We start from the raw sequence: 252,695 nt of genomic DNA on the forward strand, positions 1-252,695 counted from the left end.
GAAGTTTCCACCGCTGCGCGTCTTTCTGATGGTGCGCTTCTTCTTGTTGATGCTGTTGAAGGTGTTCATATTCAAACTCATGCTGTTCTTCGACAATGCTGGACTGAAAAGCTTGAACCGTGTCTTGTGTTGAATAAGATGGATAGGTTGATAACTGAATTGAATCTCACTCCTATGGAAGCGTATACGCGTCTTTTGAGGATTGTTCATGAGGTTAATGGGATTTGGAGTGCTTATAATTCGGAGAAATATTTATCTGATGTGGATGCTCTTCTTGCTGGTGGGACTGCTGCTGGAGGTGAAGTTATGGAGGATTATGATGATGTTGAAGATAAGTTTCAGCCTCAGAAAGGGAATGTTGTGTTTGCTTGTGCCTTGGATGGTTGGGGTTTTGGGATTCATGAATTTGCTGAGATTTATGCTTCAAAGCTTGATGGTGCTAGTGTGGGTGCATTGCTGAGGGCTTTGTGGGGTCCATGGTATTATAATCCAAAGACAAAGATGATTGTTGGAAAGAAAGGGATTAGTGGTGCTAAGGCTAGGCCTATGTTTGTTCAGTTTGTGTTGGAGCCTTTGTGGCAGGTTTATCAAGGAGCACTTGGTGGAGGTAAAGGGATGGTTGAGAAGGTTATTAAGTCTTTTAATTTGCAGATTCCGGTGCGTGAGTTGCAGAATAAGGATTCTAAGGTTGTGCTTCAAGCTGTCATGAGTCGTTGGCTTCCTCTTTCAGATGCCATTTTGTCTATGGTACTGAAGTGTCTTCCGGATCCTGTGGAAGGGCAGAAGTCTCGGATATCGCGGTTGATTCCGGAGCGCAAGGTTGGTTCTGAGAATGGGGTTGATAGGAGGGTGGTGGAAGAGTCTGAGCTCGTGAGGAAGTCGGTGCTGGAGTGTGATTGTAGGGATGAGGCGCCTTGTGTTGCCTTTGTGGCGAAAATGTTTGCTCTTCCTGTTAAAATACTTCCTCCTCTTCAACCGGGGGAGGGGAGTTTTGGTGAGGAAGGTGAGGGTGAATCTGATGAGTGTTTTTTGGCATTTGCTAGAATATTTAGTGGTGTTTTGTCTGTTGGGCAGAGAGTTTTTGTGATTTCGGCTTTGTATGATCCTTTGAAAGGGGAATCAATGCAAAAGCACATTCAAGAGGCTGAATTGAAATCCATGTATCTGATGATGGGTCAAGGGTTGAAAGTAGTGAAATCTGCAAAAGCAGGGGACGTTGTTGCTATCCGAGGACTTGGGCAGTATATTTTGAAAAGTGCTACACTTTCTTCTACTAGGAATTGTTGGCCTTTTTCGAGTATGGCGTTTCAAGTTGCCCCAATTTTGAGGGTTGCTATTGAGCCATCTGACCCTGCAGATATGGGTGCACTGCTCAAAGGCTTGAGGCTTTTGAATCGAGCAGATCCGTTTGTTGAGGTCACGGTTTCTACTAGAGGAGAACATGTTCTTGCCGCAGCTGGTGAAGTTCATCTTGAGAGATGCATAAAGGATTTGAAGGATAGGTTTGCAAAAGTAAGCTTGGAAGTCTCTCCACCCCTTGTATCCTACAAAGAGACCATTGAGGGAGAGGTATCCAACATGCTGCAAAATTTGAAAGTTCTTAGCAAGAACTTAGATTATGTTGAGAAAACGACGCCCAATGGAAGATGCCTTGTACGCGTGCAGGTGATGAAACTTCTACCTTCTCTCACAAAGGTGCTTGATGAAAGTGCCAATTTACTTGGAGATATCATTGGAATTAAGTCGGAGCAGACAGTTAAAAATTTGGAAATGCAGAGAACAAATACACTCGAAAAGGAGAATCCAGCTGAAGTGATTAAAAAACGTATAATGGATGCAATTGAGAGTGACATTTTGTGTAGGATTGAGAATGATGAAGACCATGCTGAGAAATGTAGATTGAAGTGGCTAAAACTTTTGAGAAGGATATGGGCACTTGGACCGAGTTACATCGGCCCGAACGTTCTTTTCACTCCTGATATTAAAGCAGAAAGTACCGATAGCTCTGTTCTAATACGTGGTTCCTCTCAACTATCTGAAAGGTTGGGTTTTGTTGCTGATTCTGGTAACAGTAACTCGGTTTCAGAGGCATCTTCAAATGAGAGCCAAGTTTTGTATATGGATGCTGAGCGTCTTGAGAGTAATGTTATAACCGGGTTCCAACTAGCAACTTCAGCTGGGCCTTTATGCGATGAACCTATGTGGGGTTTGGCATTTGTCATCGAGGCACGTATATCTCCATCTACAGGGCATCATGATGAATCCGAAACACACCAACAATCCGATCAGTATGGCATCTTTGCAGGGCAGGTTATTGCAACCGTCAAAGATGCTTGTAGGGAAGCTGTGCTAAAGAATAAGCCAAGACTTGTGGAAGCAATGTACTTTTGTGAGTTGAATACCACTACTGAATATTTGGGTCCCATGTATGGTGTACTTTCCCGAAGACGGGCTCGAATTTTGAAAGAAGAGATGCAGGAAGGTTCCCCTTTATTCACTGTGCATGCATATGTTCCTGTTTCTGAGAGTTTTGGTTTTACTGATGAGCTTAGAAGTCGGACTTCTGGCGCCGCAAGTGCACTTCTTGCCCTTAGCCATTGGGAAGCACTACTTGAGGATCCTTTCTTTGTACCTAAAACAGAAGAGGAAATCGAAGAGTTTGGAGATGGTTCCAGCGTTCTTCCAAATACAGCAAGAAAATTGATTGACGCAGTCAGACGGCGGAAGGGCCTTCCTGTGGAGGAAAAAGTAGTACAACATGGAACAAAGCAGAGGACACTCGCTCGTAAAGTTTGATACTTTTCATTACTGATATGTCCTTAGCTGTGTAGCGAACATGTAGTTGTTGAATGTAATTTATATACCTCATACACGGTATCATTAGGAACAATTTTTTCAGTCTGAGTTTGTTTTTACATATTATCAATGAAATTTTGACATACAATCAAGTTTGTGATGATTATATATTTTGCAAATGAACTTTCCATAATAGTTTGTTCTTTTTTTTTTCTTCTTTTTCCGGAGCAGCCACACCTGTAGTCAATTTTTTGTTTTTTGTGTTGGTATTGGGACATAAGTTAATTGCTGTTGTAAGTGTTTTAAGATATCCTTAAGAAGCTCGGGGCAGATGAATTACTTCTTTTGCGGGGTTAGTTTATAGCATACTTTAAACAAAACATGACGAGCACTGATTGTTGTTCTGTGAACTTCATTTAATTATTCTTCTTTCATTACCCATGACCTCTGGCGAAACCTTTTATTTTAAGCAAAAAGAAAATCTGGAGCCATTGTGCTGAGTATATTCAAAATAAATACTTAAATGTCCAAATTCATTGAGCATTTCATGTTTTACCACTTAAAAAATGTAAATTAGAGGCTGATTCTAGTCGTGTTTTTTCAGGCATAAAATATTCGATAAATTTATGTAGCATACTTTGTTTTAATGTATATCTGCTAATACAGTTTCTCCTTGACAGTTGATAAACAATTTTTCAACCCCAAATCTTTTTACTGGATAGAGATTAGAATGAATGAATAAATGTAATTCTGGGAACAAGTTGTATTGGCAGTTATTAGTCACCCCTATATTATGACTAAATTTAGCTATTGGTGTTGTATTCGGCGGTCTTATTTGGGGCTGTTCCTTGCTCTTTATATGTCTGACTGTATTTCTTGGCTCTGTTCTTTGCGTGAGGGTTCTACATTTTGAAGAGCCTGCACATTTGGTAAGCAAATTTCTATTTTAAATCTTGCTTTACTTATTTTTTATAATTTATATAGACCTTAGTTTATTCTATTTCAAAATACATTTTACATAGTTTTATTACATGGTAATGTTTGAAAGTTGTTTATATAAAGACAAATTTGACTGGTGGTATTGTATTATGAATAGTGTGTTTCTGAATTTTTGTTGTTATTGGTGATAGACAATGTATTTCTGGGTGACTGCTAAAAGAAATGAAAATCATTCTTACTAATTACCACCTTTTATTTTAAGAAATTATAAAGCAATTTGATCAGCGCACCGTAAGACGCTGCAAAATAGGTGTGTGGTATTCTAAGTGTTGCTGATGCAGGGGGCATCATTCTGAAAGAGACAGCACCCATATGAATGCTGTTCTTTCTATGGAATTGGTAGGGCCCATATCATTCTGATTTTTTTGCTGTGATGTTACTGTAGTGCAGCATTTTATTTGGTATAGAAATATAGATATGTATACCTTGTTGTGAAGGATCATGTCTTGGCCTTTAGAGTTATATGTGTTGACCATTTGGCTGATGAGATGATATATGGGATTGCCGAGTTTGGGATCATGTTTGGGTCTGACAACAGTAAAACAGTTGATGTGGATGCTATGGAATTGGTTTAGCCAGGTACTTAATATTAGCAAGTATGGAACACTTTTGAAATGAAAGAATTTTTTCAACACATTCAAGATTGAGTAAAAGCATATAATACTCTTCTATTACAAGTTGTTTTGTTGAATCATAGAATGAACCCAAATACCTCTGTATCTGCAAATTCTACCATGGTTTTACCTGTAAGTAGGCTGTAACTTTTCTATTCGAGCTATATGTGTGTTTCACATGATCATTGGGTGCTCATCACATTCATTTTATTATGGTTAGCTTCAAACTTAGAAATATAATATTAATTTGGTCTTAATATACCTAATTAAATTTCACAATAATTCTGATCTTATCCTAGTCAAGGCTCTAGAGTGCAAACATCATGAGTTAATTTTCATAACTCTTAAGAGCCAATATTATGATTTTTCATTTGGAAGGGTGGAAATTTGTGAAATACTCATTTAGTGGATATTTTAAGGTAATATTACAACTCTAGTTGTATAAATATTAGTAGAACTGTAGAAGATGCAAAATATCATCAAATGCTTGTTTTCAACATGCCTTGAAGTAAAATGTATCTTACAACACGAGCAACCTATAATTTAACCAAGTAATTTGAGGGTAAACTTAGTGTTAAGGAACTACATGCATCCACACTCATACCCCCTACCCAGGTTTTTCATCTAAATTACTAGGCTACTTCTGATTTTAACAATATTTCAGGACCTTTTGTTGCTGAGTAGTGAAGTTGAGTTCAAAAAAAGCAAGAGATTGAAACCAAAGACTGGTTTTGAACTCGCCAGTGTTTAAACCAAATAGAGAAATGGATTTTTATTATGAAATAACCACAATTGTGGCACTGCAACAAACACATACATGAAGTGTTTCTGTCAGAAAAAAAAAAAAAAAAAAACTGCATATGAAGTGATATTCTTTCACTTTTAGATGCAATAACATCAAATTGCTTTACAATCTCAACCTAAACTTTTCCTCTCCTGCAAGATTGCATCTAGTGGTAGTCTACGTCCTAACTTAGTGCCATAGTGTACATGTTTAAGTTGCAGTTGCCATCACTTCCATCATCCCAGCTCGTTGTGTGCCAAACAAAGCTATCACATAACAGTTTGCATCTCCATCTACTGCTTTATGAAGACGGGTCATTCTAGCGAAAAGTGTAACTAACTCATGCAATCAACTGAAGTATGTGTTCTAATCAAGCTTTTATGAATGCCAATTGCTTCTCTTCCATGTAGTTGTAGGTTGGAGAAGATCCAAGAAAATGGTCTTCTTTATCAACCACCTGCACTTGTTGGAGTTGGTTGTGGCTATGAAGCCATCCTTACATGCAACAGAAAAATTAGTTATTAGTATATGTTATCTATTAGAAAAACATGTAAGATAATGCCAACTTTGCTATCCACAACACAATTATTTTTCAAAAAAGTATTAGTATGAGTATGTTGTAACTCAAAATTACCTTTTGATTCAATCCATATTTCACAATGAGTGCTTAATTTTTTTGTAAAGCTCCTTTATGCCCCTCATTGAAGTCTTAAAGTCATGATTTTGGTTTAATGGTTACAATCTCAAATTTAGTAGTCTATTTGGTCTGATTTCTGGATAGCAAAGAGAAAGAAGGCTTTAAGTTGCTCAATCATATGCCTTTGATTGATGAAAGTTCTTGGTTTTGAGGACTTTAGGGTCGAGAAGACAAGCTTATCACAGGTGCATGAGAGCTCAAGAACCTGAGGAATTCTCTTTTGTAATCAGAACACAAAGATTTGTATCAGGCTGTGAGTGCCGTTGGTTTTCCTATTGACAGTAAAAAAAGGAACAAGATAACTAGGAAGTGAGACCTAGAACTCTCCAACAATGGATCTAATACAATTTATATCAACATATTACCTGAAATTATTGCGCTAATGAGATATGTAGTTGTTCAGTGCAATTGACAAAGTTTATGACTATTTCAAGCGAATAATCAATTAAATTTTCTAACAAACCAATCTATATCTATCTACCTATCTATCTATATATCTATTTTCACTTTTGTTGTACCCTACTCGGGAAGTCTATAAAAAATGGCAATTCATGCAAGTATATGTTTTTAACCTCAACTATTATTTGCATAAAAATTGAAATTTATGAATTTATTTTGCAAATCTTTTATATAGTAAATTATATAAATCAAATTAACCTTTTTTAAAGATAGAGTTTAAATTAAGTATTTTAATTTTTTAGTTAGTATATATGAATGTAGTACTAATTGTTATCATCTATTATATATGTTCATTTTCACACTTATATTTTCGGCATTATTATTTGTTTATCCGTTTTATATAAATATTTGTTGGTCATCATTTTCTCCAAGCAACTATTGAATGATAACTCTTCAATCCCTCTTTTATACTATTCATCTCTTGATTATTCATTGATTTCTATAACATGATAGGGACTTAAGTTACTCTTAGATTGACCAAATATTTCAACTCTATTTTTTTTTTTATTGATATCACATAATTCTTAGCCTAATTTTCTAACTTTCTGTTTTCTTTTATTCCATAAAGAGGATCTAACAAATTTTACATGTGAATACCATTGTGTGTATATGTGATTTTGTACACAATTGCTAAATGTTTGATGTACAAATTTTCGGTTTTGTTCAACACTTTCTCAAAGCAACTATTGAATGACACCTCTTCAATTTTATATTGTAGTTTCCCCCCTCTTTTTTACTCTCCATATTTTGATTACTCATTGATTTCTATGACATAATAAGGACTCAATTTAATCTTAGGTTGACTGAATATTATAATTTTCTTTTATTGATATATAAAGTTTGTTGGTGAATTAATGGAAGAGGATAAACGAAGCTTCTATTTTCACAAGTCTATGAAAAGTGGCAGCTCTTGATATTTGTTGTACAAATTTCGGGTTTCGTTCATCATCACTTTCATCAAGCTATTATTAACCTATACTTCTTCAATTTTGTACTGTAGTTTTTCTCTCCTCTTTTTTACAATTCATCTCATGACTATTCATTGGTTTCTATGATATGACAGAGACTCGTTTGCTTAACAACTGAAAATTTAGCCCTATTTTTTATATAGTCTAAAATTAGAGTCTTTATATAAATATTAATAATATAGAACATGAAAAAGTTATATAAATATTAATAATATAGAACATGAAAAAGTAAACGTTCAATCCCTTTTTATTCAAATATATAAAATTAAATATTGAAGAATGTATCTTACATGAAAAACTATTTTACTCCGTGAAAACTAGTGTCGACTATTTTTTCATTGTAAAACGTAACTTTTATGTACTATGTATTCTTTCTTTTTTGTCAAGTATCTACTACGTATTATATTTACTTGATATGAAAAAAAAATATATTTTTTTTAAATCAAAGAATAATTCAATAGACCTATCAAATTATTAGTTCCAATAAAGAAATAAAAATTATAATTAAACCCGTGCGTCATTGTTTAGAAGAAACCAAACAGTTAAATTTTGATTTCATATGCCACTTAACAATGAACAAGGTTACACATAACAACATCAATTGTAATATTATTTTTCTGGAATCAATTGTGAGGCTGTAAGATCAACCGTAACATTAACAAACTGTAGATTGTTTTTCTATATCAGAGACTCTTCACATTAACTAACTGTAGATTGTTTTTCTATATCAGAGACTCTTCGACGGTGAGTTTATAACATCAACTAACATATGACATGTTGAACAATCTTAATTTCAAAAAGCAAATAATAGAAATGCATATAAGACAAAAAACTTGAAGATACATAACGAAAGTATCTCATCATGATCAACTTGTAAGAATTCACTTAAGTGAATCCAAAAAACTTAAAAGACACGTAACAAAAGTATTTCATCATGAGAAAATCGCTTATTTAACTATAAAAGAAAAACAATATGGAGGAGTGATTTTTGATCATAATTGACCTTAATTCACTTCTTTTCGGTAGATTCAAAGGAACAAAAATGATGACATCTAGAGTTTGAAAAAGAGTTTCAATAATACTTACTAGTTTAGTTTATTTATTCATTTACTATTTTTTCTATTTCAAACATAACCGATCTCTATAAAAAGGGTTAATAGGGTTTTATCCCCTGCCATTTGGGGGCTTTTTGGTTTAACCCCCTGTGGAAAAAAAAACTTGAAGATTCCCCCCTGCAAAATAAAGATTCCTTGGTTTACCCCCCCCAAAGCCAACAGTCAGCTGCTGACTGGACAAATTTGATGACGTGGCGTGCTGACATGGTATTTTATTTACTTTTTTATTTTTTTTAATTTCCACGTGGCAAAATTAAAAAAATAAAAAAAAGAAAAAAATTAAAAAAATTATGGAATTAAAATAAAATTGTGGAATTAAAAAATTAAAATAAAATGAAATTAAAAAAACAAATTCTTATAAAAATTATGGAATAAAATTGTCGAATTTTTTCTATTTTTAATTTCTCTGAAAAAAAATGAAATTAAGATTTTGACAAATTCTGGATTTTTTTTGAAAATTATAAAATAAAAAATTCTGGATTTTTTTTGGAAATTATAAAAGAATTAATATTATCTAACATTTTTGTTTTGAAAATTAAGTTCCAGAATTTTTTTTTATAAAAATATACGAATTTTTTTTTCTAATTTTTTATCTTTTTATTTTGATGATTAAAAGTCATTTAACCCATTAAAAAAATTCAATTTCTTCTCTCTTCTCTTCTTCTCCAGCGACTCTCTTCTTCTTCCCACCAACATTCTTCATCTTTTTATCAAACTCAATCCCCAATTCTTTTCCCTCATAATCTTCTTCTCTCTATCTCATCTTCTCTTTCAAGAACACAACACCACACAACAAAACAACAACAACCCACAACAAACCACAACAACAATAAACACAAACCCAAAAAGCTCATTTCCTCTCAAATCAAAGCAACAACAACTACCCACAGCAACAACACAACAACAGCAGAAAGCTCCTTTCCTCTCTATCGCGTTTGGGTTTGTTGCTGGATTTAGAAACAAGAAAATCAATGACAAAGGTTGCTATGTTTCTTGGTTTTGTAATTGTTGTTGGATTGCTGCTGGATTTAGAAATTTAGAAATAAGAAATCGAATCTGAGGGAGAGAAATCGAATTTTCCCTTTCTCAAATTTCTCAAAATCTAACTTGGTGATGAAAGGGAAGAGAAATACTGAGTTTTTTGAGTTTGAAATCTTCACTGGATCTGTGCCTAGCTGTGTTGTTGTGTTCTTGTTGTTATTGTTGTGGGTTGTTGTTGTTGCTGCTGCTGCTGTGTTGTGTTGATGATGAGAGATGATGGAAATTGATGAGAAGATGAAGGTGAAGGGAAGTTGTTGAAGAAGAAGAAGAAAAAGGATACGGTGGAAAGAAGAGAGAAGAAGAAGGGTTTTTTTTTGAAGTTTTTTTTTAATTGTAAATTACAAAAATTAAATATCATTAAGGGTATTTTAGGTATTTTACTTTTTTAAACATTTTTAAAAAAATTAAAAATTAAAAAAATGACGTGTCAATGCCATGTCACCCATCGTTACACAGTCAGCATGCCAAATCATCAAATTTGTCCAGTCAGATGCTGACTGTTGGCTGTGGGGGGTAAACCAAAGAATCTTCATTTTACAGGGGGAGTCTCCAAGTTTTTTTTTGGCAGGGGTATACCAAAAGTCCCTCAAATGGCAGGGGGTAAATGAAACACCCCGTTTTCCCAACATAAAAATTTCATTTAAAATCAGAGTATTTTGATCACAACGGAATGTCACATACTTCATTTAAATCATAAAACGGATAATAATAATTACCCTTCAAATTCAACATCATGGAAATCTTAAAATTGTTGCAGCGGAAAATAGTTCAACATCTAAAAGTCTTGGCACGCAGGCCTTATTGGAAAATCTCATAAATTAGTTCATAAAAGAGACACGTAAGGAATAGAAGTAAAAGCAAGCCCCCATCCCGTTACGTATCAGAGCACCTAGACACCAACAAAGAGTCCACTCATGAACGCCTCTAATCTTTATTACCTGCACATTACCCACGGTCGAGGCAACATATACGCAGAAGGGGTGAGATTTCATAATCAATACATTAAGCATATAATCCAATAAAATGCATTTAACAACTTAAACATTAATAACATATCAACAATTAACAATTAGCACATTTTTCATTACATAACAAATACAATCATCAAATACCATTACTAATTTTCATCACAAATCATCCTTGACCATGCAACTCTATCAACTCAACAACAACTTAGCAACACGACTCATCTTTGACCATGCAACTCTATCAACTCGACAACAACCTGACAACTTAAACATCATGAACTTCTTGATATGCAAATGCATGTGGTACCAATCAGCAACAAAATGAGCATAATAGGCTCTTCAACGTGTGAGCACAAAGGCTGCCGGGCCTAAAGCCCCCAACTTTAATGAGCACAAAGGCTGCCGGGCCTAAAGCCCCCAACTTTAATGAGCACGAAGGCTGCCGGGCCTAAAGCCCCCAACTTTAATGAGTATGCAATGAACTCGACTTCCAACAACTTAGACAACGACGTGTACAACTCATACGACTCATAATCATGGACAACTTCTTAAATTCCAACAACATAGACCGACTCATGCAACCTCAAGACACTACAGTCGACAACAGAAAACAGCAGCGACATACAACAATTAACAACACTGGAATGTGTTAACATTCACATAAAGAATTAATTACATCAATATGAATAGCACAAAACATCATTATAGCATTCATGTAGTAACACTTCTAATTTCAGTCACCATAACAGACTTCTGGAGCTTATGAAAGCATCCTAAACAGCTCTCTAACTTACTTCTAAGGTCATCTCAAGACTACACGTGCGAAAGGATCGCATCGGGACAATTTTGGGCGACTAACAGCCTAACTCGCAGTGGCGAGTAACTTCACTCGCAATGGCGAGCAAAGTGTGCATTCTGGGTTCCTACGTATTTACTTGCAGTGGCGAGTTATTCTGCTCGCAGTTGCGAGCTCACAGGTCACTCGCAGTTGCGAGTTGTGCTGCTCGCAGTTGCGAGTTCTGGGTTCTAGCTCGCAGATGCGAGTGTTCTTGCTCGCAGGTGCGAGCGATGAATGTCAGTACGGCCAGAAACCTAAAAATTCCAACTTTTCACTTAATCTCCTAATTTTATCCTCAATTCAACATCTAATTATCATCTTATGGTGTATCTAAGTTCTGTACACTAATTTAACATCAACCTAACATCTTTTCATGAATCAATCATCAAATTCGGTCTTAAACCTAATTCCCAATTCTCACCAAAACTTAATCTAATCATGCTAAATTTATCCTATAGAATCATACTCTTAATAATATTGAGAATTAGTCTCACCCTTACCTTGTAATTGCAGAATCGATAGCCTCTCCCTCTGGTTCTCCTCTTCTGACTCTTTCTCTCTTTTCTCCAAAAGCGTTTCACGTAAAAACGTTTCCCACTTATGTCTGTATTATTTATTTACTCTTATTACTCATCTCACCTATAAACTTACTCTTTCCACCTCACAGCCCAACTTCTAATATTTTTATTTTATTTCTAATATCTTATTTTATTTAATAATAAAATAAGTCACACCAACATAACAACTTCACAACATCAAATACTCCACATAATTCATTCATAAATCATATAACTTACTCAAATCATAAATCACATAAATTACACAAATTATAAATCATATAAGCATATATTTATAAATATATTCTAAACTTCATTGAATTAATTAAATAGTTAAGACGGGCGTTACAACTCTCCCCAACTTATAGAATTTTCGTCCTCGAAAATTTACCTCAAGAAAACAACTCTGGATAAGACTCCATCATCTTACTCTCTAGCTCCCATGTCAGGCTTTCACCAGTCGTTCCACTCCAAACAACTCTCACTAGAGGAATCTCCTTGCCTCTCAACGTCTTCATCTTGCGATCATCAATCCTCAAGGGTAAGGTCTCTACCGTAAGGTTGTCTCTAACTTGCACATCATCACTCTGAATCACATGGGACGGGTCTGGAACATACTTCCTCAATTGCGACACATGGAATACATCATGCAAATTTGATAAATGCGGTGGTAAGCCAACTCTGTAAGCCACCGTGCCAATTCTCTCTGATATCTGATAAGGACCAATAAACTTTGGAGTCAACTTCTTTGACTTCAATGCACGGCCAACCCCGGTCGTTGGAGTAACCCTCAAGAACACATGGTCTCCCTCTTGAAACTCAAGGTCTTTCTTACGCTTATCATGGTAACTCTTCTGTCGACTCTGCGACGCTTTCATCTTCTCTTGAATCATTTTCACCTTCTCGGTAGTCTGTTGAACAATTTCTGGTCCTAGAACCACACTTTCACCTGTCTCAAACCAACACAACGGAGTCCTACACCTCCGACCATACAAAGCCTCGAAAGGTGCCATCCCAATACTGGAATGATAGCTATTGTTATAAGTGAACTCTATCAACGGAAGATGACTATCCCAAGTTCCACCTTGCTCAAGCACACATACTCTCAACAAATCCTCAAGTGACTGAATCGTTCTTTCCGACTGACCATCTGTCTGAGGATGATAAGCCGAACTCAATCTCAACTTAGAACTTAAAGCCTCTTGCAAACTCTTCCAAAATCTAGAAGTAAATCGTGGATCTCTATCTGACACGATGCTTGAAGGAACACCATGCAATTTCACTATGTCTCGAATATAAATCTCTGCCAACTGAGCCACAGGAAAACTAATATTAATCGGAAGGAAATGTGCCGACTTCGTCAATCTGTCAACAATCACCCAAATAACGTCATTTCCCTTAGGAGTATTCGGCAAACTTGTCACAAAATCCATGGATATACTATCCCATTTCCATTCTGGTACATCTAACGGTGTCATCAACCCAGCAGGTTTCTGATGCTCTACCTTCGACTTCTGACAAATCAGACAAGAGTACACAAATTGTGCCACATCACGTTTCAATCCTGACCACCAAAACAGCTTCTTTAAATCATGATACATCTTTGTAGCTCCCGGATGAATGCTCAAGCTACTCCTATGACTCTCTTCCAGAAACATCCTTTTTATCTCATCATTGTCTGGAATACAAATCCTACCTCGGAACCTCAACACACCTTGATCATCGACTTTAAAGTCACCATCTTCAGTTTGATTACTAGCAACCAACAAGTCCACAAACTTAACATCAACCTTCTGTGCATCTCTAATACTTTTTAAGAAATCGTTATCAATTTTCAGCATTCCTAACTTAACGCTCCGAGACGACATTTCACAAACTAAGCTCATATCTCTAAATTGTTCAAGTAATTCAAATTCCTTCACCATCATAGCAGACATATGTAAACTCTTCCTACTTAAGGCATCCGCAACAACGTTAGCTTTACCCGGATGGTAATTCAAGTTAAAGTCATAATCTTTCAACAATTCGAGCCACCGCCGCTGTCGCATATTCAATTCTTTTTGATCAAACAAATACTTCAAGCTCTTGTGATCACTAAACACCTCAAATCTCGAACCATACAAGTAATGTCTCCAAATCTTAAGGACAAATACGACTGCAGCTAACTCAAGGTCACGAGTAGGATAGTTTCGTTCATGAGTTCTCAACTGTCTTGATGCATAAGCAACAACTTTACCATCTTGCATAAGTACACCGCCTAAGCCCAATTTGGACGCATCACAATACACTGCAAAAGGTTCATCAGGTTTTGGCAAAATCAAAACTGGAGCCGTCGTCAAACGCTTCTTCAATTCATTAAAACTGTTCTCACAATGAACATCCCACACAAAGGCTTTACCTTTACACGTCAACTGTGTTAACGGAAGTGCCAACTTAGAAAATCCTTCTATAAATCTCCGATAGTATCCTGCCAAACCCAAAAAGCTTCTAATCTCTGTAACTGACCTAGGAGTCTCCCATTGTGATACTGCTTCAACTTTAGATGGATCAACCGCAATACCACTACTAGAAATAACATGGCCCAGAAAACTTACCTCGTTCAACCAGAATTCACACTTAGACAATTTAGCATACAACTTCTTCTCCTTCAGCACTTGCAAAACGATTTTCAAATGTTCTGCATGTTCTTCTTCTGTCTTAGAGTAAATCAAAATATCATCGATGAACACAACCACAAAGCGATCCAAAAATGCATGGAAAATGCGATTCATATACTCCATAAACACGCCAGGCGCATTACTCACACCAAAAGGCATCACCTTATATTCATAATGACCATATCGCGTCCTAAAGGCCGTCTTCTGCATATCTTCATCTTTTACTTTAATCTGATGATAACCCGACCTTAAATCAATCTTGCTGAACACACGTGCACCCACCAGCTGGTCCATCAAATCATCAATTCTAGGAAGTGGATATCTATTCTTTATAGTTACTTTATTCAGTTGTCGATAATCAATGCACAACCTCATACTTCCATCTTTCTTCTTAACCAACAATACCGGAGCTCCCCAAGGTGAAACACTCGGTCTAATGAACTTCTTATCTAGCAAATCCTCCAACTGTTTCTTCAACTCAGCCAACTCAGAAGCTGACATACGGTAAGGTGTCATAGACACAGGCTTCGTTCCCGGAACAAGGTCAATAGAAAATTCAACTTCTCTTTCCGGTGGTACATCAGGGATTTCATCAGGGAAAACTTCAGGAAAATCACACACCACTTGCAACTTATCAATCACTGCTTGATTCTCCAATGATAAGGATGCCATCAAGGAAAACATCAAGATCCCATCACGTTCTAATTGCTTCAGCTGCTTAGTAGACAAAAATTCTGCTCCACTTTCCTCTTCGGCAGAAGAGAAACGCACCGTTTTACTAAAACAGTTAATGAGAACATGGTTGTACTCTAACCAGTTCATACCAAGAATTACATCCATTCCACTCAGAGGCAGACAAACTAAATCAATCTCAAAATCACGATCAAACATAGACAAAGGACATCGTAAGCAAACAAGAGAAGTAGTCACCGAACCCTTAGCTGGAGTTTCGACGACCATTTCTCCACTCATATCAGACACAGCAAGACCCAACTTAGAAGCACAATCAAAAGCAACAAAACAATGTGTAGCACCAGTATCAATAATAGCAACTAAAGGAGTATTGTTAATATAACAAGTACCTCTGATCAAACGATCCTCATTTTCAGTCTGAGTACCAGTCAAAGCAAACACTTTCCCTCTAGTCTGAGTCTTCTTCGGATTCGTACACTGAGACCCAATATGACCCTCTTCTTTGCAGTTAAAACACACAATGTCCGCATGCTTACACTCTGCAAGTGTATGTCCTTTACTGCCACAACGAAAGCACCGTTTAATATCCTTAGTACAAGCAGTACTCTTATGGCCTTTCTCGCCACAAGTGTAACAAACAACCTCAGCACCAGCATCCTTCTTATTAGACCTCCTCTCATCATTAGCTCTTCCTTTTCCTTTGTCAGCAGGAGCACTGTAAGGCTTTGGGCGACTTTGTTGGCCCTTGCCCCTCTTCTCACTCATAATCTTATAATGAGCTTTGCTGTCATCTTCATAGATTCTGCATCTGCTCACCAAAGCAGAAAAGTCACGGATCTGTTGGTAACCAATGGCTCGCTTAATATCAGCACGCAAACCATTCTCAAACTTGATACACTTGGAGAACTCAGCATTGTCCCCCGTGTAGTGTGGATAGAACTGAGCCAGCTCCACAAACTTTGCTGCATACTCTGTCACCGACATGTTTCCTTGCTTTAGCTCAAGGAACTCGATCTCTTTTCTCCCGCGAACATCCTCAGGAAATTATCTGTTTAGGAATTCTCTCTTGAACACAACCCAAGTAATAACTGCATCATCCTGCTCTAGGGTAGGTTGGAGGCTCACCCACCAGTCATCAGCTTCCTCAGCCAGCATATGCGTTCCAAAACGCACCTTCTGATCATCAGTACATTGCATAACTCTGAAAATTCTCTCAACCTCCTTGAGCCACGTCTGTGCTCCATCAGGGTCGTACCTTCCTTTGAAGGTAGGAGGATGATTTCTCAGAAAGGTCTCCAACATTCTCACATCAGCATTCGCACCAGCACCAGCATTTGGATGTTGTCCCACAGCTTGGGCTACAGCTTCCAAAGCAGCAGCAATCGCAGCATCATTTCTTCCAGCCATTCTAGTCCTCTTATAGCAAATAAGATTCGCAGCCTCCAGGTCTCTTCTCTGCACAACACACAACGTTTAGAATATCATAATAGTGGTATTCCAACTGCTAAGGACACAACTCGACTCACTACTTGGCCGGACGGACCGACCTGCTCTGATACCAATTGTAACACCCCGTTTTCCCAACATAAAAATTTCATTTAAAATCATAGTATTTTGATCACAACGGAATGTCACATACTTCATTTAAATCATAAAACGGATAATAATAATTATCCTTCAAATTCAACATCATGGAAATCTTAAAATTGTTGCAGCGGAAAATAGTTCAACATCTAAAAGTCTTGGCACGCAGGCCTTATTGGAAAATCTCATAAATTAGTTCATAAAAGAGACACGTAAGGAATAGAAGTAAAAGCAAGCCCCCATCCCGTTACGTATCAGAGCACCTAGACACCAACAAAGAGTCCACTCATGAACGCCTCTAATCTTTATTACCTGCACATTACCCACGGTCGAGGCAACATATACGCAGAAGGGGTGAGATTTCATAATCAATACATTAAGCATATAATCCAATAAAATGCATTTAACAACTTAAACATTAATAACATATCAACAATTAACAATTAGCACATTTTTCATTACATAACAAATACAATCATCAAATACCATTACTAATTTTAATCACAAATCATCCTTGACCATGCAACTCTATCAACTCAACAACAACTTAGCAACACGACTCATCTTTGACCATGCAACTCTATCAACTCGACAACAACCTGACAACTTAAACATCATGAACTTCTTGATATGCAAATGCATGTGGTACCAATCAGCAACAAAATGAGCATAATAGGCTCTTCAACGTGTGAGCACAAAGGCTGCCGGGCCTAAAGCCCCCAACTTTAATGAGCACAAAGGCTGCCGGGCCTAAAGCCCCCAACTTTAATGAGCACGAAGGCTGCCGGGCCTAAAGCCCCCAACTTTAATGAGTATGCAATGAACTCGACTTCCAACAACTTAGACAACGACGTGTACAACTCATACGACTCATAATCATGGACAACTTCTTAAATTCCAACAACATAGACCGACTCATGCAACCTCAAGACACTACAGTCGACAACAGAAAACAGCAGCGACATACAACAATTAACAACACTGGAATGTGTTAACATTCACATAAAGAATTAATTACATCAATATGAATAGCACAAAACATCATTATAGCATTCATGTAGTAACACTTCTAATTTCAGTCACCATAACAGACTTCTGGAGCTTATGAAAGCATCCTAAACAGCTCTCTAACTTACTTCTAAGGTCATCTCAAGACTACACGTGCGAAAGGATCGCATCGGGACAATTTTGGGCGACTAACAGCCTAACTCGCAGTGGCGAGTAACTTCACTCGCAATGGCGAGCAAAGTGTGCATTCTGGGTTCCTACGTATTTACTTGCAGTGGCGAGTTATTCTGCTCGCAGTTGCGAGCTCACAGGTCACTCGCAGTTGCGAGTTGTGCTGCTCGCAGTTGCGAGTTCTGGGTTCTAGCTCGCAGATGCGAGTGTTCTTGCTCGCAGGTGCGAGCGATGAATGTCAGTACGGCCAGAAACCTAAAAATTCCAACTTTTCACTTAATCTCCTAATTTTATCCTCAATTCAACATCTAATTATCATCTTATGGTGTATCTAAGTTCTGTACACTAATTTAACATCAACCTAACATCTTTTCATGAATCAATCATCAAATTCGGTCTTAAACCTAATTCCCAATTCTCACCAAAACTTAATCTAATCATGCTAAATTTATCCTATAGAATCATACTCTTAATAATATTGAGAATTAGTCTCACCCTTACCTTGTAATTGCAGAATCGATAGCCTCTCCCTCTGGTTCTCCTCTTCTGACTCTTTCTCTCTTTTCTCCAAAAGCGTTTCACGTAAAAACGTTTCCCACTTATGTCTGTATTATTTATTTACTCTTATTACTCATCTCACCTATAAACTTACTCTTTCCACCTCACAGCCCAACTTCTAATATTTTTATTTTATTTCTAATATCTTATTTTATTTAATAATAAAATAAGTCACACCAACATAACAACTTCACAACATCAAATACTCCACATAATTCATTCATAAATCATATAACTTACTCAAATCATAAATCACATAAATTACACAAATTATAAATCATATAAGCATATATTTATAAATATATTCTAAACTTCATTGAATTAATTAAATAGTTAAGACGGGCGTTACAGTAAAAGCCTGTTAACCCCTATAAAAAAAGCATAAACCACTATTTTTTTTGTTATAAAAAACATTATTTTGACAAATTGTTGTAAAAAACATAACCAGTCTTATTCAGTGGTATTAATTTTTGAGCAGTGCTAAATGGTACGGACGCTTGCATGCAGGATTTGACGAATACAAACAACTGTAGTGTTTTTTAAATAATAATAAAATTAATATAAGTTCTACTTTCCACAATACAGGCTGATTAGTTAACAATAATTTTTAATAATAATATAACTAATAATATAACACTTGCACTTATTGGAATACAGGAGTTGGTTGCAGTTAAAAAGGCAGTCTGTTGCAGTTAAAAAGGCAGTCTGTAAACAAATTCGTGGATTTTCCTATTGTATTTATCTGTACTATTAAGCATTTCCCTTAATTTTTAGTACTATGCTTTACATTAAATCAATTAATTTAATTTTATAATATATAATATTTTTTTCAAATTTTTTTTCAAATAATTTTTTTTTGGTGGTGTTCGGGATTCGAACCCCAGACCTTGCATATATATTATACATTGTCCTTACCAACTGAGATAAGCTCACGAGGACATATATATATATATATTTTAAATCGTAATTTGAATAAACTATGCAATCTAATTTAAACCACATTAAATCAAATCACTAATTTTTTTTGTTGAAATAATCTAAACCAAATAGAATCATAATTATTTTAATGTTTAAACGAAATGAATTTTTACCTGATAATCGAACCAAACCAAACCAAATGAGAGATTTAATCGGACTCACACCTCTGAGGCAAATGGAAGTATTATTTTAAAGTTTCGCGGTTATGCCCTCGATTCCATTAGTTTAGTTAACGCCAGCAAAAACAAGAAGAAGACAAGTACGATTGAGTGAGTAGTTGTTGTCGTTCAACTTCACCACCATCATCATCACACACACTAGATCCCTTCCTCCGTCAATTCAATTAATCTATAATCCACATAATCGATTCTCCTTCATCGATCGCTTCGGTGAGTTAAGCTTTTTTCTCTCATCAACTCAATTTTCTTCTTCTTACTTCACTTTTTTCATTTTCAATTTCACTTAAGAATTCTTAAGCGCTTTTCTTCTTTTTGATTCCCAATTTCAATTCTCAGTTCTTACTTTCTCTTTCTAAGATCAAACCTTCATTTCATCAAAATATTCCAATTCTTTCATTTTCCGAAATTTACTTGGATAAAGTAATATGCGTGGTTATGATTTAATCTTAGGAATAAACTAATTCTATCACCTATATTGAAGGATTATGATTTCAGTTCGGTTTTTTAATTTTTAATTTTGAATTTCTTCACATGCAACTGTTTGTTTCTTTCTCAAATTACGTTGTAGCTGTGATTTTAAATTTGCTTTCTAATTTAGAGCTGAATTGAACAAATTCAAGCTTGGATGTTCCGTTTTCTATTTGTTGGCGGGAAAATTGAAGGATCATTGATAATTGAGAAATTTTTAAGTCGTTCAATTCTCCATGGGTTTGCGTCTGTTAGGTTAGGTAATTTATAGCGTGTGGAATTAGATACTGTTAAATGTCAATCCTTTGCTTTGTTGGAATTTTTATCTCTACTCTGTGATCCGGTTGCTTTTATAGGTTTTGATTCTGTTGTTAATTGTTATGTATGCGTGATTGCATGTTTCTCGTGGATTACCATTGGCAGAAGAAGATAGTGAAACAGTTCATTAAGCAGTTTTTTATTTATTTATTTTAAATGGTAACTATTGAGTATTCAGATTAGAGAGTTCGATGTGCACATCTTTTAATTTTCTGGTCTAGGTGGGAATTTGGACTTGGAAGAGTAGTTGTAGTTTAGTTTGATCAATATGTTGCAGTTCAGTCGAGCTAAGGTCCGCTGTCTATTGTTGATAATCACTGATACATGCACTTCCTGCACAGCGATACATCAGTTGGCGTTAAGCATTCTTTGTCGGAAGTCTTGTTTTTGTCTAATTGAGTATTCAGACTCTAATTTCTGTTTTAAGTTGTTTAACTTGTAGTTTGAACCACCTAGTGAAAAAAGGCTTGGTAGCTTTTGTTATTTTTTTTAGTTGTATCCGTAAATTCTGCTACACTACCGTGCCTAATATACATAGACAAATGATTAGTGCTCAAAGTGATGCTCAAGTTGGCATTAATAGCTTGAACAGTGGTGTTCTTTTAATTATTATCATATATTATAGTTGTAGATGTAAAACGTGCATTATGCATGCAGTCAAATGCCGATGTATTCTATGTGAATGTTTTATGTCTACAAGTGTTAGATTGTCACATCTAGAGCCTAATTTTCAATGATTTCTCTATGTCTCTCTTTTTGGCGGTAGGATGCAATTGAAATTCCTTATCCTTTTTGGTGATTTTCAGACAATCAAGGAAATCAGTCATGGGCCCTACCAGAAAATCTAGAAGTGTAAATAAGAGGTTCTCTAATATTCGTGAGGCTGCAGCTAGTAAAGATAAAGATGCAGCAAATACCGGCAAGAATAGGCAGAAGGCTAGTCCTGGTATTCAGAAGGTGAATTTGTTTCTTAACTTATTTGAAACAAAATTCTTTTTGTATACATGTATTCAGAATATGGGAAATAAAGTTTCCATTTTCAAATTTTTTTTGGCCTATTTGAGCATGCTCCTTCAATCGAGCGGAAAAGAATTCATCATAGTACTTTTTTGTTAAGAAAAAAAAAGAATTTTGTCAATACTCTATCAAATTAGGGGTTAAAAAATTAAAAGAAATGTTTGATAAAATTCGTCAGGATTTTATTTCTTAGTTTGTAAAATTTCAATGCTATGCAGAAGAGAAAATTGGCCGATATGTTAGGACCACAATGGAGTAAGGCGGAGCTTGAGCGTTTCTATGAAGCTTACCGTGAATATGGGAAAGATTGGAAGAAGGTTAGTTATAGTTTTTTTTACTAATAATAAGGTGATTTTTATTGAATACAGGTTAAAAATCATGTCCCACCCTCAGTTTTCTGTCTAAATACTGCTAGAATTTCTATGGAAAGTTGCAAGTTCATTTGTTTTGTGAATCTACCTTCTTTAATGCGCTTCTATTTCGTAGTGCAATGTAATTACCAAAGACATCATCCTTCGGGTACATTTTTACTCTGTTTACAGGTTGCTCTTGCAGTACGTAATAGGACCATGGAAATGGTAGAAGCCTTGTACACTAAGAACAGGGTAAGTGCAGCACATGCGTCAACATCTTGATTAACTTACTTATATTTCCAACATGCATACCTCATGTGTTCACTATTTACTTTTAAAAGGATTATAAAACACATATCTTAAACATTCATGCACAGACATATACTTATTGTGAGTTTTGTAATCTTAACCTTTCTAGAGTTATTATTATTTTTTTTTTTTTAACCCTTTCTGGAGTTGTTTTGTATCTTTTCCCTCACAGCTGGAAAATAGGTTTTCTACTCTTTATACTATCTGTTTTAAACAAGTGAGTGCTTTGGTTATGTTTGCTACTCTACAAAGGATTTGTTTCAAGTTTAGGAATCACATTCCGGGAATACATGGGTAGGAAACGAATATCCATGTTTGTTACAAAGGTTAAGAACAAATTATTCCTGATAACTTCTTATACTTTCGATATTCCCATGTAGGAGGGTGTGAAGGTGGATTTCCAGGGGATTTTTTTATGCTTTTTTGGAAAACTCTTATAGCAACCAACTTACCTAGGAATATTAAAATGTGTGCCAAACACCTTTTTTATAATATACCCGGGATAGCATAATTCGCTGCTGTAACTGGGAACTGCGAATTGGTACACTCGTACCAATTCACAATACTTTCATGAATTTGCTCGCAAAAATCCGTGTAAAATTCATAAAAAGCTACCAATAAGAAAACAAGAAAGAATGGTCTCCCATTTAACTGGGAGTATAAGCCACTCAGACTGAAATGTGATCATAGAGCGCTATATTGACTATAAGGAGACGATTTTTCAACTTTTTAGAAGCAAAATATCTTCAATCCCAAATTTACTCCTTATCATGTCACACACAGCATATTTATAGTGAATCATCCTCTCTATTTTTTAGACACTTTCGATGTGGGACTTCTCTCATTTGTTTCTTTGAAAGCTTACAATAAAGGCTACCGCAAATACTCAATTTGGGACTACTCTTACTCTATTATTGTAAGATGTTAGCTTTTTTTATTTTTATTTTATAATTGTTAAATTCTTAATTAAATTAGTATTTCTTTTTACAAATTAATCAATTTAGTAATTAGTCTTTCCAATAAAAACAACCACACATGATTATTAACATTAAAATATTTTAAGACTCCTATTTTCATATTTTATTGATATTTTATATCTTATTAGCATGTACTTTATTTTTTTTAACTAGTCTAGATAAAAATTTATTGGTAGCGTACTAATAAAAACATTAAAATGTACCACGAACCCAAATAACATACCAGAGATGTATTCCCTCCACATAGCCAATACTTCAAGAGTTGCGTCCCACGTAACCAAACCCGTACCAGTTACCAGAGCGAATGGCAAACCACGTGACTATGCATAGGAATAGGATTCACATCAATTATATTCCTACGAAAGTTATACGGGTAGTTATTTTTCATGACTCGAAACAAATGCCTACCTGGAGATTTATATGATGAACAGGAAAAGGAGATAGAAATGAGATAATGCAAGTCTAAAAAATTTGCTAAATTATTTTGTAAATATCTGTTAAATATTTAAGCAGTAGTACGAGAATCATTTCTTCCTGAGATTTTCTTCTAGCTTTTGGACCAGAATGAATGACTTATGTGACCAATCATTGCTGTTGGCTATCCCCCAAAAAATCTACATTTATGTTACGTTTTACTGAATTATTAGTTGAGACGTCATATGATTAAGGGATACATCTCAATATATAGTGCGGTATATTTTTTGTAAACATACTATTCTTTGTGTTATTTGTAGGCATACTTGTCTCTTCCAGAGGGCACTGCTTCTGTGGTTGGGCTGATAGCAATGATGACAGACCATTATAGTATTATGGTAAGAACTAATTTAAACTTTTGGCTAGTTTTAGTGAACATTTAAATCAGCTTTCCTGTTTTTATAACATTCTTGTGTCAAGTTGCTTTCATTTTCAGATGCTAAATTAAAGATTACCCTCCTCCCTCCTCTTCAAATCCTTTTCATCAGTTGTTTAATGAAAATAAGTTGTATTATTCCAAAAGGTGTTTTCTCAAAATTGGTAATGTAAACGATATGCCACTTTTTTTTTTACCGAGATTTCCTATTCAGTTTAACTAGCACGCGTCATGATCTTAGGTACATTGTACTTCACTTTCATTTGGCTCCGTTATACTGGAAATCTAAAGAGTCTCTTTTCTATCTAAAGAAATACATGCACATACACGTCAATGAGTAGAAAGAACTGGAAGGATAATATACGATGTTCCAATACAAACGACAATAAATAGCTGAATTTTCTGACCTAAATGTTGAGGGTTTATTTATTTTTCAATGCTTTTGATGTCAGAAGAATTTATTTCATAAAATATTATATAAACAACCATATGTTATTTGTATATTATCGATTGCGACAGAGGTGGATGTTGGCAGTAATTATCTTCTGTCTGTTTAATTAAAGCTGTATTTGGGAAGTAATAATCAGTTTATTGATCTCGAACCTCTGCTTTCCTACCCTACACTGTCCCTAGAAAATAAATCATTGAAAGAGAAGGCTCACAAGGACAACAATAAAAATGAAGCCTTTTCCCACAAGGTGGGTCTGCCAGGCCATAGAGAAAAGGCTCCTTGATAAGATTAATTTCATTCAAGTGTTAAGGATGTTAAGATGTATCTGGTTTAAGTCAGCATTGCTTATTATTTTTTGTATAAACTTCAATCGCTAACACTAGTTTCTGACAAATATTCATAAGCAATTAAAGTCTGAGTAATTTTAATTGGCAGGGAGGAAGTGACAGTGGAAAAGAAAGCAATGAAGATTCAGAAATAATGAAAAAGTCTAAAAAACGTCCACGGGGAAAGCCAAATGACAACAAAGCAGTAGATGGACAATTTTCAGATCATTCTCAGCCACATTCCGTTGCATCAGATGATGGTTGCCTGTCATTGTTGAAGAAAAGGCATTCTGGTGAGTTAATATGTTTGATTACATGTGAACATTACTTTGCCTAAATTCTCTCATTTAAAACTCTGTTTATTTTGGTTTTTGAACCCTTAAGGCTATGTTTGGTAAAAACTGATGATGTCTAGTTGAAAAATTTACAGCTAACTTTTAGGGCTTAACTACTTTAATGTTCAAGCTAAAAAGAACTTTAAAAGTGAAGTTGAAGCTGTGTAGTAGTTTTAAGCTAAATGTTGTTTGGTAAAGTATTTTTATAAAGGTTTTGATAAAAAAGAAGGATCATGAACTAATTGTTATTTCTGGTGTGTTTCCCTCCGTTGCTAGACCTTCTTTTCTCCAATGAGTATATGGGGTTTCTGCTCTCGATGTAGACTCAAAATACCATCTCAAAAACAAAAGGCATACACACACACTGGAGTCAATCCAACTTCTGCTGCTGGTATGAGAAAACCCAAACATTTTCTCCCACTAAACCACTTTCTATTAATTCCACAAGCACCTAACATTCAATGATTCCAAGACACTCATCCCAAAATCCCCAGAAAACATGGGCTCGTCATGTGAGGTGGAGTCCATGTTTATACTCAGCAGCACGTCTTGGGTGAAGAAATGCTGCATCTACATTCCCCCCCTACAATAGGGCCGTGTCCATGAGGCCATGGCCACCACTGAAGAGTTTGAATCGGTAGTGTGTGTTTTCTTCATCCTTGCCATACAATGTTTCACTTGTTGCAAGGGTCATCAAGGACAATTATAACATAATAGTTTTGAGCCACAATTGTCTAGCTAATGGCAGCCCCACTGTCTAGGCTGAAAGGCTACTCTCATTTGTAAGGAGGGAGAAAAGGTTCTTGGAGGGGAGGGTTAGGAAGAAGCTCCTTATCTTTTCTGGTAGTAAATAAATCTCATTAATGTTCCACTATCCTAGACCTCATTAATTTTCCACTTCTCGAGTAGTTAAGATTCAACGTGCAACAAGAAAAATAGGTCCAATGCATCTCAGGGAATAGAGACAGCTTAATTACTTACCCTGTAAATTGTATTTAACATTCATCTTCCCTGTAATCTTTATGTGCCACAGGCAAAGGTTTTTTTTTCTGAAAAAATACCACACAATAGACCTTTGAGGCCTACACAGACGATGACTGGGCAGGATCTATCACGGATAAAGGTCTATGTCAAGTCATTGCAAGTTGTACGGAGTAACTTAGTTACTCGGAGAAGCCAAAAGTAGAACATGGTAGAAAGGTCCAGAGCTGAAGTAGAATTTAGAGATATGGATCATGGGATCTGTGGGATGTTATGGCTAAAAATGCTTCTTGAAGAATCAAGGATGCCTATAAACATACCAAAAAATTACATCTTGGCAACATGGTTGCAATAAGTATTGTCCGAATTTCAGTACTATGTGATAGAACTAGACATGTAGAAATTGACTGACATTTCATAAAAGCTGATAGACCTATTTGTATGCCATTTGTTTCAATTGTACAACAGGTGGCAGATATATTAAGTAAAGAACTATTCCTACTTAATTTGGAACGTATTATAAGCAAGCTAGGCGTGATAGATATATCAACTTGAGGGAGGTGTTGAAGTTTCCTAGAAATGAATTATTAGTTAGAATAAAATCTGAATTAAAAATTCTGATTGTGACAGGGAGGCTGTTTCTTGTCCCTTTTTTTGCCCCTTAGCTTTCTAATTTGTAACAGATTGGTTATCTCTCGTCTTAACCAATTCTAACTATGTTTCCTACTGTAGATTGCACAGTAATGAATATGAGAATATTTTTTTCTTATAAAATTTGCATACAAATTTGGCTCTTACTGTTATTGTGTATGGCTTCTAATCTTTGAAGAATTTATTTAATATTTAATAATATGGAGTTTTTTTTTTGAGAGATATGGAGTTTGTTGAAATATATATTATTTCCCTTTATTATTGTTGTTGTTGTTGTTGTTATTATTATTATTATTATTATTATTATTCTATTTTAACGGCTGTTTATTTTTCCAATATATCACTCGTTAAATTAAGGAGTTGATTAGTTGTTTTCTCTCCTATAAGGATCACCCTTCTCATTGAAATACGATACTCTCAGATTATAGAGTAATTTCTACAGAATTTCTCTTGCACAAGTAAAATCTGTCATCTATCTTACTGTTTTGTGATATCATACCAGGAATTAGGCCTCATGCTGTTCGAAAAAGGACTCCCCGTGTCCCTATTTCATATTCTATTGGCAAAGATAATGAGGGAAAGTTTTTTTCATCTGCTAGGCAGGACTCCAAACAAATGGTTGATACAACTGATGTCACTCATAAAATTGCATTAGCATTATCAGAGGCTTCACAGAGAGGTGGTTCTTCAAAAAAAGTTGGATCGCCAAACAAGAAAAACATGCCATCACCCAATCTGAAAAGTGGGAAGAAGGTAAAAGTTACATCTATAGCCTCAGTTATCCTTTTGTGTTAGATTATTTCTTTAAAATTATAACTTATTCTAGCGGTTATGATTTTCAGCATGTTAAATCAGGAATAGTTGGAGCGAAGTTTCGCAAATCTGACATGGATGAAGGTAGTTCTGAGTTGAGTTTAGGAAGTACAGAAGGTGATAATGCAGATTATTCTGGAAAATTAATTCATCGGAACAGTAGAGATAATATTGGAAGAGTAAGGAATCAGGAAAAGGGAATAAAACACTACAGAAAGAGTTTAGAACCCCAGAAAAATACAAACAAGCATTTGAATGACTTAAAGGAGGCCTCCAGTGGAACCGATGATGGAAAAAACCAGAGTTCCTTCAAATCCAATTTTGACACAGATTTTGCAAATGCAAAAAGTGTGAGGTCTTCTTACAAGGGTCCCAGAAAGAAAAGTAAAAAACTACATTTTGAGGAAGGTATTTTGTAATTGCATTTGATTCATAGAGTTGGTTTTCCTTTTATCAGCTTGGCTTGCTATTTCTAACTAAAATTTTGTGCTTGGCTTAACTGTCTTATTAAACAAGTATGATATGCTTTATGATGTAAAAGGAACAAAGATGGCGCAACTTGGTTGGTACCTGGCGTTTCTGTCATGAAGCAAAGCTTTCTATTTTTTTTTTCTCACTAAAAGAAGGATCTTAGACTCCGGATTATATTGCTTTTTTTCCTTAATAAGTCGTAGTCAGTGTTAGAGGGGGACTATCCTTTCTTCTGGGAAAAACTAGGGAAAAACTTTGTAACCATTTATTTTAATTAATAAGTGAAAGAGAAAGATGGCGCAACTTGGTTGGTACCTGGCGTTTCTGTCATGAAGCAAAGCTTTCTATTTTTTCTCACTAAAAGAAGGATCTTAGACTCCGGATTATATTGCTTTTTTTCCTTAATAAGTCGTAGTCAGTGTTAGAGGGGGACTATCCTCTCTTCTGGGAAAAACTAGGGAAAAACTTTGTAACCATTTATTTTAATTAATAAGTGAAAGAGAAGTTACAGAACTATAGAAGGGACATAGAAATCTACCTTCTTTCCAAGGGACTAAACTATCTGATACTAAACTAGATGCTGCAAAAGCTCCAACTCTGGCTGATATAAGTTCTATTTAAGCATGATGTTCTAGTTGTTTTATCTATTGGTTTGTAGTTACGTCCTTTTTCTTTTATTTTTCTGTTATATTCTTTCAATTTTCTGTTATATCGGCCTATTATTTCATTGGAAGATTTTGGGATAATTTAGCCTGGAGATTATAATTTTGGTGCATTACAGTTGTTGCACGATGCATTTGGTGTTGTCCAAACAGGAAAGGAAAACCAATTGGATTAGAATTCATTATTGAGTGGCGTGCAAGATAGATAAATTGAACTAGATTTTAGTTGATACTGTATCTAGCACATTGCTCTGTTTTAAACTTCGAACCTTGATATTTGATAGTGTAACCTTATTTTATTTGGACAGGAATAGGTTATATGTTTTGATTGAATTATACATTCGTAGGTGGTAGTGTGTCTTTTCCTTTTACCGTTTTCTTAGGCTTTAATTAGTTACTCCTAATCAAATTAAAAAATTTATGATTGCATTCACCCCCCAATCACTTCTTATTCTCGGTGTTTCTCTTTCTGTAGATGAAGGTTCTGCTTTTGATGCTCTGAAAACTTTGGCTGATCTATCTTTGATGATGCCAGAAACAAACCCTGACACTGGTAAGGCATTTATGTTTTTGACTTAATAATCTTTGATCACTTTCATTTAAAATATTTCTTCTGCCTTTCCTGTGGATCAATATTAATTAATAAGAAACTTGCAAAGACTACCATTTAATTTTAGTGGTTATGTAATTATATGCACTAACCACATTCCTTTTCCCTCCTCATTATTTGACATAAATGATCTCACATCTGACCTTTCATTATCATTAACTAAAAATTATCACAGCGGGAGTATTTCCCATCATGCAATTTTCTGGTTTTTGGGTAGAAGGATTTGTGTTTGGTAAGCCTAAAAGTTGTCTCCTAATTTACAATTTGAATCTTCCATTTAAGAGACATTGAGCTCTGACTTTTGAATTAAAAGTTCTAGACAATGACATGCATAACAATATGAATGCTTGGAGAGGAGTGTTTGCCCTTTTGAGGATCTCTTTTGCACTATATTTGTGATAGGATGCTTTCACCTCTCGCTGGGGTTCTTGTCATAGTTACTTCCTCTACTGGGATGCACTATTCTCTGCATCAGCATTGAATAATATCTTTTTAATCTTAAGCAGGCTGTGTACCACGAATATAATTTACTCTAAATTTTTTTTTTTTCCTTTCTTTTTTCATTCAACATTTTGGTGCCTGAGCTATAAAGGAGGAAATTGTGCTTCAATTTTCACAAGCTCTGACTCAAACACATTAATAATTAGCTTTCAACAGTTTGGAAAGAAATCTATTCTAAGAACATACAGGTATAGGCAGGCCCGGCCCTTAGCAAGCGCAAGGTGAGCTACGTCGCCGAGCCTCGCAATTTTAGGAGCCTCAAACTTTTTTTTTCTTTCTAATATAACATCCAAAAGAATCAAGTATATATAATAGAATATAAAAAATCAATAGACACCTTGTAATGGTTTGGTGGTAAAATAGAATGCACTTAGGTCTTTGGTCTTGATGTTCAATCCCGAGCATTTGTGTAAATTTGAACCAAATATAAAAGTCTCAATTACATACACAACTATTAGGCTATTACGATTTTTTTATCAAATCTACAATTTAATTTATAAGAATGACTATTTTTTATGTTATTTACAACTTAAATAAATGATTACTAATTGCTTAAAAAAAAATCTTGTTATTCCATTGGGGCCCTTTTAAATATTTGAACATGGCCTCCGATTTTATTGGAACGGCCCTGGGTATTTGGGGGGGGGGGGGGGGGGGGGGGGGATCCAGACATGTGGGGCTAAAATTTCATAGAAACAATAATGTAAACTATATTAAAAATAAGAAATAGCATTGTTTGATACAATACATTACAATGAAAATCGTCTCCTATCCATTTATTGAAAATGAACTAAAATGACATCATTACTAACTTTGCGCTTTAGATATTCATAAAATGGCACAGTATGTTACAACTTTGCTCTTTTTACCATAAAGAAAATATCTATTTATTTTATGACTATCCTTTTCCATTATACTTTATAATTGTGTAACTTTTTCATATTACTATTGTCTGTGTCTCAGAATCATTTGTGCAGTTCAGTGAAGGAAACCTTGATGAGTCTAAAATGGAAACAGATAACGGAAACAGTTCAAGAAAATCGGGCAAGGTTTTTTCTGATAAAGGAGATACTGCTCCCAAAGCAGAGGGAGCATACCAGCTTAGTGCTGTAAGCAGGAAAAGAAAACAAAAATCTTTTACTTTAAATGTAAGAACTGATTATTTTCCAACATTCAATTGCGAAATTGATGGTTTCTCAATTTCTCTACATTTTCTGTCTGGTATTTTGGCATATAGTTCACAAGTAAGAAATATGTTCTTTGTTGCAGAATGATGAAACACATACTGGTTCTCATTTAAGTGGTTCCCAGAAAATCAAGGTATGAAATTGTTTATTACTACCAGATGAATATATAATTTGACTCACATTTTCTGAAGAGGTCCCTGTTTGTTCTCTCTCCTTTTTTCCAACTAGTTTTGATTTTAAGCAGAACTGGTAACATTGGATAAATGCCACCCAATCTTACTGTTAATATTTGATGAGACTCTTATTAAAAAAAAAATAAATAATATTTGATGAGACTTTTGTCTTGAATTTGATGGTTGCGAACTTGCAATTGAAATGTGTTAGTTGCCATTTAAAATGCCCTATGCTCTTATGTGTTAGTGTTACCAATTATGTTTGTGGTAAAACACACTAGCCAGTCTCAGCTGATGACAGGTTGTTTCCTCACTTTATTTTCCATATTTAGTAAAAGTATGACAATGTTCACAATTATTTCATAAGACATCTATGACTCAGTGTTTTAGAGATGTAACAAAAGCACTAAGCCTTTACCTAACAGCTTAATTTTTTTGGATAGTTTTACAAGGGGGCATATTGTATATTTATGGTTTTATCACATCTCTACTATTGCTGCGCAAAATCCACAAGTGTAGTACGAAAGATTATCGTATCTGCTGGATTAACAATTATTAAGTTAACAAGACCCTATATTATTTAGACTACTGAAAACAATGTTTTATTCAAAGTAACGAATCACAACTATTAGGAATGATAATAACAACACGATTAAGGGAATTTAATAGAGCAGTTATAGGGTCATGGTTTCACTATGTAACTTTGATAACCCCCAATGCTAATTCTATATGAGTACATAATTATTCCTCAACTAATTCTATTAACAACGTTTGGTCACACATTGGAAATACTCTTTTCCTCCATTAATTCATTGTATTCAAAAAAATATGAATTAGGGAAAGCATTAAGGCCCAACTGGTTAAATGATTCAAAGAATAGAATCTAGGTTTGGTCATGCAAACATCCTAACTCCAGTTATCCTTTTTATATGACAACTCACCTCTTAAACTCTCCTTCCTTTGTTTTCTCATTGGCATTCTGGGATGTTGGAGAGTTTTGGCCTCTCACCTTTAGTTTTCAATATGCGACTAGTTATTTTTACCAGCCATATCTTATAATTTCTTAAAATGACCCAAAGTATCACTCAAAAGTGCACTAAGTTGCAGTTTTATCAACTATATATCATATTTTTACATTATCTATTCTACATTAAATGTGCTGTTATTGCTTACATTTGGCTTTTGGAATTTTCATTTCACCTTCTATATTAAACTGCCTTGCTTTGCCAAAAAGTATGTCTTATACACATTGCACTTGGTATCGTGTTGTATATGCTTTTATACTCACTTACCTTGTGCAATATTTACATCGTAGGTTACTGATGAGGTGAAGAAGTCCACGGTTAAAGGCAAGCGGTCATCTGTTAGTACTGCTCATTCCAGAAACCTAAATATGGTGAAATCCCTAGGAAATATGTCTTCAAATATCGTTGACAAAGCAGAAAGGGGTGATTCATCATTTTCTCCCATAAAAGTTTTGTCTACTAACCAAGTCGGTCAAAAAAACAGAGGCCGACCTAGAAGAAAGATGGAAAAACCAAAACCAATGATACAACAAGATCATACAATGTCTGAAAATAATTTTAGTGGTCAACATGATAAATCCATCGCATCATACTGGAGGAATAGTACGGAACGTCATAAGGTTAATTTTCTGCCATTTGTGCACGGTGACATTTATTGAATGTTTAATCTTATATAGGAAATATATGGTTTTTTTTCGTTATCGCAGGGAATGCTTATTAATTGTCTGTCTTCACATCAAACGCGGCGATGGTGCACCTCTGAATGGTTTTATAGTGCTATTGATTATCCATGGTTTTCAAAGAGAGAGTTTGTAGAATACTTAGAACATGTTGGACTGGGTCATGTTCCCAGATTGACTCGTATTGAGTGGGGAGTCATTAGAAGGTATTTGATGTTAAATGCTTATGTTTACTTCTTCCTATACTACTATCACATTGTAGATTAAATCTTTTAAAGATATAAAATCATTCATATACTTCCACTTGATGATGGTATAAGCTTTTTGGGTTGAATTTGTTATTGGCATATAGTACTAGAGCCTTTACTACCAAGTGGTCATGATTTCATCAATCTTTGCGTATCCTTAAAATTTATCTGAGGACTGAAGAATCATTCACGTGTCTTCCCTAACAAGTAACAACTTTGGGCCCCTCAGTTTTAAATTTTGGCAGAACTAATTTTGAAATAAATTTTTTTTTAATCTATTTTGTAAAAATTCATTGTAATTAATTTTGGCAGAATTTATTTGGATAATTTAATAGTAACTTTACAAGAACCAATTTTTTAAAGGCAAGTGTAGATGGGTTTTGTGGATTCCACACTCAAAACGATTTCTTCTCGGCAGTAAATTTTAAAAAAACTCACTTGTCTCAATGATTTTCTACTCACCGCAAACTTTTGATGAACATAAAATGTCACTCAAACAACCTCAACTACATCAAAACTTGATTTTGGTGACTGAAAAATGCCTCAAACGTAAATTTGGATATCATCTAGATATGCACTTAAGATTTTGAGATGAGTTGGTACTTCACAAACTACTTCACTTATATGCTACTCTTATGCAGTTCTCTTGGTAGACCACGAAGATTTTCAGAGCAATTTTTGACAGAAGAAAAACATAAACTTAATCAGTACCGGGAATCTGTCAGATCACATTATGCTGAAGTTCTTGCTGGTACCAAGGAAGGCATACCTGCTGATTTGGCCCAGCCATTAATTGTTGGGCAGCGTGTTATTGCTATTCATCCAAAGACAAGGGAGATTCATGATGGAAGTATACTGACTGTTGACCATTGTAGATACCGGGTTCAGTTTGACCAGCATGAACTTGGGGTTGAATTTGTCATGGTATGTTTCCCTCTCTTTTGACAAATGGCCCGAGCCTTATGCATTGGCCTGCCATTGTTATTATTGATATTATTAAAATTCCATCATATACATGGGTAGGTATTTTATTACATCAAATTAAATTTATTTTAGATTGTATTTGGTAATTTTGCAATATTTGAAATTGGTTATACGCAGTTGATAGGATAGTAAAAGATCAAGCTCATCAAAATCCCTATTTTATATATGATCTTGCGGTACTATGATGGTATAATAATCCAATACATGTACTAAGGGTTCATTTGGATAACCTCTGAAAAAAGCGTGTTTATGAGCATTAGAATTAGGGAGAAACTTTGATTTTGTATTTCATAATCTGTGAAATCTAATACAGGCTTCTTTTTCTAATTTTGAGAAAATCACTTAAAATTATCTAATTCATATAAAATTTCTTAAACATTTAAAATTGTGAGTACATTTTTTTTTAACAAAAAAGCACTAATATTGGATATTTTGAATACTGTTTATTTGGTAATTTGGTTTTGAATATTTGCATTGCTCTTCCATCCTGCTTTTGGTCCTGTTTGCCCATTACCGTACTTAGATAGTGTGATTGATTGGTTGTTTTCCCAAAATAATAGCATAATGTGACATAAATCTTTTAATATTGCAGGATATTGACTGCATGCCTTTGTATCCATCTGAAAATATGCCCATGTCTCTGATAAGACACCATATTACTCCTGCTAGAATGAATGAGAACCTTAGAGAGCTTATGCACAATGGGAAACTAACACAAAGAAAGATCTCCGAGCACACAATATTGTCCCCAAGTGAGAAGTCAGATGCCATTAAAGGTCGCTGTGTACCACCTGCTATGCATGTAAGCAGTACTTGAGTTTATATTTTTAAAAAAAATTGGGGAATCGAGATTTTTTTTAATTAAAGTGGCACCAATAACCATTTTTGATCACGAGATTTTACAGAGTTGCTTTTTATTTAATCGAGATTTTACTAAAAGCAGTACTGTTTTTTATTTAATCGAGATTTTTTTACTAAAAGCAGTACTTGTTTTTTGATCACGAGAAGCCAAAGCAATATACTTGTTAGATTCTGTAAAATTTGGTTACTTGAATTTGTTACTTGTCACATGTTTGATAATTTGGTTTTCAAACCCCCCGGTGTCTGTTTGGATGATATAATTAACATTTTTGAGGAATTAAAAATTCTTACTATCTTAGTTGCTTCAATCAAACACATATTATATTGTTTGTAAACTATTTTGTTTGATTAAAGTAATTAAATTCCTTCGATTATAGATGATTTTGATAACATATCTGTAATTGTCTGTGCCATGATGAATAAAAATATTTATCCTGTGTTTGTTAACAAGTATATTTAGTAAAAAACAAGTAACCTATTATGTTCAAAAAACAAACAATAAATAATGATCAAAAGAATTAAATAATGAGTAGTTTGCTATTGGTGAATAAATTCAAACTCTTTTACCCATAACGAGTACTTTTCCCCCCTTTTTTTCGTAGGGGTTTTCTTCAAGCTGCAAATCACAAGCAAAAGTTGCGGGCAGTGAGATTTGTAATGGCCAATCAGCATCAAGTTCTCATTCTTCCTTTCTTGAGCGACTCCAATCAAAAGAAGCTGATATATTGGCTATTTCAGAATTGACTCGTGCTCTAGAAAAGAAGGTACTGCCTGAAAGCCTCTCAGTTCTTTCTTCTGTTACTCTTTTGTTATAACTTAATAATAAAAAGAAAATATCAACTGTTGAAAACCCATTTTCGAAAGCGAGTTTGAGCTGTTAATTTTGAACTTCTAGGAACTTGTGTTGTCGGAACTGAAGCACATGAATGATGGGGTATCAGAAAGCCAGAAATACGGAGATAACTCGGTGAAAGATTCAGAACCTTTTAAAAGGAATTATGCTTCAGTACTAATGCAATTAACTGAAGCAAATGAACAGGCATGAATCTTGATGGACCACTAAGAAGAATTTAATCCTTTGTTTTCTACTTTTTCGCCTTACTGTTCCAATTCGAATAATTTACAATTGCATGTGTTGATTGCTGCTTCTGCAGGTTTCTTCTAGCTTATTTTGCTTGAGGCAACGCAATGCATATCAAGCAAGCTCCTCAGTTTTGTCATTGAAGCCCATTGCAAATTTAGAGGATCCCGGTGGTCAGGCTAGCTCTTCCAATTGCTCAGCTTGCCACAACCAAGAATCTATATCTCAAAGTCACATAGCTGAAATTGTTGAAAGTTCTAGAAGAAAAGCCCGAACCATGGTTGTTCAAGCTACTCAGGTATAGAATGGCTGCTTTCTTTCCGCCTAATTAGTAAATGGAACTGTTGGAAGAATGGAATTCCAAAGAAATATTATTGAAAGGAGAGAATCTCTCCTCCAAGGGTTTCCCCTTCACAATAGACTTGGTACTCTATTCATACCCTATACAATATTCAAAAGATGCTTTCTACGCTGTGTTCTCTTATTTATACACATACTCTCTAACAACCTCAGCTAACTAACTAACTAACACTTTAACAACTCTTAAACTACTTTAACTATTATTTCCCGTTACTCTATCCTTACAGGAACATGTATTCATTTCAAACAAAACACTTACTTTATATATATGATATATTGTAATATTTACTACTCAAACCAAATGTTTGAAACTTGCTCTCATTTTGATATATAACATGACCTGCATACACTGCACTAGACAGTTACAGTTAGGCCTCATCTGTTAAAGGTCAAATGCCTCGTCTTTTAGGGAGGATTAATTTGGATTACTGAAAGAGAAAAATGTTAAGGAGATGATAAATATATAATTAGAATACAGGGTAAATTTATTGTTTGGATAAGAGGATTTTTATAATTCCAAGCAAAAATATTTTGAAGCATTGCCTGCTGATGGACAGTCAGTCAAGATTCACTTCTATTATTGGATTTTCTTCATTTCTTCCTTGATGAATCAACTAAAATACATCAGTATAGTGACCTTTCTTTATGGTATCATTTTCAATTTTCTTGGTGACAGTGATCTGGTGATCTACGTTTGACTATAGTCTCTCATAAAAACCATTGCAGGCAATGTTAGTTTTCAGAAAGACAGAAAGCAAGGTTGAAAGAGTTGAGGATGCAATAAATTTTATCAATAACCGGCTTTCAGTCGATGACTCTACTGCTTCAGCCACAAATTTTCTGGCCATAGATTCTATTACTTTGGCTTCTCGTGATCAATTGACTGCTAGCAGCCCATTAAACATTTTGGCAAGGTGTCCTGTACAAGATGATGAACTTAACAGTTCGTCTGACCAAAATGAAATGAAAATCCCCTCAGAACTCATATCTCATTGTCTAGCTACACTGCTCATGATTCAGGTAAATCATATGACCACTGAGTTATCTGTTCACTGCAAGAATTTTCAGTCAATCTCCCCACTACTTTCTGTTCATTAGTTGTTTGCATTTTATGTAGTTTACGAGACCTGATTCTGTGGTAACCACAAACCATTTTTTACCATTGATACCGTAAATCTTATCCAGTGCTTTTTGCTTTTTAAAAAAAAATATATATGATGTCTACTATTATGTTTTCTTGGTGAGGTATTTTTGTATTTTGTGAAACTGATGTGGGATATGTCCAATTTATGGTAGTCAATATCCTGTATAAGATAGACTTCTCCCTCCGTTTGATAGAGGTCAATCCTATATGCATCTGATGTTCCCTTATTTTATTTTTGAAGTTTTTATTTCAAACTATGTCAAAAAAATGTTTTCACTCCAAATTTTGAACTTGAAAGTAGACAAGAGCCAAAAGGCAAAAATTCAGTTCAAAGTGCCACCAAATATGGCAGCGGTATAATTTTTTTTTTTCTTGGTATAACTTTTTTTTTTTCTTTCTGCCGGAATAAATTTGTAAACCTAAAGTGACCGACAGTATGACAGTGTCATATTTTACTTTTCTCTCTGCTAACTTATTGTATTCATATAAAGGGGCATTTTTTTAAAACTATGCTATATAACCAATAATAACTATATTATCCTGTAAAAAAGCCACTGAAGTTAGCTTAAAAAATTAGTGATCTAATCGATGAATGGGTCATTAATGATGTAACAAATGCAGCAATTTAGGAAATTAGGATAGGGATGCTGTTTGGTTATAGCAGATCTGAACCTCTACTATAGGTGATAAATTTGTTCATACTGCAGTGCAATATTATCTGCTAACTTAGACTTTATTATATTTGTTACCCGAATCTTTTTTTTCCTACACTACTGAAATTTGATTAATATCTTCTGGATATTTTAAATTTCAAACTTCTGTTTTGTCTAGTCTATTTAATATTTTTCTTGCCACCTCTGTTAATTCAAAAACTATTTTTTATTCTATGAATAAAATAGGTTAGACAAAGAGAGCTTATCTAAACGCTCACATACTACAAAAGAAATTCTGAGTATAAAGAGTTAAGAGATTAATTAAATATGAGCAGTTCACCAGTAGGAAATACATACATCAATGAGTTGTCCTGTTTAAGAATCTTTTACCTGCATCATAATACATCTTTGTTAAAACAAAATGCAGAAGTGTACGGAAAGACAATTTCCCCCAGCTGATGTTGCACAGGTATTAGATTCCGCTGTCACCAGTTTGCAGCCATTTTGTTCAAAGAATCTACCAATATATGGTGAGATACAGAAATGCATGGGTATCATAAGAAATCAGATATTGGCACTCGTACCTACCTAGCTCAGACTCCTTCATCCTTTGTAAATCTCCGATATTAAGTCAAGTTCGTCTCACAATGACGTGAGTTCCATGGGATTCATAAGACATTGGTGGGGGGATAATTATAAACTCTGTATACTACAATTGTAGCCGGATGAAAAGGGAAGATTGTATACCATATTTTTATCTCTTTTCAGATGTACATATTGTATTATTGTTGAAGATCATATCATAAGAAAGGGCTAGTATGTAGGCACAAGCTCTATGTATGATATGAGCACATTAACGATTTCAATGTTGATTTGATGTGATTTGGAACTTGTTAGGTGCAGTTGTAGCCCCACTTTGCCAATTTAAACATTTCAATAATGTTAATAATCTGGAATTGTCATTCTTTATTCCAAACTATTGCACCGGTCTCTCAACCCAAATTTTTGACAAGGTTCATTTATATTTGGAGTCAACCACCAAATTGGTCTTTGTCTTTGTAATCCGTCATCAAATTAGTCTCTAACTCTATTAATATTTCAGAGTAGTCTCTGTCTTTGTCAAAAGTTTCTCAATTAGGTACCTGACTTTATGTTTTTGTCATATGATGAGTGACCTAATTGAGAAACTTTTGACAAAGACTAGTTTTAAATATATAGTTGAGGACTAAATTGAGAGAGGTTTACAATGACAGACCAATTTAACGATTTACTCGTTATCTTTGCCTTGCAGACTTCAACTCGCTGCATGTTTTAAATTATGTAAAATTTATAGTTATCTTCTTAAGTTTTGCAATCACCTTTTATCTTTTCAAAAATAATTAGTTCATATTGTTAAAGTATAAACATAATTTTTAGCTTTCATAAAGCACATACAATTTTAGCAATTTTTCATAAATTATTTATGGTTTATAAGAAAAAAAAGTAAGAGATTAGATTAACTTTTCTAATACTTAAATGATTAATTTGAGACAAAAAAGTGCAATTATGTAAAGGATCAACATTAAATATAACAACCTTATAAAAAGAATTAAATAAAAAACGATCAAGTCTTATTTCACGAAATGAGGTCGGTTACATGGACTTGTAATTTTCTATTATATCTCTAACTTATTAATCTTTAGATTTTAATTCATAATAAACTTCAAATAAAAGGGACAAAGTACATTCATCTTTCTTAAAATCTCCTTAAATATCACGAACAGCCTCTTGTTTCTCACATGACACTCACACACTCGCATCCCCTCACCTGACACCGTTAAATTCCTGTTTGACAAATAAATAGACCCTAAAATTTTATTTTGTATATCTTTTAGATAACTATTAGTTGAAAAAAGTAGTCATTAATCCTTCTCCATATTCTCACTATCCCACTTCGATGTTATAACATTGGCTTCAGACTTGTTTCAAAAAAAAAAAAAATTGAAAAAAAAAATTGGCTTCAGAGAAAATTTCGAAGGTACCACTTAGAACTTAGTCTTACTTACCCTTTATTGTATTCTTTAAATTTAGAATGTTACATACAATCTGAGGATTGCACAAGAGGTCCCACAAGTTGCTCAACCAATTTTCCAATGCTTCCCTAAGCCCATTCGGATGTTTTTGGTTGAGCTGAACGAGATGAAATTATGAGAGATTCATACAGATGTGAGTGTGAGGCAGTTAATTACAAAAAAGCGAGCAAAGGCTAAGAGAACTAACATAGTTTAATAGAAGGGAGATGATTGACTCTTGGTTAAAATAACAAAGGTTGGTGATTAGTTAGAAACTAAAGGGATTGTTTGTGTTTCCTATTTAGAACTCGAACCGTCAAATAAATGGTACAGAAGTCCTTTGACAAGTAAGTCTACATCGTTTTCTTTCACTTTCACTTTCACTTTCGTCCATTTCCATGACTTTCTCATTTTTTTATTAATTCCTAAAATTGCACGTTTAGCACATGTCAAACTTATTGAGGAGAAAAATATTAATAGAAGAGAGAACATACAATAAAATATTTACCTATTACCGATTTGACAATGCCAACCAGACACTTCAAGTTTTTTCTTAGAGACAACATCAAAGGAACTAACGCTAATAATCAACAAAACAATACAAATAGTATTTCAAATATTTGTCCTCCCATAAATTTCCCCCCCTAAACCTTGTACCTTAAAATAACAATATGTATCTGTATCAGGAACACAACATATTTGAAGATAAATATGAATGGGGGGAGACAAATAATTTGGGACAACGAAAAAAACTCAAATTTACAGGTCTGCCTCTTTCTCTAGCCTAAAATCTTAAAACAAGGCAATGAAGCAAGAGGCTGATCCGATCCAATTGTATTTCAATGAAATAACGATCAAATCATCGCACAGAATCTCTGGAATCTCTCTCTCTCCCCCTTTAGTGGTTGGGCCGATGATGGTTGTGTTATATGCAGAAGGGTCGTGACCACTGCAGCACTAACAGTCAGACTTGTTCCGTCACCAATCCAAACTAACAGAGGAAAAACTTAAATATGTCAGTCAGTGATATGATGCCTTCTACCCGCTTGCTGCCAGCTTCAACAATAACAAGCCGTCGGACACCTGAGTACAAGTCAAGAGGGCATAAAATTTTAAGCACTGCAGTCTTTGAAATAAACTCAACTGGATAATCCAAGAAAGAAAGAAAAAAAACTGGTGCTAAACCAAATCAACAAAAAATGACACTTATGAGTTCAACAATTTCAGCCAATTTTGCTTAGGTTTTAAGATTTAGGAGAGAATAGCTGTTTCAAAAAAATAGCAAACAACACTCTAGCGTGGAGTAAAAGAATCTACAAAGTGTATGCCTATTTAATCCGTGATAACATTTTCTATTTTCATTTGAACTTGTGTTAACTTTACTAGCTAACAAGGAGATGATAGACTCTTGAAGTGAAAAATTGAGTGCATATTTTCGAAACAATGAAATGCCAAAAGAATTGTTTTAATTATTTCGAGAGATGCATAATCTCTAGCTAACATTTCATCTTCTCTCCATAACAATAGTTCACTTCAAGAGTCTCACATCTTCTTGTTAGCAAGTTAAAATGAACATGTTTTAAAAATTGTTTTCGCACATTAAACGGGGCCTAAAAACTCAAGATAAGATAAGATATTGCTTTCACTAAACATTTGAAGATAAATGAATAATCATGGTTACTGGTTGCTGAAAATGACGAAATGAAAAATAACAAAATCTAATCAAGAATAAATTGATAGCCTAACACAATTGATAATCAACCAAAGAAAACTTAAAGCCCCTTCCATGGAAAAAAAAAAAAAAAAAAGAGGGAAAATAAAACCTGGGTTTGCCAAGCGTTCCATCACTTTATGCAAAGAATCAGTTCGCAAACACATCTGACATCTTTGACTTCTCGACTCATTAGGATTAAAAGCATCCTGGCTCAACTGCAATGCCTGTACAGACAAAACAAGAGGGATTAAATTAAATCACCATATTAAAAACTCAATATACACTACCTTTATTTCTTCAAACAATATCACAATTAAATCCACCAAATTTTAAAAAAATGAATTACTGGAATAGATCCTGACCTTTGCTTTGAATTATTATTATCTTTTTTAAAATGAACAATTGTAGGTAATCTGTTTAAACAATTAACAGCAACCACCGAAAACGGCAACAAAGCTTTCACAACCCACCATCAGATATGTGACAATCTTAAAAGAAACTCAACAATAGGAAAGCTTTCAGGAGGCATGTAATGCTTTTTAGCAAAAAATGGGATTAGAGTAAATAGCAAAAGTCAATTTTCCCCATTTAAAAGAGCGATGTACTCATTTCATGGTGCAGACGGTAAGATGCTCGACTAGGTAATTCCATCGATTCCATTGATAATGTCAAATCCCAGTCGTTAAAGACAGTGTTACTCATCCTGTCCAACATCCAGTATAGCTTCAGCTAAAAATATACACCAAGGGCGTGGGCAACTAGAAGTTTGGACTCATCAAGCATACACTTTAAATGATCATATATTTGAAACAAATGAATTGATAAAACTCATTACATCTGTTCTTTCTCAACAATCAAACAATAAGTTGCTTCTCCTTTCTTCCTCAACATATCAGTTCAATCTAACTACCAAATTGCTACAAGAAGGCTAATATAATTGACCTGGATTAATGCCTATTTTTAGTTCCTCGGTCTAACTCTTTATGGCAACTGGGGCTCATTGAATGCACAAAGGAGCACTTTTAATAATATTCATAGGATAAGTACATCACTTAATATAAACAGATTTTAGTAAGGAGCACAATAGGGAAGTTAACTTTTCATTGATACAATGTACTCCCTCTGGGCTCAATTATAAGCACATATAACTAATCACAAACAGATTAAGAAAAAAGGTTAACCTCATTTAGTTTTCTTAATGTAATAAAAAAAATGGTATTTCTTGACATGAACTACCCTTTCTTTTAATTTAATTTTGTATGGAAACTTGTATCATTGAAGAATATTTTGAGAATAATAGCATTAAATAGGGTGAAGTTAGTTAGATTATGCTTATATTTCGGTCCACCAAATATGACTAATTTTTTTGCATATTCAAGTCTAGGGTAGTACACATTAAATCATGGGTGTATGTTAACCTCCAATATAAAAAGGAATAATATCCACCTCTGCATCAATAAAAAAAGGAATCTAATTCCATATAAATTTCAAGGTCTCTTAAACATTAGATAATGCAAAAGAAATGAATGATCAAATATCATGAGATATGGGATAGAAACGTTTCAAGAAGAAAGGACATTACATAACGTCAATAGGGAAGGAAAACACTAAATTTAAGCATAATAGTTCTAGATAATCCTACCCTTTATGAAGCTGAGTAATTTTTCCTTTAAAAGAAATGGCAAGTAATTTTTTTTTATCAAAGAAAAAGAAAATTTAGTAGGGGGCGGAAAAGCAGTGATTCAATATATTAATTTTATGGTCGTCCTTAAGTGATCAGTGTCGTAGGCTCAGCAAAACTACACAGGGGTAAAAGCTAAACAAACATGTTTCCATTTGTTTTTTTCTATCTTAAATTTTAAAAAAATAAAAAATTGTCAATGAGGAAAAATGAAAAATAGAAAATTCTAACTTACCTGATGAACTGTCATTTCATCAAGATTAATGTGTGTATAAGCTCTGTCCTTTGCTAAGGCTGTTATATCACTACAAAGCAAGGAAAGGAGAAAAAAATTAGAAACTTGATGGGCAATATAGAAAGGAATTGTGAAGAGTGAAGACAATTTAATGTTTGAACCATAGAACTTCCGAAGTATATTGATGACGATAAAAACTACTAACCTCCGACAGTATATATCCAGTAAAGAGTCACTCTCATCAACTATTGGTATTGAACTTACTTGAGCTGCAAAGAAAATGTTGAAATGTTATGTCGGTATATAATCATATAATGTAAGCAAAACATCTATCTACAATTTCAATGTTTAAATTTGAAAATGGATATTTCTCATTTAGTTAACACATTCATCTTTTCTATGCTGTTTAATTTTATCACACCCCAAAACAACACTTCTTCTCAAAGTGGGAGTCAACACTCCGCTTCCAGATCCATCAGCCTAATAACTCAAAATAAAATAGAATAATCATTTCTTTATTCTTTTTCTCTGCTAATTTTATTTTGTGTGCAAAAATAAAAAATAATCAAACCTTGAACTAATAAGTTTAGGGCTGAAGTAAGAGAAGCATTTGGTCTCAATGTTGCTAGAGGCCGGCGATTTGTCTCCCCAATTTTGGGCATCCATGTGCCCACAGGAATTGCACAAATTGGAAGTTGAAGTATGGGCAATGAACTAGAACAATTCCTAAAATACCTGCAAATGCCTGAAAATTCTATCCGGTAACGATCAGGCAGATCTTAACAGCAGAAAAAAGAAAGTTGTAAAAAAATAAATAAAACACTTGCATCTAAGGATCCCCGAAAGTGAAGCAAGATGTAGTAGTTGTGGAAATGAACCATCTTCAGAAGATGAATGGATAATAGGAACAGTTGAAATTCCATTTTGCAGAATCTTCAGAGCAACATCTTTCAAATTATCAGATGGCCCTGCCTGCACAATAAGTAAAATCAACAATCAATCATATGGCCCCTCCAGCATTCCATAATTATGACACTCATTTTACATAAAAGATGCACATCAACCATATCAAGATAAAAAGAACAGTGATTATTGGGCAAAGCTTCACACATGACCCAAGCAAAAACTTCGTCAAATCCGAATCCAATCAAATAAGTTAAACAATTGCAAAGTTGTGAAAAAGAATGGTACTTTTGATTGCAGAATGATAACAGTGAAACAATTAGATTACTTTATAAATTAATAAAAGATAGGTTTGAAGAGGATTGCAAAAGAAACTAATATTTTGAAAATTAGCATTCCAATACTTACATGGATGAAACGTCTTGAAAATAAAGTCCATTTTCCCTCCTTCCAAGCTGATATGGTATGTGTTTCAAGCTCTTCTTCTGTCAGATTGGACCCATGATTCCCAAGCTGAGAAAAGGATAATAGCAAATTTTGTAATACATTAACAAAAATTAAAGACGGGTCATGAATGAATTTTACAATTAGAATTTGCAGTTTATCATTATCTGGAAAATCTTGAAATCGATTCTCAACAACTAATTTCTGGAACCCAGCTCATATTATGCAATAAATGGTTTTTTAGGGAACTTGGTTTGATGCAAAGGTTTGAAATACCAAGGAAAACAGAGCCAAAGAAATCAAGTTCTGTAGTGACTGTTTTCAAACAGATTTATCATATAATCAACGGAAAATAACCATAAATGAAATGCTGCTTGTGATGATAAATTGAAAAAATATGGTGTATACATGGAGATGCAGAATCAATTGGTCATCAGTTTATTCACTGTCAATTGAACTGTTTCTGCCTATATTTTTGTAATTTGGTGTATACATTTACTGACATAGCTCACTCCAGGCAGCAATATGTCATTTTCTTACCTCTCATACATCTTGTATCAGTATTCAGTAGTGTATTGGCATTGTGAGTAACTTAGTGTTTGCACGAGCCATGATGACAAGAGCTTTGCTTTAAAAAACTTGCCAACAGAAGGAGTCAATAGAAGAATACTTACATACCTCTCTTAAAATTAAAATAAAATCCAAAACGCTGAGAACTCCAACAAACTGCCCCTTGCAGAAATCCCAAAGAGGAGCCATGGGAATTCCCTGTAAATTGTCCAATTAAAAAACAATTGCATAAGAAAGCAACAAACAAGCAACCGGTAAACACACAGAAACAATGCAAATGAGAAAGCTGAAACCTCAAATTCCATAAAAGGATTCAAAATGCATATAAATCATATCTCGCCTATTTATCAGGATTAAAAGGCAAGGAAGTTACATGCAGTAATCAAACATATTTTGAGCAGAGTTATTCAATATATCTAAAAAGTCCTCTATATGAGCAAATCAAAGATACCTGCTCATGTAGTATGTGAAATGCTTGCTTCACTGGCAGATCAACATCCAAGGTAACAACCTGTGGCCAGATGTCACCACATTAGTAAATCATGTGATTCTAGCTAGCGGGTTTGACAACAGCAAAAGGTACAGTCCTGAATAAAGGGCCAATGGTGGAAGTTCCAAACCTTGCCTGACTCGGGAAGTAATTCATAAGCTGTGCGCATAGACAAGTATGTAGAAATACGTTGGCGTGAGGTCTGTACTTCAACATCTGATATTCTTGGCATCACCTCACTCAATGTACCATCTGTCAATCGGACCTGGACGATGAAATTTCATATGCAAATAAACAACTACGCAAATTTAGACATGTGAAATATAAGGTAGTACAATGCAAAATAACACAAGTTTGCGACATTACATTGTAAGTAACCAGGGTTATGATAAATAAGAGAATACTAATGGAAATTAAATTTTGTGTGTAACTGATTTGGAATAGACGCCTCAATAGGCCTATATATCGTGTGGTATGAATTATGAAAACTATTCTTTGAAATTTCAGTCCAAACAACCAAAAAATCCGCAAGCCAGCACCCAAATAGCTGACATGCTTGTAATCATAATTACCAGTTCATAGTATGAGTAACACTTACCACGCGCTGAAAAGTCTCATTGTCAACATCCATGTTGGACCCTGAAACTATGTCAGGAGGTAAAACAGGTACGAAAGGATCAGTAGCCAATAATACAGTGTTAACTATCCCATAATCTCCGGTTATATGGGGGGTGTGCTCATCATGCCGCCATTCACCATCAACAAAAAACTTGTACTGCATTTTAGAAAACAATATAATAAGTATGTACGCTACTACGAATAAAGGTCAAGCATTTTCAATACTCCCTCCGTCTCACAATAGGTGTCCTCTTTCCTAAATTTTTGTCTCAAATTATTTGTCCCTTTTGCAATATCAATACAACATTTATTACTTTTTTCCACTAACATACCCTTATTTATTGCATTTCAATCATATATAATTATTCCACTAACTATAATTAATAAGCGAGTTTTAGTAAACAATATACGTTTGACCATTAAAATCAATATTATTACTCATTTCCTTAAGAACCGTGTAAAACTCAAATATGACACCTATTGTAGGACGGGGAGAGTAATAAATACTCCCTCTGTCCCTTATTATAGGAGTAGTTTACAATTCTACAAAAAAAAATAGGAGTAGTTTACAAAAATCATGGGTATTAAGAAAAGTTGTTGGAGTAATAAAGTTGTCTCAGATGTGTGTAACTATTACTAGATAATCCTTAATTAAATATATATTTAATGTTAACTTTTCATATACCAAGACAAATTGGTAGTATTAATAAGGGGTATATTTAGAAAAAGAGTAATCAATGCATCTAGAAATTTGTATATGATCTTATATTTAGGGACAAATTTTTTTTGTAAACTACTCCCATAAAAAGGGACAAAGGGAGTATTTCTCTGAATCTTTTAAATCCACTAGTGTGAGCCATAAATGAACACTTCAATATCAAACATAAACAGTATATTACTTCTCGATTAACATTCATTGTGAAAACAAAACATCTCAAAACATATTAATTCTCGATTAACATTTATTATGAAAACAAAACATCTCAAAACATATTAATACTCGATTAACATTTATTATGAAAACAACATCTCAGAAGAAAATTTTAAAAAGGTAAAATTCTGAATAGATTGTGAATCCCATCCCTCTGTAAATAACATTGGTTATCATTTCCCTGTTGCTTCCATGATAACAAGGAACCCAGATTGCCTGCCGTCACTGACTACACGAAATCGTAGGTCAAGAGATCAGTGATCGTCTGATCGGGATCGACCGTCCAGATCAAAAGCAGATTTCGATTTCCTTCAAAAGCTAAAACTACCGAGCTTGAGATCAGGACCATCCAATCTCAATCAGATCGGACATCAGGCAGTCACGGATCCCACTGATTGTGTGATTGCATGCAGTCAGGCAGTCCAGTTCGACAACCAGACGTTCAGAGATTAAACAGGTCTTGAGTTTATACACTAGCTATTATCATCAACACAGAGCTCATTGCCGTCACTAGTTGTCTGCCAGAAAAACACTTTGCCACCAGAACACCTTTCTAGGTAAAAAATTATAAAATTCACACACACACACACACACACACACAAACACATATAATATTTTAAAAAGAATATGAAGCTACTACACAATCATTATCAAGTACCAATGCAACACTATAAACTAACCTGATGATAGCCAGGGGCCAAGTTATGAATAACTTGAAACACAGTCGGACAACCTTCAACTGGTGACATTTGCAGAAGCTCAGACCACCTTTGAGACAAAATTCAAATTTTTCTTATTAAAAATGCAACAAAAAAACATGAATCTCCACGAAAACCACCACAATAATAATAAAACAAACAAAATTAGAGCTTTTGAACCAAAAATCAAAACTTTTAGAATTAAAGTGTAATACCTTGTGAAAGAACCACTGAGATAAACAGTTCTTCCCCCATACGGCCACACAAACCGCACTGGAATCAGCACCGTCCCTGCTGTAACAACACCACCCACATCCCTTGCAGAATCCATGCTTGGACTGAACATTCTATTCCAAAATTCAGTGTGATACACTCAAAATTCCCACCAAGAACTAAACTTTATAGCATCCTCTAATCAACTTCAATTCGCAGAGCAAATGCAGCACCAATTCAATGCACTACGAAGCAAAAAATAAAAAATAAAAATTTATCCCAAATCAAAATCCAACAAAAAAAACAAAGTTGAAATTTTGATGCTTTGTGATGATGAAAAATCAAAAATAATGAGTGCCCATTGCCCAGCAGAAGGGAATGGAAAGAAGATTTGAAGCGGATAGCACAAAATTGCATGCAGGAAAAACCCTAACCCTAAATCGAGAAGAAAGAAAAAATCTTACCAAATCGAGGGTCTTGCGTCGACGAATTTAAGAATTTTGTGGGGAAAAAATAAATAAAAATAGAAACCCTATTGAAACAGAACACAGAACAGAACAGAAGAGGTTGAGAAAATCGAGGATGTTTGCGTGCGTTGTGATAGACGAAACCTTGAAATATTGTATGAACTAATTAATTAATTTGATTTGATTTTTTATTTTGGGTAAAATTTGATTTGATTTGATTTGATTTGATATATGAAATGAAAATTACTATAAAAAAATAAAAAAGGGTCAATGAATTGTGAGAAGTTGCTGCTAAATAATCAAGCTCAGATTGGTAAAGAGATGACAATTTATTTTCATTTAACGAAAAAAGGGCGATTTATTTTGTTTTGCCAATGATTGATAATCTTCTATAACAATAAATAAGATACTTTTTATTTGGACGGAGTTTTTATTCCAAATTATTTTTTTTATCTTTCATTAAAGTAGGAGCAACTAACTAACTCCATTCAAATAAGAATTTAAATTAGACTTAATTGTAGATTTGGCCTCCTAAGTATCACAATCTTGCGATTTTGACCTACTATAAAAAACAATAATAAATCAGTTTCCTAAGTTTAATCCTTTTGCATTTTTGACCTCACAGACCAATTTTAACCAAATCAATGCTTACGTGGCACCACATCACTTAATGTGAGGTGTCACGTCTGACTTTCTATTTTCTTAGGAAGCAAAAATCGCAAGATTATGATATTTAGGAGGTCAAAACTGTAATTAAGCCTAATAAATAAAGTGATGTCGGTGTCGCATAAGCATTGACTTAGTCAAAATTGGTTTGGTGGCCTAAAGGGCAAAAGAGGGAAAACTTAGGGCTGATTTGTTGTTGTTTTTTATATGGAACTATACCATCGACCCGTGCTCCGCACGGGTCCTACCAGCTAAATCATACGCAAATAAGTTACACATTGTATACTATATTTATAGGGACAAAAACATATTTAACCCAAAATTAAAAATATATGTCTTGACCAAAATATATATATATGTAATTAAAAAATTTAGGGGAACTAAAACGAAAAGGAATTCATGAATAATTAAAAAATGAGAATCATCCTTTAATATCCAAAAATTTTAATTAAAGAAATTTTTTAGGGAAACTAAAATGAAAATTAGTATATTTATAGGGACAAAAACATATATTTAACCCTTTAATTTTATATATTTACTATTATTTACAATTTGTTTAGGTTAAATTTATTAAAATAATTTTCTTCAAAGTTGTACAATTCAATATTTTTATGTTTTTTAATCAAAAGAGTTATATTAATATTAATTTTGAATTAAAAGTAATTACAAATAAAAAAATATATAGAAATGTTAGGCCAAGTTTGAATTCTTTTTAAAAATCACTATCAAAGTAAAATGTAAAAACTATTTAGATCAACTATATATTGATTAAATTCTACATTCCTTCAAAAAAAAAATTGATTAAATTCTACATATGACATTTTGACTTTAAAAAAATTTTTAGTTTATCCAGTTTAGTTAAACTCAATAAATATTACTTTTAACTTATTTTTATTTTTAAACATTGAAAACGCTGTGGTATTTTGGTAAATATCATGAAATTGTTTTTGTTTTTTCTGTTTCACGTTACGGTAGTTCCAAGAGGTTTTCAAACCAAACCAAAGCTTCAACGAGTTCTTGCCTCTGTGATTCAATTCTCTATGTTTCAATTTTGATGTTCATTCTTCTTCTCATTCCATATTTCCTGTTTTTAATTTAGATATCTTGTGTTGAAAGCATGTGATTAAAATTTACTCAATCATTCATTCACGATCATAATGATTACTCAACTGGATTTGAGAATATTTCAACAGAAGAAGTTTAATAAGGGTTGAAAGTTCTTTAGTTAAGATGCAATAATGCTTAGTTTGGAGTTTGAGGTCTAGATTTTGCATACATTTTTCATATAGTAAAAGTGTCTTGATATAAAAGTCTTAGGTCAATCATACCTTTGTAGAACAAAATAAAAAATTAGAGAGAACTCAAAGAGTAGGTTTGCAGAAACCCTACTAAGGGAGTGAAATATGAGCTATTATATTATGATTAAACAAATCTATGAACAAAGTAGATAAAGATAAGGAGTCAATTTGAAGCAAACTTAACTATTTTGGTATTACTGAATTTGGACAGAGGTAGTAAGAGTTGAAAATGGTTCCGCAATGGTTTAGAAACAATGACCACAATTTAGAGACCAATACCTAAGAGAATTAGATGACTATTACTTTTAAAAAAAATGCTGTTAGCTTACTGAGTTCGGTAGAACTGTCTGCGATTTCGATCAAGGATTTCATCCTAAATTTCAGGTTTAAAGTTCCATAAGAGATCTACCTGAGCTTATATACAAAGACTCAACCTACCTGGGTTTCCGGTTTTTCTATAGAGGGATGTGTAACTGGTATATAGCTCTTTTGTTGTAGCTTTTCTCCTAATGTAAATAAATTATTATATGCTTCATAGTAAGGGACACAAACAATTTCCGTTATCTTCTGTATGATATTGTGATGTATGATCACACATTTGGTATAAAAATAACGCGTGGTCTTCCAGTTTCCATCCATTTGTTTTTGTTTTTCCTCTCTTGGGTACTAGTTTCAGGCTTCCTGTCATGTCCTCTTATCTCATGATACGTCTTGTTCTGTTCTGTTCCACTTCATTTCATGCAACACTTTCTTCTTTATTTTTCTTTAAATAGTTGGGAAAAGTATTTACGATCGAGAGAATTGTAGCCATGTTGTGCAGGATGATAGAAGGAATAGAAGCAACGTTCAGACCACGAGAGAAGCTTATTGAGAAGCAAAGATATTTCCAGAATGAAGTTAACAGCAGTGTATCTCCACTTGTTTATAGCCACATCCTTATAAATACTTTGTGCATTTGTTCAGGGACGAGGGATCTATAATATGTCGCATGGAAGAATAGGAAAGAAAGAATGACTAGACTGTTTTCTGATGGAGGAGGAGGTTGCTTTGCAACACAGACCTAACATAACCAGACATTATGGACTTGTGATTTTCTTTGCATCCATTCTTTTCCCTAAATAAAAAAAATGTTGTGTTGAAAAGAATAATTGAGACTTTTAAGGAATTGAATAACACAATTTCCATTAAGGACATTTGTTAGCATTTTTCTATAAAGTTTATAAAAGTCCTACATGTTTCTTACAATTGAAGATAACCTCTAAATCTAGAGGGGAAAAAGAACCTGGATCCTGATTCCTGCCTATCACTCCAACGGTCCCTAAATCTGAGCAAGAGTGCTCATGTGCTATCTCACAAAAATGTTTGGTACGTTGCTGATATTTCTAGCAACTTTCTTAAAAATTTCACTACCAAAAATTTCTTAAGTTGTATAAAAAATATTTTCACTACCTGATCTTGTCTCTACTAATTAAAATTTCTTGAATCTTGGGTGAGATTAAAGTATCGTGGATTGGATTAAATTGATTAAACTTTCTGAAACTGTGGGTCTTGTTGCGTCAAGACATACCTAGAGCAGCAGTGGTATAATATATCATATTGGTATCACTCATTGGCCAATCTTGGTGGCTTATTTCCTGGTCCTGCTATTGAGTTTAGCTTTTGCCTTCAAGCTTCTTCGCAGGATTGTTATACTCTTCGTAGGACTCTTGAATGGTATTTGTTGTTACCTGCTTGATTTTGTTTTTGACATTTATTAGGACTCTTGAATGGTATTTGTTGTTACCTGCTTGATTTTGTTTTTGACATTTATTTCAAGAATAAAAGAAATTAGGTATAACATTATCGCAAGAGTGCTGAAAGTGGAACCATTAACCACAGGTGATTGCTTTACAAGTCCCTTGCATTGCTCAGCATTTGCAATAAACCGATCAGAAGTTACAATCCGATCCAAAAAACAACGATCGAGTTGTAACTCAGTAAATCTAAGAGGCTTTTGAGCAATGCAAGATGACGCAGTACGGAAGCGTAGGGTTAGCAAGCGCTAAACCTAGATAGAAAAGAACAAGTTTGCAAGCGACAAACTTGTGAAAATAGGGTTGCAAGCGACAAACTTGTGAAAATAGGGGTTTCCGTAATCCACCAGAATTGAGAGAAAATCTCGAATAATTTTATTGAATCAAAAAGTGTGCCTCTTTGGCTGCATAAGTTCTGCTTATATAGGGAAAGAAATAACAAACCTGTGGGCCAAAATAAAACAAAACGAAAATAATAATAGAAAGTTCTAGAAAATTACTAAGATTTGGTTAAAATAAAATACTATAAAATTACTAAGAAAGCCCTCCTACATCAGTCTCCTCCACCTCTGAAGAACTCGACCCCGAGTTCTCATCTTGATAAAGGACTTCATCTGCATGGTATTCATGAATGTCTGCCACATTGAAAGTGTTGGAAATGTTCATAGAATCTGGAAGTGCTACCACATATGCATTATCATTGATCTTGCGAGTCACTTTGAACGGACCATACTTGCGGGGTTGTAGCTTGCTGTAGGTACCAACGGGAAATCTCTCTTTTCGCAGAAACACCATCACATCATCCCCCACATTGAAAACCTTGACTCTTCGCCGTTTATCTGCAGCAACTTTATTTTTCAACCCGATAGCTTCTAACTTGGCCTTGACAGAATCTTTCACAGTCATAATCCCTTCAGCCATCTTTTCAGCAGCTACGCTAACTCCAGGAGCTTTAGGCAACTTAATCAAATCAACCACATGTCTAGGGACAGAAGTGTAAACAAGTGCAAAATGTGTTTTTCCGGTAGCAGAATGCACGGTGCTGTTATAAGCAAATTCAACCTGAGGTAAAGCCAAGTCCCACTATTTCGGTTTGTCACCACAAACACAGCGAATCATATTTCCCAAAGTCCTGTTCGTGACCTCAGTTTGTCCATCAGTCTGGGGGTGAGCGGTAGAACTCCTGTTCAGTGATGTTCCAAATAATTTCCACATAGTAATCCAAAAATGACTGAGGAATTTGGTGTCTCTGTCGGAGGTAATAGATGTAGCAACCCCATGAAGGCGCACAACCTCTCTGAAAAACAATTTGGCTATGTTGGATGCATCCGCATTCTTCTTGCATGCAATGAAATGGGACATCTTAGAGAATCGGTCCACAACCACAAACACAGAATCCACGCCTCGCTGGGTACGAGGCAAACCCAACACGAAATCCATAGATAAATCCTGCCAAATGTCATCAGGAATGGGAAAAGGCATGTAAAGACCAGTGTTTTGCGACAGACCTTTAGAAACTTGGCAAGTGTAGCATTTCCTGACAATGGTTCCAACATCTTTTCTCAAATGCGGCCAATAAAACCTTTCTTCTAGACTAGCAATGGTCTTATCTCGCCCCATGTGTCCACTAAGACTGCCACTATGTAGGTCCCTAATTAATTTCTCCCTCAAGGATGAGCAAGGAATGCACAGTTGGTCTCCTTTAAAAAGGTATCCTTCTCGAATATGAAAAATCTGCACAAGGATGCTCCTTGCATTTGGCCCATAATTCTTTGAACTCAACATCACTCTCATATAATTCTTTCAGGCATTCAAAACCCACAACCTCTTGTGCTAAAGTGACAAGCAAAGAAGCTCTCCTACTTAAAGCATCAGCTACCTTGTTGAGAGCACCAGATTTATGCTGAATAATAAAAGGGAATTTTTGCAGAAAACTCACCCACCGAGCGTGCATCTTGTTGATTACTTTCTGACTATGGAGAAATTTCAGAGCTTGATGATCAGTAAATAGAATGAACTCTCTATGAATCAGATAATGCTCCCATTGGCGAAGGGCTCTGAAAACGGCGTAAAATTCTTGGTCATAAGTACTCCATTTTTGGCGAGCTTCACTCAACTTCTCACTAAAGAAAGCAATTGGCTTCTTCTCTTGAGACAAAACAGCTCCTATTCCAATTCCACTAGCATCACATTCAACTTGGAACACCTTTTCAAAATCAGGAAGAGCTAAGACTGGGGCGGTGCACAACTTCTTTTTTATTAAGGCAAAACTCTGATCTTGCTCTGATACCAACTGACGCAGTACGGAAGCGTAGGGTTAGCAAGCGCTAAACCTAGATAGAAAAGAACAAGTTTGCAAGCGGCAAACTTGTGAAAATAGGGTTGCAAGCGACAAACCTATCAAAATAAGGGTTTCTGGAATCCACCAGAATTGAGAGAAAATCTCGAATAATTTTATTGAATCAAAAAGTGTGCCTCTTAGGCTGCATAAGTTCTGCTTATATAGGGAAAGAAATAACAAACCCGTGAGCCAAAATAAAACAAAACGAAATAATAATAGAAAGTTCTAGAAAATTACTAAGATTTGGTTAAAATAAAATACTATAAAATTACTAAGAAAGTCCTCCTACATCACAAGAGGTCTATAAAGCAATCAACCACCTTAACCATAGGCTGACATCTGCATTGCTGTCTTTGGGCCATTCATCTGACGATTTTGTTGACAGTCATCTGACGATTTTATTGGTTTACGTTGCCTTACTAATGATGACGCTATGGAAATTAATTTTGTTAAAGGCTTATTTGCATGGACACATACTTTTTCAGGCTCAGGTATCATACACATACTTTCTCAAAGGCAGTATGAATTAAGCTCCTTGATGGAGCAAATTTTCTAGGCAGTAAACCAGCCAAGAATCCAAAGCTGTCAAATCTGAATTTGTTCAAAGATGATGGTGTATCAAACAGAGATCTATAAGTCAATTGGTCATCTATATATCTCTTATCACCACCAGACTTTCTTTTAACAAACTGTTTTTGATGGGAATTAAACAAAAGACTAGCAAGTGACCACTATAATAGAATCAATACTTTTATCATTTACAATCAGCAAGCTCATTCAATTTTTCCCCAATCCCATATTTTTTCACCGTGAAATTGCTAAACAAATTCATTCCTGTGTGAAAATTAGTGATACTCATTATCTTGCCTCATCATATATGTTAAAATTTTGTCACGTACTTTTTCTAATTTAGAAGTTCTTGGTCATAACTTTATAGTTCATTCCAATTATTTCAGAAAAATGTCAACAAACATAGATAATTCATTTATTTCAGTCTTAGATACTTGATACATGACATAGAGCACACTTTTAGCTGAAAACATGGCTTGTTATTTAGATAGACTATCGTGACCTCCATGAGTATCAAAAGTGCATTTACATGTTGAATTCACAACTTGAAGGGCTCCAAGGAAGAGTTCCCATCAAGGCCTTTTGCATAATAATGTGCCAAGAAATCTTTTATGGTAATGTCTTTGTATATTGGTGGATTTTCTTCTGAAAGCAGTTCCTTAATAGGACCATAAACCTTTGACTTACCATCGATTGGGTCAGGAGAATTCACAAAGAAGCTTGCTACAGAAATTCTCGGGCCTATATTTTGAGATAAGACTCGGTGATAAACACTTACAAAGTTGTCATTCGTGATAAGCTGCAAGAGTATAAACAAATGATAAAACTATTACCATAAACTTTCAACGAAGAACAATCAATGATTTTGATTTTAGTGATGATTTCTATTCAACAACTGTAGTTCACTATAATCGCATTCTAAGAGTGAAGTTTTCCGCCTGCTGTGCAGCTGTTCTGCAGCAGTTTCTGCTTCGGTTTTGGGGAATTTTTTTCTGTCACACCGGTTTTGGAAAAATTCATTATGACAAAAAGACAGAAGATAATAGCAAGGTCGTGCCTGTCTGCACGCTAATTGTTAATAATAAGAATAAGAAACCATAAGGAAGTGTCATTATTTTCTCTCGAAATTAATAAAAGCAAATTGATGACCAATATTCATTTGTAGCTATCCAAAAAGAAAAGGTCAAATACAAGTGGTTCTTAAACTGCAAAAGTAAGAAATGAGTGTTTGACCAAGATTATTTGAACCACTGAAAGTCATTGCATGGAAAATATAAAATTTGAGCATAGTTGTAAATCTTATGGCATATTTAACACATTTGATAATTTAGGCCAACCTTTCCACATCAGAGTATACTTTCTCCAGGCCTTGTTCAGTTTTTATATATTAGTAAGAGCTTAATTGAATAATAAAACCTTTTACTGAATATTGATTTGACTCTTAGGGCTGCCATAAAATATTTTTAAGCTTTAAGTAAACTTTTATGTGATGCTTTTTTTATATTTGGGGTCTTACAAAAATAAATGTGGTATAGGCTCAAGCAACGGAAAACCATACAAACCGGTTGCAAGACTAGGCTAGCTAATAAAAAAAATCATTAATATTAAATTTTTTGTTGGTATACGTATACCTAAAGCAAGAGATTGGTATGTCTTATGCTTAGGTTTAGAATGTTTACCTGTAGAAGATCTCCAACGTTTACAACAAGAGCTCCATGTACCGGAGGAACGTTGACCCATTTATCCTTCTGAAGAACTTGAAGACCACCAAGTTGGTCTTGTAGAAGTAATGTCATGAAGTTACTATCAGTATGCTTTGTAGTGCCCATAGTTAACTCAGGTTCAGGGCACGGTGGATAGCAGTGACCCAAAATAAAGAGTCCTTCAGCACAATTCAACTCTTTGAGGTAAGAAGAGTTAAGTCCTAGTGCCTCTGACAACAACTCAAAGATTGTGAAACCCAACTCCTTTATTTTCTGTGAATATTCAATCACAATATCTCTGGAAGTATGCAATCAACTCATCAATGGCTAAAATAATTCAAATGAACATGATTTGTGACTGCACTTTTGATCATGATTACATACCATGTGATGTAACAAATAATAAAATATAGGAAACCTGATTGTACCATATTTAATAGTAAACTTGCAAGGCCAACCAAAGTAGTTCTTCTATTTATAGCATAAGTGTTACATAATAAATCAACAGATAAATATACTTAGTCATACAAAATAGGAAAACATCAATGTTAAATCCCTCAAATTTTAAAAGCAGTTTTCCCCTCGTTTTCTTTGTTTTAGGTCTTAACCCTCCGGTTCTCAAGGGAAAGTAACCCTGGTAATCCGAGTTCAGTCAGGGGTAAGTAAAGTCTAACCAATGATTATTGCAGTCAGGATTTGAATTAGGGTTCTCTCGAACGATTCATCCTTAACTTAATCTTGTTAACCATTTGAGTCATACCACTAGATTTCCTTCGTTTTCTAAAAAGTAGGATTGTGGTCCTAAGCTCAATTCTGTTGTAGTCATGCACACATGCCCGGTGGATGTAAACCTCATGAACTACCACCAACGAAGTTGAGTTTAGGGACCATGGCCCATGCTTACAAGAAAACATGACTAAAAAATATACTTAATAAATTTTGGTCCTAATGGTAAACAGTTATCTATTTTTTAAGATAAAAGACATTTATAACCCATAAATAAACACCTAGATATACAACAAAATCTGATTATGATTTGGAGAGTGAGAATCCAAATTAATATTGAGTTCATTACCTGCATATTGGTGGCACTTCCTCTGGTTTGAATGGATGAGGAGCAACAGCAAAACCAAATGTATCTCTCCAATTAGCAGCTTGTCCACTAAACAAGTGTACATTAGAGTAATACATAACTTTTTTCTTTAAATCACGCGTGTAAAACTCTTTTCTTACATCAGCATCTTGTTTATGAAAGCTACGGATTCCATCAATCATTTCATCCAAGACGGTAATGGGAATTTCATGATTAATCACCTGAAAAAATCCCCACTCATGACATGCACTTCGAATTTGACCAATTACCTCTACACGCCGAGCTGGATTGTTGTGTATGTTTTTGAGGTCTACAATCGGAACACTCAACTTGGAGTCACTAGTTGAGTTTTCACCGATGTCCAACTTCCCAGCATGGAAAAAGCGTGGGATCTTAGAAACCCCAGACTCAACCAAACCATTGACGCCTGCTCTTGAATCATCAAAAGCTTTCACTTCAGCTTTTCTATCATAAGTGGAATCAGTGGCTTCCTCTAATTGATTTGTGTTTTTTACCACCATATTGAGAGGGAAACAAAACCAGAATAGCACTGTCTCTTCCTCTAACACAAAATATGAAATTAAAGTATATAGAATTAGACAAGAGAGAACATTGAAATAGGATTTGCAGAGAAGACCAATCCAAGTCAATGAAGTATAACAAATTAAACAACTAAAGAAACAAGTGAAAGTGAGATTGTTTTGTCTGTTCTGCACGCAAGTTGACCAAGTAAGCATTTTAATTTTATAAAAATAAGTTAGACAACTTTGTATGTGGAATATAAACATAAAATAAAGACATAATAAACACGTGACAGTTTCACTGATATAATAATGATGTAATTTAGAAAATAAGTAGGCTTTGTCTATGATATAATACTTTATTCGCCATTCACCATACTCCACATCCACAACCACTTCAATTGCATATCTACCCTCTAACTATGCTATATTCATGAAGTTTCTATTCATCATATAACTTTTTTTAGTTGAACAGGGTACAGAAAATGCTGTATTATGAAGTATAATCTTGAAGAATTTATTCAAAATTTTGCAAACAAATCATCGATAAAATATCACAACAGTAAAACATTGCCTACAATCTATATGACAGCACTATGACCTGTGTATTTGAATCAAACCGTAATTAAATTTGGAAGATTCATGCAATTTCATTTTGTTTCCCCAAATTCACTCTATCCGAATCAAATGCTTGGCTTAACAAAACAGTTACCTGACCAAGTAGCGAAAAAAGGTGCAGTTGAAGTTGAGGGAGGGTTGAAGAAATGCTTTTGATATTTTGAAAATGTTGGAAAGTCTGAGGATAAAACAGCAATTAAAATACATGCATTTAGTGTGTCATGAGGGTCCACTCAAAAGTCTACTTTTATTTTTTACAGTTAACTATTTTTTTACAGTAAAGTTTTAAATCAAATAATAAAAAAAAATGTAATGTTACATATATTTAGTTCTAAAATAAGGGAAAATTTATGGGAGGACCAATTCTTGGTTAGACTTTACTTACTTTTCGTTTGAACTTTGGATTGTTGAGGTCCTTTCCCTTGAAATGAAAGGTTAACGCAAAAAAAAAAACGGGGAAAGTTCAACTTAAAGATTTCTTTTTGTATATAAAAAGAATGTTGAAACATATGGATTAAAAAAGTTTATTTTTATTTTATATGTTACATTTTTATTTATATATCACATTAAAAAAAAAAAAATAACAATATGTATATTTGATTACTACTGATTAGACCACAGTTAGACCCTAGCCTTAATACTTTCAAGCATTGTAAGGATACCTACATCGATTTAATATCCGGTCTGATTTTAATTACCTTCCCAATTAGAGTACAATCTTATGACAAAAAGGCTTTATTTTGATTTTCTTCTATAGTCACCAACTTCTGATCCAACTTGATGTTCATTTCTTTATTGAGATAGGATTGATCTCTTGTTAATTTACTGTTGCATGAAATTTGCATCAGATGTAGACAGATGGTTACCAAAAATCTCCGCACGAGCATGATCCATTTTTGAAATGATGAAATCTGTTCACATCTCTCACAACAAATTCTCTCTCTACAATATCACTAATAAGCTTAAAGGCTTCATGGCAATCCCTGCACATTCTCAAGTTCTTCATTATTCTGATGGTGATTCCTTTAGGTGTGTTTAATAACCCAAACGCCAATGCAAGTTTCTCACTGTGTAAACTCACAATTTCCTCTTTGGCTTCCTCTTCAACATCAACAAACACCAACCCGGTAGTCACTCCCACATGCCCCCTCTCTTTCATTCTCCCTTCCAGTTCCCTTAGCAAGCTTAGTATCCCCCTCTTTTGACTGCAATTAGATAAGTCTCCAGCATGGAACAAATATGTTGAATCCTTTATCTCAATCCAACTGCTTCCGGGTTCCTTATAAACTCCGGTACGCTTCATTTCAGATCGTAGATTATGAGCATTTTCCCAATCCCCTGCCAATGCATAAGTGTTGGACAATGTAACATATGCAGCTGCCACTTGTTGGTTTGATTCTATTACCCGATTGCTCGCTTCAATGGCAATGTCTACTCTACCATGAATCCTACTAGCTGAAAGAAGTGTCCCCCACAATAAAGCATCATCTTCACTTCCAACTTGAACTGATTTTGCTAGCTGATATGCCTCATCTATACGCCCAATTCGACCAAGCATATCTACAATGCATGTATAATGTCTTGCATCTGGCATCACCCCATATTTCTCATTCATGGAGTTAAAAAGCTCAAGCCCTTTATCAATAAGCCCTGAATGGCTGCAAGCATGTAAGACCCCAACAAAAGTGATGCCATTTGGTTTTATTCTTCTATCAACCATTTCCTGAAATAGTCTTAAAGACAATTTTCCAAGTCCATACTTTGCAGCACCAACAATTATTGAAGTATAGGGAACCACTGAAGGATTGACTATTCTCCTAAAGACTTTGTCAGAATAGCTGACACAACCACATTTAGCATACATATCCACAAGTGCACTAGCAACCACATCACTTGCATCGTGTCCAAGACGGATAACCACACCATGAGTGATCTTCCCCGAACCTAGCCTCCCCAAGCTAGCACAAGCGGTGACTGCACTGCATAACATGAAATGATTCGGTTTATTCATCTTGATATGATTGAATTCCCTGAACAATTGTAGAGCAAGATGCCCTTGTCCATTCTGTGAATAAGTAGTGATCATGGAAGTCCAAGAAACCACATTCTTTACCCACATAAAGTCAAAAATCATCCTCGCCTCCTCAACACAGTTACATTTCCCATACATATCAATTAGGGAAGAACACACAACAAGATCAGAATGATAACCAAAAACCTCAACAAGTGCATGAATTCTTCTGCCAATCTCAATATTAGCAAGAATAGAACACGCATTAACGAGAGTGGAAAAAGTGAATTCGTTTGGCATAACCAACGTTCCTTGCATTTGATGGAAGAGGCATAGTGCCATATTGGGTTGACCCTGTCTGACATAACCAGCCATAAGCAAAGACCAAGACACAACATTTGGGTGAGACATTTCGTCGAACAGTTTATGTGCATGGTCGATTTGAAGGAGTTTGAGATAGGAATTAATGAGATTGTTGGTGGTAAATGTGTCATTGGATAAACCAGATTTGACAACGTTGGAGTGGGTAGGGGTTGCAGAGGCTAAATTGTTGAAAGTTTGGAACTTTCCAATGTTGTGGGCATTGGTATTGGTATGGAAAGAGAACAGTGTCAGTTTGTGATGGCGGGAGAGGGATTTGACAATATTAGGTTTCATGTATATTCCACCTTGTTGTTCACTTCACTTGGTCAAAGGTTGACTCACTATATATCCAACAAAGTACATCATCAAAATCGACCAATGGATTACACTTTTAAAAAACAATTTATTTTTGGTAAATTCTTAGATCACAGTACAGTACTTGTAATCATGCATTGCTGGGGGGCTTCATTTCCTATTTTTACTTTGTACAGAGATAAAGTCGATTATCAGTACGTGCACAAAGGGCCGTTCCAACGAATTTGGAGGCTCGGTGCCGGAAGTAAAATGAGGCTCATTCATACAATGTGTTTTGGAAAGGGGAAAACGCTAATTTTTTTTTGAAACTGCATATATTTCAAGTGCCAAGCACCAGGAGTGCACTAAATGGCAAACTGTTACAACAGATAAAATAAGGTGCTCAGCCTACTATACCAAAGCAAACAGCGGCAAAGGACACAGCAGAAAAAAAGGCCAGCAACAGGAAAGAAACCAAAAAGCCATACACCAAAAGAAAAATAAACAAAATCCCTCCCAAAATACCGAAACAGCAACAGCAAAGCATGCTACAACAGCATATGAACTGGTATGTTAGTGGGGGGTACTAGGCTGTAAATATTTTTTGGAGGCCCATACCTTGGGGAGGCCTGGTGCTATAGCGCTGCTTGCACCCCCAGGGTCCGGCCCTGCGTGCACATTGCGTAAGTACTATACCTAGAATTAGAGAATGCCATCAAACGTAACTATTGGCCAAATTCACGTTTGAAACAAGTTGGATTTGGTAAATGGGCAATTACCCCTGAAATTGTAAGTTTCGTCAATTACCCTCTGAGATTGTAAGTTTCGTCAATTACCCTCTGAAATTGTAAGTTTCGTCAATTACCCCTGACACTAACAAAACTTCAATTACCCTCCTGAAATTGCACAACGTTAATCAATTTACCCCCTGCGTCAAATTTTTTTGTTAGTCAACGTGACGTTTTACAAAATACCTCCTGAAGTTTTGCACTTATGTGCAAAATGCCCCAAAAACTTGAAAATTTATATTATTTTTTTTTCTTATCTTTTTCAATTGTCCTTTTTTCTCTCTTTGAAAATGAAGATTTCATGTTTAACATTGTGCATTATGGTTACTGTACTCCTTGCAAAGACAGAGTTATCAATTGGGAATAACATGCAACGCATTACAACTAAGTGCATGTGCAAGTGCTATCACTTCATCCAACCCTCCTTCTGCAATTTGTTGCAAAAACTGAAGGGACAAAAGCCTTACTTTGCCAATTTGAAAGATCCTAACCTTAAGAAACTTGTTAGCCCTCCCAATGCCGTGATTATGTCTCAATTGGGAAACTTGTTAACCCTCTTATCAATTGGGAAAGTTCCACTGATTATGTCTCAGTTTGGTGTGGTGTGTTACAACACTGTGTCTGTATGTCCCTTGTTCTGTTATTGTTGTAGCATTTGAACTTATAACACCGATGTTTAATGAATGTAGTTTGCTGTTGTTCTGACTGCTATGAAGTTTATTTGTGTTATTGTTCAAATTAGCTATGAAGTTTGGATTGAATATCTTTTGAGTTAAGGATAAGAAAAAAAATATATAAATTTTCAAGTCCGGGGGGCATTTTGCACATAAGTGCAAAACTTCAGGGGAGTATTTGCAAAACGTCATGTCGACTAACAGAAGAATTTAATGGAGGGGGTAAATTGATTAACGTTGTGGTTTTGTTAATGTCAAGGGATAATTGACGAAACTTACAATTTCAGGGGGGTAATTGCCTATTTACTCATTTGGTTAACTTATCTAGAACTTCAAATCAATATCCAGTTTAGTTTGAATATATATATTAAGTACGAATTCATGATAACTAACGATGTCAGATATATTTGTGTTAAAAAAAAGGTAAGAAAAGATATGTGATTCCCAAAAGAAGTTGACCGGCACTTTTAACTAGAAAGTTTTCAGTCCAGGAAACAATAGCAGATAAGCTAACTCATTGGACTTGCAAAGTTTAGTAAAATTAGCTTATAAGAGGTGTATTTGATTAATATATTTTTTCAATTAAGATTACACAAATAAAATTAAGATAAAAGGCAATAAGCTATAACCTTTAAATTATAAATTACTTGAATTATTTTATCAAAAAATGTTATAAACTTATAAAAATAAGCTATAAACTCATGAGAAAATGGTGATTGCCAAACAAATCTTTTTTAGTCTTACGATATTATAAGCTATAAGCTCAAACATGTATCTTACCAAACAGACCCATAGAAAAAGATTGACCCAAAATCTAAAAACAAATATTGATTGTTATAGGGGTCGATGCATGATGTGTAATTGTTGTAAGCCTCAGTACAAACTCAATTCCTACTGATAAATTGCAGGTGACAATTTTGATGTTTTCTTTTCATTGATGAGCATACGATACATGCAACAAAAAAGGTAAAAGAAAAGAAGACATGGAACAAGAACATCAATTTTTGGATTTTTTTTCTTTCTTATAACACCGAGGTGTGCATACTACGTACAAAAACGCAGTACCAAGACACTGGAATGATAATTTAATGAATCATGTGATATCCCAAAATATGGATGCAAATTAAAGATTCAGCCATACTCTCGCGTTATATAAAGCATTCACCAGTCAGACACAGACATAATTTTCCAAATCTTTGATAAAATCTTAATGTAAAATATTATCATAGACAATTATGTTAAGCACAATAGCAGTAGCTTTTGAACTTAGAAGACATATCCATTCACCTGGTGATTTCTAAGCTGATAATAAGAATACAGTTTCACCGAAGCTACAAATAACAGTACTTTTTTTTTGGGGGGGTGGGGGGAGGGGTTAACAGATGGGCAGCAAATAAGCTATGAGATGGAATTGCAGCAATCAAAAGCAAAAAAGTTGGTGAGGGTACCAATGAGCTGGAACAACTCAATGGAATTGATTAGTGTCCCAACTTGAGCACACATCCACAACAGTAATCTACATTTGCAGCTCCTCTTTCGAGAAAACTAAGGAAAAACTCTTTTTTTTGGGAGCTAAATTTCAAGCATGATCCTCTTGTTTTGCTAGTTGCAACAACCACTTCATTTGCTCAATCATATGATGCAATCAAGCTAAGTACTTGAACATATTTGGATTCTCTTTGTCTCTTTCCAAGTAATCCCGAGAAATCAAATCTTCAATCCGCTTTTTAATTGCTTTGACATCAGGCTGCATAATTACATACCATATAAATTTTAAGATTCGAGGGAGGTAAAAAAACACACAAGGTTACATTAGAGAAGTGTTACATAAGACTATAAGAGTATGAACCTTAAACATGCGACCCAACTGCTCAACGCACTCCATAACTAACTGTTGATAGCCCAAAACTTTCCGACTCTTCATAATGCGCACAATTGAGGCATCAATGGCATATCTTCTGTCTTTGTCAACATCCTCAATTACTTTTTTCTTCTCATCCACAGGAGGTAGAGGAATCTACATGAAAAAAATGTGCCACAGCACCACTCAAAAGTCCGGTAAAGAGAATAGAGATTGATATGACCAAGTAAATAAAGAGAAAATATTAGAATGCTATTTTCAAATAAATTATACCTTGATCCTCCTCATTTTGTCAGTGAACTTTGCATTAAATTCAAAATAATCAGTGGGTGATATCGTTTTTGTGTTTGGCTCCTTGATAAGAATCTTATACTTTGCACATGACAAAGAGTGGAGTAGCCTAATGACATCTTCATCCAATAAGTTTAACTGAGTCATTATCTCAGAATAACTCAGTCTATCAGAGGAATTAAAAAGCAACAATGCTGAAGCCTGTTGAAAAATAAGACAACATTGGGTGAGTAGAAAGAAATCCATATGAAAATCCGCGGACATCACAAAATGGTAAAATGAACGGGTGAGGGCATAACAAATACATTATCACAGATAAGCAGATGGTAAGTGATATAACCTGGTAGGTTGTGACAACAAGCTCCACTGTTTTTGGGTCAAACTTCCCACTTATGTTACAGGTACCCAAGGAGTAAATCCATGTAAGTTTTCTGTGCTTTGTTTTAGTTGAATAAAATTCTTTGAAAACTTCAACGCATTTAACCTGAGAGAGAGAGAATGTATTAATTATCGACCAAAATATAGGTTTAATATCCAACACTGAACACCAAATTCTAGATGGTTATATCAAAAAGATCCAGATTACCATTTCTGCAGGAAGATTGAGATCAAAAGATTTATAACTAGGCCAGAAACCAGTGGTCAGAACTGTAACTGTTAAGTCTATTCCAGGGTCTGCATTAGGAGTATTGCTTAAATACTCCTCAAAGCTAGTTTGATTCTCCTTTGCCAGCGTCAAATCTGTAACCTGGTGGGAGTGAAAAAAATCATTTAAATTTTCTTTTGCCAACCAACAAAAAAAAATACAGCATCTAGTATATTGGCCACCATATACAAATACTTTAAAAGACTGACCATTCCTTCCATCTTTGAGGTAAACTGTCCACCACACTGTTGCTTCAATTTTGTCAAAATACTTCTCTCGTGATCGTCATTAGCACTCTTGTCAAAAAGAAGCCTGCGAGCAAGCTTCTTCCTGAAAGCAACCAAACAAGAATCTTGTATTAATTTCTATTTCAAAACATCTTACATGAACAAAAGGGAAATTTTGATATTCAGATATGTCCAAATAAAATTGTTTAATTAGCCGCTTTCAGGTAAATATTACATAATAAATGGTATGAATCTTTACAAAAGATCACAAGACATTCCAATTGTAAATGTTGTTTCTTTAATATCACAATAAAATATTGTGATACTACTACATTGCTAAACTTCAGAAAATATTTACGGAACTATATTGTTACTTAGAGAATGGGGTAGAAATTTTGTATCATCAGTTCATCACTGTGTCCCAAGATTTCCATAACAATACTTGTCTCGTTGAAATGTCCATCAGATATACTGATAAAAGTCTAGATTCATATAAGGAAATATAATAAAACAAAAAAAAAAAGCTTTTTTCCCTTCCTTTCCATATTTTCCCTTAACACTATCTATTTCATTTATTTTAGCTAACCATTCATCTCAGCTTTTAGTTTATCCGAACTAATTATCCCACTTCCTAGTTGTATTAAATACGAATGTGTCACAGAACAGCTCTCGTAATAGTTTACATTGAGAGGTTAGGGCTTAAAGTTGGTTTTATATCTCTTAAAATGATGGCTTAAGCAAGTCTGCTTTGGCTTAAAATGTGGAAAGCCAAGGATTCAACTAAGGGAATAGAAATGGCTGGAATTGACTCCTAATCAATTGGTGATAAAGCCCCTAAAATAATGTCACGAAACAAGTCTCCAAGAAACAAGCGATTAGGTGAAAGGCCAAGGATGACATATTAATGTCTCTAAAATTAGGGAAGGAAAACAACCCTTGCATGAGACAAAATTTAACTCTTAGAAACAACCGAGAATGGTAGTAGCAGCAATTTCAGTGAATCAGTAGTCCACGGACGTACACAGCACTGGAAGTAAGTATGAAAAAAATGAGGATTGAAGACCAATGAAATTTTCTTTTGTTTGTTTGGAAATTGGACAAAACGTTACCCCACTTAGTGGGATAAGGCTTGGTTGTTGTTGTTTGGAGTTTGGACAACATATCACAGAAATTTTTGTCTTCTCTTTTATTTTACCTGTAGAACTCGGCAAACAAGTCCTTGTCACTAATATAAGCGAGCAGCTTTACCACCTGCAGATAGACCAAAACAAATACCAAAGTCAAGACCATGTATGTCCAGTTTATAAAAAAAGTAGAAGTATAAATGTTGTGGACTTGTTAAAACCGCATGTATCAAATTCAAAGAAGTAAAAGTATATATGTTGCGGACCTTTTCAAGAGTTTCTTCAATTGCTTCATCACTCAATTTTTCACTTCCTCCTTTCTTAAGAATGTTATCACAAAAAGTGGCAAGAAGTTCTGCACTAGAGTTTCCAGCAACACCTTTGTTGCAAAAGACCTCAAAAGCCTCTTTAAGAGCCTATATGATCAAATCTTTCAGATTTACACGCATATCAATCTAACATAACTAAAATAAAACCATCTTCAAATCAAAACCTTGTGGAAAAGAGTGTGATTCTGGAAACAGGAGTTCACATATGCCAGGTACTTGTCATGTAGCTCAATCACTTTCCGGACAAAAACCTAAAGAGACCAATTTCAGTTTCAATACATGTAAAAATTGCAATTAAATCAAAATTTTGAAATTTAAAGAATCACCTGCTCCTGCGTACCAACAATATCCCTTTTCTCTGCCTGTAGACATTATAATATAAAAGGGTGAAAATAAGGGTCAGAAGCAAACAACAATTCACACCTTCAGCAGTAAGAAATCACATGTAAGTGATGTAATAAATGCATAAAATTGTCAAGAAGGTAATTCTAAAACCATGTCCAGTCTAGAATGCACTGAAATCTGAATAAAAAAGTCACTATGCACCCCGAGTTGAAAATTACCAGTTCACCTCCTTTATTTGTTTTGTAAAAAATTGAAAATCAATTATGAACACTTCGATATTGCAAACCGATCCTAAGCGTAGTAGTCTTTCATCAATTATCAAACTTAGAACGTAAACCTTTCAGCCTGGAATAAGTAAAATTGTAGAATATCTGATTCAAGAATAGACCTTTTTGTTACTAGCTGCATCTTCAGCATGCTTCACCAACGCCATGCCTTCAGTGGTAACATGCTGATAAAAAGGAAAAAGATAAAGATGCTTAGCAAGAAAGAACAAAGCAGAAACAGACAAGAACTCGGAATTATAAATATATTTGCATTATCAAAGGGAGGAAAAGCATAAACATAAGTTCAATGCCACCAACCTGCTTAAATATACTAGAAACAGGATCCAAGCCACGGGGTATTTTAGAAAATAGCCTGAACATCCTTGACAAGTCTTCACACTGAACATTTGAAGATTAACATAAGAACGTTGCATTCATGGTTAAAAGTTATGTTGCACATTACAGCTAACAAGAAAAATTGCATCCATACCTTATCATCTCTAAGTAAAGCATGACATCCCGAGTGCTCTTTCTCAAGGAGCTGACTTGCATATACAGACAACAGCTCATTTTGAACTTTCTAAGTGATGCAAGTTTTTCCAGGAGAACAAAAACAAACAAGGGAAAAGCTCAGAAACGATAAATGAGACCAAAAAAAGAAAAGTCATTATAATATGTAACTGATTTTCTGTAAGTTACTCGCAATCCATTGAACATGGCAAAAGACCAAATAGATGTAATGTAATGGTAAATAATATCAAAAAGTCAAGAACAAACCTCTAATAACTTTGGCTCACTACTAGAGTGCAGGTAATGAGCAACCCTATCTTTCTCCCGTCTTAAGCACTCCTCAGCCTGTAGTAGAAAAAGCATGATCAAATAAAGGACAGAGATGCAAATGAAGAAAACAAGTTACAATAAGCACAAATGAGAAATCATACCTTGAGCATATAATCAGGACAAGAATCTTCTAGGATCCAATTTGAAGCCTTTCGAGAATAATAAGCAGAAGTGTCTTTGAGCATGTCAGCTTCAAAATCATTCTCATAGTGGTCCATTTTCCCCATTCCAATTTCAACAAATATATCTAATACGTTCTTTAATAGAGCTCGATCAATCTGCTCTCCCTCGCGTTCTTGATCAATCTTTTTGAATAAAAAAAAGGATTGGTTAGTTGATATGAATTGGTTCACATAGACAACCTACCATATTAAAAAAGACAAACATACTAGTGAAATAATTGCATCTCTCATTTTCCCATGTAGTTCCTTGTAAACCTGTAAATAATAAAACCCGTCAATATATTCTATAATGAAGTATTATTGAATGCAATGACAATAATAGGAAAACATCACAATTTGCAGCAATACTACAAAGCTTGCCTATATTAAATGCAATAAACAAGAGTAGCTAATAAAAAGAATTAACAAGACATCATTTAAAGTTCACTGTAACATTACCAAATCACGGAAGCAAGCCAACCCAACTTCATTAAGAGGTGGAAGTGACCTCCGGGCAATGAAGTAGCGGTCCAAATAGTGAAAGAAACGAGAAAGCCACCTCACCATGATTTTATGGTTCGCCCATCGCTTTACAAGTTCTCGTAACATAAACTCGTCATGTTTTTCTCTCAAAGAAGGTAAGACCTGAACTCATAAAGGGAAGAAAAAAGTAAACCAAAAGGAAAACAAAAGATGGCATTTATTAGCATAAGGGTTCTGAATTAAAACTTAAACATTCAAATCAGAAAGAAAGATAGAGAGAGCTCAAACTAATGAAATTATGATCAAAATTCAAAACACAGAATTACTAATTCATGTAACTTGTAATTGCATGAATTAGTAGCATATGCCACTTTTGTCCCTGAATATAGGATCCTATTGACTAAATCGCAAAAATTAAGAAACATGGTATTAATACTAAATTTGTTAACAATTGCTATTTTTTAAGTTTACCATTCACAGTATTTATTACTTAATTTATTGGTTAGAAAAAAATGTAATATAATTAGGGATATTTCGGTAAAGATATCATTAATGCAGTTGAAAATTTGAAGGTCCTATGAAAAGGATACAGTGGAATTTTTTAAAAGGGCCTTCTATTTAGAGACAAAGGTATATATTTAGAAATAAAATTCTAAATGTGAATTTATATCATCGAACCCACGTAACGTTGGAGTCTAATTGGATAAGGGTAAGATCATGTTAAAGGTTTATAATTGCATTACTTTCCTCTTTCTTGCCATATTGACCGGCCAAACATGAGAACAACGATTCTTTTCCATTGTATCCCTTCCCTCACTAATTTATCTGATTCCTTTCCATTCAATCCCATGTCTGTAAAACTTCTTACAATAGCCTGAGTGTAAAAGGAATTCCTCTTAAACAAGTAGTTTTTTAATATTGTCAAAGACTCAAAATTTGGAAGTAATACCACTTCTTTAATTCTGTTTCCATCTAGTTCTTCTTGATGATGTTTTCATTCATTTCTCTAGGTCTAATGCAAATCATCTGCAATTTTGTGTATACCCACTACGGCACTTCCCCCACTACCTGCATATGAAGCACTAACATAGACTATGACATGACACTGACACGTAGACACCAATAATAATTTGATAAAATGGAAGTAATTGAACGAATCATATGTGTCAGTGTTGTACGAGTGTCAGACACTCAGAGTCCCTTTCACCCTTAAATAGTGAGTGATTGCTACCTAGTGCATGTAATCAAGCACAATTCCTCAGCTGTCAGGGTTGTACAAGCGTCAGACGCTCAGAGTCACTCTCAACCTTAAAGAGTGGGTGGTTGCTACCTACCGCATGTTATCAAGCACATTACCTCAGCAAATGGCACTTGAATGGTAACCTTTTGCCCTCAGTTTATTTCCCTCTGATGTTCCCAAAAAAGTATTTGTCAACCAGCCATGCATTATTCACTATTTGCTTTCTTTCCGTTTACTCTAAACTATGCTTAGCTGGTTGCACTTGGGATGAAACATTTCAAAACATGATTGAATGGGTAAAGGTCTCATTAATCAGTTATACTGATCAAGCCATATTTCTGTACTTGTTTTGAATCTTTCAAAACTACTTGACCTTGTATGAAAGCTACATAATACATTTTCCCCACGAAAAAGAAACAAAGAAGTTCCAAACTCCAAATCCGATTGTCACACGAGTGATAACAAAAAATAGCAAACAAATCAAGTCTGGGTAAAACAAGCGAAGCCAATAATACCAATACAATACTATAGAGTCAAGATCATATTATTTGTTGTAAATAACCTCTGTGGCACTGACACTTCCTATGGAAGGAGTGTCTGGTGTCCGACACATGTTCGGACACCAACACATGTGATTACATTCAATTAATTCATTTTTTTTCAAATTTTTACCAACGGCGTCGATGTGTCCGTGTCATACCCGGTGTTTGTGTTTATGTTAGCAGTTTATAATAAATAGCACTTAACATTATAAATATGATAACCAAATGAAAGTGTAACTCACCGTTGACACGATGTACTCTTCAAACGCTTCCTTGTACTTGTCATACAGCGGCTGAGAATAGTCATTAGGAGGCTTTTGAGTACACATATTGTATATAGTCCTGTAAAGAAAACAAACATATAGTAAAGTAAACTCAATTGAAACGAAGAAAATCTCAAGAAAACGAAAAGAAGTAAAAAAGTAGGTCAAAATCAGAGATGAAAAACTCACGTGTACAGCATCATGTAATCTTCAGGACTGAATTGAGGCTCAGGCAAACCTTCAAGAATGTTCTTGAGCTTCATAATACCCCTATGCATAAAATCCCATCCTTGTTCTAGGTCTATAGTTTTCCTTTCACTCATTGACATGTTGCCAAACTAAGCAAAAATAACCTAAAAATCTGCAATTAAAGATTTCCAAATTAGATAGATAACAAAGAATTAATGAAAAGGAAAATTGATAGAATAGAATAGAATTAGAAAGAAATTGAATTGGGAATTGTGAATGTGAAAAACGATAGAAGAAGAAGATGAAGGAAGGAAGGAAGGGTTGGGTGATTGAGAAATAAACCTTGAATGAGTTGAATCGCGAGAATGAAGGGAACCCTAGGTTGAAGAAGGAGAAAGAAAATGTAACACGAGCATTGATCGGAAAAGAAAAAGAAATAAAATGAAAAAAATGAAATGGTAGTAGTAACTATAAATAACACGAGCATCATGTAATCAATGTATCTATGCCCAAATGACATAATAATCCTCAATCTCAACTATTCCGATCATTAATTTACTCGGTACCGCTTTCCATTACGAGTTTAGTGTCATTGACATTTATATATAAATTATTTCTATAAAAAAAATCGTATTAGTTATAAGATATTTTCATTAGATATTTTCAATCTATTTAAAAGTTGAAAAACAATAGAACATGGATTAAATTGTTTTCATACTACCTCCGTCTTTAATTATAAGACTCTTTTAAGAAAAATTTTGTCCCTACTTATAAGACTCCTTTGTTATTTCCAATTACATTAATTATTTTTATATCTTCGTACCCCTGTTTATTTTGCATCTTTTTCTTCAATCAACAATAAATATTAGATTGAAAACATAAACTAACTATCTCTCTTAAGGATAAAATTGTAAAAACAATAGTAATTATAAACACATTTAATACTATTACCAACTTTCTTAATTCCCATGTTTTCTTCAATCAACAATAAATATTAGATTGAAAACATAAACTAACTATCTCTCTTAAGAATAGAATTGTAAAAACAATAGTAATTATAAACATATTTAATACTATTACCAACTTTCTTAATTCCCATGATTTTGACAAAAAAGACTTATAATTAGGGATGATTTTGACAAAAAAGACTTATAATTAGAGACGGAGGTAGTAATTTTTTTCAAACAATTTCATATGTATATGTATACTTTTTTTATGGCAAGTACTCTTACATCATGATGTACTTGTTTTTTTATGACAAGTACTCTAACATCATGATAACTCAAATAAGTTAATTTAAACTACCTTTAATGTGAAATTTATACTAGTGCACCTCTATGATGTGTATTTATATTATTTATCTATTCCTTGTGAGCTTAACTCAGTTGGTAAGGACAATGCATAATATATGTAAGACCCGGGTATAAACCATGACCACCATAAAAAAAATTATTTATATATAATAGTAATATATAAAGAAAATAGGAGATTTTGAGTTGTCTTTTTATTCTTTCAATTATATTCTTAAATAAATTTACTTATAAGAATGTATAATGTGATATGCAGAGGTCAATGTTCAAACTTCAAATTTCTTACTTATTCACCTCAATAAGTGAATCTCAAGTCATTATGTTACTCAACTAAACAAAAACATATATATACAAATGTTATATTGTTGATGTTATTGAAAAATAATAAAAATTTGTTGTATTATAATCGTGTTTTTTTTAAGGGTTATATTATAATTGTTGTAAAGTTGATAACATTGGAAATATAAACATGTTTTGTCACAATTTAAAAGTCACAAACATCTATATATATAATATTGATCAAAATTAATTTTTGATAAAAATCATTGTTCATTTTGTAAAAAAATAAAAAACATCATTCATAATTCACACGTGATAACACAACAAAGACAATAAATAGATGTTATCATCATTCATAATTCACATTGTTCATTGTTCTTTATCTATTTGCAAGAACCTTGACTTAAACTATACTTATTTTGGAACAAACGGAGTATATTGATTTAACTTTATTATAGTTAGTAATTAATTGATTAGGGCAAATCCATCTTAGGATCTTTTAAATCTAACGCTTGTATTGGAGTAGTCCCTTACATTGTTTAGTTAAAATTGGTCATTTATGTCAGTACAAGTGAACAAATTAATCCTTCAAATTTTTTTGTAACACATTGGTTGCTTTTTTATCCAACTTTGTTAAAAAGTGTCATATGACCATTTAACATGGATAGCTCAATTGGTTGTGCTAAAAGATTAATACTTATAGGTTAATGTCCTCCGTTATTTATTCTTTTCTTGATAATTTTTTTGGTAAATAGAAATGACTTTCATTAACCAAAAAACAATTATTACACACTACATTGCAAAAAAGAGCACAAAAAAAAAAAATAAGAGCTAAGCTCAAACAAAACAATAATAGCCTATGACCTAACAATTTTAATATTAGGTTTTTCATCTGTCTAGTTTTCAAATGTCTAATGTAAACAATCTTTTTTATTTGAGTAAGGAGCTTTTGAGTTGACCAATGATGATTGTTCTGAAAGATTATAGCATTTAGTTGTTTTCCAAATCATATATTGATTTACACTCAAAATCATTCTACTCATGTGATGAGTATCATCGTTCCTATTGCATTGACTTTGAATATATTGCATCACAGACTCCTGGTTATTAGTATTAATGTTCATGTTATTCTATTGTAGTGCACCCTTCCAAAACACCTTAGAATACCCACAAGTGAAGAAAAGATGAAAATGTGTTTCATCATCCTTTTTACACAAAATGCACGATTAGGTCACATGATATTCCAAATTTACTAAATCTGTCACAAATTGGCAATCTACCCTGCCAAGTAACAAAACAAACATTTTCGAGGAGCATGATAATTATATGTCATTTTCCTCTAATTAACATGTAAAATTACCTCTTAAATCATTATATATCCGCTTAATAAATAAGTGGGATTGCTGAAAAATATTACCATTGAAATTTGAAAAGTGTTGTTGCATTCAAAACTTTTTTCATTACCCACGAAGCGTGTGAGGATACTTCCTTGAGCGCAACTTCCAAAACTACTTACTAAGCGCAACTTGATTCCAACACTTCAAATTTATAACATTCCACCCATTAGTTGATTTAGGCAAACAAATATCCAAAGCAATAAGAGCTCTTTTAGAAATACCATATTTACGAGTCTAGAGAAATACAATACAAGTAGTTTGAATTAAATTTAAAACTTTTTTTAGGAAGAGCAAATACTTGGCTCCAATAGACTCACACACCAAAAAACTTAATAACTTGTAATATTTTGCTTTCAACCATGCTAATAATTTTCTTCCCCAAAGGTTGATAATGCATAACAGTTAGTTTCTTAGATGATAAAGGAACCCCCAGATATCTAAAAAATAGCTCACCTTTGGTAAGGCTAAATTTTGCGAGGATTGCCTTTTAGTTTTTTATTTTTCTAAGAGGATGAGGATTGCCTCTTGAATACTTACAACTATAACACCAAAATATATTTAGCTCTTAGCTTGGTTAGCTTTGAGACCAGATGCAGCAGAAAATATATTAAAAACTTCAAACAACTGAGTGATCGATTCGACATCACCTCTTGAAAACAGAAGCAAGTCATCAACAAGACATGCATGACTTAATTTCAGCTTTTTACACATGGTTATAATTTTTAAATTAAAAAATTAAAAAAAGTATAAACAAAATAAAAGTTATATAATTGATGAACTTAAACATAGTAAATTTCAACAAATTTTACCATGTTTACTATATAACATTCAAAAAACGTCCTTTTTTTTATGAGAAAAATTTAAGGAGAGGGGTTGGTGCCTCGTATATTTTACAAGGACCAAAAGTTAAATGTGAGATATTTGCGGTGACCAATCATATATTTAAACCTTTTTCTTAGAGGTAAGGTTTGACCTTGTAACTAACCTCAATTGATGAAGTTTAGATTTTCTTGATGAATGACAGTTACTAGAATGATAGAAATGGGCACTCAACCGTGTGAAAACAAAGAAGTAGACACCAACAAATATAATCCATGTAAATGAAATGTCATGTCAAAGATGAACGAACATTCCCAAAAAAAAAATAAAGATGAACGAACATCAATAAATATTGTTTTTTAGAAGAATGAGATTAAAAAACTATTGATCTTGCTTTATTCTTGACAATTGGTTATATGTGTGGAGAAAATCAATTTAGATGTTAAAATTAAGAATTTGGTTTCCATTCCAACAAAAAAAATATTAAGATTTTGGTTTGTTAATTTTTCATTGACATCAAAAACATTTATTTGTATGGTTTACGTGCTTTTAACTCTCTTAATCTTTAATGTTAATCTCAAAATGAGGATGGAGAATGCCACAACTTATGCTCAATTTAGTTGTACTCAATATTTTAGTTTTTGGAGGAGGTTCTACTCTCATTATTTTAGTATTCAACATAGAGATAATAATTGTTTGGTCCTAAATGTGTAACGAGTAGATACAATAGTTCCTCAATGTATTGAAATCTAAAATCGTCCGTGATTGTGCATTCGTTAATCAAAATAGTCTTTGACGTTAAAATAGTCCCTAAATTCTGACATTAGCTCTTTTCGTATAGGGAATGATATGACGGTAAATAAGTATTTGTGAGGACTGGTATGACAATAAGTAAGTATATTGAAAGACTATTTTGACTAAGCACATTCATAGACTATTATGAAAATTGTAGTTATTCCTTGCACATTCAAGGACTAAAATGATTATTAATCCATATAAAAATGCTAGCAACACATATTTTAACACACTATTTGATTGATTAAAATTCACACGGACCCACCAAATTTATATGAGACCCACGTGATTTGGTGGGATCCATGTGAATTTTAACCAATCAAAATGAATGTGTTAAAAAGTGTATGTTAAAAGATAGGTTGCTAGCATTCCTCTTAATCCATATATTGGAAAGAAGATAATTTTTCTAGTAAAAAATGTCAAAAAAAGAAATACAAGTAGAGAAGGAAAAACACGCAATGAGTTAACAACCATAAGCGTACGTACAGGTACTTTTGACTTTGGCCTACCATGGAAACCCTGTCAAAGTTGATAGGATCAACAGTCAACACCCACGTAATAAGGGTGAAAGAAAGCAAAATGAGTAATTCAGAAGCATTATCCAAATAGGGCATTATTCAAGTACTTTTCGTTTGAAGAAGCATTCATAATCCAAATAAATAGGAACAGAGAGAATAAGGCATATATGATGTTTTCAACCATCTCTAAAAAAAGACCATCCTTTCTATCAACTTAAAGAGCTTAACCCTGAGCAACCATCTTAATACCTGTCTAGTCCTTTAATCTCATGGCCAAAAATCCTCATTTCTACATGTAGAACTTCACAAAGATGTGCATTGTGTACAGCGGCGAAGCTCGCAAAAAATTTATGCAGGGGCCAACTATAAAGAAGATTTTTTTTTGAAAACTGACGTATTAAATTTAAGGATAAAATATATTTTTAGTCTCATGAATTATAATTTTTTAGGTTTAGTCCTTAAAAAAATTATTCAATTTTTGTCTCAATTTTTTAAAATTTTACAAAAAAAAAAGTGTTTTTAGTCTTGAATTTAATCTCTAACAAAAAAATTAAGGACTAAAATTAACAAATCTTAGAAACTTAACATAAAAATCGCTATTTTAAAACGTTGTGCAAAATGCATTTGAAGAACCCAATTTCATCAATAACAGTCTGTTTAATAATAGATTAATAATGTCTTTTCAAATGTAAATAAATAAGTTATTCGCAAGAAATTCATTGTCCATTTAATTTGTCTATGACTATTGTCTTGATAATTTTTATTGTTGAAAAAGGTTTCTCTATTGTTGTTATTAAGATCGAAAGTATCAAACCAATACAAATAAATCTATCAATTTTGTAGTAGTTTTTTTCCTTTATTTTTTTTTGTTTTGATTTTTGCAACTGAACTTGTTTGGGGTAGCTCAATGTTTATTATTTAGGGTAGCCGGATATAAATACATACCGACTAATTCAAGAATAATATTTTTTTGGGGTAGCCAAGGCTACCCCTCCCATATGAAGGGCTACGCCCCTGATTGTGTACAATACTGATATGCATATCATTTCTTAAAGTTAGTTCCAGATATAAAAAAAACCATATGCAGCAAAAGATGCTAAGCAAAATTTTTTTTTCTTCTAAAAGTTGACCTCTACACTTTAGGACCACTAAGAATTTGAAACACCAATGATTCTTGAACTATGACAAATGCAAGCTAACACAAAGTATCAAATATATATCTCATTCCCTGACAAAATGGACTAATTTGGAGAATCTTAAATTGAGACAAATTCCAAATAATATGAGGGTTTTCTTTATTCTACAACCTCTTTATTTTATCTGGTCTTGCCAAAGTAGGCTAGTCTGTGTATAATATAATTGAGAATACAAAACGGTGGAATCATATTCAGAGAGTTGGCCAGTCAAACCAGTGCATGGTAATGATCTGAAATAGTAGACAACATGTTATATTCTCTCCAACAAACAAAGAGGCATTGAAGTTTAAATGATAAACGAAACATGAAATAAACTTGAGGTATAATTTTTAGCTGAAAATTTCAAGACTCTACTGGTTTTCCTCTTCCTGTGTACATACATCTTTAATGTCAAATAACTGCGCAATTTCACCTGCTGTCTTTCCTTTTATCATGTCTCCTATTTTACCACCTACCAGGTTATACAAACTGTTGATGTTCATGTAGTTTGAAGATAAAGAAAGATCAAACAAAGTTGTATAGTGAACATTGACGAATTCAACATCCCAATCCATGAGATCAACATCTGACATCTGTGCGTTGTTGTGCTTCTTGCAGTATTCAATGACCATGGCCAATATTTTGCTACTCACTAAAGAAAGAGAAATACTATTAACATCACCAGTAGGATCCGTCTCAATAGCATCCTCAATTGTTTTTGACATAAGTGCAACATCGTAGTCAACTTCAAACATATCCCCATCCGAGCTTATCAAGTTGATTTTCCTTGATGAACCCGTAGGACTATAGTGCATTTTCATTACCTGCAATGATGTTAAGATCTCAGCCTATTTTTTAAACTTGGATGCATTGCTTAATTGGGATTAAAAAAAAAACTAGAATCCCTAAACTAGTCATATATATCGTTTGCATACATGCACATTGTCTCAATAATAAGTAAAGTATTCTGAAATCACCTTTGGTGTGTTATCCATGAATGTAGAACTTGCTATCCAATTTGAAGCCTCGTCATAATAGAATGTAGATTTCTCTTTAATCATTGTTTCTGCAAAGTGTTTTGGATCGTTCTTTCTTGTGCTTTCTCCAATCTCGGAGTAGAAAGCCAATACGTCATTAACCAATGTTTGATCAATAGGCTCTCCTGCGTGTCTCCGATTGATCTGGATATCAGAAAATAAGGATAAAAGAGATATCACACAGAAAATCAAATGAAAATCACAGATTCAATCAAATGACTATTATGGATTCAATAAGGCAGCATTTGAAGATAATTAAATCACTAGATGTACTATCATTCAACTGTACAACTATCAGAGAAAGATCAAGCATCATTAAAGAATTCAAGGCTTAGTGAAACCATTTTTTTCTCTCCAATTAAAATGTAACACCTGTATCAGATTAGTTAACAAACATAGTCAAGCATATCTTGGCCTGTGATTCCAAACAAGTTTCAATCAATAATTATAATGTACTGGGAAATAAATTGTTGATAAATAACATAAATATGGAAAACAGAAAATACCATAGCCAATATTGCATCCATTATTTGTTTCTTCATTTCATCATAAACCTGTGATAAATAAAATGAAGTAACCCCAGAGTTAAGAAATGGAGAAAAGGGAAAGTAAAATAAAATTAGGAAATGTGTTCAAAGGAATCTCATCACCAACCAAGTGATAGAAGGATAAGAAGCCAGTTTCTTCAAGAGACGGAAGTCCCCATGTTGTTGGGATATGGAATCTATCAAGATAACCGAAAATTCTTGAGAGCCACCTAGTCATAATTTTGTGATTTGACCATCTTACGAGCAATTCCCTCAGCAAGAGTTCATCTTTATTTTTTCTCAAAGATGGAAGAACCTAGTGATAAGAAAATCATTAGTTTTAATCATGCCGATATTAATGTTGTATGTCAGAAACATAAGAGGGAATTTTCCCTGCTATCAATTCAAACATTATTACTCCCTAGTCCTTAACTACAGAAATTTCCCTTTATAGATGCTGAATGAAGTTGTTTAGACTTCAGAACTTCCATTGTAGATTACTTGGACAATTATGTTTTGTACATGCACTTCAAGTTCAAGAATACATTGGGGAAGCTATGATATGTGATCCAATTTAAAGATGTTTGATGATTCTATAGATGTTTTAGTTTAGGAAATTAATGCCTAAGAAGGACATGCCTTAGTTAGTAAGTACTGCTATAGAGAGCAAACATCTTATAATAGAGTCTGCAAGTTAATTTGCATCCATTGGTTCGCACGCACATATTTAGTTAGTCAATACTGAGTTATGTTTATTCTTTTCCGACTATATTGCTACTCACAGTTGATTTGATGTACTCTTCAAATGTTTCCTTGTACTTTTCATACAATTGTTCGGAATATTCATGAGGAGGCCTTTGAGTGCACATAGTGTAGATGGTCCTGTATTGCAATTTAAGAAAGAAAAAACAGTGGCCAAAAGTAATATAGAATCAACTTAATGAAGGTTCTTTATGCATAAACAACTTAATTAAGCGTTTATAGGATAAACACTTATCTTATAAGTTCTTATGTAAAAGATATATCTTGAACAAAAGATAAAATGAACTCCTATCATTTGATTAGAATCTATTTTTATATGTTATCCTACAGAGCTTATGGAAATAAGCTAAAAACAACTTATGAACATGCCATGTCACAAGTTGTTTTCATAAGTTCTTCCGTACAGTCTCGTAAATACTTATGGCAACAAATAACTTTAAATAAGTTAATCCAAGGAAGCTCTATACTGAAAACAGAAACAAGAAAAAAGCATATATGATCAGGAATGGAAACATTCATATATAGGATCATGTAGCCGTCAGAGGTGAATTGAGGCTCCGGCATGCCTTCTAGAATGTTGTTGATGCCATCCTGCATAGTATTCCATCCTTCTTCTAGACTGATTACCATGGACCTTCCAAGGTTTGTTTTGTTTTGAGACAGCAAAGACAATACCATAGGACAGTAGAACAAAACACAAGAGTAGGAAAGTTGTTGTGTATTCATACCTGCCTGCTGCCCATGTTGTTCATGCTATGTTTCTTGACGTGTCTTCTGATTTGTAAACTGTGATTAATTAGCTTCCACTACTATTTTATGAATGAAATATCATGTATTATATTGTGTTGGAGTTTGGAATTCATCAAAAGAAGTTCTCAAGAAAATAGAACTGAGAACAAAATAGAAATGGAAGAAGGAAGACCAAGACCCGAAGGCACGTAGACCAAGTCAAACATATACTGTACTACCAACATGCATGATTCGACTACCAAACATGCACAATTTCTCGTTTACTTTCAAATCCTTGTTTCCGGATGCCATTTGGCCGTGGAAATGATGAAACCATAAAGACTCAATAAACAAACAATAATATTGACTCAATAAACAAAATTTGAACAGTAAGAAACAATCCTTGCAAGTAAAGTAAACCAGCTATTGTAGATATTCTATTTCATCCGGAATACTACCAATGAAACCACAACTTCCAAAAATCTCGGAAGATAGACGATAATCCACTCTGCCTTTGGGTGCTTCCCCGAATTTCCAATTTCTTGTGGAAGTGGTTATGTTAGTCCCCTTTTGTTGACTAATCCATAGTAGCCTAGTCTGTGTGTAACATACTAACAATTAATTAATAATTCTTTTGCAACCTTTCATTATGTTAATTAAAAGGCATGCAGAGTATAAAATCAAGAGAGTTGACGGATCAAACAAAAATGTCTATACTTAGTGCAACAAACAAAAGAGGCATCAAATTTGAAAAGAGAAAGTAATCATGAAATAATTTCAACTCAAGGTATGCTTCTCGCAGTATTCACTAAAAAAAGAGATATGTTATTTGATATCACCAGCGGTATTGGTCTCCATGCATCCTCAATTGTTTTTGACATAAGTGCCACATCATTATCAACTTCAAACGCATCCTCAACCGAGCTTGTCAAGTTGATTTTCTTTGATAAAACAAGAGGACCTATGAAACACGGACACCTCTCGGATTAGGCGTGTCGCTGTGTCTGATACACGTCAGTGTCCGACACTATTATGACACTTGTACGACATGTGTCAGACAAGTTGTTTTCTTCTTTACTTCGACACTTATTGGACCGGTGTTAGACACCAATATGGCGTGTCAGACAACTCAAACAAATGTCTGAATTTTTTCTTTGCGCTTCCACACAGTAGATTCAAGAGTTAAAGATGTGTGAAAAATGTTGATCAATGAAGGGTTATAGACATTAACGTTAATTACAACATTTTTGAATTTTTCGATTGTAGATGGATAAATAAAGTCCAAATACTATTTTCTCTTCATATATAACTTTCTTTAATGAAATAAATTGTTCAAGTTAGATGTATATGTCTGTATTTTGATTCTCAATTTAGATCTTTTATAAATAAATTAATATATAGGTAGTGGTGTCCTGTTTTTTTTTTTTTTTTACAATAGCAGCATCGACGTGTCCGTGTCGAAGTATGTGCTTCATAGAGTAGGACTTTCGGGCATTTTCTCTTCCTGTAATTGATGTTAATCTTAGCTTATCACTCACAAATATTGGTTCCGTGTTGTTTTTATATTCATTATTAATGAATATCTATCACTCCCAAATATTGCTCTCGTGTTTTTTATTTATATTTATCATTCACAAATCTTTAATTTGATCAAAAAGTAAATTTTGGACACAATTTATCCCAAAAGTGATGATGTGGCAAAAAACAAATAAGAGGAAAATTGATTTTTGTAGGAGAAAATCTTTTATGGACACAATCACAAATCAACTTTGTTAGACACACTCTCACATGAAATAATTTTTTTTAAGGAAAAGTATTTAATTGACATTATTCAATTTTATTCTTTTTTTTTTATAGTTTTGCGTGTGTGCTCAAATATATTCATTTGAGCTTGTGCCCAAGCAAGTGTACCTCGTTTTCTAGAGTATTTTCCTTTCTTATATTATATAGAAGATATAAATATGATCAAGTAAAAAAAAGTCATATATATTATATAGAAGATATAAATATGATCAAGTAAAAAAAAGTCATATATGAGTGTATTTTTTTTTGTGGTGTCCGAGATTCGAACCTCAGACTTTGCATATAATATACATCATCTCTACCAACTGAGCTAATCTCACGGGATAATCATGTATGAGCATGATCAAGCAATTGCATTTCCCATGATAGCATTTTATGTGATAGCATTCTAAATAGCATTTTTTTTGACAAAAAATAGCATTTTATTTTATATTTACAAATGGGATTATTTTTGCTCAAAAAGAAATGGGATTATTTGGATATGATTTTTTTTCTTTTCGTAAGTAAGGAAATTATTATCGTTATTATAATTATAAATGTATACAACTTTCTTTGAGGGTTAATGCATCAGTTTTATTGATTACTTTAATCATTTTAATTAAGGTCATTGATTATAATGAATTTCCATTTTTCTTGGTGTAGATCCACATGTCACTATTATAAGTAATTTTTTATTTTCCTTTTAGATTCGAATAATTAACGATTCAAGTATAATCACATATATTAATTATTTAATAAATTTAAAAAATGAATTTTTGTTTATAATAGTGACCGAATACAGCATTTTTTTTTTGTTGAGGAATACAGTATTATTTTGATTACTTTTTTTAGGCCTTGAATCGAGGCCCTTGATTGCAGGTTTATAAAGTTTCTTTTTTTGTCTGATTATTGACACGAACTAAGTGTGAATAATCTGAAATTTGAATTTTAGTCCACAACGAAATTCTTAGGCTTTGAATTGTACTTGTTTCAATAAAACTGATTTGTGAGGCAGAAATTGTCTCTCACATAATACACGCTCAAATTATAACTTTATACGAGTAAACTACACGCTCTCGACAAATATTATGAAAAGTATCTATATATAAATGTGAAAAAAAATATGTTAAGCCACCAATTTTCTTTTTACGAAAATGTTATGTAAATGATATTTTTTTTTAATGGAAAATATATATTTTATTATATAAATAAAAGTTTGCTAACTATCATGACCAAGAAAAAAAAGTTTGCTAACTATCGGTACGTGTATACAAAGAGCATTTGAATTTGATGATAAAGACTTCCAACTTATGTGAGATAAAAAACCTTCACCAAATAAATACCGCACTTGATTTACAATGAAGAATATTTATTACACAAGTAATTTCGACACCATTTATCCAAAAAAAAAAAAAAGTAATTTCCGCACCATATATTTTTTTGAGAAATAATATTTTTAAAACCACTTTGTGACTTTTTGAGGACTCTTTCTCTTATAGTCAGATTATAGTTTTACTCTCTCTTTTCTTCTCTCTCTATTGTTTTTGTTCAATAAAAAGAAAGAAAAAAGAAGTTGTCACAAAGATCATCTCAAATATCACTACTCTCAAATATCACAAAGAAATAATTTTTTAAATAAAGCTTCCAATAAAAGAAAAATTTGTTTGAATAGCTTATCGTAAAATGTCATTCTAAATATTTCATCATTTTGTTATAATTTTTTCTAGATAATAAATTTTTAAAAAATCTCTAAAATAAGAAGCTATTTCGGATATCTTTTCATAAAAATTATTTTTGAAAGATGTCATTTTGAAAAAATATGTGATTTTTTGAAGGGAAATATTTTATTTTTACTTTGTAAAATCTCTAACAATGAATATTTTTTTAACAATTATATTTTTTTATCAAGGATTAATTAAACATGAATAGAAGGCAAATTAACAACAAGCTGCGTCGCTAGACCTTTTTGGATGCCAAAGTTAATCCTTGTAAGTTGTAAACACATCATTCATATAGCTAAGAGACATGTCACTGCTATAGTTTTTTTATGTTGATAAAATGGCATTGCAATGAATTTGAAATAGCTTCTACCATTTTTGAGTTAATTTCCATATAAAAACCATTTTTAGAAATACAAGAAAAATCCATTTTCTTTTAAATCTATAACAAACAGACCCTTACCCATCCGATGTCGGTAATGGATTTTATTCCCAATTACCCCCGAATGTTACCCTTTTCTTTTATATAATTTTTATCTTATTTTATTTTTAAATCTATAGCAACATATAAAGGGAATATATAATTTTTTTGGGCTGAATTTTTTATTATTTCAATTATACCCTTTAACAAATTTTCTTTTAAGAATGATTATAGTTGGTGTTATTGAATTGTTTTTTAATTATATTTGTTATATTGTTTGTAAAAGATAAACATAGTTTATTATTATTTAAAACTTACAAACATGTATACATATGGTTTTAATCAAAATCTAAATTAAAAAATATTACGTTTGTAAAAAAAGAAGCATTACTTTTTTTTTCTTTTCTTTGTTTTTTTTTTTTGTACAAAAGAGGGCCAAATGCCCAAAGAAGCATTACTTTTAATTTACACGTGTTAGCACAATTTACATGTGTTAGCATTCTTTGTTTTTTTTTTTTTTTGGTACAAAAGAGGGCCAAATGCCCAAAGAAGCATTACTTTTAATTTACACGTGTTAGCACAATTTACACGTGTTAGCACAATAGAAAAAAAAAATGGACAGACGAGTATGGAACAATTGCAAAAAATATTCATAAGAAAGAATAAGCAAAAAAGGAAAGAAACAATTTCATATAATTAAATTTTGCCTATCAATTTTTAATGATAATCCCTCTCAATTAATTTTTTTTAATGATAATCAATTTTCTTCCTTTTTCATTCCATATTGTCTTCCAAATCCATGCACCTTGAGTCTATAAATATCCTTTGGTTCGAGACTGAAAAAACAGCGAGGAATTGTAGAGGAAAAACACGTATAAGAAAATTGAGAGAAGTAGAAGTTGAACTCCAGATCCAACCACAGAGGTAAGTTTCTTGTTTCTACTGATTCCTTGGGTAGTGTATGCTCTTATCATTTCTTTTGTTTATGGCTTTCTATCTAACTCTTTTATTTTAAAAGAGAGTGATCGATCAATTTGAGTTTAAACGCTTAATGAGTTCTTTTAAAATGAATAATTTAGAAGAACACTTTATTTACTTATTAGACGAACTTCAGATTGCATTTCTTTTGTGAATGAGAATGTTCACATAAACACAAAAGTAACTGATTTCTTTTTCTTATTTTTTGGATATAAAATAAAATTTAATCGATTTTTTTATATTTTGTTTTTTATATTCAGTACTGTATTGTTTTTTAATTACTTTTATCACTATTATAAGTATTTCAATCATATATTAACCAAAACATTACTATTATAGTTGTTTCAATCAAATATCCCAAATGTAACCAAAATTCTAATTGTTTTAATCAAATATCCCTAATGTAACCAAAAAAATCAAATATCCCAGATTAGTTTTTCTTTAATTTTGTTTTGTTGTTAAAGCCAATTCACCTATTGATTTTATTAATTGGTTAACCATTTATTTTTTTATTAATTAATTAATCTAGGTTGGTGTCATAGTTTGTCTTGGATATATAGTTTGGGCACCTAATTTAGTTACTATATGGAAATGTGTCCCTATAAAGTAACGTTGTATTTAGCAAGACGATCAAAATCATTATCAGTTAATCTGTTTCATTAGTGTATAATACATGGTGATATCAAAATCATTATCAGTTAATCTGTTTCATTAGTGTATAATACATGGTGATATCAGATAATCAAAATCAAAATCATGTATCACTTAGTTGAATACATCTCTAGCATTGGTTCGTATCTTATTCAAGGCTCATTTAATACAAAGATTTAGTTGTTTTTAATCCTTCAAAAAAAAAAAAAACTTTTGTTAAAAAAAATGGCTTATATCTTCTCCACAGGAAATGATGGCCGATCATCAACTTAATGGCGCTCACTATGGCCCTTCCATCCCACCAACGAGACCACCAAGGCGACGCCACAATGCCGGCTGTGGCTTCTGCAGTTGCATCTTCGGCTGCTTTAGAAGCTGTTGCGGCTGCATGTTCAACTGCATTTTAAGCCTAATTTGCAGAATCATAGCCACTATCATCATCTTGGTGGCAATCGTTGGTTTCCTCTTCTGGCTTATCGTGCGTCCTAACGCTCTCAAGTTCACCGTTACGGAGGCATCACTTGCTCAATTCAATTTCACAAACAACAACACACTTCAGTATGATCTTTTCGTCAATCTCACGATCAGAAACCCTAATAGAAGAGTTGGTGTCTATTACAATGACATAGAAACACTTTCGTTCTACAAAGATGTTAGGTTTGGTTCTCAAACCCTAGGAAAATTCTTTCAACCTCATAAGAATACAAGCATTTTGAATCCTGTTTTTAAAGGACAACAAGTGATTCCTTTGAGTTCAAGTCAGATTTCGGAGTTCAATAAGGAGACGAACAATGGGGTTTATGGAATTAATTTGAAGGTTTTGCTTAATGTTAGGTTTGCCTTGGGTTTGATCAAGACAGGGAATTTGAAACAAAACCATCATTGTGATTTGAAGGTTCCTTTGAAATCAAACAATGGAACTTCTTCTTTGGGTAATGCATTTCAAGCCACTCGTTGTGAATGGGATTCCAAATGGAGGTTGTTGTTCCGTTAGATCTTATATATAACTAATATAAGCCACTCAACTTATGTTTGCTGTTTAATTTATGTTTTATTTGATTTTGCATGTTCATCCACGACTACTATGAATTTCGTTTTTCTGGTGTAATTATTTGTTTGTTTGCTGAAGTTTCGCGTAATGATTTTGGTTAAAGAGTTCAAACCGGTTTATTAATTAAGTTTGGATAATTAAACTGCTTAAAATTTAGTGTACAATTTATAAATCATTTTGCACAGATCTATACCGATAAGAACATATACTACACGTGATCTTAGCTGTAATATCTCCAAGATATTTTTTAAGCCAAAGGGCAATTTAGACATTTTGGTGGTCAAATATTTTTTTTATGGGAAAATTATGGAATTTTCCACACACTTCCCTCACAAATATCTCTCCTCACTTTCTCTCCCTCGGTCCTCACTTCCCTCACCCAATCTTCATCATAATTTTTCTAAAAACTCAATAAATGCTACTTGTAATCAAACCAACACCACCCTTGATGTGTTTGGCACCCTAGATAAACTTTGAACCTCACTTTCTCCCCTTTCTCTCCTCTGCCGAGCCATCATCTTCATTAGAAGTTTGGGAGGTTTCATTTTAGCCCAATAAGTGGCTTTATATGTGTATGTCATGAAACTGTTTTGGTTGGTTTGGCGTTTTGAAGCAAGAGGTGGAAGACATAAGCATGATTGAAGTTAGGGTTTGGTTATTGGTTTGAAGCTCAAATTGATGCATAAACTGCTAGAAGAATTCAGAACCAGCTGAGGTGAGTTTCTTCCTTTAGGTTTGAATTTGATTGTACGGAGTTGAAATTGTTGTTTAAGGCGATGAATTTAGTGTTATGCTTTAAATGGAAATTGTTAACTATGAATTTGGGAAATTAATGATCACTATGTTGAGGTGTTCTTAATATTGTTGTTATTGGGCTGAAGTGGAAATCAAAGTTAATGGTAGTGGGATTATGTTAAAAATTGAGAAAAGGGAAATTTAACCATTTAATTTCGTATAGACCTGCTGTCAGAAAAATTGTCGTAAATGCATGTACAAGCATCGTTTTTGAGTGGGAATTGAACCATTGGAAAATAGACAAATTTTAACACGAAATTGGCTTTGGAAGAACTTAATTTCGATACTCTATGTCTGAGAAAACTGAGTTAGAAGTTTGAGTTGCTGAATTAAAATCTGCACCATTGCTGTAGTAATGTTTCTGTCGTATCTCTGTATTCATACATCATTTTGGAATGAGACTCTTACCATTAGAAAGAAGACAGAAATTAACTTGAAATAGGCTTTTGAATGGCTTAATTCAATCATGTTATGGTGGAGAAAACTACGTTGCAAGTTTCAGTTGTTGAATCAAAAATCTGCACTAATGTGGTTAGAACATCCAAGCTGCAAATTTTCGGTACGATGCTCGGATTGAACTGTTAATGAATATAGACTCAAAAGAAACTAAAGTGTAAGTTCCTTTAGTTAGAAAACCCACCTTTGGGTATTAAATTATACCATTAGATTGCTTATGTGTGATTTTGAATTACTAGAATATGTTGGCAAAATTATAGCATGATCATTATGCCTTATGAATAATACATTTGAAATAGAATAAATTAGTGTATTTAAAAATCTCTTTTATCTTAATAAGTATGTGGAGGTTAGTATAAATGTTGGAGGGAAGTTAACAGCGCAATTGATATATATATTCATAGCAATGATTTGAAAGAAAATTTAAAATCTAGCTTGTGAGTAATATGCTCACAGTGAATTATTAAAAAATCGCAGAGAAATGGAAATGAAGAAAAAAAAATTGAAATGAGTAACATGCTCATAGATAAAGAAAGAAAAAGAAAAGAAAATATGAAAAATCCGTTTGCTACAACGAGAGATAATGTAGCCTATGACGTACGGGTCATAGTAATCCGTTTGCTACAACGAGAGATAATGTAGCCTATGACGTACGGGTCATAGTAAACCGTTTGCTACAACGAGAGATAATGTAGCCTATGACGTACGGGTCATAGTAATCCGTTTGCTACAACGAGAGATAATGTAGCCTATGACGTACGGGTCATAGTAAACCGTTTGCTACAACGAGAGATAATGTAGCCTATGACGTACGGGTCATAGTAATCCGTTTGCTACAACGAGAGATAATGTAGCCTATGAGGTACGGCTCATAGTAACGAATGAAATATATAATTAATGATATGAAATTTTAAGTCAAGAATTATTCGAATAATATTTGAAAGAGAACAAAAAAATAAAATTATGGAACTAAGGAAAAATTCTAAGGACCCTCCAACATGAATACTAACATAGCATACACATATTAACATGAAAATTATGTTTAGAATGAGTTAGCTACGAAGAAATATTCCAGGGGCACTTTACCAATAGTTGGAAATGAGGAATAGCGTACTAAATTTATGTTAATTCCTCGATAAGATAGAATTTATATGCATAAGACCATGTAAAATTCTTATTAAGGTTTAAGTCTAAAGATTTGATGTGATCAAATAGCGTGGATATGATTTGTGACTAAAGATGTTTAAATAGTGAGAAGGATTAGAGATTAAGGGATGATAATCAAAATTAGGACTTAGACTTTGAAATGTTATACTATGAGTCGATTGATTTATTTTATTGCCTTGAATGATTGTCTTAGTGTTGCTGATGATGTTCTAGATCAAGTAAGAACTTTTGGAATTATTATGGTGTTGATGCCTTTAGTTAATTTTTTCCTTTGAAGTTTTTTTTTATGATTTCAAATCGAATTTTGAATCAATATCATTGAGGTTGAAATAGGATCGGAGAATATAGTTAGTATTGATGTGAATTGTAATTGTAATTAAGTATCTTAACTTTTGGATTCTATAAGTTGAGTTGTAACTAAGGTTGATTGTAACCTTAAGGTGATTATTAAGTGAATGATGGCCGACTCTTTTATTTATGTATAACCTAGTGTCAATTGATGTATCTGCAACTATTTGGATGTATAGGATGTTTTAATTTGAGTTGTATAAGTAGTATGAAAAATAAAATGTTATTTGGAGGTTCTGGTTGATAGAACAGGTTTTTAAAACAGGATTTACATCTTGGAAATGTTGAAATTACAGGGGAAACTCTGTCGAAATTTCCGTGAATATTTTTTAAATGAAATTCAAATTGGAATTTTTATTTATTTATTATAGTTGTCAAGTTTGATTAATAGGCTTGCCGGGCTAGAATGATCTAGTTCGTGCGCCGGTCACGATGATTGTTTTTGGGTCGTGACATTAGCCAAAAGGTCGAGAGAGGTATGAGTTGAAATATGGCCTTGCAGTTGCATTTATATCTAACACCTACTCAGTTCCTTTCTTGACTTGTCCACGTGGGGCAGCAGCTTGGGACTCACTGATACAATCCCAGTTTCACAATCAGGAATTGATTTAGTGACTGGTGATTCTTTTAGGCCACAAATTTCTTTATTCCTAAACATCACAATCAGAATCATCTGAGGGAATTTCCTTGTTAACAATTCAAACAACAGAACTCCAAAGCTACAAACGTTGCCCTTTATTTATATATATGCTGAAGAAATAATCTCATCTGGGATAGAGTTGAGATGGTTAGTAGAGACATGAAGGTGCTACAAAGTTTATATTTTGCAAATAAGTCTCGGTAAGGTAACAAGTGATCACACCAATACTTTGACGTGTGAAGCAAAATTACCGGCAATCAAAACCAAAGTGATTAAACAAACACAAACGATGAAATAAGATAAGGGAGAAAGAATAACACGACCATATTTCTTCACTCAGTTCGACCCAAATTTGACCTAGGTCTCAAGGAGATTGATCGTTAATTCACTATCAAAAAGTTTCTTACAAAGAGATATACTAGTTACAAGAAATTAACCTTGAACAAGTTCTCTAAGAACAAACCTTAATTTCTACCATTTTTCCGAATATAGTTTCTTTCCCGAAAGGAACCAATCGTTAACCTTTTATTTCCTAAGAATTCTCTCTTTTGATAATCCCTAGTTTTCCCCACTTTAAAAATAAAAGAAGCACTCTCTCTCACCCCCTGTTTATACACACAAACTTGGCCTCCTTATTCTTTTTCAATTCTACGCGATTTATCTTCACCTTGATTTTGGTGGAGACTTTAGCATAGTTGAGATGCCAACAATTGAAGGAATATTATTATTACTTCCTCGGTCCCTATATGTAAGCACCCTTTTAGTAGAGGCAAAGGGTGCTTACATATAGGGACGGATGAAGTATTAAAGAAGGGACAAAAGTTCATTATTAAAGATAATAAAGTTAGTTGGTAATTAGGAGCGTTTGTTATTAGTTAGTGGATGCCGATAACAGGCTTTTGATGTATTTTTTTAAGGGAAATGTTAACGAGTGACTTCAGCACTCTTTAAGCACTTTAAATAATAAGTTTTTAATGAAAAGTTGTGTATTGAATGCATTGGAAATTGTAATAGTTGACTTTTTAAAAGAATAATTACTAAATACTCCCTCTGTTTCAAAATACATGTCCAAGTCAACCACTTCACATATGCCAATGCACAATTTTGACCGTTAATATCTTTAATTCTCTAAAGTAAAAAATTATAAAAATTTAATATTTTGAAAATATTTGTCGAGACAAATCCAACAACATCTTACATGCTAATATTTGTATTTATACATTAGTTGAAAAGTATGGTCAAAGTAAGTCAAATGAATAGTGTTCATTGCAAAAATTGGACATGTATTTTGAAACGGAGGGAGTATAAGATGCTTAAAAAGTGCCCTCAGAGCACTAGTTAACAAAACCTTTTTTTAATTTCACTTTTCTCATTTGTAATATTCACTTTCATCAACATATTATGCATTTGAGCTTTTCTCTCTCCTCCTCTTCTATAGATGTCATGTTTCACAACATCCATACAAAAGAAACCTACACTAGAGATAATGCTATGTTTAGAATTGTGTGTACTTTCAAAATTCTAGTCTTAGTAACATATAATTGAATAATTAAATAGATTTCTAGCAAAAGATTGTATAAGATTGTATTTGAAAGATTGTCAGCGTGAAAGTCATGATTCTTCATACACATTTTATCATTGTTACTTTGCATATTAAATCAATTTCATTGTACTTTAAACACTACATTTTTACCATCATACATACCATGCAATTTATAAACCCTGCAGTTTTATAATCAATGCATATTATAATCCATAATGCACTTATACCATCATACAAACCATGTATACTAAACCAATTTCACTTGCATATTAAATCTCAAATTACAACATACTCCCTCCGTCTCAATTTATAAGAAAAAAAAAATCACACTTATTAAGAAAACTAAAACATAAGAATTTGGAGTATAGTTTTTTGTGTTTTCTTTGGAAAAAGTTTTATAGGAAGATGTAAAAACAATTTTCATTGGCTATTGGTTATGGAAAAAATGAAAGAGAAAGAAAATTGAATGTAATTTGCATTTAATTTTATGAGAATAAACAAAAGTTTTTCTTGGAAAAGAGATTTTTTAAAAAAACAAGATTAAATAGGATAAAAGTTTGTCTTTTTTGCTTATATTTTGGGACAATAAAAATGAGTTTTTTTTGCTTATATTATGGAACGGAGGGAGTATTGCATATTACATGTCGAAATACAAACTTTACAACTTCATATCTCAAATTACATACCAATGGTTCACTTAAAATGATACCAAATAAATTTAGAAGATAAATTAAAATGATAGCTCACTTAAATAACTTGACTCAAATGATTTGATAAACAAAATAAGTTTCAACTTCAAACATCTTCATTGACTTGCATCACCAATTCACCATCCTAAAATGAAATAAATACACGGTTAGAATGTAGAACATTAAATTTATTTTTAATTTGAACAGATGAAATTAATTTTAACTTTATATTGCTTTCATCCTTCCTAGCAACAAAATATTCGACTTGGACTGGACTAGGAGGAGTATTTTTTTTTTGGTTAGGCTTCAAGATGTTGGGTTGAAGCTTAAGTGTGAGAGTTGTGTGAGGAGTGATATCAATAAAATGTGTGGTGGTATTAATATCGGCTTGGTTCTTTGTATCTTAAAATTAAAAACCGAATCAAACCGAGTCAATTTACATCAATTTAATTCGGTTTTGTCCAAAGTCCAAACCGCTTACACACCCTAACTATATTATTTATAATTTTTTTTTACCAAAATTTTTTTGAGGGATTTTTTTTTATTTTTATTTTAATGAAAACTGTATATTATTTATATCATACTTCAAACTAATAATGAACTTATTTGGCTGTGCGTCTCATTAGTAAAAAAAATGTACGGTTATTCTTTAACGGCAAAATAGAAACATACAAAATAAATCTTAATTACACTCTGGCATGTGCCTAATACTTCAAATGCAATTTTTAGCAATCACCTTTCAAAATAGTAGCTAAAGTAAAAAAAGAGTCTTATAAACAATTTATTATTGCAAACAAATAAAAATAAAAGAAACTTAATACCTTTAAATCTTGACTGTGATATCTGTAAATTCCTTTTAATTTTTGAATTATGTTGATTCGGCGTACGCTAGTTTGATGTGTGATATTTTGTGCCAATCACGTCCGACTCCAGGCTGGTATCTTCTACATAATTCAGGACAACCTTTAATATATAAAACTTCAAGGTTTGAAAGGCAATCGGGGAGCGAAAGCAATTTCGGGCAATTTTGAATTGCAAGTATATTGGGACAAATTAGAGCTGATAACCACTCAGGAAGCTCATCAAGATTTTCACAGTCATTTATTGACAAGGAGTGTAATGTGGCGGCACATCCTTGCAACCATTCAGGAAACCTCACAAGTTGTGGCAATGATTGAAGAGTTAGCAACTTCAGCTTTAACTTTGGGATTTGGCTGTCATTGCCGAATGACAGTTTCAACTTATGACAATCATCAATCCCCAAAGCCTCTAAGTTGGGAATAACATGAAATGGCATAGACTTTAGATTCCCACAAGAATCAATATCCAACCACTTGAGATTAGAAAGTTGTATCCCTTCAAACAATAAGGTCTCTAGATTGTCACAATAATTGACAGCTAAAAATTCTAAAGAAGTCAATTTTGCAATCTCATTGTCCGGGAAATTAAATTGCTTTGTAGTTATATGTAGCTTCCGAAGGCTCATCAAATTTCCTATTCCATTGGGTAATGCTTGAAGGTTTATGCAACCACTGAGGTTCAAAGTCTGCAGATTCTGGAGTTTGCACACTGAATCAGGGAGGCTCTTCAATTCTTTATTATTCACAAGATTGAGATATCTTAAATGTTTTAATTTGCCAATAGAGCGGGGCAAACTCTCATATGTAGAATCAGTTAACTGTAAAACCCGCAAGAATTTGCACCTTGACACCAAAGTTTTCAAGAAAGCTTCATTGTTTGCTCCCTTGGGAAATAGCATGGTTCTTAGACCAGTAGGAACTGGTGTTAGGCCAAGCAAATCATTTTTAATAAATGATAGATGAAGGATATTCTCGAGTATATTTTCATTATGAAATTTCAACAATTGAAACTCATCTTTTGCAACATACAATGCAAGATCATGCACTAAATCATGCAATTTAAATGAACAAACACCACCACCAAAGTCTTGAAAATCTTGAAGAAATGATCTTGACCGTAGCTCGTGCAGAAACTGATTACTAATATCTTTCAAGGTTTTACCTCTGTTTGGTTGTGGAAGAAAACCAAGTGCCTCCCATATCCCACTAACATCAAAATTAGAAAAATAATTAATGTCCTTTTCAAAGAGAGAGAAGCAAGCAAAACATCTTTTTAAATAAGAAGGTAGTTGATCATAACTTAATTTGATGGCTGGCAAAATGTCATCTTCTTTTTGTGGTAAATCCCAAATTTCACTGTCCTTGATAAACTTCCAATCTTCGCTATCAAATTTTAAGAATAGAGAACTTCCCAATGTTCTTATGGCCAAAGGAAGCCCCCCACATTTTTGTAAAATTTCTTTCCCAATCTCAATCAATTCTGGATAATTTTTCTCTTCTCCATCTTTAAAAGCCCGTTTGACAAATACAGACAAGGAATCCTCTGGAGAAAGACCTTCCAAAATGTATGATGTGTTGGTGCCCATCATTTCAGCAATTGAGTGGCTACGTGTAGTCACTCACTAAGACTTTACTTCCTTCAGCACCTTCTTGTATTAAATTCTTCAACTCAACCCATTTGACATGATCCTGGTTCCGTACATCGTCCAAGACGAGCAAGAACTTTTTACCAGCAATCTCATTTCTCAGATGATTTTGTAGCTGCTCCAAATCAAGGTTTGTAAAGTTCTCTTGGTGAATTGGGTTAGGATCAGCAGCAGAACCACTAACACTAGCTGAATTGAGGATTTTAACAAGCAGATTCTTAAGTTCAAAATCATCAGAGACACACACCCACATCTTCAATGGAAAAGTCTCATCTAAACTCTTATCATTAAACACTGCCTTTGCAAGTGTAGTTTTTCCTAATCCTCCAATTCCAACAATAGGAATAACAGAGAGACTATTACTATCTTGCAATAACAGATCAATGATTTTTTGTTTATCATGTTTTCTTCCTATCACATCAGAATCACTCACATATGAATGTGTCAATTCGCGCCTTTTGACAACACGATGATCAGTATCATTGATTTGAAGACCAAACTTATGCCTATCAGTATCAGCAGCAACCTTATCAAATCTCTCTTTGATGTGTTTGATTTGATGCGACATTTTAAGGCGATAAACAAGAGGATTAGAATTTGAGAAGAAACGTATTACCTTCCTTTTGATGCTACCTGATGTGTTGATGATGTGCTTTCGCAAGGCCTCACACTCGAAATCATCGATTACATCTTCGGCATGGTAGAAGACGCGCTTAATCTGTTTCAGCCATTCACGTAGTTCATTGTTCTGCCATTGCTTTTGTTCAGCGTCCAACAACACTTCTTTGACGAGTGAGACAGTGTTTTTTATTTCTTGAAGATCGTCGTAGACACCGAGCGCTAGGGAAGCTTGTTCCACAGCAACGGATGCAAGTTTTCCGATGAATGATTCTGCCACGCCAAAGAGGAGTGATTCTGCCATTTTGTTTGGTTTTGGAAGCAATCAGGTAAAGCTCAAAGCACTTTAGAGGATAAGGATTAAGAGCCATGAAGCAAAAGTGAAAGCAATCAGGTTAAAGCTCAATTGGTTTTCAAAGTAGGTGCCACTGGAAATCAGAAGTAGGTCATCAGAAGCAATTGTAAATTTGATTTTGAAGCAAAGAAGTTGTACTTAAGAATGAAATAGATAAAAGATGACAGAGTTTTGGTTAAGCATGGAATAATTTCTTGGAGAAATCATAGAAGCAATGCTGCAGAAACAGAAGATTTGTTGCAACTTTTTGTCTAAACGTTCCTAACTTACTCAAACAGCATAAAGATTCTCAACTTTTTGTCATGTAAAAGTTACTTAATGATTGAGGGAATAGCATTAAGTGAATGAAAACAAATGTATACTTAGTTATTATATGTGCATTTTAGTATCATTATTACTTTCTTCTATGTACAGCAATGAAAGGCATAGCTGCAGTATCAGAGATTCTTTGCTTGTGCATTATTTGACAGCAAAGCATTTCAATAGTACAAACAGATTATTATTAGGGCAATTAAAGGTAATAGTGAAAAGAAATGTATGTGTACCAATATATTAAACCTTCTCCAAATATTATATATTTAAAAGTGAACTAAATATTTTTGTAATATTTGATCATTTAAGATATGATCAAATATATCTTTTGAAAATAAGATTTTTTGTTGTTGTTTTTTGTTGAAAATAAGATTAAAATAAGCTCTTACATAGTTGTTCATGTAGTGTTGTTCATATTTTAACGGGATTTAACTATTTTTTAATTTATTTAAATTTCTATTTTAATGGTGTTCCTTCCACATGCATAATGAACTCTTGATATCATCATTCTCCCCCCTCTTCAAGAGGATTTGTCCTCAAATCCAAACCTGCATAAATGGGAAATAAGTTATGTAGAAATTCCTCTCATTGTGATTCTTGGACATAATCAACTTGTTGGGATGAAATTTCTTCATTGACTTTGTTGTCTTCAGGACATAAAGAAGAATTGTAAAGAGAATGAAAAATATTAGAAGAATCCCAACACTTAACTACACATACCAACTTTTGATGACGGTACTAGTGTAATATTAGTGCAAAACTTTCCAACTTTTTTCTCTTTATTTTCCTTCACATTAATCTTTTTCTTTCTTTTTCATCACATTCATTTGTGTCTTCTCTTTCCTTCTCACATTGTTAGTCATGAACTTCTTTTACAATTAGACTCTTTATTTTTCAAAATTTCTTTTAAGCTCTCTATAATAATTTTGGATTTGAAGGAACTTTTCCTCAAATGTTTTAAAAATATAAGCAATCGCTCTTTCAATCCTAAAACCACGACTGCCAAGAATCTTGAAAGATAGACTATAAAGTTTTGCTTTTCTTAGAATTGTTTTTATCAAAGCTTATTCTAGATTATCTATTAAAAAAAAGCGTATTCTAGATTAGGCTATAATATTGACAACTATCAATTCTACGTCCTCTAAAAAAATACAATCAATTCTATCTTAAATTTTTGGTAGCTTCATAAAATTTCCAATTTATGAAGCGGTTCTGTTATTTTCCCTTTGTTGACAGAACACAACTAGAAATGGAACAATTATGAGTAATGTTTTCCAATTAAATACACAAACCAAGGAAATTATATGATTCAATTGGAGTACTATTATTTATGGTCTCATGTCGTGGCATAATCTCATAGCTTTGACAAGTGGATGTGAAAACTGAAAAAATAGTTAGAGGTAATTAATTGACATAAACAAATTAAACTGAGACAAAGCTCTAATAATATGATAATTCTACTAATTAAAAGGCATGCAAAGTATCAAATTCAGAGAGTTATCCGATCAAACCAGACAGCATGTTTATACTCTCACCAACAAACAAATTAGAGGCATTAAACTATAAACTAACAATGAAATAATAAACTTAAAAAGTATGGTTTAAGTGGAAAATTTCAAGACTCTACTGGTTCCTCTTCCTGTGTAGAGACACCTTTAAGGTCAAAGATCCTGTGAATTTCATCTGTCTTGCCTTTTATGATATCTGCTACTGTTTGACATGCCAGGTCCAACAAGCTTTTGATGTTCAGGTAGTTTGCAGATAAAATGAGATCAAACAAAGTGTTATAGTCAACATTGATGAATTCAACATCCCAATCCTTGAGATCAACATCTGACATTTGTGTGTTCTTGTGCTTCTTGCAGTATTCAATGACCCTGGTCAATGATTTGCTATTCACTAAAGAAAGAGAAATGCTATTGAAATCACCAGCAGGATTGATCTCGATAGCATCCTGGATTGTTTTTGACATAAGTGCCACATCGTAATCAACTTCAAACACATCCCCATTCGAGCTTATCAAGTTGATTTTCTTTGATGAAGCAGTAAGACTGTCATGCATTTTCTCTTCCTGCAAATGATGTTAATATCTCAGCTTATTTTTTAAAAATTGGATGCATTACTTAACTTAATTGGGATATAAAAAGTACTAGGATTCCTAAAATAGTCACATATATCTTTTGCTTACATACACTTTGTCTCAATAGAACAAATTTTGAGCAGAAGAGAAAAATGTTTCTTTCATAGCTACACATTTGATGCAGGGAAGAAAAACAACATCTTTTTAAAAGTATCTTATGCATATATATACACTTTGTCTCAATGAATAGACAAATCTAGTGATAAACAAATGTTTAAGGAACCATATGTTTGTAACAGAACTAACAAAAAAAATGTTTAGTACATAAAGAGGTGTAAGTATTCATTATACAGGCGACCTAAATGGAGGATTTGAAAATTAATGGTCGTTAGCTTCCATCTTGAATCAAGGTTGTCGATACATTTTTCCAAACATATGAAGAATTAAACTTTGAAGAAGACCAATGACCATTCGAAGTTAGAACTTGACAAAAGTTAATATATCACAAAATGGGAATATTAAACTACACGCAGTGGTTTGTTTCCTTGTAAAAACCTTAAAAAATGAAGGTAACTAGTTTTGAAGAAGATCAATGACCTATTTGACTATTTTGTACAAGACTCTCCTTTTGGTTTTAGAACTATTCCCTACACTATATATAAAAATTGAAACCAAACAGACCCTTACATAATGACAAACCAAAATTTGGAAATTTAACTATCCCTACACATCCTTCTAATCTATTTTTTTTTAGGGATGGTGTATGAAGTAAAGGTGTGTTCTACATAACGGTTAAGAAATAGGGCAAAACTTTCTGAATTTGATCTAAATGTAATTCTCTTCAGAGAAATAATATTTGTATAACTATTTTGTGACAACTTTCTCTCTCATATACTCACATTATATTCTTACCCTCTCTCTTCCTTTTTCACTCTACAATGTTGTTGACCAATAAGAAGAGAGAAAAAAAAGGTTGTCATAAAAGTTGTCAACGCAAATGGTTGTTCAAACATCATTGCTTTTCTACCCAATAGGTAAGCGGTAATACAAGACCAACTAAAACATGTTTCAAAAGAAACTCATGCATGCTACATAATTTAATTTTAAATTTATCTCCAATAACAAGTAAGTTTTACTGAAATCACCTTTGTTGTGTTATCCATGAAAGAAGAACTTGCCACCCAATCTGAAGCCTTGTTATAATAAAATGTTGAATTCTTTTTAATCATTGTTTCAGCAAAATGTTTTGTATCATTTTTCTTTGTGCTTTCTCCAATCTCTGAGTAGAAAGTCAATGCATTATTAACCAATGTTTGATCAATAGGCTCTCCTGCACGTTTCCGATCAATCTGGATACGTGGAAATGAAGATAAAAACAACCATTACAAGGTGAAATCAAATGAAAATCACATATTCAACTACATGACTATTATGGATCGAATATGACAGCATATTGAAGATAGTTAAATTGCTAGTTTTACTACCATTTAACTGCATAACATAAAGCATTATTGAAGAAATTAACGGCTTAGTGAATTTTTTTTCCTTTCCAATGCAAGTGTAATAACCATGTAGATAGTTGACAAACAAGTCAAGCATCTCTTGGTTTGTCAATCCAAACAAGTTCCCATCAATAGTCATAATGAACTGAGAAATAAATTGCTTGTAAATAACATTAAAATGGAAAACAAAGAATACCATAGCTAATATTGCATCCATTACTTGTCTACTCATCTCATCGTACACCTGAGATAAATAAAATGAAGTAAACCCATAGTTAGAAAAGGGGAAAAACCGAAAAAGTGGAAAGCACAATAAAGTTAGGGGGAAGAAACTGTAGTGTAACATTTCGAAGGAATCTCATCACCAACCAAGTTATAGAAGGACAAGAAGCTAATTTCTTCAAGGGAAGGAAGTTGCAGTCTATAAATACAGTATCTATCAAGATAACGAAAAACACTTGAGAGGCATCTGGTCATAATTTTGTGATTTGACCGTCTTGCGAGCAGTTCTCTCAGCAAGAGTTCATCTTTCTTTTCTTGCAAAGATGGCAAAACCTAGTGACAAGAAAATCATATTAGTTTTAATCGTGTCAATGTTAATACCTATACTATTGGGTTTAGATTAGCTATTATGTGCATACTCTATTAAACAAATAGTATCTTCAAAATTTGATTTTAACGGAGATTTTATATCACCTAACCTAAGTAACTTTGGAGTCCTTCTCAGTTCTCACTATATTGATCAGCCAAACATGTGAAGAACAAGTCTTTTCCATGATATCCCTTCCCTCTCCAATTTATATATTATTCCACCCCTTTCCATTCAATCTCATCTCATGTTTCTAAAACTTTCCTAATATAGCTTGACTATACAAGAAATTACTACTAAATAAATAACTTTTTATTATTGTCAAAAACTCGAATTTAAGATGTAAACTAATTTCTTTAAATCTAGAGTGAAGACCGATTTCAGTTGCTGGTAAAAACTATGATACTCAAATTAGTTTTTGAAAAAAAATAAAAATAAACTGAAATAACTTATTGTTAAGTGAAAAACTTGGACTCCATCTCTTTAAATAATAACCTAATGATTAACAGTGTTACTCACAGTTGATTTGATGTATTCTTCGAACACTTCCTTATACTTGTCATACAGTTGTTGGGAATAGTCATGAGGACGCTTTTGAGTGCACATACTATAAACGGTTCTGCATTACGAAAACAAAAGCAATATAAAATCAAATCAATTAACCCTAAAACAAAAACAAGCAAAAAGCTTATATTCTCTCATGGTAATGGATTGAAACGTACGTATACAACATGAGGTAATCGTCAGCGGTGAACTGAGCCTCAGGAAAACCTTCTAGAGTGTTCTGGAGCTTCTTGATGCCCTTGTGCAGAATATCCCATCCTTCATCAAAGTCAATATTCTTATACATATTGGTGAATTCAGAAATCTGCAATCAAATATTGATAAAAAAAGTTACGAAGAACAGAAGAAAGTAGAACTGAGAAGAATCCCTAAAAAAAAGAAGTAGAAGGGCGAACCTTGGAATCGCAAAAGAAAGGATTCACAGTGAATGAGCGTTTTAATGATGAAAAAGTCGGCACATGCAAAATGAAGTTAACCTTATTTATAAGAACAAAAGAGCGATTGTCATTGGGCTTGTTTAAGCTTATTTTCGACCTAATTTAAAGTTAGCCCAAATTTATTTATGTATGATACATTCAATTATTTTTTAATGTACCGTAATTAAATAAAAATTTAATTAATATTCTTTCAAAAAAGTTTAATAATTGTTTTTTACAAAAATAAAACAATATTCATTCATTCAAATTGATATAGTACATCATTCAATATCGTTAAAAAGTAAAAACATTCTTGATGAATCTACGAATAACCTCACAATATCCAACTTAATATCTTTGTCAAAAAAAAAAAAATATCCAACTTAATGATAAAATGCTTACAAATAATAGGTTAAAATTAAAGTGATTGGAATATTCATATATCAGGATCTGCAACATTGACGTACAAATCATTGATTAAATATTTGATCTTTTAATGGAAACAAAATGAACACCACAACAATACAGGAAATCAAACAACGTTGCACAAGATGACGAAAACACAACGCTGCACTCATACGACGAAATCACGAAGAAAAAATCTTTGATCTATGTGAAAATCACTTATTTAAATTGGAATAGAGAGGAAAAGATGAATGGAGTCAAAAATTGAACCAAAACCACCCCCCATGAAGAAAATAGAAGAGAGAGCCTAGAGAGAGAAAATTAAGGCCGACTTGATGGAGATGGAGAAACTAGAGTATTTTTAATTACAATTGTTTCTATTGTAGTTGAATTATTCATATTATAATAAAGTTTAACTGATTTTTTTAATTATATATTTAAATAACATTATAAAAAAGATAAAGTTATTTTTGACAAAAACAAACGATATTCATTCATTTAAATTAATAGAGTACATCGATACAATACAAATTTAAAGTGACTAAAAACAAAAAGGATGAATATGCGAATAAACTGACAACATCCATCTTAAGGGCATAAAATGACATTACATATGCCTACAAATATAACTATATTTAAGTCTCTGCAATACTCATATCAATGTTTGGCATTTGGGCATTAGTTGGACACACTACAACACACAATTTTTGGACAGAATTTTGTTACATTAACAACATAATTCTTCATCATTCTCTTACTCTAAATCATCCATCAATTCTCTAATGCATGAGTGAATTGCTGGAACCATAAATCTGTAAAATACTGTTAGGAGATACGCTTAGTGTGGTTGTGCAATACACGTCAAGGAACTCATAGTATCCTGAAGGGGATTCACTGGTCATTCCTTATTGCATCCAATATACAGTTATTGGTGGGGGCGAATCGAACCTAAAGGTTAGTATGACAACCCCATACGCTTTGAGTTTACATGCATAACTATTAAACTTTTCAGGTTTCAAGTGCAGCAGTCTCTTCCCAACAATCAAGATATACAACAATCTTTGGAATTTATGTGCACACTTCATCATATTCATCTTCATCATCTTCACTTGATCAAAAAAATCTTCATCATCTTCTTGGTCAAGTTATTGCAGCAAACCCCCAACACAAGTTCCAACAATGACTCAAAACCACCATCTCCAATGGATGATGAAGATGAGAGGTCAAAGAGAAAGTAAAGCTTTTCTCACTGGAAAAAACTAGGGCCACTATTTGGTGTAAATATTTTTAATACTGTCATAAATGTTATATCATTAATTTTTTTTTTATCATAACCACTTTCAAAGTCGTAGACATGTCTATAAAAGTTAACCCAAGGATCAATTTGATGTGGTGAAAGTTACGCACCAGTAATACACAAAAATTTAACTTAACCAAGTGATTGAATTCAAATAGATAATGAACTCCTCTAAATAATGAATCATTTGGAAGAATTTAAATTTAATTTATGAGTGAAACAATTCTTGTTCAGACTATACTTAATTATTTCAGGACCTAACTCCGAAAGGGTCCTTCTCATGAAAACCAAAGGGTTAACAAAATATAAGTAAAAATAAAGTTTACCAGAACGATTTTAATTTTTTTTGGGTAATTAAAGAACAATTTTCAATTGTCCCATAAAAGTTCTCTAATAGAGTAATTTTTTTTTGACGCATCTCTAGTTGAGTAATTGATTTTTTTGACGCATCTCTAGTTGAGTAATTGATTTTTTTGACGCATCTCTAGTTGAGCAATTGAAAAAGTAAATAAAAATTCTCTAACGAAGAATCTCGCGATGCATGGTAAACGCCCTAGTATATAGTACAAGATAAGATCAGAACACAACACAATATTACTAGGTTTCACTTGGTTTTGAATGTGCCATCTTTCTTCTCCTTATTACTCCTTCATCAAACAAAGGTTCACACTTTACACTTATTATTTAGGTATTTAATTTCTCAATTATCGCAACATGTTAACCATTGAATGGAAGCCAGCCAGCTTTGAGGAAGGATGGGATATTATCAATAAGGGCATCAAGAGATTCATAAACATTCTAGAAGGTTTGCCTGAGACTCAGTTCACTTCTGAAGAATGCTCGATATATATGTAGGTTTCCATTCCTAAAAACATTATAGAAGACTTTTTATTTATGTTTGTTTTAGGTTTAGTTGATTTGATTCTATATATATTCCTTTTGGCCACTGTTTTTCTTCTCTCATTAAATCGCAATGCAGGACCGTGTACAATATGTGCCATCAAAATCCTCCTCATAACTATTCCCAACAACTGTATGACAAGTACAAGGAAACGTTTGAAGAGTACATCAAATCAACTGTGAGTAGCAATACATATATATTTATTTATTTGACTAATCTACCTTATTTATGTACATGGTGAATAAAGGGATTTGTTTAATAGGAATTTTTTCTACTGTTAGGTCATGATATAGGAATTTCTGCAAGAGAGTAAAAAATACATATTTGAATCCATGATATTTTTTTTTTTGAAAAGGGATAGGAGAGATATATCATTTATTTTGAATTTCAAAATAAGAACTCCATTGACTTTAATTAGCATTAGACCAAACAATAATCTCCCACGGATTTACGTGACAACTTGAAGATTTAACTTTAAGTCATAATTGTGCATCATACATTAAAATTATCCATTCATCATCTTTAATTGATCTAAAATGATTGGATCATGGTGGTCACATGTTATCTATCAACTTGATTCCTCCCATGTATCACAAATCAATTCAAATAAGGGACACTTCGATTCCAACAATGACTATCCATAATGCACATCCTTTTGACAAGGTCAATAAATGTCTTGGGTGGTAAACCTTGGATTATCGGATCCTCTATCATTTAAATATGAACATATATGTTCAAATTACACTTTGTTTTTGCACTTCTTCTTTGATCAAAAAGTACATTAAATACCAATTTTTAGCACCTTTTGAGCACTTATCAAGTATCCCTCAAAACAAAAAAAGCATGTCATCAAGTACATTAATTCCATTAATAAAATCAATGATCCATCTTTGGATGATGTATATGGTGTATGTCTTATAGTAATGAATCTCAACGAACTCAAAACATGTTATTTACATAACATCTCAATCACAAATCAATTGTGCAATTTGAAGTAATTACTTTAAAGAGACATGCATCATAACATTGACATGATTAAAACTAGGGTCTTGTTAACGAGTGCCCCCGGGGCACTCTTTAAGGATTCCAAAAGAAGAAATTATTTTATTAAAAATTCAAATATTTCGATTTTCGATGCATTGATTACACATATTTTTATAATAAGTTACCCTTTAAAGACCTTAACTAGTGCTCCGGGGCACTGGTTAACATTTCCCTTAAAACTAATATGATTTTCTTATCATTAGGTTTTGCCATCTTTGAGAGAAAAGAAAGATGAACTCTTGTTGAGAGAACTGCTCGGAAGATGGTCAAATCACAAAATTATGACCAGGTTCCTCTCAAGGTTTTTTGGTTATCTTGATAGATTCTTTACCAAAAGCCGGCAACTTCCTTCTCTTGAAGAAACTGGCTTCTTGTCCTTCTATAACTTGGTTGGTGATGAGATTCCTTTGAAATGTTTCACTGCAGTTTTTTTTCTTCATAATTATATTTTCCTTTCCTCTTTTCCCCCTTTCTAACTTTGGGTTTACTTCATTTTATTAATCTCAGGTATATGAGGTGATGAATAGACAAGTAATGGATGCAATATTAGCTATGGTATTCTCTAATTTCTATTTCTATATGTTATTTATAATCAATTTAGTTATCAGTTTATTATTATTATTGATGGGAACTTCATTGGATCGGCAAACTAAGAAATATTAACTTTGCTTGTCAACTCTCTAATACAGGTGTTTACACTTGCATTAGAGAAAAATGGTTTCATCAATCCATAATTCCTTTAATGATGCTTTATGTTTCTTTGATTGTGCAGTTGAATAGTAGTAAGGCTAGTAATTTAATTATCTTCAAAATGCTACCGTATTCATCAAACAATAATAGTCATTTGGTTGAATCTATGATTTTCATTTTATTTTTCTCTGTGGTGGATTTTTTTAATCTTCGTTTTTTGATATCCAGATGGACCGGAAACGAGCAGGAGAGTCTATTGATGAAACAATGGTTAATAATGCGTTGACTTTCTACTCGGAGATTGCAGAAAGCACGAGAAAAATCGATCCAAAACAATTTGCAGAAACAATGATTAAAGAAAATGCAACATTATATAGCATGTCGAGGCTTCAAATTAGGTAGCAAGTTTGCTATCTTTAAATTGAAAGTATCAACGAGCCTTTGTTTAGCATGCACAAGCAAAATGATCTTCCATCATGCATAAATGTCTTTCTTAACATTGGATCGATAAATCATATCATTTCCCATTTAATTTAATGGTGATAAATCATATCATTGTTATACATTTAGGGCAGTTTGATGTTGGTTATCGCAATGGTTATTTCCCTGTAGATTTTCTGTTTTGCCTCTTGTATAAACACCTTGATCATCATTCAATAAAGTATGAGTCTCAGTTTATTTCCTTTTGTTCTCAGACTAAATTGGTGGGAAGCAAAATGAGCGTAGCTAATAAAATATAGGGGTGGAAAAAATATATGGATTGGATAAGATAAATTTGATTTGTATCGTAACAATTTGTAATGGCCGAATCAAAGAAATCTATAAATTTCTTTAGGCTTAATTACTATTTTGGTCCCTTAAGTTATTTGTTGGTTACATTTTGGTCCCATAAGTTATTAACATTACAATTTGGTCCCATAAGTTATTAACGTTACAATTTGGTCCCTTAACTTAATTTTTGGTTTCGTTTTGGTCCCTTAACTTATTTTTTGGTTTCGTTTTTGTACCTTAACTCTAATAACATAAAGGACCAGAGTGGTTGACGGAGGAAGAGTTAAGTTACCAAAACGAAACCAAAAAATAAGTTAAGGGACCAAATTGTAACGTTAATAACTTATGGGACCAAGATGTAACCAACAAATAACTTAAGGGACCAAATTGTAACGTTAATAACTTATGGGACCAAAATGTAACCAACAAATAACTTAAGGGACCAAATCATTAATTAAGCCATTTCTTTACAATCCCACTAAAAAATGTGTTTTTGTCCTTACAAATTGGGAACCTTCTAATTTTAATCCTTGATTTTTATTGTATTATTAGTCCCTGCAAAATTTGAGAACCTAGGACATTGAATGTCGATTTTGACCTATCATTATCTTAATTCTTAACCACGTTTGATGTTTCACCCAGTTTGAATGTCACTCTCATAGCCAACTCTTTGATTGAAACACCCCCAATTAGAACACTGAAGCAATAGATTCATAGCCACAAGTCCACAACCCCTCAAAATATATGTTGTATTGGATGAGATATAACGCATCGACCTAACAAATCCATCTCTAGAGGTCATATTTTGGAAATAGTTTGAGGAATGCACTTGATATGCTTCACCCTTTGATTTCTACCAAATTGTGAGAGTCATTGCATACTCGTGTATGGTTTGGAAATTAACGAGATGGCTCTTCCCAAATTTAAAGTTGTGATGTATCAATACATTCCAACAATTTACCTATCCAATTTGAGGCATGACTGGTGTCAATGACTTTATATGAAATGGAATGCCTTTATTATCTAACATGTAGTTGTGCAGTGGAATCGTAGTTGTAACGGTTGATTACCTGTAGGTGACGGATATATGGAAGATGGCTGGCACATTTTCTGTCTGTCAACACACTTTCAGAGTGGTGAGAAACAGGACAGGAACTTCATCAAACCTGCACTATCAAATGCTAACAATTTTAGCTCTAATTCTTAAAATATTTTTCGGTTTGAAAGAGTAACATCGGCAACTCTTTGCGACCACTTTATGGATTATTTGTCACTGCGGTAATGCATGTCATTGGACGAATAAACGCATTTTCTACTACAATGATGAAGCTTATAGATGATATTGTCCGAGACTAAAAAATATGGTCTCCTAATTGTAATGCCTCTTTAATTACGAAATAAATGAAGTTGTCTTTGACTTAAAAAAACAGTTTTCATCATACTCCAGCAAATTGTACGTGTGCTTTTTAAATTGTATACGCATGTTCTAGAGATTATCTTCGAAAGAAAGATGTGGAATTAAGGTTTATTGAAATCAAATATCAGATAACTATATTCACTAAACCACTTGTTGAGGAAAGATTCAATTTTATCAAAGATACTAACTCATGTTGATTGTCAAATCAAGTTCAAAATGGTTCTTAAAATTTTAAGAATCTTCTAGTTAGGAGTCAATCTGATCCTGATACTTCAGAAGTGCTTTTGAAGTCTAAGCATGAGTCATTTCTTGGGCACCAAGTCATTAATTTATTTCTTATGAATCGCCTTTCCCTATTTTCATCTAAGAATAAATTGAAAATCCAGAGGCATACAAAGAGGAGAGAATGGTAACTTCTAGAAAGCCTAGGTTATTTCTCCCCAATGGCTATCATTACTAGTTATGAGCCTAACAAACTTCCTAGGCTCTTTCTCTCTCTCTCTCTCTCTCTCTCTCTCTCTCTCTCTCTCTCTCTCCCCTGAAGGTTTAAATTCAATCATTTCCCTCTCTTGAACAGTTGAACTCGTACACTCTCAATCTCAGACTCTCGTTCTCTCTTTTTTTCTTCTAAAATTCTAAAATCTTCATCAAAACCTAAAATGGCAGAACGAAGAAGTTGAGCGTACCTACAACTCTCTTTTGCACGAATCCTTCTTTTTTTAATATAAATTGTCTCGCATTTCTCACTCTTGATTGGAAGGGTCAAGTCAGGGCGAGTCTATTCTACAATTTTTTTTAATTCTTTCTTCCTTGACCTCTAAGCTATATCTTAATACTTAAGATAATATAATGACCTTATTTACCGCAACTAAAATTTTTGAAGGAAAAAAGATGGCACACTTTCATTTATGCCTTGACTCATACAACTGAGATGAGATAAACCGAGTTTCATACTTTAATAAATGATGATCAAGGTTTTTATAAAGAAAATACAAAACAGAAGAATTTATTTTGCAAAAATAATAATGATAATAAACAGAGGCAGAACAGAAAACACAAATAACAAAGTAGAGGAGAGCAGAATATATGAAAGGTAATCTACTGTCTAAAAACGAGTAAAATATATCTGATCAAACAAAGTAGCAATCATTTGCATCCTTTCAATTTCTCACTTAGTAGCTAGTATAAAAGGGAAAATAGATCAGCAATCATTTTTAATTTCAATTCCAAGATAGTAAACTTTGCTATTCAATTTGTAGCCTCGACATAGAATAAATTGCTGCATTTTCTTTAATCAATGTTTCTGCAAAGTGTTTTGGATCGGTTTTTCCTGTTCCATCTCCAATCTCTGAGTAGAAAGTCAATGCATTTTTTATCAATGTTTCATCAATAGGCTCTCCTGCCCGTTTCCGATCAATCTGGGTGCCAAAAAATGAAGGAAAAAATTCCATTACATGAAAAATCAAATGAAAATCACATACTCAACCAAATGACTATTACGCATTTTGAAGATAATTAAATGACTATTAGCATGCACTACATAACTATCAGAGAAACATAAAGCACCATTAAAGAAATTAAGGTTTTTTTTTTTTTTGAGGGAAAAGAAATTAAGGCTTAGTGAAACCATTTTTTTTTCAAGTAAATGTAACACCAGTATTAGATAATAGACAAACAAAGTTAACCATCTCTTGGTTTGTCATTCGAAATAAGTTCCCATCATAAATTATAATGAACTGAGAAATAAACTGATTATAATATATAACGTAGAAATGGAAAATAGAAAATACCATAGCTATTATTGCCTGCATTACTTGGTGATGCATCTCGGCATATACCTGAGATAATAAAATGAAGTAAACCCAGAGTTAGTAAGGTGGAAAAGAGGAAAGGAAAATATGATTATGAAACATTTCAAAGGAATATTTCATCACCAACATACCAAGTTATAGAAGGATAAGTAGGCAGTTTCTTCAAGAGAAGTAAGCCCTCTTCTTTTGATGAAGTATCTATCAAGATAATGAAAATACTTAGAGAGACACTTGGTCATAGTTTTGTGAATTGACCATCTTCTGAGCAGTTCTCTCAACAAAAGGTCATCTTTCTTTCCTCTCAACGATGGCAGAACCTAGTGATAAGAAAATCATATTAGTTTTAATCATGTTAATGTTAATACCTATACTATTGGGTTTATAAGAAAATCATATTAGTTTTAATCATGTTATTGTTAATACCTATACTATTCGGTTTTGTACATCATTCATTAGTTTGATCCACAACTTAAAGCTAAGAATTATGTGCATACTTTATTAAGCTGTAACATGTAAGCAAATAGTAACATTAACATATTATATTTCAAAATTTTGGTTTTAAAGGATATTCTATATCACCAAACCCAAGTAACTTTGGAGTCTTTCTCTTCAAACATGAGAGTAAAAACTCTTTAATTTTCATTATATCCCTCCCTTCCCTCTCCAATTTAATCCATCCCTTTCGATTCAATCCTACGTTTCTAGAATTTCCTAACATAGCATGGATGTATAACTTTATAATATAATTTATACCAATTTCAGAAGAAACTTTTAATCACTTTGATCAATGTTTAACAGTGTTACTCACAGTTGATTTGATGTACTCATCGAACACTTCCTTATACTTGTCATACAGTTGTTGGGAATAGTCATGAGGAAGCTTTTGACTGCACATACAGTAGATGGTTCTGCAAGACGAAAACAAAAGCAATATTAGAATTAAACCTAAAACCAAAACAAGCAAAAAATCATATATTGTTTCACGGAAACGTACGTATATAACATCGAGTGATCGTCAGCGGTGAATTGAGTATCGTGAAAGCCTTCTAGATTGTTCTTGAGCTTCTTGATACCTTCTTGGATAAAACCCCATCCTTCTTCAAAGTTGATAATCTTTGACATGTTGGTTAATTGAGAAATCTGCAATCAAATATTGATCAAAAGAAGTTCCAAAGAACAGAAGAAAATAGAATTGAAAAGAATCGCAAGAAAAAAAGAAGTAGAAGGGTGAACCTTGGAATCGCAGAGAGAAGAGAAGAATCGCTAGTAGGAAAGTTGTTCGATGCAAAGCGAAGTTAACCTATAGCTAATGCCTTTTGATCGTTTTATAACAACAAAAGGGCGGCTGTCCTTGGCTTCATCTTATATGCATTGGGCTCGATTTAATCTGTTATATTTCTCTCATAACAAATAATTATTGAATTTTGCTCTTCTCTCAACAAGATTTGCTCACTCCCAACTAAACTTTCGAAAATACCCTGATGTGAGTTAAGTCACGCATGTGTTAAACTCAGCGTGACTTAACGCACGCAGCGTGACTTAACTCAAGCTGAAAATTCACACCTAACCCCCAGCGTGACTTAAGTCACGCAGGGGTATTTTCGAAAGTTTAGTTGGGAGCGAACAATTTTCGATTGGAGAAGAGCAAAATTCATAATTGTTAGGTACTCTACCTCTCTCCAACAAATCCCAATTGTTTTTTTGTTATATTTTTTTTTATAATTTTAAAGCATAATAAAATATATTTTAACTTCACATTAATCAAAAGTTAACCATATTGTCTAATGAGTCTTCCACCATTTCTTTTTTTTTTTTTGAATATTCAATGAGTCTTTCATATTTTTCCATCATAATTTTTATTTTATTTTACACTTGAAATTTTTAACTATGTTGTTCGTTTTATTTATAGAATTTCAAATCTTCATTGAACCATTAATATAGGTAATTCAATTTTATTTAAATTTGCAAATAAAAAAACATTGTTTTTAAAAATAAAAAAACTTGAGTTTTCATAATAGAAAACATTAATTAGTTTTATTAAAAAAGAGTAAGTACGAATAGTTTAGAAAGGGTATAATTGGAAAACATTTACTATTAAACTATATTAAAACAACGGTTAAATTATAACGATAAATCCGTAGTTAAACAACACTTAAAAAAGAATGGAGGGAGTAACATTTTTACATACTAACGTTAAGACAGACGCTAACCTATCTATTTTTCTACTTTTATTGGTAAGGAACAACATAATATTTTCTTATAAAAGGTCAAAATGTGTTTTTTTTTTATAGTGTTCAATATTGTCCATACCCAAAATTATGTATCTCTTTATATATTGCTATAGATAATATTATATATCTTTCATTTAAGCCATTTATTTACAATTTTATTTATACTATTATTTAAATCTTTAATTAAAAAATTAGTTAAATCCTTTTTTTTGTGGTGGCTGGGGTTTGAATCCAAATATAATATAGAGGTGGAAAATATAGAAGGAATGGATAAATTTGCGAGGACAAAAATTAGTTAAATCTTATGATAATATGAACAATTCCACTACAATATAAACAATATAAGTTTTTTTTTTATGTTCAATCTTTATTTGATTGTGTCCTTGAAAAAAATCTTTATTTGATTGTGATATATTCTTCCAAAATAAATTCGAGTGTAGCGTCAAAATTGCCAAATATAATATAGAGGTGGAAAATATATAAGGAATGGATAAATTTGATTTGTATTGTAACAATTTGTAATGGCTGCATCAAAGAAACCTAAGAATTTATTTACAATCTACTAAAAAAATATGTTTTTGTCCTTATAAAATGGGAACCTTCTAAACTCAATCATTAATTTTTATTGTATTTGTAGTCCCTATAAAAAAGTTATGTACATAGTTTTTTTTTGGTTCAGTCCTGTATATACTATTAGTTTCTGCTAAAACCTAATTTGTTTATTTATCCTTAACCTTTAAATTTTTGAATGATTTTTCACAGTTATGTTTGGAATATTATAAAAAGTACTTTCATTAAAAAAAATTTGAATATTTTACGATGAAATACATTAAATATAAATTTTCTAAACATCAAAAGCTTAAGATAAAATTAACGAAAATTAATACATAGGAATGAAATTTTAAGCTTTTTGTGGATCAATTTTAAGCCACTCGAGTACGTTTTTTTGGAAAAAAATACCTCAATGAAAATAGCCACCCCCGTGTGGTGTTTGGCACTCAAGCATTCCACTCTAGCCAGTCTTGAGTCATTAGTGCCAAAATATTGGTTTGCATATGGACTCTTGTTCTCAATATGACGAAAAAAGATGTCTAATAACAACAATTACATGCTTTGAACTCAATACCATTGTTAGCTTAATTTCTCCAGAGCATGTTCATCATCGACCTAACAAATTCATCTCTAGAGCCTATTTTTGGAAGCAAGCTAATAAAGTATGGACAACCCTTGTACTTATGAGAATGTGCTGGGTTTCTTAATTTTCTGGTGTATGATTCTTATATCTTCTAATGCTAGTCAGCAAAAGTCAATGCTAGTCAGAAAATGATGATGATGATGTTGATTAAGGAGTTTATACAAGAAAATACCTTTATTAAATGTAGCTAAAGTCTTAACACAAGAAAATCCAAAACAAAACAGAAAATACAAAAACAAAAACAAAAATCAATACCCTAACATGCTAGTCAGCAAGCTGTTCAATGCTGAAAATTAGCATTCAGCAAACAAGTTGAGCATGAAATTTTCACTTAGTATCTATCTAGTATAAAAGGGAAAATAAAGTAGCAATCGTTTTTACACGAAATCCTTTTTACCCTTTCAATTCCAAGATAGTAAAATTTGCTATTCAATTTATAGCTTTGACATAGTATAAATTGCTGCATTTTCTTTAATCACTCTTTCTGCAAAGAGTTTTGGATCGGTTTTTCCTGTTCTATCTCCAATCTCTAAGTAGAAAGTCAATGCATTGTCAATCAATGTTTCATCAATAGACTCTCCTGTCCGTTTCCGACCAATCTGGGTACCAGGAAATGACGATAAAAAAATCCATTACAAGAAAATTCAAATGAACCGATTTAAGGATCTCTTGGTTTGTCAATCCAAATAAGTTCCCATCAATAATTATAATGAACCGAGAAATAAATTGATTATAAATAATGTAGAAATGGAAAATAGAAAATACCATAGCTATTATTGCCTGCATTACTTGTTTATGCATCTCATTATATACCTGAGATTAATAAAATAAAGTAAACCCAAAGTTAGAAAGAGGAAAAGAGGAAAAGCAAAATATAATTATGAAGAAAGGGAAAAAAAAAAAAAAAAAAAACTGCAGTGAAACATTTCAAAGAAATCTCATCACCAACCAAGTTATAGAAGGATAAGAAGGCAATTTTTTCAACAGAAGGAAGCCCTCTCCTTATGATATAGTATCTATCAAGATATCCAAACATATTTGAGAGCCAATAGGTCATAGTTTTGTGATTTGACCATCTTTTGAGCAGTTCTCTCAACAAGAGTTCATCTTTCTTTTCTCTCAAAGATGGCAGCACCTAGTGATAAGAAAATCATATTAGTTTTAATCATGTTAATGTCAATACCTATATATATATATATATATATATATATATATATATAATATCATAAGAAAATAGTTACATACTCTAGAGTATGATACTATGTGCCTACTCTATTAAGTTGGAACATGTAGGCAAAGAGTATCATACTACTATTAGTCCCTTTCATCAATGTTTAACGGTGTTACTCACAGTTGATTTGATGTATTCTTCGAACACTTCCTTATACTTGTCATACAGTTGTTGGGAATAGTCATGAGGAGGCCTTTGAGTGCACATATTGTAAACGGTTCTACATGACCAAAACAAAAGCAATATAGAATTAAAACCTAAAAGGGAAACAAGGAAAATGCAATATATATTCTTCTCAGTCATGGATTGAAGCGTGCGCATATAGCATCTGGTAATCGGCAGAGGTGATCTGAGTCTTGATCTGAGTCTCGCCTTCTATAACGTTGTTGAACATCTTGATACCATTCTGAATAAAACCCCATCCTTCTTCAAAGTTGATAATCCTTTTAAAGTTGATAATCCTTGACATGTTGGTGAATTGAGAAATTTACAATTAAATATTGATCAAAAGAAGTTCCTAAGAGCAGAAGAAAAGAGAATTGAGCAGATTCAAAAATGTGAAAGACAAAAAATAAAAGGGTGAACCATGGAAGTTGGAATCGCAGAGAGAGAAGCGAGGAACGATTGTTTTATGAAAAAAGACGGCACATGCAAAACCAAATTAACCTACTCTCACTTGTGATCTTATGTCTTGAAAAATTCTTGAAGCTATTTTTCTTGAGAAGTAGCATTTTCCAAGTTTAAATCCAAATAGTCAACAACTTCAAGTTGATCTGACCATCTGTAGATGAACATATAATCTTTGGCATCTTGTAAGTACCAAAAACATTCTTTCATTCCAGATCGTTTTTATTTTATTATGAATCTCTCTCTAATACTTGACTTCATTAATATAGCATTTCTGAGACCATCCCTGTGATCTATTACATAGTATTTCTATCCTATAACGTAGGATTCCCCACTCGTATATTTTATTTCAAACTTATTATAGAGGGAAACTTTTTTACATTATCTAAGAAGACAATTTAAGACAAAAATTATGAATTTTCTTCCACGGAAATTCATATAGATACACCGATGTAATATGTTTCTCTACAAAACCATACAATAAAATGGTATTGTTAAACTTAATGATTCCTACTTTGTTTGATTGTCTTTAGTTGCATATGTTTTTAGGCAACACTTTACATTTTATATTTTCTGCTCTCCTTTATTGCGATAGCAAATTAGTCCACCAACGTCATCGTGAGCTTAGCTCAGTTGGTAAGAACAATGCATAAAATATGCAAGATCCGGGGTTCAAACTCTGGACTCCACAAAAAAAATTAGCCCACCAACACACTAAACATATAGAAAACAAGCTCAACTTAAGAAATTGCAAAACAAGTTCAACTTAAGAAATTACAAACTTGTGGGGCATTGAATAGGTTGTTAATCTTTGTTTTTTTTAGGGGAGGTTAGTCATTGTTGTATACTTACGGTAGTTTGATGTTAGTTATTGCAATGCAACGGTTATTTCCCTGTAGATTTTCTGGTTTGCCTCTTGTATAAAGAACCTTGATCATCATTCAATAAAGTTATTGCAATTCATTTTTTAATTAAGCCCAATGCTTATTTTTTTCTAAGCCCAAAACATATTTTTTTTTTAGTCCAAAGCAGAAATAAAATAAATAAATAAATAAATAAATAAATAAATAAAAGGTGGTGGTGCACCGGCGTTGACCACCGGACACCACCGTTGACCGGCAGTTCTCCGGCGATTGTCACGGCGGCGGACGGCGGCGATATGGCCGGAAATTCATATTTTCCGGCGACCCACTGCGGAGCTCAGGACCCCATAATTAAAAACATAGCTTGTTTTTATTTATTAACAAAATTAATTTAAATCATGTTTAAAATAATTTTATATCCAATGGATTATTATTAATATTTTAGGTGATCCAATGGATTTTTAAAATATGGTGGATGGATTGGATGTATCCATAATTTTAAATGGATGGATTAAATCCAATCCATTAACTATTTTTTTTGTTTGTTGGATGGATTGGATGGATATTATGGTGGATGGATATGGATTTGATGGATCCTATTGCCACCCCTACACACTTAAGCATTATAAGCAAAATTATTTCCTAGCTCCTTTTTTATTTTTTAAGCAAATGAAAAAATATATTAAATAACAAACAAAAAGATACAAAGACCGAATGACATTTGATCTAACCCAGGTACTACTCAAACAGAAATACATCGTCTTAAATCATATTAAGTGTATCAGTCATAATCTATCATAACAAAAATTCACTTATCATGGACACAACCCAACAAATATCGTAAGCAAACATAAATCATTGTTTGTTTCGATGTAATAGAGTAAGGTTTAAATGTGTATTTAATCCTTGCACTTTCACTCAATTTTGGCTTTGGTCCTGCACTTTTTTTGTTTGGCATTGGTCCCTGCACTTTATAAAACTTTTGGCATTAGTCTCTCTATTAAGTATCTGTTAAAAAAAAAATAAAACAAAACTAAAGGTATTAGTTAGTCACTCAATTTTATTTTTTTATGATTATTCTCAATAAAGTGCAGGGACTAATGTAGACCTTTATAAGGGAAATGAATTTTATAGCAATGGATTGCAACTCACAGTACTTCGCACATCTTATAGATTCACGAACCTAATTTTGTAAGTACGACACTATTTTAACACTCAGTTCCACAAAACTACGTTAATCTCGATGTCATACGCATGCAAAAATTGATGCGTAAACAAAATTTGTATAAAACCATAAATGAAAACAAAATTTCACAGCAAATGATGCCCCCTTTTGGAAAATAACCCAAATTTAAACTAAAATTAGTCATCATGGGCACTCAATATTCTAAACAATAAAACAAATGGTGTACGTTAACTCTAGTCAAAAAAAATTATAGCTTTAAATCTTTTTACTTATTACCGGTATTCCAACATAATTGTTTTAATTAAACAAAACAATTGGTTGATTAAATTAAAATTTTCCTTTTAACTAAACAGTTAAAAGGATATATTTACGAGCTTTTGAAGTAATCTATTGTAATCATATTATCAGCAGCTGTAACATACGAAGACAACATCACAAAAAACCAAGTTGATTGTCGCCATTGTATATTCACAATGCTCTCTATAGGAAAATACTTCAGTGCCATAGCAATGGTGTCATTGGTGCCATAGAACCAATCCTGACCGTTGATGTGTGTGGATGTGTGTGGGGATGTGTGTGTGATGTGTGTGTGTGTGGTGGAGATGCAATGGTATGGTGCCATTGGTGCCATTAATGGCACCAAAGTGGAGTCCCTCTCTATATGCGTAACAACTTGAGAAGTTGTGAAACTTTCTGCGCTCCCCTTCCTGAACCATTTTTTGCTAGTTCTAAGAAATGATTGACCACTCCATGTGAAGTGATCGGTGTACAAGCACTGAAGTTGCATTCTCTCTATCCACAGAAGAAGATCCATTACTGATTAATTCTACCAAAGTGGATTTAGCATTCATAGACCCAATTGCTACTTTTCGTTATTGTGTCTTACTATTAGAGCCATGATTGTGGGAAAGTAGCAATTAGATCTATGAATGCTATATCCACTTTGGTGAAATTAATTTGTAAAGTATTATGTGTGAATAAAGAGAATAAAGCTTCAGAGCTTGTGCACATCTATCATGAAGATCTAGTACACCAGTCAATTATCACTTCACATGGAGTGATAAATTCTCTCTTGTAACTAGTAAAAAATGGTTCATAAAAGGTAAGCGAAAAGCTGCACAGCTTCTCATGTTGTTAAGCATTTATAGACTATTGTGAGTATACAATGACAACTATCAGCTAAGTTTTTGCGCTACTATTGTCTTTGTATGTGCGGCTGAATATGATTTACATTAGATTACTGGAAAAGGCTCGTAAATATTTTCTTTCAACTTTTTAGTTAAAAGAAAATTTTGATTTTAATCAACCGTTTGTTTAATTGATGAATCAATTGTGTTGAAAAACTAATACTCCCTCCGCCCCATAATACTTGACACAGTTGACTTTATTACGCATGTCAATGCATAACTTTGAGCTTAAATATGTTGAATAATATATTAGAAAAAATTATGAAAATTTGATATTTTGAAAATACTCATCGAGACGAATCTAACATCTTATATGATATTATTTATCTTTGTATATTAGTAGAAAAATATGGTCAAAGTAAGTTAGGTCAAAATTGCACATTTTCAAATGGGTCATCGATTACAGGACTGAGGGAGTAATAAGTGCAAGACTTGGAGCTATCAACAATTTGACTATAGTTAACATACACTAATATTTTTTATTTTTTAGAATATTGAGTGACCTTGATGACTAATTTTAGCGTCAATTTGCGTTATTTGCCAAGTGACTCGTAAATTGCAGCAAAATTTTGTTTACATGTATCTTTTTTTACCAAGAATAGTGGAGGTTACATGCATATAACATCAAGATTCATCCAAAGTAGATTTGCGGAACTGAAGTGTTAAAATGATGTCCTGCTTACAATATAAAACTTTAGGTTCATAAAGCAATAAGATGTCATCATAATAAGTAACAAATTTTCATTATGATGCCTAGCATAGACCAAAGAAAATTGTTGTTGACACATTAGAGAAGGCTGGGACACACATGTAAAATACGCTTTTGCCCCCTCGGCAGTTAACTGCCGAGGAATTAAAAATCCGGCTGCAGTTAACTGCCGAGGAAATCCTCGGTAGTTAACTGCCGAGGAATCAGAATTTTTTTCACTGTTCATCTTCTCTTCCTCTATCTCGGAAGGACAAGTTTGAAAGGGAGAAGAGTAATGGTGGCATTTAGTATGAGAATGGGATGTTGTTTCCCACCATGGGAAAGCTATTTTTCACCACTTGATTAAATAGGAACACTGATTTAATCATAGACTACCCACACCATATCTTGCTTACATTGTCTTCAACCTCATGGGATTGAAACTAACCCACGTCCTCCATTTTCTTTATTGCTCAGTCATAGAAACATCAAAAATTCATACTAGATTTTTTCTTCTCCCAATTGTTTCTAAAATAAGACTTATTCAAACTAATTGTCTATTTATTTATCAACATCTAATTTAAAAGAAAAAAAGCATCAAAATCAAAATTACTCAGAAGCAGATCTGGTAATAAAAAATAAGTAGAGTTTGAAGAAAAATTTATTTACGTATAGAAATGATAAAAAAGAAATTGGTTTCTTGCTCCTGTAGATGTGTTTTCTATATTTGGGGAGATTTATTGGAGTTTGATTCATCTATATTATTGGTACCGATGCTTATAAGTTTGCTGATGGTGACAACATAGTCCCTCCTTGTTTCCAAAACTCAGCTCAAGTTTATTCCTCGGCAGTTAACTACCGAGGAAATCCTCGGCAGTTAGCTGCAGCCGGATTTTTAATTCCTCGGCAGTTAACTGCCGAGGGGGCAAAAACGTATTTTACATGTGTGTCCCAGCCTTCTCTAATGTGTCAACAGCAATAACTTTGGCACACTACTAGAGTGCAAGTAATGAGCAACCTTATCCTTATCTTTCTCTCTTCTTAAGCACTTCTCATCCTATAGTTGAGAACACAAGATCAAATAGAGGACAATACGCAATTTTAACGACAAAACAAGGCTTCGTAATTTTGGTTTGATGCCCTAAAATTTGTAATTTTAATGAAGCCACTAATCATACCAACCTTCTAGTATGTTCGTCAGCTTGACATGTTGGATTGAAAAGAAGAAAAAAAACTGCAATCAAATAAAATGTTTAGTAATAATAAACAGAATAGATATTGATCAAAAGAAAAAGTGAAGAAAATAAAAAGAGAATCAGAAATGTGAAAAACTAGAAAAGAACCTTGAGTGAATGAATGGAATAGGAGAAGAGAAAGACGGCTCATACAAACCCTAATACTGTGTTTTGATCTTGAACCTTGCTATATATATAGTTCACGACTAGAAACAATAAAACGTGTGTAGACAATCAAGATCTAATCCAATGGCTATTGTGCACTTTTCCTCATCTCCTAACATTTATGTCTAATGATGTCGTCATTTGCCGAAAATCTTTGCTTCAATTATGCCGGATGCCCAGATAGTGATTTCATGTTGCTCTATGTATGTTCAAATATACTAAGCGTCAAGGCAAATGCTAAGGAAATAAATGTTGCTGCTTCACCTCTACTATGCTAGTAGGGATGGGAATAGGTCAGGCCGGCCTACGACCTAGCCTACGACAGGCCAGGTCAGGCCAGACTTTTTTCTTAAATAGAGAAAGTCTAGGCTTTTTGAAAAGCTTATTTAGCTTAATAGGTCAGGCCACAGGCCATTCAAAAAGTCTCTTAGGCCTATTAGGCCGGCCTACTTAAGTAAATATGAATAATATTATTTATTATTATAATATATTTTGTACTTTGAATTAAAATAAAAACCTGTTAACTTTTTCAGTAATTTAAGCTTATTAGTATAAATTAATTTTTTGCATATTTAAATGTATTATTATAAACTAGAACTGAAATATGATACAATATATAGTCAAATTCCCTAAAAACTCATGTTGATTATCAAAAGAGAGTTTAATCTAATTGATATATTAGTTTGCTAGTCTATTTACACTTAGATCACATTGTTGATTTAAATATGTTCATATGAAATAGGCTTTTAAACAGGCTAGCAGACCGTATCAGGCTTTCAGAAGGTCAGGCTCAGGCCTAAAAAGTAAGCCTATGACAGGCCACAGGCCAGGCTTAGGCCTTCAAAAAAATTGGCAGGTCAGGCTCAGGCCTTACAAAGCCTACCTCGGCCTAGCCTATTCCCATCCCTATATGCTAGATAGTACTTTAGCAATATGTTAGTGAAAGTGTATCAATAAACATTGTCTTTTTGACCATGTACGTAAGAGTCACTATAAAATAAAATGAAAACAATAATCATCTATCTCTAAACTGTCTTGTGTATTGTTTCCACAACAACAAAGAAAACCCGTGTTTCTTGTTATAATTACTTCCTCTAATCCATGATAGTCAAATGAGTTAACAAAAGTTAATGTATTTTATTCAGTATATAAATCAAATACGTAAACTTTTATGATTTATTTGTCTCTTATAACCGGAAGAAGTGTTAGTCATTTTAGAATAATAATTATTATATTGTAGGTCATATTACGATTTCATCAAAATACTAATTATTTTTTCGATTTTAATCTTAATCATCAATAGTATTTTATTAACGTGCAAAGATTAATGTATTAAAATGAATTACAATTACTTCGAGTATCCGTCTATGCATTTTTTAGGAAAGAATTATATAATTCGTCCTTTAACTTAATTTCAGGTAACACACTTGTCTTTTTATCTTCTTTTTTTTCGATTTAATCATTTATGTTGTAATATGTCAACATTCTTATTCTTTTTTATAAAAATAAAAATAAAAATAATCATCAAACTCATAAACAACCCCAAATTTTCATCTTACATATCAAGCAACTCATATTTTATTAAAAAAATCTCATAAAAATATGATAAGATATTGACATTTTATAACATAAAAGACTAATTCAAGAAGAAGAAAAAGGAAGAAAGTGTTAACTAAAAATAAATTAAGGAACAAATTGTATAATTTTGCGCTTTTTTATAATATTTGTGTAGATAATAAATATAATAAGAAATATATTTTAATATATAAATAATAGTTTCTTAATGTATCATATTATGTTTTAATAGTAGTTGTTTAATGTTTTCGTTTATAGTTGACCAACACCTTGATTTTTTATTTTTGAATTGATAAAAATATGTAATATAATTGCATAAATGTATTTGTAAAAATACTCCATCCATTGTTTTTTACGAGTTAGGATCCTCTCCATTTATTACTCTCTCAATTTCTTCCATTTAGAGAGACAATGACATAGAGAAATTTGAAAAAAAAAAAATGACATAATAATAATTAATAATGGTGGGACCCACTTAATGGTAGGACCCACTACATACTTTAGCACTTCATCGAACCTGGACTTTGACATTTTCAAATTTTTGCAACTACTTTATGGATTATTTGGTGCTTCCATAATGCATGCCATTGGGAGAACAAACCTGCAAATTTTACTACAATGATGAAATTTGCAGCTGATGTTGTCTGAGAGTTCAACTTGTGCAGCCAAACTTTGTCCAGGCTGCAACATGATCCTGTCTCGTCCAATGCAGTCCTGGGAGAAACCAGCAGTTGATCACTTGAAATGCAATATTGTTTCTGAAAATTGATTGTGTTTGCATATCTTGCAGAGATGACCAAGGACAGTTTTTTTTTTCTTTCTGAAACATGACCAAGGACGGTTTGTTTTGGCTCAAACTGCACGGTTTCCGTCCACCTGCACTGTAGTGTGAGACAACCGCGCTCCGCTCCTTTTGTCGCTTCAGCTAGCAGCTTCCAAGCAGTTTGTTGATGTTACCTTTGAGAGTGATTTTCAAATTGTTATGAATACTATCCACAATCCTTGTACTTAAGAGAATGTGCAGGGTTTATTACTTAACTGGTTTAAGACTTGTATCTTCTAATTTAGGCAGAGATAGAATCACTTAGAGCCTTGCTCATACATATAACAACAAGAGATAAATTGGAGTTTCATACTTTATTGGATGATGATTAAGATCTTTATACAAGAGGCAAAACAAAAAATACAAAACAAAATAAAAGTTGAGATAACTAATATCAAACTACCCCCAACTGTATAACAATAACTAACCCATCCAATACGCCACACATGCTGATCACCGAGCTGGTCAATTCTGAAAATTAGCATTAGGCGAACAAGTTGAGTTTGTAAATTCTCAAGGACAACATGACAATCTGTTTCTATATGTTTAGTGTGTTGGTGGAGATAGAGTTGGCCACAATGTGGCGGGATCATTTGCTATCGCAGTAGAGGAGAGCAGAACATAGAAAAGGTAATGTATTGTCCATAAGCAAGTACACGTGTATACATTCAAACAAAGCAATCATGTTTATCCTTTCAATTTTCCACTTAGTATCTAGTATAAAAGCAAAAATAAAGTAGCAATCGTTTTTATACTTCCAATTTAAAGATAGTAAAACTTGCTATCCAATTCGTAGCCTCGACATAGTATAGAATGCTGCATTTTCTTTAACAGTTGTTTCTGCAAAGTGTTTTGGATAGTTTTTTCCAGTGCTTTCTCCAATCTCAGTAGAAAGCCAATGCATTGTTGACCAGTATTTCATCAATAGGCTCTCCTGCCCGCATCCAATCAATCTGGATACCAGGAAATGAAAATGAATAAAATCCATTACCGGAAAAATCAAATGACAATCACAGGTTCAACCAAATGACTATTATGGATTGAAGAATACGGCAGCATTTTGAAGATAATTAAATGTTTAGTTTTACTACTATTTAAATACATAACTATCAGAGGAACATAAAACATCATTAAGAGAAATTAAGCCTTACTGAAACCATTTTTCTCCAATGCAAATTTAACACCAGTATTAGATAATTGACAAACAAAGTTCACCATCTCTTGGTTTGTAAATCCAAACAAGTTCCCATCAATAATTATAATGCATTATATGGCGCTGCCATAAGTCATGTCATAGGGAGAATAAACCTTTGCGACCACTTTATGCATTATATAGCGCTGTCATAATGCATGTCATTGGGAGTATAAACCTGCAACTTCATGCTACAATGATGAAGCTTGCAGCTGATATTGTCTGAGATTTCAACTGGTGCAGCCAGACTTTGTCCAGGCTGCAACACGATCCTGTCTCGTCCTCTGCATTCCTGAGAGGAACCAGCAGTTGATCATTTAAAATGCAATATCAATTGTCCCCTTTTCCCTGCTGAAAATTGCTTTGGTGTTGGAATATGTGCTTCAGAGTCAACAAGGGACAATTTGTTTTGGCACATACTGCATGGTTTCCATCCATCTGTACTGTGGCTGAGTGTGAGGCAACTGCGCTCCTTTTATCACTTCGGCTAGCAGCTTCCAAGGGTTTTGTTCATGTTACCTTGAGAGTGATTGCCAAACTGTTGTGAATGCTATGCACAATCCTTGTACTTATGAGAATGAGCCGGATTTCTTACTTTCCTGGTGTAGGACTCTTATATCTTCTAAAACAATGCTACAACCTGACTTTTATACGGAGGCAGGCTAATAGACTCACTCATAATCTTACTTGGGCATCTATATTTCAGTCTAGCCCCTGAATATTTATCTCTCCTCCTATTTGTATTGCCTCTTTAATTTTGGATGAAATAAGAGAAGTTGTCTCTGACTAAAAAAAAAAAAAGTTTTCATTATACTGCAGCAAATTGTATGCATGCTCTAGAGGCACTAATTTTGTAAAAATATATCAATCCTTTTATTTTAATATAAATTTTAAATGTATGTATCTAATCAGGGCCGTCCCTGAGAATTCGGAGGCTCGGCTCTGGGAATGAAAAGAGGCCAGTGATAAAATCAAAACGTATTTTTTTTAAAAGAGCAATGCTCTATTTATATTTTTTAAAAGATAAATACAACGTGTCGTATATATGCGGTACACCCATAGGTGAAAATAACTACCGTATACATGAGGAATCCCCACCTAACACCAAAAGCAAGAGGAAAATTAAACCTGCACAAAACAATCAAAAGTCATGCGCTGTTTGCACCCCCTTTATTGCAGGATAGTATACTACTGGATAGTATACTACTGGGTATAATTTTTTTTTTGAGGCCCATCCTTGGGGGAGGCCCAGCTCGGTTGAGCTGTTTGCACCCCCTCAAGGCCGGCCCTGTATCTAATAAAGCAAAAGTTTCTTGTGTCACGCTTGAATGGGAGCTTATGAGGTTGATTGGAAGGAGTATAGGTCAGCTCAAGGTTGAAGTTAGGACATGGTTCTTTGGTCGAATCTAGCTATTCTACAATTTTGTTTATTTCTTTTCGTTTTTTCTGCCTAGATCTCCAAGCTATATCTTAATACTGAAGATAATGTCGTGATCTTATTTACCACGACTAATATATGAGAGAGGGAGAAAAAACATAGCACACTTTCATTTATGCCTTGACTTAGTCTCTTCATATGACAGAGATAAACTGAGTTTCATACTTTATTAAATATGATTAAGGTCTTTATACAAGAGGCAAAACAAAACTAATAGTATCAAACTACCCCAACTATATAACAATAACTAACCCATCCAATGCCCCTCACATGCTTGTTAGCAAGCTGGTAAATCTTAAAATTGGCATTTGGCGAACAAGGAAGAGCAACTGTAAATGAGCGTGTAATTTCTCAAGGACAACGTGACAATTTGGTTCTGTATGTTTAGTATGTTTGTGGAGATAGAGCTGGCCACTATGTGAGAGGCTAATTCGCTATTGCAGTAGAGGAGAGCAGAACATATGAAAGGTAATGTATTGTCTAAAAACGAGTACAAGTATATACATTCAAACAAAGTAGAAATCACTTATATCCTTTCAATTTTCCACTTAGTATCTAGTATAAAAGCGAAAATAAAGTAGCAATCGATTTTATACTTTCAATTTATAGATAGTAAAACCTGCTATCCAATTTGTAGCCTCGACATAGTATAGAATGTTGCATTTTCTTTAATCATTGTTTCGGCAAAGTGTTTTGGATCATTTTTTCCTGTGCTTTCTCCAATCTCAGAGTAGAAAGTCAGTGCATTATTAACCAATGTTTCATCAATAGGCTCTCCTGCCCATTTTCGATCAATCTGAATACCAGGAAATAAAAGATAAAAAATAGATTACAGGGAAAATAACAGATTCAAGCAAATGACTATTATTGGCTGATGAATCAGACAGCATTTTGAAGATAATTAAATGGCTAGTTCATTTTAAAGATAATTTGTGGCTAGTTCATAGTTTTGCTACTATTCAAGTACATACATATCAGAAACATAAGCATCGTTAAAGAAATTAAGGCCTAGTAACACCCCTTTTTCTCCGATGCAAATGTAACACTAGTATTAGATAGTTGACAAACGAAGTTAACTATCTTTTGGTTTATGAATCCAAACAAGTTCGCATCAATAATTATAATGAACTGATAAATAAATTGATTATAAATAACATAGAAATGGAAAACAGGGAATACCATAGCTAATATTGCATCCATCACTTCTCTATGCATCTCAACATATACCTGAGTTAAATAAATCGAAGTAAACCCAAAGTTAATAAAGTGGAAAAAGATGAAAGCACAATAAAGTAAATTTACGGAGTAAAACTGTAGTGTAAGTTGTAACATTTGAAAGAAATCTCATCACCAACCAAGTTATAGAAGGACAAGAAGCCAATTTCTTCAAGAGAAGGAAGTCGATGTCTTCCTATAAAGTATCTATCAAGATAATGAAAAAACTTAGAGAGACACTTGGTCATAGTTTTGTGAATTGACCATCTTCTGAGCAGTTCTCTCAACAAAAGGTCATCTTTCTTTCCTCTCAACGATGGCAGAACCTAGTGATAAGAAAATCATATTAGTTTTAATCATGTTAATGAATGTTAATACCAGAATATGATAGCCATATGACAGTGCTGTACTCACTGTCGAAACGATGTAATCTTGAAATGTTTCCTTATACTTTTCATACAGTGGCTGAGAATAGTCATGAGGCGGCTTTTGAGTACACATATTGTAAACGGTCCTGCATTGCAATTTTAAAATCAATTAAACCCAAATAAAACGAAAATAAAGAAAAAGCTTCAAGAATGTTTAGGAGGAAATGAAAAACCTAAAACGTACGTATACAACAAAGTGTGTTCTTCAGAGGTGAAATGAGGCTCAGGAAAGCCTTCTAGAATGTTCTGGAGCTTTTTGATTCCCTTCTGCATAATATTCCATCCTTGTTCAAAGTTGATCATGTTTGACATTTTGACGAATTGGGAAAAATACCACCAAAATCTGCTGCAATCGAAAGAAATTCACTAGAAAATAGAATTGAGAATCACAAATGTGGAAAGCAGAAAAGTTCAAAGATTGAAATAGAAAAGGTGAACGAACCTTAGGTAACGGAATCGGAGACGGTGATGAAGGAGACGAAAAACGGCGCGCAAATGCAAAAGAAGTGAAACCCTACACTCTATTGTGATTTTGATTTTGATTTTGGTATTCTTTAGCATTAAACATTTAAGGCTTAATATGTTTACCCAAAATATTAGCGATTTCCGGTTTACCCCCTGTAAAAAAAATTGTTTAGATTTCAATTTTGTAATTTGAAAAAAAAAATATTTTGCACTTTCATGAATTTTGACTGTACAAAATCGATGATATGGTAAGGGGGTAAACCGAAATTCTCTCAAATTACAGGGGGCGAAAGGACGTTAAATTTTGAAATTTGATGTCATGAAAGTCAAAAACCAAAGAATCTTCAAATTACAAGGTTGGAATCTAAACAATTTTTTTTACAATGGAATAAACCGAAAATCGCTAATATTACAGAGTTAAACATATATCAACCCAACATTTGAATATTCTTACTTTATAAATGTACAACTTAACCTAACCGTTGTTTTTAGAATATTGTAATATATTCGCTCTGTATTAAAATGAATATTGTTTTAGGCAAAAAAAAATTGTTTCAAAATAAATGTCACTTTTAGTTTCCAATGCAATAATAATTTTTTCTTTTCAATTGTACCTTTCAATTAGTACTATATACACTACTTTCAAAGTATTATTTTTTCTTTAATAAAAAAACAAACATATAGTTGTTCAGGATAATTTGGTAAAATAACATATCTCTTTCTTTTAATTATTGTATTTCTTAATATATGTGGGAAAACCTTAAACGACATTCATTTTGAAACAGATGGAGTAGATTGAACTGGAATAAAAAAAGGTCTTGTTAATCGGAGCTCTAGTGATATTGGTTAAAGAATTTATAAATAATAATTTTGTAATAAAAATATAAGTTGTTATTTTTATCAAGTAATAATTTCAACAATTTTTTATAAAAACTTATTTGTTTTGGTTTATATATACCCTACGCGCTAATATGTTTACCTTCATACATTTCATCTAGAAAGCATCTTAGCAAAGTTTTCGAATTATTGGAGTAAATTTAAATTGTTAAGGAACTTATGCAAAAAATTCACATCCACCAAAAAACATTAAGATGTAAGTTAGCAACCTACACTCCTTGTTTATTTACATTTACATTCATTTATATAATTTTTATCAAATTATTTACACCACCTCACTAATTATGGAAATTAATAATTATTAAAAATTAAACTAGAATTGGTGGGGTGCACTTAACTCATGCAATAATGCAACGCATGAGCGACACATAAAAACAGATACTACACTTGATCTTAATCAAAAGGACAAGAAAGGTATGAGTAAAAGAGGAGCTGACTTCTGTACTAATTATCCAGAAATTAATTAAAAGATAGTATTAATTAATATTTAATTAAAATCAAAATATTAGAAAAATTGAACTAGCATTGGTGGGGTGCGCCTAGCTCATGCAACAATGCAACGCATGGTGACACATGAGAAGTCCAGTAGCAAGCTACTGCAGTGACCTCTTTCCCTCAAAAAAGTAATTTAATATCGTATGACCCATTAGACCACATATCAGATATTAAACTGATAAGAACAGATACTACACTTGATCTTAGCCAAAAGGCCGAGAAAGGTATGAGTTGTTAAAGGGGCTGGCTTCTGCTTTTATATGCACTGTCTACTCAGTTCTTTTCCTCATTATCCGATGTGGGACATTTATGCAGTAGCACCTTACACACCACACTCCCGTTTATCTGCTGCTAAGTTTCATTCACCTTAAATTTTTCACGTGATGCCTCCAGTATCAAAATGGTAAATAAATATCATATCTCAAATTTAAATCAATCATACAAACTATGAGGCCACGCTGCAATCAATCATATCTCAAAAGTTGATGTCTATATGTTCACAGTCAGGGAATTCACTTAATAACTTATGACTCTTATACACTACAAATTTCTTTATTCCCAAGCATTATCATCAGAAGGAATTTCCCCTGTTACCAATTCAGATAATATTACTTCAAAGCTACAAACACTGCCCTATATATGCTGAAGATCACCCCTTAATTCAGATAAGAGGAACTCTGAGTTTTGCTTCCACCAATATCAGCTATTCTGTCTAAGCAATATCTTATAACTGTTGAGAACAAATAGTTACTTTATTCTCATGTGGTTGTGCAACCACCATGTACCTTATTTTCAAGATCATCCAGCATGACAAGTCCTTAATGTAACATTTCGAAATTTTAACTTCTAATCCATCCATAAACTTCTTAAATACTAGTAGTAATTAATATGTTTTTACCATTCGCAGGATCGAAACTTTGAGTCATTGTCCCAACTTATCAGTTTTAATGCACGACTTCACAGTCTAGTTGGTACTTTTATCCTCAAATTTCAATTATGACTTAGCTCATTAGTCATTAGTCAATGATGAACTTTATGGAAAAATTTGCGGTTCAATCCTCACATAATACGCTCTTGCAGGATACTGAAAGCTATAAACTATGACTTATAATAAACACTTGAACAGCTATATTAATACAAATTCAAATGTCTTGAATTTTTTGAAATATTGTGTGGAGCCGTTAGGCCATCTATATCATATCTTGATCAAATCAAAGTTTTAGAACACAATGATGGGAATAAAACGTGGTATTCTTTCCATCCTCTACTTCTACTACACATATTGTTTGACTACATTACTGCTTAATTCATGTATTGGTTGACATAGTCCTAAATTTGTATACGCCATTGGCACGTTGACACGTGTTACATAAATTTGATGCGTGCATTCTAAGGCAACCACATGCCTGCTAGACACATGGCAAGATCTTGTTAGTATAGTGGCAGAAATTACAATTGCTCCATGTTACGTTATTATAATATATAAGCTCTTGTCAGTAACCAGGTCATCACAGTAAATAAATATATGCTTTCATAATCTAATTTTGTGAGTGAATGACTCAATCTATATGCTTCCCTTTCTTTAATAACACTTGAATATATATGTATGTCGGAAGCTAACTTTTTCATTCAGAAATTTGACCTAGTACAATGAATCTAAAGAGCTTGTAAGCTCCAACTTTTTGGCTTCATTCTTTTGGACTTATGTGTTGACATCTACTAAGTATAATTGTTGATGTGGTTGAATGTGGTCCCGTCCCTTAAAATATTGGACTTATGTGTTGACATCTACTAATTAATATATGCTGATTAATAATTCTGTGTTTGAAGAAACCATCTAGAAAGTGACTTTATACCAGTTGTTTTTTTAGGTGAATCGTGATGGCGATGATGAAGGCTTTGAATAATATAAAGTTAATTAGAAATATAAACAAGAAGCATATATGAACAAGAATCTATAATGGTTTTCACTTCAAAAAAATGAATCTATACGTTTTGTTGTGAACTTTGGTAGAAGAGGTCAATATGATGGATACACTCTGATGTGAACAAGTTCAACACTTTCAATTCTAAAAAAAAAAAAAAAAAAGTCAAGGGATCTCAAATTCAGCAAATCAACTAAAGCATGCTGATTACAGATGACAAAACTACATGTAATTAAGATTAAGATGTAGTAATTAACAACAAAAAACCTTGAATCATGACACATAATAAGAAAACCTTGGCCCTTAAGACAAGAAATTAATCTCCTCTATCTGGAATATTATTAGCAGTAGTTGGTGTTCTATCTACCTCTAATTCCCTATATCTATGCAAATACCTTCTCATTGGTTCTGCGTAATCATCAAAACCAAGTGTCCCCAAAGCCCAACAGATATCATCACCATTCACTGTCTTTCTCCTTTCCTTCCTGCATTTCTCTGATGCCTCACTTGTCACAAAGCTTATAAACTCTGAAACACACTCTTGCATTGTTTCCTTTGATTCCTTTGAGATTTTTGCATTCTGTGGTAATATCTGCTTCATTATCCTCCCAACATTTGCTATTGGTAGCAACCTATCTTGTTCCTTTATTATGCCTCCGTTTTCATCATTACTAAAGGAACTTCCTCCAACGTTGTTATCCATCATTTCCCTCTCTAGAATAAATTGGATTGAGAATGAAGAATCAATCAATTAAGGTTAGACAGAATCCTATTATATAGTACATGTGTAACAAGTGCGCCTAGTCACACATGAATATATGGTATATTAAATTATACTATTATTAATGTTCTAACATGCTATGATATGACACAAATGATATATGTTTGATTCCTTAATCGTCTGATTTAGAGTTTGGTCTCGGGTTGGTACGTATAGAAAAACATATACTGGAAGATGTCAACATCTTAAATATTTAAGTTATTGATAAATTAATCTCTTAAGTTACACGCAATAAACTTGATATAAAAATATATACTAATAGTAGTACTAATAGTATATTATAATGTTGTGACTGGTACATGTCTAATTCAATGTGACATGTGAATGATGCTAATTAAGCCGGTCGGATATGGAAATGTGGGGGCTGATTCTGCTGCAGCTAAATCAATTGGAATACACGCACAGTCACTAATTTTGTTGCAAATTTTAGACAAAGTCTAACCCAAGTAATTATTAATCTTGATTTGTATTAATTTCAATGATAATGGATGCTGAGATGGCTTCTGAGGCAGTTGAAATGAGTATGGATAGATAGATCAATAAGAAATAAGATATCCCTTGGAAAGGTCTAAAATGCAAAGTAATTAAAATTGATGGTACGTGTTGTTAAAGATAGAATTATTATATCAACATCCACCTAAGTGAAACCACCAGTAAGATAACACCAGCATGTTTAGAGAAATTAACGATGTGGAGTTTTGATGAGTGTGAGAGTTATATTATTGCACTCAATATCTGTCTATCTCTATTAAAGGTGGAGAAATTCTTAGGTCTATGTATTGTTTAAAAAAATGTGTATTTTATTTTCACGGGATACTTTAGACACAAAAATTTAATTATTAGATATTGAATATTGGATATCATACACAACAAAATATTAAGTATCAGAGTTTATAATTTATTTTTTAAGGAAAATAAAAAATAAAAATGGTAAACTCTGATATTTAATATTGTGTTCTTATGCCAGAATTTAAACGCGGTCCTCCCCTACAAATTCAACGGCTAATTGAGTCACACTCGTCGATTTCATCCATTGAATTCAAGTAATGATAAGAATTATATAACTTAGAAAATAAGTTTATGTGAAAATTTGATTCTATAAAGAGAAAGACAATTTAAAAAGGAAAGACCTAAAAATTTTACAAAGGGAACTTGGTATATAAAACAAGTAATTGTGGAAGGAGTGAAAAGAAAGGATGGAGTAGATGAGAATGAGTGTGGATAAGAAAGACGAGTGGCAAAAGTAAAATGTATTGTATTGTGATATGCTTGAAAATGTCAATGAAGATAAAATTTTCCATTAATCTTGTTATTTTGAATGTGCAACTTCATTACATATGCATGCAAAGTTATGTTACTTTACTACCCTTTTTCCTTGTAATGGTCTAGATTAAAAATGTATATGACTTACATTGTGACTATACTAGGTTACTAGTGGAGGATTTGATTATGCTTAATTAATTGGCTAGATCACACTAAATCACTAATAGAGCCATTACGAACTGCAACTCTATTTGTTAACGATATGAGACAACAAATTCTAAAAGATCGAAGCCGCTGGCTCCAACCAAACACCAAAAGCAAAATGAAATCTTAAACCAACTCAAGAGTTCCCAATAAATTCATCAATAAAATCACGACATTACACTTCCTTATCCTTCAATCCAAGTGGCATAAATTATAAAATAACACCTACACAAGACCGGTCCAAAAGGCTAGACAGGCAATTGATAGTTTTACATATATTTTTAAAAAATAGTATCTTAAACTAAATCTATTTCATGTGTGGATGTTTCCAAATTACCGCTTAATTAATATTTAAATTAAAAACGACACTAATAAGTAATAAACTAATTAGAGGTATTTTTATAAGAAATAAACAAAGTATTTTAGTAATTTAAAAATGAACTTCTTTAAGGAAGAATTCTTTTAAATAATTATTATATTGATAAACAGAGGTAATATTTATTGGGTCATGTTAATCAGTGCCCCCACCCCGGGACACTAGTTAAGAAAACCATAAAGATAAAGTTTTAATTTAAAAAAGACATTTTATTGACTTTTAAGGGATTGAAAACACAAATTTTAATGCAATACATTACTATATTTGCTTCTTAACTAGTGCCCGGGGCCCTGGTTAACATTACCCATATTTATTTCATTTTATGAAAGGTCGTTAAAAAATACATTTGCGTTGCATGTTCAATGTAAATATGTCAGGTCGCCCTATAGGGATCCCGTCAAACTTGTTTAAGGTTTGATCTAGCTAACATGTTTGGTAAAAAGATTAGGCTCAGTTTCTTTTATAAATTTTATTTACATATGCTAGATTTAAGCTTACAAGGAAGTCGATTAGGTCTATCAATGTCAGCACGCACGTGTATGGAATATACAAAGTTTAGTCTGAATTAATATCAACCTTAATTTGAACACATTAATTTAAATTTCAAATAATATTTAAATTATTTTAATGATTACTTAATTATTTTTAATAAATAGTATTATATAACATTACGTGAAAGCTCAAAGTTCTCATCCAATCTGATGAACACCCTACTCCTGCTTGATCAACACACTTACAAACACAAAGATTAGTCGTTTAGGTTAGTTAATAGTACTATACTACTATTTGATTATTGTTATTGTTATTATTAATATTATTATCATCATGGTAAAATTTCGGCTAGCATTAACCATGCCATAATTGTTTTCTTCTCACTTTACCGCCATGCTTATGATTAAGACAAAGGGATCTTGGTGGAATCAACTATCCTAAAATGATATTATAATTGGAAGTAAACTTAGAAGTTTGCAAACTTTTAATTGATTCAACAAGTAGATACATAGTAAGATGGTTTACACATGTGTGATCACTCCGAATAAGTGTGGTATCCACTCTCATTTTTATTTTTCTAATGCAACCAAAGAAAGAAAATGTAATAAACAAATAAAACAAAAATGTAGGGTAGAGTGTGTTCAGCGTACGAGAGTTTGTATACGTGTGACATGTGGTTCCCTTAAGACATAGCCACTTGCAAATTATTAATGGGTTAATAGTGCTTTACCCATGTAATATATGTCATTTTCAGGTTTACCCCTGTAAAATATTTTTTTTTTATTTATCCCTCTGTAAAAGTTTTTTTTTCCAGAATACCCCTAATAGGCCATACAAAAACCAAAATTTTTGTAGAAAAAAAATAAAAATTCGTTTTTGTATGGCCTATTATGGGGGTATTATGAAAAAAATATATTTTACAGGGGGTAAATCAAAAAAAATATTTTACAGGGGTAAACCCGGAAATGACCTATATTACAAGGGTAAAACACTATTAACCCATTATTAATTAGTTGAATGTATAGATTGGTTGGTAAAAATGTCAATATATGTGCACTCTCAATTCACTGGCTGTGAGTTAGCCCTTCTTATTCATCAAAAAAGCAATGTTAATATTGGAGCATTGCTCAATGTCAAAAGGCATTGCTTAGATTGGAGTCAACTGATATAGTGCCTCTGCATGCTTTCATATAATCCACCAAGAGACAGGGCAAAGTATAAAATACATAATCAAAATCTAGACACAGATCCCCCCCTCTTTTACGGTTATCCTAAATAAAAAATATTTGGATACATATACATATGAAAAAGAAAGAGAAATAATTTAGTCATACTATTTAATCTTTTTCTCTTTAATTTTTTATTTGTGTGTGTCAATACATTTTTCATTTTAATTTCTGACAAAGTAAGTATTTCTTGTTTTGAGAACACATTTTACTGCTATAATAAGATCATATCCCTAAATTCAGGACTGTCAGGAAAATTCAATATCTGGCCTTCCACATCATTGATATACAGAGAGAAAGAGTTGTGTGAAAAAAATTCATTTAAGAGAGACAATCTTTAAATGAGCTCTATATTCTTAAATTAATCTCTACGGTTAAGCAAGAAAGAGGATAACTCAAGATAAGAAGGAAAAAAAAAAGGATGATATCATAGCATTGCCTCTTTGGTATTGTTACTCACAAAGAACCAGCTGAATGGACCTATAAAGAATAATCCCAGAAAAATTCTAGAAGAAAATGAAGAAACGCTAACGTTTTTGAATTAAAACTAACAGAAAGGACCAAAATGTGTAACGGATAGAAAGTTAAGATACTAAAATAAATCAAATTTTAATTAAGAGACCAAAGCGATACTGGCAAAATAGTTAAGGGACCAAAAATGCAATTTAGCCAAAAGAAAATGAAACCACCGAGGCTGAAGACTTCAATCAAATGCTTTAAAGCTTATGTATGCGTTGATTCAATTATATGTACGCCCAACGAGGATGGGTAGCTTACTAAGTTGAACTAACGAGTTATAAATCAACTAATATCATCCTAACAAGTTAGAAAATACTAATATCCCCAAGAAAAAAAATTAACATACTAACATTTATCATTCAATATATATCGATATAAACTTTGTACACATAAATCAATCACATCCCACAATGTATATATTCTAAAGATATTTTTAGAAATCAACATAATAACAAAGTGACAATTTTGGGGTGGATTAATTGGATAATGTGTATTATAGTACATGTAAATTAATTTAAGTACAGAGTCGGCAAAAGACAAAATAAATTGATTGATAATTGTTGGTCAATGGTCAACTGCACCTGGTCAAAGGTGACATGAATGAATATTCTGGGCACCTAGTTAGTAATACTGATGGCATCTATCATAGTTTCAAGACAGATTTTGTTGTTAGCTTTGTCTGCTGGAATCTTGTTAGGGGCGACTTCAATTTATGCTCGGCAGATGATTTTATGTCTCTAAGCTTAACATTGTGCACAGTTGACCCATCCTGTAATAACAAAGTACCAATGAAACACCAAACAACACTATACGTCGACATTTCTCTCAAAAAAAAAAACACTATACGTCGACATTATTAAAAAATTACAATTGAATTTTAGTGTCAGATACCAGACACACGCTCAATTAAAAATGTTATTACCGAACAAAGTACTGATATATCCCAATGTCTGATGAGTTGTTGTTTGGTTTTTTTAATTAAATTTAAGATGGTATAAAGTTATTATTTCATGAGAAACTTCTAGCAGCTTTGCTTTGACATATGTTGATGCTTTCTGCAATAAAATACGACTATTTTGTAAAGGAGAATGTTAACCAGTGCCCCCGGGGCATTGGTTAAGCACCAAAAGAAGTAAGTTTTTGTTAAAAAGTAATGTAATTATTACTTGATTAAAAGTGATAGTTTATAGTTCCAAGACAGAAAATTATATTTTTGGATTCCTTAACCAGTGTCTCGGGGGCACCGGTTAACAAGACCCTTTTGTAAAATATTAGCCATAACCAGCCACCACCATCAGGAAAATCTCAAAGCTTTTGTCAAAAAAGAAACTCTTGGAACTTTGATACACCATTTTTGCTAACCACGCTCTCCTCCATTTTCTGCAAATCTCTCAACAACCTAGATTATCAACACCCCAAAAATTTTATAGAAATACAATTTCGATCACAGATTCCTCACTTATTTTCCATTTCTCGCACCAAAATACCAACGACCCTTTAACCAAATACATCAAAAAGTATTCAAAAAGTTTCTAATCATAAAAATTGAAAATTGACTGTTAGAACAATAAGTAACTATTTGCCTCATTACATCCTTCCTCCTCAAAGTAAAAGCAACAAAGCTTTTAGAAATTTGAAGCACTGTACTTTGAATCCCATAACTTCGGAGTATATATGACTGTCGTGATATAATGGCACTCAGAACCTCATTGTAGGCTTGTAGCATGAATCCCCCACCTTTGACAAAATTTGTGCAGACGGTGACTTTGTTGCCCCAGTGGAGTTTGGACATAGCCCTTCAGGCTAGCATGTAATGTTGCACTTAACATTGATTTCAAAGGATCAATGCCAAATTGTTTTACTTCATCCATAGCCTTTCCCGAGTCACAAGAGCAGAACACGGCAGGCTATGTGCAAATTGCAAAACATTCCAATGCCAAATTGTTTTACTTCATCCATAGCCTTTCAGTTTGTGTCAGACAAGAGTGCAAGTAAAATTGACAAGTTACTAAATGACCAATGGTACTGACTCTTATGATCAGATAAAATCAAAATCCTTTTACCAATTCATAAGTCATATTTCTACAACTCTGAATTTAAAAATAGGAAATCTGGACTTGTAGCTGGCTAGCTGCTGTATGTGGGCATGATATCAGAGGTAGAACTGTAGAAGCACCATCATAACAAGCGTCAGAGGATGAAGCTAACGGAACAAAAAAGTACAAAATTTGGTCACCCTTGCACAGGTCTTTGTAAGCCACTTACTTCCTGTATTCCTAAATCCTATATCCATAAACTTTCACAAAGTACACATCTAAGCAAATATCTACCGGCCACCACGACACTTAGTACATCACAGTAGTACCCTTATATGACAGTATTTAATCCTAGATTCCAGTTCCATTTGTCAACATGCAGATAGAGAATTAGAGATGACCTTTATGCAAACACGGCATCCATAATCCATTTGACAAGCTACAACAGAATGATATATGACTGTGTGGTTCAATTGGGATTAGCTTCTAACTTATGGAACTTCTCAATTGAAACAAGTCTTCACTCACAAAAAAGTTTTTTATAAGCTTTTAGAGTTATAGGTGCTAATCTGCTATAGAGAAGTTAGATGAGAGAGCTTATCAAAAAATTGAGATAAGTGGTTTCTACTAGCAACATACTAACACATCCTTTATTATTGTGCTACAATATCTTAAAATACTCAACGAGTCTATGAATGTCTAGTAGTTGTACAATGATGTATACAGAATCAGTCACGTAAAAACATGCTCTTTCAAGATATCTAAGAAAAAGCTGCTCAAACAATCAATTTTGGCCACAACTTTACTCAAAAAGTATACTGTTATTTAACATGGTAGAACTATAGGGCATCATCAGTGCCCTTTTCATTACTTAGGATAAACAACTATGTAGATTGTGGATAGAGTGTGACTCATCATTTCGGGTAAAAACAAAAGTGTTTCTTATCATTCATGTGCTCCTATTATTAAATCTATTGAGTGGATGCATAAAAAGAACTATTACGTTAGAATAACAAATGGCTTTCAAAAAGTAAAGAGTTGCAGAATGGTTGGCAGATTTTTCCTCAAACTTAGTTCTCCAAATGATTGATACTTGTGGCTCTTAGAGTTGTGGTTTAGTTTATAGCTCAACCTCTTCTTGTAATAAAAAGGGGAAAAGGAACGCTAAATCGTTATCATATCAAAGACAATAGGCCAAAAATATGAGAACTTACATGTAAACATGCCAATATAGGTCAAAATCAAGTGTCACAGATAGTTTCAATGGGATATATGATCTTGTCATCCTTCTATGGGAAAACATCATTTGGGTCACAAATTAAGCACAATAGGAATGTGAAAAAAAATCATGTTTACAAAACTATTATGTGAGCACACACAAGACTGTTTAGGCATCTTAATGTGGACTGGACTAATGTTATAATGTAACACTGATAAGAAAGCAGAGTCAACAGAATTAGATTAATAAGTCACAAAATTTGTCACAAAGACACACAAGTGGTGTTGCTTTTATTTGCAAACTGCAAGCTTGATTTGGAGTCAAAAACTACAAATTTTAACTTCACATTATAATCAATTCTATATGCAAAATCAAATTCCAAACTACATCATCCAACTGTGTGAAAATCAATTTTATGTGTATGGAATCACTTTTGACTCTACCTACGGTAAAATTAAACATACATTAGAGAAAAAATTTCCCTTTTCTCGAAGGCTATGAATGATAGGATCTTTATAACAAATGTTGGTTTCATCCAAACTGTGTGTACACGAATGCACAACCAGTTTTTGTTTTTAAAGCACTATCAAAGACAAGAAGCGTGAGATATATGTACCAACGAGAAATGAAGGAGGGAGGGGCAAGAACCCCTAGTTACCCCTCCCTAGATCCATCACCACCACCGGTGAGGGTCGTTGCTAATTGTTATGAATGCTGGTAAGTAGTATCAAGTAGAGGACACCCACCCATTAAGAATCTTTCAGATCTCTTAATATGCAGCATTAGAATTCTTCATTTTGGATAGCCTTGAGTGACTAGGTTCCTCCATTTTATTCCACTTTAAACATCAAATTACTCTCAATAACTTAACAGTACAAAAGAAACCGCCAGCTTTGTATGGTTTATTTTCTCTTGCGATGTTGGCAAAATTAGCAAAATACTACACATTCTTTATTATTGTGCTGCAATATCTTAAAATACTCAACCAGTCTATGCATGTTCAGTTTACAAAGCCATACAACGCTGTATTTGTTTACATAATCGGTCATGTAAAGCACATTCATACAAGATATATAAGGAAAAGCTGCTCAAACAATCAATTTTCGCAACAGCTTCAACATCCATTACTCAAAAAGAAGGATATCAATATCATGCTATCAATTAACATGGTAGAATTATGACTGGGGCATCATTAGTGCTCTAATCATTACTTATGATAAGAAACTATCTAGATTGTGCATAGAGTGTGACTCATCCCAACAAGAACTACGACATTAGAATTACAAATTATTTTCAAAAAGGTTATGAGTTGCTTGCAGAATGGTTGGCAATCTTTTCCTGCACAAAATTCATTCTCCAAATACTTGATACTTTTGTCTCCTAAAGTTGTGGTTTAGTTTATAGCCAGTCCCTTCTTGTAATAAAAAGGAAGGACTAAACCAATCATTGTCATATCCAAGGCAATAGGCCAAAATATGAGAACTTACATGTAAACAAGCCAATGTAGATCAAAATCAAGTGGCACGGAGATCTTCACTGGGATATGATCTTGTCATCCTTCCCTGGGAAAGCATAATTTGTAGTGACAAATTAAGCACGATAGGAATTTGGAAGAAAAAAATAATTTGTTTGCAAAACTATAATGTGACCATACACAAGACTGTTTGAAGTATATTGATGTAGACTGGACTAAATGATTCAATGTAACAATAATAAGGAAGTAGAGTCGAAAGTAACAAAAATTTTCGCGATCACACACAAGTGCAGTCCCTTTTATTTGCAAATTGCAAGATTCATTTTTCCTCAGACTTATCTGATAGATGAAAATAGTCCTCGAAAAAACATTTCACAAACTTCTAGTTGAGGTTAATTGACAGTGTGTGGATAGTCATCAAAATACATTGTCCTTAAAACGGAGACATATTTCTGCTGGCGAAACTCCTAAGAAACAACATTTGCTTCAAACAACCTAGAATAATTGTAACCAAACTTTTGGTAGACGCCACAGTACATACAAGTATTTCGGTGAAACTCCTAGAATTTAGGTTTGACTTGATTCAACCCTACAGTGGCGGAGCCACTCAAGGACAAGGGGAGGCCACGGCCACCCCATTCCTTTTTTTTTTTTATATACTGAAATTACCATACAACCCCTGACTCAAATGAAAATTAGAAGTGGCCAGCACAACACTCACTCTTTTCTGAAGCAAGCAACGCGTTATTTTGTTCTTCTCTCTGGCGACAGAACGCTTCTCCCTCAGGCTCCATGAACCTTCTCCGACTTCATCTCTCTCACAAAGGCACAAACCCTAATTGATAACTGTAAGTGAAAATCCTACTAATTTCATATTTTCACTTTGATTTCACATTCAATTTTGGTTTCACATTCAATTTTCCATAACCCTAGTCAAAACAAAAGGGGGAAATCAAAACTGAATTACAAAAATTGAAATTGAAACTGTTTTGTTGGAGAATAGGGAATCGAATTTGATTTTGGAAATATTGTAGAGTTTGAGTAGGGAATCGAAATTTTGTTTTTGTTGCTAGTTAGACTTTAGTAGTTGATATTACAGTACTGTTATTTGGTTTTGGATATATTTATAAGATGAAACTGTTTATTTTGGAAATAGTTACAACTCTGATATTACAGCACTGATATTATTATTATAGCACTTGATATTGTGTTTATTTTGAAACTGATAGCACTGTTATTTGGTTTTCGAAATAGTTAAAGCACTGATATTACAGCACTTGATATTGTGTTTATTTTGAAATTGATATTACAGCACTGTTATTTTATTTTGAAACTAATATTACAGCACTGTTATTCTGTTTTTACAGGAAAAGTTAAGATGAAAAATCAAACAATCGATTCAATTTTTAAGAGGAAAGCCGTTGAGATTGAAAGAGATGAAGAATGTGAAAAGTATTTGATACTATAAGTACTCTTGTTGAAAAGTATTATCCCATGGATTTCAGTGATCAAGAGAAGAGTAATTTGCAATTTCAACTTCGACAATTCCTTTTTCATGCTCACCGATTGCCAAGTTTGAAGAATTTATCAACTATTCAAGAATTATGCTCATGTTTGGTTGCAACTGGACAAGCCAAAAATTGCTTATTGATTGATAGATTGTTGCGCCTTGTTATGACTCTTCCGGTTTCTACAGCCACAACTGAAAGATCTTTTTCAGCAATGAAAATTATCAAGTCTAAGTTGAGAAACAAGATGGGACATGGGTTTCTAGCAGATAGCATGACAGTTTATATTGAAAGGGAGATTAGTGCATGTATTAGTTCTGAGTCAATTATTGATGATTTCAAGTCACTCGGGACGCGTAAAGCATCACTATGAGTATTTGTCATGTAGTTTGTTTTTTGGATGATCGGTTGTAAGTATTATTTAGTTTAATTTTTTGTTGAACGAAACCGAAATGGGTCGTATTTTATATTATATGATTTATATATTTTAGTTTATTTCGATTGCGGCCACCCCATAATTTTTTGTCTGGCTCCGCCACTGCAACCCTACAAAACTGGTTTGTAAAGTGAGGGTTACTTAAATCATACAAAAAAGAGATTAAGAAGTTACACACCAGGCAAAGACTTTTTCTCTCTGTTATCTGCAAGATTCATTTTTTCTTCATACAGCTTCAACAGATGAGATGAATCCTCCTTAAAACATTTCACAAACCTGTCCAAAAACAGCTCCTCCGAAATAGCAAATGGCCTACTAATGGCAGCCTTCTTTTTTCTAAGACCTTTTGATGTAAGAAACTGCAGAACTGAAGCCCTTGGAATAATCCTCTTGTCGAGACTCCGTTGAAAAATCATTGGAGCACTGACAAGGTCCAAAGAATCCAAACCCAAGTGATGAACTCAAAAACTCACGACTGCGTCGATTTGATGAGTGGACGACAACATACAAGTAGGGTGCTTCTTAAAAGCATGAACAATATGTTCATCAGACCAACCCCATTTCTTAAAGGTTTCAACTTTATGATCCCACCTTGTTTTGTTCAGACTTCTCTTAGCAAGCAATGCAACCCCGAAGGAGCAATTTGAAGAATTGAAACCCAATTGCTTCAATTCCTCAACAGTATGCAACAGGTTGGAAGAGGAATATATCTTGGGCCAAATACGAAACAACATAGCAATTTTGGAATTGTTCATTCCTTGATCAAGCAACAATTTGACATTACTTGAGGGGAGAAGCCACACTTTTTGATGAGGTAAGAGACGGTGAAAGAGTGAGTGTTGGATATTTGTATTTTGGCTTCACTTTTGCCTAAAACAAATATTCACTTCAGATGTGGAACACAATGTTCCAACATCAAGAGTTGTTCTGTACGTTCTGGGTCTGACCTATGTTTACGCACGTGCTTGCTTGATTGAAGGAATCCACACCAGCATGTGTTGGTATGAACCGTGTGCAATTATGAAGAGATCAGAACATATGTGATTTCTTAAGGAATTGATGAAATGACTTAGGAAAGTATTTTTAATGTGACTTTTAATAAGCCTATTTTATAGGAGTTTCTATATCCGTCCATATTGCTTAATGAAGAAGTCACTGATCCGATCTGAAGCATGATTGAAGGAATGACACGCCTTGCTTCAGTATATAAAAGGCTGCAAGACTTGAAGATGTTCATTTCAAGCCATCATTTTACAAAATATAGTTTATTTAGGGTTTTGAGTCTTTTGTGTATCTACTCTTGTATCTGTCGATGCAAGTTTAGGTCTGATTATGTTGTGAGCCTTTCTTGTATCATCCTGATACATGTTAAGGACTGTGTTACATTGAGTTGTAATTTGTGCACTACTCCAAAGCTTTTAAGCAAGGAGATAGGTAGTCTGTTAGAAGATAACTTCATCTGATTTGATTGAGTCTGTAAACTGATAATCACAGGGGCTGTGATCTATTGTAAGGGAGTGAGATGAGATCTCAGATCTAGGAGTTCCTAGGTTGAAGTCAATACGGGTAGGTCCTAGGTCTTTAGTGTAAACGAGGAGTTTGCTGAGAGCTAGAGAATAAGGACTACACTAGTGGATTTCCTCCTGGCTTGGTAGCCCCCAGATGTAGGTGACGTTGCACCGAACTGGGTTAACAACTCACTGTGCCATTTACTTTCTTGTCTTTTATTTTGTTGTTTATTTATGTCCACTACTAGCACGGTGTTCTAAACATCTCATTCAACATTCATAATCTGTGCCGAGTGTTGGAACATCTTGTAGAACATTTTGTTGCTAGCCAGCCAGAATATCAATTGGCATCAGAGCAGGCACCCTACCTGTTATTGGGTGAGATCCAGAGGAGATCTTTTTTGGCAATATGGAGAAAGAAGGAGGCTTTGTTAACAGACCACCATTGTTGGATGACACTAATTATGATTGTTGGAAATCACGTATGAGTGTCTTTCTTGAATCCATTGATAGCAAAACTTGGAAGTCTGTTCTGAAAGGCTGGGAGCATCCTGTGGCTTTTGATAAAGATAGCAACAAGACAGCTGTTCTGAAATCAGAAGAAGAATGGACTACAGCTGAAGATGAATCATCGCTTGCAAACTCTAGAGCCTTGAATGCCATTTTCAATGGAGTGGACAAGAACATGTTCAGAATGATCAAGCAATGCACTGTTGCTAAGAATGCTTGGGAGATTCTCAAAACAGCACATGAAGGCACGACAAAGGTAAAAAGTGCAAAACTTCAACTTCTTACTACTAAATTTGAGAATTTGAAAATGTTGGAGGATGAATGCATACAAGACTATCACCTGAATATTCTTGATATTGTCAATGCTTTTGACTCACTTGGAGAGAAAATCTCTGATGAAAAGCTTGTGAGAAAAATCCTCAGATCTGTACCTAAGAGGTTTGACATGAAGGTGACTGCAATTGAAGAAGCACAAGACATCTCCAGTATGAAGATTGATGAGCTAATAGGGTCACTTCAAGATTTTGAATTAGCTAATGGATTTAAGAGGAAAAGCATAGCTTTTGTTTCCAACAATGATGAGGAAGATGTTCCATGTGAAATGGAGACTGATGAAATTATTCTAGATGCAATTATGCGTCTTGGCAGTGAATTTAACAAAGTGTTGGAGATGATTGACAAAAAGTCGAGGCCAAATGTTCAGAACATCCCGTCCAACATCTGCAGAAATAGTGAGTCTCAAAGAAGGGATAGAAATGATGTTGAATATTCCAATTACGTAACAGCTTTGGCAGGAAGATGTAAGTCAGATGAAGAATCCGATGATAAAGAGGTCACCTATGAAGAATTGCTTGAATCCTTCAAAAATCTCTATGCCAAAACTGTAGAAAGGATTAAGGAAGGAGATGAGCAGAAGAGAATCATAGCTCAACTACAGACTGAAAAGAACAAATTGGTGCCAACTAACTCTGATCTTCAAAATGAGGTAACTCTTCTATCTTCCAAACTAGAGAAACAGAAGAAAACTATCAATGATTTTTGTCTTGAAAAAGATATACTTATGTCTATCATCACTGGTCTACAAGAGGAAAACACCTTGTTAAATTCCAAATTAGAAAACATGACCAAATCTGTTCGAATGTTGAACAAAAATTCTAATGTGTTAGATGAAATTTTAGAAGGTCAAGTCAAAGGAAAACCAAATGGAATAGGTTTTGATTATGAACATCTAAACCAGAAACAACGGAACAGGAATTTTGCCTATGCCTTAGAAGACCATGGGTTGATAAGAAAGCAAAAGCAGGACAAAGATATCAAATTTGTAGGTGCTATAGGAACTGATGTTACTTCTACTAGCAAGCCAATGTTGAAACATCCTGTCCGACATCTGAACCCTCAACCAAGAAACAAAAAGAAGCCAGCATGGGTATGTCACCATTGTGGTAGAAAGGGTCACATAAGGCCGTACTGTTATAAACTGTATGGATATCCCCAAACTCATGTTCAACCAAAGGTCGGTGGTAAGAGTGTTCAAGCTAGGAAAGAATGGAAACCCAAAACTCCTAGTGTAAGTTCTTCTATAACTTCCTCTGTGTCGATTAATGTTCCACCTATTTTTACTAAGTCTAGAAACCTTGTTGAGTCAGTGCCTGTCGTCTAAAAGCCCCGTTCCATGTCAAAGTTGCATGTTGAACCCCTCAAAAAACCTAATGTCAAATTATCTGGTATGGTTTATGTTGTTACTGATAATATTAATGAGGAAAGTGTTTTTGTGACCCCATCTAAAATTGCTGTTGTTGGCCTTCTTGAGGAAACCCTGACCCAACCTGATGTTGCATCGGATGTTACAACATCCTTAGCTCAACCTGATCACATAAAGTTTGAGTCTGAGTCAGCCTTTGATAATGGAAAATCCCAATGTAAGATGGTGTTTGTTGGTGATGAGAAGGATGGATCAGAAAGTGATGACCAAAGTGTGTGGAGTTTTCTCCTGTTTTAATCTTGGTTTTATGGATGTGTACTTATGTGTCGTGATCTTATGTATTGCTGCTGTTCTTTCTATTTCTGCGTCTTATGCATGGTAGTTTGTCAAAAATTATGGATAAAAAGGGGGAGTACGTGTATACTTATGTTCTTCTGATGTATATTTCTGCTGGTGTGTACTTCTGCTCTTTTCTATTTTCTGGAATGATGTCTGTGAAGTTGTTCCAGGAAGTAGGTATTTGTATGTGTTGGTGTGATAGCAGAATTTTTTGATGCTTGCCTGATGATGAGATGTGTCAGATAATGTTGAAACATCTAGATGACATTTTCCTGCATGAAGAAGTGTAACGATCTGTTTTGTGAGACGGGTTATCTGTTTTCTCTTATGCGCACGTCTTTGAACTGTGAGGTATACATGGCAATGATCTACTCTTGAAGTCTGCTACCTTCTGTTTGGCATATTTTGTGGCTAAAAAGGGGGAGAAAAATGGTATTATCGTCTCTCTATCTGTCTGCATTTATTATGCAGCTTTATGTATGTTATGCCTGTTATGCCTGTATTTTCTGTTGTTGCATTTATTTTGCAACTATTTCAAGTAGGTGTAGATGTTGACATGTATGTTGCAACATCCTGATGTTGTTTTGAGAATTTATTTTTCTCAGTATTTCTGCTGTACATGTTCTCTGCTGCTGCTATAAGGAAATTGGAATATGTCTATGTGTGACCTTGATAGGTCTGCTAGTTGGGGGAGTGATGGAAGTATTCCCTGTGTATGTTGTGAAGAACTCCTGAGTTGTGTGGTCAGATGATAGTAGGAAGATTAGTGCTCAAATAATGTGCCTGTTGATGTTGAGACATCTATGGATGTGTTGAAGTCTTCTCTGTTAAGATGGTTATGTTTATGTATGCATGTTCTCGTGTTGCACTAGGAGTTTGAACATATTTCAGTTTGAGGATTTCTGCCTAGCATGCATATATTCAGGGGGAGTGTTAAAAATGTTATGTGTGCTCCTTGAGGGGGAGTAAACTTCTGTGTCCCTGAATGTTCTTAGAGATGTTGGAACATCCGGTTTGAGCTACTGAGTATTGTTATTCCTATATTTCTCTAAGTAGCGTGTTGTGACAGTTGACTGTCTGTTTAGGATGTACATGAATTTATTTTTCCTAATACGTCCTCTGCTGCAAGACTCTGATTTTCTCTCAGATACCTTCTAGTTCTCTTATCTGCTTATTTCCATGTGTTAATTGTTGTGTGAAAATATTGGAAGCAGAATCTGAGACCTGTAATATAATTCTTCTAGTCCTGAAGATTATGTGTGATGACTGAAGAACTATATTTTTGGTATCCTTTGGAAGTCTGAGAATGTGAACCTTTCTTCAAGGAAGATTTTAATTGTGAAGATTGAAGGAAAGGTTGCGTGTGCTATCTCTCTGTTTTAACAGGTGTGGGCCGAATTTGTTTTAGCCAAAAATTTGCCAAAGGGGGAGATTGTTGGATATTTGTATGTTGGCTTCACTTTTGCCTAAAACAAATATTCACTTCAGATGTGGAACACAATGTTCCAACATCAAGAGTTGTTTTGTACGTTTTGGGCCTGACCTATGTTTACGCACGCGCTTGCTTGATTGAAGGAATCCACACCAGCATGTGTTGGTATGAACCGTGTGCAATTATGAAGAGATCAGAACATATGTGATTTCTTAAGGAATTGATGAAATGACTTAGGAAAATATTTTTAATGTGACTTTTAATAAGCCTATTTTATAGGAGTTTTTATATCCGTCCATATTGCTTAATGAAGAAGTCACTGATCCGATCTGAAGCATGATTGAAGGAATGACACACCTTGCTTCAGTATATAAAAGGCTGCAAGACCTAAAGATATTCATTTCAAGCCATCATTTTACAAAATATAGTTTATTTAGGGTTTTGAGTCTTTTGTGTATCTACTCTTGTATCTGTCGATGCAAGTTTAGGTCTGATTATGTTGTGAGCCTTTCTTGTATCATCCTGATACATGTTAAGGACTGTGTTACATTGAGTTGTAATTTGTGCACTACTCCAAAGCTTTTAAGCAAGGAGATAGGTAGTCTGTTAGAAGGTAACTTCATCTGATTTGATTGAGTCTGTAAACTGATAATCACAGGGGCTGTGATCTATTGTAAGGGAGTGAGATGGGATCTCAGATCTAGGAGTTCCTAGGTTGAAGTCAATACGGGTAGGTCCTAGGTCTTTAGTGTAAACGAGGAGTTTGCTGAGAGCTAGAGAATAAGGACTACACTAGTGGATTTCCTCCTGGCTTGGTAGCCCCCAGATGTAGGTGACGTTGCACCGAACTGGGTTAACAACTCACTGTGTCATTTACTTTCTTGTCTTTTATTTTGTTGTTTATTTATGTCCACTGCTAGCACGGTGTTCTAAACATCTCATTCAACATTCATAATCTGTGCCGAGTGTTGGAACATCTTGTAAAACATTCTGTTGCTAGCCAGCCAGAATATCAGTGAGTGGTGGAAGTGGAGAAGAATTTGAGAAATGAGATTGATGGGTGGTGGTAGTTGTAATGGTGTTGGAATTGGAGCTTGAAGAGAAGAGAAGGTTTTGGATATGGTCGTAACAATAATCTTGTAAACAACATAGCTTTGGTGTGAACAAAACAAACAAAGGCACTCTTTCTGTACAACTTTTGAGTCGACCAGCATTCAAATAAGCATCTCATTTTTAAGTTGGACCTACACTTTTTAAAAATTGAATTGTAATGATATAAAGTTAGTCAGTCACATATAAGAAATTAGTGTGAGATGCTGGGTTGTAAGGATTACGTGTTTATTATTAGGCATTACTATTAAAAATATCACTAACACTTCTTAAGTCATTGCTTAGAGACAAAAGCTGAATTTCGACCAAAAAAAAAAAAGAGAGACAAAAGCTGAATAATGGTAGAAGCAAAACTCAGAGCTCCTCTGAGTTTGAGGAAATTCGGCTACACAGCATCCTTGCTGTTTCTTTCTAGCAACATTAATTTTGCAAAAAATTTATTTCTGTGACTGTGTAATAATTTTTAAGTTAAATCTGTTCCTAAATAAACATTAGTATTGCCTTTTTTCTTTCCTGTAAAGAAGAAAGTGAATAAAAGTTTTAAAGTGACCAACAAAGTTCATATGAGTACCCTCTCTGGTATAGCAGCATCCGTGTACATACCAAGTGTTAAAGTAAGCAACAGATACAAGATGGATCAATTCCACCACACAAAAAGGAAAAAGAATAATGGGACTGAGTGAGTATTGAGTGATTAAATATGTGTATGAGTGTATCAGTGTGTGCACCAATGGAAGAAGAAGAAGAAGATAACTTGTCAAAATCTACAGTAGCATTTACAATGGCATTTCCTTCTTGTCAAACATCTTTAAAGAGGGATGACATCTCTTAGCTTCATCAATATATTATGGAACTTGACTTTCTTGTATACTTGCCAACCAATACTGTCCAAATAAGATAGCTACAAGGAAAGTTGTGAAGCCTAAACAACTTCAACAGATGATATAAAGGGCAATGTTTGTAGCTTAGAGTAATTAATATTGTTTGAATTAATAACTAGGGAAATTAACTCAGATGATTGTGATGATAATGTCAAGTAAAAGAGAATTTTGTAGCATAAAAGTGTCACAAGTTATGAAGTGAATTCCCAGATTGTGAAACGTTTCAAACTCAAAACTCATAGTTAGTATAATTGCAGACTATTTTAATTTGAGATATGATATTTATCTCCCATTTTGATTTTGATTGATACTGGAGGCATTGTTTCAATTGTTGTATTCAACAATCTCTTATCACATTTAATATCTATAATGAAAGTTTGCAGCAGAAAATAAGTGGTGAGTCACGCACGGGAGTGGTAAGAGTCAGGCACAAGGTGCTACTGCATAATAAAGTCCCACATCGGGCAATGAACAAAGGAGTTGAGTAGACAGTTGATATAAAAGCAGAAGCCAGCCTCTCTTTCAACTCATACCTTTCTCGGCCTTTTGGCTAAGATCAAGTGTAGTATCTGTTCTTATCAGTTTAATATCTGATATGTGGCCCAATGGGTCACACGATATTAAATTACTTTTTTGAGGGGGAGAGGTCATCTCAGTAGCTTGCTACTGGACTTCTCACGTGTCGCTCATGCGTTGCACTATTGCATGAGCTAGGCGCACCCCACCAATACTAGTTCAATTTTTTATTTTATTAATTAATGTAATATTATTAATTAATATCACTATGGTCGTAAAAATCTTAATGTTGTCTGCTCTCAAATGGGCACTGTCTTGAAGTTAATGTGTGCATGTTCTATATAAGATATGCCCAAAAAAGTCTGGTAGTTGCTAGTTACTACTTATCTGCTATGGCCATTCATTCTGTACAATTGCTACAAATTGTTCACTAGTAATCTATTATTGAGAATATCACTACATTTCACTTCATATCTTGGGATCATTCTGCTTAGATCCTACTCTAATGCATTAACATTTTTCACCATAAAATTGCACTATATAACACCCTCCTGTCAAACTAAACAAATTAACCACACTCCACATTGACCCAAAATTGTTCATAATTTTCATGCCAAGTGCACACCCCCAATCAGTAAAGTAAAATAATATACGTTTCTAAAAGATAACCTATACAAGACAAAGTTTATATTAAACATCTTCATTCTCAACAAAACAATAATCCTCCTTTTTGAAAAGCATTTGAGATTGATCAGTATTGAAAGATATGAATGTTCCTTCCTCCCTTGCAGCCTTAAGTACTAAGATATAAATGATAAAATTCAGTAAAATGTTAGAAAGGAAACTAGCAGCTTTAGTATTCAATCTACGACCATGAACCTAAATCTCATAACCAGGAGAAAGTAAGTAATCCTTCCATGAATAAATATATGGCGATAATTGAAAGAACGGCGCTAGGTGAAAGGAAAAGATGAGCCACCAGGAAGATTTTTCAAAAGAAGAGACATGGTCACAAAATCAATCTAACAACTTGAAAAAGCGTTTGGTGATTGGACACCAATGACAAATGAAGCACAAAATCCATAATTAATTCCTGAAATGGATGGACCGGAATGCAAAATAAGGAATAACAAGCGAAAGATAGGAGAGGCACGGTTTAAATAGTCCAAGCATTGTTGGCGGCAGCAGCAACAGAATTCTTCAATCATTGTTAGAGTATCTAGAGTTTCTGGTGGAAAAGACAGACACAGCAAAGTAATGACTTCTAAAGGTTTAAGAAACAGGGGAGTTAGACTTTCGGTTACAACAGCTATTCAATTCTGACATTCAAGATAGACTTGGTTATGACCAACCAAGTAAAGCTGTTGATTGGTTAATCAAAGCTGCTTCCAATTCTATCTTACAACTCCCTTCTCTGAACAATAACACATTCCCTAAAACTGATCCAAAAAGTGATGAGAAAAGACCAATTAGTTTTTTTTTTGGTCAAGTAGCCTAGTGGCTAGATTCACACACATTATGTGTGGAGAAGTGGGGAATCCGGGGTTCGAACCCCGGCCCCTGCCCAAATTATCCCTGGTAGCTACCAACTAAGCTACACTTACGGGACAAGAACAATTAGTTCTAATCAACAACAAAGGTTTTGAATCAATGGAAGACAGAACCAGAGACAGAACAAAAAGTCTTCATATTCTATAATGAAAGATTTCAAGGTTTATAAGATAGCCATTTACAAAGACACACTTGCGTTCAACAATAGTTTTCCTTCCTGTGACAGTATCTTTAAGACACTGTCCCTATCTTTAAATACTCAACCAGCCTATAAAAGTCAAATTGCTGAACAATGTTTTATACATACATTCTTACAAGATGTATGAGAAGCAGCTGCTGAAACGATCAACTTTTCCCTAAGTTTAACATCCTTTTCTCAAAAACCAGCATATCATGGATCTTAATATTTTATAAAACTGCATTAACAAAGCCTTGTACCCAAACCACGCGGCTTTAGGTGAGTGACGTTGTCAAGCAGGCTTGATTCGAGACACAACATGGGATTTGAAGGCAACCTACAATGTTTCTCTCGTCTCCACACTTACAACCCAATGTGACAGCATTTCCCTCAACAGGGTTGGAATAAAATATAATGCTAATGACTTAGTTCACAAGGATGGTCTCCTAATAGGGTGTGACATTGTCTTTCATGGGAAAGCATAGTTTTCTTCTCTCAATGGATTATCAAATTAAATGCAATAGGAATGTGAAAACAGTCCTCCTTAAAAACTGACAGGTGGCCACACACAAGACCATTTGAAGTGAATGAGAAAACATGATAAGAAAGTTGAGTCAACAAAGTTTGATACATAATTGGTCAAAATCACACACGAGTGTTGTCCCTGTTATTCGCAATTGTAAGATTCATTCTTTTCACATTGAAAAAATTCACAAACTTCTAGATTAGCAAACGTGAGAAGAGTAACCTAACCTATGTATACTGTTCTTAAAACATGCGTCAAAATTCTGCAGGAAAGGGAAATCTCATACGCAATAACATTTGATGAAAACTAGCTAGCATGATTGTTAATCAGACTATTGTGAGACATCATTGCAGGGAAAATATATCAAGAAATAATACAAGTTAGTTAAATCAACCCAAAATTTGATCAACATGGTTTACACCAGGCTGAAGGCCGTTCCTGCTATCTGCAAGATTCATTTTTTCTTCATAAAGCTTTAACAGATCGGAAGAATACTCCTCAAAACCGTTCACAAACTTTTTCAAGAACACCTTCTCCGATACAACAAATGGTGAATATATGCTTGCATCCTTTCGTCGCAGGCCTTTTGAGACAAGAAACTGCACAACTGAAGCCCTAGGAATAATTGTCTTCTCAAGACTGCCCTTAAGAATTCCAGGAGCTCTGGCAAGGTCCAAAGAATCCAAACCTAAATGGTGAACCCAAAAAGTCATGATTGCATTGATTTTATGAACGGACAACAGCATACAATTAGGCCGCTTCTTAAATGCTTGAAGAATGTGTTGATCAGACCAACCCCAACTATGCCATCCCACTTGGCTTTGTTAACAGTTCTCTTTGCAAGAAATGCCACACTAAAAGGCGAAGTTGAGGCATTGAAACCGAGTTTCTTCAATTCGTCAACAGTGTTCAACAAATGATATGAGCAAAGTATAGTAGGCCACCAATGAAACAATCTAGCAATGTTTGAGTGTGAAACTCCATTATCAAGCAACAATTTGACATTGATTGGTACACGATTTTCAGAAAGAAAACAAAAACGTTTTAAACAAGCAATGACTTTTTTGTCAAATAGGAGAAACCCTCTAGCAATTTGAAAGGTAGGGATTATATGATTGTGCAAGCTTCTTTCTTAAGAGGAATTTAGGGTTACCATTGACAATACGAACAATATCAGAAGAAGCACCACCTTTGGAGAGTAAAAATTGAAACTTTTGTAAAAGTAGCTTATTGGGGTCTTTGCATAAGAGTAGCCTGGGGTTCCTTGTGAGGATATGCCGTATTTGAGAGTGGGAGAAGCCCTGGGTTGTGAAGAATGCGAGAATTGAATCGGGTTTTTTAGAATTGGAGAGAGTAATGTTGTGGGAAGCTTTGGAAGCGGTTTGTGGGGAGAAGCCACAATTGTTGATGAGGTAGGAAACGGTGAAAGATTGTTTGTCGAAGGTGTTTGAGCAGAAGAAGAATTTGGAAAATGAAAATGATGGGTAGTAGTGTGAAGATGAAGATAGGCGCAACAATATTATATATTCATATTACGGCGCTTGGTGCAAACAAGAGCAGGGATGGTGTAGAAGGTTGGTAATAGGCACCCATAATTTCTTCCCCAATCGGAGTCCTTAATAGGGAATAGTTAGTAAAAAACTTTCATTGAAGATGCTATAAAAGGATACAATGATTAAATTAAGGTGAATACAATGATGCCTTGAAGTTTGATTTAGTATTTAAGCATCATTCAATTATGGGTAGTGTTAACTTGTGCCCTCAGGGCACATGTTAAGAATCTAAAAATGAAATTAAATAATAAATTTTGTCTTGAAAAGATAAGATTTCAAATTTCAAGAATATTGAATGCACAATTTCCAACAAAATGTTTTTATCTTTGACTTCTTAACATATTTAAAAATATTTTTTTAAGGAATTATTTAAAAATAAAATAAAATTTTGAATTAATTTTGTTTACATGAGCTGCTCAACCACTAAATGTTAAGTTATCTGCATATTTGGGGTTTAGATAGCTCGATTGATTTGAGTATAGTGATAAGAAGATAGAAGTCTTGAGTTTAAATCTAGTCGAACGAGTAAATATTTATATTACCACTAACTACTAACATTTGTCATTAAAAAAATTAAAAAATATCTACACATTTACCTTAAATTAATGTTTCCTAACAAAATGATTGATCTCACATAATTATTGATTAATGAATTTCACAAGGAGAACGTAAGTTTCATTTTGAGTGGAATAATTGGAAGAAAGAAATAAAATATTTTATAAAATAATTATTATTGAAATGAATAATTTATTATTGAATAAAATAAATGATTAATGACAAAGGTATTAAATTTGTTTGTATTTTTTCAATCTTAACTCGACAATTAATTCCCTGAATTTGATTCATGGATAAGATTAGTTTAACATGAACTAAAAAGTACGTTTGTCAATAAAAATGTGTCTGAACTTAAGCTATATATAATTCAACTCGTTTAAAACAAAAAAAAAACTTTTGAATTAAAATAAGAGTAGAACTTAACTAACTCAAGTGAGTTGTTCGTGAAATTGAAATGAATCGAATTCGAACTATTTTTTTTTTTAAATGTCAAATGATCTCCAATTTCTTAACTTTACTCAAACCAATTGTACCGTTAAACTCTAAAACTAAAAAATGTTTATCTCCAACTCTAAGTCAAATTTTAACTTAACCAATATTGATTGAATTGAGTTTTCGAGAATTTGACTAGACTCAACTTGTTATGAGATCTACAAACAAACTTGAGAAAATAAGTCATAAGTTGATTGTCCCTAAAAAAAAAGAAAGAAAATTCATAAGTTGATTGTTTTATGCAAGAAAAAAAACTTGAGTCATAAGCACTTGTGACTAAAAAATATCGAACTGCAGTTCCAGAATCGCTAGCTGCCTTCAATATTTTCTGCATTTGATTTGATGCTGAAATTCGTCTCCCACAGTTCCCTGGTTCGTAAGGGTTTTCTTCTCCTATTCACCACAACAGCAACATCTACACGTTCTTCTTCACTCAATTCCAATTTCAATTTCAATTTCCGCTTCATTTCAACTTCAACCACCTCTCATTCTTTCACCGTCTCTTACCTCATCAACAATTACGACTTCTCCCCTCAAACCGCACTCAATGTTTCTCGCAAGCTCACTCTCTCCGATTCCCAAAATCCCGATTCAGTTATCGCCCTCTTCAACACCCATGGCTTCTCCAACACTCAAATTCGTAATATCATCAAAAGGGAACCTCGGTTACTCTTATGCCTCGACCCCAACAAGGTACTTTTACCAAAGTTTCAATTTTTACTTTCCAAAGGTGCTTCTACTTCTGATATTGTTCGCATTGTAAATGCTAACCCTAGATTCCTCTTAAGAAGTTTGCCCAATCATATCATCCCTACTTATCATTTTATGAGAGGGTTTCTTAAATCTGATAAACAAACCATTAAATGTATTAATCGTTATGCTTCTTTTATCTCTGATTCTCGTGTCGAAAGTAATGTCAAATTATTGCTTGATAATGGAGCCACACACTCAAATATTGCTACATTGTTGCGTAATTCGCCTAGGATATATTGTTCATCCAACCTGTTGGAGACTGTTCAGGAATTGAAGCAACTAGGTTTCAATTCTTCAACTTCAACTTTTGCTGTTGCATTGGTTGCTAAGAAAACTGTGAATGAAACTAGGTGGGCTGAGAAAGTTGAAATTTTTAAGAAATGGGGTTGGTCGGATGAACACATTCTTCAAGCATTTAGGAGGCAACCTTACTGTATGTTGTCTTCGGCTCAAAAAATCGATGCAGTTTTGAGCGCTTGGGTTGATCAGTTAGGTTTGAATTCTTTGGATCTTGTTAATGCTCCGGGAATCTTTTTATTGAGACTCGAGAAACGGGTTATTCCAAGGGCTGCAGTTTTGCAGTTCCTTGTATCTAAAGGTTTGAGAAGAAAGAACGCCTCACTAAGTGCACCGTTTGCTATGACAGAGAAGTTGTTTCTGGACAAATTTGTGAAATGTTTTAAGGAGGATTCTCCTCATTTGTTGAAGCTGTATCAGGAAAAAATGAATCTTGCAAATAGCATGGAGAAGAGTCCTTCATGAAGTGTGTAACTTCTCAATCAAATCAAGGTAGCTAGTTTTCAGCAAACGCTGTTTCTTATGAGATTTCAATTTCCTACAAGAAAAGTTTCTTATGTTTTAATAACAATATACTTAGATGACTATCCTCTCATTCTCATTCTAACCTCAACTAAAATTTTATGAAATGTTTTACCGATGAAAGAGTGAAACTTGAAGTTGCAGATAAGAAGGTTGGCACTTATTAGTGTGATTTTACCCGATTGCGTAACTTATCAATAAAATTTTGTTGACTCAACATCCTTATTGTTTTGTCATTCCCTTGAAACACTTGTTCATTGTTGTCTACATCAGGACACTTTAGATGGTCTTATGTGCGGTGACATAATAGTTTTGTAAGCAGGATTTGTTCACATTCATATTGTGCTTAATATGATAACACATTTTGCAAATTATGCTTTTCGAGGAGAGGAAGGTGTGGTCATGCATCACTGGACTTGGTTGGTTGATATTGGTCTATATTTGCATGACTTCCGAGTAAATCACCTATTTGTCGTCTGAAATTGTAGGGGACTGTCTTTTTTTTTGCCCCCTCTGAAATCTGCAAATAGACAAAACGATTTCTGAATTTGAACGACATCAAGTAAATTTGTCCTTCTGTCACTTATGCCGTTAGGGTATGATGTGGACATTAACTGTGGATGTGGCAAGTTCGCATATAAGTCAACTCAATGCCAGACATATTAGGGACTAAATTGTTCAATATTTGAAAGAAATTGCATACCCATTTTGCTCTTCATCCTCTCTTCAATTATCTCATCTCTATATTCAATTTTGATGAATTTGTAATCAAACATTGGTAAAGGAATTTGATGGGTGTGGATTTTTACTAAAATGTCAGTTCAACCCATAAATATCAAGCTTATAGCCGAACAGGTTTTTGATCAACTTCATTTCTTATCTTCACAAAGCTTTGTGAAAAATTATCATGGAATAGAAAACAACCAGCCAATGATTAAAAAATGCAGCTCCAAAATTCTTGAAAAATGTTGGAATGAAACAAAATAAAGTGCCTTTGATTTGCATCAAAATACTCATTGCAATCAACAATACGTCACTAACACAAGTTATTCAAAGTCTTACGAAGGCATTAGAGACTACAAAAAAGGAGAGAGGGTAGAACCTGTTGTCTCAAGTATTTATTTATTTTTTTCGTACAAATTGTCTCGAGTATTTCTATCGATCTAATTCAAACAAATTAAAGCAAGAAGAGAATATTGGCTTATTGTTACTTCAATTTGTCTACTCTTTGTAAATAGAGATCCCTCGCCCATCATAGTCCATTGCCGATGTTTTATTTTATAGATTAAACATCATTGAAGAGATTGAAGACACCATTGAAGTGAGGAAAACGCCATAATATTGGAGAAAAAGTTACCTTTGAAGCAAAATGAGTATCCAATTTCTTCCCAAATTTGGACAATTTAGTCCTCATAAGGTGAAGATAAAATGACTTGTCAATTAGTCCCTAAAAGCAAGTATGTGCAAAAATGAATTTTAGAATAAAAAACTGCAATTTCAAACCACTTATTCACCTTATGGGGTGAATATCTAGCTACTAGTCTAATTGACAAAAAAAAAATTACAAATGCAAAATCAATTTTACTCAAAAATCAAATTTGCACCTTCATATTAGTTCAGATCTCTTTTGAAGTGGAATCAAAGATACACTTGATCAAATATTTGTAAAAGGAATCGAACCAAATAATTTCATTGAGAGAAAAGTTGATTTTCCAGTTTTTGACTTATGAGCTGTTTGACTTCTTTTTTATTTACATAAATGAAAATGTCTAGGTCCATAAAACAAAACTAAGGAAATAAGACAAGGAAAGGAAAGGCTACTGCCATACAATCAGCGAGCAAAAACTTGGCCTAGCCGAGCAAATAGGTGTTTATACATAAATCAGTGGGACCTATAATCGCAGCCAATAGAAGCAAGAACATGCATCAACGCAATGATTTGCTTCCCTACAAATTATATGGCTGACTCTAACCCCAAACTATCCAATGAAACTCTAATCTTCAGAAGCAAAACCAGACTCCAACACAGTCATAGAAGGAGGATTATCTCTTTTAATGCTGTTGGAAACCACCTCTTGGGTCCAGATAAAGCTCAACGAGCTTAAAGCCCATCGCATGCGCTACAGAAAGATCTTCATTCACCCCAAAGCTCTGCAACATAGGCATTGTACACACCAAGATATTTAGAGAAGTCGCACATCCATTTGCCATGCATGTCTATAAGTTAAACCGCCCCAACTAGAAACACAAGCTTCCGACTTGATTGTCTCGTCAATATTCAGGCACACCCAACTGATTTTACTGATTTTTAACACACACACACACACACACTCACATACTGCACATCAACAACTTGGTATAGATTCCAATGATAATTGGATCAGTTATAAACAAGAATGTGCGTTGGAGGTGTAGAAACATGGAACAAAACAATTTCTACCTTGTCGTGTCTTTGGGAAAACAACAGACACGGTTCTAAACACACTCTTAGTGCAGAATGGAAGCTGTCTTTTGCGTTCTTATCCCTCATGTTACAATTCCCGTCTTGAATCAATGGAAAACAAAACCATGTAAGCTACAATTTTACCAGGCACAGGTACTGTCCTACAAGTGTGCTGAAAGCGGTGAGAACACCATTACCATAAACATATACACTTCAGGTTGCAAGTTTCACAACCGTCCTCCATCTATTCTCCTTGTAGCAGCTAAATACAAGCATTTTAGTCATGTCCATATCTCATATTCTTTTCATCAAGCAAACAAATTCTTGAAGCAAAAGTTCCTTATCACAGTTAAGAGTGGAAAAATGACACATCTAGATAATAAGCAAATAAAATGATTCACATGAACTAGTAATATAATGTCTAAACTCTCAAATAATCCCCTAATTCCAACATAGTTAATATTTTTAAGTGCAATTTCATTCAGAGTAGGTTTTAGCAAATGCCTGAAGGTATTTTCACATATCTGCTCATTTCACTGCTATAAAACTTAATCCTACCTAAATATAAAAAGAAAAAAAAAAAAACTTTCCCAAGAGTTAGCTACATTAATCAAACATCGTCATAATGTCCTGTCATGTATTGAGTGTAAGGGTAGAGTTTTAACCTCTTAACTCTCTTCATGATTGTTTTTCTTGGTCTCTCTCTCTTCATCTAATTAATGGACAATCCTATATTTCGTTGATTGCTCTCACTGTTGTTTCCACAGGCTTTCTCCTCACATAACCAAATCACCTAACCCAACAATCTACCATCTTTTCTACAAAGAAAATTGAGAGCTACCTCAATTTTATCTCTAATAATTAAAAAATTATAATTGTATTCTAATCCTATCTTGTCAAATGTAACCACTCAAAAATCCTAAGATTTTCATTTCTGTGATACTTGAGTTTACTTTCTTGTTGGCTCTTCATATCCCAAATTCCCAATATTCAGTATCAAACAGAAACCTATATTGCCAAATATGTCTGTGCGCTGCGCGTGTATTCAGCCCATATAATTTATAGTAATAGATAGTTATTATTCAGTGAAAAACACGATATGCACTAACCTGTTCTTCCACACAAAGCTAACAAAAAATCAGTTGCCAAGTACGAAGAATAACTTTCTTCAAATTCATAACAGCAGCCACAGTAACTTGACAAGGTAAAAAGATATGATAAATGAGACACTGTAAGTGTACGAAAGCTTGTGTATACAACAAAAGTTGCATACAAATAATCAGAAGAATAATCATTGAATCACTTAGGTTTCCCTAACCCAGACAAACATTTCTGATATTATATGAACTCTACTTTGGTTTATTCAAATTGCCACCATGAAGGAAATTATTTCTGACATGTTTACCTTCTTTCTGACATTGCTCTAATCTCAAAATTCCTAAGGATATCATATGTGACATGAATCCATACACGTCTTTCAAATTGAAAAAGAATACATGTTGAATAAACCAGTCACATTTTCCAACTGCAAAACCAATGGTTCTCTTGGATCAGCTGTTTATAAAATATAAAGCTAGTCCATATAGGCCAGAAGTGTGATTTAAACCTGAAAAGGTTCCAAATTCCAAATGAAAAAAATACAGTCAAACTAGAATCTCCCTACCAAACCAGAGAGGCTGTTTCCAAAATATGAATTATGACCTAAATGTCAGAAAACTGCAACTACAATGACATGAAGAAACATTATATGGCTGGTTTTAAGAGGGAAACCAATCTGTGTAACATAACCAAGCACAAGATGCTAGCATTCTCCCTGATTTAGCTTTAATAGCTTAGATGTGTCCTCCTCAAAACGTTTCACATACCTTCGCTGGAAATCCTCATCAGTTGCATGAAATGGTGTGCATAAGCTAGAACCCTTCTTCCTCAAACCTTTGGATAGAAGATACTTGATAATTGATGCCCTTGGAATAAGCCTTTTCTCTATACTATACCCAAAAATTGCTGGTTTAGTTAAGAGCAGCAAAGGATCCCACCCAAGCTCATCGACCCAAAATCTCATCACTGCATTGAGTTTGTCTGGAGACCGTAACATAAAGTTGGGTTGCTTCCTAAATGCATTAAAAAAATTGCATCTTCAGAACAACCACAACTCTTCAAGACATCAAATTTAGCATCCCATTGGGATTTGGTGACAGCCCTTTTGGCCAATAATGCTACACAAAAATTGTATTTGGAAGGTTGAAACCCTAATTCCTTAATCTCCTCCAAAGCCTTTTTCAAATCACTAGTACATATTATAGAAGGTCTGCTAGTAAGCAAACGGTAAATACTTGAAGCAGTGAGACCAAAATCAAGCAAAAATTTAACATTTGGTTTCATGCGAGGATCGCTAATGGAAGTAGGACAATCGATTATAGAATGAATAGCTTTTTGATCAGAGGGGCAGAAACTTCTTACGAATTCAAAAGCAGGGATAATGTGTTTGTGGAGGTTTACACGAACAAAACGAGGGCTTCTGGTGATGGCGGCAACAATGTCTTGGGGAGAAGCACCTTTGGAGGATAAAAATTGAATCTTTGGCAAAATAGATTTGATGGGATTGGAAACGATCATCTGTGGATCCCTTCGAAACCGTGGGTTTTGAAAAAGGATATAACAGAATCGGGTTTGTGAGGGGTGTTCAAACGAAGTTGTTTGGATGCTTTGAAAGCGTCTTGTAGAGATAATCCGCAATTGTTGGTGAGGTATGAAACTGTGAAAGATCGCTTATCTGAATCTGAAGTGGTGGAGAAGAATAACAAGTTGTTGTTCAGAGAGCGGTGTGGTTGCAGAACAAGAGCTCTGAGGTGGTGACAGTGAATCATTTGGAGGGTGATCCGTCTAGGCCGACAAACATGGAGGTTCTGATTAGTGAAACTTTCGATACTTTGCAACTATGTAGACCGGTTAGGAACTTGGCGTTGGATGGGATGGGATGGAAAATGGTACCAGTTACGACACTCAATAGAGAGTCGTGTGCAGGAAGAGGACATTTCGATGACGTTGAATCATGTATGAATTTTTTGTCAATAATATTTTGGATAAATGTTGAATGATTTTGAAATTGAATTTGAATGTGTATGAATGAATATTGTGTTTGAATTTATTTGAATGTCACAAGTTTTATGTCATTTTGAACGTTGAATAAATTTTGAGTGTTGAATGTGTTTAAATGTGTTCGAGTCTGTACTAGCAAATGGTGTTGCTTCTATCATAATGGTGTTCTATGTTGTATTCATGGTTCGGTAGGATGGTTCGGTGGTTCAGTTCCTAACTCTGATCTTTGATCAAATTTTAACTCCCGAGCACATAGTGTAGCTTGGTACTATGAGGGGAGTTTATAGAATTTTGAGAGGTCTGTGAGAATTTCAAGGGCCGTATTCAGCAAGTTTCCGTGATTCGATTCAATCAAACACATTTGGTTTGGATTGAGTAACAAACTCGTATTTTTATGTCAAACTCAAACAGTCTCAACCTGATGATGAACAAATTGATTTGGATCAATGGTTCAAAACACATAACTTTTTAAAATATATATATATATATATATATATATATATATATAGAAAAGTTTGAAATAGAAGAATACACATAAGTTTACATGGAACAAAAACTTATTTAACAATAATTTATTCGTGGTCTGAAGTCATTAAGGGCAAAATGGTCAATGTGGGCGGCTTTTGAGATGTAGTCAAGTCTTTTACTCCGTCGGCTTGTGTCACGTCACTAATTACATGCCACATCAGTAATCAAATGGGATTAGCACCAAAATTAAAATGGTTAAAACTTGCACTGTCTGGAAGGATTAGCAGGTTCAAAGACGAAAACTGCGTATATTTGCAGCGACGAATAACATATTCAAGCATAATATTTAATAGACAAAATTATTTATATTATCATATTATTCTTTTAAGTTTTTTTTTCTTCTCTCTTAAACAGGTCTTTTAACATGATGTATTAGATGTGTATGCCGCCGTTGGCATTTTTTTTTATAACTTTGAGAGGTGGAAGCATATTAACCGCAAGTCCTTTAACATTTAATGTTTCAAAGAAATATTGAAACAGAATAAATGTTACGCATACAATTCTAATAAATCCTATTGCTACATGTTTGACTTTTACCTCAAAATCAATTTCTCAGTATTATGGATAATCAGAATATTAACTGCCAAAACAAAGGAAACCAAGCAATCTGCTGTCAATACAAAATGACTCATTAGTCCTATTATTAATTATCTTTACGTGTTTGGCATTTTCACCCTCAAGCCAACATACGCCTAATTCAATGATAACGAGTGTAACTACTGTAATAGGTGAAATTCCAATTGATAACTGGATATACAACAAGAAAGTAACAGTGGACATAATTTGAGAAAATCTAATAGTAAGGAATTGGAAACCAATTACATTTTAAACACCTTTGTTAACTTTGATGAAATAAAGAAGAGAAAAACACAATATCTCACTAAATTGTTTTGGTGTACCCAAATCCGTCATCAATAGATCAATCCTAGAGGGTTTGGCTTTACATCTAGCTAATTAGCACTGAACAAGGAGAATCTCAATGCTTTTATTAATAAATAGGGGGGGCGGGGGGGATGAGATGTGATAAGTCAAGGACGTCTCATTACCTCTTACAAAAAAAGGACGTCTCATTACAAACAATTACATGATAAGATAGATAGGAGCTGTGACTTGTGATAAGGGGCATTCAATTTTGTTCCAGCAATATTAGAAAATGTAATTTTGTAACATAACACCCACAGACCATCAAACTCTGGAATTTGACATGACCTCTATTCTCAATACACATGCGGCAATATCATACAAGTTCAGCAGAGTTCACCAACACTAATGCTTTCTTATGCTCAAACAGAATTACACAATGAACTCAACACCAATGGTTATATGAGATTTTAATTTTCACCAAAAACAACGGCAGATCTTATGTCTACTTTAGATCAGGTTGCATAGTGCACATCAATAGTTAAAAAGCTGGCGACATGCCCCATAATGATAAAGAATTTCATTTTGAAAGATACTAAATAATAGTCTAATGATAAAGCATGTGATTATGGCATATCTTTTATCAGCAAATCCATCCAAATCAAAGAAAATTACATCACAAGTAGAAAATATTCAACACTAGTAGCATACAAACAGACACTAATCTGACATAAATTAGTATGCAACTAATTGCTCACTACCCTGCTCTCATTAACCATCAAGAGTTCATTGATATCATAGAATTCAACCCACACCAGTGTCCCAAATGGTCATCCAAACTTCAATGAGCTCCTAAAGTGGGAAATTAACTAAAATAATAAACAAGATAATTACTCAAAAACCTGAATCAAGACCATACTTTCTTCTATTATCCGATATCATAAAAAAAATAAAGGAAAATGCTTACTCATAGATTTATGTGAAAATCAAAAACACCAGAAACAAACAGCGCACTACCTCAATCAGATTGAAACCATTCTGCGTGCAGGACTAATTACTCACATCAGTTTATTTCCTTCAATAGAATCAGAAATACATATTTATAATTATATCATAAAATGCCTACAGGCCCAGCCACAGTTTCCATGCCCATTATCTAATTTAGGACCATGTTTATTTTCATTCCTTCGGCAAAGTAGTGAAACACAAAAGAATTAGACACTCCTGTGGATCTAATTATAAATATTTAAAAAAAAAAAAAAAAAAAAGTTTATCTTTACCGGTACAAGATACATGTACTCTCCGTCCTCGTGAGCTTAGCTCAGTTGGTTAGGACAATGCATAATATATGCAAGGTCCGGGGTTCAAACCCCGGGCACCACCAAAAAAAAGATACATGTACTCTCCTACAAGTGTGCTGCTGACACTGGCGAGACTTTCATCACCATAGACACAAATATCTCAGGTAGTAAGCCTCAAAAGTAAAAACCAATCGAGTATTCGTTCCTCTTGAAATAAGTAAATATAAGAATTGTAATTGTGTCCAGGCCTCAGATATTATTTTCTTTTCAGACAGCAAACAAATTCTTGAAGTAAAAATGACTTGTAAGTTGTAACAGTTCAAAGCGGAAAAATAACACAATCCACAAGCTATTATAGTATCAGCGACTAGGACCTGGACAATTCCTCAAACACAAATTAACAATCAATAGTCTTAACTCTTAACTTCTTCATCAACAATACAACTCAATTTAATAGGTGTGGTTCCTGAAGGTACTTTGACATATCTGCTTTTCTCAATACTTTAAATTTGTAATAATCTGGTGCCTACCAATATAAAGAAAGCCTTACTTATACACAAAAAATAAAGCCTTTTGTTCCACGATGGAAGAAGCGTCTACACAAGTCAAACCAGATCATAATGTCCTATCATGAATAAAGTCTAAGGATAGTGATAGGAACCAAAATATGAAAAGGAAAAGTGAATTGCATTGATACTAAATCATTGAACTAGAAAGATGGAATTGGGACCCACCACCCCTTTTCCAGAGTTGCCCAGCCAAAAGATACATCTCATTCTTTCATACATCTCACGGTGCCCTTGCTTGCTATATAAAATATGTCACTAAATTACCTCTCCATGCACCATTCTAGCATCCCTCTCCACCATTCTCCTTCTCCCACATGTCCACTCTTGTTATTCCCTCTTTCTCTCTCTCTCCTTCATCCACCCCTCTTGTACACAGGCGTGACAGACTTATAAGATAGACTGTTTCCCTGTAAATCTCTCTTAATAGCTCAACTGAATGGTTTTTTGTGGTCTCTCTCTACCGCTAATAATTAGAAAATTTTCAATCTAGTCAATCACTCTCGGCAGTGCTTCGAAGGGACTTCTCTGCACATACCCAAGCCACCTTAGAAAAATTTGTATCACCTTTTCTACAATTAGAGCAACCTCAATTTTCTGGCTGATAATTATAAAACTTTGGAATCATATATTGTATTATGAAAGTGTAACCACTCTTCATCATACTGTCAAAAATAACCGCTTGTCATAACCTTCTCCTCTTTGTAAAAATAAATTTATTTTCCTATTGGATCTGTATAGCCTAACACTCAATGCTAAGCAGAACGCTATTGTGCCAAATATGTGTGGTTCAGCCCATATAATTTTCAGCAACAGATAGTTATTATTCAATGAAACAACATGAATTTCATTATCCATTTGTTCCACATAATCGAAGAACAATTGCCAGTTACGAATTATAAGGGACACTATATGCATTTCTAATATTTTTCGATTCTATTTTGGTTTATTAGAATTGCCAACATATGGGAAAAGACATTTGACATGTTTATTTTCTTGCTCCCCAATCCCACCTCAATTATGTTAGATATTCAAGCATTGTTCTAATCCTATAATTCATGAGTATATCTAACATTAAACAATCCACCTCTTGAAAAATAATTTGTAGTATGGAATGAAACAAACATATTCTCCAACCACAAAACCAATTACTCTCGTGTTACTTAGTTCTAAAATTAGGGGTATAAGTCAAAACTGTGATGTACCAACATCTAAAAATGTTCCAACTTACTCAATAAATAGAACAACACAATTATTGTAGAACAAGATGAATACTAATACGGCTAATTTATATAGTTACACCAAAATATGCACTCACAACTTATCAAAGCAGCAGTCAGCGAATGCGAGCACCCTCCCCCTGATATAACTTTAATAGCCAAGATGCTTCCTCCTCAAAACGATTCACATACCTTTGCAGGAACAACTCATCCTTCAAATAAAATGGTGCAGTTAAGCTAGCATCCTTCTTCATCAAACCTTTGGAAAGAAGATACTGGATAACTGAAGCCCTTGGACTAAGCCTTTTCTCTATACTAAGTCCGAAAAGCTCTGGTGCTGCCAGGAGCAATAAAGGATCCCAACCAAGTTGTTGGATCCAAAAACGCATCACTGCATTGAGTTTGTCCGAAGACCGTAGCATAAGGTTAGGCCCTCTTTTAAATGCAGTTAAAATTGCATCTTCAGAATAACCCCAGTTCTTCAAGGCATCAACTTTGGCATCCCATTGGGATTTAGTGATAGCCTTTTTGGCCAACAATGCTACACAAAAATTGTAACTAGAAGGATGAAACCCTAATTCCTTAATCTCCTCCACAGCCTCCCTCAAAACAGATGAAAAAATTACAGAAGGTCTGCTTGTAAGCAAACGGTAAATACTTGAACGAGTGACACCAGTATCAAGCAAGAATTTCAAATTGGGTTTCATGCGACCATCACTAATGGTAGCAGGAAATGCAATTACACAATCAATAGCTTTTTTATCAGAGGGACAGAAACTTCTTACCAATTCAAAAGTAGGGATAATATGTTTGTTGAGGCTTACACGAAGGAAACGAGGGTTTCTGGTTACGGTGACGATTATGTCTTCTGGAGAAACGCCTTTAGAAGCTAAAAATTGAAGCTTTGGCAAAATGGATTTGATGGGGTTTGAGACGAAAACGACGGGATCCCTGCGAATGATGGATTGTATCTGGTCAATGGAGAAACCATGGGTTTTGAAAAAGGCGATAACAGTATCGGGTTTCTCCGGAGTATTGAAACGAAGTCGTTTAGACGCTTTGAGAGCATCTTGTGAAGATAAGCCGAAATTGTTAGTGAGGTAGGAAACTGTGAAAGATGGTTGATCTGAATCTGAAATGGCGGTAGAGAAGAGCAAGTTGTTGAGAGAGCGGTGTGGTTGCAGATGAAGGAGGTAACTACATTTTGGGAAGTTGAGAAGAGCTCTGAGACGGTGGCAGTGAATCATTTGGAGGCGGTGGCAGTGTTCTGAATTTTGAATTGACGCTACTGATATTTCAAAGCTAAGCCAGGTTTGAGTGGTGTGTTGCTAGTTAGTCACCCATATATGGACCTTCGTCGGTCAGATTGGGTTGATTTTGGACATAGAGAAATTTTTTAAAGCAATTTTTTTAGAGAAATTGAAAGTTAAAATTTTATAAAGAGCAAAAACTTATTTAACCATACAGAATATGGATAAACTTATTTGTTAATCATGTGGATGAAATTACTTCCGAATATAATGAAAGATCTAAACAATGGATCAAGATAGCAAATGAAGAGGAAAATAAACAAGAAAATAGAATAGGTTGAAGGCGCCACAAAGGTCGGTCTAGACCGACAAGCCGGTGTAAGGATTCACCACAACGTAAGAATTTCATTGATAAAAATCAATTAGGATATGTTTGGATAACTTAAAACTAACAGAGCGGGACATAACGGGATGAAACAGAATAAAGATATCATTGCATTGTTTGAATATTTTACGACGAAATGGAACTAATTTTCCATTTCATTATTTGGAAAGTGGACGGAACATAATGCGTTATAATTTTTTTTATTCTAATTTTATCTTTTACTTAAAACAACAACAATAAAGTAACAACAATTGAATTCTCAATTCAATTAACATGTAGTTATTTTGACATGCTCTTTTAAACCGGTATGCATTAGGATATCAACTTATCATGGACTCATATAGCTTGGCGGTGGGACGGTTTTTCTGATCCATGTTATGAGCGTTGTTGTTCACACATTTTGGGATGTTACCCTTTATCAGGAACTCATAACCTTTGTGATTTTGCAGACAGTGCATAGTCTGTGCTCTTTTTTGTGGTTTTCAATATAATTAAGATCAAGAAAAGAATAATAACTATTAATTTGGGAAAAGACATAGAAGAAATATGGGTTAAAGAGAAAAAACATGAATAAAGATAAGAAATATGAGTTACATGATTGGAGTGAAGAGTTGTCGTAACAGAAAATCAAAGGGACGGTAAAGAGTAGTAGAGGATGAGAGCAAGAAGGAATACAAATCGATGACTAGAAGAAAAAAAAAATGAGAGAATGGGGTGTAGGTAATGAATCAGAAAAACTAAGGACAAAATTGTAATTTTCTTATAAATGTGTTTGTTTCATTGGATACATCCCAAATTGAGGGAATGGAGAATTGAAAAAATGAATGGTATTGGATGGAATAGGTTCCATCACATTCCATTCATTTTTTACAAAACCAAACAATGGAACATGACATTATCCCATTACATTTCATTCCATTTCACCATTCTCCATCAATCCAAACATAGTCTTGGGATTTCAATCCATCAACAGTAAAACATATCAAAGCTCACTCACATTTTTTTCAAAAGAGAAAGTTTTACTTCTTTAAAAAAAAAAATCAAATAAGGTTACAAAATACAAACTTATATCAATATTTTCGCTAAAATCTAAATTGGTCATAAGACAGGAAGACACTAACACAGTGACACCAACTCTTTGATACATCCATAACTATTGGGTTCGACATAATTTCATAAAATCAACTTGGGATTGAAATGTAACAATAACAAATTTTGAATATGATCTAACATCATTTTAAAAATTGTGGTTGAATTTAACTCAATCTTATAAAATCAACTTATGAGATGACTATAAAAGTGTTGCTATAATATTGTTGAATATCAACCATGTTTCATTGTCACCGCCTCAGAGCTCTTCTCTATTCCTCCTCATCACCAAAATGTTACGTTACTCTAAAACCCTTCTCTTTCAGCACCACCATTTCTTCAGATTCAGATAAACAATCTTTCACAGTTTCATACCTCATCAACAATTGTGGTTTATCTCCACAAGATGCTCTCAAAGCTTCTAAACGTTTTCATTTCAATACCCCTCACAAACCCGATTCTTTTATCTCCTTTTTCAAAACCCATGGTTTCTCCAACGATCAGATACAATCCATCATTCGCAGGATTCCACCCATCATCGTTTCAAACCCCATCAAAACCATTTTGCCAAAGTTTCAATTTTTAGCTTCCAAAGGTGCTTCTCCCCAAGACATTATTGTCACTGTCACTAAAAGCCCTCGTTTCCTTTGTTCAAGCCTTGACAAACAAATAATCCCTGCTTTTGATTTGGTAAGAAGTTTCTGTCCTTCTGATCAAAGAGCTATTACTATAATAAATTCTTATCCAACTTCAATTGCTAGATCTCGCATGAAACCAAATGTTCATTTTTTGCTTGATTTTGGAGTCAGTCGCGCAAGTATTTACAATTTGCTTAGGACTAGTCCTTTTATCATTATTGGATCTGGTTTGAGAAGGTCTGTGGAGGAGATAAAGGGTTTAGGGTTTGAACCTTCCAACTACAATTTTTGTGTAGCATTGGCGACAAAAATGGCTGTCACTAAATCTCAATGGGATGCCAAAGTTGGTGTCTTGAAGAAATGGGGCTTGTCCCAAGATTCAATTTTACATGCATATAAAAAGAACCCAAAGTTTATGCTACGATCTGCGGACAAACTCAATGCAGTGATGAGTTTTTGGATCAAACAGCTTGGTTGGGATCCTTTATTGCTCATGGCAGCACCAATTCTTTTCGGATTTAGTCTAGAGAAAAGACTTCTTCCAAGGGCTTCAGTTATCCGGTATCTTTTATCGAAAGGTTTGATAAAGAAGGGTGCTAGCTTAACTGCACCATTTATTTTGACTGATGAGTTGTTTCTGCAACGGTTTGTGAATCGTTTTGAAGAAGAAGTATCCACGCTATTAAAGTTATATCTCGGGGAGGATGCTAGCATCTGCTGCTTAGATAAGTTGTGAATGCATATTTTGGTGTAATTGTATAACCCATTCATATTATGTTTATTCATTTAGTTCTAGTTGAATGTGTTGTTTCATTTGGGACATCACAGTTTTGACTTGTATCCCTAATTTTATTCTAACTTTATAACTAAATGACACGAGAATAACTGGTTTTCTGGTTCGAGAATATGACTGTTTATTTCATACTACAAATTACTTTGTAAGAGGTGGATTGTTTAATGTTTATATATCCTCATAGTTTTTTGAGAAATGATTATCGTATTTGCCTTGATTCCCTGTTAATGCGTGAAATTGACTCTTAGAGGAATTGGTTCTCAGGGAAATTGGTTCTTGTTTTGTGATTTATTCTTTTTCTATGGTTCTTGTTTTTTATGTTGTGTTGTTCACAACTGTTTTTTGTTTTCATCTGTTATGTATATTTTCCTGTGTTTATAACTAGTTCTCGTTCACGAACTGTTGATGTTTTTTTATGTTGTGTTGAAGTAACTCTTTCTGGAGTTTGTGTACCGTTTATCTTTTACTGCGAGCAGTTTTCATTTGTTCTGCAATTTGATTTACATTTTTGAACTCGTGTGTGAATGTGATTATTGAAATTGAAATGAATTCGTCTTAATAGTTGGTATATAGTTATATGCTTCAAGTGGTACAATATTATAAAAAGTATGATAGATAGATAGATAGATAGATAGATATGCTTCAAGTGGGATAGATAGCAGCAGTAGAGTTATTGCACTGAGTGTATAGTAATATGATTTGCTTCTACTTTGGCAAGTTGGAAATTGAGAAACCAGATAAATTTCCACCAAATCGAGTATAGATTGACCTAGTTGATTGAGAATGTGAAGATTATGGTTTGGTGTTTTAATTACGTGTTGAAAGAACCGATGGTGTTTTAATATACTGGTATGTTTGGTAGCTGAAAGTGCAGGAAAAAAAAAATATTGGCATGACTGTTTACATGGAGGAATTGAATGTCAATTTTGCTATGATATGATCCGAGACGTTTCTTTTTGTATAATGCCGTGGAAATAGTTTTTGCTCTAGTGTGCACTGTGCATCTGTGATAAATGATAATCGTTCAATCTTATGTTAGTATACAATGGGATATTGGAATTGGTCTCATGCAGGTGGCTGAAAAATCTAAAAGAGATGCTCGTCTTCTCTTGGTTCATGTCATGTGGAGGTCTAATTAAGTTGCTATTCGTTGTTATTGCTTGAAATTGGGGTGTGGAATAATGCTTGTTTGTTTTTATGCTTAAGGGTATAAGTAATGTTTGTATTGCATTTTTATAAACTGGCATTGTCTGTGCAGTTCTGTTTTAAGTTTTATGCATGATCTTTGAGTTGTGCTTATTAATGTAATTTTGCCTTTTAAAAAAGTATAAGACTACTGAAATTATATTGACTGGTTCCACTACTGCAATTATTAAGACTGTGCATCAAGGAAATGAGGTGCTGGGATTATTTATATGCCGATTTGATGGAGTATCGTGGCTGCTGCAGTACATGTTGTTCTGTTAGTGTAGCTAAGAATGCGATTGCCTCAGTTTGGCATTAATGTCGATGTCTATATTCTTTTCATTTGGTTTTGTCATTTCGTGTAGGATTGTATGGCTAGTTTGTGTCCTAGATACTTGGTGAAATGATGGATTTAGTTTTGGTGAGCTTCTGCATAATGCATACATATTTATTCCTATTTGTAGTGTTGTATACCATCTTATTTTCTTGAATAGGATTGTGATTTTCAAAGTAACAAGGCTCTGTTTGGCAAGGCCAATAAGCTAGCTTATAGCTTATAAGCTTGTCTGACAAAAAGAAAGCCCTTTTTTTAACAAAATATGAATTTTAAGTGTTAAAAGACTTAAAAATTCATATTTAATTCATCCATTGTTAAACAAAATTAAACTTTTGCAAGAAAGGTTTCTACAATGTACTAAACATGAAAAAAAAAATTCAAAAGTTTGAAGAATACACATAAATTTACAGAGAACAAAAACTTATTTAACCATATTCTATACATGGTTGGCCAAGGAGGATTTGGATCACGTCTTCAAGGATTTTTTTTAAGAAGACGTCTTCAAGGATTGTATGTGAGCAAAATCCATTTAGTTTCACTCTTCTATGAATGTTTGTTTTGAGAACTTTTCTCCTTTCATTCATTGACTTAATGACATCTCATTACCCTCCAGAGGTTACATTTGATATGCTCGCAACAAATTTTGTTTTGATAGGAAAAATATTCTTATTGTTAAAACTGTTCGTAGAGCATGGTGCATTATCGATGACCATAAAACAATGTTGAACACTCAGGGTGATAACAACTCATCCTCATGTTACCATCTCTCCATTTTTCTTGGACTCCACATACACAAGTTATTAAAATAAGTTATTAGCAATGCAGATGATTTCTTGTTGGCCGCGGTCACTTGCTTATTTGAGGCTGCATGCATACGATGTGTATAAACTTATAGTTTTGAGGTTAGCAACCATCCAGCTTGCTCGAAACATGGTTTCGTGAAGTTGCTCGAAACATGCTCCTATCTTTGCTTGTTGAACTCAACCAGAGATGGAAAATTCAATACTAGAAAGCTTAATGGAAAATAAAGCTTAATTCAATACACATGGGAACGTCCTCTTGAAAAATAAAGTTAACGGAAAATAAAGCTTAATTCAATACACATGGTTCAGAAGTGATCTCCGAATTAACTCAGCTTGATAGGCGAGGAAGCGTATAAGAGCCAATGAGCCATGCTTGATCATTGTTAGGTGAAAGGTAAACTTAGTAAAGTTAAAATTTGAAGAGAGAGAAACAACGGCATGAATGGTGGAGATTGAAAGAGGTGTTGGTTCTGTCATAGAAACAGTTAAATTGGGACTTCCTCTGTTAGGATTGTGCAAACTGCTCATAGATTCTCTTGAAACCTTGGCTAGATTTATATATTCAATGATTGTGAATTGATTATAATCAAACAGTCAGCCATATATAGCCTTATCACTAGACCTGCTACAGCAAGTGAGTAGTCTAAGCTGACTGACACTAGTCAGTCAGTTAGTTACAGGGGTGTGCTAGAGTAAGGAAGGGTCTATAGCAAGCTCTCATGAGCTTGCATTAGATTTAGCTGTACTATCCTTCAATATCCTCTAACAAATTGTTAAAACCAATGCATAAAATTACCTCCTCAGACAGGGCAGCTGCATACCACTTCTACTCTAGAGTCTTTTAGTCTTCTAGGACTAAAGGAAAAGGGTTGCGAAGGTTCCTATATAGATATTCTATGTAATAGATTTCAAATACTAGCATGATTTTCTATTAGAGAAAACTGCTACTTATCATCAATACCCATTCAAAACAAATGCAATTACATCACAGGTAAAAGAAGAATGTCCAACTCAAATAGCAGATAAACAGATACTAATCTAGCGTAAATTAGTAGTTCAGTATGCAAATAATTGCCCACTATTCCCCTGCTCTCATTATAATCAACAGCCATTTGATCTTATGATGAATTCAACCTACACCAGTCTGCCAAATGGTCATCATAACTTGACTGAGCTGCTAAAGAAAGACCTGAATCAAAGACTTGACTTCTTCTAGTATCTGGTATCATAAAAATAAAAATGGAGGGCAATATATGCTTACTCATATATTCTAAATATATGTCTAATTGCTCTGCTATTCCCACTTATTTTTGTTAGAAATTCAAGCATTGTTCTAATCCATAATTCATGAGGATATATAACATTAAACAACCCACCTCTTAAAACACAATTTATTGTATGGAATAGAACAATTATATTATCCAACCAGGCAACCAAAAAAGCAATTATTCTCTTGTGTCAATTACTTAGAGTTAAAAGAAAAATTAGTGATATAAGTCAAAACTGTGACCAGTAACAAAAAAGGTTCCAACTTACTGAGCAAGCGGAACACCACAGTAAACTAGAACAAGATGAATAAACATAGTATTGCTGGTTTATAAAGTTACACCAAAATATGCTTCGACAACTCATCCAAGCACCAGATGCTAGCATCCTCCTCCCTGATATAGCTTTAATAGCATGGAAGCTTCGTCTCCAAAACGTTTCACATACTTTTGCAGGAACAACTCGTCCTTCAAATAAAATGGTGCAGTTAAGCTAGCATCCTCCTTCACCAAACCTTTGGAAAGAAGATACTGGACAACAGAAGCCCTCGGAATAAGCCTTTTCTCTATACTAAATCCGAAAAGAACGGGTGTGCCCAGGAGCAATAAAGGATCCCAACCAAATTGTTTGACCCAAAAACGCATCACCGCATTGAGTTTGTCCGGAGACCGTAGCATTAAGTTAGGTTGTCTTTTAAATGCACCCAAAATATCATCTTCAGAACACCCCCAACTCTTCAAGGCATCAACTTTGGCATCCCATTGGGACTTGGTGACAGCCCTTTTGGCCAATAATGCCACACAAAAATTGTATTTGGAAGGTTGAAACCCTAATTCCTTAATCTCCTCCAAAGCCTTTTTCAAATCAGTAGAGCATATTGTAGAGGGTCTAGTAGTAAGCAAATGGTAAATACTTGAACGAGTGACACCAAAATCAAGCAAAAATTGAAGATTTGGTTTCAAGCGAGAATCACGAATTGTAGGGGGGCAAACGATAATTGAAGTAATAGCTTTATGATCAGAAGGACAAAAACTTCTTACCAATTCAAAAGAAGGGATTATGTACTTCTCGAGGCTTGAAGCAAGGAAACGGGGGCTTCTAGTAACGGTGGCAACAATGTCTTGGGGAGAAGCACCTTTGGAGGCTAAAAATTGAAACTTTGGCAAAATTGATTTGATGGGGTTTGAAACGATGAGCGATGGAATCCTGCGAATGATGGTTTGTATCTGGTGATCGGAGAAACCGTGGGTTTTGAAAAAGGCGATAACGGAGTCGGGTTTGTTGGGAGTGTTGAAACGGAGTCGTTTGGATGCTTTGAGAGCGTCTTGTGGAGATAAACCGCAGTTGTTGGTGAGGTAGGAAACTGGGAAACATTGTTGATCTGAATGTGAAAGGGTGGAGAAGTAGGTGAAAGAGTGGGTTCGGTGAAGAAAAAGGTAACATTTCGGGGTTTGGGGGTTGAGAAGAGCTCCGAGGCGGTGATAATGAAACATGATACTGTAGGTGATGCTACCAAACGGGAAGCAATAGCAGAAGACAAGTGAAAATTTTGAAGACTGGTTTTCAAGTGATGTTTGCTCGTTGGTACGTTAAACATCGACAACTTGTAAACCACTTTGGTTGCTCGGTGGTATTGACTTGACCTTGGGTTCCTCTTTAGGTCTCAGATTCGATTTTCTTATGTATCAATTTAGATAGACTAACTTAACTTCTTAAAAAAACATCGACAACCAACCAAAAAAATATATACATGTGGATAGAGCTATCTTGTTTTTTTTTTTTGTTTTTTTTAAGTTATCGTGCTTAATTGATATGATCAAAATCATTTAGTCACCGTGCATTATTTTTAATTGGGCTTTAGGTGGAAGAAAACTATGAAATTGAAATGAATAATGGGAAAGATCGACTAAACCATCAAAATGGTCGATGATTTTGTAGAGCGTTCTCTATTTAGTCATTGAGAATATTTCAATTTGGTTGTCGAATCTCTAAAACATCTCTCAAGTTCATCCTTCTTTCAATGTTTGCTGATAAGCATCATTAATGACAATGATGTTTTTGTTAAGTGTAATGTGTAAACTTTTCTATCAATTTAAACATGTAAACAACACTAACAACATTAACTTTTCGTATCAATACCCCATCAAGACCAACCTTGTCCTCAAGGTTGTAAAAGGTTGATACGAGCAAGGATATGGGCTGCAATTAATTAGATCGAAGATTAAGTCCATTGAATTAGGGAGGTCCAAAAGGATCATCATTAAAAGTATAATGACTATGTGGTGACTCATTAATTTTAGAAGATTGGTGACTCACTGGTTTATTAGGAAGGATCTAGAATAGCTTTGCCTATATAATATCTTGTACTTTCTCTATTACAATTATCAATGAAGTTAATTCTCTTTTCCTTATCTTTCATTCTTTAGGAGGTTCATTCTATGTCCTATAACAGAGGAATCATCTTTCACTCTATCATTTGGCGGCGGAAGCAATTGAGGAGTAAGACATGAACCCACGTATGATGGTTCCAGCGAGGGCGTCGGCATCGGAAATGAAAGTGAGGACTGAATGATGAACATAACCGGGGATGTCAGTGGCGGTTCCGGCGGTTAGGACGGTGCTGGAAGTACAACTGAGAACGTGGTCGGAGGCTATCGCGACAGTGCCGACGACATTGGAGTTGTAGTTGAGATTTTTTTTCTAACTTTCTCCAAAATTTTCGTGCAACCACTGTTGAGGAAGTTGTTCCTAGAATTATGCTCGTGATCTTTGCAGATTACAGTGACTAGATCTCTCTGTTCACCAACGATCGCTGGAACGGTGTCGAGTCCTTTAACTACAAGCACATATGGGTTGATCTCGTTGCCTTCTTGCTTTTCTGGATCGAAGTACAGAAGCATGTGTTCATTGTTCAATAGGGTTTCAGTCGAAATTGGGGATTGAACAACATAATCTTTGTCCAGAACTTCCAAATTCAAATCTGAATCAGTGATCACATCATCTTCGTTGTCTTCAATATGCTCCTTTTTCAACCTCTTAACTGACTCGATAATTTCTTCAAATAATTCGTTAAGAGATTGTAGTGAAGCTTTGATACTGGAAGAATGAGATGAAGCTTACGATGCGGATGGAATAGGGTGTTGCTCAAAGGAGCTATAGTAGTCGGAGTATTCGAAACTATGGGATCCATAGTAATATGGTTCAAATTTAGTAACATGGGTTGTGTAGGGGTTGGGTGATGGAGAGGGAGCTGAAAATGATGGACTTAATTTCATTGATAATTGTAATAGAGAAAGTACGAGATATTATATAGGCAAAGCTATTCTAGATCCTTCCCAATAAACTAGTGAGTCACCAATCTTCTAAAATTAATGAGTCACCACATATTCACTATACTTTTAATGATGATCCTTTTGGACCTCCCTAATTCAATGGACTTAATCTTCGATCCTAATTCATTGCAACCCATATCCTTGCTCGTATCAGCCATCATTCAAAACGATTGATAGCAAGCATTCATCTAATGAATACATAGTCATAAACCATTTTGATTGTAAACATTACACTTAATAGACATGACATCGATTATCAATATCGTTTAGAAACAAACATCGACAAAAAAATAAAAAAATTGAGAACTATTTAAAATCTTTACACAATTTATGTTTTGAAAAGATCTTTACACTAGTTTATTTTCTAAAATCTTGTGGAAATAATGTTTTTTTTTTTTTTTTTTACAAAAGTAGAATAAAAAAATTGTGAAAATAAGTTGTTTTTTTAATAAAAAATGGTCTAATTATATCTACTAAACTAGATAGGAAAATGCTTGTCCGTACGTTTGACAATTTTGCCCTTGGAGGGGTATTTTGGTAAATTGGTAAATGGCCATCTCCCTCATATATATATGTTGTGGTACAATTTCTTTCTTCCTTCTTCTTCAGTCCGGTTCTCTTCTCCTCACACGGTAAACAAAAAAACGGTTCTCTTCTTCCTCACACCGCCACCTTGCCGTCTCCTCCGTCGACCTCGCCGTTGAACACACCAATCTCCACCGTTTTCTTCTTTCTCAGTGTGCGGCGTCTTCTTCGTTTTGCTCCTTCTTCCATTTGTCTCTATCATCAATCAAAGGTTGGATTTTTAACTTTGATCTGCTTGCATGTCCCATTTTTTGGTGCGATTTTGTTCATCTAATTGATTGAGGCATTTTTTCTTTTTAATCGATTTAGATTTTTTGGTATGTCTTTGGTTGATTGCAGTTCTGAGATGATGACCTTGAATTTGAAAATACCATTTGGCATGGATCAGATATGGGTAAGTTTCAATTTGGGATGTTACTGGTTTTTTTTGTTCCTATCTTTCCAAGTTTTTATTTTTCAGTTCATTTTAGGAAATTATGATTGTATTTGCATAGATTTTTATGAGTTTGTAGTTATATTTGATCAGTCTGTGTGATTGCTTCTCTTCCTTTTGATTTTCTCTATTGCTGATTTGTTTGTGCTTTGTTTGATTTCTCAGCATCAGATGACACACAAAAGTCCTACAGATCATTAGGATCATCTCAGGGGTGGACGGTATAAATACTTGACTATTTTTTTCTTTGATTTTGGAACTAATTAGTATATTATATGATTTACTATTTTAGGCATTGTTTTAGTTTTGTATTTGATTTTTGTAGGTGGATTTAACACAGCTCATGTTGCTGCTAGGTATATCTTTGAACATATTTTTCAATTTTTTTGTGTAATTAATTTTTTTATGGTTGAGTTGATTCCAAATTTTGAATATCAGAGCCTATGATCGAGCTGCGATTAAATTCAGGGGAGTTGGTGCTTACATAAATTTCAATTTGAATGATTATGATGATGATCTTAAACAGGTTAGAGAATTTTCAAGTATACTTGATGAATGTGAAACTAGATGGATTATATCATGTAATTTTTCGATATTTTGTTACTTAGACGAAGAATTTATCGAAAGATGAGTCTTTGCAAACACTTCGTCTACAAATCAATGTTTTCTCAAGAGGGAGTTCGAAGTACAGAGGAGTAACACTGCACAAATGTGGCAGTTGGGAAGCTCGAATGGGTCAATTCCTTGGTAAAAAGTGAGAACCTATTTTTAATTTAACTGAAGTTATTTAGGAGTAACTTACCAACAAAATTGTGCACGGTTTAGTTTATATTGGCTTTGTATAATTTTGCTTGATATTGAAACATCATGTATCTGGCTAATGTAGTGTAACATTTTAAATTGTGGCCGCGCCATGGTCCGTGATATAACAGAGAATTGCTGCATTACATGACGCAATCTACAAGATGATGGTTTGTTTTTGCCTCCTTTCTATTCATTTTCTTTCCTGGAGGATGATGGTTACCCTGTTCCAGCTCTGATACATTAACTTTTTCCTGATACAATAACTTTGTTCAATTTATTTAAATGGTTTGGTGGCTCTCTCTTTGTAGGCCAAAACATCAGGAAGTTGTTTAAGGATGGCTTCATTATCAGGAAGCCAACTAAGATTCACTCCCTATCCTGTGCTAGGCGCATGAAGGAGGCCAAGAGGAAGGGACGTCATTCTAGATATGGTACCTTGATAGTTTTAATGAATTGAAGGATATAGATTATGGCAAATCTCTGTTAGTTTGTAAGGTGGTGCTTGTCTGCTTGTGAAGTTATCGTCATTTAGACATTATAGAATAGAATTCATTCTATTTTGTTTGCAAGATTAGTTAATTAGTTGTGCTGAGTATTCTAGGATATGAAAGTTATATACATTCTGAAACCTATTCACCAACAGTAGAATTTTATGGCATTTATTTGAACCAAAATTTTAGAGCAACTTATTATCAACCCTATTTGAAGTGTATGGAGTGCAAGTTCAAAAACAAATAAACCTATCTGATACTTTATTTGGATGAGAGCAAGTTAGAATCATATGATTTCTTAATTTTGTTTTTGAACTGCATGGAGTGTGCAACTTTTGAATATGAAATGTTGTTATTTCTTATTTACAGATGTGTCGTGGTCGAGGACAGCGCTATAGGTCTAGCAGCCGCTAAAGTAGCTGGGATGAAGTGTATAGTAACAAAGAGCTGGTATATTTCTATTTACTGAATGGAAAGCAACTTTATGTTTTTTTATAGGCAGACAATAGTAAGTTATGTTAGTTTCCCGGATCAAATCCGAGATCTCTGACTTTAAACTCCTTCAATGTCCCTTAGCTCACCAACCGAGCTGCCTTCGTAGTGTGGGACTTCTAAACATGTAGTGACTTTTCATTTGACTTCTTCTTAATCTCAAATGCATTATGCAGGTATACGGCAGATGGAGATTTCTTAAATGCAGACGTTGTATTTGACTTCATTGGTGATCCTCCTGAGGAGAGGTTTGATCTGGCATTTTGTGGTAGCCTTCTTTAGAAGCAATATGTCAGCTAGCAAACTATGAAGTGATGAGGATTTTGTATGATTATTCAAGTCTCCTTCACTATTTCTATCAGTGCTAAATTCCTCATTTCTTTTCACTCTTACCCTATTAAGCCAATGATGAAAAGATCAATGTTTATATTGGTTGTGTATAGAAGCTTACTTCTTGATTGTTATAGAAATTTTGTTTGTGCGCTTTTAAAAAATGTTATCAGTCCTGTAATTTGCTCCACGAATGAGTTAGCTTCTCTGATATGAAATGTTGATGCTAATTAATGTTGTTGGATTATTTTGGGTTTGATTATTTTGTGATTTTCTGATTCTGATTCTGGGTTTGATTATTTTGTTTTTTTAGATGGACAATGAATTTGAGGATGGACAAGCAACTTCTGATATGATGGCAAGCAGTCAACAAAGGTTAATTTAACAGTTGCTTATTCTGGGTTTGATTATTCTTTGAATGTGATTTCAGTCCTTTATCTGGAAGGTGTTTACTATGAGAGAGAGAAATGGAAGGACAATAGAAAGTGGTTCAATTGATTCACATGGTGAGTTCTATTTCAAATTCATTGTAGTTTATCTAAATTAGAGGCATATAATTTTCTCACAATCTATACAGTTAGAATAATCTTTTTTATTGTAATAGGTGACAAGCATAGACAATGTTAATCTCCATTTATATGTTAAATAGTTGAATTTTATATAATTTCTAATCTGTCTCAAATTAATTTTCCATTTTATTATAATTCTTCCTGGATCTTCATTTATGGCAACAATCAGATCTTTAAAAGTCGTTTCTAAATGTTGACTTTTGTATTTTATCAGGTGTGACATCAAACACAGATGCCGCACAGCTTGCAGAAACATTTGTTGTTGCAAAATGCCCTACAAAGGTATATAATCGTTCGTTTTCGAACTTGTCATTTGTCCAATGATCGAAAATGGAATATCTTATTATCATAATCTTTGTAATTCTTTATTGCACTTGCAGTTCATATTGGCATGGCAGCAAAGTGCAAAATCAGGCTCTATTATTGGCATTGATTCTTCCCTTAAGAGGTAAGTTCTGAAACAACTCAGTCTTCTTAAATATCTCAATGACTTGATTAATTTTGCAGAAGCCTACTTACTGATGGATCATTGTTTCATAATTTGGACCAGTAACTTTCATAAGCTATCATATATTAATTTCCAAATTGGTTAATTTGGTTATAAATCACTTTGCTAACTCATAGTTCATCTATTTTCCTCTTTTCGTTCCTGCTTTCAGCTATGAGAGGGAGCGAAGATTACGAGTTACTATTGTTTATGGAATGGCTAGGTTGTGCAGCTAACTACGAGGATTATTCAGGGGATAAGAATTATCAGAGGACCCCATTTTTGTCTGTAGAAGCAATCTCAATAGCGACTATTAATAAAGAGAAAAAAAAGTAAGTTAATTAGTTCACTCATATTCGAGTATAAACCAGTTGGTTGGATGTATCAAGAGAGAGCATTGTGCAATATGGGAAGAGAAAAAGGTTTTGATTTGGATTTTGCAACTCAACTTGATCTTTCCCTTTCATTTTCGTATAAATATAGAGCATTGGAAAAATTTGAGGAGAAGCAAATAAAGGAATGAATTATGTAGTTAGATAAGTTTCTAGGATTTAAGCTTTCACCTGATTGTTTAGAGTTGAAGGCTTGGTTGTATATTGCATTAGATGATTATGATAGTGCTATAAGAGATATTAGAGCTTTGTTAACCATGGAGGCTAACTACATAACTTTACATGGGAGGATTAAAGGTAAGTGCTTGGTTCAAATTCTTAATAGTAGAATTCAGAAGAAGAATCAGGTTGACTGTTGGATGCAGTTATAACAACAATGGTATTCAGTTGATGATGTTGGTTCTTTGGCTATTATACATCAGATGCTAGAGAATGAGCCTGGAAAGAGCCTGCTAGAGTTTCGTCTGTCGCTACTACTCTTGAGGTAAGCATCTTCGGAACTAACTCAAAAGTATCACTTTTTCCTAATTTTTCAAATTTGACCTATATATGTAGCATTGATACTTCAGATTGAATGCGTGTTTAGTGTCTGACGTCGATATGATTCTCACACGTGGTTTATTCATATACTTATTTTCTTAAACTATTACAACTGTCTATGTGTGAGTATAATGTCTAGCGTCTGTCTCAATTATTCTTATATTTTGACTAGATGCAAACTCACGCGCTGCACGTGTTAGTAAATACAATTGGTTCAAATTTGATTTATTTACTAAACATGCTCTTATGTTGAACATATTAAACTGTCAGAAGGCTGCAAAGAGATACTTGCCTGATTCTACCGGCAAATACTGCAAGTCTATCACAAAATCAAAGAAGGGTTAGACACATCTACATTACTAAATCTATATTTCATCAAATACTTCTTTCATATTTAATATTATTGATCATGGTCTTTTTTATATTTTCAGGTAAATTAAATTCAGTTCTGACTAAGATGAACATGTTTGGAAAAAAAAGCTGATGGTTTTGCACATGGCGTTCGAGAGCATGGTATGTAATCTTGGAAGACTTATTTTCAATTTTTCACCTTTGCTTAGTTTCAAGGCATGAAACAAGCACTTTGTGATAGTGCACAAATTTCTGTAGTACTGTTCTAGACCTTATTCATGTAAATAATATCAAATATGAGTTTTTATATATTGCCTTCATATGGTATCAAGAACATCCCATTCTTAGTTTAACAAAATCTAACTGGAGTTTCTTATGAACTTTGATATATTTCAAGACATGGAAATGCATAACAGAAACTGTGGCGCGAATCCTTATAATGGATGCATAAATCTAATTGCAAAGTAATACAGCTCTTTGCCTAAGGCCTTATAAGTAGAATTATGCAGCAGCACTGCATACAGCAGACAAAATATTTCACACACATGATACTCTTATAATCAGAATTGAAAATCCTTATATAGCATGAGCATATAGATCAGTAGTGGTGATATGTAGCATCTGAAATGCATATTATTATTTTGGTCCATAGTTCGATCATGTATCATTTTATCCGCGTTAATTTTTTCATCTTGTTTTGTAGATGATGGTAGGCCTAATATCTGCAACAGTTGGTTGTGTTTGAAAAAACCACGCATGTGTATTGGTGGATGATCTTTGAGCAACGTCAAAACAATCAGAATATGCACCTGTGTTTTTAATGTTGGTATCAGAGTTTCTGATATAGTTTTTGCATAAATGTTTGTTTACTGTTTCAGCAATAATGCCAACAGGATTGGCACAATCATTGTATTGTAAGTTGTAACTGAAATATATTGAACTAATGTTATGTTCAAAGGTATTTAGAAAAGGCTTTTGCCATTGATGTCCTCTATTGTTTAACTAACCTTATTTCACAATACTCACCAATGACTCCTTTCCATTGACTATACTTTGTTTTGAATGTCATATTTTTGTGGGATCAATGTGAGTACAGATTATTGCAATTCTCTTTTTATTTTTCTGTGATGTGAATTCCACATGTCTGATTCTTGTCTGGATAATTTATATTTTATTTGTCTTTAAGATTAATTGATAAATGGGTTTTTCTGTTAAAAAATTAATAATTGATAAATGGTTTTAAAAAATATTCAATGATCCTCTTCCTACATCCAATTTGTGACAGGGTGGAGTTTTAGTATTTGCCAACCAGGAAGTTTAAACTGTTGCTAAACTAAGAATGAGCACCAGCTCTTGACTGCATAAGTTTTCTTGGTGCAAGATAGATTGTGCACTACATTTTATATTGTTACTTCTCACCCTTGTGTTCCTTTGAGCCCATTTTCCTTCTACTTTTTTGCCTACATTCTAAAAATTTGGAAGCAATACAAACAATATCAATGATTTTAACCGTTAAAATCTTATCGTTTTGTTGATTCTAATATTTTTGAATTCATAGCAAACATTTATTTTAAAGTTTGAATTGAATTTAGAGATTTTGTTACAATAATTATTATCCATTCTTTTACAATTCAAAAGGTTATCAGCTATAGTTCATAGACAAGACTTTTACTGATGTAATTTTTGGTTAGCAGTTTGTTCTTCTACAATTCTCACCAATGACTTTTGTTTTAAATGGCATGTCACTATAGGTTCAATGTGAGTACACATTATAGCAATTCTGTTTTTGTTATTAGCATTGATGTGAATTTCACATGTATAACCTTTGTATGAATAATTTTATTTTACTTTTCTTAAGAATAATTGATGCATGGATTTCAAATACATTCAATTATCTCCTCACTGCCCCGATCGAATTTTATAGACAAAATTACACATTTAGTCCCTTAACTTTATTTTAGGTAACACTTTCGTCCTTTATTTTTTTTATCACGATTTAGTCCTTTATGTTATAAAATTACAATATCTTATCATTTTTTATGAGATTTTTTTCAAAGAAATTTTATTTTCTAGGCTTGGATGATGAGGATTTGCAATTGTCTATGAGTTTGATGAATTTTTTTTTGGAGTTTTTGATTTTTTTTCCATAAAAAAGGATTATGAAATTTTGAACGGATTATGTATGGATGTTTAAAAGTTGAGGTTTTTGGTAATTAAAAAAGTTTTTATTTGTACCAAAAAATAAATAAATTCAAAACTCCATGGGTACCCATGGATACCTGAATACCCACGAGTACCCGTATAATGGGTACCCATGAGGTTAGATTGACTCTGCATAGTGCAGGGGTGGTGGATCAAATCAAGTACACAGTTCACAATTATTCTACTAAATTAACTTTACGGTTATTGAGTTGTTGAAAACCACTACTTTTCCAATGCATGTTTAGCCTTCTCAATTGTTTTCTTCGCTGCAACTTGCTTTCTATCTCTCTCTACAATAAAGTCCTTGACGTTTTCATTTGTTACTCGTGATAAGCCGTTTTTAACATTTCATTTTCTAACCCGTGATGCAGGAGTACTCTAAATATTGTGTTATGGTTTATAATTATCTGTCATTTCGCAATCTATCCGTCCGATATAATATTTTGTCAAAAAAGTAGCTAACCCCCGTGCGAAGCACGGGTTTGTAACTAGTTGTTTTAAAAAAAATCCCCTCCTTTTACTCTCTAATGAATGAAAGTGCAAGCGATAAAAACTGAAGCGAGTGTTTAAGAAGCGAATTGAACTGAAGTTGTAAACGAGAGGGAAAACAAAAATGGCGACAGAAGAACCAATGGATTGTGATTCCTCAAACTACAAACCCTACACACTTTCCCAAACCCTAACCGGCCACAAACGCGCCATCTCCGCCGTCAAATTTTCCTCCAACGGCCGTCTCCTCGCCTCCTCCTCCGCCGACAAAACCCTCCGCACTTACGGCTTCACTAACTCCGATTCCGATTCCAACAGCCTCACTCTTTCTCCTATGCAACAATACGAAGGCCACCAACACGGCGTCTCCGACCTCGCTTTCTCCTCCGATTCCCGCTACCTTGTCTCCGCCTCCGACGACAAAACCATCCGGTTATGGGATGTTCCGACGGGTTCGCTTGTGAAGACTCTTCACGGTCATACCAATTACGTTTTCTGTGTTAATTTCAATCCTCAGAGTAATGTTATTGTTTCTGGTTCGTTTGATGAGACTGTTAGGGTTTGGGATGTTAAGTCTGGGAAGTGTCTTAAGGTTTTACCTGCGCATTCTGATCCGGTCACTGCCGTTGATTTTAGTCGCGATGGGACTCTTATTGTTTCCAGTAGTTATGATGGTCTTTGCAGGATTTGGGATGCTTCTACTGGTCATTGTATCAAGACTCTTATTGATGACGAGAATCCTCCTGTTTCGTATGTCAAGTTTTCGCCTAATGCGAAGTTTATCCTTGTTGGTACATTGGACAATAATCTGGTAATATCTCTCATTTACTCGACTTTCATTTTTAATTTACGGTTGTCGCGTGTGATTCATTCCTTTAAATGTAGAAAATTATAGCTGATATAACCCCATTTGAATAGAGATTTGCTGTTAAATATTGTTGATATAATTCTCTATTGGTATGGAGAATTGCAGTCGAATATTGTTGTCAAGACTCCAATTGAATACAGTTGCACTCAAATACAGTTGATGTGACTCCAATTGAATAGAGAATCATAGTCAAATATAGCTGATATGGCTCTAATTGAATATATAGTTGCAGTTAGTATTTGATATAAGTGACCTCCAATTGGAATATAGAATTGCAGTCAAATATTTTCGATATTCACCCAATAAAAGATATCGGTGGAGCGGAGCGGTGATAACTCAGTCAAAACGGCCGCTTCACCCATGAAAACTTACTGCGTTGCTGTTTAATGCAACATAGAAGAAGAAGAAGCTAACTAAGTACTAGAAAGAATAAGGGAGGACAAAGTGCAGAGTAGTAGAAGATGAAGTTCGGATAACCCTTTCTCATAGTTTTAGGAGTGAAGAAACATAGCAGGAGAGGGCATGTTTCTGTAACACTGTTGTTATGATTCAAATCTAGGGTTGTAACTGTATGACTATGAACCAATGTAGTCAGGATCGAGATCCTACGTAGGATCGGTCTGCCGTTGAAAGAACGTAAACACGAGGAACATAACACGGTTTGTAAGTAGGATCGGTAGGTTGTTGATAGAGTTGAGAGAAATAGATAGAAAAAATAGAGGGAAAACAGAGAAACCAAGCATAAAAACAGAGATAATGGAGGAAAAAGAGAGGAATCAAGCAACAAAATAGAGGAAACAGAGGAAAAACGGCAAAAAACAGAGGAAAAATGGCAAAAAAACTGAGGAAAACCAAACCAGAGTAAAGTCGAAGCATGGTCGAGGTGCTGTGGCACGTAAGATCGTGTGATCCTACATCCTGGGACTTGATCTTTGCTATTGCTATGAACTATTGGGCTTGCTCTTTTTTTTTAACCGTGGGCCTGTTTACACTAGTGTTTTTTTTTTTTTTTTAACCGTGACCTTTTTAAGACTTAACATAAAAATCAATTATATTATGTGTGTGGGATCCTTGGCTGTATGGCTATATGAAAAGGCTAAATGAATTATATTACTCTATAGTCTATGCTGTTGGGTTTCTCCGGTGGGGTCTATTTTCTGTGCAATATTTTGGAATTGAGATCTGTAGTCAAATATTGTTGATTCAACTCCGGTTGGAGCTCAAATATAGCTGAAATGACTCGAATTGAATAGAGAATTGTAGTCAAATATTGTTGATTCAACTCCATTTGAATATAGAGTTGCACTCAAATGTCGCTGATGTGACTCTAGTCAAATACAGCTGACATGACTCCAATTGAATAGAGAATCAGTCAGATGCAGTTTATAACCTGATATGACTCCAATTTAATAGAGTTCACATCAGATATATTTGATTTGACCCTGTTCTGGTCTAGAAATTAAACTTAGGATGCAGGCCCCGATGAAGGAGCGGCGCCCTAGGGTTTATGGGATAAGTGTGTATACAAGAAATCTGATTATTGTCAAGCCCAAATCCAAATGTGGTGCTGGAAATGACTGAATGACATACGGTGAGGTACCACGTGATAAGTGGGATTAATGGCTCTCCTGGTCAGTCGTGTGGGTATCCTCAGGTAGGCTGACTTCTTGGTCGGCCACCATAGGCTCGCTCGGTGGGAACTTGGGCTCCTTTGGTCGGCCATTATAGGAACTCATTCTTGTGCTTTTGGAGTACTGACCTTACGGTACCGTACAGACCCCCTAGTTAGAATAGAGACTTGCAGTAAAATATTGTTGATATAATCCCATTTGGAATTGCAATTTGGTCTATGAGACAAAAAATTATGATTTCTGATGCCACAATCTTCATTGCAGGCCTTTTTAATTTATACTTGACTAAAAACAAGTACATTTTTATTAGAAAATAAAATTTATATATTTGTGGCTATATAGCTATGAAAAAACTATATGAATTACATTACTCTATGCTGTTGTGTTTCTTCAGTAGGGTCTATTTTTTATTTTATTTTGGCAATATTATGTTTTATATTTGTGTAATGGCTTATTTGACTAATGTGATAGATTTTCATTTTTTTGCATCTCATAATGTAGTTTATTTGGTTGGTCAATTGTCTGTGCTGTTGGGCTTTCTTTTCTTATTCTTCACGTTTCAATGTGTTATAGTGTGTCTGGACTTTGGAAATATAGTTGAGGTCTCTGGAAGGGATTGACATACAAGTACCTAGATTAGTTGTTCAAGTTTTTATTGACTTATATGGGGAATTTTTTTGTCCCTGCAGAGGCTTTGGAACTATTCTACTGGGAAGTTTCTGAAGACTTACACCGGTCATGTTAATTCAAAATACTGCATTTCATCCTCTTTTTCCATAACAAATGGGAAGTATGTTGTTGGTGGTTCGGAAGATAATTGTATATACTTGTGGGGTCTGCAGTCGAGGAAAATTGTACAGAAATTGGAAGGTCATACTGATTCTGTTGTATCTGTTTCATGTCACCCTACGGAGAACATGATTGCTTCAGGTGCACTCGGCAATGATAAGACTGTGAAGATATGGACTCAACAGAAAGACTGATTCAATTTGGATCTGGGCTAATGTTCCAATGAATTAGTGAAAGTTGAGATAGCAGTAACTCGCTTGTGATGCTACATTTTAGCTCATTTTGCAGTTTAGGATTTTTTGTTGAGAAACATTATAGCATTTACGGTTGAGATCACTATTAATAGCCTACTTAGATAATTGCTTCAAGCCTTCAAGATGGACTTGGTGGATGAAAATGTGAATTCATGAAAAGAATGATATTTTGGTTGTTTAAGAGTAAAATATGTTTTTTTGCTCTGAAAAGTGAAGGTTCCATCCATATCCTTTATAATGTTGGGATTAATGAAATGTGAATTTATAAAAAGAATGATCTGTTGGTTGTTTAAAAGTAAAAAAAATGTTGAGCAGTGCTAGCCACAAACGCTTTCGCACTCGCTCGCGGAAACTCGCTCAAATGGTAAACCACCTCATCGCTCGGTTCTCAGTTACTGGCTATACAAGTTTGGTTATTTTAAACATTTTTTATTTATCTACTTTCAGCAAGGCTTTTCTTTTTTTCCTGGATCGCATTTATTTATTTTGAGCAAATCTTTTTTTCTTCTGGATCTTAGGATGTATCCCAAAAAAATCATCATTGACACCGACCCAACAATCCGTCTTCTCTATTATATTTTGTTATGTGTTCAAGTTAGAAACTTAAATTATTTTCATTCTAAAAAGTAAATTTATAAATTGATCTGCATCAGAGACACTAAGGATCTACAGGTGTGACCATGGGTGGAGGACATGGTTATAAGGATGAGTTAGAAGTGTTGGCTTCAGTGATTATCGTGGGGGTGTTCGACCCTTATGAAATTGGCTGCGATTTGGTCATGAAGGTAGAGGAAAAGTTTTCTTTTCATGTGATGCCTGATTTGAAGTGCTGGTGTTGTTAGATGAAGGTTTGAACAGTTGCATGTCATAGCTTCATGTCAGTTTAATGGAGAATGAAGTTCAAGGCTGTCTTACAATGGTAGGATGAAGAAGGCGCTGAAAAGTTGTTGTAGACGAAGAGTTTTTGACGATATCAAAGGTTAAAAGAAATAAAAATAAAATGCTAAAAATACTCTACGAGCATCTCCAATGGGGGGTCCTTACTTAACAAGGACCACTCCCCCGTTAAGGACCCTCCATTGGAGGAAGAAAAAATGAGTCTCCGTTAAGGAACGAGCAACTATATAAGAACCCTCTCTCCCCTGGGTAACTAACGGGTCTCACGTTTAAAAAAAGTAATAAAATGTGTACTACTTGGTCCCACTTGCATAAAGGAGTAATAAAATGTGTACTACTTGATCCCACTTGTAAAAAAGAGTAATAGATAAATTATTTTTGTTTAATGATATAAAGATAGTGAGACATATTTAAGTACTTTTCATTGGAGTTCTTATTAATGTATTACCATTGGAGTCATTGAGTCCTTAATAGGTACTTTTATTAAAAAATTATAAATAAGTGATGTATCACGTGGGGTCCATTTAAGGAGTTCTTGTTAGAAAACTACCATTGTGGATGCTCGGTTAACCGGTAACCAATTAGGAAAAGATAGTGACGTGTCCCAATACTCAAGCGTGTGTTTGTTAGCGACTGCCATTTCGCCTGTAGATAGCATTCCTCAAAAATGTTTTTGCTCTGAAAGTGAAGGTTCCGTAGCTCGAGCATCCACAATGGTAGTTTCCTAACAAAGACTCCTTAAATAGACCTCACGTGACACATCACTTATTTATAATTTTTTAATAAAAGTACCTATTAAGGACTCAATGACTCCAATGACAATACACTAATAATGACTCCAATGAAAAATATTCAAATATGTCTCAATATCTTTACATATTAAACAAAAATAGTTTATCTATTACTCATTTGTACAAGTGGGGCCAAGTAGTACATATTTTATTACTCCTTTATGCAAGTGGGACCAAGTAGTACACTTTTTATTACTTTTTTAAACGTGGGACCCGTTAGTTACCTAGGAGAGAGAGGGTCCTTATATACTTGCCCATTCCTTAATGGGGACTCATTTTTTCTTCCTCCAATGGAGGGTCCTTAACAGAGAATGGTCCTTGTTAAGTAAGAACCCTTTGGAGATGCTTAATGTTGGATTAATCCTACGGCATTTGACACGTTTCTGCTTCCTGCCCTGAAAAGAAAATTTGAAATCATGTCCTACTCGCATAGCACACAAGATAACTTTGATACTAACTTTGACATCATTAAATTTCTTCAACTGTTTTATCACTGACCAATCACAAATCTGGAGCATCAATCTAGATTCCAATTGAATTTCTTCTACTACTAAGGACTACCTGCGATTCAAGTTGCTTCAGTGACTTATACTCATACCCTCCGGTCACTATTATAAGCAAATTTTGACTTTTTAGGTTCATTCAATAAATGATGTATGTGGTCTATAATATAGACCACATACATCATTTATTGAATGAATCTAAAAATTAGAAATTTGCTTATAATAGTAACTAGAGGGAGTACAAATATACTCATTCCGTTCCAAAATAATTAATTTGGTTTAAGGTTTGTGCGGTTTTTAAAGAAATGATTAATTTGGTTGATTTTTAATGGTAAAATTAATATTATACCTTATTAATTGTACTTAGTGAAGTTGTTAAATTGGATAAAATTTAATAAATAAGGGTATACTACTAGTGACAATTATTTTGAGATGCAAAGAAAAAATGTTAAAGAGAGGACGGAGGAAGGAGTACTATATTTCCTCTTAACGAACAAAATTTTATCCTACTGCTTTCATACCCGTGTCCACCGACCGCATAAACCGCGTTCCAACGAACCCGTCAACCGCCGTAACCGAGCGTTCACATGGATGGAAACGGACTATATTCTACCAACCGCGGTTACCTTTCGTTTGGGGTTCTCGGACCGAATTCCGACCGAACCCGACCGTTGTCCACCGCTACTCACAAATGTAGAATAAAGTAAACAAAATGAAATACGAACTTAAATAGGGCTTTCAAAACATTTAACTTTTTTAATTCATTGCATAAATGATGTATTCGGTCTATATTCTAAATAAGATACATCAATTACTTAATGAATCTAAAAAATCAAATTTTTCTTATAACTAGGACCGGAGGGGTATACTATGATGATATATCCAATCAATGTTTAAAATAAATTTATTAAAAATAAAGTGATACAAAAATGTATGTTCTTATTCATGAATTTTATCCAACACTTTAATATATTTTTAATTTTTTTTTTGTAATATCTATGGATGAATCTTCGTTTATAAAACATCTTAAAAAATATTTAATATGAAAATTTATGATTTGTTTTTCAAATTAGGACTATGATTATAATATTTTTGCAAATTAGTTTTTGATTTTGAAATGTTTTAATAATTTATTATAATTTATGATAAAATAAGAACTTTTTTATTAGAATATACTTATCAAACACCTTTTATAACACACACATACACATATATAAGGAAATTGTTAACCGGTGCCCCAGGGGGCACTGGTAGAAAAAGTTTTAAAAGTTATATTTTTAAATTAAAACTTTCTTTTTTTGTCTTCCTTAACCAGTGTCCTAAATGCATCGGTTAACATGACCCATATTTTAAATAGAAAAGACCATTTTTTATCAAACAACTTTAACGTTATTTTTAAACCTCTTACTTTTACCTTTAAACTTAAAGTAGCTTCTTTTACCTTAGAAGCCAACATTATCTTTGTTTGTCAAAATCCATATTTACAACAATAAGAATTGATTGAATTGAGAGTAAAAAAGTAATGAAATGCTTAATTTTTTTTTAATGACAAATGTTTGTATGTTAATTGTTATTATGTTAGTAATTTTTTTAATGACAAATGTATGTATGTTAATTGTTATTATGTTAGTAATTTTCTTTGCCAGAATTCGAACTCTGAATCTTTAACCCCATAACTCCTTTAATCCCCTACCTCAACCAAGTGCGCTACCCATCTGCATTCTGCATAACTTGATTGAATTGGGAGTTACTCTATTCGTCCCATAATAAATGTGATTCTAGAAAAAAGTTATTTAACCGTATATATCATTTTGGGGGTTGAGTAGTTCAACTAGTTTGAGCTAAGGGTTAAAGAGTTAGAGGTGTGTGGTTCAAGTGGAAGGAGAAAAACTCACATAACAACAAATAACATACTTACATTTTGCCATTAAAAAAACGTATATGTCATTTTTCAATACTAATGACATATTAATTAACGTTGATTTTTCTATTATGTCTCTTCCTAGTTATTATTCTTTTTTTCTTTTCTATTTTTTTCATGTATGTATCTCATAATCTTAATTAAAGATAATTTTGTAAAGAGCAATGTTATATAGTGAAACTCTTTATCACGAAGAAGCGTGTTTGTAAAGAGCAATGTTATATAGTGAAACTTTTTATCACGAAGAAGCGTGTTTTTTAGTTTAAAAGGAAATGAGAACACTGCTTTTTATCACTTTAATTTCGGATTTGATGGAATAAAAGCAGGAAATGGTTTTAGTCGTGATTGCTTCATGCAAAGATTTATCGCGATATTTAGCATTATTGTTTTGTAAAATAGTGTAATTCATAGTTTTTCTTTCATATACAAAATTAATTACATTTCTTAATTTTGTACAATTTTAAAAATGTAGACAAAAAAACGTAGAAAAATATAGAAAAAAAGTTAAAAAAAACATAAACTTGACACGTGTGTGTGAACGAAACTAGATATGGTAACGTAAAATTGCTTATCAAAGGTATTTTCTGGAGACTGAAAATTTCTGAAACTCAATTATCGCACTTAATTTCTAAAAATTTGATTGCTTGGTCTCGTGGTTTTTTGTTTTGGTTATTGTGGTGTTGTGATAGGGTGCTCCGTATATATGCGGCATCTTTTAGTTTTTTACTTCTGCGAGTGTTTTTGCATCTTGCATTAACTCCACGAGAAAAAAATGGTTGCCATTTAAAAAAAATAAAAAATTATTGGACTTAATTCACGCAGGAGGATCTCATCATCCTCCCTCTCTATCACACTCTTTACTCTTCACTTGAGTAGGATTGGGATCTTCATCGCCACGTGTGACTACATCATTTCACGCGCTAAAGCACATGTTGATATACTCTTTTTTTTAATTTTTTTTATTTATTAGTTTCCTTGTATATCCCTTTCCTTTTCTCAATATATCGACAAGAGGCCAAGCAAAGGAGAACTATTTGGGTTTTTATTTTCTTGTAAAAAATATTGTGCTTTCTCTTTCTTCGCCTCCTCCGTCGTTCCTTCACCCACAGAGTTCAACCCTCGTTCATTCGTAATCATTAAACTTCTTCTTTCATAACGCAACAAGGTAACAACTTTCTCTTTATAATACACACAACAACTCTATGTGCATGTGTGCGCGCATGTAAGTATCCATATATTTATACATAAATATATGATATCTAATTTTTTGTATATAATTGTTTTCTTGACGTTTTCTTTATTTTCAGTCTACAACTTACAGATCGGTGTATAACCATCACGATCCGTTTTTGCAGCTTCATGCGGGTCTCCCCTGGGTTTTCTTATCCTTCTTCTGCTTCCATGGAGGTAACTAACTAACACTATTTTTTTGAAATTTATTTTATTTTCTCTCGTGCTTTGCTTGTCGTACACTAATATATCTTTTCATACAAAATAACTCGAATTTTTGTAAATCATTTTGTTGGAGTTCTTAGTGAAAAAATCTGTTGTTTGTGTTTTTTGGTGTTTTTCAGTCTCCTGTCTGTTATTTGTTTATCATATTATGTTTGTCTCGTGTTGTTTTTCTTTTCCTCATTATGTTTTCAGCTTTGACTTAATTGCTCTTAATTGCGTCGCTTTTTTGTGATTGTAATGTGTTTAGTGGGTTTTCACGTATTTGTATAAAGTTTTGAAGATTGTTAGACATCTAGCAATTGCTCACAAACAGCTATTATCGTTCGTTGAACAACAATTAACTATTGTACTATTGTTTGTTTCAAAACAGTAATTAAAAAATAGTTAATTGTTGTTCAACAATTTTTTACACCTATTTAAAAAGTTTCTGTAACAGTAATTAATTTTCGTTGAGGTTTAACCTACTTGGGTTGACCTTGTGGTATTGACTTGAGATCTTGGAGTGTGCCTCAAGATCTCAGATTCAATTCTCCCCAGTCTCAATTTGGATGAGCTAATTTAGTTTCTTCACGGAAAAAAAAATCCGTTGAGGATTTTTTGAGTAATTTGATGTGTGTCAGCAATTGATAGGTGTCTATAGAACAATTTTTTAAAGTTTTCATCTTTGGATTATGGGTCTCTCTTGTTTCATGAAAATGGATTTGATTAGTATATTCATTTCTTCTTCTTATGATTTTTGTTGTTGTTGATGTTGTTAATTATGAAGTATGAGTTTTTCTTATGTATAATTGTTTTTTTTAAATGTTATTGTTTTTTTTGTTAAGCAGTTTAGTGACTAGACTTACACACTATAAGTGTGGAGAATTCGGCGTTCGAACCCCGATCCCTTTAAATGTCTATGGAGCTACCAATTGAATTGCATTTACAGGACTAATTGTTATTGTTTAATTTGCGGTATTTGTAGAGTATGTTTTATTTGTTTAATGTTTTAAGTGATATTAAATAATATTAATATTCACCGTTGCTCCAAGTGGTTGCACTCAACTAGTTAATGAACTTTCATTAAAGGTTGAATCCATTCAGGAGAATCTAAAGTTAAGCCATAGTTGAAAAAATTCTTAGTCAAACTTTACTTATCATCAAGTCGCACAAGTTACCGAGCATATCCTTTGAGAACTAGAGCCTAATTTATTTATTTTTTTTTAAAAATATAGAAATTTTAATTTTTTTTATTTCAACAACAACCAAGTCTTATTTCACTAAGTGGAGTCAGTTACATGAGTCAAACATCGTCATAAAATTCTATCATATATCGTATCCAAGGTTTTAAATAACGGTCTCAGTCAAGTCTGTGGTTGCGTTAAGATGTCGCAATTTCGATTGTTACGGATATTGCATTGCACATTGTGGTTGTCGCGGTGTGAATTAATCACAACATTGCACAAGTCTTATAAAAATTAATAATACTATCTTATATAGTATAATAGCTTAATTTCTCATTATTTCTTCTTAATTTCATAGTGTAATTATTTTCATAATTTTGTAATGAATTTGTTTCTTCTACAAATCAAATTAGCCACTAATAAATTCATGTTTCAATGTTTTAAGAAGAGACAAGAGCAAACTCAATTTGCCTTAACACCAACTATAGTATATGCTCTCTTTAAATATATTTAAATTTTTGGACAGGTGAATGCAGCTGAACCAGATAAACAATCACTTCCGTGGTCCATTAAATATGGTGTTTTCGATGATCCGGAAACATCTGTTGAGGTGGGTGAGATTTACCAGGCCAAACTTCCAATTTTAATTTCAAAGTCTGAGTATTTTTTGTTGCAAAATAACACCGAGGCAGAAAGTATACACCACAACTTTCAAATAGGATTACCTATCCCAATAACTTGGATAAAGAGTTATGATATTCGGGAAGAAACAAAGATTGGGATGCATGAGGAGCATGGACGTAAAGGACAGATTCTTGTTCCTGGTTCTCGAAGTGACAACTGGACTGAAATCGAAGAGGCCGGTTTAGTCCTTGGTTTATATATATTTGGGAAGAACTTCGTTGAAGTGAAAAAAATTATTGGCAATAAGAAGACGGAGGATATATTGTCATTTTATTATGGAAAATTTCATAAGTCTGACAAATATCAGAGATGGTATGGATGTAGGGTAAAGAAAAGTAAGAAATGCAACTTGCATAAAATTTTCGATGAATCAAGGCAAGAGGAGCTTTTGTTTCGTCTGATACCGAATGTACTGGAGGAAGTTCAAAATGAATTACTTGAGGTAATGACATAAACAATTTCAAAGCTTTTCATTTTAATATCATTGCTACTCCACTGTTATGGATTGGATCTATACTTATTGATTTGTCTTCCATACTTATTATTTGCTATGTTCAATTGATTGGTAGGTGTCAAAGATATTTGCAGCCAGGAAAATTAGTCCAGAAGATTATTTTTTGACTCTGAAAAATTTAATTGGGCTCAATGCCCTTGCTGAGGGATTAGGAATCGGTAAAGGGAAAAAAGATCTTATTACATGCCTCCATGTTGATTCTGTAAAATCCACTGAAGCTGTTCTGGCCGGTCCTTCAAAAATACCGGAGGGAAAAGCGCGTGCAATGCTTGAACCTTCAGAAATAATAAGCTTTCTGACAGGAAACTTCAGATTAACTAAAGCTCGAACTGATGATCTCTTTTGGGAAGCCGTTTGGCCTCGTCTACGTGCAAGAGGTTGGCACTCGGAGGAACCTCGATGTTATAATTATGTTCCTTCTAAGAATTCTCTGGTCTTCCTTGTCCCTCGAGTTAAACAGTTTTCAAGGAATTTACTGAAGAGGGTACAATATTTCGATTCTATATCTGATATCCTCGCTAAAGTTGCGTGCAATCCTGAGCTCATTGATCTAGAGGAAAATGCAACAGTGATTCCACCTCAGGAGAAAGTGCCGGAAGCTTTTGCATTTGGATATCTAGATAAAAAGAAGCGCAACAGAAGTCAGGGGAAATGTTCAATATCAAAACCTTCGCGACGCGTGTGTCGTAAAGTGGAAGGTTCTTGTAGTGGTGGTGTTGCAGGTTCTGAAAATGAGGAAGGAGCAAAGGTTGTCTCCAACGGTAATGGCAGTGCAGTGCTAGCAGTAACGGAGGCTTCAAACAATGATGTCTTACAATGAGAGATTGAATATGACTGGCAGTATCTACTTAGCAGCATATGTTCTTGTAAGGACACATATTAAAAGACCTTTATGCTTTTTTTTTTTTTTTTTTGTTACAAGACCTTTATGCTTTTGTTGAATGTGTGTTTGTTCATGCAAGGACCTTTGCTATTTTATGAGCTAGAAACTAGAAAGAATATTTATGTTTTTGTTGAATGTGATGATTTTTTTTTTTTTGTTAGAAAGGAAATGAATGGATGTTATTATGTATAAATATTCTTATGTTTCGGTGAAAAAAAGAAAACAAATGTGATGGACATTTTGTTGTTAAATTTTAATTAATTATTTAACCAAATTTTTTATTAAAAAAAGGGTTAAATATGTTTTTGGCCCTATAAATATACCAATTTTTTGTTTTAGTCCTTCTAAAATTTTCCTTCAACTTTTAGTCACTATAAAATTTTCAATCACTACTTTTCGTCCCTTTTTTCAAGTTAATTTTTGTATGCTTTGAATGAAATTTTGCAGAAATATGTAGAATATTGTAAAACTCTCTCCCAAAAAAAAAATTAGAATTTTTTATTAAAACATAAATTAAATATGAATTTTTAACCTCCAAAAATATAAAAATTCATATTTAATTCATGTTTTGTTAAAAAATTCTAATTTTTTTTGGAGAGATTCTTATAATAATATAAATTTTTCTACAAATTTTATTCAAAAATATAAATTCTACATGAGTTTACTTTAAAAGATGAACCAAAAGTGAAGATGAAAAACTTATAGGATCTAAAAGTTGAAGAAATTTTTTAGAGAGACTAAAAAAAAAAAGTTAACATATTTATATTTATAGGAACCAAAACCATATTTAACCCTAAAAAAAGACGTACATGCCCATGAATACTTAAAAATACCGTGTCGATATTTTAGGAGTACATTAAATATGATATTTATAGCTGCTTCATATCTGCTTTAATACAGCAACTAACTCTTAACTAACAAGTAATTAAATTTTACAACTCTAATACAGCAACTAACTCTTAACTAACTCTAAAAACGAAATGACAAAATAACATTGACAAAGAGAAGTATAAAATGTTTAAAAACATTGGTATGTTTGTTTCAAGTTTACCAAATTTATTTTTTAGGAATAATATTCCTTGAAATATAAAGATGAAAATTTTATTCCAAGTTATTTGGATAAAAGATGTTTGGTTAACGTTTTAATATTCATAGGAACCATATAAATAGATATTATAATAGGTAGTTATACATGAATTTATTTCTGTCTCCATGAAAACTTTATTCCCACAATTTTCTTTGGGAAATTTTTTCTATTCCAGGAACAATTAATACTTGGGAACAAAATTTAGTAAATTTATAACAAACATATGCATGTAGTATATTTCTATCATTTAATTCCCAGAAATCTACAAATATATCATCTCAATGATTAAAATTAGGAATATTTATAAATAAATTTTATCACAGTGTAACTTGTTATGTAGGGCTTCTGAAACTTCTGTTTAATAGGAGTAACAAAGTTGGCTAATATGTTTAACGGTAGGTTTATTTATGCAATGGATGATAATGTGGTTTGGTTCGGCGAACTCCTAAATGATGATCAAAATAAAAGCAAGGGTGTTCAATTCAAATTCAATACAATTAAAGCACTGCAGTTATAGTTTAAATAATTGATAAGCATTTACTTGGAAAAGAATCAAACTATCAACTTACATACAACCAGAAGAAAAGATCATTGGTGTTTCAGTAAAAAAATAATAATAAGTATTTTGATTTCATAATCCGAACATCCCTTACACATCCTACTTTGAAGCATGTAGGGCGTTCATATTATAAAATTCAAAAGTTTTTGTATTTCGGATTTTAAAATCCTAAGTGGTGGAAGGAAAAAAAATCACAAAATGAGGGGGGAAAATCTCATTTTAGATTATAAAATCCAAAAATCGAAGGGCATCTTTGAAATTTTTAAGAACGTGCGAGAAGTCAGGAGGATGGGAAAGAAAATTCTTGTCAGATTGTTGGAATCGAGTCGAGTTTTCTAACGGAAAAGACACATGCATATATATATATATATAATCAATTGAAAAATTTTGTTTCATTTTATTCATTATCTCTTAAATTATTCAAGGGTCATGGCATCATGCTAACACGTGTCCAGGGCACATGTTAAAATTCCACAAATAACAAATATTTATTAAGATAATTTAATAAATATCATTCCAAACATTATACCATCAGTAGTGCCTATCATTACTTGACATCGACAACCAATAACAATACATCTGATTATTCTCATATTTTATGGCTTAAAGCGGTATCTTTTAAGGTTAGTCCTTTCGATTGGCGTCTGCTTCTCAACTGTATCCCAACTAAAGCTAATCTATTTAGACGTGGGGGGAAGGTGTGTGGGAGATTGTGACATGAATGAAGATGCGGATCATATATTTGTCAGATGCGATTTTTTTGGTATAATTTGGTCCTTGGTTTCAATTCGGTCACGGTGACAATACAAAACATCTTAAGCATTTTTGCTATTCATGTGGCTTTTCTAGGCAGACAAGTTCAAGATTGAAGATTACTTAGCTCTCTTGTGTGTGGGTTATCTGAAAAGAAAGAAATAGATGCACTTTTTAGTACGCGGAGGAGAATATTCGTGGTTGAAAGGATATACACTACTTTAATTTTTTATTATCATTACTGGTTTAACCCTCTTCGGTATGAAATCTATCTCTCTCCTATTTGTGCTAATTTATTCCTAAAAAACTTAATAAATTGCACCGAGTCTTTTATGAAATTGCTTGTGTTGGAAAAATTTGATCAGTTTGATTAATATAATACCATTTTAACCTTTGAGAAAAATAATTTTTAAGTTTTTTAGGAATAAATTAGCACAATTTTCAAAACATATCAATATTTGAAACAAATAAAATTTGAATAAATAACTTAAAACAAAAAATATTAATAGAATCATTTTATTCTTTACAAATTCAAAAAAATATATTTCACTTATATGATCCACAGGTATATCGTTCTTACCAGTATAAAACGGCTATAGTCTTTTTTTAAAAATAATATTTAATTTTTTGTTCTGCAAGACGGCAACGCGTTTCCATCAGCATCAAACGATAAAATTAAAAGAAAAATTTGAACTATATTGCAGGGCTCTCTTTTCGAGAACCCTTCCAAAAATAAGCGTATACCGCTTAAAGTGACACGCACACGGTATTCTTTAGTAAAAGGCGAAAGAATAGTTCGCTTTGTGCTTATCACACGGTTCCGTGATTTCAAATCAGAGAAGCTCTTTCTTTTTATAACACAAGAAGCTTACGTTCCCTGCTACACTAGCCGATGTGGGACTTGCTCGCTTGACACGCTAAACCTTTCTCTTTTTCACCTTTGTTTTGTAACTCCAAAATCAAAAGCTGTTCTCTCTCATTCACTAATCCATCCATTGTGATAACCTGTATCTATTCTTGCTAGTTTGTTTCTGTTATCACTTCATTACAAACACTTTATCAGGTTGAAAATCTTAAATCTGAACAATATAGTTTAGGTGATGTTCATAAAAAAGAGAAGAGCAAACTGAGTTTGCAAATATATTTAAATATTCGGACAGGTGAATGCAGTTCAAGTTAATTATAACCTAGTGAATGGTATTGATGAGCAACCAGATGAACAATCACTTCTTCCAGAGTGGTCCATTGCTTAAGGTGTTATTGGTGATCCAGAAATATCTGTACCAGGTTGAACTTCCTACTTTAATTTCAAAATCTGAGTATTGTTGGTTTCAAAGGAACACTAATGAAGCAGAAACTATACTCCATAACTTTCAAATAATTTGGATAAAGCATGGAGCAGAGAACAACAATGACGGTCCACCAAAACACGAATCAAGTCAACTGGAGTCATCAATAAAATTGAATCTCAAAAACGAGAACGCATAAGAGCATCTCCAATGCTAGAACCATATTTGTGTTCTTGAAGCATTTTGGTGGGGTCCAAAGGTGCCACATGTGTATTAAGAACATCCTTTCATTTTTACTCCAATGCAAAGAACAATATTTGTGTTCTTAACTTACATTATAGGGTCCCACAATTGGCCCCACATATTTTTATTTATTTCAATACTTATTATTTTTCAAAAACTTAAACCCATTTCCCTTTCTCTTTCCCCAGCGTGTCCCCACTCCCCACCCTTCTTTTCCTTTTCTTTTCCTCTTTTCTCTCTCTTTGCTTTCTTTTCTCTGACGCAGAACCTGCAAGAACTAGTTCCCCCACAAGAACCGTTCTCCAAGCTGTCATCCACGTCACCCTCCTCCAATGCATAGAACAAAATTGTTGTGTTCTTGTGCTTAGAGAACAGTGTGTAGAACAAGCACTAAAGTTGCTCTAAGAGACTCAAAATGACTTGGACCATGAGAAGTTGAATGAATCCTAAACTTGAGGCTATTGGCAGTAGACATAAAGGGAAGATTCTTGTTCATGGTTCTCGAACTGATACCTGGACTGGAATCGAAGAGGCCAATTTAGTCCTTGGCTTTTACACATTTGGGAAGAACTTCGTTCAAGTGAAAAGGTTTATAGGCAATAAGAAAATGAAGGATATATTGTCATTCTATTATGGGAAACTTTATAGGCAATAAGAAATTTTATTATGTAAAATCTACCAAGCCGATCCGGTTCGCCCAGAAATACCGGAGGGAAAAGCGTATGCAATGCTTGCGCCTTCATCTGATAACATAACTGATCTAGGTCCTATTATAAAATATGAAAACGGGAGCGTAGTTGCATGTAGCCTGAAATAAAAACGGCAACACCGCTAATTTCTTCGTGGCTCCGAGAGTAAAACAAGAGGAGGTCAGTTTCTGTCGCGATCCAGACAACTCTGTGAGATTGTAACTGCTCATTATGTGGCTCCCAGAGTAAATCATAACCGTCCTTACAACCCAAAATCTAGTAACAGTGTTGATGTTGATGAACTATGATTACCTTAAATTACCTTTCTCACCAGAAGTTGATGTTGATGAACCTTTTGTGGATGAAGTGTCTGAGATACAGAAAACTGATACAATCAAGGAATCAGGTGAGGTCAGTGTAAATGTCGAACCGGTTGATCACTCGCACCAGCAGCCTGACATACAAGCCCGGAGGAGAGCACAAGAAACCGACCACCGACAAAAGTGCTGGAAGCTTTTGCCTTTGGATATCTAGACAAAAAATGAGAAGCGCGGCAGAAGTCGGGACAATTCAATATCAAAACGTTCGCGACGCGTGTGTGGCAAAGTGGAAGGTTCTAGTAGTGGTGGTGTTGCAGGTTCTGAAAATGAGGAAAGAGCAAATGTTGTCTGCAACAGCAATGGTAGCGCTAGCGGCAGTAACCGTGATGTACAGGCTTCAAACAATGATTTCTTATAATGAGAGATTGAATTTGACTCTGTCTCAATACTTGGAGATAGCAGTATATGATCTTTCTGTTGAAAAGTGACTCAAAAATGTGCATTCTATCTGTCAAAATCGGTGGCCGATTTGTACCATACGGAGGCCGATTTTGACTTGTTTTTTGGAGACTTTTGTTTCTGGAAAAATCGGTGGCCGATTTTGCAAGCTCGGTGGCCGATTTCGCGCAGGAGGAGAAAAATAAAACAGCTTGTGGGCCTGTTTTGTTCCATTTTTTGAGGGATGCTTTCCACTATAAATATAAGCCTTGTATCAGATGATTATGTGTGTAGAAAAACAGGGTTTAGAAGCTAACATACAAACTAGGGTTTATAGAGAATTTCTCTTGGCAACAAACGCTAGGGTTGGGATTGTTTTGATTCACCTTGAACAAAGCACTATTAGGATTGAGTCTCTTGGTCACGGAAAGAGGCTGGGACTGAGGGTAGAGTTAGGTTTGAAGACTAATTCTTGTAACCTTCAATATCTCTTTGTAAAGAAACTCATATCATTATAGTGGAACGGAGAGCTGCTCTCTCTCCCCCAGAGTATGTCATCATTAGACCGAACTGGGTAAACAGATTCTTGTGTTCTCCTTCTTCCTTTATCTCTTGATGTTTATTTTTGTTTGAATTATTTTGTCACCCGCTTGATTGATTGCTTGGTATTAATTTGCTTCACGCATCAAGTTTTTATTGGTGTGGTTTTCACAACGAATTCACAACAATTGGCGCCTACCGTGGGGCAAAGGTCAAATCAATAACCAGGTATCATGGGTTCGAAGTGGGATATTGAAAAGTTTACCGGTAGTAATGACTTCGGGTTGTGGAAGGTAAAGATGAGGGCAATTCTAATTCAACAAAAATGTGTTGAAGCATTGAATGGAGAAGCACAAATGCCTGCGTATCTAACACCTGTTGAGAAGACGGAGATGAATGATAAAGCGGTCCGCGCTATCATTCTGTGTCTTGGGGATAAGGTGTTGAGAGAGGTAGCAAGGGAGACTACTGATGTGTCTATTTGGAATAAACTTGATTCATTGTACATGACCAAGTCCTTGGCACATAGACAATGTCTGAAACAACAACTCTACTTTTACCGAATGGTGGAGTCAAAACCTATAATGGAGCAACTGACGGAGTTCAATAAGATTATTGATGTTTTGGCGAACATAGATGTAAATCTGGATTACGAGGATAAAGCCTTACACCTACTGTGTGCTTTACCTAAGTCCTTTGAGAATTTCAAGGATACAATGCTTTATGGCAAAGAAGGCACTATCACTTTGGAGGAAGTTCAAGCAGCTTTGAGAACCAAAGAGTTAACCAAGTTCAAAGAGTTGAAGGTTGATGATAGTGGAGAAAGCTTGAATGTCTCAAGGGGGAGAAGTCAAAACAGAGGAAATGGGAAAGGCAAGAATTCCAGGTCAAAGTCTAGGTCAAAGGGTGGTGATAATAAAACAAAGTACAAATGTTTTATTTGTCACAACTATGGTCACTTCAAGAAAGATTGTCCGGAGAGAAAGGGCAATGGAAGTGGTAATCCATCCGTTCAGATTGCAAGTGAAGAGGAAGGTTATGAGAGTGCTGGAGCACTAACTGTGACAAGTTGGGAATCTGAAAAGGGCTGGGTCTTGGACTCTAGGTGCTCTCATCACATCTGTCCGAGAAAGGAGTACTTTGAAACATTGGAGCTGAAAGAAGGTGGAGTTGTTCGCCTTGGTAATAATAAGGCTTGCAAAATTCAAGGTATGGGTACTATCCGTCTCAAAATGTTTGATGATCGTGATTTCCTTTTGAAAGATGTGAGGTATATTCCTGAACTTAAGAGAAATTTAATATCTATAAGCATGTTTGATGGTCTAGGATATTGTACTAGAATTGAACGTGGTATGATGAGAATTTCTCATGGTGCATTAGTTATTGCTAAAGGGTCTAAAATACATGGTTTATATATTTTAGAAGGTTCCACTGTTATAGGTCATGCATCGGTTGCTAGTGTAGACACTCTGGACATAACTAAACTGTGGCATTTGAGGTTAGGTCATGTCAGTGAGAGGGGTTTAGTTGAGCTAGCTAAACAAGGTTTGCTAGGGAATGAAAAATTGAACAAACTAGATTTCTGTGATAATTGCACATTAGGCAAACAACACAAGGTGAAGTTTGGGGTGGGTGTGCATAAATCTAGCAGGCCTTTTGAGTATGTTCATTCGGATCTTTGGGGTCCAGCATCAGTTAAAACTCATGGGGGAGGTTCATATTTCATGTCTATTATTGATGATTATTCTAGAAGGGTATGGGTTTACATTCTGAAAAATAAAAGTGACGCTTTTGAAAAATTTAAAGAATGGCATACACTTGTAGAAAATCAGATTGGAACTAAACTGAAAGTGTTGAGAAATGACAATGGCCTGGAGTTTGTTTCAGAGCAGTTTAATGAGTTTTGCAGGAAACGAGGTATAAAGAGGCATAGAACCGTGGCATACACACCTCAACAGAATGGTCTTGCTGAAAGAATGAACAGGACCTTGTTGGAGCGTGTGAGGTGTATGCTGTTGGGAGCTGGATTGTCCAAGAGTTTCTGGGGAGAAGCTGTTAGTACTGCAGCATATTTAATTAACAGATGTCCATCAACAGGGATAGATCTCAAGACACCTATGGAGGTTTGGAGTGGGAGACCGGCAGACTACTCTAATTTGAAAGTTTTTGGAGCTTTAGCATTTGCTCATGTCAGACAGGACAAACTTGATGCTAGAGCTGTGAAGTGTATTTTCATGGGTTATCCAGAAGGTGTGAAAGGTTACAAACTGTGGAAGATGGAACCTGGAGGATCAAAATTTATTATAAGCAGGGATGTTACTTTTGATGAGACCCGCATGGGGATGAAGTGCAAAGACCTGGATACAAGCTCAGAAACGGGGATAGAGAAAATTCAATTTGAGGTGGAGCCTACCACTGATGAAAGGGAAGGGGAGGATCAGACTCCAGTACCTGATGAGAGTGAAGGCCAAGAAACAATTAATCCTGACTATCAGCTAGCAAGAGATAGGACAAGGAGACAAATTAATCCACCTGAAAGATACGGTTATGCTGATCTTATTTGTTATGCTTTGAGTGCAGCTGAAGAATTGCAAGACTCGGAACTAAAGAACTTCAGGGAAGCATTAGAAAGCAACGAAAGCAAGGATTGGTTGAAGGCAATGAATGAGGAAATGCTTTCATTGGAAAAGAACCAGACTTGGAAACTTGTTTCATTACCTAAGAATCAAATGGTAGTGGGAAGCAAGTGGGTGTTTAAGAAGAAAGAAGGTATACCAGGGGTCGAAGCACCAAGGTATAAGGCAAGACTTGTAGCAAAGGGTTTTACTCAGGTGGAAGGGATTGATTACAATGAAATCTTTTCACCGGTGGTAAAACATTGTTCTATAAGGGTACTTATGGCGAATGTTAACATGTATGATTTTGAGTTAGAACAAATGGATGTGAAGACCGCATTTCTACATGGAGAGTTGGAAGAAACTATCTATATGCAACAACCAGAAGGTTTCGTGGAAGATAATACAAAAGTGTGTTTGTTGAAGAAATCTCTGTATGGGTTGAAGCAAAGTCCAAGGCAGTGGTATCGTCGGTTTGATGAGTTCCTAGTAAAGGCTGGTTTTGTGAGAAGCAACTATGATAGTTGTGTGTACATGATGAGGAGGAATGAGAAAGTCATTCTCTACCTTCTCCTTTATGTAGATGATATTCTTATGGCAAGTTCTGACATGCAAGAGATTCAGAAGCTCAAGGAACGATTGAATGATGAATTTGAGATGAAGGATCTTGGTAATGCAAAGAGGATACTTGGTATGGATATCATAAGGGACCGAAACAAAGGTGAGCTGTTCTTATCTCAGCAAGGTTACTTGAGGAAAGTGGTGGAGCGGTTCAGAATGAAAGATTCTAAGGTCGTTGGCACTCCTTTTGGTCATCACGCAAAGTTGTCAATAAAGCAGTGTCCTCAATCCGATGAAGAGAAAAGCAAGATGGAGGGTACTCTCTATGCAAGTGGGGTTGGAAGCATCATGTATGGTATGGTTTGTAGTAGACCAGACTTATCCTATGCAATAAGTGTGATAAGTCGGTTTATGGAAAATCCGGGTCAAGTGCACTGGCAAGCTTTGAAGTGGGTTCTGAGATATTTGAATGGGACTTTGACAGGTGGTCTGAAGTATACAAGGTCACAACCAGGAAGGGATGCTTTGGAGGGATATGTGGATGCGGACTATGCAGGTATTGTAGACACTAGAAAATCTTTGTCAGGATTTGTGTTTACATTGTTCGGTATAGCAGTAACTTGGAAGGCAAATCAACAATCAGTTGTAGCTCTTTCAACAACTCAAGCAGAGTACATTGCCCTTGTTGAAGGGGTCAAGGAAGCCATATGGTTGAAAGGTATGATTGGAGAAATGGGGATTAGTCAAGGGTGTGTGAAGATACATTGTGATAGCCAAAGTGCCATTCATTTGGAAAATCATCAGGTCTATCATGAAAGAACAAAGCACATTGACATTCGTTTGCACTTTGTTAGAGACATGATTGAGACAAAGGAGATCATGGTGGAGAAAGTGGCATCGGAAGAAAATCCAGCAGACATGTTCACCAAATCATTACCGAGATCAAGGTTCAAGCATTGCTTGGACTTGATTAACTTCATTGAAGAATAGATGAAGGTTGGAGAGAGCAGCAAGGTGATTGATGGTTAAATTGGCATCATCACTATTTTAGAGTCAAGGTGGAGAATTGTTGAAAAGTGACTCAAAAATGTGCATCCTGTCTGTCAAAATCGGTGGCCGATTTGTACCACACGGTGGCCGATTTTGACCTGTTTTTTGGAGACTTTTGTTTCTGGAAAAATCGGTGGCCGATTTCGCGCAGAAGGAGAAAAATAAAACAGCTTGTGGGCCTGTTTTGTTCCATTTTTTGAGGGATGCTTTCACTATAAATATAAGCCTTGTATCAGATGATTATGTGTGTAGAAAAACAGGGTTTAGAAGCCAACATACAAACTAGGGTTTATAGAGAATTTCTCTTGGCAGCAAACACTAGGGTTGGGATTGTTTTGATTCACCTTGAACAAAGCACTATTAGGATTGAGTCTCTTGGTCACGGGAAGAGACTGGGACTGAGGGTAGAGTTAGGTTTGAAGACTAATTCTTGTAACCTTCAATATCTCTTTGTAAAGAAACTCATATCATTATAGTGGAACGGAGAGCTGCTCTCTCCCCCAGAGTAGGTCATCATTAGACCGAACTGGGTAAACAGATTCTTGTGTTCTCCTTCTTCCTTTATCTCTTGCTGTTTATTTTTGTTTGAATTATTTTGTCATCCGCTTGATTGATTGCTTGGTATTAATTTGCTTCACGCATCAAGTTTTTATTGGTGTGGTTTTCACAACGAATTCACAACACTTTCATTGTACAGCACATAATTTGTTGTTAGATACATACTTTGAATTCAAAGGTAGGTTTAAAGCTTTATGCCTCGAAGTCTTTCTCTCAGTTGTGCACTTAACAGCATATGAAGTTGAAGTTTTATGCTTTTCTCATTTCCTAGTTGAAATACCAAACACCAATCTCACACAAGGTTTCAAAGGCTTCTTGGTGCCTCCATGTTGTTCATTTATCATCATAATTAGATGATGGAAGTAAAGGAAAATGGAGTTACAGTGCAATTAGGCTTTTCCCTTGTTTGAGTGTGTCCTCACTCTGAATATTCATTAAATACATGCACATATGAAGTAATTTTCATTCATAACTTATCGGTGGGTGCTTGTAAGGGTGTTCGCAGTGTGGTTTGGATCGTTTATGACGTGAAAAAATGATCAAATTCAAAAATTAAATTACTCGTTCATTGATGAACATTAATAATAATCTAAGAAATAAAAAAGATAAGTGTTAAATATACTGAACATTGCCTACTTTCTTATTGCAATAATTGTCTCAATCATATCCATTTTTAACTACTAATAAATGCAATTCTGTTTGTAGTTCTTACAGCAAAAATGATGAGCATCTTTCTTGTATTTTGTAAGACAGAAAGATTGTAGATTTCAAAATAAGCAAATTTCTTATATTATTGGAGGAAAAAATATTGTCCCAAAAAGCCTTATTCTTAATACAAAAAGGTTGATGTACCAAAGTGGGATGTCCATATCAATTGATAAAATACTATATATACATCAAAATGGTAGGTTAATTGCGATAAACTTTATAATTACACAATACACTCAACTCACGAGTACATCATCACAAGAAAGCATTCTTATTATTAGCATTAGTTAAAAAACAAAGAGAACATACACCTCATGATTGCCACTTGCAACCTAAAACAGTAGTTTACATTTCAACATGTATAAAGCAAAGACATTAGTTTACTTTACTCATGAAGACTGGAAATCAAACGTTTGATCGATTTCTGACCATTCTCAGATTCAACGCTTATCCACAATAACTATTATGATTTAGAACTACATTTATGTATTAAAATATAATTCACAAGAAGTTCTTATCTCATTGTTCGACATAAGTTACTAATGGAATCAATGAGTCAATAGGTCACAAGTTGAATTATAGTATAAAGCAGCATCTCGAGAACGCTTCTCTACGGTAACCTTTAGTCCATGTGCCATTGATAAAATAGTCATCATTCTATATCTCACTTGATGATCAGGCACTAAACTGAACTTGTAAAATCTGCACAAAATAGCCAACACCATCCTCATTTGAAGATATGCAGAGTCCTTACCTAGACATATCCTTGGTCCTGCCTGTATAATCAAAATGAAAATAAAATTTAGGTGTTTGATAATTTCACATTTGGTTCAAAACTTACAGTACCTTCTTCACAATTACATTGTTATTATGAATTCAAAAAATAGCCAACACCATCCTTATTGTTTGTTATTTTTGAAGCAGTTCAGTTCGGTTCGTGAATTACCTTCAAGCGCCTACTAAGGGTCAAAAACCTATATTACACTGAGTTAACAAAAACAATATAGGTTAAATTATTTACCTGGAATGCTGTGAATTTGAATGGAGATTCATTCTTAAGAACACCGTCTTTGAACCATCTCTCAGGTTTAAATGAAGTTGCATCAGGCCCCCAATTATACTCCATTCTTCCCATCGAATATGGAACATAAGTTACCATCCCTCCTGCTTTTATATTGGTACCATCTGGCAACACATCATCCTCTATCACACCCTTGGGATCCTACAATCGACAATTGATATTTGCACAAAAACATTATTAGTTATTGATATATTTAAATGTGTGTGACTGAGTACAATGTGCAATGTGGCCACACACAACCTAGACCCAAAAAACGCATACCTGAGGAACTGCTGGATACAATCTTAGTGTCTCAGTTATAACTGCATGCAAATAATGCAGTTTCTCTAGTGAATCTTTATTCAATAACTTTGAAAATTGTACTACTCTTTGATTGAACAATCCATGGTCATCTTTATCATCACATTGAGGCAATGTAACATTCTCTTCCTTTGCTTGATTCTCCTCAAAAGTTTTGAGCTCTAAGTAAAGTTTTTCAGCAACATGGGAATGTGTCATCACCATATATATGGCCCATGATAGAGTTGTTGCAGTTGTGTCTCTACCAGCAATCACAAAGTTCAAAACAACGTCTCTCAAACTTTTGTCACTTGCTTGGTTTTCTCCCAATTCAATGAATCTTGATAATATATCATTTTTTATCTGTTTTTAATAAGATAATAGTTACATGTTAATATAAATGTTTTAAAAAACAAGACCAGATATCAAACTTTGTGAGACCTTTGGTCATGGTTAAGTTGATTCAATCTATTAGACCACAATTGAACCAAATAACTGAGAACTAATCGTGGTTGATGGATCGACATATTGACCGGTTACAAACGCAACTAATTGACTGCTGCCTCATTTTCTAGCATTTTGGCGCAATATTAAGGTTCGCATTGCAACTGCAACTACGACCACAACTACAGTTTAGAACCATAATACATTAATACTGGTATATAGTACCTGATTTTGTTGGCCATTCTTTTTAGCATCCTCTATCTCTGCCTTCCTTCGTCTTATTACAGAGTAAGTGAAATCATCAATGATTTTGATGCTCTTATCAAGTTGTGCTTCTGAGCCAAGATTTAGAGTTTTCTTAATTTTCCATAGAGGATCAATGAAGCGAAGTGTTACAATTATATTAGCAGTATCAAAAGCTTGAGCAAAAGAATTGTTTGGTGAATTAGGATCCAGTGTTCCAATTTCCACTCCAAAACCAACTTTGCATATGGAGTCTAATGTCATTCTCATCAATAACTCCTACAAATTCACATTTGAAACATCGACAGGCTTACATGCATTTTTTTATCTTCCTAAACGTAGGAAATCAAAAGAATAGGTTTGTATTTGATCAATGAAACTGGGAAAAAAAATTGTAATAGGGTTTTCAAGAGACTAAAATTCTATTTCAGTTAATATAGAGAAATCAAAAGTGCATTTAAACTAAATTATAAGAATCAAGAATGTTTGTATTTAGTAGTACCTGCATGTCTATTTGTTGGTTGAGAAAAGATGATTGACTTAAAATGGTAGAGAGTTTTAAAGCATATTCTCTGAAAACTTTGGTGCTAAAATCTCTCAAATTTCTTGATGCAAATTCTAAGCTTGCAGTTTTCCTTTGTCTCTTCCAAAGCTCTCCATCAACATTAAATATTCCATGTCCTAGCAGAACTTCCATATATGAATGGTACACTTCACCCTGCAATCATAATCACTAGTATTTTCATCTAAAGAATTAATATTATGCAAGTAAAAAAAGAAAATTAACACTAAACATGACTCCACACCCTAATTTGTCCCATAAGTTTGGTTCCATTTTAGATGAGGTTCTAAATTGATGATAACATATTTGGGATGTTCTTGAGTAAGGTTGAAACTAAAATTCAGAATGTTTGTCTCGATAATTGAGTTTTTCGTCTGGACTATTGTTCAACTTGTTTTTATATAAATGTATCTAGACATAAACTATTTTACATTTAGCTCACTTTTAACTAAAATTTATAAAATCTATCCATTCAAAATTAACGTTTGTCACAACAAAGTCAAACAACATTTTACGGTAAAGGAAATTCATTTTAAAAGTTTTTTTTTTTTTTTTTGGAAATTGTTCTTGGTTAAAGTGAATGAAATGTAAAATGATTCATGTTTTATACTTACCTAAAAGTAAATTGAGAGAAAATTACCTTTGGAGACAATAAATTGGAGTTAGATAAACATTTCAAAATCATTTGTAAGTGTCTAAAATACGTTTGTCTCTTAGAAAAGTGAATTCAAACATGTTATTGAAATCAATAAGGGCTATTGAAGTGGGAAAAAATGATTACCTTTGGATAATTATTGAAGTTGGTCTTAAGAACATGTTCAACATTAACAGGATCAGCAATGTATGTATAAGTTGTGAACGGCATGGGGACCACAACAGTTTTGGACATGGAAAAATATTGGACAAGCCAATCATGCATTCTATCATAGTTGATTAATTGTTCAATTGCAGCTCCAAGAAATGGCCATGTTTTGGGTCCTTTTTTGTTCCTTTGACTCCATCTATGTAAGAATATCCATGAAACAATCATGCATATCAATATCACTAACCCTCCCATGTTGCATAGGGACATTATTGTGAGATTCATGTCTTGTCTCACTTTAAGACATGTAAAATTAGCTCCATATGGATTATTTAATGTGTCACACGAGATGAATGTGTGAGTGGTTATTTGATGAGTATTTTTATATTATTAAGTAACTGAGGTGGTTAAATAGTAGGTTGCTAACTGGCTTTTATCCTATATAAAATGGTTTGAGTTTTAGGTATGTAGTAACAACTTGATCACAATCTTGTAGTGCATGATTCATAGATTTGTAAAATATAGAAAAAACCTCATTTGTTTTGTGCCTTTCACCTAAATTTCAACTATTGATGTCTGTCTAATAAAACATCTCAGTTTGTTGTAAGATTAGAATAATTATTTGTGTAGATTAGCTGATTCACCAAAAAAAATACTAAAATAAATGTTACATATTATATCACACTATGATAATGAAGAGTGCATAACTAACGGGAGGGATTCTCTCCTGTGACTGGAGAGTCCAGTGAGATCCTCTCCATTCAATTTTTTTAATTGCAAGCATTTATAATTATTAAAAGGGTAATTAAAGGTTCAGATTTTCACTGCAGAGCATCCAGTGAAATTCTCACTGGAGAGGATCCAAGTCCATAACTAACTGGTACATATTCTTCGTTTTTTGTGATGATTTCAGGTTCAGAGTAGTTGTTGTTACTTGTTTGTAGGGTGTGAGATTTTTTATTTTTTTTTTAATTTGAAGCTGAGCTTGTTTGACATAGATTTGAGTGGTGTAGTGATCCATCTGTAGTGGTCGATCATGTTCATGAAATTCCTTCTAGGAAACATGAGTATCAGAAGAAGAAAGGGATTTCTAGTATCTTTGTAGACATTTTGGCTCTTAGGCATTTTCCTTGGCATATTTTTTAGCTTATTTTCATAAGCTTATAAACCTATAAAAACATTTTTATTATATCTTTTCTTACTGCATGCGTATTACATAAGCATTTAGGTAACATGAGATCTTGTTAATTGCACATTTCGTGAAATTAAAAATTTCCAGCAATTTTTACATTCCCAATCTAACATTTTCACTAGGAGACGGCCATTAACATCTATATCCAGATTATTGCTCTCCACCCAGCACGTTTTGCTCGCACCCTGCAAGCCTACCAAAAATACCCTTGCGCAAGTTAACTTGCGCAAGTGTTAATTGTTACGCAAGTTAACTAACGCTGCGTGAGTTAACATGCGTAGCGTTAGTTAACTCACGCTGCGTGCTTTCTTAAACAAGGCAGAGCACCTCATTTCCTCATTTCTCATCTAAAATATCAAAAAATCCCAAAAATCTCTCTCAAATCACCCAACTCCAAAATTCCTTCAAGTTCAAATCAAACAACACTCCAATAACAAGTAAGTTCTCATGATCAAACACCATTGACCTTTTATGTTTGCATGTTAGATTTTTTCTCTTAAATTAGAAATTTTTTAGATTTATAGTTTGTTTAAATTTTGGTGTTTTTGGAAGGAAATCATACAATGTTAGGATGTAAATGACTTGTGTTGCTTAAAATGTTTAGATGTTTGCATGTTTATGTTGATTTTGTATAGAAATTTTTTTAGAATTAGGGTTTGTTTAAATTTTGATTTTTTTTGCAAAATATGATACAATGTTACATGCAAATGAGTAATATACATGCAAATGAGTAATATTGCTTAATTATTTAGATGTTTGCATGTTTATGTTGTAGTTATCATTTTTAGGGTTTATGTATAATATGCACACCAAGTGTTTGATTAAATGTTTGAATGAGTTTTTCATTGATTATTTTTAATTTCTATGTTTGTAGATTTGAAGCAATGGCCGGGTGGATCGACGTTCATGCAAAATTCAACGGCGGAGAAACTCAGAGGTTGAAGGTTCGGTGCCTTGATGTAGCGTTAAGAGGTCTCAAGGATCAACTGAATGAATTCCACCAAGGAGTCAACCCCAGAGACACAAGGAGGGTGCAAAATATTATGTATAAACGTCCAAGGAAAGCATCTAAATCAAGCCTGACAAAAATTTATTCTTTTCAAAGGAAAGCATGAATGCGGAGCGAAATGCTTGAGTCCTGTTGTTTGGCAAGTTTGAATTTACCCCATTTCAGAGGTAAGACAATTGTTGTAGTTGGAATGCACATTCCAACTACAACAATTGTCTTCCTTTGGATGGGGTCATTCAAACTAGTTAAATGGCAGGACACCGGCATTCGTCCGGGAGTGTTTTTGTTCCATTCTAAATCTTAATTTCTTGTTGGCTTCGTTTAAATGATGGTATCGAAGTGTCAAGGTCTGGACCTCATTCCGTTGGCACTTAGATACTATCATTTTAAACCAAGACCAACAAGAATTTAACATTTGGAATGGAATAAAAGCACTTCTGGACGAATGCTAGAGTCCTGCTGTTTAGCTAGTTTGAATTGACCCCATTCAAAGGTAAGATAATTGTTGTAGTTGGAAGGTACATTTCCGAATGTAATGTAATGATAGTTGACGTACATGTCTTTTACGTAATGTAATGTAATGATACCACAATGTAATGTAACGTAGATGAAATTATATCTAAATAAAATTGTCTAAGAATTAATGTTGTGTACTTATCGAATTTATTTATTCAAAACGCCAATGCAAATATTTATTTGAATTCACGCTGTCGCAATATTTATTTGAATTCACGTTGTCGCAATATTTATTTGAATTCACGCTGTCGCAATATTTGTTCGAATTTTATTGAAATTTATTTTATTGACTTTATTCTTCTAATTTATTTTATTGAATTCAAGCTATCGCAATTTTATTGACTTTATTATAAAAAATATATTGCGTTAATTAAGTCACATCGCGTGACTTAACTCACGCATCATATAAGTTGTGCGTGACTTAAGTCACGCACGTTATAAGCACTGCGCAAGTTAACTTGCGTAAATTGGCCGGTTCTAAAAACTGAGGCACAAACGTTTCTTGGATGGTAGTCAATGGTCTTCAATGGTTTTTGCACGTTTTCCTTCACATTTGACCACGTTTTTTGACTCATTAATTGCTATATACCTCATACCCCCTATAAAAACCCTCACATGCTTCCTCTTTTCCTCACATTTTATCATCCCACTCTTTCTCTTCTTCTTGCTCTGCTTCTTTGTTTCTTATTAGTTTCTAGGGTGGTTATACCGCTTTAGGTATATACCAGTGGCTTCTGGGGGAAGTAGTGGTCGGTCCGGTCGGGAAAAGGGCATCTTGATGTCGTTTTCCCCAGGGCTGATCACTATTTTCCCCAGGAGCTATTTGGCATATACCAAAGAGGGTATCAAATAAGTTTTGACCTCAAGAGGGCATTAAAAAAAAAGTAAAAAATCAACCTTATTTGCGCGCGCGACTTAACTCGCGTAGTGCGTGACTTAAGTCACGCATAAATACAACGTACGTTAGTTAAGTCACGCTACGTGACTTAACTTGCGCAAGGGTATTTTTGGTACGCTTGCAGGGTGCGAGCAGAACGTGCTGGGTGGAGAGCAAAAATCCTATATCCAAGAGACGACATCTATTGTCATTGAAATTTTTAAACATTTTAAAGTACTGGTCAATCAATGGATCATGGTCTATGTTAGAATTTGCCCATTATCAATACCGGTAACCACATGAAAAAACCGTATGAAACTAAATAATTCAAGTTACATGTTGATTACAGCAGACAAAAATAAGCCTTTCTCAAGTTAATATATAATACAGCGCCAAAAATATATTTTTGTAAAAATAATACAAAAATTTCACTGCCAAAATTTGTGTAGAAAGAAGCACTTAAGAATGCATGGCCGCCAACAACCACAAACAGAACTTGTGAAGACTATAAATAATACAAGCTACTTGGGGATACTTCATTGACCAGACTTCTTTTTTCTTTTCTTGGATTTGTTTTTCTTCTTAGGTTTTTTCTCAGCATCATCATCTTCCAGTGTATGCTCTTTCTCAGCATCATCATCTTCCAGTATATGTTCATATTCTTCATAACTTGCAAATGGAGATGCACCACTTTTGCCACCAATTTTACGTTTTCTTTTTCTTTTGTCAACATTATCCTCAATTTCATCAATATCACCTATGTCAAGATCATTGTCATCATCAACAGCAGCAAATGGAGTATTATCAGCATCATCCTCTTCCATATCTGAGGGTATATCTATCTCTGCATCACTAACATCACCAATATCTATCTCTACATCACTAACATCACCAACCAAGTCATCATCGTCCTCATTGGCTACATTATCCAAATCATCATAATCATAGTCCCCGTCTGGTCCCAAAGTGGGATCAGCAGAATCCAAGAGATCCTCAATCTCTTCATTATCACTTTCATCACCACCATCAACCTCGTCATCGCCGTCAGCATCAAAATAATCTGCAGCATCCTCATCATCAGTTGATTTCTTCTTCTTTTTCTTTGGCTTTGAAGAACTCTTTTTGATTGTATAGAATTTATGGAAAACAAGATCCTCTGGCGGTACATCTACTTCAGCTAGTGAAAGAATCTCAGGCCCAACCAAGAGGTTGTTAAGATCCATCTGCAAAATGGAAAGGAAAAGATGTTAAACAAGTTGAATCGGAAGGCTGGAGGAAGGTGCATTAACCTCAAAAAGCAACAATGATAATGGTAGATTGGTTAATGTTGTTCAAATATGTGGCTAATTACATTCAGTGACGGCTAATGAATATAACAAGGAATCTCAACTCATCAAACATCTACTTCATACAATTAATCAGAATTTTGCACGTCGTTAACCAAAATTTCCAGATGATCAAATATACATGATATTCGATTAACCATAAACAGTGTTCAAATATAAACACTAGAAAATTGTGGTAAATTGTGTTCAGTGAGGGTTAATAAGTAGTAATACTCGGTTCTTTTCATTAACTATCCACTGAATGTAATTAACCACATATTTAAATTGCATTAACCATTTATTTAGTGTCAATTTTGTATGGCAACATAACAACACTTTGTTTACCTGCTTGACAGGTTCAATCTGAGAACCACCATGCCAAGTGGTTTGTTTTGGTTTTTTCTCCATGAATTTATCTAGGAAAGCTGTTAAAGAGAGGTCATTTAAAGGGTTTCCGTTGTAGACAATGTTGGCACCAGAAAGGAGAGTTCTTGCCATGGTGGCAACTGAAGGGTGTGAATGTGAAGCAAGCACCAATAACTCCCACCAACTTACACGATCAGCATTGCTGTTGAGATGGATAAACAATTTAGTTAGAGGTGCTACAAGAAAATGAATACAAGAAGGTTCTGTAAACATTTAACTGAATGCCTATTTAACAAGAGAGGTGCTAAATATTATTTAATTGAATAGAAAATAAAATTAAAATTTGCATGAGTTATCAACATAATTTGTTTCTATAGACTATTTTGGGAGTTTGAGAATAAGCTAAAAATTTATAGATATGCATGAGTGTTGAAAGTCGAAAGTCCCACATCCAGATAGCGCCTATATTACTCAGGTAACCTTACATTCTAGTTTTGTAGGGTTGAGTCAGGATGGTATTGGAGCCAATATGAGCCACTCATATTATCCACGAAAAATGTGCAATCGTGATGGATGTGAGATGGTGTGTTCAAAAATACTCAGTCCTGTATAGGTTACAGACAAAGACCTGAAGAGTTTATTAAACTTGAGCAATTTTTACCTTACAAGCCGATTTTGTGTTGAAGTAGGTCTAAACCCGAATAACCTATTATTATAGACTGTCTAAATACTTTTTCACAAGTGCTTACAGCATTAGATATACTCAAGCCTTTCCAAAAACACTATTTAGTATAAAATTGCAAGAGTCGCTAAATAATCTTTCTTATTATAACGCCCACCAAAGGCACACGCTATTGCAAACTCTCATCAACTAGAATTGTTAACCACTTTTCTCTTCCCATTAGAGGCAAACACAATATATTATGGACCTAACAACATTTTACCTATTCCGCTCTTGCAGTGTATTTTTTATTAGAACTTAGAAGCAATGTGGCATGTGCCTTGTGCAGTTTATGTAAGCCCCCAATGCTAATGATTGCAGAAAAAGTTTATTCTTTGATATCTAAATGAGAACTAATATGAAAATAAATCAAGCAAATTACCAATAAGAGGGTTCTCTGTGTCGTGGATCATAGCCTCCCGGCAACACATGCTTCTTGGCAGATTCCTGTGTTTTTTTATCTTCATCATCTGATTCAGACTTCGATTTTTTATGTTTTGTTTTGCTCTTTTCAAGTGAAAAACTTCCATCCTCCAAAGCGTCGTCTAAATCGTCGTCATCGTCTTCAGAAGATGCTAGCTGATCATCTTCATTTTCAGAAGAATCTGCGTCAGAATTGGCAGTGTCACCATTCTGAACAGGTACAATGTCATCACTTGGTTTCTTTGATACAGTTACAGGTTTCTTGTCAGTTTCTTCTATAACATCTTCAAAGTGTTCAAACTCATCGTCAATAGACTCGTTCTGCAATGCCGTGTTCCTATATGACAAGTGAAGATGATGAATAGATGATTATCCTTTCTGGTCAAATGAATAACATACAAATCTTTCACACTGACATAAAAAAAAAAAAAAAAAAAATGTAGTAATAATGGCAATGACATGGAGCAAACACCATCCATCATTACTTACCATAAAGGTGGTCTGGCTTTAAATAGTTCGGAAAGAAGGAAAAGGCATGCACAGGCATATTGTGGTGGCTGCTGAAGTGCAACCTGAATGAATAAAAAATAGTGTTATCTAATCTTACAAGAAGGCGAAAGATAGAGAAAGTGAAGTTTAATAATACCTGCAGTAGACGTTTAGAAAATGCAGCTACTCGCTTTAAGTTAACATCCCTTTTCATTGCTCTTAGAATAAGTGCAATAAACATTTCTGCCTGAGAACAAGCTAGTTAGAAGAAATCTACAGGGTGAATAAGAGTAAAAGATCAAGCATTTTTGTCCCAAAGGTGAAAATTTTTAAGAGTTTTCTTACTTTGGATGTATTCATGGCAGCAGGAAGCAGGAGTTTCGAGTACAAAGCACGGTAAAATCGATCGCTGGCTATCTGATTCTTGGATGAAATTTTATCAAGAAGCATCAGAGCTTGAACTCCTACATTAAAATTTTTTGAATGAACCTGCAAGGTTATAGTTTTTGTCAAAACCTCTAAGTAAGAACCAATTGGAAAAGTAGGTTTCAATTATATCAGTTTAGTGATTACCAATTGGAAAAGTACTGGTGTTTGAACATCAATGATGTCATCTGCCTCATCGCTTGAGACAAAAGGAAATGCTCTATTCACTCCCTATGAAGCAAAAGATTGTGAAAATCAAGACAAAGGTTGTGGAAAATCTCAGAGAACGACTGAATTTGACATGTTAAAAATTTCACAATCATTAATTAATATTAGTTTGTGAAAATTCATAATATTACTATTGTTTACTTACCGTCAAGAGAGCAGATAGAAGCCTGGAGTCCATTTCCGCATGTGATTCTGAGAACTCTTCGGGTTTTTTGTCTTTTGCATTTTCCTTACTGCTTTTATCAACCGTTTGACTGTTGCTTGGGCCAGTGATCAAAACCTGAAGATTTCTAATTGTTAATTTTTTCCTATTTTTCTAATATGTGGATGATCCATGTGTTATCATTGGTTAGAGATAAGCTAAGGGGTGGGAGGATATTAGGGAAAACCGATACCTTAAATAGTGCAAAATATACATCAATTAGACGTTTCGCCACTTTTGGTCCATCTCCTTTATTGGTGAGACGAAGTTGGCTCAAGAAGTTAACCTTATAACACAGAAAAGGGAATGAAATAATTCAGTCAAGGCATGTCAAAAATCATCAAAAATTAAATCGCCAGTTTTGTGACTACAGAAAAGTGATTTCAAAAGATAAACTCTTGCTATTAGAATTTTTCAGTGTGAAGAACTATTACATTGTGGTCTGAAATTTATTTCATTGAATGAATTGAGTTACAAGACAACATATTTATATAGTTGGAACAAATAATTCAAAGCTTAACATCTAGGAAACGAACTCAAACATAACAACTATTAACTGAATTTCAACAGCCTTAACAGAGGTCATTTTTAAGCATCCAGTGTTATTATAATTAAAATGCAATTACAGAATAATATATATATTCAAATACTTGCCATACAGAATGTTCTCATTTAACATAAGCATCATATGAAGATGGAAATGACAATAAAGAAAAGGTACAATATGTTGCAAGATCTAATATATAAAATAAGATGCTTATGTTTGTAAAAAATCTGTTACATCTGAAGAAAAGAAGCACGGAGCAACCAAGTTTGTGTTCAAAAGAACTGTAAGAAAAGAAAAGTAAGACTTACAGCATGATACTGTCCACGTGGTCCTAAATGAGGCCGAAAGAGAAAAGAATCCACCTCATTAACAACCACAGCCTGCAACAGAAAAATAAATAACGAGTTAAATTAAGAAGGACAGCGTCATTAACGAAAACAAATTAGGAGGTAAATATGAGACCGAATATACAAGCATGTCTATCATCTTCAAATACCATAAACCAAACAAAGCATGAGTAACATTTCTTCAAGTATATATCTATTTCCTAGCAACATTGATAAACTCCAAAAGTTGGCTAAAAGATAAATTATTGATACCCCCACAACTAAATTGAAAAATTTGAAACTACAATAGATGTTGAAAGTATACATACCTTCATATTTGGGTGCTGAGACAAAAGGTTGGACAAGTGATAGTCGGCATTAGATGCTGCTTTATTATCTGGATCCCCAAGCTGAAGGAAGAAAAAAAACAGAAGTGTTTAGTTACAGTTTGTTGGATTTCTGGGAAGCTTACTTACCACCTTGTAAAACCTATGTAGCACCGACTCTACAAATAGAAGTGTCTCTGGAGCCCGACACAAGTTGGTATCCAACATTGACACATATTGCACTGAATCAATTTCACTTTCTTAAATTATTGTCAATGTTGTGTCCAGCGTCTGTGCAAGTGCTTTGTAGCCTATAACACCATCGAATGAAATATCAAATATGTTTCAAATAAGTCATAGCTTAGTGTTAACTCACTTTATTAACAAGTGCAGAAAGTAATCTGCGCTCTTGCTCTGACTTCCTACTCAGTAGCACATATATGGTCTGCAGGCAAAAAAAGACAGCCGCCCAATATTTATTAATTTAGTCGTAAATTTGTTTAGTATATATGAGAACATGTAGCACTAAATCCTAAAACATGTCTTCACACATTACATAAGTTACACAAATAAAAATTAAAACGACAAAATGCAAAGGAGGAAAACAAGACAATTTATTTCCTGTTAGTCACTGGTTGATCTTCTACAAGAACTTTCAGTTAAGCCAAAATGTTGAGTTACTGACCTTTAATGACTTGTTTTTCAGAGCTGGTAGCATGTCTCGGGATGCTTCTTCAAGTGCAACAACAAACCGTTCATATCTGAGGCAGCAGAAGATAGCAAATGAAACAACAAAAAAAGCTTGAACTGACAGATAAATGACATGGTTTTTGAAAACTGGCAATATTATGATTACTCAACACTAATATTGAAAACGTGAGGTAAAGTATCACATAGGAAAGTTTTGGACTGTCATCAGAGTATATGATTTATAATTATGATCATGAACAAAGTTGTCACACAAACCTCTGCTTTAAACATTCCTCCCAATACCAGAAAAGAAGAAGGGAGTTGCCATCTTTAGTTTCAGGAATGTGATTTAGTGGCCGCTGTATCAGGGTCTTCAATTTACGATCTGGTAATAAGCTGTAAAGCAAGATAGGGAGAAACTGGAGTAAATCATAAGCAAGACAGGGAAAAAAATGAAGTAAATCAGTGCATTGGTGATGTATGTGATTCAATGCTATGCAAATTATAGATGTTTCCTCTACAGTCCAAGTAATCGGATAATTTACAAGTAAGCAACCCATTGAATTACAACACGATATCATATAAATATATAGGCTAAATTACACCAGAGATCCTTTAAGTTATTTAATTGTAATAAATTGATCCTTCGTGTTTTTTTTTTTTTTTTGTAACATTTAGGTTCTTTAAGTTAATTAATTGTAACAAGTTGGTCTTTTGAGATTTTTCCGTACCAATTATGTCCTTTTAAGTTATTAAACCATAACAATTTGGGTGAATCTTGATCCTAAAAATGTAAGTTATTCTTAAAGGACCAACTTGTTGCAATTATATAACTTAAAGGACCTCTGATGTAATTTAGCCATATATATATCACACACACTCTATATATTCAATTAAATTGACATGTACTAACACTGAAAAATTTATACACTACAAATCATCATTACCATTAAATTAATATAAAAAAATGACTTTGATTATATCTACCTTAAAATTCATACAAATAGTGGTTTCTGATTGGTTGACAGTGTAAAAAGATTTACACTGACGATGCATCAAAACTAATCTCTCTCTAAACATGTATAGTTAGCACTGGGTAGAGTAACATGGGGTGTGCAAAGGAGAGTTTAGATGACTGCATATTTTACATTTGATGATTTTTATCACTTCCAAAATCATCACAAAGAATTTTTCTCATTCTTCTTGGAGAATCTTTTTGAAAAACCTACATGGTTATTATAGTTTAATAATAGAAGATTTTTTCATAATAGGGAGGGCATGCGAGAGGGAGAGGCAATGGGGAAATGCAGACCTTGCAATAAATAATTCTTGAAGTGCTTCAAAGCCTGACAAGGCATGGCGCTTTCCAACCTTGGATGTCACCATTCCTAGAGTAAAAAATAAAATCCATCAAAGGCTCAAAGTCTTGGGCACATAAGGAAAGGACGAGTGATAATATATCTGTTTATGTAAAGCCAAATATAGACACGGAGGCAATCTCAACAAACAAAACAAAAATTAAAGGGAAGAAAAACCATGACATTCAAATCATAAATTGCATTGACAAAACAGCACATGGTCAAAAAATTGGTGCAAATGAAACTCCTAGCAAGAGAAAAGCTGGAATACATATCTCATAATCCTAAAACGTAAGTAATATATGTGCTGCTAAGAAAAGAAAACAATTTTTCTTTCAGAACATAGAAATCTGGTAATGATATGTCACATTCACATCAAAGAGCTACTGCATATTCAAAATAAGGGGGAAACAGATTTTACAAGGCATAATATGAGAATATGTACAAAGATAAGACAACAAAATGGCTAAAAACAGAGAAAGGAGAAAGCTCAAATTAGAGTAAAAAAGTAAAACCAATAGAAGGCGTCAAAAGAATCAATATTTCCACAAATATCAATTTCAAGGCATATAGTGTTATAGTGTATGTAATACGTAAGTCTCTCTTAACAAAACAATACAACGTCTTGAACAGTAGCTTATGCAGATAAATAAGTTTTTATCTTAATGCATAAGTTCTAACTAACGAAAACTGTATCTTCATAAGCTGTTTTTTCATAAACTACCTTGACAAGCTTATGAATAATACATAAATGCTTCTTTATTTGTATAAGTTGTTTTGCATAACCTAAAAAATAAGCCAATCCAAACGGACCCTAAGTACACTAACAAGTAATAAAAAAAAAAAACTTTGATATATCCACAAGTTCTCTTAGCAGTAGCACCCATCTTGCAATGCTTATCCTTCAATACATACTAAACTTCACATTTCTATAAACAACTTAAAAAAGGATATATACATGCATTACATATATGCATGCATGACAACTCAAACTAGGCAGGCATACATAACAAGATAAATAACAACAAAATCAACAAAAAACAAAGAATTGAATTTACCTAAAAGTGCATCAAGAGACCTCAAATTTGCAACAGGATTATCACCAACCAAGACAGAAAAAGCAGAAACTTTATCAGCAGCAGTACCAGACCTCTGAGTAGAAATCAACATCTTAATATCACTACTACGTCCTCTAGTTGATTCATAATCCTGAGCAAATTGTGCCATCAACCTCTCACCCAATTCCCTCTTCTTCTCAACAAACCCTTCCCACTCACCGAAATTCTTCATCTCCACTTTCTTCCCTTCCCCAATCACCTTACCTTCAAGCTCACCTGCGTCCTCAAACCAAACACCCAATTCACTTGCTTTCATCAATGGAAGCTTTGGAAGATTCTTGAACTTGTTGTAATACCCTTTTTCCTTATTAGCATCGTTGTTCAATGACAGAACAGGTTGTTTCGGTTTAGGTTCTGGTTTTTTCGACTTGGATTTTTCATGGGGTTCATTGTTTTTGCTAAAAGTTTTGTTTTTTGGCTTTTGGGTATTTTGGGGAGTGGCTTTTTCAGGTGTTTTCTGTTGTTGTTGTTGTTGTTGTTTCTTTGGTTTGGTTTTGCGAAAATCGACATCGTTGAAACCTGAAGAATCAGTTTGGGAAGTGGATAAGCCGAGTGAAGAAGCAAAAGAAGCTACTTCGGATTTGAGGAGGCTGATGTCTTCTGTGTTTGGTAAGGGTTTGTCGGATTTTGATTTTGCCGCCATTGTTGCAGGTTGAAGGAAGGAAAGAAGAAAGAAAGTTTCACGGTAGAAGAAACAGAACAAACAGGGTTTAAGAATCTTGGGCCGTTGTAATTGGGCACAGCTATGGACTAGCCCAAAATCTTTTGGGTCTAGCCCACGTATCCATAAGTGAAGATTGTACTTTTCCCACCCTATGTTAAGGAAATTTTACCCTATACCCCGACACATGTACCTTCACCCCTACAATTTTTTTAAAATTTCAATTTTACCCCTTTTACTATATTATCTTTTACACATAAATTTTTCACCCTCATTTTCAACATCTCCTAATTCATGATGAGTTCACCCCCACTATATTTTTCCAGCTACGTATTTCCGTTTTTTTTCTTTCACTAAAACGTTTCCGAAAAATATTTCGGAATACTCATATGTATGTTTCCGAAAATAATTCGGAATACTCATATATACATTTCCGAAAAAAAAATCCGGAATAGTCATATGCTAAGATTTCCGGTGCATGCTAGTTTCTTACAAACAACCGGAAACGTTTATAATTGTTTTCCAGTGCATTTAATTTAATAGTTTCTTATTAACGTTTATGCTAGTTACAATTTAACAGTTTTTTATTCTTGATTCTATATAAACGTTTACGCTAGTTACTGCAATATCAAATAATTTTCTTGATTCTTGATATTACCTGCTTATATATATTTTTTTTTAAATGTTCATTTTAGCAATAGTTTCTTATTAAAAAAATTATATTATAGTTTTTCACTTTTTCTAAAGTTCTATTTTTTTTATATCACTTTTAAATAGTATGTGAAACAACTTTTCTTTTGATGCAAGCAAAACATTGAATTTTGATCACAAGTTGTTTCATTCAATGAATACTTCACGCTCTATCTTACTTTTGAAGAAAACTTCACGCTTTATCTTATCATTCAACAAGAGTCAACTCATAACAAATTTTGATCTTTCCTTGCATGTATAAATATTTAATATAGGTTCCTGCTTATGAAAGAATCATCAAATTTTATTGATACCGAACTCTAGCAAGACGCTTAGAGACGGTGATAAAAGAACAAGGATGCCGCATATAGACGTAACATCCGCAAATAACAAACACATAACAACCAAAATACCCCTAATCTGCGTAAGTTATGATGCTGAATTCTAATGTAATACTACCAGATTTCAGTCCCATAACTATGCCTGATCAACCCAAGCACCTTACAAAAATTGAGCACACCTAAAATACTCCTTTCTGCAGCCAATAACAATAAAGCAGGACAACAGCCGCTGCAACCTGCATAAAACTGCAGCAGTATGAACAGAAGCAGCAGCAGATGCCATGAAACAGCCTATTTGAAACCGCATAGCTTGGCCACCAACCCAATTGCAATCCTAGGAGAAAAACAGCAAAAACAATACAGCCTAACAAGACAGAGTTCAGATACCTCCAATCAAGATTTATCTCCCAATATTGTGAAGTCAACATGTATGTTCATAAACCAAAAATTGATAATACAAAATGTATAGGTTCCTGCATATATAAGTATTGATCACAGGCTTTGAAGCAACAACACGAGCATTGTATATTATATCCCAATATTGGAAAGTCAATAGTACAACGTATAATAATGAAGCAAAATTTGATAATTAGCACAAAACAGAAATGTCATACTACCAATTACACAAGAAATGTCATGACACTAAAGCTTAGCAGAAAACAAAAGAAAAGACGTGGACAGGACCACAGAACAGGCGCGGACAGAACCTCAAAAAATATAATTAGCACAACAGACATCCAATTAAGTATAAAATTAGTGGACTAAGTAAGTAATGGACGAAGTATGAAGAACTAGAAGAATTCAATTTGCTACAAAACAATGTAATTAAATTTCAACTTCCATTAATTTGCATATAGAAGTAACCTTGATCAGTAGTATATCATGATTTCTGTCAACAAAAAAAAAATGTAGTAGATCATAGCAAAAGCTACTTGAGAGAGCTTTGCACGACAACAGAATTAAGAGCTGTACTGATTTTGTATATCTATGCCGTCAATTCAATTTACACTCTCCAGAAAAAAGTCTGAACCGGAAATCTTCCATCAACGATTCCGGAAACAGTTTGCACGAGTTTTCTGGATACCTACCGGAACCTTTGCACGTGGTTTCCGGATATCAACCGGAACACTTTGATTAACACGATTCCGGGAACGATTTGCGGACGACGGCATCTCACGAAATCGTTATTTCCAGAACACTATTCAGTGAAGGATTCCTAACCTAACCCAGAAAACCTTGAAAAACCTACCAAACCCCAATCAATGATTCAGTTAAAGAATTAAGAACAAATGTTGAAAACGTTTAAGATAAAGAAGAGAAACGATGAAGGAAACATAGGAAATGAAGCTTAGTACTTGTTGGAAGCAGAATCAGAAGAATAATTTTTCCAGAAAATGGGTTGAACCTGTTTAACCAGCGAAGTGTATATGGGGGTGAAAAGTGAGAGGGTAATTTTTTTATATAAAGGGTAAATTTGGTAGTTTGGGTCAAATGTTGGGGTGAAGGTATAAATGTAGGGGTGTGGGGTATAACTTCCTATCAATCTCACGCGCCCTGCAAAAAAGACCAAAAATATTCCTGATTCGGATTATATAATTCAAACTAGATTGTTAGCTTTTTTCGGATTATAAAATCCAAATTATTTCGAACTGTGATTTTTTGTGTTTTCTTTGATGTTAAAGGTTGACCGTCGTATAATCCCCGCATAAGCTGCAAAGCAATTACAGGGATTATATGAATGGTTAACAATGACCATGACACCATAAACACTACTAAAAAAACTAATGCATGATTTCCCCCTATAAATAAGCTTCAAATCTTCACCATTTCCCACACCGTCATCTCACACTCCCCCCGCTCCTCTTCCTTCTACAACAATGTGTTTTCTTCGTTGACCTTTCATAAAAATAGGCTACTTTGGAAACTCAGAGATTATATGAACGGTCAATGAGGAGAAGTGCAGTTTGTCTGGGTGTCATGCTAGTTTGTTTGCGTGCAAGGTTGACCATCAAGGTCTCTGTTTCGCCTTGGACAAGAAACATCTGGTTTAGCCCCTTCCTTCCCATCACCTTGCACCACTGGTTTAACATGTTCCCCCTTCCTTAGACAAGAAACATACCTTATTGTAAATGTATCGATATAATAATAAAATGAGATTTTATGTGTATCATTTTGTACTTTTATTTGTGTTTATATTTGCATTTATTTTATGATTTTGGCATCTAAATAATATAAAATAGATCAAAGTGTATTTAAATTCTGGTAAAAGGTATTTTCGGATTATATAATCCAAAAAAAATTTCAAATCAAATTCGGATTAATATAATCGGAATGGTAGTTTAGGAAAAACAGGGCACGCGAGTCACACATAGGGTGGTAAAAGTAATAATCATAAGTGAATGGAGGAAATTTTACCTCACACCTATACATTTATACTCTCACCCCTATCGTGTTACTTATTTGGTTTAATTGAATACAAAACTGAAACGCTTGTTATTAAAAATAAAACGGTTTTCGATTAATTGCTATAAAAATAGGAGAATGTTAACCGACGCCTAGGCATTAGTTAGGGAACTAAAACAAACAAGTTTTTATAAAAAAAATAAAAAAAAAGTAGTGTATATTAAAAGTAAAAACTTATATTTTTAAGGCAAAATTTTTATTTCAAGATTTCTTAACCAGTATCTTGGAAGCAGTGAGACATTGGTTAATAAGACCCTAAAAAATAACAAAATTAAGACATTTACACCGTTACACCACAAATTATTCAATAATAATTACATAGTACATTGATTTGAAGAAAAACGGCATAAAAACATTGCACCAACTTAAAACATGTGTTGATGCGTGAGTTTAGCTCAGTTGATAGGGACAATGCATATTATATATAAGGTTCGGTGTTTAAACTCTGACTATCGCTAAATAAAAACATTTATGTAAGTCCGGAGTTCAAATCCTAACAACAACAAAAAAACTTACTGATGCTCTTTAAAACTTTAAAAAAATGAAAAACAAATTGTATTGGTGCAGTATTTTTTTGTGGTGGCCATGATTCGAACCCCGGAGGTGGTGGCCAGGATTCGAACCCTGGACCTTGCATATTTTATACATTGTCCATACCAACTGAGGTAAGCTCACGTGGACGTATTGGTGCAGTATAATGTGCCATCAATCATTTTGTTTTGCCGAAAAGATGTAAAAAAATCCATAAATGTTTTATACATTTTTGTTTAGGGAATAAACGTTTTATACATGGCTTCCCGAAATGTAAGTATTAGGGTGCGTTTGTTTTTCCTAAAAAAAAAAATAAATAAATAAAAAAGTGTGTTTGTTTTAACTTATAAAATATTGATTTTATGTTAGAAAAGGCTAGAGATTTTTTTTTGATATTTAAAAGAAAAAACTCTGAAGCTTGTGTTTGTTTACTATTAAAAAAATGACTCTTTTTTTTTTAAAAAAAAAGTTAAAAAAACTAATTAGTTCATGTATTACCTTGTTGTTTTTGAAAAAAATAGATTTTGAAAAAAGTTAACCCTACAAACTTTTCAAATTAGAGTCAAAATAGATTTTGTTGATGAAATGATTTTTTTAAAAATCCTAATCAAACACTTGAAAATGATAAACTTGATTTTTTTTTATTATAAACAATAGATTTTTTTATTTATTTATAAAAATCTAAAACAAATGCACCCTTATTATTCCAAATATTTATTCCAATTTCCAAGTAAAAGTGTGGGTGAAAAATCAATGTACAGAGTAATTATTTTAAGAAGAATGTATAAAATATTAAATGACAAAAAGGATAAAATTGGAATTTTTTATAATTTACGAGGGCAAAAGTTCATACGTTAGGGTATAGGGTAAAATTTGCGTGAATAAAACAAAGCGAACTTAAATCCCTAAAAAAATCGGCGTTGCATCAATGTGTGAAAGAAAATGAAAAGAGGAACGACAGCGAAAGATTAGAAGATTTTGAGGTATGTTTAATTGATACTTTGTTGATTGAATTTAGTTGTTTTATCTAATTATATGCATGCAAAGTCGTTGATTAAATTTCGCTAGCATCTCAATTTTGTGCCTCTTCAATCCCCCTAATAAACCACTTCGATTTGACACATAAACATGTAGTTACATTCAACCACTTCAATTTTCTTAAATTATTATATGTGTATACAATATCTTGATCGTGTTTGTTTGGGTGCTTTATAGTATTTTATTCTCCTTTGTCGCACATTTATGAGTAGTTTAACATAGTTTCTCAGATGTTTTTGTTGTTTTCACCACAGAAATGGAGCAGGAGGAGGACCGATTATCGAATCTACCGATAATCATTCTTCATCACATTTTGTCAAGTTTGCCAGAGAAAGATGTCGCCAGGACAAGTGTTTTGTCCAAAGCTTGGGCGCATACATGGTTTACTTTTCCTATATTATCTTTTTCTGATGTTAAATTCATAGGTTGGATTCCCCAATCAAAGGATGATTTTGAAAGGAAGAGAAAAAAGTTTATTGATTATGTGACGAGAACATTGTCGAGGTTTTGTGATCGAGGATTGGCTATCAAAGAATGTAAGATTACATTGAACCATTTTGAGCTTCATTACATGTCAAAGGATGTTGATTTTTGGTTGAAGTCGGCAAGTGAAAGTGGTGTTGAAGTACTAGAACTTTGTTTGCCCAGTGGTCCCAACCACGATGAGGAAGGTCATGACGAATGCTATGTTTTACCGATAGGTGTAATTGAAGCAAAATCGCTTACCAAGTTGGTATTGATGGGGGGAATCAGAGTTGATCAAGCATTCATGCATCATTCAATTAAGTTTTTTTCGTTGAGAGTATTGTCATTATGGAAAGTCATTTCGGGAGATGAGCATGCAATTGAACATCTCATTTCTTGTTGTCCTTTGATTGAACATATAACTTTGTATTGTTGTTTGGTGTTGAGCCTTGGAGGCGGCACAAAACTCATGAAGTGTTTGAGCACGCATGGTCTACCAAAGCTCAAGACAGTTGATGTTCAAGGAATACAAGAGGTTTATATCGATTCCCCATGTCTTGAGAATCTATACTATTGTCATGATGTTTTGGACGCACCATTTAAGATTCATTTTGATAGCTGCAGAAATTTGAAAGTGGTAGACTTGTCAAATTTGAAGGGTAATACTATCACAGACAAATGGTTTCTTGATTTGTTTTTGAAATTCCCTTTCCTTGAGATATTGAAATTTGCCAATTGCACAATGTGTGAGACGATTAATATTTCAAGTGTTCAACTTAAGGTGTTGGAGTTATCTCATTGCCTTAACTTGAAGGAGGTTAATATCGATGCTCCAAATCTACTGTCATGTGCATACACTGTTTCCGTTGTTGATGGTTTTGAACCTATTATATCTTTTGTAAGAAGTTCGATTAAACTGGAAGTTGATGTTCAGATCTACATTCATTATATGGAACTTGTTAACTTGAAGGAATTTCTCCAAAACATCAAACCTGAAAATGTTTTGGCATCACTATCACTATCTCTATTCATCTATGGAAGAGTAGGGGTGAGTATGAATTCGCTACTTATTTCATTCATTCAGTTTGCATATTTACACATTTGATTTGTGTGTACTTACCTTGTACATTGTGTAGGATGGACACAACCCAGTCTTTCAAGTTTCATCCCCTCCACCAAGCATTAAACACTTGCATCTACGCTATTTTCCAAAACATTATACTTTGTCTTCGTCTCTTCTAAGTATCATACTTTCAAGCTGTTGCTCAACAACTATATCTATGAGCTTGCATCCTTGTTGCAGCAAAGAATTCCTTACGGTATGCCATTATATTGTCTCCGATGTTTACTTAACGTCAAGTTGTGCTTCGAGTACTGAAATTCTTTCATAAAATAGGGAAAAAAGGCCCGTCTTGCCATTATTTTCTTTTGTCAAAATCATTGCATCTATATTTATTTATTTTTGACAAAATTAAATGTTGTAGAGATCAATATAAATTTTATGTGAAGCTTTGGGTTATAACTATATTTTGTTAATTGTCCAAAACCACAGTTTTTCTACGAGACACTAATGAGAAGAAAAGACAACGATTGTGTTTGCGGTTCTAGTGATATCAAGTGTTGGTGGCATGGCTTGAAGGATTTGAAAGTCGCAATCTCAAAGAAAATTGATGAGAATGTTGATTTTAAGACCTTGTTAGAATCGTGGTCAGAAATTCCCAATGAGGATATTATCTTTAGACTAGAATTTTAATGCTATTGTGCTCATCTGATTAACATTTTTTTTTTTTTAGGAAATCTGATAAACATGTTTACTAAGAAGTTTGTTATTACAACTTAAAGAGAGGGTACATCCTTTTTTGTTGATTTGTGAGGACAGGAAAATATCTTGGATGTGAACCTATAAATTGTATGAATTTCTCGTCATTAAATGGCCTTATTGACGATCTTCCTTCCGATAATAACGTATTAGTTTATTTCTTGGTATTTTAGTTCTAGAGAAAGTTAAATTAGCGCGTGTCTTACTCTATATTCATATGGCATTGGCAACCGAGGCTTTGCCTAATGTGAAATAAGTAAAAACATGGTGCATAAATATGTTTTCTATCATTGAACCTATATGTTTTCTGCCTATTGTGAAATAAGTAAAAATATGGTGTAAAAATATGTTTTCATAAGGATATTTTATCATAGATATCATTATAAGTTTCATTGCTGAAAATGTAGTTGTTATTGTGAGTAACTATGTTTCAACATTTTTTTTCAATTATCAGCATTGGCCTATAATATTATTTTGAAGCACCATCATCAACTGAAATGTATATTGAAGATTTTTTATTTCAACACAGAAGCAAGGAATTTCCAAATTTTTTATAATGGCGCTTTAAATCAAGAATTCTGCTCTTTACCCAAATGGTTTTCTCACTCCCAAAGTAAAAGTCCAAAATTCCCCTACGCAACTTAACATGCGCTAGTGTATTTTGAACTTATGTTAAGTCACGCTACGCAACTTAACATACGCTAGTGTATTTTGAACTAGCGCGTGTTAAGTTGCGCTAGTGTATTTTGAACGATATAACTAGCGCATGTTAAGTTGTGTAGGGCCATTTTGGACTTTTACTTTGGGAATGAGCAAAACTATTTGGGTAAAGAGCAGAATTCTTAAATCAATGAGTGATCCTCAAGTTCGACTTTTCTAGCCACAATGTTCTAGCCCAAAAAGATATATTTTAAATTTGTAGATTTTGAAAAATGTTTACATAATGAGTAGTTATTTTGACACAAATTTAACAACAATTTGAATGATAAACTTAATTTGAATACATAACTAATTATATTTAGTGGATGGTTAATGCATATAAACAATGTATCTCAGCTCATTAATCTTCTATAAAATACAATTGGTCACAATTTTGAATAAACACAACTTTCAAGTAAATATCGAAGAAAATTTGGAGTCATGCTTTATTTGATGTGATAGAAGTCCTCAGAAAACAGATAACTCAAAATTTCACTGTTCAGTAAAGATTTTCGTCGGTGGTACAACTTTTAGGGTTTTTACCTTGCAATAAAGACTGATTTTTGTGAAAAACATGGAATGCGCCAAATATTTGCAAACACGCTCTATGTGATGTGATAAAAGATCATGAAAAAAAACAAAAAGATAGTTCAAAATTTTATTCCTTGGCAAAGATTTTTCGTCGATACAACTTCCAGGGATATTTTTCCTTACCATAAGATTTTTTCGTCGATGCAATACACACTCCATGTAAACTACACAAATTTTGGTAAAAAAAAAATGGAATGGACATTTGCATACACACTCCATGTGATGTGATAGAAGTCTCTGGAAAAAAATATATAGTTCAAAATTTCATTCCTTGGTTAAAATTTTCGTCGATACCGTTTCTACACACACACGCATCCCCTATATATTAGATTAAATTTTTGAAACTAAGAATCGACAATACATTTGAATCAACACAGATTGTTGCATGAAGTAGAAAGATGTGGGATTTACATCATTTTGAAAAATATACAGTTGGAAATCAATATTACACTAAATATAAAATAAACACCCAAAAACGAGCAAATGCACCATTCAAAATCCATGAAGCAAAAGGTAAAATGTGTTAATGTTAAATCTCAACATTCTTGACCGTCTTCCATCTTAAGGAAGTACAATCTTATCAACTACCACTAATCAAAATAAATTTAGCATATTCCTCATGCTTTCTTCCTATCCTATGAAGGAATCAATTTCTATTTCAAAAAAGAATATTTAAAAAATCGTCGAAATGAGGAAAAATAATATCAATTCAAGGACTCTAGCCAATCCGATACTGTTTCATATGCTACGAATGTCACAGCACCAGCAGGTGCAGCTTTAACAGTTGATGGAATTATTCCCTTGTATAGTCCAGCCCAACCCTCTGACCGAAATATCCGTTGCACGGCATCGTACATGTTACTGTATGCTCGATGCTCAACTCGAGCTCCGTATCTGGGATGCCTTTGAAGCCCTTCGATCTATATAGTAAACAGACAATGAAGACCCATTTTTACATTGATATGGTTAGAATAACTTTCTTTAATATCCTTGTTTTAGAAGACAAAAAAAGACACTATAAATTCAAGTCTAACATCATTGTTTTACCTGAAACCTTTTCTTGACAACATCAAGAGGATGACAGACAAGTTTGGCACATGTTCCAGCCGCCAATCCACAAAGGAAAAGCTGAAAACTAGAAATATTATCTTCTCCGGTGGTATTGGAATATCTATTATGGTTCCAAGCCTACAATTTCAAACAATACGGATTAGATAAACTGGTCAAAGAGTATTGTGCATTGTAAAGTCAAACTGAAACAAAATATCCATCGTGTGTATGTTGTAATCCAATTTCATATTTCACATAAGTTAGAAACAAAATTATGGTTTCAATACAAATTTTAATTTTAGTTGAGTCAGAATGAAAACAAAAAATTATTAAATTATTAAATTCAAAAAATTAACAAAAAACTCTTGTTTATCTACATGGTTAATGCAAAATGAGAAGCAAGTGCAGGCTTAGTTATTGGCTTATTGTCATTTAAAGCCAATGGTAATCTATGTACAGAGTTCAACGGCTTCAGCCTAATAACCTAAAAAGCAGGCAAGAATAAATGGGATATTCAGCATAAATTGCATGATGCATTCTGAGAAAATCAAATTCTTCTAGCATATGCCAACATTTAAAATGATGACACATACAAAGCAAAAGAAGCAAGAATATCCTACCATGTAAAATCTTAAGCAGTCTACCATAAAAATTTACTAGAGCTGCACAATGAACAAAGCACAACATCCATTGCATGCAGGACATAATTATGTCCACTAATAATAATGAGATATTAAATAGAGAGGCTGAAATTTTACCGAGGCCCAACGCTTAAATGTATCATAGGTTCCAAATTGTAGTCCTGCATAAGGTATAATCTCAACTAGGGTTGGAGACAATCCAGCATACATGCCTTGAAATCCTCGAGTCTGGATGATATCGACGAATGCTGACCTCATGTTAGGATATACCTAAATGATGGCAAAATATGTGCAAAACTTTGTTACAAACAAATTAGTTTGAAAACGACCAAAACAAGATTAGTATTTCCACACAACGCAAAACAGAAGAGCTTAAAGGGCACATGCACAAGCAGAGTTCACTGTTTAATTGATAACAGACACATAATTTCCTATATAACTCAAGGACCACCATGATGTTTCTGTTCAGCAATAGCAATCCTTAAAGAGGCAGGCAACATAGGCTTGCCAGTAGCAAAGGATCAATATTTAACAATACAACAATCATGGTATGCTAATGCTCAATCCATTCGCCATCTAAGCTCCAGGGGACCTTATTAGTAAAGAATTAAAGATATTTAAGAAAACTCGTCTATGAGTTGTGGTCTACTGCCATCATGAATCTGTCAACATGTGGCTTATATGTTGTAGTTTGTGAGGGCAACTGCTACTACTCATCTATGAGATTTTCATTAGATTAAAATATAAACTGCTATAGTGCCCTCATCAATCATCATCTAGCTTGAGTTCCCAACGCTTACTCTTTGATTAAGAATTTGTGCAAAGAAAACTACCAAGGCAAATAATATATTTGTATTTTTATGAGAGTCGACTAATATGTTAAATGTAGCATTTTTTAGTATACTAATTGATTTTGTTGTTTAACAAGATATATTGTATTTACTGGTTTCATCAGTCAATGAAGTTTGACTTTATCACAAATGGTTATGTTCAACAATTGCATTCAATTAACAGCAGACAATGGCATTTCAATATATTTGGTTGTGGAAACATGATTTTCACAAAACTTGAAATTCCGACCCGCGGTGATAGCCTAAACACAAATGGTGTCAAGATAGGGAGCTCAATTGCTGAAATGGGGTAACTATCACAAGTGTGAACATTGCAACTGGTGATGACTGCATTGCTATGATCTCTGGTACTAGGAATGTATGGATTTCCAATGTGTTGTGTGGTCCTTGTCGTGGATTTAGTATCGGAAGCCTTGTTAATAGTGATGGGGAAGATGTTGAAAACATAGATACGAGGAATTGCACCCTGAGTAGTAGAAGCAATGGTCTTAAGACTAAAACATGGGCTTCTCCATTGACCAAAACTTTTAAGGTTTCTAATTTTGTCTATGAAGATATTATGATGAATATCGCTAAGTACTAATCTTAAAGTTGCAGGCACAAGTCAGACAATACTCTTGATCGATAACAACAGAATTAACGACATTATTCATCACAATATCTTCGTAGACAAAATTAGAAGCCTTCAAAGTTTTGCTCAATGGGAAGCATGTGTTTTAATCCTAAGACCATTATTTGTGCAACTGAATGTGCATTTCAACATCTTCCCCATCATTCTTACCAAGGCTTTCAACACCGATTCCATGACCAGGACCACAAAGAACATATGAAATCCAAACATTCCTAGTACCAAAGATTATAGCAATGCAGTCATCACCCGCTGCAACGTTCACACTTGTGATAGTTACGTCATTTGAACCCCTATTTTGATACCATCTGTTTTTGGGTACCACCAACGCTTGGAATTTCCAGTTTTGTAAAAATCAGATTTTCACACTCAAATATATTGAAATGTCCTTGTTTGTTGTCAACTGAACGTCATTGTTGAACACAACAATTTGTGACAGTCAAATTTCATTGACCGATGAACCAATAATACAAAAGATATTACAATCGTATACCAATATATCTTGCTAAACAAAAAAAATAGTATACCAAAAAATGCAACATTTAACATATTGCTATACTCCTGTGAGAAAAAACATACTGGTAGAAGGACATTCAAATATATTATTTGCCTTTCTTTGCACAAAATGTTAATTAATGAGTAACCGTGGGAACCTAAATTTGTAGATGATTAACGGGGGAACTGGAACTATTTATAATAATTCGTGTCCATTAGAAATATTTCTAATGGAACATCCCATAGATAAGTAGTGGCAGTTACCCTCACTAACTATAACATGTACCCACCGCTGGACAACAAGTTCAGTGATAACAGTTACCCACATCCACATGTATAGACGAGTATTCTAAAATATTGATTCTTAACTTTTAAATATGTTGATTCTTTGTCACAAATGGTTATTAAATACATTTTACCGACCTACACGTTAACTAGGAGGACAATCAAATATATATTTTATATCCATCACTGGATAACAGGTTCAGTGATAGCACTTCCCACATCTCATAGACGAGTATTCTAAAATATATTGATTCTTTGTCACGAATGGTTATTAAATACATTTTATTAACCTACACGTTAACTAGGAGGACAATCAAATATATATTTTATTGCTTTAGAGTTGAATGTCTGGCTTGAGTAATATCATATTTGTCTTCTTTAAAGTGTATGGTGCATTCCAAAAAAATGTGACGCTCTAGAAAACACAACTCACATGATATGACCGGGTCTAAAAAACTATATTGGCTAATAAGCCAAGGAACCAAAGGGAAACACTCACCCGAGAAAATAATGATGTTGACATAAAACATTGAAGCACAAAGATTGAGATGTAGACGGCCATGGTAATGGTGGGAAAAAACCTAAAGTTGTATGACCTGGGAGGTCTACGAAGCATCACATAATAACAGCCATTAATTGGTTTCAATGACCTTCAGAACACTTAATCACACAAATTTACTTTGAAACTATATTACAGCCTTAAATTTATCAATGCTTATACCTTTGGCTCGCCTTGAGAAGCTAATATGGTTCTGAGAAGATCAAAAGGATATGAACCAACAGTAGCTGCACACCCGGCTAGCGCACCACTGACATAGGATAGATAAGGGCTCAAATTAGTGTGATTCTCTGCAGAAACAAATAGCAACCCATGAACAAGCATAAATCTAGAATAATAGAATATGTATATTAATTTCCTGGTATGTAACTACACCCTCCGGTCACAAATATAAGCAAAAATTTACTTTTTAGATTCATTCAATAAATGATGTATGTGGTCTATTTAATAGTCCACATACATCATTTATCGAATGAACCTAAAAAGTGAATTTTTGCTTATATTTGTGACCGGAGGGTGTATATTTCTAGAGCATGATGTGTACCTAAGCGTATATTTTGGCAGCAAGTGTATATGAACCAATCCATTAACTTCAGATCACACTCTCAGGTCTCAACCAGTGCAAAAAAGCCTTGTGCAAACAAAGGGTCTCTTTGGATTGACTTATTGAGTTTAACTACTGGATTAAGCACTCGTGAGACTATTTGGGAGAACTTATGGAAACATTTTGCATCTATTTGATCTTTTGTTATAGAAATAGCCTATGCATAAGCACTTATGTGATAAGCATGTAACTATTATACTGAATTTGAAGACCATATGGACCTAACTTCTATGATTTAAAACTAGTGTCTGGCTAATGAAGCAAACACGTTAGAATGAAACACTGAATAACAAAATAGAATTACCTGACTTGGAAGAACCAGATGCAAAAGTCTTTAACTTGTGTAAAACTGTAAATTGAATGGCTGTATATGGCATAACCATGAGCAACGCCGGTACATTGCCTCGCCAAAATCCCTGTAAATATGCACAGAAAAAAATAGTCTTTTGTAAATAAATAAACAAGTTCAGGTTAGAAAACGAAGGGTTGCTTAATTTGTACTACTACTACTACTACCTTTAAACCTTCTTCTCTAAGAATATCTTTGGTAGCTTGAAGCATACCAGTATATTTCGATGGCACGGAGGAGACCAAATCTTTTCGGAGTAAAGCCCATGAAGATGTTGGTTCAAGTTGAACCTGTAACTGTGAATGTTAATAATATGAACATAACAAGAATGAAACAATGAGCAAGGTAAAAAATAAAAATTTACCTGGAATCTAATCTTAATAACATCAAGGGGTGATGTTACAGTACGAGAAATTCCACCAGAAATTGCCCCAGCAGAAGAATCAATGATGGCACGATTCAGTTGGCTAGGTTCCTCCATTGCCACAATCAAAAAAACCTAACTTTTCCCTTTTCAGACTATTGTAACACGAAACCAAACCTGCATTTACTTTACCCCCCTGTTAATTAGAATAAAATAGAGTGTGATTAATTGATAATTAGGGCTGGGATTGAATTAATTAATGTAAAGGGTAAAAACTAGGAGACGAAAAGATGGAATTTTTACCAGTAAGGGAAGATGAAGGAGACAATAGAGAATTGAAGAAAGAAGAAAACAAAAGAACCAAGGTCCTTTTGATTTATTTGGTTTTATTATTCAGATTTAGTTTCCTTCTTTGACAAACTTTGCTGGGATTTTGACTCAGATATTTAACAAAAAATTTAATTGGATGGAGAGATTCTGGCACACGGGAATAATTGTTGCTTTTTCTTTTGTAGCTCTCCGTTGTGGAATCCCAATTTTTAGTACACGCTCACTAATATATTAGCAAAAATTCACTTTTTAGATACATTCAATTAATGATGTATATGATATATAATAAAGACCACATACATCATTAATTGAATGTATCTAAAAAGTGGATTTTTGCTTATAATAGTGACCGGAGGGTGTACATAATTATAGACTTATACTCCCTCTCTTCCTTTTTAATTGTCATATTTTAACCTTTTACATAAACCAAGACGACAATTACTTTTACTACTTTTGATATTACAATTTATCTTTTTCCTATAATAACCTTAATCATTTAATATTTCATTTTATATATTTCTCTCTGCAATAAATATCTAAGGACAATATATGTAAAACAACATTTAATGACATATTGGACTTTGAAAATGACAGTTAATTAGAAACAAAAAATTTATGCAAAAGTGACAATTATAAAGGAACAGAGGGAGTAGTATTTTTTTTTGGTGGCTACGGTTTGAACCACAGACGTTGTATATTTTATGCACCGTCCTTATCAAATGAGATAAGCTCACGATGACGCATAATTATAGTATTTTGTTTACGGTGATTGTTCCTTAAAAAAAATGTTAATTATATTTTTAGTCCTTATAAATATATTAATTTTTTGTTTTAATCCCTCTAAAAATTTCCTTCAACTTTTAGTCCTTATAAAATTTTAATCACCACTTTCGGTCATTATTTTTAAGTTAATTTTTATATTTTTTTAATGAAATTGTGCAAAAATATGTAGAATATTGTAAAAAAAATTAGAATTTTTTAACAAAATAAAAATAAAAATTTATATTAAATTCATGTTTTGTTAAAAAAATTCTATTTTTTTTAGAGATCCTTATAATATTATGAATTTTTCTGCAAATTTTTATTCAAAAATATGAATTACACATATGAGTTTATTTTAAAAGAGGGACCAAAAGTGAAGTTCAAAATTTGTTTAGGGACTAAAAATTGAAGAAATTTTTTAGAAAGACTAAAACGAAAAATTGACATATTTATAGGATCAAAAACATATTTAACTAAAAAAAGAGTAAAATTTAAATTGTTGATGAAATCATATAATGTAGTATTGTTTTTTTTTTTTTTAAATTCAAATTGTTTTGCATTCGGATTTTGTTAAGATTGATTTAAGTTGACAGTTACATTACACATCAGCAAAAGATAGATAGAGTTGACACCAATTAAAATTATTTATTTGCCTTTGTGAATTATAAGTGTCTTTTTAGGGTGAATTTTCCGTTCTTATTTAACTGTCTTTTGGTATTTTAAGAGTATGATTTGTTGGAACAAAATGTGTTTAACAATGAACCTTAAAGAGTTTTGATGATAACAAGGTATTAAAAATTGTAAATTGGACTAGCTAATATTTGTTCAAGTGTACAGGACCACAGTTAAAAAGTTACATCATCAATTGGTTCTGAATGAGCAAATAAAGAGCAAAAGAAAATGAAGCTTAGACGCTTCTGAAGGCAATACGCTCATAAAGACGGAAAGCGCTCATGAAGTCAAGCTGCTCCTGAAGAGAGTAAAGCGCTCCTGAAGTCAAGCTGCTCCTGAAGAGAGTAAAGCGCTCCTGAAGAAATGGTGCTCCTGAAGATTACTGCTTCTGAAGACAAGAGGTCCAGAAGTCACATCATCAGAAGCTGCGTTATCAGAAGCTGCCTCATCAGAAGTCATTTCACCAGAAGCTGAAGATCAACTGGATTTGCAAAGATTCAAAGATTGAAGAATCAACACTGCAAAAGCTGTCTATTGGATTCGAAAACATAGCAGAAAATTAGTGGAACATTGCAACGGTCATTTCAAAGGTGTTTGAAGGCATGTGCTTGCAATTTGGACGAAAGCGTTGACATTGTACTATTGTACGAACTGTAAAACCACCTTCTCCACTACTCTGTTTTGTGTCCACGCTACAAGACAATAAAACAGCTCCAGAATACGGCTTCGCCTGCATAGATGTTCCTTTGGATAAGGAATGGATTTCAAATTGGTTCTTCATAGGACAACAACCAAATCAGGCAAAAGATTATTGGTGAAAGATCAAGCTTCAACAACGACTCTTTGATGTGCTGGCAATTTCACAACGTCTCTTTCACACCTCTATATAAAGGAGTGAAGACTTAGAGAATTTGGAATGCAAGAACGTTAATGCTAGAACGTTGAACGAAAGACTCACAACATTTTTACAAGTGCCAAACCTCTGCTGAAATTGTTCTGCATTCACTTAGAATTTCTGTGTCTCAAAGTCATATCTTAGAAATTCTTAAGTCATTGAGTCTGTATCTGATTTGTATTGTGAGCACCTCTGATTGTATATCAAGTGTTCAACCTTAAACAATTTTCTGTGTAATTTTGTTTAGTTAGAAGTCTCTTGCAGTTGTGCTTGAGCAGGGAAGTCTCTTGATTGTGTTCTTGAGCAAAAGAAGTCTCTTGCTTGTGTGCTTGAGCAAAGGAAGTCTCTTGCTTGTGTGCTTGAGCAATTGGAATCAGATATTACTCTTAGTGAAATCTCCTTGGAAGTGCAAGGGGGACTGGACTACTTCCGGATTGTGGAAGGAACCAGTATAATTGCTTTGTGTCGTTCTTCTTCACTCTCTCTGTTTTATTCTGCTGCATTTAGATTCTGATTACCACTTCAGAAGCTGTCTCACTTAGCTTCTGATCAAGTGTGTTCAGTTTTAGGAGAAACAAAGAATTTTTCAAAACACAATTCAACCCCCTTTCTTGTGTTTTTCTCACCTTCGATTGGTATCTAGAGCCTTGGTCTGTTGTGTATCACTTAACCGTGTAACAGTCAAAGATCTGAGAAAAACATGTCTGGTCCTATTCCAACTCCTACTCCTGATGGAACTAGCTATAATAATGTCTCACATGATTATAGTGATAGTAAGAGATCCAGTGTTGGAAAAGTTTCAAAGTTCAATGGAGATGCTGAAGAATTTTCTTGGTGGAAAACCAATTTATATAGTTATACCATGAGCTTAAATGAAGAACTATGGGATATTCTAGAAGATGGTGTTGGTGACCTTGTCCTTGATGAAGAAGGAGCTAATGTGGATAGAAAGAAACATACTCCAGAGCTGAAGAAACTCTACAAAAAGCATCATATTATCAGGGGAGCCCTTGTCACTGCCATACCCAAAGCAGAGTACATGAAGATGAGTGACAAATCCACTGCTAAAGCTATGTTTGCTTCTCTCTGTTTAAACTACGAAGGCAGCAAGAAGGTCAAAGAAGCTAAAGCTCTCATGCTTGTACATCAGTACAAGTTATTCAAGATGAAGGATGATGAAACTATTGAGGAGATGTACTCAAGGTTTCAAACCTTAGTCTCTGGGCTACAAATTCTAAAGAAGAGTTATGTTGCTTCTGACCATGTGAGCAAGATACTCAGAAGCTTGCCTACAAGATGGAGACCAAAGGTGACTGCCATTGAGGAAGCTAAAGATTTAAACACTTTAAGTGTCGAAGATCTCGTTAGTTCTCTCAAAGTTCATGAGTTAAGTCTTAATGAACATGAGTCTATTAAGAAGAGTAAATCAATAGCTCTTCCATCCAAAGGCAAGTCATCAAAAGCTCTCAAAGTGGTTGAATCTGAAGAGGACGAATAGTTGAATCAATTTCAAAGAAATGATGTGTGGGATCTGGTACCCAAACCTCAGCACAAGAACATTATTGGAACACAATGGGTATTCAGAAACAAGTTGAACGAGCAAGGTGAAGTAACAAGGAACAAAGCTAGGCTTGTTGCACAAGGTTACAGTCAACAAGAAGACATTGATTATACTGAAACTTTTGCTCCAGTTGCAAGATTGGAAGCGATCAGGTTACTTCTTTCCTATGTAGTTAATCATGGCATAATATTATATCAGATGGATGTAAAGAGTGCCTTTCTTAATAGAGTCATTGAAGAAGAAGTGTATGTGAAACAACCACCTGGATTTGAGGATATTAAATATCCTGACCATGTTTTTAAACTGAAGAAATCACTATATAGCTTGAAACAAGCTCCCAGAGCTTGGTATGATAGGCTAAGTAATTTCTTAATCAAAAATGATTTTAAAAGTGGACAGGTTGATACAACACTCTTCAAAAGGACCCTTGGGAAAGATATTCTTGTTGTGCAGATATATGTTGATGATATAATATTTGGTTCTACTAATGCATCTCTTTGCAAGGAATTCTCTAAGATGAAGCAGGATGAATTTGAAATGAGCATGATGGGAGAGCTGAAGTTCTTCCTTGGCATTCAAATCAATCAATGCAAAGATGGAGTTTATGTTCATCAATCAAAGCATACAAATGAGCTTCTGAAGAAGTTCAAGCTTGAAGATTGCAAAGTGATGAACACTCCAATGCATCCTACGTGCACCTTAAGCAAAGAAGATGAAGGAGCTAAAGTAGATCAAAAGCTGTACAGAGGTAGGATTGGTTCTTTCTTATACCTCACTACATCTAGGCCAGATATTTTATTCAGTGTATGCTTGTGTGCAAGATTCCAATCAGATCCTAGAGAATCTCATATGACTGCTGTCAAGAGAATCTTCAGGTATTTGAAAGAAACAACTAATCTTGGACTCCTTTATAGGAAATCCTTAGATTATAAGCTAATTGGATTCTGTGATGCTGATTATGCTGATGATAGGATTGAAAGAAAGTCAACCAGTGGCAATTGTCAATTTCTGGGTGATAATCTTATATCCTGGGCTAGCAAAAGACAAACAACTATTGCTATGTCTACAGCAGAAGCAGAATACATTTCAGCTGCAAGTTGTTGTACACAACTACTCTGGATGAAACATCAGTTGGAAGACTATCAGATAATTGGTAACAGTATTCCCATTTATTGTGATAATACTGCTGCTATTTGTTTGTCTAAAAATCCAATTTTGCATTCAAGAGCTAAGCACATTGAAATCTAACACCATTTTATCAGAGACTATGTTCAAAAAGGATTTTAGATATACAATTCATTGATACTGAGAATCAATGGGCTGATATATTTACTAAGTCTTTAACTGTTGAAAGGTTTGATTTTATAAAGAAAAATTTGAACATGCACTTCGTGTCTGATTAAAGTTTGCTTGCTCCTGAATAGGATTTTAGGTTTTGAAATCAGTTCAGAAGCAGTGGTCCATCAGAAGCCCTTTATTGAGATTCTGAGGAAAACTCGCTTCTGATGATGACGTCAGCTTCTGAAGTCCAGAAGCTGGATTTTATGCTTCTGAATAGTTGAGTTAGTGGAAACGTTGGGAGTTACTTTTTATGATAACTTCTGGCCCACTAACTTGGTAGTTACTCTGAAAGTTCCTGACGTGGCCTGTGTGTATTGGTGTATAACTTAAAAGGGCAATGATGATTTAATAGCTTTGAAAGCACTTTCACGCGCCACCAATTGTCATTAATGTTATGTTTGTTTGTTGTCTTTTGAATTGCAATAGTTTTTACTTTTAACACTTTGTCAATTCACACACTACTCACTTCACAACAAACACTTTGCTTTCAAACCTGTTCTTGCGAAGTAAGCACAATCTTCAAACTTAGAACCCTAAAAACATCATCATCTTCATCATCATCATTGGCATCATCAAGCTCGCAAAAAGACGTTCCAGAATCTACTTCAAGCATGCAACAACAGCAACAAGAAAGGGTCGCATATCTAATGGGTGGATATACTATGAAGCTTAAAGAACATCAACTGATTGTACAGGTTGAAAATCCGGTTGATTTCTCATCTCTTCTGCATCACGGCTGTAACATCAAGAGTTTTTACAATACTCAAGGATGGCAGGAATACTTTAGGATGCTGAATGGTCCTTCGTACAAAGCCTTGGTAAGGCATTTCTAGGTAAGAGCATCCATCTTTGATAAAAAAGCAGCAGAAGCAGAAGAAAAGAATTTGATTCTATGTTATCCAGAACTTGCTGGGAAAACGAGGGAAGAAATGATGCTGGAACCTTTCAAGGGAACTGAAATCAGATCAACAGTAATGGGAGTTCCCATAAAAATCACTCAGGAGGTGATTGCGTCTGTGATTGGTGTCGAAGCATCTGGAAAATACTCTGGTATAGAGATTTCTAATACAAAAGAGAGCTTCTGGGATGACAAAGTCAACATGACTATCTTCAACTCAACAGCACCACAGGCGTATGCTGACTTGGATATGGAAAAGAAGATACTCCTGAAAATCCAATATGAGAACTTGCTACCAAAAGGTGGTGGAAATGACAAACCCTCTTTGGCACAAAAAGTTTTTGCTTATCATCTTATCAAAGGAGAGAAAATCAACTTACCAAAGTATATCTTCAAATTCATGGAGAATCAGCTTTGGAGGAGTCAGAACAAGGACAGATTCTGGGTACCTTATGGAAGATTGCTTTCTGAGATTTTCCATCAAGGAGGAGTAATTGCAGCACTCAGTGCAACAAGGTTCTACACTGATAAAATGCTGGATACAGTGGTTGGCAAAGTGATCAATGGAAAAACATTGAAAAGCATGAACCTGATTCAGGAGTTCACACCTCTGGAGTCAGATATCAGTGAATCCATGGTTGTCTCGCAACTGAATGCTGATTTCCCTCCAATATGTAAGAAGGATTCCCTTGCAGTTCAAATGGCACTTCTTAGTGATCATTTTTCAACAACAGGTGAGTTTATTGGTTTAGAGGAAGTTCCTGAGGAGATGCCAGGAAGTAAGCTACCTGTTGAAGGAAGCAGGAAAAGTAAGAGAAAGAAAATGTCAGAAGAAGAGTACTTGGAAGTGGAGAATTCTTTCAAGAAGAAGAAAACTTCTGACAAGCTGAAAACTGGTGGGTCTGGATTACCATCAATTGAGAAAGAAGCTCAGGATCTGGACACTAATGTGATCCTGAAGAGGAAGACCAGAAGTGGCAAAGTTGCTGCTTCTGAAACTATAACAGCTCCTGAACATCCTCCAGTGCCTAAGAAGATGATGAACCCAAGCTGAAGAAGAAGAAGGCACCTTTACAGATGGAATCTTCTATGGTTAAAGTAACTCCAGCCATGAAGAGGATGGCTAAGGAACGTTCTGATGATTTTTTAGCCCATAGGCAAGAAGTGAAAGCTATGAAAGAATTTCAAAGAGATGAGGAAGGAGAAATGATGATAATCGTGGAAGAAGCTGGTGTTGAAAATATAGAGCAAGTTCAAATAAATCAGGAAGAGAATCTTCGAACTTCATAAGCAGTAGATAACTCAGCAATGTTATCTAAGGTACCTCAAGTTTCTCACACATCTTGTACCACATCCTCTATTCCTTCTGAAGACACTTCTCTTTTAGATCACCTAGAAAGTCATTATCTAGGTGAACTACCCCAATCTAGCTTTAACTCAACCTCAGAAAAAGCCTCTGAGACAACCCTAGAAGCAGCTGCTTCTTGTAAAGTTGTCTCAGAAGACCCCCCACAACAACAACCAGAACCAGAAAAAGCCTTTTCACCCCCTCAAACAGAACCTACAACTTCATCACCCCCAACTGTTCCTGAACCATCTGTTCCAAAACAAGTCACTCCTCAAAAAACCGTTCCTGAACAACCAGTTACTAAACCCATTCCTGAACCTGAATCTATACCAGAACCTGCATCTGAAACTGCTGCTCCTGAACACATTGTTCCTGAGCCAACCCCTGCTTCCATAACTCCTTCACCAGTACAAGCCATCAAGATCACCCACCATACTGGTGTATGTGATATGGACACAGACTCTGAGGATGATCAAGATGATCATGCCTCTGATATGGTAGTTGACGCCACTCCTGACCAACCATCAACTAGCCAATCCTTAACTACAAATGACCAATCATCATCAAACCTACCCATTGTACACTTAGCCCCTCCAAAACCCTCTAAACAACCTTCACCTCCCACCATTTTCCTGGATTCTCAAGTGCTACAAGATGTGTGGGAAGATATTGCTTCTGAAGTTCTTAGACTGATAGCAGGAAGAAATGACTTGGGTCATCAAGTTAACTATCAGAAGCAATGGAGAAGGATCAAGGAAAGGATCATCAACCTGATTTCAGCACTGCATGATTCCTGCATTGAGGCTCAAGAGCAAGCCAAGCAGAAGCTGGAAGATTGGTTGAATGGAATGGAAGAGAATACTGGAGATGTAGAAATTCTTGGTACTTGGGTGAAGAACCCACTCAGTATCAGAGGCAGAGAACCTAGTGAATTCCTGCCTAAGGATTTGCATCTGATTATCCCTTCTGAGATCCTAGCGAAGAATGATGCACCTAACCTGGCTCTAGCTCAGGAGAACAAGGTGCTCAAAGAAGAAAATGAAAGGCTTGAAACAGAGTTACTAGAGCAGAAGCTGAAGATATCAAAATTGGAAGCTGATATGCAAGAAGCCAAGATCAGAGAAGACAACTACAGAAAAGAGATGGACAAGAAGTATGCTGATGTTCAAGAGCTTCTGAAGAAGATTTTAGAGAAATAAGCCAAACCCATAGTTGCACACTTTTAGCTTATTTTTTGTCTCTTTAGGCTTTTAATATTCTATGATCATCTCTGCTTCTGATTCAGTTCTTTTCGCTTCTGATATTATATGCTTTTGAATTCTTCTTGCTTTTGAATATCATTAACTGTTTATATCATGTGTGTTGTTATTTGCTTTGATAATAATGCTTGCTATGCTCTGTTTATTTAATTTTTTGAAGATGGTTAATATGCTTTAAAATAATTTGAATTATGCTCTGAACATTTAATCTTACGTTTTTCTCATCTCTTCTTTTTGTTTATGTCTTTTTGCTAATGACAAAAGGGGGAGTATATGTGATAGTATTTAAAGGCTCTGAGCCCCATTAATGATATTTGAAAATTTTGAAAAATTTCTATATTTTTGTTTTACCTTTAAAAGGGTGTATCAAAAAGGGTGAAGTATCAAATCTCAAATAAAAATTAATTGAACCATTCTTCTTATCTATAAGTCAATTCTTTCAAAAATTTTTAAGCTCTGATATTATTGTGCGAAAAATGAATTTAATTAACCTGGATAGAACTTAGGGGGAGCTTACAAACCTCACCTTAAAGACTATCAGACTCAGGGGGAGTAAGAGCTTACAAACCTCAGACTCTGAGCTTACAAACCTCAGAAACCCCAAAGTCAACTCGTTAATTAGATTAACAACAATTGACCAATTTTAAATACTATTGTTTGTCATCATCAAAAAGGGGGAGATTGTTGGAACAAAATGTGTTTAACAATGAACCTTAAAGAGTTTTGATGATAACAAGGTATTAAAAATTGTAAATTGGACTAGCTAATATTTGTTCAAGTGTACAGGACCACAGTTAAAAAGTTACATCATTAATTGGTTCTGAATGAGAAAATAAAGAGCAAAAGAAAATGAAGCTTAGACGCTTCTGAAGGCAATACGCTCCTGAAGACGGAAAGCGCTCCTGAAGTCAAGCTGCTCCTGAAGAGAGTAAAGCGCTCCTGAAGTCAAGCTGCTCCTGAAGAGAGTAAAGCGCTCCTGAAGAAATGGTGCTTCTAAATATTACTGCTTCTGAAGACAAGAGGTCCAGAAGTCACATAATCAGAAGCTGCGTTATCAGAAGCTGCCTCATCAGAAGTCATTTCACCAAAAGCTGAAGATCAACTGGATTTGCAAAGATTCAAAGATTGAAGAATCAACACTGCAAAAGCTGTCTATTGGATTCGAAAACATAGCAGAAAATTAGTGGAACATTGCAACGGTCATTTCAAAGGTGTTTAAAGGCATGTGCTTGCAATTTGGACAAAAGCGTTGACATTGTACTATTGTACGAACTGTACAACCACCTTCTCCACTACTCTGTTTTGTGTCCACGCTACAAGACAATAAAACAGCTCCAG

At 33.9% G+C, this 252,695-nt stretch overlaps 21 protein-coding genes, 5 long non-coding RNA genes, 3 other non-coding genes and 7 pseudogenes across 51 annotated transcripts in view; 14 read left to right on the forward strand and 22 right to left on the reverse strand.

The window, feature by feature from the left end:
- The window catches only part of LOC146902546 (Ribosomal protein S5/Elongation factor G/III/V family protein), a 3,349-nt gene extending 387 nt beyond the window's left edge, over positions 1–2,962 (forward strand). Inside the window, exon 1 of the mRNA XM_085731677.1 lies at positions 1–2,962. This exon is cut by the window's left edge and continues 387 nt beyond it. Coding sequence (XP_085587803.1) covers positions 1–2,796 — 2,796 coding nt within the window. The 3' untranslated portion in view covers positions 2,797–2,962.
- A 16,746-nt stretch (positions 2,963–19,708) lies between these two features.
- Positions 19,709–39,129, forward strand: ALY3 (DNA binding protein). Of its 2 annotated transcripts, none has more exons than XM_085734531.1 (20): positions 19,709–19,874; positions 21,217–21,407; positions 21,686–21,784; positions 22,010–22,072; positions 23,841–23,918; positions 24,843–25,026; positions 27,203–27,453; positions 27,543–27,921; positions 29,122–29,199; positions 30,721–30,905; positions 31,027–31,077; positions 32,433–32,762; positions 32,850–33,028; positions 33,712–33,994; positions 34,647–34,856; positions 35,518–35,679; positions 35,811–35,954; positions 36,070–36,294; positions 37,083–37,376; positions 38,581–39,129. In XM_085734531.1, the coding sequence occupies exons 2-20, from the start codon at positions 21,276–21,278 to the stop codon at positions 38,743–38,745; spliced, it is 3,492 nt and encodes a 1,163-aa protein (XP_085590657.1). In that variant the 5' UTR covers positions 19,709–19,874; positions 21,217–21,275; the 3' UTR covers positions 38,746–39,129. The 2 variants fall into 2 exon arrangements, with proteins under 2 accessions (XP_085590657.1, XP_085590655.1); XM_085734529.1 differs by having other exon boundaries at positions 21,257–21,407.
- A 1,566-nt stretch (positions 39,130–40,695) lies between these two features.
- Positions 40,696–49,289, reverse strand: LOC146902548 (sucrose nonfermenting 4-like protein). Of its 2 annotated transcripts, none has more exons than XR_015022312.1 (14): positions 49,166–49,289; positions 48,704–48,946; positions 48,471–48,558; positions 46,840–47,016; positions 46,372–46,506; positions 46,203–46,262; positions 45,860–45,949; positions 45,146–45,250; positions 44,662–44,806; positions 44,406–44,579; positions 44,040–44,103; positions 43,835–43,904; positions 42,028–42,621; positions 40,696–41,287 (listed from the first exon to the last, which is right to left on the reverse strand). XR_015022312.1 is itself a non-coding variant. In XM_085734532.1 (14 exons), exons 2-14 carry the CDS (start codon positions 48,832–48,834, stop codon positions 41,196–41,198), a joined length of 1,446 nt encoding a protein of 481 aa, XP_085590658.1. In that variant the 5' UTR covers positions 48,835–48,946; positions 49,166–49,289; the 3' UTR covers positions 40,696–41,195. The 2 variants fall into 2 exon arrangements, 1 of the variants encoding a protein (XP_085590658.1); XM_085734532.1 differs by having other exon boundaries at positions 42,028–42,142.
- Positions 49,290–56,229: 6,940 nt separating this feature from the next.
- On the reverse strand, positions 56,230–59,306 carry LOC146902549 (1-aminocyclopropane-1-carboxylate oxidase homolog 1-like). Its single transcript, XM_085734643.1, has 3 exons — positions 58,615–59,306; positions 57,516–57,837; positions 56,230–56,635 (listed from the first exon to the last, which is right to left on the reverse strand). The coding sequence occupies exons 1-3, from the start codon at positions 59,151–59,153 to the stop codon at positions 56,375–56,377; spliced, it is 1,122 nt and encodes a 373-aa protein (XP_085590769.1). The 5' UTR covers positions 59,154–59,306; the 3' UTR covers positions 56,230–56,374.
- A 1,049-nt stretch (positions 59,307–60,355) lies between these two features.
- Positions 60,356–62,640, reverse strand: LOC146902550 (Tetratricopeptide repeat (TPR)-like superfamily protein). Its single transcript, XM_085734642.1, has one exon. It carries the CDS (start codon positions 62,437–62,439, stop codon positions 60,634–60,636), a length of 1,806 nt encoding a protein of 601 aa, XP_085590768.1. The 5' UTR covers positions 62,440–62,640; the 3' UTR covers positions 60,356–60,633.
- Positions 62,641–65,085: 2,445 nt separating this feature from the next.
- On the reverse strand, positions 65,086–73,151 carry LOC146902551 (cullin-1-like). Of its 3 annotated transcripts, none has more exons than XM_085734645.1 (20): positions 73,051–73,151; positions 72,709–72,872; positions 72,499–72,598; positions 70,451–70,636; positions 70,220–70,267; positions 69,932–70,135; positions 69,768–69,845; positions 69,481–69,570; positions 69,309–69,389; positions 69,113–69,175; positions 68,706–68,741; positions 68,544–68,630; positions 68,317–68,466; positions 68,122–68,177; positions 66,909–67,029; positions 66,640–66,801; positions 66,394–66,537; positions 66,036–66,254; positions 65,751–65,918; positions 65,086–65,648 (listed from the first exon to the last, which is right to left on the reverse strand). In XM_085734645.1, the coding sequence occupies exons 2-20, from the start codon at positions 72,846–72,848 to the stop codon at positions 65,547–65,549; spliced, it is 2,235 nt and encodes a 744-aa protein (XP_085590771.1). In that variant the 5' UTR covers positions 72,849–72,872; positions 73,051–73,151; the 3' UTR covers positions 65,086–65,546. The 3 variants fall into 3 exon arrangements, with proteins under 3 accessions (XP_085590771.1, XP_085590770.1, XP_085590772.1); XM_085734644.1 differs by having other exon boundaries at positions 72,709–72,880; XM_085734646.1 differs by having other exon boundaries at positions 70,451–71,348; positions 71,424–72,598; positions 72,709–72,880.
- A 6,030-nt stretch (positions 73,152–79,181) lies between these two features.
- Positions 79,182–82,181, reverse strand: LOC146902552 (cullin-1-like). Its single transcript, XM_085734647.1, has 5 exons — positions 81,348–82,181; positions 80,693–80,881; positions 80,545–80,592; positions 79,979–80,182; positions 79,182–79,825 (listed from the first exon to the last, which is right to left on the reverse strand). Exons 1-5 carry the CDS (start codon positions 81,432–81,434, stop codon positions 79,373–79,375), a joined length of 981 nt encoding a protein of 326 aa, XP_085590773.1. The 5' UTR covers positions 81,435–82,181; the 3' UTR covers positions 79,182–79,372.
- A 5,678-nt stretch (positions 82,182–87,859) lies between these two features.
- Positions 87,860–88,600, forward strand: LOC146902553 (NDR1/HIN1-like protein 3 pseudogene; annotated as a pseudogene).
- Positions 88,601–88,885: 285 nt separating this feature from the next.
- LOC146902554 (uncharacterized) lies at positions 88,886–91,667 on the forward strand. Its single transcript, XR_015022881.1, has 2 exons — positions 88,886–89,372; positions 89,955–91,667. It is a non-coding gene; the product is annotated as an uncharacterized LOC146902554 (long non-coding RNA).
- Positions 91,668–94,347: 2,680 nt separating this feature from the next.
- On the reverse strand, positions 94,348–97,765 carry LOC146902555 (putative disease resistance protein RGA1; annotated as a pseudogene). The gene is made up of 2 exons (XR_015022351.1): positions 95,117–97,765; positions 94,348–94,440 (listed from the first exon to the last, which is right to left on the reverse strand). The product of XR_015022351.1 is annotated as a putative disease resistance protein RGA1 (transcript).
- Positions 97,766–99,500: 1,735 nt separating this feature from the next.
- On the reverse strand, positions 99,501–103,315 carry LOC146902556 (cullin-1-like). Its single transcript, XM_085734648.1, has 7 exons — positions 103,217–103,315; positions 102,980–103,125; positions 102,777–102,876; positions 102,038–102,223; positions 101,865–101,912; positions 101,312–101,515; positions 99,501–100,157 (listed from the first exon to the last, which is right to left on the reverse strand). Exons 2-7 carry the CDS (start codon positions 103,105–103,107, stop codon positions 99,702–99,704), a joined length of 1,122 nt encoding a protein of 373 aa, XP_085590774.1. The 5' UTR covers positions 103,108–103,125; positions 103,217–103,315; the 3' UTR covers positions 99,501–99,701.
- Positions 103,316–105,557: 2,242 nt separating this feature from the next.
- On the forward strand, positions 105,558–108,207 carry LOC146902557 (cullin-1-like). The gene is made up of 5 exons (XM_085734651.1): positions 105,558–105,790; positions 105,919–106,018; positions 107,088–107,273; positions 107,392–107,439; positions 107,803–108,207. Exons 1-5 carry the CDS (start codon positions 105,654–105,656, stop codon positions 107,974–107,976), a joined length of 645 nt encoding a protein of 214 aa, XP_085590777.1. The 5' UTR covers positions 105,558–105,653; the 3' UTR covers positions 107,977–108,207.
- Positions 108,208–110,737: 2,530 nt separating this feature from the next.
- Positions 110,738–112,898, reverse strand: LOC146902558 (cullin-1-like). The gene is made up of 6 exons (XM_085734649.1): positions 112,807–112,898; positions 112,568–112,713; positions 112,382–112,481; positions 111,705–111,890; positions 111,553–111,600; positions 110,738–111,180 (listed from the first exon to the last, which is right to left on the reverse strand). Exons 2-6 carry the CDS (start codon positions 112,693–112,695, stop codon positions 111,007–111,009), a joined length of 636 nt encoding a protein of 211 aa, XP_085590775.1. The 5' UTR covers positions 112,696–112,713; positions 112,807–112,898; the 3' UTR covers positions 110,738–111,006.
- Positions 112,899–115,424: 2,526 nt separating this feature from the next.
- Positions 115,425–116,699, reverse strand: LOC146902559 (cullin-1-like; annotated as a pseudogene).
- A 4,721-nt stretch (positions 116,700–121,420) lies between these two features.
- Positions 121,421–122,026, reverse strand: LOC146902560 (uncharacterized). Its single transcript, XR_015022477.1, has 2 exons — positions 121,964–122,026; positions 121,421–121,838 (listed from the first exon to the last, which is right to left on the reverse strand). It is a non-coding gene; the product is annotated as an uncharacterized LOC146902560 (long non-coding RNA).
- Positions 122,027–124,861: 2,835 nt separating this feature from the next.
- LOC146902561 (cullin-1-like) lies at positions 124,862–129,437 on the reverse strand (annotated as a pseudogene). The gene is made up of 7 exons (XR_015022353.1): positions 129,295–129,437; positions 129,037–129,198; positions 128,839–128,938; positions 128,565–128,750; positions 128,389–128,436; positions 127,829–128,005; positions 124,862–125,532 (listed from the first exon to the last, which is right to left on the reverse strand). The product of XR_015022353.1 is annotated as a cullin-1-like (transcript).
- A 1,305-nt stretch (positions 129,438–130,742) lies between these two features.
- LOC146902562 (U2 spliceosomal RNA) lies at positions 130,743–130,937 on the reverse strand. Its single transcript, XR_015024462.1, has one exon. It is a non-coding gene; the product is annotated as a U2 spliceosomal RNA (small nuclear RNA).
- Positions 130,938–132,784: 1,847 nt separating this feature from the next.
- On the reverse strand, positions 132,785–133,499 carry LOC146902563 (nuclear transcription factor Y subunit B-5-like). Its single transcript, XM_085738125.1, has one exon. The coding sequence runs from the start codon at positions 133,338–133,340 to the stop codon at positions 132,951–132,953; it is 390 nt and encodes a 129-aa protein (XP_085594251.1). The 5' UTR covers positions 133,341–133,499; the 3' UTR covers positions 132,785–132,950.
- An 8,255-nt stretch (positions 133,500–141,754) lies between these two features.
- Positions 141,755–144,579, reverse strand: LOC146902564 (uncharacterized). Its single transcript, XR_015022215.1, has 2 exons — positions 144,347–144,579; positions 141,755–142,312 (listed from the first exon to the last, which is right to left on the reverse strand). It is a non-coding gene; the product is annotated as an uncharacterized LOC146902564 (long non-coding RNA).
- Positions 144,580–152,179: 7,600 nt separating this feature from the next.
- LOC146902565 (U2 spliceosomal RNA) lies at positions 152,180–152,375 on the forward strand. The gene has a single exon (XR_015024458.1). It is a non-coding gene; the product is annotated as a U2 spliceosomal RNA (small nuclear RNA).
- A 2,155-nt stretch (positions 152,376–154,530) lies between these two features.
- On the reverse strand, positions 154,531–155,935 carry LOC146902566 (uncharacterized; annotated as a pseudogene).
- Positions 155,936–157,138: 1,203 nt separating this feature from the next.
- LOC146902567 (uncharacterized) lies at positions 157,139–158,964 on the forward strand. Its single transcript, XM_085738126.1, has one exon. The coding sequence runs from the start codon at positions 157,364–157,366 to the stop codon at positions 158,534–158,536; it is 1,173 nt and encodes a 390-aa protein (XP_085594252.1). The 5' UTR covers positions 157,139–157,363; the 3' UTR covers positions 158,537–158,964.
- Positions 158,965–160,260: 1,296 nt separating this feature from the next.
- On the reverse strand, positions 160,261–163,816 carry LOC146902568 (transcription termination factor MTERF8, chloroplastic-like; annotated as a pseudogene). Its single transcript, XR_015023734.1, has 3 exons — positions 162,902–163,816; positions 162,146–162,231; positions 160,261–161,298 (listed from the first exon to the last, which is right to left on the reverse strand). The product of XR_015023734.1 is annotated as a transcription termination factor MTERF8, chloroplastic-like (transcript).
- A 4,703-nt stretch (positions 163,817–168,519) lies between these two features.
- LOC146902569 (transcription termination factor MTERF8, chloroplastic-like) lies at positions 168,520–170,058 on the reverse strand. The gene has a single exon (XM_085738127.1). The coding sequence runs from the start codon at positions 169,856–169,858 to the stop codon at positions 168,728–168,730; it is 1,131 nt and encodes a 376-aa protein (XP_085594253.1). The 5' UTR covers positions 169,859–170,058; the 3' UTR covers positions 168,520–168,727.
- A 1,513-nt stretch (positions 170,059–171,571) lies between these two features.
- LOC146902570 (uncharacterized) lies at positions 171,572–172,878 on the forward strand. The gene has a single exon (XM_085739309.1). The coding sequence runs from the start codon at positions 171,576–171,578 to the stop codon at positions 172,707–172,709; it is 1,134 nt and encodes a 377-aa protein (XP_085595435.1). The 5' UTR covers positions 171,572–171,575; the 3' UTR covers positions 172,710–172,878.
- A 3,603-nt stretch (positions 172,879–176,481) lies between these two features.
- On the reverse strand, positions 176,482–178,073 carry LOC146902571 (transcription termination factor MTERF15, mitochondrial-like). The gene has a single exon (XM_085739310.1). The coding sequence runs from the start codon at positions 177,848–177,850 to the stop codon at positions 176,738–176,740; it is 1,113 nt and encodes a 370-aa protein (XP_085595436.1). The 5' UTR covers positions 177,851–178,073; the 3' UTR covers positions 176,482–176,737.
- Positions 178,074–180,282: 2,209 nt separating this feature from the next.
- Positions 180,283–186,152, forward strand: LOC146902572 (uncharacterized). Of its 15 annotated transcripts, none has more exons than XR_015024171.1 (19): positions 180,287–180,485; positions 180,614–180,668; positions 180,873–180,928; positions 181,033–181,063; positions 181,146–181,233; positions 181,316–181,461; positions 181,640–181,678; positions 181,820–181,942; positions 182,372–182,452; positions 182,671–182,819; positions 183,138–183,199; positions 183,255–183,330; positions 183,608–183,675; positions 183,774–183,841; positions 184,053–184,212; positions 184,695–184,756; positions 185,083–185,152; positions 185,244–185,325; positions 185,867–186,152. It is a non-coding gene; the product is annotated as an uncharacterized LOC146902572 (long non-coding RNA). The 15 variants fall into 15 exon arrangements; XR_015024172.1 differs by having other exon boundaries at positions 183,270–183,330; XR_015024173.1 differs by having other exon boundaries at positions 182,671–182,742.
- LOC146902573 (floral homeotic protein APETALA 2-like) lies at positions 180,665–182,776 on the forward strand. Its single transcript, XM_085737150.1, has 6 exons — positions 180,665–180,668; positions 181,033–181,063; positions 181,146–181,233; positions 181,316–181,461; positions 182,372–182,452; positions 182,671–182,776. Exons 1-6 carry the CDS (start codon positions 180,665–180,667, stop codon positions 182,774–182,776), a joined length of 456 nt encoding a protein of 151 aa, XP_085593276.1.
- Positions 186,153–187,945: 1,793 nt separating the features above from the next.
- WDR5A (Transducin/WD40 repeat-like superfamily protein) lies at positions 187,946–191,606 on the forward strand. Its single transcript, XM_085739312.1, has 2 exons — positions 187,946–188,665; positions 191,043–191,606. Exons 1-2 carry the CDS (start codon positions 187,979–187,981, stop codon positions 191,334–191,336), a joined length of 981 nt encoding a protein of 326 aa, XP_085595438.1. The 5' UTR covers positions 187,946–187,978; the 3' UTR covers positions 191,337–191,606.
- Positions 191,607–192,076: 470 nt separating this feature from the next.
- On the forward strand, positions 192,077–206,377 carry LOC146902575 (uncharacterized; annotated as a pseudogene).
- Positions 203,310–203,426, reverse strand: LOC146902576 (U5 spliceosomal RNA). The gene has a single exon (XR_015024457.1). It is a non-coding gene; the product is annotated as a U5 spliceosomal RNA (small nuclear RNA).
- A 5,492-nt stretch (positions 206,378–211,869) lies between the features above and the next one.
- Positions 211,870–215,378, reverse strand: LOC146902577 (cytochrome P450 704B1-like). The gene is made up of 6 exons (XM_085736021.1): positions 215,008–215,378; positions 214,167–214,382; positions 213,647–213,943; positions 212,960–213,340; positions 212,639–212,839; positions 211,870–212,393 (listed from the first exon to the last, which is right to left on the reverse strand). The coding sequence occupies exons 1-6, from the start codon at positions 215,311–215,313 to the stop codon at positions 212,166–212,168; spliced, it is 1,629 nt and encodes a 542-aa protein (XP_085592147.1). The 5' UTR covers positions 215,314–215,378; the 3' UTR covers positions 211,870–212,165.
- A 302-nt stretch (positions 215,379–215,680) lies between these two features.
- Positions 215,681–217,858, forward strand: LOC146902578 (uncharacterized). Its single transcript, XR_015022561.1, has 2 exons — positions 215,681–216,657; positions 217,095–217,858. It is a non-coding gene; the product is annotated as an uncharacterized LOC146902578 (long non-coding RNA).
- Positions 217,859–218,922: 1,064 nt separating this feature from the next.
- LOC146902579 (protein SLOW WALKER 2-like) lies at positions 218,923–227,854 on the reverse strand. The gene is made up of 16 exons (XM_085738128.1): positions 227,108–227,854; positions 226,004–226,079; positions 224,968–225,087; positions 224,687–224,762; positions 224,378–224,446; positions 224,005–224,085; positions 223,658–223,729; positions 222,996–223,088; positions 222,746–222,880; positions 222,520–222,603; positions 222,292–222,435; positions 222,104–222,193; positions 221,947–222,029; positions 221,417–221,794; positions 220,293–220,515; positions 218,923–219,845 (listed from the first exon to the last, which is right to left on the reverse strand). The coding sequence occupies exons 1-16, from the start codon at positions 227,808–227,810 to the stop codon at positions 219,159–219,161; spliced, it is 3,114 nt and encodes a 1,037-aa protein (XP_085594254.1). The 5' UTR covers positions 227,811–227,854; the 3' UTR covers positions 218,923–219,158.
- A 5,287-nt stretch (positions 227,855–233,141) lies between these two features.
- LOC146902580 (FBD-associated F-box protein At3g52670-like) lies at positions 233,142–235,308 on the forward strand. Its single transcript, XM_085734921.1, has 3 exons — positions 233,142–234,404; positions 234,493–234,675; positions 234,909–235,308. The coding sequence occupies exons 1-3, from the start codon at positions 233,148–233,150 to the stop codon at positions 235,107–235,109; spliced, it is 1,641 nt and encodes a 546-aa protein (XP_085591047.1). The 5' UTR covers positions 233,142–233,147; the 3' UTR covers positions 235,110–235,308.
- Positions 235,309–236,927: 1,619 nt separating this feature from the next.
- LOC146902581 (mitochondrial thiamine diphosphate carrier 2-like) lies at positions 236,928–242,653 on the reverse strand. Of its 2 annotated transcripts, none has more exons than XM_085731702.1 (8): positions 242,595–242,653; positions 242,292–242,468; positions 242,095–242,217; positions 241,883–241,994; positions 241,137–241,264; positions 238,274–238,426; positions 237,513–237,653; positions 236,928–237,385 (listed from the first exon to the last, which is right to left on the reverse strand). In XM_085731702.1, the coding sequence occupies exons 2-8, from the start codon at positions 242,406–242,408 to the stop codon at positions 237,170–237,172; spliced, it is 990 nt and encodes a 329-aa protein (XP_085587828.1). In that variant the 5' UTR covers positions 242,409–242,468; positions 242,595–242,653; the 3' UTR covers positions 236,928–237,169. The 2 variants fall into 2 exon arrangements, with proteins under 2 accessions (XP_085587828.1, XP_085587827.1); XM_085731701.1 differs by having other exon boundaries at positions 242,292–242,487.
- Between the last annotated feature and the right edge of the window lie 10,042 nt (positions 242,654–252,695).

This window comes from Medicago sativa, chromosome 8, assembly GCF_051527215.1.
Source record: "Medicago sativa cultivar Bolivia chromosome 8, Bolivia_mono, whole genome shotgun sequence".
Classification (NCBI taxonomy): Eukaryota; Viridiplantae; Streptophyta; class Magnoliopsida; order Fabales; family Fabaceae; genus Medicago; species Medicago sativa.

Bases quoted from the DNA above. Each gene is read 5' to 3' on its own strand.
- ALY3 (XM_085734531.1), top strand. From the start codon at position 21,276: ATGGGCCCTACCAGAAAATCTAGAAGTGTAAATAAGAGGTTCTCTAAT. The intron at 25,027-27,202 runs GTGAGTTAATAT...ATATCATACCAG, and splicing joins GTTGAAGAAAAGGCATTCTG to GAATTAGGCCTCATGCTGTT. The intron at 33,029-33,711 runs GTATTTGATGTT...ACTCTTATGCAG, and splicing joins GAGTGGGGAGTCATTAGAAG to TTCTCTTGGTAGACCACGAA.
- LOC146902548 (XM_085734532.1), bottom strand. From the start codon at position 48,834: ATGTTCAGTCCAAGCATGGATTCTGCAAGGGATGTGGGTGGTGTTGTT. The intron at 47,017-48,470 runs GTTAGTTTATAG...TCTAAAATGCAG, and splicing joins TGGCCCCTGGCTATCATCAG to TACAAGTTTTTTGTTGATGG. The intron at 44,580-44,661 runs GCAAGTGTTTTA...TAGAATTTTCAG, and splicing joins ACTTTCGGGGATCCTTAGAT to GCATTTGCAGGTATTTTAGG.
- LOC146902549 (XM_085734643.1), bottom strand. From the start codon at position 59,153: ATGGTGGTAAAAAACACAAATCAATTAGAGGAAGCCACTGATTCCACT. The intron at 57,838-58,614 runs GTAATGAACTCA...GCATACTTCCAG, and splicing joins GAAGTGCCACCAATATGCAG to AGATATTGTGATTGAATATT. The intron at 56,636-57,515 runs GTAAACATTCTA...ATACTCTTGCAG, and splicing joins ACGTTGGAGATCTTCTACAG to CTTATCACGAATGACAACTT.
- LOC146902550 (XM_085734642.1), bottom strand. From the start codon at position 62,439: ATGAAACCTAATATTGTCAAATCCCTCTCCCGCCATCACAAACTGACA.
- LOC146902551 (XM_085734645.1), bottom strand. From the start codon at position 72,848: ATGTCAATGAGTGAAAGGAAAACTATAGACCTAGAACAAGGATGGGAT. The intron at 70,268-70,450 runs GTAATGTTACAG...TATTATTTACAG, and splicing joins TGGCTTGCTTCCGTGATTTG to GTTTACAAGGAACTACATGG. The intron at 65,919-66,035 runs GTATAATTTATT...TTTTTCATGTAG, and splicing joins ACAAAATGAGGAGGATCAAG to ATTCCTCTACCTCCTGTGGA.
- LOC146902552 (XM_085734647.1), bottom strand. From the start codon at position 81,434: ATGTGCACTCAAAGGCCTCCTCATGAATATTCCGAACAATTGTATGAA. The intron at 80,882-81,347 runs GTGAGTAGCAAT...TCTTATCACTAG, and splicing joins AAGAGTACATCAAATCAACT to GTTCTTCCATCTTTGAGAAA. The intron at 80,593-80,692 runs GTTGGTGATGAG...TATTTATCACAG, and splicing joins TCTTATCCTTCTATCACTTG to GTTTATGATGAAATGAAGAA.
- LOC146902556 (XM_085734648.1), bottom strand. From the start codon at position 103,107: ATGTATAAGAATATTGACTTTGATGAAGGATGGGATATTCTGCACAAG. The intron at 101,913-102,037 runs GTTGGTGATGAG...TATTTATCTCAG, and splicing joins TCTTGTCCTTCTATAACTTG to GTGTACGATGAGATGAGTAG. The intron at 101,516-101,864 runs GTATTCTTTGTT...CCACGTATCCAG, and splicing joins TGGATGCAATATTAGCTATG to ATTGATCGGAAACGTGCAGG.
- LOC146902557 (XM_085734651.1), top strand. From the start codon at position 105,654: ATGTTAACCATTGAATGGAAGCCAGCCAGCTTTGAGGAAGGATGGGAT. The intron at 105,791-105,918 runs GTAGGTTTCCAT...ATCGCAATGCAG, and splicing joins GAAGAATGCTCGATATATAT to GACCGTGTACAATATGTGCC. The intron at 106,019-107,087 runs GTGAGTAGCAAT...TCTTATCATTAG, and splicing joins AAGAGTACATCAAATCAACT to GTTTTGCCATCTTTGAGAGA.
- LOC146902558 (XM_085734649.1), bottom strand. From the start codon at position 112,695: ATGTCAAAGATTATCAACTTTGAAGAAGGATGGGGTTTTATCCAAGAA. The intron at 111,891-112,381 runs GTGAGTAACACT...TCTTATCACTAG, and splicing joins ATGAGTACATCAAATCAACT to GTTCTGCCATCGTTGAGAGG. The intron at 111,601-111,704 runs GTATGTTGGTGA...TTATTATCTCAG, and splicing joins ACTTATCCTTCTATAACTTG to GTATATGCCGAGATGCATCA.
- LOC146902563 (XM_085738125.1), bottom strand. From the start codon at position 133,340: ATGATGGATAACAACGTTGGAGGAAGTTCCTTTAGTAATGATGAAAAC.
- LOC146902567 (XM_085738126.1), top strand. From the start codon at position 157,364: ATGCTGAAATTCGTCTCCCACAGTTCCCTGGTTCGTAAGGGTTTTCTT.
- LOC146902569 (XM_085738127.1), bottom strand. From the start codon at position 169,858: ATGATTCACTGCCACCGTCTCAGAGCTCTTCTCAACTTCCCAAAATGT.
- LOC146902570 (XM_085739309.1), top strand. From the start codon at position 171,576: ATGTTTCATTGTCACCGCCTCAGAGCTCTTCTCTATTCCTCCTCATCA.
- LOC146902571 (XM_085739310.1), bottom strand. From the start codon at position 177,850: ATGTTTCATTATCACCGCCTCGGAGCTCTTCTCAACCCCCAAACCCCG.
- LOC146902573 (XM_085737150.1), top strand. The intron at 181,462-182,371 runs GTGAGAACCTAT...TCTTATTTACAG, and splicing joins GGTCAATTCCTTGGTAAAAA to ATGTGTCGTGGTCGAGGACA. The intron at 182,453-182,670 runs GTATATTTCTAT...TGCATTATGCAG, and splicing joins TGTATAGTAACAAAGAGCTG to GTATACGGCAGATGGAGATT.
- WDR5A (XM_085739312.1), top strand. From the start codon at position 187,979: ATGGCGACAGAAGAACCAATGGATTGTGATTCCTCAAACTACAAACCC. The intron at 188,666-191,042 runs GTAATATCTCTC...TTGTCCCTGCAG, and splicing joins GTACATTGGACAATAATCTG to AGGCTTTGGAACTATTCTAC.
- LOC146902577 (XM_085736021.1), bottom strand. From the start codon at position 215,313: ATGAATCTCACAATAATGTCCCTATGCAACATGGGAGGGTTAGTGATA. The intron at 214,383-215,007 runs GTAATCATTTTT...TTATGATTGCAG, and splicing joins ACTTCAATAATTATCCAAAG to GGTGAAGTGTACCATTCATA. The intron at 213,944-214,166 runs GTACTACTAAAT...GTGAATTTGTAG, and splicing joins ACCAACAAATAGACATGCAG to GAGTTATTGATGAGAATGAC.
- LOC146902579 (XM_085738128.1), bottom strand. From the start codon at position 227,810: ATGGCGGCAAAATCAAAATCCGACAAACCCTTACCAAACACAGAAGAC. The intron at 226,080-227,107 runs GTAAATTCAATT...TTTTTACTCTAG, and splicing joins GTCTCTTGATGCACTTTTAG to GAATGGTGACATCCAAGGTT. The intron at 223,730-224,004 runs GTATGTATACTT...TTTCTGTTGCAG, and splicing joins CTCAGCACCCAAATATGAAG to GCTGTGGTTGTTAATGAGGT.
- LOC146902580 (XM_085734921.1), top strand. From the start codon at position 233,148: ATGGAGCAGGAGGAGGACCGATTATCGAATCTACCGATAATCATTCTT. The intron at 234,405-234,492 runs GTGAGTATGAAT...TACATTGTGTAG, and splicing joins TCATCTATGGAAGAGTAGGG to GATGGACACAACCCAGTCTT. The intron at 234,676-234,908 runs GTATGCCATTAT...CCAAAACCACAG, and splicing joins GCAGCAAAGAATTCCTTACG to TTTTTCTACGAGACACTAAT.
- LOC146902581 (XM_085731702.1), bottom strand. From the start codon at position 242,408: ATGGAGGAACCTAGCCAACTGAATCGTGCCATCATTGATTCTTCTGCT. The intron at 242,218-242,291 runs GTAAATTTTTAT...TCACAGTTACAG, and splicing joins TTATTAAGATTAGATTCCAG to GTTCAACTTGAACCAACATC. The intron at 241,265-241,882 runs GTAATTCTATTT...TTGTTTCTGCAG, and splicing joins ATCTGGTTCTTCCAAGTCAG to AGAATCACACTAATTTGAGC.